The sequence below is a fragment of the Budorcas taxicolor genome, chromosome 19 (assembly GCF_023091745.1).
Source record: "Budorcas taxicolor isolate Tak-1 chromosome 19, Takin1.1, whole genome shotgun sequence".
Taxonomy (NCBI): domain Eukaryota; kingdom Metazoa; phylum Chordata; class Mammalia; order Artiodactyla; family Bovidae; genus Budorcas; species Budorcas taxicolor.
The window spans coordinates 25,888,598-26,175,824 of record NC_068928.1 but is presented as its reverse complement, the minus strand read 5'-3'; the positions used below and the strand labels follow the sequence as shown (position 1 = coordinate 26,175,824).

The 287,227-nt window shown below is 43.1% G+C and overlaps 9 protein-coding genes across 14 annotated transcripts; 3 read left to right on the top strand and 6 right to left on the bottom strand.

The window, feature by feature from the left end:
* The first annotated feature begins 48,075 nt into the window (after positions 1–48,075).
* RABEP1 (rabaptin, RAB GTPase binding effector protein 1) lies at positions 48,076–140,337 on the top strand. Of its 2 annotated transcripts, XM_052657054.1 has the most exons (19): positions 48,253–48,297; positions 50,342–50,430; positions 76,141–76,269; positions 91,134–91,337; positions 93,094–93,254; positions 96,613–96,732; positions 103,423–103,558; positions 105,940–106,118; positions 108,396–108,527; positions 114,258–114,725; positions 115,979–116,083; positions 119,999–120,115; positions 124,785–124,883; positions 129,277–129,417; positions 132,328–132,517; positions 133,146–133,201; positions 135,470–135,568; positions 136,683–136,799; positions 137,688–140,337. In XM_052657054.1, the coding sequence occupies exons 4-19, from the start codon at positions 91,223–91,225 to the stop codon at positions 137,787–137,789; spliced, it is 2,337 nt and encodes a 778-aa protein (XP_052513014.1). In that variant the 5' UTR covers positions 48,253–48,297; positions 50,342–50,430; positions 76,141–76,269; positions 91,134–91,222; the 3' UTR covers positions 137,790–140,337. The 2 variants fall into 2 exon arrangements, with proteins under 2 accessions (XP_052513013.1, XP_052513014.1); XM_052657053.1 differs by lacking the exon at positions 50,342–50,430 and having other exon boundaries at positions 48,076–48,297.
* Positions 140,338–140,555: 218 nt separating this feature from the next.
* NUP88 (nucleoporin 88) lies at positions 140,556–162,231 on the bottom strand. Its single transcript, XM_052657558.1, has 17 exons — positions 161,927–162,231; positions 158,868–159,037; positions 158,029–158,154; positions 157,135–157,221; positions 153,633–153,809; positions 151,338–151,524; positions 150,459–150,606; positions 147,795–147,893; positions 146,457–146,547; positions 144,092–144,193; positions 142,982–143,140; positions 142,307–142,432; positions 142,167–142,232; positions 141,951–142,031; positions 141,562–141,688; positions 141,280–141,398; positions 140,556–140,825 (listed from the first exon to the last, which is right to left on the bottom strand). Exons 1-17 carry the CDS (start codon positions 162,224–162,226, stop codon positions 140,762–140,764), a joined length of 2,229 nt encoding a protein of 742 aa, XP_052513518.1. The 5' UTR covers positions 162,227–162,231; the 3' UTR covers positions 140,556–140,761.
* Positions 162,232–162,831: 600 nt separating this feature from the next.
* RPAIN (RPA interacting protein) lies at positions 162,832–172,297 on the top strand. 3 transcript variants are annotated; one of them, XR_008201009.1, is made up of 8 exons: positions 162,832–162,923; positions 164,067–164,237; positions 165,681–165,741; positions 167,521–167,632; positions 167,781–167,844; positions 168,843–168,983; positions 169,250–169,346; positions 172,200–172,297. XR_008201009.1 is itself a non-coding variant. In XM_052657595.1 (7 exons), the coding sequence occupies exons 1-7, from the start codon at positions 162,843–162,845 to the stop codon at positions 169,277–169,279; spliced, it is 660 nt and encodes a 219-aa protein (XP_052513555.1). In that variant the 5' UTR covers positions 162,832–162,842; the 3' UTR covers positions 169,280–169,387. The 3 variants fall into 3 exon arrangements, 2 of the variants coding, with proteins under 2 accessions (XP_052513555.1, XP_052513554.1); XM_052657595.1 differs by lacking the exon at positions 172,200–172,297 and having other exon boundaries at positions 169,250–169,387; XM_052657594.1 differs by lacking the exons at positions 169,250–169,346; positions 172,200–172,297 and having other exon boundaries at positions 168,843–169,073.
* On the bottom strand, positions 169,462–175,131 carry C1QBP (complement C1q binding protein). The gene is made up of 6 exons (XM_052657592.1): positions 174,802–175,131; positions 174,038–174,188; positions 171,783–171,879; positions 170,346–170,441; positions 169,981–170,100; positions 169,462–169,861 (listed from the first exon to the last, which is right to left on the bottom strand). The coding sequence occupies exons 1-6, from the start codon at positions 175,022–175,024 to the stop codon at positions 169,712–169,714; spliced, it is 837 nt and encodes a 278-aa protein (XP_052513552.1). The 5' UTR covers positions 175,025–175,131; the 3' UTR covers positions 169,462–169,711.
* A 2,295-nt stretch (positions 175,132–177,426) lies between these two features.
* On the bottom strand, positions 177,427–199,420 carry DHX33 (DEAH-box helicase 33). Its single transcript, XM_052657714.1, has 12 exons — positions 199,086–199,420; positions 195,925–196,085; positions 195,024–195,251; positions 194,697–194,867; positions 192,437–192,622; positions 191,586–191,697; positions 190,081–190,240; positions 189,841–189,929; positions 187,383–187,510; positions 186,640–186,843; positions 182,784–182,870; positions 177,427–181,018 (listed from the first exon to the last, which is right to left on the bottom strand). The coding sequence occupies exons 1-12, from the start codon at positions 199,366–199,368 to the stop codon at positions 180,710–180,712; spliced, it is 2,118 nt and encodes a 705-aa protein (XP_052513674.1). The 5' UTR covers positions 199,369–199,420; the 3' UTR covers positions 177,427–180,709.
* An 8,567-nt stretch (positions 199,421–207,987) lies between these two features.
* Positions 207,988–216,595, bottom strand: DERL2 (derlin 2). 2 transcript variants are annotated; one of them, XM_052657937.1, is made up of 7 exons: positions 216,470–216,595; positions 215,542–215,607; positions 213,545–213,618; positions 212,359–212,452; positions 211,226–211,421; positions 210,837–210,927; positions 207,988–208,526 (listed from the first exon to the last, which is right to left on the bottom strand). In XM_052657937.1, exons 1-7 carry the CDS (start codon positions 216,560–216,562, stop codon positions 208,421–208,423), a joined length of 720 nt encoding a protein of 239 aa, XP_052513897.1. In that variant the 5' UTR covers positions 216,563–216,595; the 3' UTR covers positions 207,988–208,420. The 2 variants fall into 2 exon arrangements, with proteins under 2 accessions (XP_052513897.1, XP_052513898.1); XM_052657938.1 differs by having other exon boundaries at positions 215,542–215,604; positions 216,470–216,574.
* Positions 216,596–217,008: 413 nt separating this feature from the next.
* MIS12 (MIS12 kinetochore complex component) lies at positions 217,009–220,711 on the top strand. 2 transcript variants are annotated; one of them, XM_052658668.1, is made up of 2 exons: positions 217,009–217,083; positions 220,041–220,711. In XM_052658668.1, exon 2 carries the CDS (start codon positions 220,091–220,093, stop codon positions 220,709–220,711), a length of 621 nt encoding a protein of 206 aa, XP_052514628.1. In that variant the 5' UTR covers positions 217,009–217,083; positions 220,041–220,090. The 2 variants fall into 2 exon arrangements, with proteins under 2 accessions (XP_052514628.1, XP_052514629.1); XM_052658669.1 differs by lacking the exon at positions 217,009–217,083 and adding an exon at positions 217,275–217,321.
* A 3,559-nt stretch (positions 220,712–224,270) lies between these two features.
* Positions 224,271–224,636, bottom strand: LOC128064368 (uncharacterized). Its single transcript, XM_052657023.1, has one exon. The coding sequence runs from the start codon at positions 224,634–224,636 to the stop codon at positions 224,271–224,273; it is 366 nt and encodes a 121-aa protein (XP_052512983.1).
* A 6,824-nt stretch (positions 224,637–231,460) lies between these two features.
* On the bottom strand, positions 231,461–263,017 carry NLRP1 (NLR family pyrin domain containing 1). Its single transcript, XM_052657890.1, has 18 exons — positions 262,976–263,017; positions 262,349–262,405; positions 261,167–261,326; positions 259,870–260,037; positions 257,261–257,452; positions 251,924–253,541; positions 249,425–249,595; positions 247,453–247,623; positions 246,475–246,645; positions 245,224–245,313; positions 242,749–242,837; positions 242,028–242,190; positions 240,225–240,448; positions 237,185–237,447; positions 236,301–236,426; positions 235,370–235,511; positions 232,184–232,228; positions 231,461–231,777 (listed from the first exon to the last, which is right to left on the bottom strand). The coding sequence occupies exons 1-18, from the start codon at positions 263,015–263,017 to the stop codon at positions 231,461–231,463; spliced, it is 4,209 nt and encodes a 1,402-aa protein (XP_052513850.1).
* Positions 263,018–287,227: the final 24,210 nt, after the last annotated feature.

Sequence of the window (287,227 nt, the reverse complement as noted above, 5' to 3'; positions counted from 1 at the left end):
AGAGGATAAGACATGGGTGAAGGGCTTCTTGAGGGGTGGAGGCAGTTATCTACCATGTTGTGCAGCTACATCTGCTTAGGGACCAGGCAGGCATTTGCTCACAATCAAATGCTGCTGATTTGCAGCTGGGAGACCTCACGCAAGTGATTAACTTTCTCCAAGCCTCAGTGTCCTCACCTGCAATATGTGAGTGATGCTGTCTACTACCGTACAGGGAATTTACGAAAATTAGAGGTAAGACATGTACTTATCAGTTACTCTAGAAACTGTAGACATAATCACTGCTTTTCTTTACACTGTCAAACATGCAGCAGGAAGGGGAAATGCCATTTAAAGCAATAACTGACAGCAGTTGTTCTTATATCAAAGGGACAAGTAGACTAAATTCATAACAGGGCAGATAGAATTTTGAGAGCTTTTTGGGGGTGTGGGGGAGTGCTTCCCTGGTGGCTTAGATGTAAAGAATCTGCCTATAATGTAGACCTGGATTCAATTCCTCGGTTGGAATTGTCCTCTGGAGAAAGGACTGGCAACCCACTCCAGTATTCTTGCCTGGAGAATTCCATAGATAGAGGAGCCTGGCAGGCTATAGACCATGGGGTTGCAAAGAGTCGGATACAACTAAGCGACTAACATTTTCACTTTTTTAAAAATTTTTATTGTTTTTTTAATATAAATTTATTTATTTTAACTGGAGGCTAATTACTTTACAATATTGTATTGGTTTTGCCATATATCAACATGAATCTGCCACGGGTATACACGTGTTTCCCATCCCGAACCCCCCTCCCACCTCCTTCCCCATACCATCACTCTGGGTCACCCCAGTGGACCAGCCCTGAGCATCCTGTATCATGCATGGAACCTGGACTGGTGATTCGTTTCACTTGTGTTTTGAGGTGGAGGTTAGAAAAATACCTTGATGGATCTCTTTGAGTGAGGCATGATCAGAGGGAGAAAGATGCAAAGCAAACTGAACTAGTCTGCATGAGAAAAGGTTCGTTTCCGTTATAAGTTATTACAAGATATTGAATATAGTTCTCTGTGCTATACAGTAAATCCTTTATATATATATATAAAGTAAATCCTTTATATATAGTAGCGTGTATCTGTTAATCCAATACTCCTAGTTTATCCCTCTCCTCTTCCCCTTTGGTAGTTATAAGTTTGTTTCCTAGTTCTGTGAGTTTGTTTCTGTTTTGTGGACAAGTTCATTTGTATTATTTTTTTAAATTTCACATCTAAGTGATGTCATACAGTATTTGTCTTTCTGTGTCTGACTTATTCCACTTAGTGTGTTCTTCTCTAAGTCCGTCTATGTTGCTGTAAGTGGTAATATTTCTTTCTTTATGGTCGAGTAATATTCCATTGTATATATATGTGTGTGAATATATATGTATACCTCCACATTTTCTTCATCCATCTATCTGTTGATGGCCACTCAGTCTCTTTTCTCTTACTTAAATGTCTCCTAGTTCTTAATCTAATTTTCCTCTCATATTTTTTATCTCTTTGACTTTTTCTTTATTCCTGATGGATTTCTCCAAGGAGAAACATAAACATACTCTTTCAGTTCAGTTCAGCTCAGTCGTGTCCGACTCTTTTCAACCCCATGAACTGCAGCATGCCAGGCCTCCCTGTCCATCACCAACTCACGGAATTCACCCAAATTCATGTCCATCAAGTTGGTGATGCCATGCAGCCATCTCATCCTCTGTTGTCCCCTTCTCCTCCTGCCCCCAATCCTTCCCAGCATCAGAGTCTTTACCAATGAGTCAACTCTTCACATCAGGTGGCCAAAGTACTGGAGTTTCAGCTTTAGCATCATTCCTTCCAAAGAAATCCCAGGGTTGATCTCCTTTAGAATGGACTGGTTGGATCTCCTTGCAGTCCAAGGGACTCTCAAGAGTCTTCTCCAACACCGCAGTTCAAAAGCATCAATTCTTCAGCGCTCAGCTTTCTTCACAGTCCAACTTTCACATCCATACGTGTCCACTGGAAAAACCATAGCCTTGACTAGATGGACCTTTGTTGGCAAAGTAGTGTCTCTGCTTTTCAATATGCTATCTAGATTGGTCATAACTTTCCTTCCAAGGAGTAAACATCTTTTAATTTCATGGCTGCAATCACCATCTGCAGTGATTTTGGAGCCCAAAAAAATAAAGTCTGACACTGTTTCCCCATCTATTTCCCATGAAGTAATGGGGCCAGATGCCATGATCTTCGTTTTCTGAATGTTGAGCTTTAAGCCAACTTTTTCACTCTCCTCTTTCACTTTCGTCAAGAGGCTTTTTAGTTCCTCTTCACTTTCTGCCATAAGGGTGGGGTCATCTGCACATCTGAGGTTAGTGATATTTCTCCCAGCAGTCTTGATTCCAGCTTGTGCTTCTTCCAGTCCAGCATTTCTCATGATGTATTCTGCATATAAGTTAAATAAGCAGGGTGACAATATATATCCTTGACATATTCCTTTTCCTATTTGGAACCAGTATGTTGTTCCATGTCCATTTCTAACTGTTGCTTCCTGACCTGCATACAGGTTTCTCAAGAGGCAGGTCAGGTGGTCTGGTATTCCCATCTCTTTCAGAATTTTCCACACAATCAAAGGCTTTGGCATGGTCAGTAAAGCAGAAATAGATGTTTTCCTGGAGCTTTCTTGCTTTTTCCATGATCCAGCAGATGTTGGCAATTTGATCTCTGGTTCCTCTGCCTTTTTTAAAACCAGCGTGAACATCTGGAAGTTCACGGTTCACGTATTGCTGAAGCCTGGCTTGGAGAATTTTGAGCAAAATATACTCTTTAGAGCTATAGAAACACATACCAGACAGAGTTAAAAGCTGTTGCATCTGAAGAGCATGACTGGGTGTAGGGAGGGAAGCAAGAGGCCTGGCAGCTGTGACTGTTCTCTGTAAACCTTCTGAATTCTTTGCTTTTTTATCTTTTTTAACTTTCGCATTTACTTTTATAACACTGATAAGAGTCAATCAACCATTTAGTGTAGCTTCCCTTTGTTCAGATTTCAAGTTCAAAGAAATTTTATTCTCATCAGATTCTTGGGAAAGAAAGAGGAAATAGGATGATGCCAGAAAGTGAAACTATGGGTCACTTTTCAGAACTATGCAAAGTGGTAAATATTCTGCAGTCCTTTTGCACAATCGAATGGCTTTGGTTTCCACGCTCAGATGTTTTGAGTGTGTTTAGTGCACCAAGAGCTTTCTCATCACTCACCTTATTTCACCCTCACCACCACACCCTTTTCTAGACAGGGCCTGAGACAGAGGTGTAGTGACCTCCCCCAGGTCACCCAGGTAGGAGGGAGGGCAGAACACTTCCTCTCTGTGTCTCAGGGCCTTCCAGTGTCAGGATGCCTCTGAATCATCAAGGAGAGGCCAGACGGAGGTCAGGATATCTCACTTTACTTCGAAAGGAACATCACTGTGGTAGTCATATGGTGCTGTGGGGGACCAAGGCTTTCCCCAGAATGAATGATCAGGGCTTGAGAATGAAAGTCCCAAGTTCCCCATAACCTAAGATCAGAGAAATAGCTCTTCCCCCATGAACTGCCAACAGGTGCCTTTACAACAGAACCAAGATGAGCAGGTCTTTTTGGGAGCATGCAGCTGAGGAAGGCAGGTATTAATAACCACATCCCAGTGGGTGCCCCCCCCCCCCCAAGAGAGGGGATAGGAGCCCTGGGGAGAGATGGCAGGGAGTACAGCTGGTGGGCAGTGTGTCACGGCTGTACAGTCCAGTTCAGGCTCTGGAAAGTATGGAAATTGAATCCCACTTGTGTTGTCAGGCCTGGAGTAGATAAGATCGTGGGGGTGCAGGCTTCCTAAGAGCTACTGAAACATCAGGCAAAGAGGTGTTTACATGAGAGGAGGCTGGCAGCCAGCCCAAAGGTGCAGCCGAGTCTCTCAAGAGACCCCAAGGGACTCAAGGGCCAGGGGTGAGTCTCCACCCAACACCACAGAGTCGATCAGCAGCAGTGACCCAGTGAGGGGAGACTTCCTGCGGAAAACTGTGTGTCCTGTCTTTCCTCCTCAATCCCATACCAGGGGGCTAAGGGCAGGGAAGGGTGCTTAGGGAGCTGAGGCAGCCTTCACCTCTCACCCTGCTCTCTACTCCCCTCACTGGGCAAAGCGGGGAGCTTTGGGTCAAAGATGAGACGGAAGTTTTTAAATGAGCGTGACTAAATTTTTAAAACTGAAATGAGTCTGCTTAGTAATCAAAAGTAATAAAAGTTTTGAGGTTGGACCGAAATGTCACTGGGGGAGGCCTCTCCCTGTTGGAACAAGGCAGGAACCCAGGCAGTAGCGTCGTTAGAAACAAACTGCGCCTGTTCGCTGTGGCCGCTCCAACAAATCACCATGGATGCCATGTCTAAAAACAACCCAGAAGTGTTATCCAGCCGAATTGCTGGGCAACACAACAGCCAGCATGTTGCCATTGGGCAGGGTTGGCCCCTTCCGAAGGCCCCACTGGAGAAGCCACTTCCTTGCTCCTTTCAGCTTCTGGAGGTTGCTTGTGTTCCTTGGCTCACAGCCCCTTCCTCCATCTCCTTGCATCTCTCTGACAGTCCTTTCCCAGTTGCGTCTCACCTCCTCTTGTGCCTCCCTCTCCCACTTACAAGGACTCTTGTGATTACAATGGGCTTCCCTGGTGACACAGCTGGAAAGAACCTGCCTGCCAATCCAGGAGACGTGGGTTTGATCCCAGGTCAGGAAGATCCCCTGGAGGAGGAAATGGCAACTCGCTCCAGTATTCTTGTGTGGAAAATCCCATGGACAGAGGAGCCTGCGGGGCTACAGTCTGAGGGGTCACAAAGAGGTGGACATGATTGAGCATGCATGCACACACGCATGCTGTGGTTACATTGGGCTCACCCGGATAATCCAGGTTCATCACCGCGTCTCCAGGTCAGCTGATTTGCAACCTCAGTTCCGCTTGTGACCACAGTTCCTCCTTGCCTTGTAACCTGACATAACCACAGGCTCCAGGGGTTGGGATGTGGCATCTCGGGGTGGGTGAGACCACCACACAGACCACCTCATGCTCATACTGCAGGAAGATGAGACTCTAGTGAAAGTGGTCTCATGGGTTTAGACATTATAAAATATTTTTTATTGGTTTTTTTTTTTTGCCTTCTATTGATGTCTCCGGAATGAAAGGGGAAAAAGTCAGCAACGATCCTGCCATCTCTGACCAGAAGTCCACCACAGAGTGCTCAATGTTGCTGGCCCAGGGAAGAAGCAGCAAGCAACCACCATGAGGCTTGGGACAGACGTGGGTCTCTGTGTCTGGGAGGGGACTGCCACATGGGAGGGGACATTTTTGTTTTCAAGAGTCTGAGCTCATTGGAAGTTTCTCAAGGCTGGACTTGGACTCAGAGATAAGAGAGGGCCCCGTGATCCATAGTGGGGGCCCATAGTGCAGGATGGACCAGAGGAGGGAAGGATTCAGTATGGCCCCAAAGCTGAGCCATAGGTCAGCAGGTCCTGGGCCCGGGGAGGGTGAGGTGCTGAGTCTACAGATACAGGTTAGGGGTCCTGGCTGCCAGGAGGAGGGCAGGGCCTGACCTCAGTCCCCATCAACTGGGGGAGCATTTGGTGGATACCATGAATGGAAGAAAGAAGAGTCAGAAGAACAAGGGAGCTGCCTTTAGTCATTAGCTATTGAGGACCTTGGTGTGTCAGACCCCAGGGCAAGAACTCGAGGAAGAGTGGAAATTCCCAACCTGGGGCCTGGCCATTGGGACTTTGTTTTAGTTAAGTTCTCCAGATGATTCTAGTGGGAAGCCAGTGTTGAGAACCAGTGACATACATGTTATCACTTAATCCTTATACTGGTGTTGGGAGGAGTTATTATTACCCCCATTCTATAGATAAAAAGAGAGAACTCAGAGGGTTTAGGCAATCTGTTAAAGGCAGCACGGCTAGTAGCTCCCTAGTCTAAGATTGCAGCACAGCCTGGTCTGATGCCAAAGTTCATGCTCTTTTTACTCTGTCAGATTTACAGCAAGTTGATAAATACTTCTTTTCATAACAGAACTGAAAGCAGAACCATCAATCAAGAAATTCCAATATTGGCAAGACCTCTGCCTTGAGTTGTGACTTGTTACAAATAATAAGAACCTCAATATGAAAATGCATCTTAGAAAAGTAACATACATTATATGCTACCTTACTGTGAGTTGAACCGCGCTGTTTGGCAAGTCATAATTATAACCCCATTTTAGAGAAAAGAGAATAGAAGTTTAGATGAGCTCAATGAACTTGCCCAAGGTCATAAGTGGAAAAAATCAAAAGCTAAGCCCAGGACTCTTACTTGTGACCACTAAGCCAGAGCTTTGGGAAATGTACTAAAATGCAGATAGATACCACAGTCTGTGTCCCAACTCTACTCCCAATTCTGATTTGTAACTCTGGTGTGGGACTCAGCATTGTTAACACACACTCCAGTGGGTTCTCAGGCCTTGGGGAGGAACACTACATCCAGCCAGCCTGTAGAGCCCTGAGCTGCGGAGGTGAGGAGGCTGGAGGCTTGTTCCTTGCAACATTCACAGGCAGTAGAAGCAGCAAAGTAGACTGAAGGCACTAAAACAAACCCCTTGAACCTAAAGACCTCTCCTGTTTGCTTGTCACATGGCTGATGGAACTCCGTCAACAAGTCACTCTCTTCAGAGCAAAGTTCTATGCTCCCTCCTCTCCCTACTTCCCCTACATTTATACCCATTTGCCTGACACTGAGGAAGAGGAACTGATTTTTACTAGGGTGTGAATGGCTTCATGGAGCCTCAGGATTCCTTCCCCAGGGCGTTGGCAGGAGCAGGGTCATCCTAGAATTTTATCCAAAGTCCTTAGAGGATAGTCACAACCAAACATGGCATCAGAGTGAAGTTCCTGCAGGGCTAAGGCGACCTGGGAAGACCTGCTCTCTGCCTATCGTCCTCCCTGCTTGTCCTCCCCTCCCAGCTTCACAGATGCTCCTCGCCCCAGAGCTCAGTGTCCTGCAGTCTATCGACCCGCTTCTTCTCAATCACTCTGTCCTCAGACAGACTTTGCATCTCAATCACTCCTGTGATAACAGCTTAAAGAGAGCACTAGTCAGCTTGATGAAAGCCCAGAAGGCAAGGGAAGCCTGAATTTCAAGAAGGGGGAAAAGTGAGATCGAGGAAAGATTGTTTAAAATACAGGGAGGCAGTGTGTTTATAAACTGTGAAAGTGTCAGGAAAAAGGACAAAATGAAATACAGGCAGAGAAAAGAGAGTAAAAGCTACCTTCAGGGGCTCAGATGGAAGAATCAGCTTTTAAAAGGGAACAAAGATGGAAGGAGGGCTGTGCTGTTCAGCAGAACCAGACTGGGATGAGAGGGCAGGAAGCTGGCTGGAAAGCTCCTGTTCTGAGTTAGGAAGAGTCAACAGGTGAGGTGCTGGGGGCGGGAGGGTGAGAGGCAGACAGCCCTGCTTCCCACTCCGCAACATGCTATGATCAATATTCAAAATGCATTTTTTTTCCCTCCAACTGAGCCTGCGTACACTTACTATGACCGCTGTCTGATGGTTTGTTTGCTGTTCATCTCCCACACTGGCCGTAAGCTCTTGGAGAGCAAGAATCTTGCTGCTCCCTCTACCATTCTTTCTGGAATGCAGTGGGAGTGCCATACGCATCTGCGAATACATGAGTGCATGACTGATGGCCCCGCCTCCCCCCTCTTACCTTGTCGTGGGCAGGCTTCCCCTCTAATGATGCAGTAGGCAGTTTGGATCCAGGGTCTGAAATTCAAGTGCGGGCATTCTAGTTCTAAAGCACCTCACCTGGACACGAGAGCTTGGGCAGGCTCCCTGCTCTCCCCCTGCCTTTGGTCGTGGGCTTCAAGCGGCTGGCTGGGAAGCAGAAGCCAGGCAGACAGGTGTGGAGGGTGGAGTGGCAGCTTCTCTCTCGTGGCTGCTCTGTCCTCCGTAGCCTAAGGCACTCAGTTCTGAGTAGGGTCAGGGTGGGAGAGCCACTAAAAGCAGCTACCAGCCCAGCCCTGACTCTCACTTCCCCAAAAGTCGTTTCCGGGGAGTCAGTAGCCGAAAACACATTCACTCTCCATCACCAGGAATTCTGGAGACTGTGGCTTTATTCAAGAATTTGCTTTTTTAAAAAATTTTAACCAATTTCCTCAGAGTAAGATGTACAATTTACAATGTGACAGCGACACACATATTCACATAAATAAAACGTTTCACAAAGTGTCTTCAGGACATGGGGTGCACTCCAATTGACAGTTTCTCATCTATTCTAGCCTATTTCATGAGAAGAAGTCCTGAGTGTCAGCCTCTCAATTTATTTCAAAGTGTATTAATGGTCATGCCCTGTGTATTGAAAGACTTGCGTTTTTCTCATAAAAAATTAAGCGACCTGAAATAGCCATGAGTCCCAAGAGGTGTGGGTGGAATGTGTGTGTTGGTGGGGTGAATCAGTTTCAGAAAGTTAGAGTCAGAAAAAGGCTTTGTTGGAAGAGGTGGACTTGAAAATAGCTTAGCAGGAAGTTGGGGAGATGAATATGAGTCCAGTTCTTTACTCTCTGCCTTTATGGACACAAATCCCTCTACCAGAGGCCTGCCCTGTTCAAGACAGCAGCCACTGGCCCCATGAGGCTCTTCCACTGAGCACTGGCTAGATGGCTAGTTGAGTATGTGCTGCAAGTTCGAAATACACGCTGGATTTCAAAGACTTGGTACAGAAAAAACATAACAAATCTCATTAATAAATGTTTATCTTGGTTACATGTTGAAATGATAGTATTTTGGATAGAGTGGACTAAGTAAAACATATTAATAAATTAATTACAGCTTCCCACCCCTTTTAATTTACTCCCACCCAAATTGTAACACTGTTTCACCCATGGGTTGGTGCAGTATGGAACAGAGGGTCACCCACAGGGGCTCAGAGCAGGGCAGGCCTCCTGCGGAACCCATAGAAATCTGAGGGACAGCTTTGCACTTTGTAGGGCATGGAATGAGGGTCCGAGCTGCTCTCAGCCTGGATCTCAAGTGTCTGGAAGACTCCAGATAATACTGAGGCAACACCAGCCAGTCAGCATGGGCTGTGCTTGCCCGAATTCATCTCTAGTTCCCAGACGGTCACTGCTCAGGCTTAGTGAGGCCAAGTTCCCACTGGACCCTGCCCTGCTGTTGTCAGCACCAGAAATGGCTGTCTGGATAGTTGATGGGCCCCTAAAGTCCAAGTGTGGTATTTCCCTGGATGGAGGTCCAGAGGTTAAAACTCCGTGCTTCCAAAGCAGGGGGCATGGGTTCGACCCCTGGTCAGGGAACTAAGATGCCATATGATGTAATGGTGTGGCCAAAATAAATTAAAAAAGTAAAACTCAAGCATGCCTGGGGAAGGGTGGGAGCAGAGTATTAAAAAGGAATTGTTTCTCTTCTCTCTCTCTCTGTCCTTCCACTTCTGTGAAAGGTTAAATATAAGTCCTAGAGAGCTAAAGAGGAGAAATCAAGCCAAACATATCCTTTTTCACATGTGCTCCCCTCAGTGTTACAGCTTATCACACCAGCCCTCAGATTAATCTTGTTGTCTGATTTATTTCATTACAGGGCTTGACTCTGTTCATATACACTCAGCCATCATAGTTTATTGCCCCTGTGGTCATAGTTAGGAACTACATCTACTTGCTAGCAAAAATGAAAGATAACCATAAAATTCTATCATGGCAAAGCTGTGGTGAAACGGACCCTCCTACAGGGCCAGTGATAGTACACATTAATTTTAAATAAAATTTTGGAAAGAAAGTAGTACATTTAAAAAACAATCACACCCTTTAATTCTATAGTATCATTTCTAGAAATATAGCCTGAGAAATAATCTGAACAAAGTAAAACCCTAACCATGTGCACCTTCATAGAGATGAATAGGGAGCTGCCCAGCAGCCAAATGGGGGTCTCTTGGGGAAGAAAATTACACAAGGGCCACTTGATAGGATGTGCGTATTAGTCAGTCGTGTCCGGCCCTTTGTGACCCCACGGACTGGGGCCCGCTAGGCTTCTCTGTCCATGGGATTTTCCAGGCAAGAAGACTGGAGACTTGATAGGATAGGATGCAGTAATAAAGGAGTCATTAGGAGGAAAGCATCATGAACTATTGAGAAACCACATAAAATGAAAGGAACAGAACGCTGACTTATATCTAGACTATAGCCACATCTTGTAACATTACTTGAAGATGTGCCAGGAGAACGACTGGGAGAAAGCACAGAAAGGTGACTTTAGATTGTTCGGTGAGTAAGAGTAGGGTCCTTCTTTCTTTCCCTCCCACCCAGCCTTGCTATGAGGCATAAAGCAAACACATTTTTGAAAATGTAGGCATCATGTTTTACAAGAGCTTCTGCTTCCTGCTCTCAAACAGGTCAATTTTCTAATATTTTTGAGATGTTTGGGGTGATGGGTTAGCAGAGCTCTCCAGAGCTGCAGGTCATTCAGGATTCTTAGTGAGTTTATCCCAGGATTTCTACAACCGAGCAGTCCTTCCTTGGGTCCAACCAAGTTTCTACTTGCCTTTGCTTGTAAGTGTTAGTCACTCAGTCATGTCTGATTCTTTGGGACCCCAGGGACTGTAGTCCACCAAGCTCCTCTGTCCATGGAATTCTCCAGGTAAGAATACTGGAGTGGGTTGCCATTCCCTCCTCCAAGGGATCTTTCTGACCCAGGGATCAAACCCAGGTCACCTGCATTGCAGGCAGATTCTTTATTGCTTAGCCACCAGGGAAGCCCCTTGCTGTTGCTTACTTTCCCCTGTTTGTTTGGCTCTGAGAATGTGAGGGAAACTTGGACCTGTCACCCAGGGGCTCTCTGGCAGGAATGCCGGCCTCATGTTGAGTAGATGGAAGAGATCAGGGATGCTGGTGCCCTGAAGACGGCAGCGATGTCTGTATTTCTATGTCTAGAATGTACTTACATCAAAATAAAACACAGGTAACTTTCCGAAACAGCTATGCCTAAGAAACAATGACCAGAAGGCAAGACAGTAGCACCCTCTTTACTGTGATTGTTGTGAGGTGGTGGGATCAAGGGTCATTGTTTCCCCTATTGCCTTGAAGTTTTCAAATTTTCAGAAAGAGAAAAAGAAAGAGATGCTAAAAAAAAAATTATTCTAAAGAAGCTCCAGTACTCTTGCCTGGAAAATCCCATGGACGGAGGAGCCTGGTAGGCTGCAGTGCATGAGGTCTCGAAGAGTCGGACATGACTGAGTGACTTCACTTTCACTTTTCACTTTCATGCATTGGAGAAGGAAATGGCAACCCACTCCAGTGTTCTTGCCTGGAGAATCCCAGTGACAGGGGAGCCTGTGGGGGTCGCACAGAGTTGGACATGACTGAAGCGACTTAGCAGCAGCAGCAGCAGCAGCCCTTGTCTTCTGCAGGCTCAACAATCCCCACTTCTGATGCTTCCTTAGAGGTTCACACATGCAGAGGGACCAGGAAAGGGAGTGACATGAAGGACAACTGTTGCATGAGAAGGTGGGAGTGAAAAGGACAAAGCCGAACCCAGGCCCCCACCGCAATAATTTTTTCCAGAAGGCGAGAGTAGATGGCTCAATGGAGGTCTTGACTCTGATGCCTCTAAAAGAGAGGTCCCTGAATGCTAGAGACACAGTGACAAAGACACCAGGGCTGTTGGTGCTCCTTCCAGGGCTTCAGGGGGAGCCCCAAGTTCACAGAGTTAGTGCATCAATCCCCACTCTCCCTCCAGCACAGACGCACGGAGGGACCCTGCATGGGTCAGGTACCCAAACTCACCATCAGAATCCAGAGAATGATTACAACCTCCTCATAGTACACCCATCTCACTCCCAAGCAGCCTGAGAAGCAGGCCTCTTCATAACCCCACCATACATACGAGGAGGCCCCAGGAGCTGGAGATGACCTTGAGGTCATCCAGCCAGCCACCAGCAGGGTGGTTTCTTCAAGGCCAGTTTTTCTCCAGCCCCAGGCCCCAGGCTACAATCCCCCAGCCCAGCCCTGGTGATCATCTGCCTTGACAGGGCCCAGGTGCTTACCTGAGTTGCAGGAGGTCCAGATGTGAGCAGCTGAGGGGCCATCAGTGCTCTGAAGGCCGTGGCTTGGCACAAATGGGGAGAGGCAGTCCCTTGCCCACAGGCCTTCCACCCAGCCCGAGCTGTGAGTGCCAGCCTGACCACACTTCCCCTTTATGCTCAGCCCACCAGGGAGAGGCCCAGACATCATCACCAGGCAACCAATTCCTCTTCTAGGAGCCAGATTCTTCTTGCTGCTCCTGTGTTCCTGCAAGGCCCACCAGTAGACCATCCTGTGGTGGAGAGGTTGGGCCCCAGGGTTTCTGAGGGTGTGTGACACACTGCATTAAGAAGTGGGTCCAAGTGACCACTGGACTGAATTGTCTTTCCCACACCACCACTGCCTCCTCAATGGGCGCCGCGGGTGGGGAAGTCAGCTAACCATTTTTTGGCGTTCCCCACAGATGAGCCTGCCCTGAGCACCCTGGAACTCCAGAAAAGCTAAGGGAACCTGACAACCCCCGAGACTCAGAGACAGACGTGGGTAAGAAACCAGTTCACACGTATTAATATAAAGGCTGTTCCCCAAGGAAGACAGCTCTCATAAGCCCACGGGGGGCCCTGGCACTCTGACCCAGCTTTTGCTTGTGTTTCTGAGGGTGTGTGACACACTGCATCAAGAAGTGGGTCCGAGTGACCACTGGACTGAATCGTCTTTCCCACAACACCACTGCCTCTGAAATGGGGGCCGCGGGTGGGGAAGCCAACCAACCATTCTGTGGAATTGACTGTTCTGACTGAGTGGTCACGTCAGTAAAAATAGCCAAACTGGTATGCATTGTGTCTGCCTGGGGTGAAAAAGTTCTGATTACTTTCAACCATAATGACAATACCCTGGGATGTCTGGTAAACAGTTAACAACAGGCTCTCGGGAGACAAAAAGATTCCTGAAATTTGTAGCGTTTGCTTATTTCCATGAGATAAATATCCTCACTGGGGCCAATTTGAAGTAATTGACGGGAGTTACTGGACTTGGCGCTGGGAGGGGGCACACATAATTGTCAGCTCACCACAGAAGTGATAAATCCCACTATGGAGTATCCCAAAGTAGGTGCTAATGCTTTGGCCACCTGCTGCAAAGAACTGACTCATAAGACTCTGATGCTGGGAAAGATTGAAGGCGGGAGGAGAAGGGGACGACAGAGGATGAGATGGCTGAATGACATCACTGACTCAATGGACATGAGTTTGAGTAAACTCGGAGTTGGTGATAGACAGGGAGGCCTGGCGTGCTGCAGTCCATGGGGTCGCAGAGTTGGACATGAATGAGTGACTGAACTGAACTGAATTGAGGGAGTATCCCCCTTCTGGGAATCAGGACCCAAAATCGGTACTCTTATCTCACCTTATCTTCACTTATTTGGAAGATTATTGTCTCCATTTTACACATAAGAATATCGAGGTTCCAGGTGGTTACATCAGGAATCAGCTCTGCACAGCCCAGGAAACACCTTCAACCCAGGTCTGTCCATTTACAAAAGTCTAGGTTCTTTCTTATTAAGGTTGATCCAAAACTTAGCTGCTCAAAAACTTCTCTAAGAGCAAATGGCAAATGATCTTTCAAGCAGTGAATAAATGCTTCGGTGGGTAGAACTTATCTTCTGCTACTCCTTGGAGACTCCTTGGTTTGTGTCTCATTGACTCATGCCATAAATGATTTTGCTAAGCCTTTGGGATGGCCATGTTGAGCTGAGATGCAGTGAACTTGGTCAACCCACTGCTTCCCACAATGCACTTGGCACAGCACATCCAAGCAGGGGCGTCAGGAGGTCCAAATGCTGGACTCTGTCTGCTGACAACTTCCTACATGAACCCTTAGCCTCCCTGGGCCTCAGTTTCCTTGTTTGTAAAATAGAAGAGTTTGATAAACAAGAAGGTGCTTCAGAGATTGTGCCCTGAATCTCTCTTCCATTATTGTCTGCTCTCTGCAGCTGGGACAGGATACCTCCTCAACTACCCTCCTCAACGCTGGACCTCAGCACAGACCTGGGCACAACTGAAAATGCCTAATGGATACATGTCAACTGAAAAAAGAAGCCAAGTCATCTACAGGGAAAATAAGTGAGTAACATACCCAAAGGAGGCAACTTCATTCTAGCAACCTTGAGGGCCTGCTTTGCCAGGTCGCATGCTGGTGGTTTGAGGGCCAGAGAAGAGTTAAACACAGTGCCTGCCTTCAGGAAAGCCTCTCAAGGTACAGAAGGAAGCTGGAAACAATATAATTCTGGCGAGGTTCAATACCCTTTGCTTTGTGCCAGTTCTCTGCTCTGAGCTGAGCAAGTCTCCTTTGGGGAACCCCTGTTCTTCAGGGCAGAAGGGCACGTAAGTAATTACCATTGAAACCAATGGATATTAGTGCCATGGGAGCAAAAACTGAGAGGGTTGAGAGGGCAATGAATTGGGCCTTGAAGGATGTGTAGGAGCTCACAAAGGGGAGAGAATGTGGAGAGACCAACCCAGAGTGTTTGGGCAGCAGCAGATGGTTGTGTGTCTGGTGGGGAGTGACTGTGTTGGCAGAGGGAGTCTGACAGCAAAGTTGAGAGCCCCCATCAGGTAGTTTGGACCTGCCCACTTCCTTGCCACCCATACTTTCCCTGGCCCCGCCTCTGTCTTCCCGCCACAGGAGGAGGACAGGAAGTTGGGGTGGTCTGTTTGGCCTTCTAGCACATCTGAAGTGCTTCTTGCAGGAGAGGTCCCTGCAGGGGTCAAGGCGCCCTCTGGTGGTCATCTGTGGAACTTTCCTCTCCTCCTCAGGATTCTGAGCAGACGTCAGGCTGGACAACTTTATCACCCTATGGTTAAAAGTATCAAACTATCTTAAATTGAAAGAAAGGGGGAGAAAAGCAACAGTTCTTATTTTGGTCAGAATGGACAAGACCTTGGAGGTAAGTCTGAGCAAATAAGACGTTCACCGCTTAAAGCCATAAAACCAGTGACCATCAGACTAGAGAAGACTCAGAAAGGAGTCTAATCCGTTCCTTACCCTTCACGATTCAGTGTCCTGGTTAACATCCTGCCAGGTAACACACAGCTTCTGCTGTGTTGTTTCTTCTCCCTAAGGTGGCTCAGACTCCTATAACATGAAGGTCTTATACTTTGTGCCCCTTCACCAGTGTTCACTAATTCCTGCTGTGAACAACAGCTGAGGACAGGGGTGTATGGAATCATGTGGACAGAAATCACATACCCAGAGGCTGTGGTTTCTGACTTCTGATTGCACAACTGCTGACACAGGGAAGAAGTTTCCATTTGTATTGTGTGACGTCAAAACAATCAAAATCAATGGGTGGAAGCTCTCGGTGTGGAAGCAACCCTTGTGGTGGCAGCCGGCACCTTGAAAGGAGTGGCCACTGAAGGGAGGACCCGAAGCTTAATGGAGTTCGCCATCTTGAACACAGGGCACAGTTGGGCAACCTGGCACAGTGGGAAAAGCACTCAACTTGGCAAACTCAGATTTGAGTGAGGTCCTTCCCAATACTTCCCTTGTGGCTCCCCTTGTCCCCTGTGGCTCAGCTGGAAAAGAATCCACTGGCAGTGCGGGAGACCTGGGTTCAATCCCTGGGTTGGGAAGATGCCCTGGAAAAGGGAAAGGCTACCCTCTCCAGTATTCTGGCCTGGAGAATTCCGTAGACTGTATAGCCCAAGGGGTCACAAAGAGTCAGATACGACTGAGCGACTTTCACTTCACACTTCCCAATGCAGCTCAAGTGACTCCACTGAACTAGGACGCTGACGTCCTGAAACAAGGTGGCAGGTGTTGGATGGAAAGGCTCTTCCAAGAGGGAGGCAGGAAGGTCAGAGTAAGGGTAGGAGCCATGATCATGGGAGCAAGAGGCTGGAGTGATGGAAGAGGGGTCATGAGCCGAGGAAAGTCGGCAGCCCCTGGGAGTGAGGAAAGGCAGGGAAACAGGTTCTCCCGGAAAGCCTGCAGAAGGAGCCAGGCCTGCCAACCTATCTGGGACACCTGATGCCCAGAACTGTAGGAGAGTAGGTCTGTGCTGTCTTAAGCCCCTGCATTTGTGGCAATTAGGCACAGCCACCAACAGGAAACTAGTACTCCCCCAGCATCTCCTGAATCCTACCAAACCTTCCTGTGTGTGTCTAAGCCAGTTCAGAGATGGTTTCAAGGTCATCGGCTTACCCAGACAATCCTTTCAGAACTAGTGTCACGCCATCAGGCTGATTTTCCCCCCACACACTGCCAGCTCCTTCTTCTTTTTAAATTTTTTTTAAATCTCCATTCTGTTCCATGGAAACTTCTAAATGGTGGGTCACAGTTGTTTGCTGTTTGGTTGAGAACTGAAGGGATTTGGTGGAAGGAGGAAGGTTTATTTTTAAAAATCACACATACACAGAAGATTAGTCTCTGAGAAGCTGTGAAATCTTGTCCGATTTCAACTTTACTCACAGGAACCCACCCAAGAAAGAATTCAAATGAGCCACTCTTTTTTCTTTTTTTTTCCGACCAAATATACATAACATGAAATTTACCATTTTTACCATTTTTAAGTGTAGAGTTCAGTGACATTAAGTACATTTACACTGTTGTGTAACCACCACCAGCATCCCTCTCCAGACCTTTCTAGTCATCCCGAAGTGGAACTCCATCCCAGTTAAACGTGGATTTAATGCCCAAAACTCAGCCTCTATGCACCAGTGCTGAGCTGAATCTCGGACAGATTCCTGCGTGAAGTAGAAAAGAATGGCTTTATTGCTTTGCCAGGCAAAGGCGGACAGAGAGAGCTGGTGGCCTGAAAACCTGTGTGTCCCAACCAGGGAAGATCTGGTGAAGAGTTTTACAGCAGTGGTTCTAGGGTGGGTTTGCTGATATGGATCAGGGTGTGTGCAAGGCCTGCACTCCTTTAATCTGGTCTTGGTAGTCTCTTTACAAAATTAATTAGGCTGCCTCGGGCGTCAGTCCCAGTGGGATCTGAGTTGCATCATGCAGCGTAGGGTTCTCTAGTTGTGGCAAGTGGGCTCCAGAGCCCATGAGCTTCAGAAACTTTGGCACATGGACTCAGTGGCTTAGCGGCACTTGGGCTCTCAGTTCCCTGACCAGGGGTCAAACCTGCATCCTCTCCATTGGAAAACAGATTCTTAACCCCTGGACCACACCAGGAATGTCCCCAAAGATAATTTTCAATGAAAGATAAAATCACGGGCTTCCCTGGTGGCTCAGTGGTAAAGAATCTGCCTGCCAATACAAGGGGACACAGATTTGATCCCTTGTCCAGGAGGATCCTACATGCCTTGAAGCAACTAAGCCTGTGCACCACAGCTACTGAGCTTGTGTTCTAGAGCCCTGGAAGCCAAAACTACTGAAGCGCAAGCACCCTAGGGCCCGTGCTCTGCAACAAGAGAAGCCACTGCAATGAGAAGCCTTCACACCCCAACTACAGAGCAACTAGAGAAAAGCCCACCCAGCGATGAAGACTCAGCACAGCCAAAAATAAATAAAATTACAAAAAAAGGAAAGATAAAAGTCATGAATCTCATGCAGATATAAAAATGAGCACCTGTTAAAGTTTTTTATCCTACTAATTAATGAGCCAACCAGGTAGATGTTAGAGTAGGTTTAAAAGAAAATCCAAAGAACAGACAAATTTATAGATCAAGAGCATTGAAATAAATGTGCAGACATGAGCCAAACTGGTTTTTCCACCAAGAGGATGGGTGGAAAGAAAGCCAGCCTCTACAGGATAGGACTGAATTTCCATAACTGTAGATAAGAATCATTTCTGTCTTGCTATCAATTATCTCTACACTTTACAGAGAACTGGGAACAGAAAACTCAGAGGGATGACCTCTAGAGTTTACATAACGTGTAGTTTCCCACTGAAACTTTTTTTTTTCTCTATGAGAAGTAGCAGGGCTGAGGAGAAGGAATTAAAAAGAAGAGCAGACTGGGGGACTTGTCTGGTAGTCCAGTCGCTAAGACTCTGCTCGCAATGCAGAGGGCCTGGGTTCAATCCCTGGTCAGGGAACTAGAGCCCACATACCACAACTAAAGATCCCACATGCCAAAACCAGGATGGAAGATTCTACGTGAGACAGCTAAGACCCGGTGCAGCCAAGTAAATAATAAATTGAGAAGGGAGATGAAGAAGAGCAAGTCAGTGGAACTTCTGAGGAAGGAAGGACCTCAGGAGTAGGGGGGGAAAAAGTCCACATATTTCTGAAAGCTACTGGAGCTTCAACTATTAATTTGTTACTTGGGACACTGATGAATTTTGCAGTGCAACTCTGATGTGAAAGAGCTAAGGGTTTGCTTCAGGAGCAGCAGGAAGGGGAAGCCACAAAGCAAGGCGAGACTGAGCGCCGTCATGCGCAGGAGATCCACAGTGTTGGGGTGAAGGCAAAGCTGCAGGGAAGTGGTACTCGGGCCATCCAGGCAGTCTGACCAAGGCTGGACCTTTCAGACCAGGTGCCGCCAGGGTGTTCTCCACGTCAGAGAGGCCTTGAGGCCCAGGCCTGAATGGAGAAATGTGAACATTCCAGAAATGAGAAGGACAAGATTACCCCTGAAGGAAGAATTCTGAGATGGAGGGAATTCCTGCCTGTGGACATGGAACAGTGTGAGCCCCTGTGACCACTGCAGGGAGAATGCTGCCTGTGATTGCTGCCCTGGCATTCTCCAAAGCTGAATGAGGGAAGGAACCACTTCAGCTCCCACTGAACTGAAGAGATCCTCAGAAAGCTGAAGCCTGGTTGGTGGGGCTAAACCCCGCTTCTGCCTCCATTCACCCTTTTCCTGGGATCCTCAAAGTCTCCTCTGAAAGTCTGCAGATATTCTCCCGCTACCACCAGATGGCGCCCCTCTCCACCTCACTGGCTAATTGTCAAACCAGCTAAGACTCGCTTAACAGACTCATTAGAAAAGACCCTGATGCCGGGAAAGATGGAAGACAGAAGAAGGGGACAACAGAGTACGAGATGGTTGGATGGCGTCACTGACTCAATGCACTTGAGTCTGAGCAAGCTCCAGGAGATGGTAAACGACAGGGAAGCCTGGAGTGCTGCAGTCCATGGGGTCACAAAGAGTCGGACGGACTGAGCATCTGAACAGCACACTGACAGAGGAGCCTGGCAGAGCCCAACCAAGCCTGCTCTCCCAGCGTAAAAACCATGAGAATTTCTACCGTCTGGGCTGGAGGAGGAGCAGTGGAAAGCAGATACTGTCTGGAGAGCTGAGAACCCAGACAGGGAAAGATCCCCTTCTTCTCCAACCCTCCTGACCACATACTGCTTTTTTTTTTTTCTTTTTTCACTTCACATTCATTGGTTAGGGCTTCCCTAATGGTCCAGTGGTTAAAGACTCTGTGCTACCAATGCTGGGCACCCAGATTTAATCCCTGGTCAAGGAACTAGTTTGCTCATGCTGCAACAAAGACCGACGCAGCCAAATAAGTGAATTAATTAAAAAAAAACAAGATCAACCCTTTTCTCCTCCAAAATATGTTTAATAAGCTCTTGTCATGTGCTCTGTTCTCTATGCTTGAGGGATACAGAAGTGCACAAAACATATATCCTGCTCTCCTACAGTTTATTTTCTAGATAGGGAACAGTCACGACAGGAAACATAACACAAATAAATATACAATACAGCAGGTGGTAGCAAGGATTTTGGAGAATAATAATTCAATATTATTTTGTAACTGTGTAACTGAATCACTTTGCTGTACATCAGAAATTAACACACCACTGTAAATCAACAGATAAAAAGCAAAGTCTTACTATATAGCGCAAGGGACTGTATTCAATATGCTATAATGAACCATAATGGAAAATAAATAACATCTCTTGATGAAAAATTTCCTAGCATTTGATGAATCAGGAAGCTACACTTCATAATGGAGAGAAACATCAGTCAATCAAACAGACCCAGAAATGACAGCGATGATGGTATTAGTGGACAAGAGCATGTTAAGTAGAGACTTTTTTTTCCAATTTGATAAAAAATATAAACCCACATATCCAAGAAACTCAAAGAACCAAAAACACAAGAAATGTGAAGAAAATGACACCAAAGTACATCAAAATTTAAACTATCAATAAAGAGAAAATCTAAAACCAGCCATAGAAAGAAAGGGCACATTACAGCTAGAGAAACACATATTTCATTAATCTCCTTATTGAAATCAGGGTGACCTAGAGGAAAGGGGAGAAATATTTTAAAAGCACTAAAAGTAAAAAAACAAACAAGCCACCCATTAATCTAGAATTCTATAGAAAGACAAAACAAAGACTAAAATTAATGAGTTTAATAATGTTGCCGGATACAATAGAAAACTAAATTATGTGACAGCAACGATTAATCAGATGTTGAAAATACCTGATTAATCAGATATTTCAAAATACCATAAAATATTAACTACTCGGGGAGACATCTGACAAGGACATGTAGGACTGGCACACTGAAGACTACAGATAAATGAAAAGAAATCCCAATTAGAGACCTATATTATATTCATGGATCAAAAGACTCAGTACTAGTAAATGTCCCTTCTCTATAAGTTGATCTACAGAAACAACACAATTCCAATCAAAATCTCAGTGGGCTTTTTTTGGTGGAACAAGCTGATTCTAAAATTGAGATGGAAATGCAAAGATGGATAATGGCCAACATAACATGGAAGAAGAACAAAGTTGGAGGACTTAATAATACCTGATTCAAGACTTGTTATAAAGCTCAAATAATAAAAGCAATGTGTTGGGCTTCCCTGATAGTCCAGTGGCCAAGACTCTGAGCTCCTAGTGCAGGGGATATGAGTTTGATCCCTGGTCAGGGAACTAGATCCCACATGCAGAAACTGAAAAGGTCCCACATGCAGAAGCTGAAAAGGTCCCACATGGCTGCAAGAAAGACCCAGTGCAGCCAAATAAATAAATACTTAAGAGAAATGTATTATCAGTACAAATATATCAAATATACAAATAGATCTTTGGAATAGAATATAGAGTCAAGAAATAGAATTGTATTTATATGGTCAGTCGGTTTTTAACAAAGATGCAAAGGCGATTCCCTGAAGAAAGGCTTGTTTTTCAATTCCTTAAATAGGTCAATGGAACAGAATAGAGTGTTCAGAAATAGATGTACACATTTATGGTCAATTGATTTTCAACAAAGGTACAAAGGCAATTCAGTGCAGAAAGAAAGAATAGTGTTTAAAAAAAAAATAGTGCTGAAATCATGGGACATCCACAGGCAAACAAAACAAAACAACCGAAAACCAAAATAGACAAAGCAAAACCAGAACACTCAAAATGAACCATGGAACTAAACAGAAAATTCAATATTATACAACTCCTAGACAAAAACACAGGAGAAAATCTCTCTGACCTTAGATTTACCCAAGGTTTCTTAGATACTACAGTAAAAGCACTATCCTAAAAGAAAAAAAAAAATCAATATGTTTGACTTTGCCAAGATTAGATACTTCTCTTCATTGAAGGCAGGACACCATTAAGAGAATAAAAAGATAAGCCAGAGACTGGAAAATATGTGACAATCATATATCTCATAAAGACCTGAGCTCTGAAAACTTACTAAGGAAACAAATAATCCAGTTAAAAAATTGGGAAAATATTTGGACACTTCACCGAAGAAGATATAAGTGACTTGCAAATTGCAGCGGAGTCATTGAAAGCATCTCCAACATGATGTTGTTTTTGTTGTTTAGTCACTAAATCATGTCCAACTCTTTTGCGACTCCATGGACTGTAGCCCGCCAGGGTCCTCTGTCCATGAAATTTTCCAGGCAAGAATACTGGAGTGGGTTGCCATTTCCTACTTCAGGAGATCTTCCTGACCCAAGGATCAAACCCGCATCTCCTGCTTTGCAGGCAGATTCTTTACTGCTGAGCCACTAGGGAAATCCATTTAGTGGTTGGTGCTGGTGCTAAGTCGCTTCAGTCGAGTCCGGCTCTGTGCGACCCCATAGACGGCAGCCCACCAGGCTCCCCCTTCCCTGAGATTCTCCAGGCAAGAACACTGGAGTGGGTTGCCATTTCCTTCTCCAATGCATGAAAGTGAAAAGTGAAAGTGAAGTTGCTCAGTCGTGCCCGACCCTCAGCGACCCCATGGACTGCAGCCTTCCAGGCTCCTCTGTCCATGGGATTTTCCAGGCAAGAGTACTGGAGTGGGGTGCCATTGCCTTTTCCGATTTAGTGGTTAGGAGAATGCAAATTGAAATATCAATCTACACACTTGTTAGAATGACAACAATGAAAATGACTCACCATTCAAGTCTCTGTGAGCATGTGAGTGATCTTTTACACTCTGGTAGGAACTTAAAATGAAGCAACCACTTCACGGAAAATAGTTTGGTAGTTTTTGAAAAAGTTATGAGACCCACTTCCACCATGGATCCCCTATTTATTTACCCAAGAGAAGTGAAAGCACAGGGCCAGGCGAAGATTTGTACACAAGCACTCAGAGATGCTTTATTTGGGAATCAAAAACTGGGAGCAATTGAAATGTTCATCCACAGGCAAATGGATAAACAACTTGCAGTGTATTCATACAATGGAAAATATTAAACTGAGCAATAAACAGAAGTGCCTTGTTGATCCACGCTACAACAAGGATGAATCTCAGAATAATTGTGCTGAGTGAAAGACTCTGGACAAAAAGGGATGTGTACTGTATAACCATTCCCCCACCCCAAACTGCAAGCTAATCTATAGTGACAGAAAGTGTATCAGGAGTTGTTGTGTGTGGGGGATGGGGGGAGAAGTGGTAAGAAGGGATGGCAAAAGGACATGCAAAAATTGGGGGGAGGTGATAAATATGTTCATTATATTGACTGTGTTTTTGGTGCATGGGATATGCATTTTTGTACACATCAAAACTTACCAAACTGTACCTTTTGGTTTTTTTTGCCATGCCACTGGCTTGTGGGATATCAGTTCCCCATCTGAGGATTGGACCTGGGCTCTGGCAATGAAAGAGCTGAGTCCTAACCACTGAATCATCAGGGAATTCCCCAAAGTGTACACTTTAAATATGTGCTGTTTCTTTTATGTCACCAATACCTTGAAACGCTATTGAAAAAAAAGGTCTGGGGGGAAGGCTGAGCGTCAGAACATGGAGGACTTTGAAAGCCAGAATGAGGGACGTGGGTGACCCTGGAGTGATGGCAGCACTGCGCTGTTTCAGATAGAATTTGGTCTTGAGGAGTCAACCCTTGTGGGCAGGGCCAGAAATAGCCCAGAGGGGCAAAGTCGGGGCAAGAGATTCTTTTTTTTTTTTTTTTCCTAATTAATTTGGCTGTGCCGGGTCTTAGTTGCGACATGTGGGTTCTTGTTCCCTGACCAGGGATCAAACCTGGGCCCCCTGCTTTGTGAGCACAAAGTCTTTACCACTGGACTGCCAGGGAAGTCCCAGGAGATTCTTGTAATGGCTCCACCAAAGGGGTGGGGTTGTATTCTAGAGATAAAGGAAGGAAAAGCAACTGGATCAATAATGATTTAAGATCTATTCCCTGGCTCCCAGGGCAGTCATTTAATAAACCAAATCTGGGGCAAGGAGCTTGAAAAAAAAAATTCCTGCATGTCTTCTTTCTTGTTTCTCCGTTGTGGATGGGGTCTGGTGACTGCAGCTCTCTCTGCTGACCACGGCTGGGCTTACTGCCTGTCAGAGAGCCACTCACTCAGCCACAGCTCACCCGGCAGGAAGGGGCCCAACCAGCTGAGGCACTCTTCCTACTGATCTTCCAGGCTCCTCCCATGCCCAAGCCAGGCACTGATTTCTTCCTGAAGTCCCTGTCCCCCTTGGGTCTGACCTCCATCTTTCCAGCTTTCATATAAGCCATGCATTTTCATCTCTGCCCTGTGTCTTGCTTGAATGAAGCTGGGGTCGCTGTTCAGACATCTAGCCCCCTCCTCACTACCCAAGGACCCACATCAGTTTACTCCTGAAATGCCACAGCTGCCACTGTCCCCTGATTAATGGGTGACCCCATCAGGTGACAGAAATCTAAATATAGCTGTGGCTGACTGCCTGGCTGGCTCACTTCCTGTGTGTGTTCAGGGCAAAAGACCAAGACGTGTGCCTTCCCCAAGCCTGCAGATCCAGACGCTTGCTGCCGAGAGAACACTCAGGGCACAGGTTTGCAATCTGATGACAAAGAGAGAAAGAGCAGGTGTATGTGTAGAAGACAGCACAGTCCAGGGATAGATGGGGACCAAACCCAGGGCTAGAGGCAAGGTTTGGAGCCTTGTAGAGTGACTGACATCCCCGATGGATGGATTTCTACAAGATTTGTCCTTCCTTGTGGGGAATCTGCAGGAGCTTTTGATTGAGATCTTGAATGAGTATCTGAACACCCTCCCCACACTGAGTGTTTCGTTCTTCTATCTAGCTATCCTCGCCGCAGATATTCATTGAAGCCTCTTCACTGAGACTCTGGGTGTAGATCTACATCCTGCTTTCAAGGAGTGCGTACTTGGTCACTTCAGTCGTGTCCGACTTTTTGCAACCTCATGAACTGTAGCCCACCAGACTCCTCTGTCCATGGGATTCTCTAGGCAAGAATACTTGAGTGGGTTGCCATGCCCTCCTACAGGGGATCTTCTCGACACAGGGATTGAACCCTAGTCTCTTGCATCTCCTGTATTGGCAGGTGGATTCTTTACCCACTGAGCTACCTGGGAAGCCCTTTGAGGAGTGGAGATCAAAGAACAAAACCAGAAATAACAGCCACTGTGATAAGGGCACTAAGAGGGCTGGTCTTCTTCCCAGATCTGGGAGCGGATGAGTCAAGGAAGGTTTGATGGAAGAGATTCTATTCAGATTCAACCCAAAGAATTAGAAGAAATAAACAGAGAGATGTGTCAAGTGGGACCGATGACCTTGGAGATATCTGCAAAGAACTATAAGTAGTTTGTCTATTGGGTGCTTGGTGAGATGGGAGGGGGTGTCTAGAGGAGGTGAGGCGAAGCTGGGATCCTGTTCTTGAAGGCCCTGTGTACCTGGCTGAGAAATGTAGGTTGTGTCCAACCAGCAGCAGAGAGCCACCCAAGCTTTTAGGCATGTTGGAAGGGTCATTCAGGGCCAGAGTGAAATGGAGGTAAGCAAGATGGGAGGTGGGGGAATCCGCAAGGAAATGATGCAGGCGTCCCAGGTGATCAGCAGTGAGGCCTGAGCTGGGTATTTGTGGTGAGAGCAAGAGGAGAGAGTCTGAGACAGGAAGGAGGTGGAATTTGATCTGGCCACCTGACCTGGGGCCCAGGGAAGGGCAGGTGTGATCCCCCCCATTTTACAGGCAGGAAACTGATTGCCCACCATCAAATATGTTTGAACATATTTTGGAGTGCGGGGCACCTACTTTGGGTCCGATATTGCGCTGATGGATTAAGAGTAGTCCCGGATCCATTGAGAAATTTGCTTTCACCAGATGATTTTCAGATTTAGGTGATTCTACTACTGACAACAGAGCTTCCCTGGGGGGAAGCTAAACAACATATTTTTGAGCACACGCTACTGATTATTCTAGTTACTTACTGTATTTATAATTACTCACACTGCTGCTATTATTTTCTCAAAATTGACTATAAGCTCAGGGTCAAAAGCATTAATTACTGTGGATGTAAACATGTAGTTCAAACATTCTTTTTGATAATCTGTCTCCTGTTCTGTTGCCCATTTGCCAGATTTTTATCAGATCTGACTAGTTCACCATTGTTTTCGTATCATACATGGCTGTAGAAGGACTTCTACCAGGAATAAGAGAGGCGTCAGGTCTGCTGTTTCCTTGTCTGGGGCGTGTACTGGTTTTATTGGTTTATCTTCAATCTACGCATCTTTGCAAGGCATGTGTCCAGTCTTGGAGGGTTGGTTTAGTGCAAACTGGATAATGTCATCAGAAAACCTGTTTCACTGGGCCCACTTAAGCTGCAGCACATCACAATAGGCTGAAAGCAAAGACCGCAGTTGCCACTGTGCCCCTGTCCCCCTGCTCCCCAGCAGCTGCAGGTGGGCCTCCCCCTCTTCCATCAGGACACCTGGTGCATCCTGATAGAGGGATTTTGGGAGACCCGATCTACTCATCAGGAGGTCAGGGCCCAGCTGCATAATGTATTAGCCCTGTGTAATGTATTTCAAGCTTTTTAGGCTTGATACAAAGTCACACTCAGATTAGCTTGCAGATCGCTGGAAAGAGAAGCCACTGTGTCCTCATGCTGTTTGGTTTTTTTTTAATATAAAATTTTATTTATTTTATCTATTTGCTTATCTATTTTTGGCTATGCTGGGTCTCTAGCTATGGCGAGCAGGGGCTACTCTCTAGTTGCCACAAGCGGGCTTCTCATCTCAGGCTTCTCTTGTTGTGGAGCACGGGCTCTAGGGCCCACAGGTTCCAGTAATTGTGGCACTTGGGCTCAGTAGTTGTGGTTCCCGAGCTCTAGAGCGCTGGCTCAGTAGCTGGGGTGCAGGGGCTTAGTTGCTCCGCAGCCTGTGGGATCTTCTGGGACCAGGGATGAACCTGTGCCTCCTGCACTGGGAGATGGATTCTTTATCACTGGGCCACCAGGCAAGCCCCTCATGCTGTTTTTTAAAAGAAGCACTTGTCACTGGTGAAATTGCCTTTTAGTTTATTTGTTTGTTATCTATTATGTCTGCTCTGCTAGACAGTAAGCTTTGTGAGAGCAGGAACGTTGTCTCTTTCACTGGAGAATCCTCAGTACCTAACACAGAGTTTGGTGGGTAGCAGTCACTCTCTGGGGCTTCCTTGGTAGCTCAAATGGTAAAGAATCTGCCTGCAGTGCAAGAGACCTGGGTTTGATCCCTGGGTTGGGATGATCATCTGGAGAAGGAAATGGCAACCCACTCCAGAATTCTTGTCTGGAGAATCCCATGGACAGAGGAGCCTGTTGGGCTATATAGTCCATGGGGTAGCATGGGGTCACAAACGGTCAGACACAACTGAGCAACAAACACTTTCACTTGCAGTCACTCTTTTCATATTGGATGGATGGATGAGTGAATGGATTAATGCCGCAGTCCCCAACCATTTTGGCATCAGGGACTGGTTTTGTGGAAGACGGTTTTTCCATGGGGTAGAGTGGGGGGTAGTTTCAGTTTTGCCGGGTATTCACCTCCTGCTGTGCAGGCTTGGAGGCGGGTGGTTTCTGGACTGAGGCATACACATCAGATTCCCATGTTACCCCCTCCCAAAGTCTAGAGTTACAGCTATGCTGGAGAATTGATTTACATTGGTCCCCTGCATGACTGAAAAAACAGCCAGTCATCTCACCTCTGCTACTTAAAAATGATGTGAGAATTTTAACCAATGCAATGAGACAAAAAAAAAAAAAAAAAAGGACACAAAAGGTACAGTTGCTAGTAGTTGTTGAGTTGGTCAAAATGTTTTTTTGGATTTTTCCATAAGATGTTATGGAAAAACCAGAAAGAACTTTTTGGCTAACCCAATAAAATCAAAAGAAATGATTGGTTACAAGGGTGTTTGAGGTGAGCCTGAAAAGGAAACATATTTTTTGCCAAAATTATTTGAGAATGCAGGTGTTTTGCTGGTTTTTGCCATCTTAGAAAGAGAAGGAAGAGGAAAAAGTTAGCACTATTGGGGACTAGCCAAGTGTCAACAAAGATCTAATTTATGATTAAACTATACATGCTTGCTTCCTTGTCATCATCATAACAGTTCTTTTCAATGTATTTACTGGGACTGACAAAGAAGGAACTAAATACGTTCCATAAGATAGTCATCTATTAGAGGACAAGAGGCTTTTTGTTTTTGTTTAATCTTACAGTAATCTAACCTTTAACCACAAGGCTTGAGATAAGCAGAAAACTTGTAAACTGTAAGTTTATCATGACAGATTGTATTTGTTCATTTGGGCCACAAAATACACCTGATATAGGACACTGAATGTGCTTACTTACTCTGAAAGTTAACTCAATGGTTTTATGATAATTAATGTGCCATTTTATAAATGAAGTAATTTGGGTTGCATACACATGGATTGGCTCAAAGAGCTGCTGGGAGGTTATGTGCTGAGACCCACAACCAAAATTATGGCATACAACCAGTCTGGAGAGGACACCTCTGCTGCCATCTGAGAGTTAATTGTGCGGTGACATTGTTGATGGCACTGGGAACTGGAGGCTACCACTGGTATGGCTGCCACTGCTGATGCCTGAAGCTGGATGTTGCTGTCACCCCCTCTACCACTGTCAGTGATGATGCTCCACCATCTCTATTTATTCTTTAGCTCCCGATTTGATATTCTGGACAGTGCACTAGATTGGCTGTACCTAGATCACGTGCTCAGGACCATCCTCAAGGGAGACTAAGAAAGTAAGTATCTGGAAAGTTTCAGCTTCTATGCTGGGAGGAGGGCTGTATCATTCACCAAGACTGTTAAGGTGGGGAGAGGGCTTCCAAATGTAGGAATGGGGTTCTGATATAGGAAAGAGGCTCAGATTCTGAGCAGTCATTTATTTATTTATTTTTAATAATAAAATTATTTATTTATTTATGGCTGCGCTGGGTCTTTGTTGCTGCCCGCAGGCTTTCTCTAGTTGTGGCAAATGGAGGCTACTCTCTAGTTTTGGCGCATGGGCTTCTTGTTGCGATGGCTTCTCTTGTTTCAGAGCATGGGCTTAGTTGCCTCGTGGCATGTGGAATCTTCCTGGATCAGGGACTGAACCCATGTCCCCTGAATTGGCAGGCAGATTTTTTACCATTGGACCACCAAGGAAGTCCCTGAGCAGTCATTTAAAAATATAAAGTCATCATAACTGGATAACTTCTGCTCTACTCTGTGCACGTCATGAGAACATCACCTTCTTATATTGATTGAACTCACTTTTGACGTGTGACCACGGGCGAGTTTGCAACACTGCCACACTATTCTGCTTCAATTTCCTAGCACCTTCATTCTTCTGCTTTCTGATACACTATCTCATGTTTCTCTCAAATCTGTAGCATCTCCTCCTCAGCCTAACTGTGTCTCTTTTTAGTGAGCCCTTGGGAAGACAGACACATTAGGGGAGCTCTATCCGGCTTTCCTGATAGCTCAGTTGGTTAAGAATCTGCCTGCAATGCAGGAAACCCTGATTTGATTCCTGGGTTAGAAGATCCGCTGGAGAAGGGATAGGCTACCCACTCCAGTATTCTTGGGCTTCCCTTGTGGCTCAGCTGGTAAAGAATTCGCCTGCAATGTGGGAGACCTGGGTTCGATCCCTGGGTTGGGAAGATCCCCTGGTGAAGGAAAAGGCTACCCACTCCAGTATCCTGGCCTGGAGAATTCCATGAACTGTACAGTCCATGGGTTGACAGAGAGTCAGACACAACTCAGCGCCTTTCACCTTCACTTTCACTTTCATCCTCTCTTCCCACCAACCCAACCCATCCTCCTTGTCCTCTGGATCCTACCCCCTCTCACCTACTCAGCTTCTTCCTTCCTGCACCCCTTTTCAGGCTAGAAGATCATCCCTACTGACATGGAAATATGTGTTCACATCCCCTATCTTCAAAATCATTCTTTCTAAGCAAAGCCAAAACCTGCTCCAAGCCCATGTCCCCTTCCACCTCTTGCTTTATATCTTTTTCTTAAACAAACCTCAGCATCAGAATTGTCTATCTTTGCTCTCATTCTTCCTCAATCCAATTTTTCCACAAACAACTTCAGTCAAGCTCTTGTCCTCACTATTTTATTAATATCAAGGTCACCAATGACCTACTTCTTGGGTCAAAGAAGATATAGGAAAGGGGCTCAGATTCTGAGCAGTCATTTATTTATTTGTTTTTAACAATAAAATTATTTATTTATTTATGGCTGTGCTAGGTCTTTGTTGCTGCCTGCAGGCTTTCTCTAGTTGCGGCAAGTGGAGGCTACTCTCTAGTTTTGGTGCATGGGCTACTTGTTGCGATGGGTTGTTTGTTTGTTGGAGTTTTCTGTTGTCACCTTATTGAACTCAAAGCAGCATGTAATAGTGTTGAACACTTTTTGAAATGCTTTCTTCTTGAGCTTCCAGGACTTCACACTGGTTTTCCCCCTCTTTCTCAACTGACTTTGTTTGCCCAGAATTCCTCTCCTTAGGAGTTGCCTCTCCTCCATCTAATTCTTTCCCTCAGTGATTTTTCCAGCCTCTTTACCTATTTTTTTTTAATAAAGCTTAAGAATATTTATAGGAATTCAAACATATACAGCATCCAACAAGATAAAATTAATAATGTCCAGTAAAAGATTATCAACATATAAAAAGTAGAAAAAAATTAGTTACTGAAAACCAATCCAGATGGGACACAGAAGATAGAATTACTAAACCAGGAATGTAGACAATTATTCTTAAACTTATGGAATGTAGCTATATTCCCTAAGTTTAAGAAGCTGGAGTAAATATTGCACATTTTAAATAAAGACCAAAAATGTTTAAAAAGACCAAGCTGGACATAAATGGATGAAAACTGCAGCATGAAATGACGCTAATGAGATGAAGCCTTTCAGTTTGTGCCTGAACCTATCTTTTATTCCTCCACGAATTTTATTGTTTTCCACTCAAGTTGTTATTTTGAAAAATTTCAAGCTTAATTAAAAGTTGGAAGAATAGTAACTATGAACTCTTCTGTGAAGTCCATCAGTTGCTAACATTTCCCCAACATCTGTGTGTGAACTCTGTCTTCCTCTCCCCCTCCTTTCTCCCCCTGTCCCACTCACTTAATTTTTTGCTGAACCGTTTACAAGCAAGTTTCAATCAACATAATACTTCTCCCTTAAATATTTTTGCATGTATATACCCCAAGATTGGAATAAAGATCTTCCTAAGTAACTATAGTACTATTATGACATCTAAAACAAAGAATAAATTAATGTCACCTAATATGCTGTGCATATTTAAATTTCTCCAAATTTCTAATATATAACTTCTATAGACATTTTTTTCTTTAAATCCAAGATCCAATCAAAATGTATCTATTACATGTGGTCGTTAGTATCTCTAGTCTCTTTTATTGTAGAACAGATGACCCCTTCCCCTGCCATTGCCCTCCTTCCCACCAATGATGATTTTTGGCAGAGCTGTCTCTTACAGAATGCATTCTAGATCAATATTTCTCAACTAGGGTGATTTTTTTTACCTCCAGGGTAAATTTGGCAATGTTTGAAGCCATTTTTGGTTGTCACAACTTGAAAGGTGTATCTTAATCCCTTTGGACTGCTATAACAAAATAACATAGACTGGGTCATTTGTAAACAATAGAACTTTATTTTTCACAGTTCTAGAGGCTGGGAATTTCACGATCAAGATGCCAGAAGGTTCAGTGTCTGGTGAAGGCCCACTTCCTGGTTCATGGACTTTTTTTTTGCTATAATCTCAAATGGTGAAAGGAGGGAGGGAGTTTCTTGGGCCTCTTTTGTTGTTTTTGTTGTTCAGTTGCTAAGCTGTGTTTGACTCTTTGCAACCCCATGGATTGCAATGTGCCAGGCTGCCCTGTCCTTCACTATCTCCTGGAGTTTGCTCAAAATCACATCCATTGAGTCGGTGATGCTATCTAACCATTTCATTCTCTACAGCCCCCTTTTCCTTTCCCCTGCATTCTTTCCTAGAGTGTGTGCATGTCTACTAAGTCGTGTCAGTCATGTCTGACTCTTTGCAATCCTATGGGCTCCTCTGACCATGGAATTCTTCAGGCAAGAATACTGGAGTGGGTTGCCATGCCCTCCTCCAAGGATCTTCATGACACAGGGATCAAACTCACATCTCCTGTTCTCCTGGATTGGCAGGTGAATTCTTTACCACTGAGCCACCAGGGGAAGGCCTCTTTCCAAGCATCAGGATCTTTTCCAATGAGTTGGGTCTTCACATCAAGTGGCCAAAGGATTGGAGCTTCAGATTCAGCAGCAGTCCTTCCAAAGAATATTCAAGGTTGATTTCCTGTAGGATTGATTGGTTTAATCTCCTTGCATTCCAAGGGACTCTCAAGAGTCTTCTCCAGCACCACAATTTGAAAGCATCAATTCTTTGATGCTCAGCCTTCTTTATGGTCCAACTCTCACATCCGTACATGACTATTGGAAAAACCATAGCTTTAATAAGGATATTATTCCCATTCATGAGCCTCTGCTCTCACAATCTAATCACCTTCCAGAGGTCCCACCTGCTAATACTATCACCTTGGGGATTCAGATATTAACATATGAACTTTGGAGGGACACAAACATTCAATCTATAGCAAGGTGCTACTGGAATGTAGTGAGTAGAGACCAGGGATGTGTCTAAACATTCTTCAGTGCACACAGCAGTACCCACAATAAAGAATTAACCAGCCCAAATTATCAGTGGTGTTCAGGTTGAGAAACTCTACCCTAGAGTTATCTGATTGCTTACTTATGATTAGATTCAGATTTGACATTTTTTTTTGGTGAGAAACCTAAACAGTTGCTCTTGGGACTTTATAGTAAATCTCATCAGGAGGCTCCTCCTGTCACATTGTCCCTCTTGGTGTTCCCTAAGTCTGGTCACTTGGTTAGAGTGGAGACTGTTGGGTCTCTCCACTGAAAAGCTACATTTCCTGCTTTGTAGTTAGTGAGTAATCTCTGAGGTGATACTTGGAGATCTTGTGAATATTCTATTGCCTCCAAATATTTTATTCAATAATTTACCATCTATTGATAATCCTTGCCAGAACCAATTAGCACACCAGGGGTTGCAGAATGGTTGTTTTCTTCTAGTTTTCTATTTTTCCTTCTAACATTATTAGCTGGGTTTCTTCTGTAAAGAAGAGCTCTTCATTTCTACTTTTCTTTTTCACCTAACTATACTATAGATTAACAGAAATGTTAATTTAACATATTATAAACCATTATCATTGTTACACATTTTGATGCTCAAATTGCCACTAATTTGGCCAATGGGAGTCAAGTCAAGCTGTCTCCTGTGTCCTTTTGACATTCCCATGGATGGAGGAGCCTGGCAGGCTACAGTCCACGGGGTCACAAAGAGTCAGACACGACTAAGTGACTTCACTCACTCACTTAGTCTTTGAGCTTTCTTTAATCTTTTTTAAAAAGATGTTTTATTATTTTTATTTTTCATGGTTATTGACTACCTCCCCCCCACTGTACATTTCATACCCATCACCCATTTACTTTGCAACTGGAAGTTTGTACCTCTTAATCTTTCTCATCTATTTATTTCCTTCCCTCACCCTTTCTTCAGCCTTTTTGGTCTTCTTTGCTTCCTGGCTCAAAAAATACATCCCAGGCTCATATTCTACCTTCCCTGCCCTGGAATCATTCATTTCTCCAATTTTTCCAAATGTTCCTCCCCGCCCCCCGCCCCTGTTCCTGCTGCTTAGTTTCAGTGATTGAAACCATGCTCCCTGCAGTGGAAAGATGGAGTCTTGTCCACTGGACTGCTAGGGAATTCCCAAGGGGGATAGTGTTTAGAAACCAAGAACTGGGTATTAGATATGTTCACTGCTATGAGAGTATCATTGCTTCTAAGATCTTTCAGTTGACCGAGAAAAAATCGTAAACTCTTAAAAAACATATACATTAAAAAAATTCTAATACTAATTCAAATTCAACAAATACTACTAGATTTTTGTCCTTCTATATTTGTATCTTATTTCTTACATGGTCAGAATCCTGGTTCTCAAGAAAATCAATATATTTGTGCATTTGCTGTCTCCTATAACATATCCAAATAGTTTGAGGACTTCTCTCAATAGTGATTTTTGTTAGTCTGTGGTTTATCATTTCCTTTTGTGAAAAAATGAATACATATAGAAACATTTTCAGAATAGCAAAATAAAGGTCTCTGAAAATCTAGTCTTCCATAAAAGCAACAAAAATGCAGGCAAAAAAGGTCAAAGCCAACTTTTTAAGAACTCTGGAAATTAACCACAGGCTTGCTAAAATTCAAGAAGGATTCATTCAAGAAAAACTGCTAAAACTCAGTAAGAACAAAACACTTTCTGGCATTTTAATTTACTCTCTTCTCCTTCCCGTCTCCTTAGCTTTGTGGTAGATATGAAACTAGCAGCTATGAAAACAAGCAGCCTAGAAGGCCCTGGAGGGAACGGAGTAGGTTTGAATCTCCCTGCAAAATCCCCAGCTCAGAGAACTGTCACTATTTGGTCTGTCTGGTAGCTCTCTAAGAATCTCCACTCTTAGGGCTTGTTTTCATTAGAACTGAGCTCGGAGCTCACTCATTGCAAACAGCCCTATCCCCAGGGGAAAGTCAGTTGTAATTGTTTAACGTCACTGCTGCCAGAAGTGGTAATACCAGTTGGGACTAATAAGAGGCTGACCAAAAACTTGAAAGGAAAATCTGGGGAATGAGATGTCCATAAAGGATTTTGACCATATCTGACTTATTCTTGGAACCTTAGGAGGACATATGCTTGTGTAGGGCTGTGCACATGTCTGAGAAAGATCTGAGGGGCCTCAATCTCTCACTTCTGGCCAGTCCTGAGGCTTTGCACAAGCAGGAAGTTAAGGGTAAGGCAGAGTTATAAACTGCCTACTGGAGCATTGAAGTCATGACCGAATATACACAAACAGCCCCTCGGCAATGGCTGGGACTCTTTGTCTAATTATTAGCTGATTGTTAAAATAATTGAGTAGAGACTTCAGTGACTGTGTACACCCAAAATACAGACTTCATAGAATTAGCCCAAGAGAGTCATTAAACAAACTAACCAAAACAGTGTCAACAACAAACTGGAGCAACAACAAATCCTGGGGAACTGGCAATATGATTTCCAGAGTCACCACATTATATTTTCAAGAAAAAAATTATGATTCATAATGAGGCATCATTCATGTCTGGACATAAAAGAATGGCCTCTATATAGGGGGGAAAAGGAGCAGTCAGTAGGAGCTGTCCCTATGGAAGTCTAGACATTAGACTTATTAGGTAAAGACTTTCCAAATAACTATAGGAAACTATATTATGGGACTTCCCTAGTGGTCAGGTGGTCAGGTGGTCAGGTGGTTAAGACTCCATGCTCCCAATGCAGGGGACATGGGTTTGAGCCCTGATTAGGAAACTAAGATCCCATATACTGCATGGTTCAGCCAAAAAAAAGGGAAACCATACCTAAAACACTAAAGTATGCGAACAATGCTGTACCAAATACAGACTATCAATAAAGAAATGGAAATTATAAAAAGGGACTAAGTAGAAATTTAGGAGTCAAAAAGTATAATATCTGAAATGAAAAATTCACTAGAGGAGCTAGACAGAAGGTATGAACTGGAAGGAAGAAACAGCAAACTTGAAAATAGGTCATTTGAGATCACCCAGTCTGAGAACCAAAAGAATTTCTTTTGAATGGAGAAAAATGAACAGAGTCTTCTTTCTCCAAGGGATCTTCCCAACCCAGGGTTTGAACCTGGGTCTCCCGTTGCAGGTGGATTCTCTATCAGCTGAGCCACCAGGGAAGCCCAAGAGACCTGTGGGACACACCTTGTTAAGCATACTAACATATGAATAATGGGAGTCCCAGAAGGAGGAGAGGAGAGAGAAAAAGAATATTTAAAGAAATAATAGCAGAAAGCCTCCTAAATTTGATGAAAAACATTAATTTGCACATTCAGGAAGCTCAACTAATTCCGTATGAAAAGCTCAAGTGAGCTACATACTTAGCTCCATCACAGTGAAACTGTTGAAGACAAAAACCAAACAGCAAACCTTGAAAACAGCAAGTGAAAAGTGACTCATCACATAACATAAAATAATAACATTAACAGTTGGCTTCTCATCAGAAACCATAGAGACCTAAAGGCAGAGGGATGACATATTTAAAGTGCTGAAGGAAAAAGATTGTCAACAAGCATTTCCATATCCAGCAAAATTATCCTTCAGAAATGAAGGAGAAATTAAGACATTCCCATATAAACTAAGACCAACAGAGTTCATTGCTGGTAGACTTGCTCTACAAACAATACTAAAGGGAGTCAGGCTGAAAGACTCAAATTCACACAAAGAAATAAAGAATAGCAATAAACATATGAAAAGATGTTCAACATTATTAGCTTTCAGAGAAATGTACTCCACACCTGAATGATATATCATTTCATACTTGCTAGGATAGCTAAAATTAAAAAAAAAAAAAAACAAACAGCAAGTGTTGGCAATGATGTAGGGAATTTGGAACCTTCATTGCTGATAGAACTGTAAAACGGTGTGGCCATTTGGGAAAACAGTTTGGTAGTTCCTCAAAATTCTAGAGATAGAGTGACCATCAGCTCACAGTTGGATAGACAAGTGAATGAAAGCATGTGCCACACAACTTATATATGTATATTACAGAAGTGTTGTATGGAAATATCCCTCAGCTGATGAATGGATAAACAAAATGTAGTATATGCATACAGTACAATATTGTTTGGCCACAAAAAGAAACCAAATATTGATACATGCTATAATATGAATGAATCTTGAAAATGTTATGCTTTGTGAACAAAGCTAGAAACAAAAGATAGCATGCTGTATGATTCCTTTTATATCAAATGTCCATAAGTCCATATTTATGGAAAATAGATAAATGGCTATCCATAACTGCAGGAAAAGGTCAGTTTTCATTCCATCCCAAAGAAAGGCAATGTGAAAGAATGCTCAAACTACTGCACAATTGCACTCATCTCACACGCTAGTAAAGTAATGCTCAAAATTCTCCAAACCAGGCTTCAGTAATACGTGAACCATGAACTTCCTGATATTCAAGCTGGCTTTAGAAAAGGCAGAGGAACCAGAGATCAAATTGCCAGCATCTGCTGGATCATCAAAAGAGCAAGAGAGTCCCAGAAAAACATCTATTTCTGCTTTATTGACTATGCCAAAGCCTTTGACTGTGTGGATCACAATAAATTGTGGAAAATTCTGAAAGAGATGGGAATACCAGACCACCTGACCTGCCTCTTGAGAAACCTGTATGCAGGTCAGGAAGCAACAGTTAGAACTGGACGTGGAACAACAGACTGGTTCCAAATAGGAAAAGGAGTACGTCAAGGGTGTATATTGTCACCCTGCTTATTTAACTTATATGCAGAGTACATCATGAGAAATGCTGGGCTGGAAGAAGCACAAGCTAGAATCAAGATTGCCGGGAGAAATATCAATAATTTCAGATATGCAGATGACACCACCCTTATGGCAGAAAGTGAAGAAGAACCAAAGAGCCTCTTGATGAAAGTGAAAGAGGAGAGTGAAAAAGTTGGCTTAAAGCTCAACATTCAGAAAATGAAGATCATGGCATCCGGTCCCATCACTTCATGGGAAATAGATGGGGAAACAGTATCAGACTTTATTTTTTTTGGCTCCAAAATCACTGCAGATGGTGACTGCAGCCATGAAATTAAAAGACACTTACTCCTTGGAAGGAAAGTTATGACCAACCTAGATAGCATATTAAAAAGCAGAAACATTACTTTGTCAACAAAGGTCCATCTAGTCAAGGGTATGGTTTTTCCAGTGGTCATGTATGGATGTGAGAGTTGGACTATAAGGAAAGCTGAGCACTGAGGAATTGATGCTTTTGAACTGTGTTGGAGAAGACTCTTGAGAGTCCCTTGGACTGCAAGGAGAGCCAACCAGTCCATCCTAAAGGAGATCAGTCCTGGGTGTTCATTGGTAGGACTGATTTTGAAGCTGAAACTCCAATACTTTGGCCACCTGATTGAAGAACTGACTCATTTGAAAAGACCCTGATGCTGGGAAAGACTGAGGGCAGGACAAGAGAGGGATGACAGAGGATGAGATGGCTGGATGGCATCACTGACTCAATGGACATGGGTTTGGGTGGACTCCGGGAGTTGGTGATGGACAGGGAGGCCTGGCATGCTGCGGTTCATGGGATCACAAAGAGTTGGACACAACTGAGCGACTGAACTGAACTGAACTGAACTGCAGGAAAAGGGGGATAGGGAGTGACTACATCTCACACGCTAGTAAAGTAATGCTCAAAATTCTCCAAACCAGGCTTCAGTAATACGTGAACCATGAACTTCCTGATGTTCAAGCTGGTTTTAGAAAAGGCAGAGGAACCAGAGATCAAATTGCCAACATCTGCTGGATCATCGAAAAAGCAAGAGAGTCCCAGAAAAACATCTATTTCTGCTTTATTGACTATGCCAAAGCCTTTGACTGTGTGGATCACAATAAACTGTGGAAAATTCTGAAAGAGATGGGAATACCAGACCACCTGACCTGCCTCTTGAGAAACCTGTATGCAGGTCAAGAAGCAACAGTTAGAACTGGACGTGGAACAACAGACTGGTTCCAAATTGGGAAAGGAGTACGTCAAGGCTATATATTGTCACCCTGCTTATTTAACTTATATGCAGAGTGTATGATGTGAAATGCCTGGCTGGATAAAGCACAAACTGGAATCAAGATTGCCAGGAGAAATATCAATAATTTCAGATATGCAGATGACACCACCCTTATGGCAGAAAGTGAAGAGGAACTAAAAAGCCTTTTGATGAAAGTGAAAGAAGAGAGTGAAAAAGTTGGCTTAAAGCCCAACATTCAGAAAATGAAGATCATGGCATCTGGTCCCATCACTTCATGGGAAATAGATGGGGAAACAGTGGAAACAGTGTCAGACTTTATTTTTTTGGGCTCCAAAATCACTGCAGATGGTGACTGCAGCCATGAAATTAAAAGATGCTTACTCCTTGGAAGAAAAATTATGACCAACCTAGATAGCATATTCAAAAGCAGAGACATTACTTTGCTGACTAAGGTCCGTCTAGTCAAGACTATGGTTCTTCCTGTGGTCATGTATGGATGTGAGAGTTGGACTATGAAGAAGGCAGAGCACCTAAGAATCCATGCTTTTGAACTGTGGTGTTGGAGAAGACTCTTGAGAGTCCCTTGGACTGCAAGGAGATCCAGCCAGTCCATTCTGAAGGAGATCAGTCCTGGGTGTTCTTTGGAAGGGATGATGCTAAAGCTGAAACTCCAGTACTTTGGCCACCTCATGCGAAGAGTTGACTCATTGTAAAAGACTCTGATGCTGGGAGGGATTAGAGGTAGGAGGAGAAGGGGACGACAGAGGATGAGACGGCTGGATGGCATCACTGACTCGATGGACGTGAATCTGAGTGAACTCTGGGAGTTGGTGATGGACAGGGAGGCCTGGCGTGCTGCGATTCATGGGGTCGCAAAGATCGGACACGAGTGAGCAACTGAACTGAACTGAACTGACAATGAGTAAAGGGTTTCTTTTGGTGTTAATAAAAATGTTCTAAAATTGATTGTGGTGATGACTGCAAATCTTCATGAACATACTAAAAATCATGAAATGTATACCTTAGAAGGGTGAATTTTACATTCTATGAATTCTATCTCAATAGAGCTCTACTAAAAATTAAGAAATATAGACAGTATAGGCTTATCTCCCCACTTTTTTCTTAACAAAATGTAGTATACTATATATACTTAAAAAAATTTCTCTTTAAATTAGAGGATAATTGATTTACAATGTTGTGCTAGTTTCTGCCATACAACAGTGTGAGTCAGCCATAAGTATACATATATCCCCCTCTCTCTTGAGCCTCCTTCCCACCATATAACATACAATATATACTTTTGATTCATTTAACAATATAGGCATTCTTTTCATACTAGTACTTAGAAATATTCATTCTCTTTTTAAAGCCTATTTTTCGTATATATTTTTATTTACTTATTTTATTTGGATGTGCTGGGTCTTAGTTGTGATATGTGGGCTCTGGTTTTCTGACCAGGGATCAAACCCAGACCCCCTACAATGGTATTGCAATCTTAGCCACCGAACCACCAGAGAAGTCCTATTTCATTCTCTTTTGTGGCTATGTAGTACTCAGTTGTATAGCTGTACTAGCTTTAATTCAGCAAGTTTCCTATGTAGCCTTTGGGTTGTTCTTAATATTATTTTGATATTAAAATAATGTCACAGTTAATAACCTTGTTCATTTGTTGTTTTATTTTTTGCAGATGTATCCCCAGGGTAACTTCCTTTAAAAGAGATTACTGAATCAAGAGGTAAATGCCTGTGAACATAAAGTTTTGTTAAATATTATCAAATTTTCCCTCCATAGAACTTGTTCCATTTTGTTCTTTCAACAGCAGTGTAAGACAATGTCTATTTGCCTCACACAGCTTCACTAAAAGGGTAGGTTGTCAATCGCTTGAATTTTTGTCAGTCAGTGATAAACAGTATCTCTGTAGTTCCATTCTGAATTCTACTTTGAGTGAAATTGATATGTGTAAAGAACTTAGTCTTTTTTAATGAACCGCCATGTCCTTTTGCCCATTTTTTCTATCAAGCTTTCAGTCTTGTTTTTCTAGATTTTTACAGAGTTCTTTATATATCTTAGCTACTGACTATAAATATCATGTAAACTGGTGACTCTTAAACCATATGTCCATGCCTGAGCTCCAAATTTGTATATCTAACCAGCTACTTTTTTTCCCGTCAACTATCTACTTGACACTTGCACTCAGAAACCCAAGAAACATCTTACATGTACTATGGCAAAAACAGAACCTTATATTCCCCCCCCAGCAAATCCTCTCCTCAATAAATAAATAACTCAACCCCAAATACCTATTTTTCTGTATCTCTTCTGATATAATTCTGGACCAAGCCACCATCCTTTGTCTTTCTGAGCGTGGCAGCACTTCCTCACTGCCCTCCCTACTTCCATCTTTACCTCTCTCCTCTCTCACAATCTGCATTCCCAAGTGGTGGCCAGGGTGACCTCTTTTAAATTAGAGCTTCCCTGGTGGCTCAGTGGTAAAGAATCTGCCTGCCAATGTAGGAGACACAGGTTTGATCCCTGATCCAGGAAGATCCCACATGCCTTGGAGCAATTAAGCCCGTGTGCCATAGCTACTGAGCCTGTGCTCTAGAGCCTGGGAGCCACAAGTGCTGAGGTGACATGTTGCAGCTACTGAAGCCCCGCACCACAGGGCCTGTGCTCAGCAACAAGAGAAGCCACTGCAATGAGAAGCCCGCCCACTGCAATGAAGAGTAACCCTAACTCATGCCACCAGAGGAAAGCCCTCGCAGAAATGAAGATCCAGCACAGCCATAAATAAATAAATAATTTTTTTTAAAAAAGGTGTAAATCAAACCCTGTAGCTTTTCCCTTTAAAACTTTCCAGTGGCTCCCATAATGGAAGGAATGTGTGTGTGCTCAGTCACTCAGTCATGTCCAACTCTTCGTGGCCCCGAGGCCTGTAGCCCATCACGATCCGCTGCCCATGGAATTTTCCAGGCAAGAATACTGGAGTGGGTTGCATTTTCTACTCCAGGAGATCTTCCTGACCCAGGAATCAACCCCAAGTCTCTTGTGTCTCCTGCATTGGCAGGCAGATTCTTTACCACTGTGCCATGTGGGAAGCCCTAATAGAAGGAATAAAATAGAATAAAATTTAATCGTTCTTGTGGCTTCAGTGTCTGACAGGATTTGACCCTTCTTACCTCTCTAGGAGTCTCCCACCCCTCTGGCCTTCATTCGCCCTGCTCCACTCATTGTGGCTTTCTTTTATCTCTTGAACATTTCAAGTTAGTTATATTTGTAAAACTTTTATACATTTTCTCCTCTTTTTGCATGAATATTCTTCCCTTTCACGTCTTCCTATGGCTGCCTCCATCTTTCCATTCAGGTCTCCACCGAAATAGCCTCACACTCTATTCCTCTATTTGAAGCTTCTTCCCAAACCAGTTGGTGCTGTGGATATTTCAGTTACATAAGCAACCAAATTCCATCTTTTTAAAAACCTATTTGAGGTTTTTTTCCCCCCTCTTGCAAAAAAATAAGTCTAGTTAATATATTTATAGAAACTTATCAACAATTAAAGTAGGGAAATAATGATTTGAGGACAGTTGCCCATTTATCTGAAAAAATTAAGTTAGATCCCCTACCTTATGTGTGCGTGCATGCTAAGTCACTCAGTCGTGTCAGACTCTCTGTGATCCTATGGACCATAGCCTGCCAGGCTCCTCTGTCCTTGGGATTCTCCAGGCAAGAATACTGGAGTGGGTTGCCATGTACTTTTCCACCCTTGCCTCATTCCATATGAAAAATAATTCCTGGTCGATTAAAAATCCAAACATGAAAAACTGAAATTATAATATTGGGGAAATACTGGGAAAACTATTGAGAATACATGTAACAATTTGGAAGTGAGAAAGGCCTTCTTGGACAAGATGAAAAATCCAGGAGCTATGAAAAGATATAAAAGTTGGCAATTAAAATGTAAAACTTCTGTGATTTCTCTGGTGATCCCGTGGCTGAGACTCTGCACTCCTAACTCAGGGGGCCCAGGATTGATCCCTGGTCAGGGAACTAGATCCTACATGCTGCAACTTAAAAAAAAAGGATCCTACATGTTGTGATAAAGATTGAAGATCCCAAGTGTCACAGCTAAGAACTCACACAGCCAAATAAATAAATATTTTTAAAAATAAAAAATGTAAAACTTTTGTAAGTAAATAACACTATTAGTGTTATTAAAATGAAAAGACAAATAACAAACTAGAAGAAAATACAGTATATATAACATACCAACAGTTACTACCCAGAATACCTAGGAACACCTACAAATCAATAATAAAAGACAAATAGCTTAATTTATATAAAGTTTATATAACTTTATATAAATTTATTTTTATCTGCTATATGCAAACAGCAGATAAAAATAAACATGAAAAGGTTTCTACTCTCACTGATATTCAGGGAAATGCTTATCGTCCATCAGGTTTTTTTGGTCCATCAGATTAGCAGACACAAAGAAGACTGAAAAAGCCAGTATTGGTAAGGAGGTACAGAAACAAATATGTGCACATACTGTTGTCATATTATTGATGTGATACTTTTTGTCAACATTCATTAAATGAAAAAGTGTTCATGATTTTTGATCTAGTAATTCTAAGGGGGTATATAAATCTTCTGAAAAATCACTCATATAAGTGCCTAGATAGGTATGCATGTCCCTTGCAGCATTGCTTGTAAGTACTGAAAAACTGTCAGTAACCTAACCATTTACCAAGATGGAAAACTACATGAGAGTTAAAAAGAACGAACAAAAGCCATAGGTATTGACCATACCGTTGAGCAAAAACACAAGTTCAGAGTAAATGTACAATATGATCATATCTAGGTGAGGAAGATAAAACAGAGGCACGTGTTTCAGCATGTTCATAGATGCATAAAAAAATGTCTGAAAGGATTCATACAAAGCTGGTAACAACAGTAGTTTGCCCTGGAGAGAGGTGTGGGATTGTGTGTTTATTGGGGGGAGGAGAGTTTGAGGAAGTATTTTTGCTTTCTCTATATATTGAAAAAACTAAAGCTAGAATTTTAGTCAAATAATCTGAAAAAATAAATAAGTAATTAAAAGAAGTGTAACATGGGCTTCCCTGGTGGCTCAGTGGTAAAGAATCTACCTGCCAATGCAAGAGACATGGGTTCAATCCCTGATTCAGGAAGATACCATGTGCCTCAGAGCAAATAAGGCCATTCATCACAACTATTTCTAGAGCCTGGGAGCTGCAACTACTGGACTCATGGGTGTCAATTACTTAAGCCCGCACACCTAGAGCTCATGCACCACAGCTAGAGAATAGCTCCCGTTCACTGCAACTAGAGAAAAGCCTGCACAGCAAGGAAGACCCAGCACAGTCAAAAATAAATAAATAACATTATTTTAAAAAGAAGGGTAACTTTCGGAGATATCATTTAAACTTCTAAAAATGAATTCAGTTGATAATGGCACTGAAGTGTTGGGGTATTTGCTGATACCCGATAGACACGGTTAGTCAGCACTGACAGCAAAAAGCATATACTTTGGGGTGAGACAGATTTGGATTTGAATTCTAGTTCTTCTGTTTACCGTGTGATATGGACAAGTCATTTAACCTCTCTGAGTTCTGGGATAATAGAATCTACTCCTAAGAGCTGTTATCAGGTAATATCTCTAGCATATAGTAGTAGGTGCTCAGCTAAGTGGTGTTATTATTAATAATGGTTAAAATTATGGTTTGTAATCCAATGCGAAGTGAGAAGCAGGTGAATGGTGATCAAATAGCATTGATGTGGATGGTTTACAGAAAACTTACAAGGGGAAAGCCTACATGTGAAACACTTCTATCCTGCACAGAAGTTGCCTTTATTGAAGATCAGAGAAGTATGGTGTCATAAGCCTACTCTTTGGTTCCTTCCTGCCCTAGAGAATCTGGATCCTAGAGAGAGAGAACCCCAACACTTCTGAGTACTGTCAGCTGATTGTCAAGTTGGGACACCTCATCTCAGAGCTGTACCTGCACTTGCAGAAACCAGAGGATTCCGACAAGGAAAATTTGGAGAATTTTGACATGGGATTTATCCAGGAAAGTTTGGTTTATCTACTTTGTGTCTACTGTATACCTTCTGGAATGCTGTGAGAAGTAAAATGAAGTAATACATGAGAAGCTGCATGTATGCTCGGTTGCATCCAACTCTTTGTGACCCCATGGACTGTAGCCCTTCAGGGGGATTTTTCAGGCAAGAATACCGGAATGGGTTGCCATTTCCTTCTCCAGAGGATCTTCCTGATCCAGGGCTCAAACCTGCATCTCCTGCATTGGGAGGTGAATTCTTTACCACTGAGCCACCAGGGAAACCTAGTAAACTTCAAAATGCAGCAAACTTCTTGCCATTAGTATTGCAGAACCTTGACATTGAAAAGGACTGTAAAGATGGTCTAGTCTAATTCCACCAATGTAGTAGGAATCTTCCTGTAAGCATCTCTGACCAGTTGCTAGCCAGCTCTACTTGTACACTTACAATGACAGGGACTCCTTCCCTGAAAAGTAGCCCCTTCTCTCTCTAGTTAGCTCTGAGAAAAAGTTCTTCTTCAGGTTGGTTGAAGCCTGTCTTGCTGCAGTTTCTGGGCATACAGCAGGCTTGTACACATTGACTCCCACAATTTGAAGACAGCCTTCACAGCGCAAGTCATCTCCCCCGCCTCCCCCACTAGAGTACTTTTGCCTGCTATTTCCATCAGGAAATAATTTTCAGATTCTTCATTCCCTGGGACTCCACCCACTCCAGCTGGTTAGTGTACCCTTGCAAACAATGGTGTGCAGAGCTGCTGATGTGACCTAATCAGGGCAAAGTGCAGAACAGGCATCACCTCCTGTGATTTACACACTGTGACTCTATTTTTTTTTTTCAATTGTGAATTCTAACAAGAGTCTCTGTGACTCTGTTCATGAAGCACAGAATCAATACTTTCCAGCAGTTGCATCAAGTTGACTCATTTTAAGCTTGTATTTGGCAAATACTCCTAGGTCTTTCTCATCTGAACATCACCTTCCCAGATTTATAATTAGTTTAGGTGGACCCAGTTTAAGGAATATCACATTGCCAGCACTGTAGAAGGTGGGCTTTAGATACCATCCTTCATCCCGTGTCCTTCCCTCCCTGGTTCAGGAACCACTGTCATGACTTCTGTGAAAGTCCTTCTCTTCCCATCTTTACAGTTTACCAACTTTGTATGGATGAGGTTTGGAGAAGGCAATGGCACTCCACTCCAGTACTCTTGCCTGGAAAATCCCATGGATGGAGGAGCCTGGTGGGCTGCAGTCCATGGGGTCACAGAGTCGGACACGACTGAAGTGACTTAGCAGCAGCAGCAGCATGGATGAGGTTTAGTTTTGCCTGTTTTGAAATTTTATATAAATGGACTCACTCTGTATGTATTATTCTACAACTTCTTTCTCTCAGAATTATGTTTGTGCAATTCGTCTATATAGACTATGTAGCTGTTGTTTGTTCATTATTATTGCTGTAGAGTATTCCATTTTATGAATATTTTAAAATTTATCTATTCCGTTGATGAATTCTTGGGCTTTTATTTTATTATAAGCTATGTCACCTTAGATATTCTGTATCTACTGTGGCACATGTGCAATGTAATTGATAAGTAATTATTACATGTGTTTAAATCTTATCTCCCAATTTATTTCAGAGTACAAGAATCATGTCTTTACAGTTAATAGAGGCTTTGAGCATACACTAGTTTTCTTTAAAATGTATGCCTGGAGGTGGAATTGCTGGGTGTTAGGATTTACCTAAAAATATGAAAATGTACATAATCCATGCATGCTCCTAATGTGATTTCCAAATTGCTTTTTCAACCACCTCCTTTGTGTGGGGTGCTCTATGTGTTTAGATCAGCAGTCTAATCCTTTTTGACTGACCTAGACCTTGGGGGCCTGGCTTCAAGCCTCAGATTATCAATGGCAATAAACATACCTCTTACTCACTAGAAGAGTTCCTTCTGTAGAGGGTATCAGCATCTGCTATCTTTATGGTCCCTGCCTTGAATTAGTCATCACCAGAGAGAAGCTGCACTGGGCTGTCTTATCATGGACAAAGGTCTTCATGTCCGGCATGGATCTGCAGGAGAGTCATTTAACGGGGGATTGGGGAAGCCACTCTGCTTGCTCTCTCAAAGGCATATCAGTCATTCAAAGATATTAACTGCTCAAAAGACTCAAGTCTGTGTATAGGCCCTTTTCTAATGTTAGAATTTGGGGCAAAAGTACAAACAGATGCAACATGTCTACCTAAATTATTTAAAATTATAAATCACTCCAACTGTTCATATGCTCTATTCTATGCTGACAAATATACATCTTTAATGCCATGGAAGACCAGGTTCAAATTTAGGATCCCCAGACTCCTCAGATTTATGTGCTAAACTGAGGTGGTGGTGGGAGCACTTGCCCTGGCCCACCTGCCCTCTTTTTCCATCTCTGTCCTGCACTAGGCATCTGTGTACTGCTGCTGCTGCTAAGTCGCGTCAGTCGTGTCCGACTCTGTGCGACCCCATAGATGGCAGCCCACCAGGCTCCTCTGTCCCTGGGATTCTCCAGGCAAGAATACTCGAGTGGGTTGCCATTTCCTTCTCCAATGCATGAAAGTGAAAAGTGAATCTGAAGTCGCTCAGTCGTCTCCGACTCTTCACGACCCCATGGACTGTCACCCACCAGGCACCTCCGTCCATGTCCATGGGATTTTCCAGGTAAGGGTACTGGAGTGGGTTGCCATTGCCTTCTCCAGGCATCTGTGTACACAGAAGCTCAAATGTCTGAGTGACGTGCTCCTCCCCCAAGCACAGCTGCCCCTCAGCCACTTCTAGGGGTCCCCAGACTCTACCTTAGAGAACATGGCCTGGAGAAGAGCCCACAGCCTCCAGTCATTTGGGGAGGGAATTCAGCGGTCACAAGTTCCAAGAACTTGGTCCTGAAAGAGAAGCACAGATGCCAGGTGGGCATGGTCCCTGGACACTAGGTAAGGAATGCGGTCAGAGCTGGGGTAGAGGTGCACCTCTAATGTGTGTACCTATGTCCAGGTGTAAGGGCGGTATTGTCTACCTACCATCTTCTCCCTCTCCCCTCGTGGGTGCAAGAACTGTGTCTGGCTGTATCCCCATCACCCCTCGTGATGCGTGGCACTGAAAAGTCATAGCGCACATAGGTGCGTGATGGAAAGTACCTAAGAAACAGTTCCGCATACTTTATTTAAACTTTTAGTAGCCATTATATAGGCAGAGGCTGTGAGGTTTAAAGAGGTTAAGTGACTCGCCCAAGGTCACACAGCTAGACGAGGTAGAGGCTGGATTTGTACTAATTTCACGATCTAGCCTCCTCTCTTGCCCTTCTTTTTGTAATTATTTTTTCCTCGCCTCTGTTCTGGGGCGGAGGGCGGGGAGCTGCCCCTGAACAAGGCCTGGCCTTTCCCGCCGCCGCAGCTCTCCTCTTGTTTCCCCTCCTCCTCCTCCCCTCCCTCCTCCCGTATTCAGCCTCCTCCTCCCCCACCACGCCCCCCGCCCCTCCTCCAGCCTCCCCCTCGCGCTGCGCGCCCCTCCCTTCGCGAAGCCCCTCCCCTCCCCTCAGGGCGACGTCACGTGCCGCCCCATCCCCCCGCGCCTGCGCACTGCTTATTTCCCGCTGTCAGGATGAGGAGGCGGAGGTCGGCGCTCGGGTCCGTCTCTGCCCGCGGCTGTGGCGGCGCCGGCGGCTTCAGCCTTAGCGGTTCCTCCCTGGGCGGCGGCGGCGGCGGCTCGGTCGACGCCTCCTCCGCCAGCTGAGCCCGCGGGAGCCCGGGACGCCGCTTCCCCGCCCATCCCCGCTCTCCGAGGCCGGCCGCCCGGCCATGGCGCAGCCGGGCCCGGCTCCTCAGCCTGACGGTGAGGCGCCCACCATGGCAGGCGCGGCGGGCGCGGCCTGCCCGGCGCCGGCGTCGCGAGGGGACCTGCGGGCGGCGGGAAGGGCGCGCATAGGCCCCGGAGGTGACCCCGCCGGGCGGAGGCGGGAGCGCGCGGGGTCCGGCGCTGGCTGCACGCGAGGGCGGTGCGAGGGCCTGGACGGCCGTCTCTGGCGAGGGGGCGGGAGGTGCCGGCGTTGGCCGTGGCTGGGGTGGGGGCGGCGTGAGGGGGGTGCGGGTGAGCTGGGCAGCGTGGAGAGGGAGCTGCTCTGGGTAGCGGTGGGACCGGCACGTGGGTTCTGCCCGTGAGGAGGATGGAAATCAGGAACATGTGCTATATTCGTTAAAAGAAAAATTGCTTAGGTTGTGGTGATGTGCCCTCCCCACGCCCCGCCTCCGTCCATGTCACTGAATGCTTTGAGCTCAGTTTTGTGGCATGAAACTAACTGGCTCGGATCAGTAACTGGTTTTAGTAGCGTTCCTTGAGAGACGTCGTGGCTTAATGGTAAAGTGCTGGGGCCTGGGCGTCTAAAGCACCTGGAGCCTTCACTAACAAGCACTATGCAGGTTTCTTAGGCTCTTTGAACTTGAGTGTTCTCATAAGAAGAGATTCATTCGTGCCTTTATTTTTTGTCTATAAGGGAGATAACATGACTTACATAAAGTGATTAGTATTAAGGCGGTATTTGGGAATGCTGAAATCGAGGCAAAAACGTGTCTTTTTATAGCACTTACATCCATGGAAGGAAGGAGAAAGAGTCCTATCCTAAATAGTCCCAGGTGGCTGTCAGGCCTTCCCGACCTCTGGGAAGTTGGCTAAGCCCAGCTTCAGAGAGTGACCACATGGTTCCAGGTGTTACTATTTTGTGCCTGGTCCTTGGCAAGGTACTATTGTATCTGGGAGTGAGAGTTCTTTCAGGTGTATTTCTATAGTCAGCGTGTGTGCTTAGCATCTTTACGTGTGAGTGGAATGTTGGGATTTGGCACTGGCACAGAGTTGGTGCTTAAAAACTTGCCTTTGCCTAGGGTTGTCTCTTAAGATAATATTTCATGAAAACCTGATTCTTTGTTCTTGCCTTTGAGGAACGTGAAACCATGTTACCAGATTTTAATGCTAACTTCTTTCTTGGAGTGTACTCTGAAGCCTGTTTGCCTCTAGTTTTAGATTTTGTTAGCTGCCTGAGGAGACATGTCTAGCACCCACACACCTGGAGTTGTGTGAAAATCTGGATGCTGTTTCTGTTTCAGTAGATGGGAGGCATTCTCTGGTGGACTGTTGGAGGAAACGAGTTTTCAGGCTACCTTTTAATCCTCACCTTTTGCATTTGGTGTCAGGGAAGAAAACACTGCACTTCTACAAACACCTCTTTGTTATTGCAGGCAGAGGCAGAGTAAAGGGAGCCCCAGTGGCTTCTGGTTCTGATCTGGAGTGGTAGGTATGCTTAGCTGGCGGCTGCCTTCTCTTGAGTTGCGTGGAAACAAACGTCTAGGGCGGCTCAGGTGACATGACAGTCCAGAATCAAAATTCCCTCCCTCTTTCTAGATGTGAAATGGTCTTTGATGTAAATAGGGAGAAGTGACTAAGCACTTGAAAGAGGCTAGGAAAAATTAGTTTCAAGAAATCATGTATTCTTACTACAGGTTTATTCCCCATTTTTCAAATCCTGTGACTATGGGATGAGATTTAGTTTGCATAGATTGCAGTATTTTCAATTAGTGTAGTAAATGAGCAGCCAGGAGCTACTGTTAACAAAGGAGAGAGAATTCGGTGTATTTGAGTGATTTGTGTCTGTGTCTTAGAAATTCATCTTGGGGGATCTATTTTTCTCTTTTGCTGAACTTAGTATAGACCACTGCTTAACACTTTAGCTTTAAGCACACTTGAATTTCCTAGCCCTGCTGTTATTAAAAAATTGCAGAATTCTTTTGAGTTAAACTGACAGTAAAAGGTAACTTTTACTTTTTGACTTTAATCTAGCTTTTATTCCTTTTTATTTTTTTCTTTGACCGCGCTGCACGGCTCATAGGATCTTAGTTCCCTGGCCAGGGATTGAACCCAGGCCCTCGACAGTGAGAGCACAGAGTCCTAGCCACTGGACTGCCAGGGAATTCTCAGGTATCCCATTTTAGAAGCAGTTTTAATTTACGTTGATGTTGTTTTCTTTTCTTTCTTTGACATATCTTTTTTTTTTTGTGGAGATATTGTAGGTTAAAAAAAGAATTGATTTGTGTGTAAAATCTATAGGTTAAAGTGTAATAATTTTCGTTTGGTCGCTAAGTCATGTCCAACTCTTTGTAACCGCATGGACTGCATCATGCCAGGCTCCTCTGTCCTCCACTATCTCCCAGAATTTGCTGAAGTTCATGTCCATTGAGTCAGTGAGGCTGTCTAACTAGCTCATCCTCTGTTGTCCCCTTCTCCTCCTACCCTCAATCTTTCCCGACATCAGAATCTTTTCCAGTGAGTCGGCTGTTCAAATGCTGTGGCCACAGTATTGGAGTTTCAGCATCAGCCCTTCCAGTGAATATTCATGGTTGATTTCCTTTAGGTTTGACTGATTTGATTTCCTTGCAGTCCACGTCCTTATTTTGTAAGTTTTTTAAAAACTGTTTTTTGGCTTGTGCACCTTAGTTTACTCATTTAGAGCGAAGGTAACTTTAATAGTCAGATTTCAGCTGATTGTTTTAACTTGAGAATTCAAAGAGTATATATAATGTAAACTATATCAAACTGTAATATTTTTAAATCTAAGTTAAACTCTTAGAAGCATTTGCTCTGATTTTACTTGATTTCTTTTTTAGTTAAAAACACTATATTCTAACTTCTTTCCATTAAAAAAGGGTGGCTATTAAGTATGTCTTCTCTCATCTCTAAGAGGAAACCATTATTAAGTTTTCTGTACTTGACTTTTTTCTATGAATTTCATAGACTTTCCCCTCTGAAATGGACATGATTTACATATATAGGTCTGCAACTTGTCTATTTCACTTGTAAATGATAACTGTACTGATTATATACTTAAATGGTTATGTGCCTATAAATGTGCTATACACACTGCATGCATTATCTCAGGAAATCTTCATGTTAGTGAAGTGGATGCTATTATAAAATTGTTCCTGTTTTATTGATGAGGAAACTGAAGCACAGAGAAGTTAAAAAGTGCTTAGAATTACCTAGCTAGGAAGTGAGGGGAGCCAGGATTCAAATCCAGGTTATCTGATGCCAGAGCCCCCTGATCTGTTTACTAGATCATGGGCTACTTTCCAGTTGATTGCTACAGATCTGCCTCATTCTTTTTAAAGAATGTTGTCACATAACATGTACCAAATAAACATGATTTATTTGCCTCTATCTTTATTGGTAGATAGGTAGATTGCTTTCAATTTTTCCATTTTATAAGTAATTCTGGTCTAGATATTTTTGTACACACTTTTCAGGTACTTCTGTAAGACTACTGAATTAAAGAGCGTGAGCTCTTGAGTGATTTAAATTTTAATAGCTATTGCTAGCTTACTCTCAAAAAGTATCAGTTTACATACCTGCCAATAGTATATGAGAGGGTAGATTTCCCCTACACTCTTATAAGTCCTGGATAATGTCAGTTGTTTTAAAATTGTATCTTCTGATAGACCAAAAAAAAAAAAATCTACAGTTAATAAATATTTGTGTGCCTAGTCTAGGCAGAGCTCTAGGAAATAAAATGATGAAAAAAACCTAGTCCTTGTTCCTAAGTAGTGAAGCAGAAGGCCGTTAGTTAATCCCACAGACAAGTGTAAAACTGTTAACAAATGTGTGTGTGTACTACTTGCCAGGCACAATTCTAGATATTTGGAATATATCGGTGGACCACACAGATAATAAAAAGCCCTGCCCTGGCATGGGAGAAACAGATATTAAACAACAAACATAAGCAAATCATATGGATTGTTAGGTTGTAAGTGCTATAGAAAAAGAAAAAAAAAATGGAACAGAGTAAAAGGAGGCGGGGTAGGCTGGTTGTAAATATAGAGTGGTCAGAGTAAGCTTGTTGAGAAGGTGACATTTGACCAAAAACTTAAAGATGATAGAAGAACTAATATGTGGATATCTGAAGGAAGAGTATTCCAGACAGAGGGATCAATTTTTGCGAATGCCTTAGTGAAGGAATGTGTCTGTCATGTTTGAGGGATGGCATGGAGGTCAGTGTGGCTAGAATGAAATTATTGGGCGGGCGGAGGGATGTGGGAGAGGAAGGGAGAAGTGAGCAGTAAAATAAGAGGTGAAAGGTCACAGGTATTATAGGGCCCTAGAGCATTGTAAAGATTGACTTTCACCATGGGGAATCATTGACCATGTTTTGAGCTGAGGAGTGGTGTGATCTGACTTAACATTTAAAAAAACAACCCCAAACCCAATCACTGGTTGCTAGATTGGCAGCAGAGTTAAGGAAGGCAAGGGAGGTATAATTAGTACTATAGATCATCTGAAATTTATTTATTTTTAAACTTAACAGGTAAAGTTTAATATAAAGAATTGTTAACTAAATAGATATTCGTTCTCCAGGGAATCTGCCCAGCCCAGAATTCGAACTGGGGTCTCCTTGACTGCAGGCAGATTCTTTACCATTTAAGCCCACATAAGAGATTACCTAAGGGAAAAAGAACAGCCTGAAGAATACAGGAATAGTAGAGATACTGATCAGCTATGGCCTCTGGGGCTAAGGGAGAGCACCCAAGGAAGAAACACATCTTCAAGAGGCTGCTCCCAGAGATCCAGACTTGGTTGGAGGAGGTGCAGCTGTGGCCCTCTGAAGGGCAGAGCTCCCTGGAGAGCTGCTTTCTGGCTTGCTGGGGGAACCTGCCTGAATCTGGAATTCATTTTTGATGTGACATAGGGCTCTAACTTAATTTTCCTTCCAAGGTGTTGGTGATGGACAGTGAGGCCTGGTGCATTGCAGTCCATGGGGTTGCAAAGTCGGACAGGACTGAGTGACTAAACTGAACTGAAGGTGTTAAATCTATTGTTTTAACACCATTTTATTCAATAATACATATATTTGGTTTATTATTATTTGATAAAGCTGCCAACCACTAAACTTGATCTGAAACACAAAAGTCCTGAGCTTAACCTCTCACAGTCTTAACTACTTCAGAGTGCCTACATGCAGTAGCCTGGGGTTGTATAATAATCCTTTAATTGTATGTCTTACCTGACAGTGGATAGAATTGCCTTTGAATCTTAAGGACTCTAATTTTGGTTTTTATTTAGTGAAATTTGATGTGTTGTTCTTGTATAATTAATCATTAAATTGAGTTTAGTCTTCATAGGAGTATTTCGTAAACAGTTGTTCTCTTTTGTGTAGTACAGTTGTGCCAGGTAATGCAGAACTGGCATTCTGCATAGTTCCGATTTCAGGAATTTTATGATATAGTGGAGGAATGAACCTTAGGAACAATAATGTGAAATGAGGAGGTGCCTAGTGTTAGTACATTGGTCTTCTCTGGAACACAGGGGAAACATACTACAAGTAAAAGAACAGGGGAAGCTATGTTGGAAGGTGACTTTGTTCAGTTTTTCTCATTAGAGACTAATGAAGGAGTCAAAATCAATCTTATTTTCTCTTCCACACAAAAAAGGTCTAGATATTTAAAGAGCTTGCTTCCATCTTGGCAGTTCCTCATATGAGGGTTCTATCTATACCCTCTCCATTCTTCATCGTTTCCTCTGTTTGGCTAGCCAGATGTTCCATTACCCTGTAGTTAGTGCTCTTCCTAAAATGGTGTCCCTAAAAATTTCAGAATATTCCAGACATGGAGTCCATGTGATTTATGCATTGAACATCTAAGATACTCTTTTGATTAAAACTCTCAACTCTGTTTAATGTGTGGTAACATTCCCTCAAATTTGTTTTGTTTCTCTGTATCGTATCAGTTCATAATAAAATAAAAGCTGTGGTTTATTGAACTGTTACATGCCTTGCTCTATGCTGTGTGTTTTTTAAATTACTACTCTTTCAGTATTCACTATAGACCAGATACCATGCTAGACACTGGGGATACAGATATTGTTACCGGTTTTAATAAATCAGTAGACACTATTTTTTAGAGGAGTTTTAGTTTCACAGCAAAACTGAATGGAAAGTACAAATTGAGCAGAAAGTACAAGGAGCCAGAAGTTTCCTTATACCCCCTCGCCATTTCCCCACTATCAGCATTCCACAACATTCCACCAGTGTAGTAAGTTTGTAAGTAATCGATGAACCTGCACATCATTATCAGCCCAAGTCCATTTACATTATTCACTCTTCGTGTTGTACATTCTGTGGGTTTGGATAAACATGCAATGCATGTATCTTTGTACAGAATAGTTTCCATGCCTAGGAAATCCCCTGTGTTCTACCTACTCATCTGTCTTTTCCCCTAGATCCTTGGCAAACACTGATCTTTTTACTGTTTCTATGGTTTCTGCCTTTTCCAGAATGTTATATAGTTGGAATCATACAGTTATGTGGCCTTTTCAGATTGCTTCTTTCATTTAGTAATACACATTTAAGGTTTCCTCATGTCCTTTTGTGGCTTGGTAGCCCAGTTTTTTTTTTTAAGGACTGATTAATACTCCATTTTCTGGATGTACGAGTTATTCAGTTATTGAAGGACGTCATGATTGCTTCCAAGTTTTGACAGTTACCAGTAAAACTTCTGTAAAGCAGGTTTTTGTGCAGATGTAAGTTTTCCACTCGTTAGCCTAAATATTAAGGAGTGTGATTGCAGGATCATATGGGAAGAGTATGTTGAAGTGGGTGTACCATTTTGCATTCCCACCAGCCATAAATGAGAATTCTTGTTCCACTTTTTCTAGCGTTTGTTCAGCAAGTGTCTGTGTTTTTGATTTTAGCCATTCTAGTAGATGTGTGGTGGTATCTTTAATTGTTTTAATTTGCAGTTACTGAAAGACACATGATGTTGAACTTCCTACTGTTTGTATATCTTCTTTCGTGAGGTGTCTGTTCAGGATTTTTGCATGAGTTTTAAGAGATTGTTAATTTTCTTATTGTTTAGCTTTAAGAGGGCTTTGTATATTTTGGATCACAGGACTTTATCAGATATGTCTTTTGCAAGTATTTTCTCCAGATCTGTGGCTTGTCTTATTCCCTTGGCAGTGTCTTTCACAAGCAGAAGTTTTAAATTTAATGAAACCCAACTTATAATTATTTCTTTCATGGGTCGTTCGTTTGGTGCTCTATCTAAAAAGTCATTGTCATCTAGATTTTCCCCTATGTTTTGCTCCAGGAGTTTTATAGTTTTGCATTTTACATTTAGGTCTGTGACTCATTTTGAGTTATTTTTTGTTAAGGGTGTACGGTCTGTTTCTAAATTCTTTTTTCTTTATTTTTGCATGTGGATATTCAGTCGTTCCAGCACCATCATTTGTTGAAAAGGCTGTCGTTTCTTCATTGAATTGCCTTTTCTTTGTTACAGATCAGTCATCTATATTTGTGTGAATCTGTCTACTTCTGGGCTCACTGTTTCTGTTCCATTTATGTATTTGTTTATTCTTTCATGTTGTTGTTCAGTCACTCAGTTGTGTCCAACTCTTTGAGACCCCATGGACTGTAGCATGCCAGGCTTCCCTGACCGTCATCATCTCACAAAGTTTGCTCAAACTCATGTCCATTGAGTCAGTGATGCCATCCAACCATCTATCTCATCCTCTGTTGTCCCCTTCTTCTCCTGCTTTCTATCTTTCCCAGCATCAGGGTTTTTTCAACGGAGTCAGTTCTTCGCATCAGGTGGCCAGAGTATTGGAGCTTCAGCTTCAGCATCAGTCCTTCCAATGAATATTCAGGGTTGATATCCTTTAGGATTGACTGGTTAGATCTTCTGCTATCCAAGGTACTCTGAAAGGTCTTCTCCCTCACTGTAGTTTGAAAGCATCAATTCTTTGGTGTTCAGCCTTTTTTATTGTCCAGTTCTCACATCTGAACATGACTACTGGAAAAACCATAGCTTTGACTCTACAGACCTTTGTAGGCAAAGTAATGTCTCTGTTTTTTAATACACTGTCTAGGCTTGTTATAGCTTTTCTTCCAAGGAGCAAGTGTCTTTTAATTTCATGGCTATAGTCACTGTCCACGGTGATTTTGGAGCTTATAGTCTGTCACTGTTTCCATTGTTTCCCCATCTATTTTCCATGAAGTGATGGGACCGGATGCCATGACCTTCATTTTTTGAATGTTGTTGTAAGCTAGGGTTTTCACTCTCCTCTTTCACCTTTACCAAGGGGCCCTTTAATTCCTCTTCACTTTCTGCCATAAGGGTGGTGTCATCTACGTATCTGAGGTTATTGATATTTCTCCCTATAGTCTTGATTCCAGCTTGTGCTTCATCCAGCCTGGCATTTTGTATGATGTACTATGCATATAAGTTAAATAAGCAGGGTGACAGTATACAGCCTTGACATACTCCTTTCCTAATTTTGAACCAGTCTGTTCAATGTTGGGTTCTAACTGTTGCCTCTTGACCCACATAAAGGTTTTGCAGAAGGCAGCTAAGGTGGTCTGGTATTCCCATCTCTAAGAATTTTCCAGTTTGTTGTGGTCTGCACATTCAAAGGCTTTAGCCTAGTCAATGAAGCAAATGTATATGTTTTTCTGGAGTTCTGTAGCTTTTTCTGTGATCCAGCGGATATTCGTAATTTGGTCTCTGATTCCTCTGCCTTTTGTAAATCCTTTTGTACATTTGGAAGTTCTCAGTTCACATACTGTTGAAGCCTAACTTGGAGGATTTGAGCATTACTTTGCTAGCATGTGAGATCAGTGCAATTGTGTGATAGTTTGAACATTCTTTTTGGCATTGCCCTTCTTTGGGATTGGAATGAAAACTGAACTTTTCTAGTCCTGTGGCCACTGCTGAGTTTTCCAAATTTGCTGGCATATTGAGGGCAGCACTTTAACAGCAGCATCTTTTTGAAATAGCTTAGCTGGACTTCCATCACCTCCACTAGCTTTATTCATAATGATTCTTCCTAAGGCCTACTTGACTTCACACTCCAGGATATCTGGCTCTATGTGAGTGATGACACCATCATGGTTATCTAGGTCATTAAGATCTTTTTTTGTGTAGTTCTCTGTATTCTTGCCACCTCTTCCTAATATCTTCTGCATCTGTTAGGTCCATACGTTTCTGTCCTTTATTGTGCTTGTCTTTGCGTGTATGTGATTTTAAATTTCTTAAAAATATTTTTTTGCATCAGAAATAAAAAAATTGCTTGTAAAAATTTGGAAATGTATAATATGAATGGAAAAGTCCATATAAGCTCATAAACTTGCCTCACAGAGATAAACACTGTTAAAGATCTGGTATATATTTTTCTTTTTTTTTTTTTAAAGAAATGTATATTCTGATGATTTAAAAGAGGAGTCATAGTGTATATACTTCTCTCAACTCTCTTTTTCTTTACTTTGTTTTTGATATAGATAATGTTACTATGTTTGAAGTAGATCAATTTTGTGGCTGCATAATATAGCTGCTGCAGTCCATGGGGTCCAAAAAGTCGGACAGGACTGGGCAACTGAACAATATAGATGCACTGTAATTTTTTAAAGTAAGTCCTCATTGATAAATATTCATGCCATTACAATAAAACTTCAGCGAATATCCTTGTACCTGTCTTCACACACTCACGTGAGTATTTTTGTGTCACAAATTGCTTGAACCAAAATTACTGAGTCAAAGGATGAATGTTTAAAAATTTAATGGTGAATGTCAAATTCTCTTTCAAAAAGGTTTGACAGTTTATAGTCTCACTGTCAGGGTATAAGAGAGCTTGTTGTTTAGTCACTAAGTTCTGTCCGACTGTGACCCCGTGGACTGTAGCCTGCCAGACTCCTCTGTCCATGGAATTTCCCAGACAAGAATACTGGAGTGGGTTGCCGTCTCCTTTCCCAGGGGATCTTCCAGACCCAAGGATTGGACCCAGATCTCCTGCATCGCAGGCAGATTCTTTACCATGAGCCACCTGGAAGCCATATGAGAGTTTATAGCTCCTGAATTTAACAAATTCTTTGCATATGGGGAAGTTGACCTCATTATCATGTGTGTAGCAAAAATTTCCCCCATTTTGTATATTTATTTTGAGATGTTTTGGCATATGGAAATATTTTAACTTTGTGTGACTTATCAGTGTTTTCCTTCAGTTCAGTCACTGAGTCGTGTCTGACTCTTCAACACCATGGACCGCAGCACGCCAGGCTTCCCTGTCCATCCTGTTTTCCTTAGTGGCCTCTAGATTTCCTTTGTCTATGTTATCTTCTAGTATTTACTTTTTTAAAAGAAATGTTTTTATTTGCTGCGTCAGGTCTTCGTTGTGTCATGTGAGATCTTTAGTTGTGGCTTGTGGGCTCAGTAGTTGCAGCGCCTGGGCTTATAGTTGGCTGTAGCATGTGGGACCTTAATTCCCCTACCAGGGATCAGACTCTGAGTCCCCTTCTTTGCAAGGCGGATTCTTAATCACTGGACCACTAGAGAAGTCTCTAGTATTTACTTTTAAATGTTACATCACTTTGGAATTTATTTTGATGTAGGCACTGAGATAGGAATCCAGCTTTTATTAGAATTTATTTCAAATGGCTAGCCGGATAGCACATATAGTGATTTTTCTCCATTGATTTAGACATGTCACACTATTACATGCTAAATATCCAGAAATACTTGAGCGCATTTCTGAATAGTGTTTTGTTTTTTGATTTATCTTTTCTGGTGTTATACCACATAGTTACAATGACTTTTCCCCTACTTTCTAGTGTTTTAATGTTTTAAAGAGCCAAGAACCTTCTAGAATTTTCCTGAACTCTTCCTAGGTATCTATTCATTCAGATGAAAGTTGGAGTGATCACATTGTCTAGCACCATACTCCCTTAAGGCACTTTAAGTGCATTAATTATTCAAATTTCTGAATTCTTTAAGGTTGGTATTCTCCCTATTTCACAGTTGAGGAAGTGAAAGTTTAGTAAATTGCTCAGGCTTCATGACTGTTTTCATTCCACCCGCTATTCCTTACTTAGGTTTAGTTAAGTAAACTCTCATCATTAAAAAGAGGGCAAAATTAAAACACCAAGGTGTTGTGTTTTTTTTTTTCCTGCCATAAAATAACAAAGTTTAAAGAAAACTGGACTTATTACTTGTATGCTTTGGGATATTTTGTCATTATATTTTGTCATTTTAGTGTATTTCTGGCCATGTTTTCTATCAACAAATACAATTTTTAAGCAGTAGAACATACTGCACATCTGGTTTTGTATTTTCTTTTTTTAATTATTTACTTGGCTGTGCTGGGTCTGAGTTGCCGCATGTAGGATCTTCGATCTTCAGCTGCACGAGGAATCGTTAGTTGCCACATGTGAACTCTTTAGTCGTGGCATGTGGCATCTAGTGTCCCGGCCAGGGATGGAACCCTGGGCCCCCAGCATTGGGAGCTCAGAGTCTTAACCACTAGACCACCAGGGGAGTCCCTCTATTTTTAATTATGATATAAAATTTACACCCATGGCGGATTCATGTTGATGTAGGGCAAAACCAATACAATATTGTAAAGTAATTAGCCTCCAATTAAAATAAATAAATTTATATTAAAAAGTCTAAGTATATCATAATTTATTTTCCTGTTTCTGCCTCTAATTATTTGTAAGATCTTGCTGTTAGTAAATAATAGATAACTCTATAGGAGACATCCTTAGACACCTGCCTTATTCTAGTTTACATTTCTCCCATTAGTACTGATGTCTTTTAGTGTAACCTCATTCCTGTTAACATTAAGTATAGATTAAAATTTTTATTACCAATAGCATAGACAAATGCTATTGCTGTTTTAAGTTACTAAATGCAACTTAAAACAGCAATAAGATACTGTTTTGATGGGTGTGATTAGGCTTTAAAAATGTATTGACCACTTGTTTTCTTTGTGTCCTTTGTCATTTTCTTATTAATTTGTAAATATCTTTCATGGACATTGGCCTTTGTCATTTATTTGTTACAGATACTTTTAGAGTTTATTCTTTCTCTTATTGCTAATGTATGGTATAGAGAAGCCTAAGGATTCTCTTGAACAAACTTGATAATGCTTCAGTACTTTCAAAGACTTGCTTTATCTCAGTGTCAGATATCCGCTTATACTTTTTTCATTTTTGTTTTTTCCTAAATTGTTGGCCATTTTTTTTTCGTATCATTTGAATGTTCTGAGTTGTTTCTATATGAACTGTTTGTCAGGTTAGGAATTTTAGATAAAATTAATATTGCCTGCTGCAAGCAATTCAGAAAATGTAGAAAAGCGTAAAGAAAAAAAGGTTAGCCAAAGATAATTTCCATTCACTTGTTGGTTTATTATCTTTTCAGTTTTAATATGTATAATGTATGAAAAAACTCTTGAAAATTCTAATACTTATATAGGATGTTGTTCCCACTCAAGTAACAAATTTTATTTTTAATGACTGCATGGTATTCCATTGCATGGGTTCCATAATATTAATTAGGTGTCTCGGTATATATTTATTAATAGTTAATTATTTTCTACTACAGTTAACACTGCTGTAAACATCCTGCTACATATATCTGTAAATATTTATACAAATACTTACCTTAATCCTTATTAGTTGTTCAAAGGCTCAAATTTTACGTGCATGTAAATTTTGATACTTTGGATATATATACATTTTGATGTATTCTTCTGTGTCAGGAATACATCTACCCCACAACAATTGGAAATCCAGTCCCAAGTGACTCAAGGGTTGATTTTTTTGTGTATGACAAGTTTAGAAGTAAAGCATTCCAAGGCTGGTTAAATTGTTCAAGGATGTCCAAGATCCAAATTCCTTCTATTTTCTTTCTGTGTCAGCCTGTTTGCTCACATCTTTATTATTTTTTGTTGCTTATTCAGTTCTGATTTCCTTTTGGAAATACTTGTTCTTTTAAATCTTTGAATATTTTCGCTTTTCTTTTAATATTTTCTTAGTTCCATTTGTTGGGTTCTCTGTTTTAGGTATGTGGATCATCCTTTTACTGGACGTTATTTGTTTCTCAGAGCTGTTTTCCTCTTTCATTGCTTTACTTCTTTCCTTTGTAATTCATTGAGATTATTTCAGGTCTTTTTGATCTGTAACAAAATTGATTAATTGGTTTCCTAATGTTGGGACAGAGTTTGTTGAGATAAACTCAGCTTGGTTGTGATGGGTTGTTCTAGTATGTATCTGCTGCTGCTAAGCTGCTAAGTCGCTTCAGTCGTGTCTGACTCTGTGCGACCCCATAGACGGCAGTCCACCAGGCTCCCCCTCCCTGGGATTCTCTAGGCAAGAATACTGGAGTGGGTTGCCATCTAGAATTTTAATGTCTTTTTTTAATTTGAAAAAATTAATAACTGAGATTGGCCTATAGTTTTCCATTTTGGTACTACCTGGGGTTTTGGTACCTTGGTTATACTAGCCTAGTAAAATAGGGAAGCATTCCATCTTTTACTATGCTGAAGACAATTTAAATAACATAGGACATGTTTTTTATTCCCTGTAGATTTGTTAGAATTTGTTATGGTCTCTTTCAAGTTTCATCTTGAAACTTGTTTGGGGGTCGCTTTTCTTTTGTTAGGCATTTGCTTATTTCTAACTTTTGAAATTCTAATGTTTTGAAATAAATGCTTTAAAGAAGTAACATTCTTGTAACAAAATCTGTATATTCATCATCATTACTTCTTAGGGTATATACTTGGTAGTGAAATTGCTTGGTTGAAAAGTATACAAAATTTTAAGACTGGCTGTTGATTACTACCTAGTCATCTGTCCTGAAATATATCATGGATTTGCTTTAATCAGGTATGGTAAGGAGACAGCATTTTAGGATTAGAATGGACTTTAAAAAAAATGAAGTATAGTTGATTTATAATATGGTGTTAATTTGTGCTATATAGCAAAGTGATTCAGATATATATATATATATTCATATTGCCCATTCTGGTTTATAACAGGATATTGAGTATAGTTCCTTATCCTATACAGTAGGACATTGTTTATCAATTCTGTATATAATAATTTGCATCTGCTAACCCCAAACTCCCAATCCATCCATCCCCCATCCCCCTTGGCAACCACAAGTCTCTTCTCTGTCTGTGAGTCTGTTTCTGTTTTGTGGATAAGTTCATTTGTGTCGTATTTTAGATTCCACGTATAAGTGGTATCATAATATGTCTTTGACTTACATCACTTAGCATGATAATCCCTAGGCCATCCATATTGCTGCAAAAGGCATTAGTTCATACTTTTTTATGACTGAGTAGAATTCCATTGGATATATATACCACATCATCTTTATCAATTCATCTGTCAGTGGACATTTAGGTTATTTCTATGTCTTGGGTATTGTAAATAGTGCTGCTTTGAACATCAGGGTGCATGTATCTTTTTGATTTGTAGTCTTGTTTGGCTATATGCCCAAGAAAGGGATTGCTAGGTCATATGGCAACTCTAGTTTCTTGAGGAATCTCCATACTGTTTTTCCATAGTGGCTGCACCAACTTACATTCTCATCGGTAGTATAGGAGGGTTTCCTTTTCTCCGCACCCTTTCCAGCTTTTGTTATTTGTAGACTTTTTAATGATGACCATCTGACCAGTGTGTGGTGGTACCTCATTGTAATTTTGATTTGCATATCTCTAATAATTAGTGATGTTGAGGTTCTTTTCATGTGCCTTTTGGCCGGCTGTATGTCGTCTTTGGAGAAATATCTATTTAGTTCTTCAGACCATTTTTTTGATTGGGTGTTTTGTTGTTGACTTGTATGGACTGTTGTTATATTTTGGAAATTAAGCTCTTGTCGGTCATATCCTTTGCAAATATTTTCTCCCATTCTGTAGATTGTCTTTTTGTTTTGTTTATGGTTTCCTTTGGAGAGAGACTTTCTACCTGTCTTCTGGTCTGTCACTTGTATCTGAAATTCTCAACCCTCCCTATCAGTTTATAACAGATTTCTCACCTTTACCACTATTGACATTTTAGGCTGGATTATTCTTTGTTGTGTATGACTGTCCTTTTCATTGTAGGATGTTAAGCAGCCTCTTTGACCTCTAACCACTGAATACCAGTACCCTTAGCCCTTGGTTATGACAACCAGGAATATCTCTAGACATTGCCAAATGTCCTCTGGGGAGCAAAAGCACCTCCAGTTGAGAACCACTGGTTTATAATAAAATGCTTTAGATTGTGTCTTTACCATTCTGATATAAAGTTACACAAATAACTTAAAAAAACCCCAAATCCTAACAGTATAATGCCCTTACTGTAAAGGAAAATGACTTATTATTAACTATATATGTTTCAACATGTAAATTAACAGTGTGACTAAATAAAAGAGCCACCCTAGAAGGTGGTATTATACTTATATAACTCATGTGATGCATGGATCGCCTATATTAATCTCTATGAAATACTTAACAATCACAGGGAAATCTTTCTAGGCCTTGACAGATTGGTGTTTGAACCCAGCTCTGCCTTTTATTAACTGTGCAACAGTAGGCATTTTCCTTAATTTCTCAGAATGTTTCCTCACCTATAACTGGGGATGGTATGCCTACTTTATGGTTGGTTTTGAAAATTTAATGAGCCAGTGTATAAAATAACTTGCCTAATACTCTTTAAGCTGTATATAGATTATGTAGTAGTAATCTAGTCTTCATTTTTACAGGTAAAGAGAAGGAACCAGTTTATAAGTGGCAGAGCTGGGATTCAAAAATTAATTCCAGAGCCTGTGCTTTCAATTATTATGCTTTACTGCTTTCTATATGATACCTGATAGGTAGTGGATACTTAATTGTTAGCTTCCATTATTTAATTTTTTCCTAACTTTGAGACCCTGCAACAACCCCAATAACATCAGCACTCTCTCCTGGAAATACTTTTGCCTGTTGATTTCTCATGTCTCCTCAGGGTATATCATTAATCTTCTTTCTCCACACTTAGGATAACTATTTATCAAAATTCTGATCCCTTTCAATGTATGACTTTGATATTTCTGAAAAGCTCATAAATAATGCATTTAACTTTCCTTATAAATAAAATGCTTCTGTTTTTATTATTTATTTATGAAGAACTTTTCTTGTGATAAGTAACTACTAATGTTAGCTGTGTAGTTATCTTGTAGTCCTTCTATAAACAAGTGTAGAGAGATAAGAAATTACATCTACATTTTAGGTTTTCTGTGTTATAGTGAAGGACAGTGTGTACATAGGGGATTTGATTTTTTTATAGTATAATCAAACATGATTCTAAGAGGTATCATATGTTGTGTTAGGCTTGATATTTTTCCCCCCTGTAAATGATTAAAAGAAAAAAATCTTCATCAAGACAATGTGGTACTGGCATAAAGACAGAAATATAGATCAATGAAACAAAATAGAAAGCCCAGAGATAAACCCAGGCACCTATGGACACCTTATTTTTGACAAAGGAGGCAAAAATACACAATGTAGAAAAGACAATCTTTTTAACAAATGGTGCTGGGAAAACTGGTCAACCACCTGTAAAAGAATGACACTAGAACACTTTCTAACACCATACACAAAAATAAACTCAAAATGGATTAAAGATCTAAATGTAAGACCAGAAATTATAAAACTCTGAGAGGAAAACATATGTAGAACACTCTCTGACATAAATCACAGCCAGATCCTCTATGACCCACTTCCCAGAGTAATGGAAATGAAAACAAAAATTAACAAATGGGACATAATTAAACTTAAAAGCTTTTACACAAGGAAGGAAACTATATGCATGGTGAAAAGGCAGCCTTCAGAATGGGGGAAAATAATAGCAAATGAAACAACTGATGAAGAATTAATCTCCAAAATATACAAGCATCTCATGCAGCTCAATACCAGAAAAATAAACAACACAATTAAAAAATGGGCCAAAGAACTAAACAGACATTTCTCCAAAGAAGACATGAGATGGCTAACAAACACATGAAAAGATGCTCAACATCACTTATCAGAGAAATGCAAGTCAAAACCACAATGAGGTACAATCTCATGCTGGTCAGAAATGTTGGCATCAAAAAGTCTACAAAAAAATGCTGGAGAGGGTGTGGAGAAAAGGGACCCCTCTTACACTGTTGGTGGGAATGCAGACTAGTACAGCCACTATGGAGAACAGTGTGGAGAGTCCTTAAAGAACTAGAAATAGAACTGCCTTATGACCCAGCAATCCCGCTGTGGGACATACACACTGAGGAAACCAGAATTGAAAGAGACATTTGTACCCCAGGGTTCATTGCAGCGCTGTTTACAATAGCTAGGACCCAGAAGCAACCTAGATGTTGATTGGCAGACGAATGGATAAACAAGTTGTGGTACATAAATGCAATGGAATATTATTCAGCTATAAAAAAGAACTCACTTGAGTCAGTTCTAATGAGGTGGATGAAACTGGAGCCTATTATACAGAGTGAAGTAAATCAGAGAAACACCAATACAGTATATAAATGCATATATATGGAATTTAGAAAGATGGTAATGATGACCCTATATGCAAGACAGCAAAAGAGAGATGTAAAGAACAGACTTTTGGACTCTGGGAGAAAGTGGGGGTGGGATGATTTGAGAGAATAGCATTGAAACATGTAGATTACCATATGTAAAATACATGACCAGTGTGAGTTTGATGCATGAAGCAGGGCACTGAAAGCCAGTGCTGTGGGACAACCCAGAGGGGTGGGGTGGGGAGGGAGGTGGGATGGGGGACATATGTACACCTGTGGTTGATTCATGTGAATGTGTGGCAAAAACCACCACAATATTGTAAAGTGATTAGCCTCCAGTTAAAATGAATAAAAAGAAAATCTTCAGACTATTCTGAGTAAATTTGCATTTTATATTAAAGGGATTGTTAACCAAAAGTAATTAAATGTTTTCTTAATAGTTATCTGCTGTGAATTGTATGTGTGAGTATGTATAATGCCCCTTTATCTGGAATGGTGGAGGAATGGTTTTATGGGTACATTATAGTCCAGGATAAACTACTTTTCTCAAGATCCTTAATTATATCATTTACTATATAAGGTAATATTTACTGGATTGGTGATCAGGAAATTAGTATTTGAGGGGAAGGGTTGGTTCAGCCTACCACACTGATGTTCAGATTATCTCATTGTTGGCCATTGAATCCTCTAAGTTGACTCCTTTGTTAGAAAGGGAAATCCTTTGATAAAATTGCAATAGGTGCCAAGGTGTTCCAGGTTTATCATTTATACTTCTGCCCCAGACCTAGAATCAGTCATTTTTTCTTAAGGAACCCTGGAAACGTGCTCAGTGTCCTAGTTGATTTTACATTCTTGTACAAACTCCTTATCTCATTAGACCACATAGTCTGCACACTGTAGTAGAGTGACATTGTGCTACTGGAAAGCACAGGGGAAAAGGGGATCTTGGGTTTTAAGATGACTGATCTTAGTGTCTCAGTTGGCTGTAAAGTATGGTGATACTTGAAGCAGGCTGGCAAATTGGGAAAAACAGAGTGTCAGACAAATAGAGGTAAAAATGAGAACTGAAAATATCAAAGTATCCCCCTCCCCCGTAAGCTCTCTAGAACAATGCTGTCCAACAGAGATGTAATGTGAGCCAGAGTGTAAATTTTTTCTGGCAGCCACGTTGTGCTGTGCTGTGCTAGGTCACTTCAGTTGCGTCTGGCAGCCACATTGAAAGATTAAAACAATCAAACCGAAACAAACACTTCTAAATAGGTGAAATTAATTTTATTGAGATTAATTTTATTAACAGCTTTATTTGAGATTCAATTCATACATCATCAACTTCACCCCTTTAGAACATACAATTCAGTGGTTTTTAGAATGTCTGCAGAGCTGTGCATCCATCACCACTAATTTCAAAATATGTTCCTCATCCTTCAAAGAATACCCTGACCGTTAACAGTCATTCCCCATTCCATTCCTCCTTCTCAGACTGCTGCTGCTAAGTCACTTCAGTCGTGTCTGACTCTGTGTGACCCCATACAAGGCAGCCCACCAGGCTCCCCCCGTCCCTGGGATTCTCCAGGCAAGAACACTGGAGTGGGTTGCCATTTCCTTCTCCAATGCTTGAAAAGTGAAAGTAAAGTTGCTCACTCTTGTCTGACTCTTCGCGACCCCATGGACTGCAGCATACCAGGCTCCTCCATCCATGGGATTTTCCAGGCAAGAGTACTGGAGTGAGGTGCCATCGCCTTCTCCGTCCCCAACTGCTGGCAACCACTAATGTTTTAGTCTCTATGAATATAAATGGAATCGTACAATAGGTAGCCTTTGGTGTCTGGCTTTTTTAACTTAATGTTTTCAAGGCTCATCCATCTTGTAACTTGTTAGTACTTCATTCCTTTTTGGATATATAGTATTCTGTTGTATAAATATACCAAATTTTGCTTATCCAGTCATCAATTGATGAACAGTTGAGTTTCCTTTCTTTAGCTGTTATGAATAATGCTTTTCTGAACATGTGTGTATAACTTTCTGTGAAATCAATTTTAATACTCTATTTATCCAGTATATTCCAGATGTTATAATTTCTACATGTGATAGAAAGTATTAATGAGATAGTAAAATGTTTTTGTACTGAAGTCTTCAAAATTCTGTATATGTTTCATATTTAACACATAATTCAGATGGCCACATTTCATGTGTTTGGTGGCTGGAAAGTGAAAGTTGCTCGGTCATGTCAAGACTGTTTGTGATCCCATGGACTGTATAGTCTATGGACTTCTCCAGGCCAGAATACTGGAGTCTTTCTCCTCTCCAGGGGATCTTCCCAACCCAGGGATTGAACCCAGGTCTCCCGCATTGCAGGCAGATTCTTTACCAGCTGAGCCACAAGGGAAGCCCAAGAATACTGGAGTGGGTAGCCTATCCCTTCTCGAGTGGATCCTCTGACCCAGGAATCAAACCAGGGTTTCCTGCATTGCAGGCAGATTCTTTACCAACTGAGTTACCAGGGAAACCCCATGGCTACCTTGTTGGAAAGCCAAGGAGTGACTCATTGGGACTTGTATGCAAAGTTGGGAAAGTTGCAGTTTTGCCTGTGTCAGAGATGTTTCCTGACTCCTGGACAGATATACATTACTGTCTCATTTCCATTGCAGTTGAAGACTCTTCTTTCCTTTGTTCCTTCAAATCCTTGCTGTCTTTTAAAACCCTGACTTATGCCCCTCTTCATCAATGGGTTTTAGTTATTCCTGCTTATCTTTTTTGTTTACTTATTTATTTAGTAAATGTTTATTGAATGCCTTCCATGTGTTAGCCACAGTTCAGGGTGTTAAAAATGTAACATGTAACAATGAGCAGGATACATACAGTCTCAGTTTTCACTGAGGGTCTCCTCTAGTACGGAACAATATTTAAACATTCAGATATTTAGGGAAATAGTTTCAGATAGTGATAAGTGCTATGAAGATAATGAAACTGGCCTGAAGAGGATAGCACTTATGCTATGAAGCACTAATAGGATAGCACTTAATGCTACCAAGCACTAATTTATTCTTGTACTTCTAAAAATTCATACCACAGTAGAGCTGATCAAAAAACAGTTTATGCTAAAATTTACTAGGTTTAAGTATATAGATTCATGAGTTTTCAAACATACATAGTTTGTAACCATCACCATAATTGTGTTAATAGAATGTTTTACCCCAAAAAGTTCTTTCATGACACTTTGTGGTTAAACTCCTCTGGCCAAGTGCATCTCTGCTTTCTGTCATCATAGTTTTGCCTTTTCTAGAATTTTATATAAGTGGGATCATACTTTTTGTGTCTTATTTCTTTCACTTAAACGATAATCTTGAGATTTATCCAGATTGTGTGAATTAGTAATGTATTTCTTTTTGTTGCTGTCTAATATTTCATTGTATGGATACACTGTCATTTGTCCATTTATAGTGGGCATTTTGGTTTATTTCCAATTTTTGGTTATCATAAGCCAAAGTAGTTTTGTAAGTATTATCAAAGCTTCGGTGAGCACTTGTGTGCAAATCTTTGTGTGGAAATACGTTTTCATTTGTAGGATTGCTGTATCATATGGTAGGTGTGCATCTGTAAGGAACTGTTGCCCAAAGTGGTTGTACTAATTTGCATTCTCACCAGCAACCTTACTGACACATAGTTAATTCAAACAAAATAAGGATTAAATTCAGCTTCACTGATAGTGAATTCTCAGAGTTCCAAGCTAGGTCCTAAAGTGGCATGATGTGGTTCTACTTATGAATGCCAGTAGAGTTATAGGCAGAAAGCTGAATTCTTTTGGCCTTTTCTTAAGTAAGCCGCCTTTGAGTTTTAAGCTTAAGATATATAAGTTTTGAATTGCTTTATTTGTCTTATAAGTGGGACTCTAAAATATTTAAATATCCAAATAGTTAGAAAATATATCTGCTTTTTGAAAAGTCCAGTGAGAGTCACGCTTTTTCATCTGGCTTGGCATTTGGTATTTGAAATACTTGAAGTAGAATAATACCAGTTTGTACAAATTGAATAAGATGGGTATCCATTTTTATCCACACATAGTTATATCAGTTGTTGAACATGAGCTTTTGACAGTCATGGTAATTGGGCTGTGTGTAATCAGAAATTAAGGTGATTAAACAATCTGGTAAAATACATGTAATGGTGGTTGAACTATATTGTATATCTTGACCAGTATTCAAAAATGTCCATAGTTTATTTCAACCATATAGTTAGCTTTTTTAAAAAATTGAAGTGTTGTTGATTTACAATGTTGTGTTAGTTTCAGGTGTACAACACAGTGATTCAGTTGTATATATTTGCTTGTGTGTGTATGTACTCTTTTTCAGATTCTTTTCCCTTATAGGTTATTACGAAATGTTAAGTATAGTTCCCTGTGCTATACAGTAGGTCTTTGTTGGCTATCCATTTTATATAAGATATTATGCATAGTCAGCTTATTTTTGAAGTTATCTTTATTGGGCCAGCAATGACAATGTGAGATCACGGCCAGTAAAAGCTAGGGTAAATTTATAGTATGTTATTAAGAGTATAGCCCCCAGATACAATGTTTCTACTAAGCTGGTATTGTGTTAGGATTAGTGTGTCCTGTTTTATGTAGATTTTTGACTAACTGTAGTGTGCAAAGAGAGCAACCGAGATCATGAAGAATTTAGACATTATTAAATGGTGAAGAGATGTTTCATCTGGAGAAAGGAGAGGGCAAGTGTGAGATGTCAGATAATAGAAATTTTCCTCACTGATTCTGTAGGGCAAAACTAAGATTTCTAAGGAAGATGATTTCAAGTTCTTTTAGTAAAAATAGATATTTCTAACAGGTGATCAGTTCAAGTAAAGCGGGGAGGATAATCTAAATCTCTTAATGGTGGAATTGGCTGCCCCATAAGGCAGTGAACTGAGTTGTTAGCTTTATGTTTATGTGTAAGCCATGTGATCACATGTCTGTTATCGGAATGGATTCCTGCATGAATTAGGAATTGGTGTTTCAAACTATTTTGACCTCTGTCCACTGTAAGAAGCACTTTCTCCAGTGCAACCCAATCATGAAATAACATATACCCATATTAAATGTGTTGCTGGTATTTCTATTATATTTTATTATTAACTTTAAATGGCAGATTGCTAATCACTAAATTGATGTAACAGCTTACTAATGGATTGACATTTAGTTTGAAATACATTGGATTATAGTAATCCATACAATCCTTTGCTAAGTCACTTCAGTCGTGTCCGACTCTGTGTGACCCCATTGACGGCAGCCCATCAGGCTCCCCGGTCCCTGGGATTCTCCAGGCAAGAACACTGGAGTGGGTTGCCATTTCCTTCTCCAATGCATGAAAGTGAAAAGTGAAAGGGGAGTTGCTCAGTTGTGTCCGACTCTTCGCGACCCCATGGACTTCAGCCCACCAGGCTCCTCCGTCCATGGGATTTTCCAGGCAAGAGTACTGGAGGGGGGCGCCATCGCCTTCTTGATACAATCCTTATAACTCTATTATCTAGTTGTTATTCCCACTCAATAATGTAAACTAAAAATTGGACCCATAAAATTCCACACTGCAAATGCCTAGAGGTTAATTAATTAATTTTGATCATTAACATCTCTAGGGAGGTTGAAAATTAGAAAATGTTCTGTTTTTGATTCTTCTCACCGCTGTTCTTGTCACCCCTGCCACCCATTCCCCACAACAGTTTTTTCCATCCTTAATTCTACTTTTGCCCTTTTGAAGACTCTCTTCTTAATTTTTCATTATATCATTATCTACCTGAATTAAAATTTGGTGCCAGTTCTTTTCATTTAATATTTTCGTGGATTTATGACAACATTTTCAAGTCATTTGCATAAACACCTAATTTTTACATGAGAAATAATTGACTTTCTTATTTGAAACTCATCATTTAAAAAGTGTTATCTTTTATCTGAAATACTATAGCACCTAATTATTTAAGAGAGTTTTTAAAAAAGAATAGAGTAAAAGAAAATAAGGGTTTTCATTTTGCTTCACATAAGGAAGGCTAAAAAGATGTTCTGTGTAAACTTCATCACCAGATGTTCTTTTGTTTTAGAAATGGTTCATCTGAGTAAATGGACAGGGAGAAAGGCTGCAGTATCTTAAAGTTGTTAGAGTCAGATTTTGGAGGATTATATAAAATGAGATGACAGGCTTTATATTATACTAAAGAGTTTATGTTTATCTTTAGTATTATGGAAAAAATTATTCCCAAGTGCTGTATCTGTTTGCTCTAATGCTGTCAGGTGACTGGTAATGTTATTGTAGACTGCTTTACTTTACCTTCTCCTTCCCCTTCCTTACTGAGGCAAGTAATTGTGGATTTACTGAATATTTCCTAAACAAGGCATCATTCAGTGGGTGTATTTACTGCAAATAATAATGATTTTTAGTAATCCTTCAAAAGGCTGGACAGAGTTTTCCGAGTACAGGGAAGAGTTTTCAGAGTACAGGTCATTTGCCAGCTGACAGGCCACTTCTGAAACAAAAGGTTTTTGTTTTTAGCACATTTTTAAAAATTTTAGCAAATTATTTTGCTAAATAATATATATGTGGGAAAATATACGTGTAGTTTTAAAAAATGACTCTTTACTGTGTTAAAATATTTTAAGACCATTGAAGTAAGTTATGTGTACTTTTTGGGAGCAGAGAAATTGAGATGGAGCAATAGGACAAGATTATAATCACTGAAACTTAAAAAAATGAAGCACCGTACTACTCTTTAATTTAAATACAGTCAAGTGTAATTTATCCTTTTGATTAGCTTTGATTCAGAGAGAGAACTGCTCTGAATATAATTTGGCCTATTCTTACCAATCTTATATATGTATATTTCCATAGATTGTATATGTGATATTTCAATATAATTTTGTGTCTTAATCTTTTAATATAATTTTTCTGACTTATTATTCCATTGGATGGATGTACATAGCTACAATACTTAATAGTTTCACTTTAAAGTCAATGATATACAGGTTAAGACTTCTGAGTTTCAGGAACTGTTCAGATTCTTTTGTTCCACTGGAGTTATGCATTTTTTTTTTTTTTTTGCTTGAAATAGGTGTTTTCCTGGATCTTAAAGGTTTTTAAACAAAAAAAATTCTGATTGTAGTAACGTTTAACCTAGATTGTGTTTTTCCCCCCATTGATAATGTCTCATCAAGTTTAGTATACCATTAGAGTGTAATAGTAGGACCCAGCTTGAGGCTTTACAATATTTCTGAATTATTACATATTTTTACATTCATGTCAAAATTAGGGAAGGAGATATACCTAACAATTATTGCACCTTTACTTCATTTATTTGCCATATTCTTTTCTTTTTGTATTGTTGCTTAATTCAGACACTTTGGGCAGGCAGCTATGCTCATCACTATACCACCAATGCAGACATTTTGAATAAATGATGTAATAATTTTTCTCTTTGCATATCAAGCATTAAAAGAAGTCACTGCATAACATAGTGTGCCCCCTTTATTTTATTACTCAAGGTAGCAGTATACAGAATGTGTGGAATGTTTGACAGAGTCTGATATGCTAATAGCTTTCAGCTGTGAGTTACAGCAGTCTTAGTGTTGTTGAAGTTGGCATTAATGGTGGCATGTTGTTAGGATGATACATGGTAGTAGGGAATGATATGAGCTGGAAGTCTAAGCATGGAATTGAGTCAGAATCATGAGGCTAGAAGTGACTTCTGGGCGTTTGTCAAAGCCAGTTGATCAGTCTGCTGTTTTCCCTTATTCATTTAGTATCAGTAAATCTTACTAGCTTATAGCTAATATTTACCCATTTTTTCTTATATGCCAGGCTAAGTGGTTTTTACATGAACTGTTAATTAGTTATTGTGAACTGCTAGTCGCCATGTTAAAAAAAAATATTTTGTGTGATGAGATCTATTTTCAGTTTGATTTGTGGTTGGTTGCTCATGCATTATGATTTAAGAGATGCCTGTTTTTAAACTTTCTTGTTGTTTTATGCAAGGTGAATTGATTTTTCCAGATAAAGCTGTAGAGGCATTCTTATAAAAAGCAGTTGTTTGGGCTTTTTTATGTGTTGTAGAACTGTAGTATGTTGGAAATAGTTGAGGTGGATTTAAGAAAATTTGAGGGAGGATTAAAAATTTTTTTATTAAAAAAAAAAGAGTAAGAGTGTTAGTTACTTGGTATATCCTCAAGGGGATCACGACTGCTGGAACTGAAATTTGTCCTCAGTTGTGGAGAGAGGCAGCCAGATCTGTGGGTGTGGACTGTGCCTCAACTGTAGGTCAGAGCCAGGACAGGGTGGGGAGTATTGGAAACACACTTAATCTTTCTTGGCTGTAATTTTAAAGGCTGTATTTTAGTTTTTATTGATTTATTAGCTTCAGTTACTAAATATAATGTTGAAAGTACGGACATTTTGTGTGTGTGTGTGTGCACTTTAGTGGAAGGTAGCAGTGGGTGGGAGTGTAGTTTTTAGTGATAAGTAAGAACAGACGGATCATCTTTCTTTATTTCCCATTGCTTTTCCCTAACTCATGTTTTAATGAGTAGCTACCTGTAACTAAAACGTGAAGTGGAAAATTTGCTTAATTTATTTAACAATTGGAATCTGGACAATTAAAAATACCAAGACAAGTAAATAGTACAGAGAACTTATTTCCTTCATGATTTCAAAAGTAAATATGAAATAACTACACATTTCCCCCTTCCAGTGGATTCTCCATTCCTCTTTTTCTCTGAGGGTTAACACATGTTCACATGATCAGATGTCGTTCTTTGCTTTGATGAAAAGATCCTAGATGTTTGCTCCTCAAAATAACTCCTTACCTTTAAAGACAGGGAACTCAAAGCAGCTATCATTTTCTCTTTTCGCCTTGGATTGCTTTGATGCGGTTAGATCTGTAGTGAGGCTTGACTGAAGATGTCATGGGAGCAAATAAATACTGGTTTTAATTATTTAGTATTGAAGGAGTTGTAGAGAACTTTGATAAGCACATGGAAGAAATTAATTAGCCGTAGTCCTATATCTTGTAGACAGATCATTGCATTTTTTCCAGTCTTTTTTTCCTGTGTGCTATAAAATTATAAGCTCAATTTAATTGAGTAATAGGTTTAGAGGAGTATTAGGGCCTTCAGAGATAATCTCAGATCATGGTTAAAATTTTAGTAAATTGTTGTTATCTGGTTGTAGGGATCCGAGACCTCTGCTGACCTAGATAATTAGGCAGACGTGTTACTACTGATAACGCGTAGTATTATCTCCCTTTCTGGGAGAAGGAAATGGCAACCCACTCCAGTATTCTTGCTTGGAGAATCCCTTGGACAGAGGAGCCTGGTCGGCTGCTGTCCATGGGGTTGCAGAGAGTCCACAACTGAAGCGGCTTAGCATGCATGCATGCATTGGAGAAGGAAATGGCAACCTGCTCCAATATTCTTGCCTGGAGAATCCCAGGGACAGAGGAGCCTGGTGCGCTGCCATCTATGGGGTCGCACAGAGTTGGACACGACTGAAGCGACTTACCAGTAGTAGCAGCAATTACTACCGATAAGCATCCCCTGGAGCAATTAGGGTCATAGCTTTGTGGCTAGGTTGCTGTTGGGGTAAAGGATGCCACCAAGAGTTTGGATTTCCCTCTCCTTGGTTGAACCAAAATACTCTCAGGGTTTGGTCAGGATAGGTGTTTATATAATCAGCTGTGGCCAAATTATAGAGCTCCTCAAAATGGGTAAAAATGGGTCCCAGTCCCTGCCATACCATAATCAAGTTAATTTAAAAACCGGATAATCTCCCAGTAATGGAGAGTTAATACAGAATGTACAGTTCTGTACCCTTTCTATATGAAAGGTTTTTTCATTATGATTTCAGTATAATGAGCCATCTTGAAAGTGGGAGAATGGTTCAGTTTAGAATAGCTGTGCTAATCAGAGTGCCCTTTAGATTTTGCTTATAACTTGTGAGAGAGAGGAACTAGCAAGATTGGCAGTGGATTTGTTTGTAGGATAAACAGCCCAAATAATCCAATATTTAACAAATTCGTAAGTGAATGGACATACTCAGTTAGGAACTTTGAAGCTTTCTTTTGGGAAATTTGCTTTATGTGATTCTCCATATATGTACTGTTTCAGCTTACAGGATTCATTCACAACATGTGTATTAAGTTGAGTAGAATTGTCCTTTTTGAAAAATTTCCAGGAATATAGTGATCTTTGGGAGAAGCTTGACCACTTGTTTCTTTATAGAAATATGCAGCTGCAATACTAATCAATTCTTGTAACTTAATTTATAAATAAAAATTATTACTTGTTAACTAGTATTTTTCTTTTCAGTTTCTCTTCAGCAGCGGGTGGCAGAATTGGAAAAAATTAACGCAGAATTTTTACGTGCAAAGCAACAGCTTGAGCAAGAATTTAATCAAAAGAGAGCAAAATTTAAAGAGTTATATTTGGCTAAAGAGGGTAAGTTTATAAGTCTCCCTCAACCCCCGTACTAAAACTGTCTTAAAACTTTTTGTCAAGTTTCTCGGTAGTATATACAATGTTAATTTTAATCACTGAATAAATCTTGATTTTATTTCTAGTTGGATTGTATAATAGAAATCTATTTAGAGGTTAGGGTTAAGAATGAAATTGTAAAACAAGTTGAATAATACATTATTTAGATATTTCTTTGTCTTTTGACATTAATGATATTTAATATGGTAGGCTAGATAGTCCTGGGACACAGGACTTTCAGTCCTCTTAGCACTTGGGAGATAGCCCCAGGTAAATCAGGACAGTTGGCATTCTAATAATAGCCTTAGCTGTTACATTAAAACTGACATTTCATGTAATTTATTCAACAAATGTTAATTATCCATTAATATGTTTAATACCTACTATCAGGTAGGCATTGTGCCTTGGTGCTGAGTATACAGAAGGGGCAAGATTCGTGTGGCTCTTGTACTCATAGAAGTTTAATTCTACTGAAGAAAAAAGATTAATAGTGCACTTAGTTGCTCAGTCATGTCCGACTCTTTGCGACCCCATGGACTGTAGCCCGCCAGGCTCCTCTGTTCGTGGGATTCTCCAGGCAAGAATATTGGAGTGGGTTGCCATGCCCTCTTCCAGTGGATCTTCCTGACCCAGGGACTGAACCCGGGTCTCTTGCATTGCAGGCAGATTCCTTCCCTTCTGAGCCACCAGAGAAGCCCAAGAATACTGGAGTAGGTAGCTTCTCCCTTCTCCAGAGGATCTTCCTGACCCACAACGCTCTAAGAGATGACACCTTGCAATGGCTTTGATTCCATGTCCCTGCCAGACTCTGCTGAGTCCCCCCAAAAAGCAAAGTGTATAAGGCAAATGAACAAAGTGTATAAGGCAAACTTATGAGAGCATATCATGAGGGAACCTTACTCTGAAGGATGACGGGAATGGTTTACATTTTGGATATTGACATAAGAAGGTATAGATATGGTTTCTAGAGCCCTCTAGACCAGTGAGTGATTCTCAGAATGTGATTGTGAAATAGCAGCATTGCATTAATAATCTCCTGGGGAACTTGTCAGAAATGAAAAATTTTGGAAGCTACCCCAGACTTCTGAATCTGACACTCTGGAATTAGAGTCTATACCAATTGATGTTTTAAGGTTCTCTCCAGGTAATTCAGATGCCCGTCAAATTTTGGGAATAGATGCTCTAGTATAGATGAGCAGCTTTTAGACTCTAAAGTGGATAAAAATCACCTGGAAAACTTGTTGGAACACAGTATGTTGGGCTGGAGCCTGAGAACTTGTGTTTCTAATAAACTTGTAGGTGATTGCATTACTGCCAGTCCAAGGGTCACAGTTTGAGAACCATTACTCTAGACTGGTGATCCTTCAACATTTATCTACTCTGTAAAATGTTTACATACACCCCTCGTTCCTTAAAAAAATTTTAATTTTAAATTTAAAAAAATTTGAAGTATGTCAATTCTATTGTACTGTTAATGCTGACAATTTAAAAAATTCATGCTTTAGACATATCCATTATAGTCAATCATAGTGATTTATGATACTATCCATCACCGATCCATTGAATAAAATAAATGTCAATAAATTCTTCAGCAGGAATTTTAATTTTCCCCCTCCTTGTGTTAGTTTTAACATCTTCCTCAGAATTTTATTCTAAAAAGTGATTTTTTAGAACACAAATTCGAGTGTGCATCAGGATTTTACCTCTAGGGTTTATTAAAAGGAAGATTGCTGGGCCCCACCCCTAGAGTTTCTGATTCACTAGATCTGTGGGATCCTAGACTTTGGATTACTAGAATGTTAACAAGGTAATGCTGATATTATTGGTTCAGGGACAACACTTTGAGAACCACTAGCCTACAGTAATATTTTGTGCTTGAAAGCCACTAGAAAAATTGGTCTGATTGCTCTGCAATAAAAATATGCACATAAATTTCTTTTGTATTGCAGTATTGCCGTAATTTAAAGTATACAAGTGATTACATCATAAATATTGTATACACTTAAAAAATAGTATTATAATGTGTAAGAATTACTAGAAATGGAGGTCTTAAGAGATATATTCATTCTCCTGCCCAATTAAGTCATTAAGCTCTAGTGAATATTATTAATGTCCAGAAAAAGATATGTTTCAGTTTTTTTCTTTTCTTTCTTTTTTTAACTAAGTTGGGAATTCTCTGGTGGCTTAGTGGTTAGGATTCTGGGGTTTAACTGCTGTGGCCCGTGTCCAATCCCTGGACAGGGAACTGAGATCCCACAAGCCGAGCAGCATGGCCTTAAAACAAAACAAAAATAGATGTAAGTTAAGCCCCTGGTCTCATAAATAAGTAGATGGAAATAGAAGTTTTTCTTTTTTTAAGTAGTGATTGTTATTTTATTCTCTTAACTCTTTCTGAATTATGTGTTCAATCACCCAGTGCTCTAGCTTCAACTTTATAGATTGACAACTCAAATAGGTCGTCTTTCAGTTTTGTTGAAGTAGACTTTGCAGTCCATGCATGCATGCGTGCTGAGTTGCTTCAGTCATGTCTAACTCTGTGACTCCACGGACTGTAGCCCACCAGGCTCCTCTGTCCATGGGATTCTCCAGGCATGAATACTGGAGAGGATTGCCATGCCCTCCTCCCGAGGATCTCCTTATCCCAAGGACTGAACCCATGTCTCATGTCTCCTGCATTGGCAAGTGGGGTCTTTTACCACTAGAGCCATCTGTGTGACCTGCCAAAAGATTTGTTACCCAGTTACTAGTCATTCACTTTGTTACTGACATTGATATTTTAAAATTAGTCCTCTGGTTTTATATCACGGTGGAGTTTTTACACTATAAGGCAGTGAACCATAGTAAAACTCAGGATAGGTGAAAGCCTTTCATTTGTTATGTAGGGAGAAGGGTATTAAGAAAAGGGAGGTGCAAGGAGAATCTACACATAAACATGTCTCTATTTTAGGAAAGATTTTTGTGGAAGTTGAGGATCTAAAATTTGATTCCGTTAAAACACCATGTGGCTGTGAATCCCTTGGAAGATCTTTGGGTACCCGCTCAGGCACGTGTAACTCACTTTGAAAACCACTGTCTTGGAGTGGTGTTATTCAGACTAGGTTGTAGCTCTTTGATGGATAGCAGAATTGAATGGGTTGTTACCAGCAGTTTTTTGAAAAGAAATACAATGGAAAAGAACACACATTATTTACCTGGTAAGGTTAAGTAAGTATAATTGAACAAAATTTTCTGTTTTAGTTACATATACACATGTATGTATAGAGTTGTGTGATAAAATACAGTTTTTGCTATGAATCATGGTAAAAACAGTTTGAAAGTCACTGTTCTATAGGATGGAAGGTTGCTAGGGCTCACAGAATTCAGCCCTTGGAAAGGTTTACTCACTACAGTGTGGGATTGGATGGTTTTCTCATGGGTTGCAGGAGGGCTGGCTGTTCTGTTAATTTTTTTTCTTCATAGGCTGACAAGGAGATGGGAAAGCTAGTGTTCCTGTCTAGGCATGGTGGTAGTCTGCAAGACACTGTGGAGGTTGGGATGAATGAGATATGGTTTTTATCTTCAATAAAGTATAGTTTTCCTCATCTTTTCTGAAATTATAAAATTCTTTTCTATAAAATTCTGAAGAAATGAAAATGACTAAGAAACTCATTTCTGAAATACATGATCAATTGCAGTTTTATATAGAAGCAGCTCTGAATGTGGGTTTGTTCAAAAACATACCTGGTATGTTAAAATTGCTTTGAATACATCTAGACCCAGTAAATAATCTGTATGTGTACTTTTGTATCTTTCCTATCTGAAGTTCTCAGTGAACTTAAACTGGCCATAGAGAATAAGTGAGTTAACTTTTTATGAATTTCTTTTTGAGAGTTTTTATGATCCTTTTTATGAATTTCTTTTTGAGAGTTTTTATGATCCTTTTTATGAATTTCTTTTTGAGAGTTTTTATGATCCTTTTTGACAGTTTTTAGTGTCATTTCTAAAGAAATTACACAGTGTGTAAAAGGTAAAGGTTGATTTAGTTTATGGATGGCTTGGCTGTTTGCCTAAACAAATTCAAAGATGTCCTCTAAAGCAGCAGCTCATCTTGTTGCATGAAGTATAAATCTAGTCTTTATGATTTTCACCAGGGGTAACAGTATAAGTCATGGTTTTGTTGTATTCAGTAGTCTTTGTATGTTTTATCTTTCAGCAGATCAGGTCACAATAACCCCAGAAGTCCAAATATTGGTATTTTTCCCAATTAGAATAGCTTTTGCTTTGGTGTTGTAATAGCTGTGCTTTCATTTATTTGGAGAGTGGCTGAAATAGAAGTGCAAATAGTAATGAGAAGTACTAACAGGGGGTATTACTTCTTGGCTCCCCTTACTGCCTTTTCCTTCCTTAACACCCATTCTTTTCCCAGCTGACATCAACTGCGAATGTTACAAATACTTAAAATTCTGTTACTTTTCTGCTGAGATTGAAAAAGGGGTTTAACTTTCTAAAAACAGTTTCTGATTTAGATTTTTCCTTTAACCAGTTACAGTACAAAGCTTGGCACTGCAACAGTGTTTGTGTGTTGGAAATCCTCAGTTTTGAGCAATGAGTAAGAGCCTGTTACACAAGGAATCAAACAAAAGGCCAAAGAGTTCTCAGTTTGAAGGAGAATAGTAGAAATGGAGCTCATGTTAATCACCAGTAGACAGTGGAGTTTTCTAGTGGTGTTCAAAATGATTTTGTACATGGTCATTACTTATATAAAGCTCTGATGCCAACTAACCAGAGCAGTAGTTAAAAACTTGGTTTAGGAAGATACAGAAAAAGAATTCCAGGAGAAGAGAATGGAGGGAATAGTAAAGAATATTTGAGGAGATAATGACTGGAATTTTTCAAGCATTAAGAAACAGAAGTGTGTCTTCAGCATTAAGTATGGAGTACCAGGTAGGGTAAATAATAGTAAATTTATACTTTGAAGATATAATGATTTTGAGCAATGAAATTTTAAAAAGCTAGCAATGATGTACCCAGGAAACGAAAAAATACAGTCTTTTATATTCATCGGTTCAGTTGCTCAGTCGTGTCCGACTCTTTGCGACCCCATGGACTGCAGCATGCCAGGCCTCCCTGTCCATCACTAATTCCCAGAGTTTACTCAGACTCATGTCCATCGAGTCGGTGATGCCATCCAACCATCTCATCCTCTGTCGTCCCCTTCTCCTCCCACCTTTGCTCTTTGCCAGCATCAGGGTCTTTTCCAATGAGTCAGTTCTTTGCATCAGGTGGCCAAAGTATTGGAGCTTCAGCTTCAGCATCAGTCCTTCCAGTGAATATTCAGGACTGATTTCCTTTAGGATGGACTAGTTGGGTCTCCTTGCAATCCGAGGGGCTCTTAAGAGTCTTCTCCAACACCACAGTTCAAAAGCATCAATTCTTTGGAGCTCAGCTTTCATTATAGTCCAACTCTCACATCCATACATGACTACTGGAAAAACCAGAGCTTTGGCTAGAAGGACCTTTGCTGGTAAAGTAATGTCTCTGCTTTTTAATATGCTGTCTAGATTGGTCATAACTTTTCTCCCAAGGAGCAAGCTCTTTTAATTTCATGGCTGCAGTCACCATCTGCAGTGATTTTGGAGCCCCCCAAAATAAAGTCTGTCCCTGTTTCCACTGTTTCCCCATTTATTTGCCATGAGGTGATGGAACCAGATGTCATGATCTTCGTTTTCTGAATGTTGAGCTTTAAGCCAACTTTTTCACTCTCCTCGTTCACTTTTATCAAGAGGCTCTTTAGTTCTTTGCTTTCTGCCGTAAGTGTGGATCATAAGGAGCACTTAAAATATTATGTATATCTCAAAGGAATACTTTACATATTTTAAATGTCAAGCTACTTATCATGTTTTCTTATCTAATGCAGTTAGAAAGATTTTAAACAATGTAAATTTTTTTTAAAAGTTTGGAAACTAAGAATGCATTCCTATTGTTCATGAGTTAAAGAGGAAATCGTAATGAAGACTGTAAACTACTTAGAATACAATGAAGATACTTGTGGGATGCAGCTGAAACAGTACTTTGCAAGTAAGCTTATAGCTTTAAAAACATTTATTAAAATTAGTTTATTAAAAGATGTGAAGATGTAAGAAAGTGAAACTAAGTGATCTAAATGTTCAACTTCAAAAGCTAGAAAAAGAGTGAACTCAAAATACAAGAAATAAAACAATAGAAATGGAAAGTGAAGTTGAGTTAAGCTCAATAAAATCAAAAGCACATGTTTTGGATGTACTTTTTTTGAAATTTAAATTTATTTATTTTAATTGGAGGCTAATTACTTTACAATATTGTACTGATTTTGCCATACATCAACATGAATCCACCACGGGTGTACACATGTTCCCAATCCTGAATCCCCCTCCCACCACCCTCTCCATACCATCCCTCTGGGTCATCCCAGTGCACCAGCCCCAAGCATCCTGTATCCTGCATCAAACCTAGACTGGCAATTCATTTCTTATATGATATTATACATGTTTCAATGCCATTCTCCTGGATGTACTTTGAAAAGATAAGAGTGTTCATGCTGCTGCTGCTGCTAAGTCGCTTTAGTCATGTCCGACTCTGTGCGACCCCATAGACGCAGCCCACCAGGCTCTCCCGTTCCTGGGATTCTCCAGGCAAGAACACTGGAGTGGGTTGCCATTTCCTTCTCCAGTGCATGAAAGTGAAAAGTGAAAGGGAATTTGCTCAGTCGTGTCCGACTCTTAGTGACCCCATGGACGGCAGCCTACCAGGCTCCTCCGCCCATGGGATTTTCCAAGCAAGAGTACTGGAGTGCGGTGCCATTGCCTTCTCCAGAGTGTTCATAGTAGCACTAAATTTTTAAAAATTAAAAAAAATTAACTCAAGTATAATTGATTTACAGGGTTGTGTTTTGGGTATACAACAAAGTGATTCAGTTATACATGTATATTCTTTTTCATGATCTTTTCCATTTTGGTTCATTACAGGATATTGAATATAATTCCCAGTGTTATACAGTAAGACCTTGTTGTTTATTTTATGTATAGTGTTTTGTATCTGCTAATCCGAAACTCCAAATTTATCCCTTCCCCACCACCTGTCCCTTTTAGTAACTATACATTTGTTTTGTATGTCTGAGTCTGTTGTGTAAATAAGTTTGTTTCATACATTAGATTCCACATATAAGGGCCAATCCATCAGGAAGACAAAATAGTTACATACATGTCTACCTACAGAATCCCACAATACAGGAAACAAGCTGACAGAAATGAAAGGAGAAAAATACAGTTTTACAGTAAGATTATATTTTTTTAGTACTCCACTTTCATCAATGAGTAGAATAAGGAGATCAAGGAAATAGAGGATTGAGTATAAAAGGATTGATAATACAGTGTTTGCTCTCTGATCACAATGGAATGAAATTTGAGAAACTCACAAATATGTGGAAATTTGGTGATATACTCCTGAGTTATCAATAACTGAAAGAAGAAATCACGAAGAAAATTAGAATATACTTCGAGATAAGTGGAATTGTAGACATGCCATGCCAATCCTTATGAAATGCAGCTGTATCAGTCCTTAGACATATGTAACTATAAATGCTTGTATTAAAGATTAAATATTTCAAATCTGTAATTTACTCTTTCACTTTATAACACTGGAAGAACTGTTAATGAAGCCTAAAGCAAGTAGAAAGAAGGAATTAATAAGGATTAGAGTAAAAATCAGTGAAATACAGAATAGAAAATCGGTGAAACTTTTACTGCTTTCTTTGGAAAGACCAACAACTTGATAAATCTTTAGCTAGATTGACCAGTAAATGAATACCAGGTCCATTACTACTGACCTTAAACAGAAATTTAAAAAAGTATAAGGCAATACTGTGAATGAGGAAGTAGACAAATTCCTAGAAAGACACAAGCACCAAAACTGACTGAAGAAGTGGAAAATCGAAATTGGACACATAGCAAATAAAGAGGGTGAATTTGTAATTAAAAAACTGCCCCCGGCCCCGCCAAAATGAAAAGCCGAGGCTCAGATGGCTTAAGTAGTGAAGTTTACCATATGTTCAAAGAATTAACACTAATTCTTCTCTAACTGTCCTAAAAGTAGACAGAAAGGGAACTTGCCCTCCTGATCAATTGCTTCCAATTCAGGAGGCCTGGGCTTGATCCCTGATGAGGGAACTAGATCCTGCACACCACAACCAAAAGATACTGCTTGCTGCAGCTAAGACCTGGTGCAGCCCCTACACACATACACATACACACACACACACACACACCCACCCACCCACCCCCACCCACACACACACACACACACACACACACACACACACCCACCTCTGCGACCCCATGGACTGCAGCACGCCAGGCTTTCCTGTCTATCACCAACTCACGGAGCTTGCTCAAGCTCATGTCCATCAAGTCAGTGATGCCATCCAACTATCTCATCCTCTGCTATCCCTTTCTCCTCCTGCCTTCAGTCTTTCTCAGCATCAGGGTCTTTCCCAATGAGTCAGTTCTTCGCATCAGGTGGCCAAAGTATTGGAGCTTCAGCTTCCTTCATTCCATTGAGCATTCAGGGTTGATTTCCTCTAGGATTGATGGGTTTGATCTCCTTGCAGTCCAACGGACTCTCAAGAATTTTCCCCAACACCACAGTTCAAAAGCATCAATTCTTCAGCATTCAACTTTCTTTATAGTCCAACTCTCACATCCATACATGACTACTGGAAAAACCATAGCTTTGACTAGACAAACCTTTGTCAGCAAAGTAATGTTTTTGCTTTTTAATATGCTGTCTAGGTCTGTCATAGCTTTCCTTTCAAGAAGCAAGCATCTTTTAATTTCGTGGCTGTAGCCACCATCTGCAGTGACTTTGCTGCTGCTGCTAAGTCACTTCAGTCGTGTCTGACTCTGTACGACCCCATAGACGGCAGCCCACCAAGCTCCGCCGTCCCTGAGATTCTCCAGGCAAGAATGCTGGAGTGGGTTGCCATTTCCTTCTACAGGAGATCTTCCCAACCCAGGGATTGAACCCAAGTCTCCTGCATTGCAGGTGATTTCTTTACCATCTGAGCCACAGGAATGTTAAATGGTCTAGTAACTGTAAAATAGTCTTTGTTTCTCAAATGGTTAAACATAAGAGTTACCATTTGACCCAACAATTCCACTCCTAGGTTTGTACAAGAGAAGGGGAAACATGTCCATACATAAACTGCTATGTGAATTTCTGTAGCAGCATTATTCATAGTAGTCAAAAAGTCAGAAGCAACCTAGATATCCACCAACTAATACGTGAATTAACAAATAGTTTTTGTTTTCCTCCATAAAAAAAAGACGTACTTATATTACAACATAGATGAACTTTAAAAAGAATTATGCTAAGTGACAGAAGCTAATCACAAGTATGTATGGTTCCATTTATATGAAATGTTCAGAATAGGTGATAGGGATAGAAAGAAAGTGAAAAACTAAAGAGCCTCTGGATGAAAGTGAAAGAGGAGAGTGAAAAAGCTGGCTTAAAACTCAAAATTCAAAAAACGAAGATCATGGCATCCAGTCCCATCAATTCATGGCAAATAGGTGGGGAAACAATGGAAACAGTGACAAACTTTATTTTCTTGGGCTCCAAAATCACTCCAAAATCACATGGTGACTACAGCCATGAAATTAAAAGACGCTTGCTCCTTGGAAGAAAAGCTATGACCAACCTAGACAGCATATTAAAAAGCAGAGACATGATGTTACCAGCAAAGGTCCATCTAGTCAAAGCTCTGGTTTTTCCAGTAGTCAGGTATGGATGTGAGAGTTGGACTATAAAGAAAGCTGAGTGCTGAAGAATTGATGCTTTTGAACTGTGATGTCGGAGAAGACTCTTGAGAGTCCCTTGGACTGCAAGGAGATCCAGCCAATCCATCCTAAAGGAGATCAATCCTGAATATTTTTGGAAGACTGAAGCTGAAACTCCAATACTTTGGCCACCTGATGCGAAGAGTTGACTCATTGGAAAAGACCCTCATGCGGGGCATTATTGAAGGCAGGAGGAGAAGGGGACAACAGAGGATGAGATGGTTAGATGGCATCACTGACTTGATGGACATGAGTTTGAGCAAGCTCCGGGAGTTGGTGATAGGCAGGGAAGCCTCGTGTGCTGCAGTCCTTCGGGTTGCAGAGAGTTGGACATGACTGAGCAATTGAACTGAGGGATAGAAAGTAGATTAGTGGTTGCCTAGAACTGCAGAGTTAGAGGGTTGGAGAAGTGATAAAGAGTACTGGATTTCTTTATGGGGTGATTAAAATGTCCCAAAGTTGATTGTGGTTATGGTTGCAGAAGTCTATGCATATATTAAAGCAATGAGCGATCACTGCACACCTGTTAAAATGTCTCAAATATAAAACACTGACAACACCCAAAGCTACTGAGGTAGAGCCACAGGAACTTTCATTCATTGCTGATGGGAATGCAGAATGGTACAGCCACTTCAGAAGGCAGTTTGGCAGTTTCTTATAAAACTAAACATACTCCTAGCATATGATTCAGCTGTTTTGCTCCTTGGTATTTACCTGAATGAATTGAAAATGTACGTCCATGCAAAACCTGCACAGAGATGTTTATAGCAACTTTATTCATAATTGCCCAAACGTGGAAGCCACCAAGATGTCCTTCAGTAGATGAGCCGATACACTGTGATACAGTGGAATATTATTCAGTGTGAAAAGGAAACGAGCAATCAAGTTATGAAAATTCATAGAGGAATTGAATGTTTATTAGCAAGTGGAAGAAGCCAACCTGAAATGACAATGAGTGTGAGTTTCTGGAAAAGGCAAAACTATGGAGACAGTAAAAAAAAATAAAGCTAAGTGGTTGCCAGAGGTTAGGAGGATAGGAGAAATGACTAAGCAATGCAGAGATGATTTTTAGGGCAGCGAAGGCTTTCTGTATGATAAAGAGTGGTGGTTACATACCATCATACAGTATCCTAATGTAAACTATGGACTTCAGCTGGGAAGGATGTATGTACTGCTGTGGTGGGGGATGTTAACAGTACAGGAAGTTGTACCTGAGGGGGCAAGACATTTATGGGAACTCAGTACTTTTCTGCTCAGTTTTGCTATGAGCCCAACATTGCTCTTAAAAGTAAAGTTTATTAAAAAAAAAAATCTGGTACTTACCTCTAAATAGTAAGTTGTAGAATGCAAACTGGTGGTTGGGACAAGATTGCCTGTGGCTGTATGGTGACTGGGTCTGAATGATTGGTACATGAGGCTTTAATGATCATTTTAATATCTGGGAAGGCAGGTCCGTCCGTCCACTTTATTCAAAACTGTGGTGGGCTTTTAAAATTATTTACTGTGGGAAATGTTAGGCATATGTAAGAGTAGGCTAAATGTTATGAATAATGCTGTATTAAACAGTTCATTATTGGTATGAGAATAGACAAATAGGCCATATTTATAGAATAGAGGCTTCATAATCAGACCCTCATATATGTGGAAATTTGATATATGACATAGCATTATAAAATTGGGGAGACTGGGGCAAGGGTTTAGAACAAGGGGAAGATCTGTATAGGAAAAGTAGATTCCTGGCTCACACCTGAATGCCCACGAACTGTAATAGCTGGTCTATTCATACTGTGATATTGCAATTAGTGAATGAGGTAGTTGCATGTATTAGCAATCTCAAAAATTGAGAGATGTGAGGTAATTGTAGTAGAATACTGTGTTACAAGAGCATTAAGGTTTAAAAACCTGCAACATAAAGGTGTAGAATATGCATGGTAATAATAGCTCCAAATTCCTGATCATTGTTATCTCTGAATAGTGTATTTGTAAGGTTTCATTTCTTAAGGTTAAAAAGTAATTGAAGCAGATGGAGCAATAATATAAAAAATTATTAAGCTAAGTAATAGGTATCTATTATAGAATTATTTATACTTGTTTCCATGAAATATTTTTATAAAGTATTAGTATCATCAAATGAAGTGTCTTGTTCAGGTCCTAATCCAAACAAGTTTTCAAAAAGACATTTTTGTGGCAGTTGGAGAAATTTCACAAAGATTGAGTATAAGATTATATCAAGTAGTTGTTAGGTGTGACAGTGACACTGTTTATATAAGAAAGTACCTATGTTTTCAGAGATGCATGTGTAGTGTGTTAGATGATGTAATACAGTTTCTGAGACTTACTTTTAAAAAAGATAGTTGAAATAAATGGCAAAATCTTGGTAATTGGTGATAGGTATGTGGAAGATTGGTGTAATACAATACTCTTTTGAGTTTGTTTGAAAATCTTCATAATTATATGCAAAAGAAATTGTTCTTTATTAATAACTTGTGCTGTTGGATACCATATTTGAAATGCTTTGTTACAAAAAATTTTTTAAGTTCTGTTTGTTTCCTGTTTTAAATGTACACATACATATCTATTTACTGTATATATTATATATAATAAATAACCTATGTCTTATCTAAGTATTTACAAAGTAGGTCAGGGATGAAATTTGATCTGCTCTTCCTCCAGGATTTCTACACTGCTTTTAACTATGAGGAAACATGCCAAAATTTGTATTTATTATTATTTATTTGAAGTTTTTCTGTTCATAGTGATAACATGGTAGTGAATAGCCCTGTGTAATTTTCGGTAAGTCAGAAGTGGCAGGGATAATTAGCATGAGGAGGTGTTAAGTATATCAACTGGAGCCTTGACAGAATTGTATTAATTTCTCAGAAATTAATAAGCTATTCCAGAAATAATGCTTTTTATTTCACATTTTATGAAATAGCACTTAGTATAGAGTGTTGATATACACACCCACATAGACACACCTTCAGTGGTTTCACGTGTTTATGTCTACTCAAGTTTCTGGGTCATTCCCAGTCACACACCTCCCACTGTTTCGTAGATATCCAACTTGCCTTCAAGATACTTTAGATAGTTACTTTCTGCAGCTAATGTTCTTATATCTGCCTTTGGCTAATGTTTCAAAATATTTTAATAGTGGTGACAAAATGATGTTAAGAGAGTACAGATTTCTTAAATGACTTCGCTTAAAATTAGTATGACTAGTTTTTTTTTTCCTGTTACTTGAACTACCAAATTGTTAGTCAATTCTTATGGTTGTTTGATAATGTTGAATATCTTTACAACATTTAAAAGTTCTGTAATTGATTTATCTATTTGATTTTTTCAAGTACTTAGACGTTTATGCAGACAAGTGTTTCCGTTATTCTGGCTTGAGGGCCGTGTGATTCCCTTAAAGTTACACAGCAGGTTAGTGGTAGTCTTAGATCTTAAATTATTTTTCCACTGGTTGAGGTAGTTATTCTGCTCTGTAAAGGCAATTGATGACTTTGCAAAGATGAAAAGGTCTTCTGCATAAATTTTTTTTTAATAACATTTAGATGGCAAAAGACATTAAAAAAAAGTTGAGACAACAGCAGACTGGGAAAAGTTTTGTAAGATAAAATAGGAGTAATATCCACTATATGTAAAATATTATCCCAAATTAGAAGAAAAATTCATCAGAAATCACAGGTAAAAGATATCACCAAAGAGGAAATATGTCACTAATAAATATATGAAAAGATGTTCAACATCTCTGTTAATAGGGAACTATAGATGAAAACTCACCATTTTCTATCCATGATACAGACAAGGACTTTAAAAAAATGAAAAAGTGGTTTGGTGTAAGAAAACAGAACACCCACGTATACTGTTGTTCATCTTTATTTGAAGTCAATTTGGGCAAACAGTTGTGCTGCTGCTGCTGCTAAGTCACTTCAGTCGTGTCCAACTCTGTGTGACCCCATAGATGGCAGCCCACCAGGCTCCCCCATCCCTGGGATTCTCCAGGCAAGAACACTGGAGTGGGTTGCCATTTCCTTCTCCAATGCATGAAAGTGAAAAGTGAAAGGGAAGTTGCTCAGTCGTGTCCGACTCTTAGTGACTCCATGGACTGTAGCCTACCAGACTCCTCCACCCATGGGATTTTCCAGGCAAGAGTACTGGAGTGGGTTGCCATTACCTTCTCCGAACAATTGTGCTATTTAGGCTTAAATCGTGTAGTAGGCACATCAGATCAACTTTATATTTAAGATATAGTAAGTGAAAGTCGCTCAGTCGTGTCTGACTCTTTACAACTCCACGAACTATATACAGTCCGTGGAATTATCCAGGCCAGAATATTGGAGTAGGTAGCCATTCCATTTGCCAGGGAATCTTCCCAGCCCAAGTGTTGAACCCAGGTCTTCTTCATTGCAGTTGGTTTCTTTACCAGCTGAGTCACAAGGGAATTGTAGTAAAGGGGTGCTGAGAAGTTTATCCCAACTTTAAAAAAGCCTTAACCTAGTAACTGCCATGTACTCCGGCTTTCATTTCTCTTTTCCACCTCATTTTCCTTCCTGAGGGAAGTCCTCTGCCATTTCTTGAATTGTGTTTCAATAAATTGTTTTACTATTAAAACAACTTTCTGAGGTGGTTATTTTTATTCCAGTTCTGTAGATGTGGAAAGTGAGGCCAGAGTTTAAATAAGTTTATTTAGCCAGTATGTGGAAGAGCCTCAGTTTAGCTCTAAAAGTATGGCTTTAATCACTCTTTGGTTACATAGTTAATAATTAATTGATTTGTGAAACCCAGCATGCTTTATATCTTACCTTAATTATTAAAATGATTTCATTTCCTAAGTCAACATTTAAAAATGTAATGCTTAATTTCTTCATTGGAATGTTAACATTATAAACTTCATGCTTTATTTCTTTGTTGACATGTCAGCCTCATAAAAGTGAACTTTTCATTAATGGAAAGTCTTTTACTTTTTTGCCCCAGAGGATCTGAAGAGGCAAAATGCAGTTTTACAAGCTGCACAAGATGATTTGGGACATCTTCGGACACAGTTGTGGGAAGCCCAAGCAGAGATGGAAAACATCAAGGCCATTGCCACGGTGTCTGAGAATACCAAGCAAGAAGCTATAGATGAAGTGAAGAGACAGTGGAGAGAAGAAGTTGCTTCACTTCAGGCTGTTATGAAAGGTAAAGACAAAGACAGTTTTATTTTATGATTTTCTAAGATAACTGATTCTGATGACTGAGAACATTTGCAGAAGGTCTTAAAATATATCCTGAATTTCATTTGTGGCTTTATGTATTACTGTCTCTAAGATGTACTGTCATATGCAAAATAAAAGGGAAGCCAGTGAAATCATAAACGAATATATCATCTGTATCTTTAACAAATTTAATGATGGAGAATTATGATGAGAGTGTTACAAATGAAAACTATAGTTCATTATAAGATTTAAAGCAGGGCTTCAAAACAGATTCCCTGTGGAGACAGGCCAGTAATGTCAATGAAAGAAGCTGTATGGGCACAGGAAGCGTGTTGAACTGGAAACCTCCCATGGAAAGAGTAAAGTTACTATTTATAGTTCCATCACGTCCAGTGTTGCCATATTTTTACATTTTAAAGAAAAATTTGGATTTTTATGTGAAATTTTCACTCAGCCTGTGAGGTAGAGTGGCCTATGAGTTAGAATAGGCTTTATGAGCTTCTTGCTGGTGACTGTAGATCTAAAGGAGGAGTAGTGGTTTAATCTCTATCAGCTGTTAGTGCCACCTGGGAAGTCCCATACTTAATTACTTCTTGCATTTCTGAAAAAATGATAATGAAATAAGCTGCCTCCTGAATCTTTGGGTTCCTGGAACTAGTTAATAATACAAATGTGAAATAGTGGTTACTTTTTTCCCTGTCTTTGCAGTTATGTGTCGTTGTTGCCTTAGTACTCTCTCTAAGAAGGCAAGTAAGACTAGCACTGTTTCTGAGTGTTTGGCTGTCATCTAGGGATTACTCTGAACCTCACGTTACAACCCACTATAGCAGTTTGCCCAAATAAGAGTTCATTTTCTCACAGGAGAAGTTCGTAGGTAGGTAATCTAGGGCTGGGTACAATGGTTCCTGATGTCAATTCTTCTCTTTCTTCATCCTTAGCATGTAGTTTTCAACTTCATTTTACTTTGAGGCTGAAAAAAATAACTGCTCCTCTAGTCTACCTCAGTAAAGCAAAAATTTTCTGGAAATCTTCAGCATATTTCCCCCTTGTCCCCACCACCCCCCACCCCCAGTTTATAGAGGTTTCTGGTTACACATAACTACCAAGACATCTAGAAATTCTAGATTTTAAATTGGGCCATTGATTTCTGGAACAAATTTGGGGTTTTATTAGTAAGAAAGAAAAAAGAGTGGAAATTAATGGACAACCAGCAGTGTTTATCATGTTTTAGGATTGTATTGAAGATAGTCATTTTATAAAGACTATAGAATTTGTGTCTCACTTTAGAATCTTGGGTTATAGTAAAACATTATGTCCCTTTTCTTACACTTTCATATATGTAGTTGTATTGGGGCAACATGTTATGTTTGTCCTGGGAGTCATAGAGTTTTATCTAAGAACATAGATTTTAGAATTGGTCTTAGGTTTGAATTCTAGCTCTGTTTCTTTCTAGTTATGAGACATTGGCCAGAGTATTTAACCTTTCCTAAGCTTTTTCTCATCTATAAATTAATATGTTGCACAGGTTTATTCTGAAATTAGAGATGATTTAAAGTCCTTAGGAAAACTTCTGTGTGTAGTAAGAACTGGAAATGTTAGTTTAGTGTTTTTAGTGAATTAAAAGATTTCCAGAAACTAGGTTTGCTTACGTTCTTTATATAACTACTTTTAAAATTTTAGTGTGCCAGCTCGTTTTTTCCAAAATGCTCAGACATGAAATATTTGGTGATGTTTTGTAGAAACAGTTCGTGACTATGAGCACCAGTTCCACCTTAGGCTGGAGCAGGAGCGAACACAGTGGGCACAGTATCGAGAATCTGCAGAGAGGGAAATAGCTGATTTAAGGAGAAGGCTGTCTGAAGGTCAAGAGGAGGAAAATTTAGAAAATGAAATGAAAAAGGTATGGAGGAATGTATTCATCTGTAGAAATATTTGAATCCAAATATGTTTGTGGTAATGCTTTAACTAATATTGTTACGGTAATAGAAGTTTTACTGTTTTGTTTTCTGTTAGGGAAATTGTTTGAGCACAGAGCTAGAGTACTAAGTAATTGATGACCTTCCCCCACATGTATGTATGGGTAACTCTCTCACCTTGCTTGCATCTCATGAGGCCTGTCCTGACCACCCCATTTGACATTGCAGCCTGCCCATCTCCCTCCCCCACCTACCACAACTTGCTCGGATCTTATTCTGATTTTTCTTTTTCTATTGCACCTGCTGCTACTGCTCCTGCTGCTAAGTAGCTTCAGTCGTGTGTGAACCCATAGACAGCAGCCCACCAGGCTCTCCCATCCCTGGGATTCTCCAGGCAAGAGCACTGGAGTGGGTTGCCATTTCCTTCTCCAGTGCATGAAAGTGGAAAGTGAAAGTGAAGTCGCTCAGTCGTGTCTGACTCTTAGCGACCCCATGGACTGCAGCCTACCAGGCTCCTTTGTCCATGGCATTTTCCAGGCAAGAGTACTGGAGTGGGTTGCCATTGCCTTCTCCATCTATTGCACCTATTTCCTTATAATGTACACAGAGTTCTCCTATTTGGTATGTTTACTGTCTGCTGCCTTTTCCTCCTCACTAGAATGTGAGCTTCATGAGGGTAGGAGTCTTTGTTTATTGTGTATCCGAAATGCTTAGGATAGTGTCTCGCTCATAGGTGCTTAGTAAATATTGCTTGAATGAGTGTTGTTGCTTGGTCTCAACTGAAGCTTGAGAACAGGTGTTACGTTTTCCTTCTTTCTCAATATTCTGTGGTTCCAGTGTGGTGTATGTACTGCATATTATGCTTGAACATTTTACTGTAGATGCCTGAAAATAGAGCAACTAAATTAGAAGATGGAATATTTTATCATTGAGAAAATTTAAAAAGCTTTTTGGCCAGTTTGATTATGTAAACTTTTATTTTTTAATTAAAAAAATTTTTTATTGGTGTATAGTTGATTTACAATGTTGTATTAGTTTCAGGTGTACAGTAGAGTGAATCAGTTATGCATATTCAGATACCCACTTTTTAAGTTTAAGATTATTTTCCCATGTAGGCCATTATAGAAACCTTTGCTTTCTTAATTTATATACATATGTGTATTTGAACTCACATATAAGATAGTAATTAGAATTTGATTTTTTATTTTCAGTTGAATTAGCCATAATCTTCATTCATACAAGGACTACTTTTATGTATTTAGAAGTTTATTTAATTTTTTTTATAATGTAAAGATCATATGAGAACCCAACACCCAGAACAAAAGCCTGAACCTTGAGGAATAGTTATTTGCATTTTCTTCTTTCAGGAGAAGATTGTAATTCAGCTTCTTCATGAGGATCTAACAGTGTCTCACGATCACTAGTCAGTCAGGCATCTACCATAGTTAGCCACAGTAGACAGTCTTCAGTTCCCTCAAGTCTTTTGAGATGAATTCATAGTTAATGCTATGATTAGATATTTTATTCTGAGCCACAGTACCATTCACAGGATAGTTTTCTTCTTCATTCTTCTAATATATCAATAAGAGACATCCCTGGTGGCTCAGTGGTAAACAGTCTGCCTGCCAATGCAAGAGATGTGGATTCGATCCCTGGGTCAAAAAAATCCCCTGGAGAAGGAAATGGCAACCCACTCCAGTATTCTTGCCTGGGAAATCCCATGGACAGAGGAGCCTAGTGGGCTACAGTCCATGGGGTCATGAAAGAGTCAGACATGACTTAGCAACTAAACAAACAACAACAGTATATGCATAATCATGATTTCCACAGTCCACTTTTTATCCTTTTTAAAATTTCTTTATTTTTTAGAACAGTTTTTGATTTATAAAAAAAATTGAAAATACTAGAGTTCCCATATCCTTCACTCCTAGTTTCCCTTGTTAACATCTTAATATTAGTATGGTACACTTGTCACAGGTAATAAATCTATATTGATTATTTTTAACTAAAGTCCTTTCTTTCTATTCAGATTTCATTAGTTTTTACCCAAGTCCTTTTTTCTGTTTCAAAATCACATCCAGGATACCACATTACATTCAGTCATGACTCTTAGGTTTTTCTTGGCTGTGATAGTGTCTTAGATTTGTTTCTAATTACCTTTCTGTCATTAAAAAAAGTCATCTTTGAATGTTTCTTTTTTTGATATGTGTCACTTGGAATTGTGAGGTCATCTTTGCATTAATAAATGACTCAATCTGTATTAAATTCTTTGTTGCTTTTCTCCTTTTTTTCCCCTGGTGATTTTTATCAGACCACCTCTGTAAACATCCCAAATTAGCCTTGACTGAAGATATTTTAAGCTCACATATCTTTTCCTAACAGGACTTAGTTCAAAATAAAATAAATGATGAAATGACTTTGCAAGCACTGGGAAACAAAGTATGTCACTCTTTTTTGAGAGATATCAATTGTTTTTTTAATCTTCACTCACGTTTCTGCGTAGGTAATATTTTCCCCTTCACAAGTACTTTAGGATAAGCTTGGGTTGGTTTAAATTCAGTAAATAAGATTAATTTTCATTTTCACTAGAAGGGAAAAAGCAAACTTTTTGAGTCAATCTTTGTTTCTGTATAAATATGTGTGTGTATAAAATGAAAATTAAGTTTCTTACCAATTTATTAGTTTATGGATGTTTGCTTTTAATCTGTGTTTTTGAGAATGAAAGATGGTTAAACACCATGGCTTTAGGGGTTGTTATTTGAGTTTGTTTCATTTAGATGTCAAAAGTAAAATGATAAATATTCGGTTTAAAAATTTAGGTTGTAGCCCTTTTATAGAAACATAATTTTCTAATATTTTAGGAAATAAATGTTCTATTTTTATGTTAGAAAATTAGTCCTGTCTGTATTTGTAAGAGGTTATGGTTTTTTAATTTCATAACCAGGATTACAGAAATTATTTATTATATGCATTTATATATATATTTTTTCATCTCAGTTACTCAGCTAGTTTAAAAGTCACATTTGTGGTTGCTCTCATTTTCTGAGACGACCACATTCTGTCTGTGGAATGTATAATCTATCTAAATAAACCTGCTTTCACTTTCCAAAATAAACAAAAAATTCAAGTTTGTCATAGTGAATCCATTTTCCTACTTATTCCTGAATTCTAAATGAAATATTTGATAAAGCTGTGATTATGACTTAACATTCAAAGTAATGCAGCATTGAAGAGTTAAGACATAGTTCAGTCTTGTGAGTGCTCATACAGTGTCTGCTAGACCTATTATTCCTTACAAAAGTGATAAATTGGTAAGTTGTGACATTTAATTCTTTTTAACAGGCCCAAGAGGATGCTGAAAAACTTCGGTCTGTTGTGATGCCTATGGAGAAAGAAATTGCAGCTTTGAAAGATAAACTGACAGAGGCTGAAGACAAGATTAAAGAGCTGGAGGCCTCAAAGGTTGTGAAAAGTTGTAATCCATTTGCTTGGAACCAAAGTTCTACCCGTATGCTTTGAGCAAAATTAGAATACCGAGGGAGTAAAAACTGTAATTTAGACTATGCATTGTCAGAATCTTGCTTTCTTCAAAATGCAAGAAAATGCTTGGAGATGATTTTGCCTTTATGGATATTTGAAATAATGACAGTAGTGTTGCTTGTGCTGCTTCATTATGTAGTCAGTGTTTATTTTCCTATCAAAATGAGTATCACTAGCTTTGAAGGAAAATAAGTTGTTCAAAGGTGACTTTGTTTCCTGACATCAGCCCCAGAATCAATCTGTTAGAAATTATGTAGCTGTAGTGCAGCTGGATTTGTTGGCTATAAAGACCCAACAGAAAAAAAATAAGATTTGCTGATATGCAGATCCAGATCTCTGACCACAGGTTATTAATTATTTACAATAAAATGTAGTGAAGGTAAAATGTCTGAAAATGAAAAAAATTAACTCATGGGAAAAGGAATTGTCAAGCATTTTAATAATTAATTTAAAAAGTAGGAAAGAAAAAATTTAGAGGTAGTAATCAAAAGCACTATATAGGAGTATATAAAAAAATGTAGAAGTGTAGAAATGGGTGTGTATCAGTAATTCTAGTAAATGTAAGCTGATAATTATCTACTAAAAGAGACTGGATTTTAAATTTATAATATAAATTTATGTTGCTTGTAAGAGACATACCTAAAATAAAACTACAAGGTAGTACTGAAAAAAAGAGATATTTAAAGCTATGCCTCGTAAATTCTAATCAAAAGAAAGTTGATACAGCATTTATGAAGCAGGATGAAAGGAAAAAGGAATTAATAGAGATAAAGAGGGACCCTTTCTAATTTATAATCCATCAGTAAGATACAACAGTCATACACTTGATTGCATTTACATAGCTTTGAAATATGTGAACTAAAAAGTGACAATTAAAAGGAGAATTATTCACAATCATAGTAAATGATTTAAATTGTCCTTTAGCAAATGACAGTGCAAGCAGAAAAAAAATATTAGTAGGGATACAGGAGTTTTGAGCAACTTGGTTAGTAATTTAGATGTGATAGACACAGAATCTTGTCCTTAGAGACTATTTTATACAGTAGTAGAGCACAGTAGTTAAGAGGATAGTGCATGGCATAAAGTATTGTTATTTTGGGGTACATTATACTTTTCAATGTCACAAAGAAAGAGTCATTTTATTTTGAAGATGTGTTATGCAAATCCAAATCTCTGACCATGGATTATTAATTATTTACAATAAGATATAGTTAAGGTAAATGTCTAGAAATGAAAATAACTCATATGGGAAAAGGAATTGTAAAATATTTAGGGTGATTTGATATTTTACTGAAGAATCTAAAAAAAAGTACAGTAGTACAAACAGTATGAATGGAAGGAAGTAATGCAGATAAGAGCAGAAATTAGTGAAATAGAAAAGCAAAAGGAAAATTGAGAATGTAAATATAATGGGAAAAAAATGGAAAAATAAATAAGAAAACGGAAAAACTTGTCAACCTGATAAGACTAATCAGGAAAAAAAGACAAAAAGACGTAAACCATTAGAAATGAAGCAGGGAAATAACTACAAATCAGTCGAGACTTAAAAGTAATAAATACTCTGAGCAATGTCACAGCAATAAATTTGAAATGAAATAAGATTGATGAGAAATTTTCTAATGAGAAATAATTAGCCAATATTTTCTCAAGGTATAATAGATGGAAAAGGTCAGTTTTCATTCCAATCCCAAAGAAAGGCAGTGCCAAAGAATGCACAATTGCACTCATCTCACACGCTAGTAAAGTAATGCTCAAAATTCTCAAAGCCAGGCTTCAGCAATACGTGAACCGTGAACTTCCAGATGTTCAAGCTGGTTTTAGAAAAGGCAGAGGAACCAGAGATCAAATTGCTAACATCCTCTGGATTATTGAAAAAGCAAGAGAGTTCCAGAAAAACATCTATTTCTGCGTTATTGACTATGCCAAAGCCTTTGACTTGGAGGATCACAATAAACTGTGGAAAATTCTGAAAGAGATGGGAATACCAGACCACCTGACCTGCCTCTTGAGAAACCTATATGCAGGTCAAGAAGCAACAGTTAGAACTGGACATGGAACAACAGACTGGTTCCAAATAGGAGTACATCAGGGCTGTATATTGTCACCCTGCTTACTTAACTTCTATGCAGAGTACATCATGAGAAACGCTGGGCTGGAAGAAGCACAAGCTGGAATCAAGATTGCCAGGACAAATATCAGTAACCTCAGATATGCAGATGACACCACCCTTATGGCAGAAAGTGAAGAGGAACTAAAAAGCCTCTTGACGAAAGTGAAAGAGGAGAGTGAAAAAGTTGGCTTAAAGCTCAACATTCAGAAAACAAAGATCATGGCATCTGGTCCCATCACTTCATGGGAAATAGATGGGGAAACAGTGGAAACAGTGTCAGACTTTTTTAGGGGGGCTCCAAAATCACTGCAGATGGTGACTGCAGCCATGAAATTAAAAGACGCTTACTCCTTGGAAGAAAAGTTATGACCAACCTAGATAGCATATTCAAAAGTAGACTTTGCCAACAAAGGTCCGTCTAGTCAAGGCTATGGTTTTTCCAGTGGTCATGTATGGATGTGAGAGTTGGACTATGAAGAAAGCTGAGCACTGAAGAATTGATGGGTTTGAACTGTGGTGTTGGAGAAGACTCTTGAGAGTCCCTTGGACTGCAAGGAGATCCAACCAGTCCATTCGGAAGGAGATCAACCCTGGGTGTTCTTTGGAAGGGATGATGCTAAAGCTGAAGCTCCAGTACTTTGGCCACCTCATGCGAAGAGTTGACTCATTGGAAAAGACTGATCCTGGGAGGGATTGGGGGCAGGAGGAGAAGGGGATGACCGAGGATGAGATGGCTGGATGGCATCACGGACTTGATGGACGTGAGTTTGAGTGAACTCTGGGAGTTGGTGATGGACAGGGCGGCCTGGCGTGCTGCGGTTCATGGGATCGCAAAGAGTTGGACACGACTGAGCAACTGAACTGAACTGATGTAGTTAATACCTATTAAAGTGAATTTATAGTCGGAATCTCCTTTTCTCCTGTTTCCTTTCCTCTGAAAGACATTAGACTCAATTTTGCAGGCAAGTTTTTCAAACCTCTCAGAAAAAGAATCCTTATATTTTACCAACTGTATTGGAGAATAGAAAAAGAGGGAAAGGTCTCAACTCATTTTATGAGACTTACATAACTTCATTAGAAACAAACTCACTAAAAAGTATTAACAAAAAATTGTAGATCTATCTCCTTTAAGAATACATAAACAAAATTTTTCAGCAGAGTAACTTAAAAAAAAAGGCAAAAAAGACATCATGATCAAAAAGGGATCGTCCTGGGGCTTCCCTGGTAGTCTGGTGGTTAAAATTGTGTTCCTAATGCTGGGGGCACAGGTTTGATCCCTGGTCAGGGAACTAAGATTCCACATGCCACCTGGTGCAGCATGTGGCCAGAAAAAAAAAACAGGGGAGATCTTTCCAGTAATTTAGGATGATATATCACCAGAAAATCTATTATTCTTATGTACCACATAAAGAGATTATAGGAGAAATGTAATATATTCGTCTTAGGTTTAGAAAGGCATTTGATAAATTTAAACACTCTGTAGCGACTTCACTTTCACTTTTCACTTTCTTGCATTGGAGAAGAAAATGGCAACCCACTCCAGTGTTCTTGCCTGAAGAATCCCAGGGACGGGGGAGCCTGGTGGGCTGCCATCTATGGGGTCACACAGAGTCGGACATGACTGAAGCGACTTAGCAGCAGCAGCAGCAATAAATAAAGGGCTGTTTATAAAACCTTCAGCAAACCTCAAACATCATGGTGAATGTTTAGCAACCTTACTGTTAATGACAGGAGCAATATGAGGAAAGTCATGCTCAGTGATTTTGTTCAGACTGCTTATGTGGCCCTAGATGACACAGTAAAGAAATGAGGCATCAGTTCAGTTCAGTCGGTCAGTCGTGTCTGACTGTTTGTGACCCCATGAATCGCAGCACGCCAGGCCTCCCTGTCCATCACCAACTCCCGGAGTTCACTCAAACTCACGTCCATCGAGTCCGTGATGCCATCCAGCCATCTCATCCTCGGTCGTCCCCTTCTCCTCCTGACCCCAATCCCTCCCAGGATCAGAGTCTTTTCCAATGAGTCAACTCTTCGCATGAGGTGGCCAAAGTATTGGAGCTTCAGCTTTAGCATCATTCCTTCCAAAGAAATCCCAGGGTTGATCTCCTTCAGAATGGACTGTTTGGATCTCCTTGCAGTCCAAGGGACTTTCAAGAGTCTTCTCCAGCACCACAGTTCAAAACCATCAATTCTTCAGTGCTCAGCTTTCTTCACAGTCCAACTCTCACATCCATACATGACCACAGGAAAAACCATAGCCTTGACTAGACGGACCTTTGTTGGCAAAGTAATGGCTCTGCTTTAGAATATGCTATCTAGGTTGGTCATAACTTTTCTTCCGAGGAGTAAGCGTCTTTTAATTTCATGGCTGCAGTCACCATCTGTAGTGATTTTGGAGCCCCCCTAAAAACGTCTGACACTGTTTCCACTGTTTCCCCATCTATTTCCCATGAAGTGATGGGACCAGATGCCATGATCTTCATTTTCTGAATGTTGGGCTTTAAGCCAACTTTTTCACTCTCCTCTTTCACTTTCGTCAAGAGGCTTTTTAGTTCCTCTTCACTTTCTGCCATAAGGGTGGTGTCATCTGCATATCTGAGGTTACTGATATTTGTCCTGGCAATCTTGATTCCAGCTTGTGCTTCTTCCAGCCCAGCGTTTCTCATGATGTACTCTGCATAGAAGTTAAATAAGCAGGGTGACACTATACAGCCTTGACGTACTCCTTTTGCTATTTGGAACCAGTCTGTTGTTCCATGTCCAGTTCTAACTATTGCTTCCTGACCTGCATACAGATTTCTCAAGAGGCAGGTCAGGTGGTCTGGTATTCCCATCTCTTTCAGAATTTTCCACAGTTTATTGTGATCCACACAGCCAAAGGCTTTGGCATAGTCAATAAAGCAGAAGTAGATGTTTTTCTGGAACTCTCTTGCTTTTTCCATGATCCAGCAGATGTTGGCAATTTGATCTCTCGTTCCTCATGAAATGAGGCATAGCAACTGGAATGAAAGCAGTGAAACTGATTTTTTTTTAAATGGAAAAGCAGTAACATGTTGGACATACTGAATTTCCTTTACCCTCAACTGAATTACCACCTCTCCAGGTGATAGGGAAAGTGCCTGGTGAGAAATCAGCTCTTTGTCATACTTGGTTAGTGCATTTCTGATTGGCTGACAGCCTTCAGCAAAGCATCAGATGGCAGCTTAAATAATCATTTTAGTCCGTGACTAGGAGTGAAGATTACTGAATCATCATTTATAGTCCGTGACTAGGTCTAGGAGGGAAGATGACTGAAAACAGATCAGCCAGCTATTTCAAGTTGGAGAAATGGGAAGATAAAAGACATAAGTATGACCTTGAAAGTGAAATGAGTCATAACCATTTGAAAAAGGTGAAAGTTACATATCCACAATTTAGGATGGACAATTTGTAAGGAAGGGAAGAGCAAGTGATTCTTACGTGGGGCAAAATTACAATTTATTTTGATTATTGATACTGTTGCAGATATTAGACTGTATTGTTAATACTTGAATATTATAGTTAATTATTTAATAGAAATAAGACACGTAAAAAAAGATGTGATTTTTAAAAGTACTCTGCACTTGCCTTCAGGTGTCTGTTTATTATGGTATGAGTTTGTTTTTTCCATCATGACTTCCCTGTTTTTCTTTTCATGAATTTATGCCTATGAAAATGTCTCCTTTTTGTAAATTTAAGGCATCTGGAATTACCTCACCAGAAATTAAAGAAAAGCAAATATACAAGAGTATGACACCATTTTTACATTTAGGAAATTTACTGATTAAAAACAACAAAAATAAAAAACAAAACCACAGTAACTTGGGTTCACTGAGTATGTGATAAAATGAGCACATGTGTGTATTGCCCAGGGAGCAGAGATTGGAACCACCTTTTTAAAAGCTAGGTACAAAGATGTTATGTGTAATCTCAATTGCATATTGACTTTGGTGATGATTATGGATAATGCTTACTATTAATTATTGTCAATTATGTTATATTCCTGGGCTTCCCTGGTAGCTCAGTTGGTGAAGAATCCTCATGCAATGCAGGAGACCCTGGTTTGATTCCTGGGTCAGGAAGATCTGTTGGAGAAAGGATAGGCTACCCACTCCAATATTCTTGGGCTTCCCTGGTGGCTCAACTGGTAAAGAATCCTCCTTGCAATGTGGGATACCTGGGTTCGATCCCTGGGTTGGGAAGATCCCCTGGAGAAGGGAACAGCTACCCACTCCAGTGTTCTGGCCTGGAGAACTCCATGGACTGTATAGTCCATGGGGTTGCAAACAGTCAGACACGACTGAGCTGGGAAAATATATTTTCCTAGTTTTCTATAGTAAGTATGTGTTTGTTTTGTAAACTTGGTGGTACATTTAAATATATGTAAATATAAATGTAATTTTCTTTCAAGACACCTCCAGAACATTATGCCTCAGGTAGAAACTGTTGGAAGTTTTAGTTTAATAGAATTGCATCTTTTTCAGGTGAAAGAGCTGAATCATTATCTGGAAGCTGAGAAATCTTGTAGGACTGATCTAGAGATGTATGTAGCTGTTTTGAATACTCAGAAATCTGTTTTACAGGAAGATGCTGAGAAACTTCGGAAAGAATTGCATGAAGGTAAATATATATACATATATATATAATACACACTTTATATATTTTTAATCTCAGCCTCTAAGAGAACTGTGTAAGTAAAATTTGGTATTGATTAATAACAATAACAAATTCCAAAATGCCTGTCCAACATGTTAGTGATTCAGTTTAAGCTTTGTAATTGGTTTGAAAAGGTATTTGGATTTTTGGTGGCTTCTTGTTTCTCCAGGACCACGGTAAGAACTCACAGGTCCTAAGCTCTGGGCAGACAGGGAATAGGAAATTTCTACTTAAACTGCTTTGCCCCAGACCGATTTTGATGGAGACAAATTAGCTAAAGTGAAAATGGGACCAAGAGGGCAGGTGGTGTATTCTGGTGTTCTTAACTAACACCCCTGTTTATAAGAGATAATTTTTATTTTGCTAACCTAGTAGCAGAGTGATGGAGAAATTGACTCTGATTTTTCAGGATAGGAGAAATAGGCTTATCCTTTCCCATTAAAATATACATTTGTCTTTAATTCTTCTAATGAATCTTATATACCTGAGATTCTTAAACTTGTTGTGTCACAGACTCCTTTGGCAGTCTTGTGACGCCCTCTCAGAATAATGTTTTTAATACATAAAATATATAGAATTATAAAAGAAATTAATTATGTTATAAAACAGGAAAATATAAATGCAAACTTATGCTATAGTAATAAATGTACTGTTTTATCAGTACATTAAATAACAAGGTCCAGTACCAGGTCCAATAACTACTGTAACTTTGAAGTGTGATGAACATAAATAATAAGATATCTGCAACAACTATACTAAGATACAGAAGTATCTGTGACTTTTGTTGGTGACCAATTCGTGGGTATTGGTACACTTACTGTGGTTTGTTGCCTATATTTTATAATTGAAGGAAATGCTAAGTTTTAGTTAGAGGTTAGTGAAAATAAAGATCTAAATTTTTATCTAAATGTAAATGGAATTCTTAAAATCTTATACTTGTTGCAGCTTATACTAGTAACATGTTTTAATGTGAAAATTTAGGACTGTGGTCATGGAAAATATAGTTCTTTCATTAAAAATTCATGGAAATTGGTTTTTTTATCCCCAAATAGTAGGGATACTGAAATTAAATAAACTTACAGAATTATTTTATAAACTGTTATTAAATTAATCCAAAATTTGAGTCTTTGGCTTTCAGAAAATGCTTTTCAAAAGTGCTGCTGCAGTCAAAAAGACACTCAAACTCTGAAAGAGTGTCCAAAAGAAATAGGAATTTCTGTTTACCCTATATGTCCCAACCTCTTCCAGCAATAGTGCAAGACTACCAAACCTTGCTAATATGCCTGGGAAAGTGTCTGAGAAGTTTCACTAAAAGGAGTAAAGGGATAGAGTAATTTCTACTGAAACAGTCATACCAAAAAACAGTATTTACATGAAAAGAAGATAGTTAAAAATTAAGCAGCAATTTTGTGTCTTCTGTATCTGGCTTTTCCGAAGGGTTTTAAATTTTACCTTCTAGGGAGTTAAGTTTTGCAGCAGTGTGGAGGGTAGGATAGAGAGGTCCAGACAAGTGGCAGGAAGAGTAATGGAGGGACCCTTGTTGTAGTCGTCTGTGTCCTAAATCTAAGGCAGAAGGCAGAAGATGTCTGTCATATTGAACAGGAGGTAGCCTTATTATAGGCCTCTGTCACAGTTGAATGTGAGGAGAAGTCAGAAATGTGCGTTATCTTTCAGGTTTCTGGCTTGGATGACTGGGTGGATGGGCTGATAGGTGATACCATCTACTTCTTTTTCTGAAGATGGCTGAGCTGATGAATGTTGATAACAGAAGCGTTTACAAAGATTCTTTGACTTATCCTGAGAGGTCAAACTAAATGGGCTCAAGAAGGATTCCTGGATAACAAGTTTATTCAGAATGTATTAAATTAGAAGTGGTGACTGTGCATTTGGCTGTCAGAGCAATATTTCCCAAAATGTAATACCTAAAACATTTGTTATGTGAGTGGCATTGTGGAAAGGACTTTTTGGTAAAATAAATTTGGGAGGTATTGTATTATGCATCACCTTATAAGAGAACATAGATATACTTAAGACCTTGAGTTTGAAGTCCTTCAATAAAGAAATTTTCATTAAAAAAAAAAGTTTTTAACCCAAAGTTGCTGAAACTTACTGAGCACAGAAATCTTTTCACATGTTCCTCTTCCTAGGAACACACTCTGAGAGACTCTACTTAGAGGGGTGGTGTGGGGACAGCTGCCTTGATCTACGGCAGTTTGCCCTGGGTTCTTGTCAGAGACAAAATCCCAGACTGGACGACATTGGCCAGACCTGGCTTGGTAGGCCTATGGTAAAGAAATTGCCTACCATTAAAATTCAGTGTTTTTGACTGGGGGATTCCTAAACAGTTTGCCATCTCTTGGAGCAAGAGCGACAACAACACAACCAGTTGAAACACACGTGGCAGAAGGCCAATGACCAGTTCCTGGAGTCTCAGCGTTTGCTGATGAGGGACATGCAGCGAATGGAAATTGTGCTAACTTCTGAACAGCTTCGACAAGTTGAAGAACTGAAGAAGAAAGATCAGGTGAATAGTGGTTTTGTAGGACTTGTTTGCTTTGTCAGTAAATCAGCCCATCCCAACATGTGATTGTATATTATTTCGTGTGTATTACATATTGACTTAAGCCTGAAACAAGGTTGATGTATTCCATTTCAGAAAACATTATAGCTGTATTTGAGGGATTTTGTTTTTCAACTTTAGAAATGGCCTTGTCTGGGTGGGTGGGAAGGAATGATTTAGAAATGACCCTCTTCAGTCTGCAGGTGCGGTAGTGCATATTTCTGAGAAAATCTTTCTCTACAGTTCTGTCTGCTTTTCAGACAGAAGTCTGAGAAGTTTAAAGCCTCAACTTGAGGATTTAGGTTCTAAAGTACAGATCTAATTGTGTTAATCCAGGCCATGTCTTCTACTCCAGTATTCTTGCCTGGAAAATCCCATGGACAGAGGAGACTGGTAGGCTGCGGTCCATGGGGTTGCGAAGAGTCGGACACGACTGAGCAACTTCACTTTCACTTTTCACTTTCATGCATTGGAGAAGGAAATGGCAACCCACTCCAGTGTTCTTGCCTGGAGAATCCCAGGGATGGAGGAGCCTGGTGGGCTGTGGTCTATGGGGTCACACAGAGTCGAACACGACTGACGTGACTTAGCAGCAGCAGCAGCAGGCCATGTCTTTCTTGACATTGCTCTAAAAGTCTTATTAGAAGGTAATGGGTGAGGATGGAGAGGCTGAGTGGTGTGAAAAGACAGGTGTCTAGAGTTCTACATACCCAGTATCCTGTTTAGTTATCTTAAAAAATTATTTAAATTACATGAGTAATACATAAATACATTCTCATGTTAAGGTACTTTGTTTTAAATACAAAGTGAGAAAATAAAGTGATAAAATTAAACTCTCCCTTGATATCTCACACACCTCCCTTCCCAGAAATAGCCACTTTTTAAATCAGGAATAATCCATTTGGAAGGTAGTATTTAAGACCATTTCTTTGTGTTTATAAGTGTATGGTTAGGTTTGTTTGTTTGTTCCCCATACAGCTGGAATCATGGTATAAGTATTTATTCTGTAGCTTATTTTTCTCAGAAGTGTCATCTTGGATATATTTTTCAGAGATCTGTCTTATTCTTGTTAACTGGTAGCATGGTGTACTGTAATTGATTTAATCCTTCTCTTCGTAGTGGGCATCTAGATGGTTTCTTTCCTTTCTTTTGGTCATTTCAAATAGTTTTACAGCTAATATACTATGTTGTATATATATTGTGAACACAAATACTTAGGATAGTGTCCTTAGGAAAATAGTTTCTTAGGATAGCTATTTAGAAGTTTTCTAGGTATTTTAACAAATATTTTAAGTTACCTTGTATAGTGTAGGTTAGATTTTGTTTTTCAGAAGTTTCTTTTTAAATTTCTTTTCTATCTCTTGTCTGACTCATTCACCTTGTATGTAGACACAGTCAACTTGAGGATTTAGATTCTAAAGTACAGATCTAATCATGCTCTTTCTGCTTCCCATTAGAATAGTCTAAACTCCAGAACTGGTCATTTAAGGCCGTGTGCCAGCATTGTGCCAAGGCTTTATATGTAAACTTTATCTCATGTGGTTTTCAAAACAGATACACACAAGAAAACTTTCCACATGAGACAGGGACTAATGGCATATCTGAGGGTTGAACAGTCTCTGGTTCTACAGTCTAAGCACTTAATCATCATCCCTTTCTCCATGTATTTTGCTACTCGTATGCCTGCTCTTCCATGCCTCTGCCTCTTTTATGTACTTTTTCCCCTGGAACCCTTGCTTGTCTCAAAATTGGCAGACTCATCTTACCAATTCTTCCAGGTCCAGCTGAAGTGTTACTCTCTTTGGGCCCCCCTATCTGGCTGCCTTAGGTGAAATCTTTATTTTGTTCTTCTGTAGAACCTTGTACATACTTGAATAGTAGTCTAATTGTGTGTTTGTCCCTCACCACTGGTGTATTTGGGTGGGGGTCATTGAGGGTATTTTTCATCTTTGTTTAGTGAATTATTGTTGTCAACTTTAATAATTCATTTGTATTTCATATTAATTTGTACATGTTCCAAATGGATGTGTAATGCCATAACTTTTTCCTGTTTGTTTCCATAATAACCTGAGGGAACATTCTGTGTTAATTTTCCTTCTTGGATCACTTGAAGAAGAGGAGGTGATTTGCTTTCTTTTGTTTGGCTTTTCACAGTGTACTTCTATATTTGTTTTGAGTGGTTAAAGAACCATTCAGTATACATTACTTGAGTAATATATATTTTTTCTTACTAACTTTCAGGAGGAAGATGAACAGCAAAGACTTAGTAAGAGAAAGGATCACAAAAAAACAGATGTTGAGGAGGAAGTAAAAATACCAGTAGTGTGTGCTTTAACTCATGAAGAATCTTCAGCTCAGTTATCAAATGAGGAGGTACAGTGACCCTATAATTAAAATCATTATATACACAGTATTTCCATTTTTAGCTTCTCATACATCAGTCAGTTACATTGTTCATTTGGGAAGTGTGTATACTAATAGGTGAAAATTAGATAAACTAACTTTTATATTCAATTACTTTTACAGTATTATGCGCGCGTGTGTGTGTGTGTGTGTGTGTGTTAGTATTATAGGTAGTTCTGTTTGAAACGTGCAGATTCTCTCATCGTCTGTGAAACAGATTTTTTTTCTAGTGGTTCCAAAATTAAAATATTAGAAGAAAATTTAAGTAATATCTGCAAAATCTTTTCTGATATGAATAAATATTTCTGATATGTTGAGCTTTGTTTAAAGGAAAATAAATTATCTAAAGTATTGAAACAATTCTTTGTGGCATGTATTTGAGTGTTAACAAGTATTAGGTATTAAGCCCTGAGAACAGTGGGTGGGTTTGGAAGACTGTGATGGGGTAGGGTAGGACATTTCTGGTATTGGGAATAGGTCCAGTAGAGAGACCTGGAGGTGGAAAGTGTAAGGCGGTGTTCCTGTGGCTTCATCACCTCTCACCCACATGTGGCAAGTGCCTGCTCATTACATTTCCTGTTTTTAGCCTGTCCCACTCCACTGTACCCTCAGCATTACTATCAGATTGGTTTTGCTTAAGTGCAGCTATAGTCAGGTTACTCCTCTACTCAGAACCACCACTCAGTCACATTACTTACATAAGTAAGTACAAGGTCCTTGCTCGGGTAGTCAGGAGTCTTCATAATATGCACCCTGTTTTAACCGCATTGGTTACCTTGTTGTGCTGTACTCTCACCTTACATGTTGGTTCCTTCACCTGGAATGTTTACCTCCCTCTGCCTTTCTGAGTTCTGGAATCCTTCTATTCATCCTTCAGAACTCCAGCTAAATACCTCCTTTCAGGAAAGGAAATGCTTTTGGTAATTGACTTTAGGGTAAAAAACTAAGGTCCCCAGCTTGCCATATAAGAGCCTTACTTACCATGCTCTCCGCTTCATCACAGCAGAGCTTTCTGCTCGCTGTCCCTGCTCATGTGCATTGTCTGTACTGTCTAGAGTTTCATACCCGTTCCCCCACCTCCTTTCCCTGCCTGGTGAACCAGTTTCAGTTAAATTGGATACGGATCTTGTCTCGCTTTCAGAGGTATCATGTTTGTGTTTAGTTTGCAGATTTATGCTGAACCATGTATAGTCTACTTCCTGGTGGCTCATATTTCCATGTTTATGGATTATTTGACGTTGAAAAAATGCTTTAAAAAAATCCTAGTGGACACTGAAAAGTATGATGTAATTGTTTTTGTACATTCTCTGTGTTGGCTCATACACTGGGAACATTGGCCTGATTTTGCTTTGTGCTTTTTTAAATAGTTAGACTTCCAAGAGAATGTCTCAGTTTTTGGGTACTGCCAAATATTATGTTGTTTCTGCATCATGCAGTCCTGTGTCCAGGCATGTTTGGGAAAGTTTCATACTTTAAAAAAATATTTTAGCAGGAAAACAGGAAAGGGAAATTTGTTGTGATTTACAGTGAGTGAAGCACTTAAAATTTTTTAATTCTGTCTTAACAGATTTATACTAAATGTTTATAATATTATTTTCTGACACTGAAATCTCTTACAGACTTTCAGATCTGATGTTTTGCAGTTTAAATGTTGAATATATACTTGTTTTGTATTGAGAGTCAGTGACAGTTTACCTTAGCCTGTTGATTTAAAGTTAATATGGACTGCTCTGGAGACTTAATAATGTATTGCTAAAGACACTTAGAATGCGTAGGACCCATATCTTCTTTGATCTAATGCTTAGAATGTGCTTTAATCACTACAAAAGTAATATATACTTATTATGGACAATTTGGAAAGTAGAGAAAGTCACACCAAATAAAAATAACTGATAATTCTACTACTCAGAGATACCACCGCTAACATTTTGGTATGTACCTCTCCTTTCTCTCTTTTTCCATTTCCAAAGGTAACATATATGTGTTTCTATTTGTTCTTTTTAAACATAATACAGATTGTAACTACATAATGTTTTATGTACATTTCCCACTTAAATCTATTTATAAAGGTTTCGGTACATCAGTCAATGTTTTCCTTGAAAATGTTATTTAATTACTAACAGTATTTTAGCACGTAAGTATACTGTAATTCCTTAATCTCCTACAGATTGGTTTGTGCCCAGGTTTTAATTTATAAACGTAACGGAGTGATGACGTAGAGAGATAAATGCCACTGAACAAAAGTTTTAACCTTACAGCTGCCTAGACATGAGCGTCATGGCACACCATGCAGAGCCACATGGTGGAACCCCCATCAGAGCTGGTCATGAAGCAAGAGCAGTAGCAGGGGGAAAGCGTGGACCACAGCTATTACTGGGATTTTCGAGGGAAAAGCAGGGCAGGGTAGATCACATAGGACTGGCTAGTTGTTGTAACTCCAGTGGGCTTTGGGGCAGAGAATCTGTCTTCAGTTTTCTGGTACCTGGCCCTGGGTTGATTTAGGGCAGGGGAAATACTGGCTTGGTGGATAAGAGTTAGATAAAGGAGTTGGTTGGGGGTGTTGACTTGGGATTGGTTGATTTGGATGTGAAAGACATAGTGATAAGCAAGTTGTTCATTATTTCTGGGAGTTAGCTAAATTGGAAGAGGCAGTCACTCCTCAGCCAGCAAGGCCTTCAAAAGGTCAAAAACATCATAAAATATAGAAAATAAACCTAAGTTGTTTCATTTTTTGCTAGTACAAAATATTTCATTAATATGAGTAATGTAATGTTATTATATATAATTCTTTGTTGTATAAAAATCATGGGTTTATCTGATTACTTCCTTAATGTAAGTTCTTGGGAAAAGAACTGCTGAGTTTAAGAGCATAAACAAACATATTGTTGAATCATCTTTCAGAAACACTGTAACAGTTTATACTTCCCTACAAGTCCATATTCCTTATAAGTAAGTTGGTTTTAGAAAAGGCAGAGGAACCACAGATCAAATTGCCAACATCTGCTGGATCATGGAAAAAGCAAGAGAGTTCCAGAAAAACATCTGTTTCTGCTTTATTGACTATGCCAAAGCCTTTGACTGTGTGGATCACAATAAACTGTGGAAAATTCTGAAAGAGATGGGAATACCAGACCACCTGACCTGCCTCTTGAGAAATCTGTATGCAGGTCAGGAAGCAACAATTAGAACTGGACGTGGAACAACAGACTGCTTCCAAATAGGAAAAGGAGTACGTCACGGCTGTATATTGTCACCCTGCTTATTTAACTTCTGTGCAGAGTACATCATGAGAAATGCTGGGCTGGAAGAAGCACAAGCTGGAATCAAGATTGCCAGGACAAATATCAGTAACCTCAGATATGCAGATGACATCACCATTATGGCAGAAAGTGAAGAGGAGCTAAAAAGCCTCTTGATGAAAGTGAAAGAAGAGAGTGAAAAAGTTGGCTTAAAGCTCAACATTCGAAGAAGATCATGGCATCTGGTCCCATCACTTCATGGGAAATAGATGGGGAAACAGTGGAAACAGTGTCAGACTTTTTTAGGGGGGCTCCAAAATCACTGCAGATGGTGACTGCAGCCGTGAAATTAAAAGACACTTTCTCCTTGGAAGGAAAGTTATGACCAATCTAGATAGCATATTCAAAAGCAGAGCCATTACTTTGCCAACAAAGGTCCGTCTAGTCAAGGCTATGGTTTATCCAGTAGTCATGTATGGATGTGAGAGTTGGACTGTGAAGAAAGCTGAGCACCGAAGAATTGATGCTTTTGAACTGTGGTATTGGAGAAGACTCTTGAGAGTCCCTTGAACTGCAAGGAGATCCAACCGGTCCATTCTAAAGGAGATCAGCCCTGGGTGTTCTTTGGAAGGGATGATGCTAAAGCTGAAACTCCAGTACTTTGGCCACCTCATGCGAAGAGTTGACTCATTGGAAAAGACTCTGATGCTGGGAGGAATTGGGGGCAGGAGGAGAAGGGGATGACAGAGGATGAGATGGCTGGATGGCATCACCGACTCGATGGACGTGAGTTTGAGTGAACTCTGGAAGTTGGTGATGGACAGGGTGGCCTGGCGTGCTGTGATTCATGGGGTCGCAAAGAGTTGGACACGACTGAGCAACTGAATTGAACTGAAATACTGCTCTGAGCACCCTGGTCTGTGCTTCTTAAAAGGCCCTCACAGCTTTTTGCCCCATCCCTTTCCCTCTTCAGAGTGACAGTAGCATTGTGTATGATAGTGTTAGATGTCAGGTCTTTTATAAGCTGGCAGAATGCATTCTCATCCCAGTTTCTATGAGGCTGCTTATCTAGGACCTTTGCCATAGCTTGCTCAGTATATGCTATATTTGTGTTCCTTGGCCATCTGAATTTCACATATTAGAAAACCTTAAAAAAAAATTTAGAACTGGAGGAATTAACATAAAATTATCAACTTTGTATTATGCCAAATAAGGATATTTTTAAAACATTAAAAGAAATCTATATTTTAGTCTTTTATAGTTCATAAAAGTAAAGATATTAACAGCAAAAAGTAGAAAGGATATTATCTTAAAAGCCAATTATTTAAATTGAATAAATTAAATTTTTAGAAAAACTTGCTACGTTTTCCTTGTTTTCTAATTTTCCTACTAACTGTGCTAGAATGGTACTGCTGTGCTTTTTGACTTTGGGAGTGTGCTGCACCACATTAAGAAAATTGAAATAAAATTCACATAAAAATAAACCATTTAAAATGTGCAATTCCGTGACCTTTAGTATAGTCATAGTGTAGTGCAGCCATCACCTGTCTTGTTTCAGAACATTTTCATTGCCCCCAGAAGAGACCCCCATATATCATTAAGCAGTCACTCCCTACTTTATTTTCTTTTTAGCCTCTGGCAGCCACTAATTTGTTTTTGGTCTCTGGATTTGCCTATTCTGGATATTTCACATGGATGGAATCATTCAGTGTGTGACCGTTTGTGTCTGGCTTCTTTCACTTGATGGACGCCTTATTTAATGTGCTGATTACATCTTGCTTGAAACTTTGTTTCCAGCATACAACATTCTCCTCATTTCCTTTCTATTCTGGCTACTCCTTCCTCTGTCCATCTCCCAAATGGACAAAAGTGATGTTTCTCAGGGCCTTGCCCTTGGTTTTCTTCTCATTCTGCAGACTCATCCAAGGTGTTCTGATTTGCTGTCATAATTATTACTGTATGGTGTGGTTACTCCCAAATCTCTCTCTAAAGATTTCTTTGTCCCTCTGCTGGGTGGACATCTCCACTTGGATATACAGCAGGACCCCTTGTTCAATATACCCAACACCAAATTTCAGGAGACCTTCCTGATTTCCTGTGTCTGGACTGAATTCCTCTCCTTGAGCTTCCAGGGCATTCAGTACATAGCTGAAACCTGTCATCATTTTATCAAGTATGATATTCTAATAGCCTGCTTACTTGGTTCACTTGTTTATTTTTTTCATGAAACTGTAAGCATCTTGGGGTCAGAGATTGCTCACAGTTGTATCCTGAGTGCTTGGTTTAGGGCCCAGCATATAGAAGACAGTCAGTAAATATTTGCTCAGTGAATATACAGAGGCAGCATACGAAAGACTGTCATGTGTAACATGTGGCAAAATACTTTATAAAAAATGTGCTGGTTTTTCTCTTTGAAAATAACAGGAATTGTCTAACTTGGCAATATATTTTCCCATTTCAGGAACATTTAGATAGCACCCATGGTTCAGTCCATTCTCTGGATGCAGACTTACTGTTGCCATCCGGGGATCCTTTCAGTAAACCAGACAATGATGTGTTTAAAGATGGACTCAGGAGAGCACAGTCTACAGATAGCCTGGGAACTTCAGGCTCGCTGCAATCCAAAGCTTTAGGCTATAACTGCAAAGCAAAATCTGCTGGGAACCTGGACGAATCAGATTTCGGACCGTTGGTAGGAGCAGATTCGGTGACTGAGAACTTTGATACTGCCTCCCTCGGGTCACTGCAAATGCCAAGTGGGTTTATGTTAACCAAAGATCAGGAGAGAGCAATCAAGGCGATGACACCGGAGCAAGAGGAGACAGCATCCCTCCTGTCGAGTGTCACACAGGGCATGGAAAGTGCTTATGTGTCCCCCAGTGGCTACCGCCTAGTCAGTGAGACAGAATGGAATCTCTTGCAGAAAGAGGTGAGCTCTCCTCCTGGCTTTGCCTCTTGCTTGCTCTGAAGGATCCTGGGTAGCTCTGAATTTATTGTTCATTCAAGAGATAGCCCCTGGAGCCAGTGCTCACACTTGTTGCCAGAAAATGGGTGTTAATCCGTGTTGTCTGACCCTTACATTTTCTGCTTTCGCTGTTCCAGGTGATTATGACAGAGAAGGGAACTTACTAGCTGATTGTGTTGAGTATAAACATCACCTGATGTCACACATCTTCAGTTGGAGTGATCTGCCTGAATAGCATAGCTAAATTTGTGTAGCCTGAATTTGTTTTGCTTTGCAGTTTTGCATAATCTCAATGTATTCTAGGATTCATACTTTCATCTTTCTTTGAGGTCTGAAGTACAGATGCTTATTCACTAGTTGATGCCGAGAGTTTAAGGTGGGGTTGGAAAATGTGGGAGAGAAGAGAAGGCAACCTTTCATGAGGTTAATTTTCCTGCTAATAGTATTTGCAAACTAAGAAGTAAGATTAGGAGATAAAAGCTTAAATATGTAGTTGCATAGTGCTTTACAGATTACAAGCCCTTTCACATACCTCTTCTCTTTGACCTTCTTGATAATAATGAGACAATCAGGGTATGATTTTCTCCAACTTTAGAGATAAGGAAACTGGCTCAGAAAGGTCAAGTGAGTTGCTCAAATTTCCCCTTTGACTTAGAGGCAAAACCTGGATTGGGATTCACGTTGTACAACTTCCAGTGGTTTCTTTTACTCAGGGCTACTTTTCTTTAAAGAAACTTGGTTAGCAGGTGGAGCAGCTTATTAAGGTTGAAAGAAACTATTCTCCTTGGGCTTAGGCAGAACATGTGAAAAGGTGCTACTTAATTGTTTCATACCTGCTTTGTGCTTGGAGCTGGTGAAATGGTTAATTGGCACTCCGAGCTCCCGTCTCCTCTTGTTGGCTAGTATCGATTTAAATTGTGTGTGCCACGGTATAGTACCTTTTACTTTCCTTGTGTTTCCCCCAAATGTGGTAGTTTGGGGTCCTGAGCCTCTTGGTGATAAAGTTATGTCCCTTGTTTTCCTATCATACTTGCATGGGACTTAGGATTTTTTAGAATTCAACTCTATATTACAACTTCTTGCCATAAGTCCCTGAATAAATTGTTTACTCCGTTTTCTACTTTGAGTAGCATAGGTAAGACTACAAGTATTCCTCGTGTATGTTTTGTGGACCTATTTTGTTCTCTCTGATAAGAGATAATTTTGGTGTCCCTCAGATACACAATGCTGGAAATAAACTTGGTAGACGCTGTGATATGTGTTCCAATTATGAAAAACAATTACAAGGAATTCAGATTCAGGAGGCTGAAACAAGAGACCAGGTGAGTTTCTTTTGGGGTGTGCAAAACTGGTAAGCTGTTGTTTTCATTGGAGGTGCTGAATTAATTGCCTTTTACCCCTCCCAATTTGCTTTATGAAGTTTATCCATCTTGTGAAGTCTGAAATAATCTGGTGCATGTGATGTCAGTTACATTTCCAGTGGGAGGACATGACAGAATTTTTGCTTTTGTGTGTCTTTGCATGGCTAGCTTGCCCAGTACCACACTGGTCAGCTCAGCTGGCATATCTCCTCTCCAGCCTGTTCCTTCTGCTCAAGGCCTAGACAGGTTATTGTCATGAATGCATACACATGGAAAGTGCTTTATGATATGGAGGGTTAGGGAGATAAGGGGTTGACTATTGCTTATTGGATAAAAGTTAATTGAATATTACATTAACCAGTATTTGGACTCTTCCTTGCTTATTGCCTACGTCTTGTCATAAATTTGTTGAGATAGGGTAGTTTATGGGGTCACAGAAATTAAGATTTGGTAAATCAGATATGTTGAGATTGACAAGACCTTTCCAAATACAATACAAAAACAAGACTGGGAGCTGGCTGTGGCTCAGATCATGAACTCCTTATTGCCAAATTCAGACTTAATTGGAGAAAGTAGGGAAAACCACTAGACCATTCAGGTATGACCTTTATCAAATCCCTTACGATTATACAGTGGAAGTGACAAATAGATTCAAGGGATTAGATCTGATAGACAGACTGCCTGGAGAACTATAGATGGAGGTATGTGACGTTGTACAGGAGGCAGTGATCAAGACCATCCCCAAGAAAAATAAATGCAAAAAGGCAAATGTTTGTCTGACAAGGCCTTACAAATAGCTGAGAAAAGAAGGGAAGTGAAAGGCAAAGGAGAAAAGGAAAAATATACCCATTTGAATGCAGAGTTGCAAAGAATAGCAAGGAGAAATAAGACAGCCTTCCTCAGCGATCAATGCAAAGAAATAGTGGCAGAATGGGAAAGACTAGAGATCTCTTCAAGAAAATTAGAGATACCAAGGGAACATTTCATGCGAAGATGGGTACAGTAAAGGATAGGAATTGTATGGACCTAAGAGAAGCAGAAGATGTTAAGAAGAGATGGCAGGAATACACAGAAGAACCATACAAAAAATATCTTCATGATCCAGATAACCATGATGGTGTGATCACTGACCTAGAGCCAGACATCCTGGAATGTGAAGTCAAGTGGACCTTAGGAAGCATCACTATGAACAAAGCTAGTGGAGGTGACGGAGTTCCAGTTGAGCTACTTCAAATCCTAAAAGATAATGCTATGAAAGTGCTGCACTCAATATGCCAGCAAATCTGGAAAACTCAGCAGTGGTCACAGGACTTTGGAAAAGGTCATTTTTCATTCCAATCCAAAGAAGGGCAATGCCAAAGAATGTTCAAACTACTGCACAATTGCACTTATCTCACCCACCAGCAAAGTAATGCTCAAAATTCTCCAAGCCAGGCTTCAACAGTACGTGAACCGTGAAATTCCAGATGTTCTATTTGGATTTAGTAAAGGCAAGAAGAACCAGAGATCAAATTGCCAACATCCGCTGGATCATCGAAAAAACAAAAGAGTTCCAGAAAAACACCTACTTCTGCTTTATTGACTATGCCAAAGCCTTTGACTGTGTGGATCACAATAAACTGTGGAAAATTCTGAAAGAGATGGGAATAACAGACCACCTGACCTGCCTCTTGAGAAACCTATATGCAGGTCAGGAAGCAACAGTTAGAACTGGACATGGAACAACAGACTGGTTTCAAATAGGAAAAGGAGTATGTCAAGGCTGTATAGTGTCACCCTGCTTACTTAACTTCTGTGCAGAGTTCATCATGAGAAAGGCTGGACTGGAAGAAGCACAAGCTGGAATCAAGATTGCCGGGAGAAATATCAATAACCTCAGATATGCAGATGACCCTACCCTTATGGCAGAAAGTGAAGAAGAACTAAAGAACTAAAGAGCCTCTTGATGAAAGTGAAAGAGGAGAGTGAAAAAGTTGGCTTAAAGCCCAACATTCAGAAAATGAAGATCATGGCATCTGGTCCCATCACTTCATGGGAAATAGATGGGGAAACAGTGGAAGCAGTGTCAGACTTTATTTTTGGGGGCTCCAAAATCACTGCAATGGTGACTGCAGCCATGAAATGAAAAGATACTTGCTCCTTGGAAGAAAAGCTATGACCAACCTAGACAGCATATTAAAAAGCAGAGACATTACCAACAAAGGTCCATCTAGTCAAAGCTCTGGTTTTTCTAATAGTCATGTATGGATGTGAGAGTTGGACTATAAAGAAAGCTGAGCTCTGAAGAATTGATGCTTTTGAGCTGTGGTGTTGGAGAAGACTCTTAAGAGCCCCTTGGACTGTAAGGAGATCTGACCAGTCCATCCTAAAGGAAATCAGTCCTGAATACTCATTGAAAGGACGGATGCTGAAGTTGAAACTCCAGTTCTTTGGCCACCTGATGCGAAGAACCAGCTCATTGGAAAAAGACCCTGATGCTGGGAAAGATTGAAGGCAGGAGGAGAAGGGGACGACAGAGGATGAGATGGCTGGATGGCATCACTGACTTGATGGACGTGAGTGAGTAGGCTCTGGGAGTCGATGATGGACAGGGAAGCCTGGTGTGCAGCAGTCCATGGGGTTGCAAAGAGTCAGACACAATTGAGCAACTGAACTGAACTTCCCAAACACAGTGCCTAATAGTGGGTTCCTTGATAACATTTAGCAAATACTATAGAATTTCATGAGAGTAGACTTGTGAAAGTATATACAAGGAAAAAATAACTTTTTTCCTTATATTTCCCAATTGTTCTTTGGTTATTATGGAAGTGCTACCCTAGTCTTTAAGCTTAAGCTGATTAGAATGGTGGCTTAATATTTTCAAATGCCTTTGGCATAAATTTCCTCCATATGTGTGTGTGTGTGTGTTTTTGATGGCTCAAAGGTAAACTTCTAAAGCTTTTCGTGAAGCTAATATAGCAGTAGATGGCCTCTGGTTTGGTACAGGAATGGGTCATCTTGGGTTCCATAGTCATGTCAGACATTTTGCTCTTGCTTCAACTGTGTAGGCACTTTGCTGGTTTCTTAGTGTTCAGCTACAGAGAGAACACAGTACTGCTCATGAGGAATTGTTAGTGTTTCAACCCAAGCCATCCTTTCAGTGTGGGTTGTTCTTGTACGAGTAGAACTAGATGAGGAGCAGAGACGTCTAACTTAACTATGGGCTGTTAACTAGGGAAGGTTAGGGTTAGGGTTCAGCTAAGTTTGTTTTAGAGCTAGTGGGGAAAGAGTGTTGCAGGAGAGGAAAGCTGTACAAAGGAACAGTCCTGAAGGAAAATTGTGTGTTCCAGGGAGTATGAATAGTTCATGTGGCTAAGCATAGGGCATGTGAGGGTCTGGGGATAGAGAAGAGAGAGAGTGGGGGAAAATGGTGGGAAAGGAAGCTCCAAAGGGAAGGCCATGATGAGATCACTGAGGGGAGCAGTGTTGTGATGACTGAAGGGGTTTAAATTTTACCTTGAAGACTTTGGGAGGCATTTAAGGATTTTAAGTAGGGACTTAATATGATTTGACTTTCATTTTAGAAATATTTATTGTGTTAGTGTGGATTGTAGACTGGAGGCTGAAGACATTAGAGTCAAGGAGGCCAGGGCCCTAGTCTAGAAGACATAGGAGAGGAGGAGCGTATATTTTCAAATGGATATGAAAGATGTATTGTTAACTGTAAAGCACAGTATAGTTGTTGAACAAGGTAATTCATCTCAGTTCTTTCCCACACTGAAAAATACGATTCTCAAGGAAAAAAGATTATATTTAAAATTTTCTGGAGCTAGGGATTTAAAAATATTCTATGAAAATTCTGGAACTTCCTTCTAATTAACATTTAAAATTGCATAGGTGAAAAAACTACAGGTGATGCTAAGGCAAGCAAATGATCAGTTAGAGAAGACAATGAAAGATAAACAGGAACTGGAGGACTTCATAAAGCAGAGCACTGAAGACTCAAGTCACCAGGTAAATGAGGGTTTTAGAATGTGACCTGTGGGAGACGACTGAGTTGTTCAAATAAGAGTTCTGAAAACAAAGTAATGTTTTTTTCTTGCCCTGAAGATCTGACGGTTGTTATTTTCCTACAGATAAAAATATCTCAAACTGATCTTTCTCTGGTGTGTGTTTTACAGATTTAAGGAAAATAGCTTTTGAAATAACTGATTAGTGAATAATCAGGAGGCTCTGGTTCCCTTTTCCCCTTTGATTTTTATTAGGTTTTTCTGCTGCACAAGAAACCTGCTGACAAGAAAGATCCCAGTTATCTTCTTGACTTTTTGAAAAAGTGTAGCATGCCTAGAAAAACCCCCAACCTTATATACAGATATACCAAACATACCTGAACTAATATCTGTATAACCACCAAGACTGACTGATAGAAAATTAGCTAGTACGTCAGAAACCCTCACTTCCCCCCTCCGCTTACTATTTTCTCCCCAGAAGTAAGTATAGCCCTAACTTTAACACCATTAGATCAGTTTTGTCTGCTTTTTTATTTTAACAAGTGAATTATATAGTTTGTATTCTTTTGTGTCTTTCTTTCTCCATTCAACATTGTGACGTTTCTGGTTACAAATGTGTGGCAGTTGTTATTTTCATTGTGGTATAGTTATACAATTCATTATATGGCTATATTATAATTTATCCATCTTAATGTTGATTAGCCTTTGGGTTGTATATAGTTCTGGGATATTATGAATAATTCTACTTTGAAATTTTTGTATAGGACTTTCTGCACATGTTGCTGCTGCTGGGTATATGCCTAGGAGTGGAAGGAATGTCTGGGTCAAAATGTTCAAATGTATGTCAACTTTTGGAGATAATAGTGCCAGGAAGTGGTTGTATGAGTGTATACTCTCCCCAGCAAATTCCTCTGGGTCCACAGTCTTGGCAGACTTTGTTTTGTTTTATTTTAATTATAGCTGTTTTGGTGGGTGTGTAATGGTATTTCATTGTGGCTTAGTTTGCATTTGAGGTTATTTAGCATTTTTTATGTCTGTTTGCCATTGGGTTATTATTGTGTGTGTGTGTGTATGTGTGAAATTGCTTCTCAGGTCTCATTTTTTTTATTGGGTTGTCTCTCTCTCTCTCTTTTTTTTCGCTTGTTTTTCTCTTAGGAATTCTTTACATGATCTTGTTAGAACCTTTGGTGATGTGTTCCGAATGTCTTCTACCTGGTACCTTATGTTTTTGTTATTTTAATGATGTCTTTTGAAGAAGTTTATTAACTTTAATATAGTTAAATATTATAGTTAAATTTATTGATCCTTTTCTTTATGATTTAGTGATTTTTATCATGATCCTGCGGTTATGAAGATATTTTCGTATATTTTGTAGAAGCTTCATCGTTTATAGCTACCCACATTTATATCCAAAATCCATCTAGAACTGACTTTTATATATAAGCTATAGATAAGGGTAAATTTTTATACATTCTTTTTTTCATTTGGATAGTCCATTCCTGTACCATTTAGTGAAAGGATTACCGTATTATCATTGCTCTGCAAGATCATCTTTGTAAGCTATCAAGTGAACATACATGTGTGGGTCAGTTTCAGGACTCTATTTTAATTGATTAATCTGTTCGCCTGTTTTTGTGCCAGATTCTATGATAGTCAGTTTTTTCATTTTTTTTTAGTTTTTAATTTCTCTACTGAGAACTATGTTTTCATTCGTTTCAAGAGTATTTACCTTTACTCTAGGCAGCATAGTTACAATAGCTACTTTAAAATCTTTGATAATTCCAATCTAGGTCGTCATGGGGTTGGCATATATTGATTTTCTTTCCTGTTGAGAATTGGCCACATTTTCCTGATTCTTTCTATGTCAAGTACTTTTAGATTGATCTCGGAGACTATGAATATTTTTTTGTGAGACTGAGTTCTGTTACCCAGATTAGGTTCAGTTCATAAGTTCTGTCTTGCCTAGTGTAGTAGGTGGTTCTAATGTCAGTTCATTTTGAAAGCCTTCGCCGTGCTCCTCTGGCTGTGTCCCTGTGTGCATATAGCTCAGGGGTGAGTGTGAGACTTGTGCTGGTTCACGCACAGAATTCGGGCACCTCTTGTAGCTCTCTCTCTCAGTGCCGCTCTCCTCTTCAGCTCACAGGGTCCCTGTCCTGGCCCTGTGATCAGAGAGGCAGTGGTTGCTCCTGTGCTGCCGCATCCCCTGTTGCTTTACAGTTGCAGCTGCTCTCAGATGCATGCTGGCAAGAAAATAGGAAAAAGCCCCAAATAGGCAGTATACTGCTGTATAAATTGTTTCTTCTCGTTTTGATTTCTTTCTCTAAACTGTCTGCTTTTGTTTAGTTTTTAGAGTCCTCAGGTAGTTGCTTTTTGTATTTTACCCAGAAATTTTTAGGTGTAATCAGGGGAGAGAATGGCCTTGGTGGGCTTAGTCCTCTTGGACAGTGCTAGAAGTCCATTCTCTCATATTTTTGCTTATTAGACGTATCTTTTCCTTCCACCTTCCTTCAGGAAGGATACTCTGGCCAGGTGTAGAATTCTGAGTACTTATGTTGTTATCTTTCAGCACTTTGAAGTTATTATTCCATTGCTTCTGGCTTCCATGTTTCTGATAAGTCAGCTATCAGTCTTATTATTGCTCCTTTGAAGGTAAAATGTCATTTTTTCCCTAGCTCTTTTTAAAAATGTTTTTGTTATTAACAATTGTACTCTACTGTATACCTCAGTATATTTTTCTTCATATTTCTGCTGTTTGGAGTATCACAGGGTATCTTGGATCTCTGAACCAATGTCTTACCTCATAATTGGAATATTCTCAGCCATATGTCTCTTAAAAAATTTTTTTTTTATTGATATAGTAAAGTGCATAACTCTCAAGTGTACAATTTGGTGAGCTTTATTTCGTGGACAATTTTACCAGGTAATTATCATCTGCATCAAGATATAGACCATTTTTAATACTTTTATGTTCTTTACTAATAAGTAAATACGCCACCTGCTGTACTTAGAGGTAGCCAGTATTCTAGCTTTTAACACTATGTTTTTAGTATTGCTTGTTCTTGGACTTCTTATGAATGGAATCATATAGTATGTAGCCTTTAGCATCCAGTCTGTGGTCATTGTGTCTGTGAGACTTATCCATCCTGTTCTGTGTATCAGTGGTTAGGTTTTTTAATGCTATGTATATTCTATAACATGATTATAGCATAATTCATTTATCCATTCTACAGTTGAGAGATATTTGGATTGTTTCTGGTTTTTGACTATTGTGAATGAGCACACTTTCTAACATTCTTGCACATGCGTCTTTATTATCGTCAGATCACTGATTTTCTCTTCCAGTAGGTCTAATCTGTTAAATTTATTCATTGAATTTTTAATAATTTGGATAATTGCTTTTTTAGTTTATTATTTCCATTTGGTTGTTTTTATTGTTTCCATTAAATCTCTGGTGGGGCTAAATTTCTGAACAGATCAAATACAGCTATTTTAAAGTCCGCTTTTAGTAACATACGTGGATTCATTGTAGGTCTGTTTCTGTTTTGTTTTCTATCATTTCCTTTTGTTTTTTTTTAATCATAGTCTTTTCTTGTGCATTCTTACTTGAGTGCTAGACATTATATATGAAAATTGTTGAAATGAAATAATTTTTCTTAGAGGCAGACAACTAGTTGTGGGTCACCAATAATCCAATCATGGATCACCTTAATTTGTTTACAGGAATTGAGATCATATGAAGTTGTGAAGGTTGGATTAGTTTAAATTCTTTCCTTATACTCTTCGGTGTGTCTCTCTGGGGACCCAATCCAAAGTGCAGGGTGTTACCAGGGATTCCTGTGTAGTGGGTCTTGGACTCTTAACTTTTGCCCCTTTTCCTGAGGCTCTGAGACGCCCTGCTCCGTTTCTCAGTGTCGCATCTGTTTCTTCTGGAATTGGCACGTGCTTCTGGAGAAGAGCTGTTGCAGAGGCTGCATCCAGTTCTCCCAAGTGTCCTCATTCTGGTCCTCGGCTCTGTGGTTATTTTTGTCTGGTTTTCTTAATTCTCAGCAGGAAGGTTGGTTCACACTACCTATTTTGCTACTACTGGAGACAGAATTCTGAAACTAATCCTTCTTAAAATGTCTAACCAAATTTATTTTTATTTTACCACTCTTATATACAAGTCATCAACTTGTACATAAACCCCTCATCGGGAACATTAAACTAATTCAGGGGAGTTTCTCGTGTATCTGTTCTCTTAAGTACATCATCTTGGAAGACTGCAGCTAGTTCAGAGAAGATTTGTTTATCCTTTAAACTGTGTGGGTTTTTGTATGTGTGTGTGGACAGTTTCAAAATTTTTTTGATTTTTAATTAGCTCTTTTAAGAATAATATTTATAACTGGGTCACATGGATTAATATCTATGTCTCGAGGCCATATAATGCGTTGTTCATGTATGGCAATGGGTGACCCCTGGGGAGTTTTGGTACTGCCTGTGTCATCTGAAAGGCTGAGACTTTTGTACACAGTAGGTTCATACGTATTTGTTGAATGATAGATGAGTGGTGTTTTATGAACTACTAAAAAAATCAACTCTGGACATTAAGCAGGAGATAGTAGAGTTAGTTTCAGAATAGCCAGATTCCTAATAGCCATATTTCCTGTGTATGATTTTTTTTTTTTCCTTTCAAGATCTCTGCACTTGTCCTAAGAGCTCAAGCATCGGAAATCTTACTTGAAGAGTTACAGCAGGGGTTTTCCCAGGCAAAGAGGGATGTTCAGGAACAGATGGTAAGTTAACAGTTAAATAAACATTAACTATGGTAAATATTTTGAGTAAACTCTAAGAGATCATGGAGGACAGAGGAGCCTGGCATGCTGTAGTCCATGGGGTCTCAAAGAGTAGGACATGACTTAGGTGACTTAACAACAACATACTCAATGCATCCTATCTTGAAATAATCTTTAATATGACTTTATCTTCCTGGCCAAAGTGGTTCCTGTTATGCTCTTCAGAGCCTACAGAACATTAATAATGAACAAGATTATGTAAAGAGATTATTCTTTTTTTAAACTTACCTCTTGATTAAAAAAAATGATCACATTTAACTTACTTTTCTTTGATTTGAGAAATCTAAACAAAATGAACTATGGACTAGCATTTAATTTTCAGTTATAAATACAAGCAAAACGTTAACCTCTAAAAGCCCTAGGAGGTACAGCTTTTGAGCAGCTACTGTACTTTTCCTGGAGAGCTGACTTATTAAAGAAAAAACCTCAGTAACTTCATAGGCATTATGATATGATAAAAGTGCATCATAATTGCTACACTAATGGAGAACTTCCAGAAGGCTGTCAATTTTGAGAGGAATAGGAACAGATAGCTTCCCAAACAAGAACTGCCTGGAACCTCTGCAGAATTGTTCTCCAGCTTTGGGCCTCCTCCTCCCCAGGCAGGTTCCATTTGCCTTGTTCTTGCATTTTCCCAGAGTTGGAGCCCTGCATCTGACGGCCCTTTGTAAATTACACCAGTGTTGGTCCTGCTGGAGTGATCCTGCAGAGTTGCCTCTTGTCCATCTCCTCCAGGGATGACGGGAAAACACACAAACCCTAGGTTGTATGGTAATTGTTTGTTTTTGAGGGGCATTGGGTCAGTATATGAATGGCCTTGAGCTGACCCCTGAATACCAGCCCTGGTCTGTTGAGGAACAGCTCATTGTCAACATTGACTGGAGAGTTTCATGTCTTTGCATTAATGAGAGACTATGAAATAATAATCTGACCCCAAAAACAGTTAAATGCTGGCAGTTTCATTATTCAATTTCTTCTCTTCAGAGAAGAGTAGCTACGGTAATGGCTGGAATCTTGATATCTCCCACTGTTTGTTTTGAAAATTTTCAAACTGAGAGATGTTTATGGAATGAACACTCATAAGATCTTCACTTAGGCTTACCAGTTAATATTTTGCCACATTTTATTGTGCTTCCAGTTGTTACTCAGTCTCTTTCATATATATGTAGGTTTTATAATGTACATGTGTATTTGTTTTTTTTCCTGAGCCATTTGAAAGTAAGTTGTAGACATCATGACACTCCTAAATATTTCAGTATGTATCTCCAAAGAACAAAGAAGGTGTTCTACATAATCACAATACTAGTATTATGTGCTTAAAATGTAACCATTGTTCCCCAAAGCCCTTGATTGTTTTAGTGCTGGTTTTACTTTGATCAAGGAACCAGTCAGAGATCACATATTGTTACTTTGTTGTCATGTCACTTTGTTCTCTTTTAATCTAGAATAGTCACCCACTTCTTTTTTTTCCTTTGGCATTTACAACATTAACATTGTTAATAGGAGTCCAGACCATTTGCCTTGTAGAGTGCATTTGTCTGATTATTTCCACATGGTCAGACATTTGGGAAAGAATACTACATGGATGAAATGATTCAGCGGAATGTTCATAACAGGAGGCATGTTATGATGGGTGGTTCCGTTGTTGGTGACATTAAGTTCCATCACTTGGTTAAGATGGGGACACAGTAGTTTTAGAATGATTACATTAATATTGCTACCAACAGCAAAGCTGTTAAGTGAAGTTCAGCATTTATTTATTGGCCCTCCATATCCATTGGGTCCACATATGTGAGTTGAGTATCTCAAATTTGGTATGGGAGCATGTCTTGGAACCAATACTCTGTGGATACCAAAGAACAACTGTAGTTATTTTTACCCTGAGAATGTATCCCAGGTGAGGATTTACAGTCTGGGTGCTGTGTTCAAAAATTACTTGAATTGGTTTTTCTTTCTTTTCTGCCTCTTGTTATAAACATTCCGCTGAATCATTTCATCCATGTAGTATTCAGTTTGAATACAGTTCAGTTCAGTCGCTCAGTCGTGTCCGACTCTGCAATTCCATGAATCGCAGCACGCCAGGCCTCTCTGTCCATTACCAACTCCTGGAGTCCACCCAAACCCATGTCCGTTGAGTCGGTGACTCCATCCAGCCGTCTCATCCTCTATCGTCCCCTTCTCCTGCCCTCAATCTTTCCCAGCATCAGGGTCTTTTCAAAGGAGTCAGCTCTTTGCATGAGGTGGCCAAAGTAATTGGAGTTTCAGCTTCAACATCAGTCCTTCCAGTGAACACCCAGGACTGATCTCCTTGCAGTCCAAGGGACTCTCAAGAGTCTTCTCCAACACCACAGTTCAAAAGCATCACTTCTTTGGCGCTCAGCTTTCTTCACAGTCAAACTCTCACATCTGTACATGACCACTGGAAAAACCATAGCCTTGACTAGACAGACCTTTGTTGACAAAGTAATGTCTCTGCTTTTTAATATGCTGTCTAGGTTCGTCATAACTTTCCTTCCAAGGAGCAAATGTCTTTTAATTTCATGGCTGCAGTCACCATCTGCAGTGATTTTGGAGCCCCAAAAATAAAGTCAGCCACTGTTTCCACTGTTTCCCCATCTATTTCCCATGAAGTGATTGGACTAGATGCCATGATCTTCGTTTTCTGAATGTTGAGCTTTAAGCCAACTTTTTCACTCTCCTCTTTCACTTTCATCAAGAGGCTCTTTGGTTCCTCTTCACTTTCTGCCATAAGGGTGGTGTCATCTGCATATCTGAAGTTATTGATATTTCTCCCGGCAATCTTGATTCCAGCTTGTGCTTCTTCCAGCCCAGCGTTTCTCATGATGTACTCTGCATAGAAGTTAAATAAGCAGGGTGACTGTATACAGCCTTGACGTACTCCTTTTCCTATTTGGAACCAGTCTGTTGAATACAAGCAGAAGCAAATGGAGCTGTGTATTACATTTTTGATTTTCTTCTTTTTTGATTTACTTTTTTGTTTTCTGAACAAGCAACATGGTTCATAAATCAGAACCATAAGCATATGTAATCACTTAGAAATTTCACTGCCATTCCCTCATCCTTTCACTCAGTTCCCACCCACTCCCATACATGGTATTTTACAAGTATTCTTGGTTTATCTTTCTGTTTTCCTTGTTACAATAATAAACAAATATAAACATATTCTCTTTTCCCTTCTTTCATATCCAAAAGGTAGTAGAGTGCTAATATTTTGTTGGGTTGAAATTAAGCATAAGGCAGCATTCTGGTCTGAAATAAATAAGAGCCGGTGGAATTAACCGAAACTTTTGCATGACCTTGCCTTCCTACCAGCAGCCTGGTTGTCCTTCGGAATGCAGTGGTCACCTTCTATGGGAAATCTTCTTGAACCCTCTCTGCTAATTAGATGCCCTTTGTCCTTTTATCACTGCGGTACCCTTGTCTGTTACAGCACCTGTAGTATGGTTAGGTGATTCTGGGGTTACTGGTCGTTCCCTCCACTGCACCATGAGCTTCTCTAGGGCAGTTTTTGGTTATCCCTGTTTCCCGTAGGCAGTAAAATGCTTGGTTAGAATAGTAGCTGCTAAACAAACGTTGACGGTGGAGTAATCTTGTTAAGTGTATGTTTTAAGTTCAATGGTTAGTATTAAAAATTATCAGAAATACTTTTACAGAATTGCATCTGCAGTTGTATCTGCAGTTGTGTGTTATACTCAAATTAGCTGACTAACTTTTATATTGATATAAATTCACAGGAAATACCTAAAATTGTTTTATACATCAGCCAGCAGAAAAAGTAAGAACATGTTCCATTTTAAGAATGAGCTCCTCAAATGCCCCATATTTCCTAATATTTGGGGTCCTTGAGCCACTCACTGTGGTCCTGAGCTTGAACATATATGTGTGTAATGAAAGATGAAGTCACTGCTTTCTGTTTCTCCCTACTTCCGGTGAGATGCATGCTGTGAGGAAATAGGAGTTGTCTTGGAATACGCATTGTGTTTGATACAAGTCTCAATTATGTAAACCTGTTCCATTGAGCTAGAGATGCTGGTCCTAGGGATATGGGGGAAGAAATTCATTACCATCAAGCCTTTGGTAGAATCAGTGGAGAATGAGCTCAGGTACTTGCTTCATTTCCTATCCCCTTGAATATATGTAATGGCTGTAAGTCAGTAAATCTCTGGTCTGCTTGCTGTGAGTCTTACAGAGCTTTGTCATGTACCCTCCATCCTCAGCCCTTATTTTGTTTGACCTTTGTTTTTCACTGGTGCAGTTAGCAGCAGACAGGATTTACCTTTCTGGCTGTGATTAGTGTCTGTTTCTATTTTAGGCAGTGCTGATGCAGTCACGGGAACAGGTTTCAGAAGAACTGGTGAGGTTACAGAAAGATAATGACAGTCTTCAGGGAAAGCATAGCTTGCATGTGTCGTTACAACAAGCAGAAGACTTCATTCTCCCAGACACCATGGAGGTAACTTGTTTTCTATATGATCAAAAATGTAAACAAGTACATTTTTTGAAATGTCTATAAATTCTTCTTTTTCAAAAAGTTTACAAATAACAAATGCTAGAGAGGGTGTGGAGAAAAGGAGACCCTTTTGTGCTGTTGGTGGGAACGTAACTTGGTTTAGCCACTGTGGAGAACAGTATGCAGGTTCCTCAGAAAACTAAAAACTGAGTTTTCATATGGCCCAGCAAGTCCACTCGGGGGCACATATGTGGACGAAACTGTGATTTTAAAAAGACACGTGCACCCCTATGTTCATAACAATGCTATTCACAATAGCCAAGACGTGGGAACTACCCAAATGTCCATCTACAGATGAATGGATGAAGAAGATGTGGTACATAATATACAGTGGAAAAGAGTCAGCCATGAAAAAGAACAAAATAATGCCATTTGCAGCCACATGGACGCAACTGGAAATGTGGCCAAAAATAAAAACAACAACAACAAACTTTACTGAGATATAATTCACTTTCCAAATAATTTACCCGTTAAAAGTGTATAATTTGATGTTTTAAAATATACTCTCAGATATGTAGCCATCAGCACAGTCATTTTTAGTACATATTCATAACCTCAAAGAGAATCCCCTTAGCTTTTATTCAGCCCTTCCTCCCCAAGCGTTAAGCAACAACTGATCTACTTTCTGTCTGTAGATTGTCCATTCTTTCATATGAATGGAATCATGTAATTTGTGGTCTTTTGTGTCTGGCTTCTTTCATATATCTTTTTGTTTTCAAGGTTCATTCATGTCATATAGCATGTTATCAGTATTTCATTCGTGTTTATGACCGAATAATCCTCTACTATATGGCTGTTTTGTTTATCCCTTTGTCTACTAATGGACGTTTGGGTTGTTTCCACTTTGGACTATGAATATGTTGCCATAAACATTCACATATAGGTTTTGGTGTCGGACATATGTTTTCATTTCTCTTGGGTTTAAACCTAGGAGTGAATTTGCTGGGTCATTTCTCCACATTCTCACTAACAATCATTGTTATCTCACTTTGTGATTATCGCCATCCTGGAGGGTGTGAAATGGTATCTTATTGTAGTTTTGATTTCTATTTTCCTAAGGTTAATTTGCATTTCCCTAATGGTTATTGAGCATCTTTTCATATGTTTATTGGACATTTTTATATCTTTCTTGGAGAAATACCTGTTTCAAGATCCTTTGCTTACTCTAAAATTGGGTTGCTTTTTATTTTTTTGAGTGATAAGAATTCTTTATACGTTCTAGATATAAGTACCTTATCAGGTAAATAAATGATCTACAAGTGTTTTCTCCCATTTTGTGGATTGTCTTTTTCATTTTCTTGATGGTGTCCTTTGAAACCTAAAAGTTTTAAATTTTGATTAAGTCCAGTTTATGTCTCCTTTTCTTCTGTTGGCTTATGCTTTCAATGCTGTATCTAAGAATCCTTTGCCAAATTGAAGGTCTCTGTCATTCTTGCAGGATAATTGAGAATGCACCAGAAATGAAATATTTGAAGGGGGTCTCCATGCTGGCTCCCTGTGATGTTAGGTTTCTATATAGCACTTAGGATACAGCACACTCCTTCTGTCTTCTGGTAACTTTTATAACACTTGATCACTTCCATTCTTTTGTGGTTGGGTGAATTTTTTAAAGAAATTCATAATTGTTAAATTTTAAAAAGTCAGACATTACAGAGATTTATAGCTTAACAGTGTTTCCTAATCCTGCCTTACAGATTCATCCCCTACTCTTTGGACCTCATTCTGTTTTCCTTATAGATGTTAACATGACTTATTTTTTGTTCTTATTTACACAGGCTCCATTGCCTGCCCTTCCTTTTAGCTCCTTGCTGTCTCCCTCTCCTCTCCCTGCCCTCCCCCAGCCTGTGGTCTCAGCTCAGGTTACTGACACTCTGAAGAGCTCTCTGTCCTTTCTGAACTGGTGACTGGTATCATCAGGGAGAAAGTTTGGGGGACCTGTCTACTTTTGCTGTCAGTATACCACTTTCCTTGTCAAACTTTTCTCTTGGCAGGAAAGATTCCTCTCTTCCATGTTCTGTAGAGACTTGATTTTTAAGAAATTCCAAGAATCCAAGAATCCTTGAAGATTATAACCAGTCTAGCCTGTAAAGCTTGATTCTGTAATAAATCTTAATGAAATTTTTCTTGATACAGATTTTCAATTACTTTTTTTTTTCTTGCTGTTCTTTAATTTATATACATTTGGTAGTTATCTAAGAAGCCCAGTTTTTACTGTAGGGTTGCTTTAGGATATAATTGGGAGGGTTTTTAGAAGAAGACAACTAAAATTAAGGGAAAAAGTAAAATAAGACTTAAACTGAATTTATTACAGAAAAACAGCTGATCACCTTAGAAAGCCTCTCACTGCGTACTTGCCTCAGACCTAACAGTACTTTGCCTTTGTGGTAGATGTTCAACAAGTGTTTATTTGAATGAATAAATAAATAAGTATATTTTGTCATCTTGGAGTTCACACTTGCTTCTGAGTTTCAGTCTTTTTGGTCTTCATTCACTAACTCCTCTCAAATTTAAGCAGATAATAGTGTAAGTGTCTAAGCTATTCATAGTGAACCCCATATTGTAAGTCATCCAACATTTTAATTTTTCCGTTTCTGAAACAGTTTTGAGGGAAAAATTTGTAGTTCACAATATACATTTTTTGCTTGGCAATGTTATCTTATTTCTATAACATACTGAATATTAACATGGCATGACACCTGCCTCTTGAAGCCCAGAAGGGTTGGGTTCAACATCCTAAGTTTTGAACTGTCTAAAATAATATCTGAAGTTCTGGTTGCAGAAAATCTTTAGCTTTTTTTGTTTATTTTCTTTCACCCTTAAAAACCCAATAACTATTTGTTTCTTGGATCCCAGGCACTCCGGGAGTTGGTATTAAAATACCGTGAGAATATCGTTAATGTGCGGACAGCGGCAGATCACATGGAAGAGAAGCTGAAGGCTGAAATACTTTTCCTGAAAGAGCAGATTCAAGCAGAACAGTGTTTAAAAGAAAATCTTGAAGAAACTCTGCAGCTAGAAATAGAAAACTGCAAAGAAGAAATAGGTGAAGATAAAAGTGATGTAGTTTAGAATTGGAGGCACTGAATAAAACTTTTCTCTGGTTATAAGAAGTAGTACATAGTCTTGGAATGTAGAAAACAAAAAGGATAGGATGGAACTAAGTAAGGACTCAGTCCCTTTCCCCACATGTTCTGATATAGCTCCTGATAAGGAGTTTAAAAAAAAACCCAAACTCATCTTTTTAGGAGCTCTGGTGCCTCTCTGGCAGTTACTAAATAGACAGGGAACTCAGGACTTGAACCCAGACACTGGAGCCTGTGAGAAGAGAGGTGGCATTCCCTTCAGAACTTAGAAGTGTTAACAGACTTCTGCCAGGGTCACCCCGCCCCACCCCACCACATCGTGAAGTGTCGGTATTTGAGGCAGAGATAGTTTATGCCATAGCGTTCATTGGTGTGTGCTCTGACTTTGACACGAGCTTGAACGTTATGCTGATTGGTTGGGGATAATTGTGAGAAGAGGATGCTGGTCCCCCACCACCACCCTGCTCACTGTGTTCAGTACATTTGACTCCTTTCGTTGTGAGATTGAGCTATGGTACAAAAGGGCATTTTAAGATTTAAATGCAAAATAATCAGTAAATGCTAACATGTCTCCTTTTTTCCTCCTAGCTTCCATCTCTAGCCTAAAAGCTGAATTAGAAAGAATAAAAGTAGAAAAAGGACAGGTAAGTTTCACAAGTTTCAAATTGATTCTGTCAGCAGCTAATAGGTGTTTATTGGAGTCCTGCTGTGCTATACTCAAGGAATAAGGTATAGTTAGAACATAGTCCCTGCCTTCAAGGAGCTCCCAGGAAAAGTATAGTAGAATGTGATGAAATATAGTGGCTGCTGACAGTAGATATTGATGAGAGCCTGCTCTGTGTTGCCGGGAGGAGATACAGGAAAGACTGAGATGTGACTTAGTCTGGAGCTTCCACTGTGGTGGGAAGATAGGCAAGGCATGGTCTTTTCTTTAAAGGATATTTATTTGCCTGATTTAAGTGACTGCGCTGGGTCTTAGTTGTGGCATGTGAGATCTAATTACCTGAACAGAGATCGATCCTTGGCCCCCTGTATTGGGAGCATGGAGTCTTAGCTACTGGACCACCCAAGGCATGGTCTTAACATGATACGTACTTAAAGCTACCATGGAAATATGTATGAAGTCTGTTACAAACAGGAGGTGATGTTTTCTACCTGGCTTAGTCTCCGTCTCTTAGACCTCATGAACACCTTCTGGTAAATGACCCTGTTCAGCTCACTGGCCTCATAATTCCTTGAGTCAGTGACCTTTACCTCCACCCGGCCCTTCCTTCCCACACTCCTGCCTGCACCTTGCCCCACTTCTGACATCTCCCTCTAGGCTCATATCTCCTGACCCCAGTCTACCATCTTTCTAGCCCTTTATCCTATAGGTTTATCTGTCTGAGAACCTCATTCAGACATTCAGTTCCTTGAACCTTTTGCTTTTCTTCTGGTTTTAGCAGCTTCCTCATGACTTTTCTTTCTTTGCTTCTAAGTGGCGTCTGACAGAGCTTGTTTCTTTAGTTAGTCTCCCCCAGTGCCTGCAAGCCCCCTCGTACCTTGTCCTTCTGCTGACCTTACTCGATATGCCCAACCCAGAACTAATCCTCGTGTCCACCTTCTCTGCCTCTTGGACCACTGGAAGGAGTAACACGCCTGCTCCTGGTGCCACATGTTGCTCAGTAGCTTTTCATCTGTTCTTAGTTCCCTTCCGTTCCCTGCAGTGGCTGTTCAGTCACCACTCACCTCACCTCATGATGCCCTTGTTACCCCTATCAGAAGCAGGACCATCTTCAGCTCTTGCCTCTGCAGTAACATGTTTGCCTTTTTCCTCCCAGTCTTCTCTTTTCTTGCATCTTAAGAAGGGGTGATGACCTGATTCTGACCAGTCTTCTGTCACTGTGCATGTGCTTTGACTGAACCACTCACGTCTTTTCCTGGCATCTTCGCTGTCTTTCTCTTTCACTGTGGGCCTTGAACTTCTGTGTGTTAATTGGTTTTTTCCATTTTGCATAACCACGAGGAGGCTCAGAGGCCTCCTAGTAAACGGGAGAAGTTTCTCTTTGAATTGCACTTCTTTCTCCAGCTACCAATCTTTCTTCTTCCTTTTATGCCCAGAGTTCTTGAAAGAGTCATCTCTACTTCCTGACCTCCCAGTCATTCCTCACCCACTGCCATCTGGCTTCGGCCTCCCTGTGCAGTCAAGGTTGTGCTGGCAGTAGTCACCAGTGTCCCAGTGTGTCTGTCTTCCCCACTCCCACTGTTTGGGTTGACTTCAGTACTCACCTAACTCTTTGTAACAGCCTAACTTCTTTCCCTGACTCCAAAATGTATCCCTTTCCAATTAATTTTTGTATTGAAACCAAGGTGATCTTTAAAGATTATAAACTTGACTGTGAGCCAGTCTGGTTTAAAACCCTTCAGTAGTTCCCTTAGCCCGGTTGGGCTCCCCTGCCTCACCACTGCCTCTTGGGCCTCAGCCTCCAGGGCCAGCACCTCAGTTCCTTAACTCATTATTTTTATGTGTCAACTCCTTCCTTTTGGAGTCTCTCTCCACCTTCTCCCTTTTACAGCCCCTTTAAGGGTCAGATGTCATCTCTTCAAGGAAGCCCTTGCCAACTTTTCTGGCAGAGTTAAGTGCTTCTTCATCCATGGTCGTATGCCACAGTTAACTTACATGTCTGTCTCTCCTGCAGCACGTAGGAGGTACCTAATAAACGTTTAGTAAAAGAAACAATAGGTCTTGAAGAATAGATTGAAAATCCACAGATATCAGAGGGTAAGGAGAGGATTCCAAGCAGAGCCAATACCCAAGGCCTAGGAAAACGAGCCATTGGGTGCGGCTCTGCAGGCTGCTGGCTCCTCTGGCAGCCGTGCTGTCACCTGCAGGGAGTTTCTGTGTTTCAGCTTTTTCCTTCTTAATTTTACAGTTGGAGTCCACATTAAGAGAGAAGTCTCAACAGCTTGAGAGTCTTCAGGAGATGAAAATGACGTTGGAGGAACAGCTGAAGAAAGAAACTGCTGCTAAGGTGAAACATTTTTGTTGGTAGTTTCATTAAAAAAAAAAAAAAAACAAAACAAAACAGGGACTTTCCTGGTGGTTCAGTGGCTAACACTGCGCTCCCAATGCAGGGGGTCCAGGTTCGATCTCTGGTCAGGGAACTAGATCCGACCTGCCACAGCTAGGAGTTTGCATGCCACAACTAGGACCTGGCCAGCCTAATACATAAATAATATTTTAAAAACCATAGCAAAGTAAAGGATGCGGGATCACATCTTCCCTGTTTAAAAAAAAGCCCTGCTCTTTTGATAGAGTCCCCTTCTGAAAGCTGGTGACTCTCCGTTTCAGGGAGAAAATGGATTTCTCTCTTCAGAGCTGGGTTAGGTCTCTGCACACTGCCAGCTTTGTGGGGCTCTGTCACAGGCCCCGCTGGCTGAAGGCCATGAACCAGACTTGGCACCATCAAAGCCAGAGACACTGCTCTGGAAGTGCCATTCCATTCAATTGATTTTATCCAGTGGGGCATTGAATCGTATTTGCTGCCCACATTCTGATTAGTCCTGTTAGAATAAAAGTGCATGGGGCTAATTGTGGGGTAAGTTCGCTTTCAGGGGGGCTGTGGTCTGACCTTTAAGTGTAAAAATGTGTTTTTTGATAGTCCTTTGATTTTAGAAAGGCTCACATGCACGGGTCCTGATGGTTTCTGTCAGGAAGACTGGAGATAGCAGGGCTGCCTAAGGCTGACTCAGGATTTTCCTGGCAGATGCTTAATTGTCATGATTGTCAGAGAAAAGCCCTGAAGTTTCTCTCCCTGTTGCTATAATAGCTGTTGATCTTAACAGCAGCTAATTTTTGATGATTAATCATTGTCAGTGGGCTGCTGGGGGTGAGAGGTGGGGCTTGCACTTTCGTTTTCATTTGGCTCTAACACTTGATTCACTTTAGGGTCTAGAGCAGGTAGCTTAGGCAGCTTGCACCCTTGCCTTGTGAAGACAGAAATAAAGGGAGACTAACACCATCTTAAAGGGTGACAGGCACTCTTTTCCTCTCTTGCAGTAGGGAACGGGTGCTGCCCAGGTTTCCTGAGTGACTGATCTGTGGCTTTCCAGCATTAATCCTCATTCAAAACTTGTATTTTTTAGGTTACTGTCGAACAACTAATGTTTGAAGAGAAGAACAAAGCTCAGAGATTGCAGACTGAACTAGACGTCAGTGAACAAGTGCAGAGAGATTTTGTAAAGCTTTCTCAGACCCTTCAGGTGAGGCATTTGGGAAACCCCTAGATGGAACACTGAGGAGGCACTTTGGGGGTTCTTGGCCTCCAGGAGAATTTTCTAATCCCTGACTCAACCTCTGACAAAGCCTAGAAGACTAGAGACTATGGTTGCCCCTGCCCCATATTCCTGCCTGGTCATTTCAGCTGGAAACCTGTCCCTCCATTGTCCCTCACATGTACCCCTTTTCTTCCTCCTTGCTGCCCTTAAGGGTGGTGTGTAAAGCCCTTACATGACATGTAAGACTTTTCCCAACCAGGCCTGTCTCTACACCTTGCATTTTATACTCTAATTTTTAAAAACTACTTGTGGTTCCTTACACCCAACATGGTGTTCCCTCTGGAAGCATCCTTGTCTCATTGCCCCCTTGTTCCTTCTTCCAAGGCCCTGCTTATTAGCTTTTTCCTCCCTGTGGAACCCTCTTTGAGTCCCCAGGCATAGTGTCTAGTATATTGTGCTGAAATTCTGTAAAGTTTGTTCCCTCCCCTATGGCTTCTCAGGGATCAGGTCCCACTCATCTCCATAGTCCCAGCACCTTACACTGGGTCTGTTACACAGCAGCTGTGGGGAAGTATTTCTTAGTTTGTTTTTATTTTAATCTTTTGAAAACTTATTTTTAATTGAAGGATAGTTGCTTTATAGTAGTGTTTGATTTCCTCCAACATCAGCATGAATCAGCCATGGGTATACATATGTCCCCTCCCGCTTGAACCTCCCTCCCAGGAATTGTTTTTTGAATTTACTTGTTCTTACTGCCTTCTTTGAAGTAGCTTGTCTCTGGTGAGTTATCTCCATTTCAGCTAAACCAGTCACAGTAAACCAGAAAGTCAAGCAAGAGCCACCTGCACTTACGTCACTGCGTTCTCTCTCTAGGTGCAATTAGAGCGGATCCGACAGGCGGACTCCCTGGAGAGAATCCGGGCAATTCTGAACGACACCAAACTGACAGACATTAACCAGCTCCCCGAGACATGACACCCTCATGGCAGGACTCTCGCCTGCACTTTGGGTTTTTAACTCATCTTTAGAGCAACATTAATTATTATTTAACTCGTAACTGAAGAAGTCGTCACACACACAGAGGAAGACTGGAGGAATGTCTAATTCTAGTGGGAGGAGACTGTGCAGCACAGGAGCACCAACAGCCAGGGGAACCTGCAGCAAAAAGGCCTTCCAGACGGGGACACTGACCAGGCTCCAGACTGGGCTCCAGCAGCGTGGCATCAGACTTGGTGCCGGACAAAGTGCTGTTTCCTTGCCTGCTTTATCGACATTTCCCTGCCCTAAAGCACCCTTCTAATAGTGTTTGAAATGACATTTCCTGTTCATAGGTGTTGGAAGAGAATTTTTTTTCCTGTTGTCTAGAGTTCATCAGTAACAGTATTCAGCTAGCAGACAGGTGTAGTATGTGGTATGAATATTTTATATTAAAATATGAAGTTTGAGAGCAGGCCATTGGCTAGTGACTGTATTTCCTAGCTCAGTGTATTTTTTTTAAACCATTTTATCTTGCGTTGGAGGACCTTAAATGCTACTGAAACTTGCCTGAGAACCATAAGACGGTGGCAAACAAAACCAATTCAGTTGGAACTGAATTAAGAGAATTTGAAAACTTGGCTGGGGCTATATGTATTGGAAGTTGAGGTTAAAGGAAAAGCACAAGAAACTGTTTGGAAGCACTTTTTCTGCTACCCGGTAAGTTTTGTGGACCCACAGGTACCAGGGTCAAGCTGAACCCACACCATCTACTTTTGAAAACTGTTTTAGTTATTGGATCAGTGGAAGAAACATTAATAAAAGAAGCTATGTCTGTCTGACAACACCTAGTATAAATGTGTAAGTCTGCTGCTTATTTTCAACTTGAATCAGTGGATTTGAGTTCTATTTGTTTCAAAATTGTCAGATACAAAAATGGTGATAACTAGGTTTGGCAGATTCCTGTTTAGTATTTTTCTTTCGTATTTTAGACTTGGAGTGTGATGATGCTCATGGTGAAGTTGGGGAAACCCACCTAGTTCATCAGTTTGGAAATCTGCTTTGTCATTTCTATGATGTTAAATTTGTTCCTGTGTCAGAAAGCGTCAGTGGACAGGTTGTCTTTGCCGTAGCCTTACGAAGTGTTGCAGAAAGCACAAGAATGGATGTGTGGTCACTGTTTACATGCAAGTACTGTTAGCCAGTGGAAGGCTATGCTGTTTTGTCAATAATTCATCGTACAGGTGGTTCAAAACTAAAACTCTGATTTTCAAGTACTTTTTGTGGTTGGTGGTGTGAAGGAACTATGTGGGAATTAAGTGGATTAGGTAGATTTTCTGGCTCAAGTAAACCTACAACTTGAATTCTGTTATAAATGAAGTGATAATGAACTAGCCCTAAAGATCTTTATTTCTGTCTTCCATAAGACAAGACATGGCCTACATACCTCATTCCTTGGGCTACTGTTGTAGTCTTGCATTAATGGTTATGAATTTGAAAGTAAATACTAATTATGGAAATAGTGCTATAGGCTTGCATGCATGAAACATTTTAATTGGTTTAAAGTCCTTTTGTAGAATGGGGTACTTGGGTTTCCTTTAAAGGAAACATGTATCCTCATTGAATTACAGGGAATTTTTATTAATTCCAAAAATGCAATCACTTTAAATTATGTCAGTATAAGATCAGTTCCTTGGATAAACTCCAAGCTCATTTGTTTTAGATTATTATTAAATCTGGCACTGTAGTAATCAAGGTGGATAATTCATAATCTTCCTGAATGAACTGAACTACAGCTCCCAGGGAACTGCTAGGCTGAGATTGGGCACCGTGCTCATGTTTTTCTCCATAAGATGGTTCTGGGCCAGTAAAATCATGATTAGGAGAGTGTGAGCAGTCTTTACAGTGGCAGATGCAAATTGTTGGAAGCCACTTTTTGGAGAAAAATCTGCTAGAAAAACTCAAACAGACTAGGTTTTGTTAACAATGTCTTTCTGGTATGAAACACCTCTTTAAACTGGGTTTTCTGTATAAATGGGAAATTGATTTGGAAGGCAGTGTTTAGCCCTCCAAGACAAACGAAAAGGTTGGGTTTCACAAGTGTTCCTGTGCTTGTATTCAGTCCATGTACACATGTTCCCACGCATGTCTAACCTGATTTTACCCCTTACCTGTAACCTACCTTACCATGTGGCTTTTCATCGGCAGTCACTTAGCCATTTCTAGGCAGGTATAGTATTACCTTTCGGAACTCATATTTGGCAGGTATAAAAATATTACCTAAAGCTAAAGGACAAAACCATATACTGTATACCAAGCTGTTTCTCCATTTGAGACCCTACATGTGCGCCTCACACCCATTAGTGCCATGTACCGGGACACAGCACAGCCCAGCTCAGCTCTGAAAGGTAATACATGCCTGTCATGGAAGTGAGCCAGTGGTGGCCTTGGAGCCTGAGTTCCGCTCTGAGCAGATTTCAGGTATAACCATTTGTTAACTGTACTGGAGGTGTGTCCTTAAGAAAGTGTTCAAATTAAAAAAGCTGCTGCCTAGTCTCCCGTGTGGCCTTTTTCTTTGAATCTGAGGGTTCTCTTCAGAGTCACATTTCTGGTGTTGCTATACTTTAAGATGCAGCTTTTATTCTTGCTCAAATATGGAGAAAACTCAGTAGGGTTTATGGAGGTCTGTAGGGTTTATGGAGGTCTGTAGGGTTTATGGAGGTCTGGCAGTGTGTAGCTCAAAATCTCAGGCTTTTTTTTAAATACAAGCATTTATTCCATTAATTATAAAACAGTATAAAAAGTGATGTACAATCACACCAAAGTTCATCCAGAATACCTCTTTATAAATTATGAGAGTGATACGCTAACAAGGCACCTGCTTCTTTATAAATTAGTGCTACTTGTTCATTTTATAATAAGATTAAGCCTTCACATGTGTTAACTTCAGACGCGAGTCTGTTCCTGGTGGTTCAGAAGTTTACGTGATTTCGGATGTCGTTAATTTGCTTCACCATTTCTCGTATGTGCTCACCCCTGTAAAATCATACAGTTACTCACTTTGGGGAAATACAATGAATTAATAAGCCGTTAATAATTAACACTGATTCTTAAGAATTTAGTGATGTTGAAATATTTTAGAAGTGTTTTGCTAAAATTAATGGCTTAAGGTTTCGGATGGATGGTGACAGGAATTCATTTAAGGATAGAGGCAGCAAATACAGTAGTGCAACTGGGGGGAATATTTTTGAACATATTCACTGGGGAACACCTGGACCACCCAAAAGAATTACAAAGAAAGACATCCATTTTGACACTCCCTCCATACTCATCTCTTAAATCCTTATTTATCACTATCATAGACCTCCTGTCTTGGTAATTTGACTTGCAAAACGTCAAATGCTCTTACCTGGGCAAAGAAAGGTTGATTTTGGCATTTTGCAAAGTGAGAACTACCTGGCAGTAACGGCTGATTAGCAGTACTACTTACTCCTCCTTCAGGATGGACTGAATGCATTTTCGCTGGTAGGCGCTGAGAGTAATGGTGGGCTTTTGAGGACTCAGTACCTTTTCCATCTTTCGTTGTTGATAGTCTTTTTTCATAGTAACCTTAAGTATCAAAAAGAACACGGACACTTTAGCTGTGGTTTGCTATACATTTTCATAATATTTATTTTAGCCTATTCTTTTTACACTTGACAAAATTATTTTCTGTACAAGGAACACTTTGAAAAGTACCAACCAAATGTAGCCACCCTGTATCCATTCCTACCTGTTTGATGGCATTGCCCAAATGTCTAAGTTGATCAGGTATCAGCTGTAATTCTTTCTTCATGTCTCTCTCACTGTCAGAGAGAACTGGGAGCTGAGAGTGAAAACTGTGAAGTACTTTTTTCATCCTGTGCAAGAAGTAAGTAATAAGCAAATGTCGCAGCTTAAGATCTCAGCTCCTTGGGAGGAACACAATCCCAACTGAAGCTTCTAACGTATGAATCTGGTGCTTGTGAAGGAGGGCCCTCCAGGGTGGGTTTGGGGAAAGCATCACTGCACTGTGTTCTGTAGGATACACCTCACAGGGAGTGCCCAGCACCTGTGAACTTGTAACACTAGTAGTACCTGAATGGGGAGCCGAACGTTATGCAGTTTATATAGCCCACTGACCTGTTCATGATGTCTTCTTGTTTTTCCTTGGCTTCCTCGTATTTGTCGGCTAAGCGCTCAGCCATTTCCCGTAGACTTTTCCTAATGGCATAAAAAGCAAGAGTCTCTAGGAGTCCACCATGATGGTGAAGCCGCTGATGTTGCTCACTATCTTAGGGAGAGCTCCAGCTCCAGTCTAGCTGAACTGTTTGCTTCCTCTCTGGTCTTGGCGCTTACCTCTCCTCTCGACAATAGTTGAGATCTTCTAATTGTTTCTTTTTTTGGTCACATAACAGTTTGACCCTTCAAGAACAAAAGAAGTTTAATCAGAAGCTGGGTACCAGCCAGGGTTAGTCTGTGAACAGAGGCCATCCTACCTCCGCTGAATCTCCTCCTTTGCCAGGTCCTGTTTCAGGATGTACTGTTCCCTGAACACCTGGGTGGCTCTGCTGATGAGCTGAAGACATTCTTCGGGAGGAGGAGCCATATCTTTTTCAGATGATCTTAAAAAAAATTCTGTCCTTAGTTGAATAAAACTGAAAACAAACTCATGACATAACTACTATTTACAGTTCCTGTTGTTTATTCTTCTCAAATGCCTCCTGGTATCTTTTCTCTCCCTCTGTTCTCACTAGCTGATTAAAGGTGCCCTTTGTTTCTTCCAACATATAAAATGTATATGAAAAGAAACAGCTGAGGACAAAGAGGATGAAAACAGACATTTTACAAAACAGAGAAGGGAGGCACTATTTAAAACTGGTAGGCCTGGGACTTCCCTGGTGGTCCAGTGGGTAAGAATCTGCCTGCCAGTACAGGGGACATGGGTTCGATCTTTGGTCCGGAATCTTAAGATTCCCTCATCGCGGCGCAACTAACCCCATGCACCACTAACTACTGAAGCCCGTGCAGTAGAGCCCGCAGTCTGCAATAAGAGAAGCCACCGCAATGAGAAGTCCCCACAGACTGAAACTAGAGGAAGCTCACATGTAGCAGTGAAGACCCAACACAGCCATAAATTAAAGCAAAAAATTGATATGCTCTAAATCCCATACTTCAAAAATGCTGGATTTGCAACACTACGTTGCAAAATGCTTCTAATATGCTTTTCAAAGGAATCCGGGGTTTCAGCGAGAATACGGAGGGGAGACTCTGCTACTTCAACATCCTCTCGGGTACAAAGCAGGGGAGGAGACGCTGGATGGACTGTGCTTCTGCAAAATAAATAACAGTGACCATGGAGATACTTGCTTTAAGTATAAGAAACATGTGGCATTTATCCGGAATTCTGAGGGTTAAGAAACTATAATATGTAACAAAAACTCTCAATAACTTCAGAAAACTTTAAAGACTGAAGACTTTTAACAGCTTGGCAAGTGACTGACTTTGCAATAATTCAAACCTGGGCGATTGTTAATAATGTTACTTTACATAGACAACTTACATTTCAGGGAGCTGGCAGAAAAATGATTTGAAGGTATCTAGATAACCAATAGCTCACTATGGGTTCCTTAAGGGGAATAAGAATTATGAGTTCAGCTGCATACCACCTTTCTTCCAGAGTTTACACATTCTATGATGAGCCTGTGAGGCTGGCAGAGATGTAGAAATTAAGAGTGAGTGTGGACTTTTAAGTCAGAAAGCCCCATATGTACAGCCTCATTCTCGGTGTTCCCTATGACTTCAGCATCTACTTAACCTCTCTATTCCTGTTTCCTCGTCTATGGAATGAGGATAACAGTGCTGAGCTTATAGTGTGGTGGTTTAGTCGCTCAGTCGTGTCCAACCAACTCTGTGACCCCATAGACTGTAGCCCACTGGTCTGATTATAGGATGGAGTGCAGGTAAATGGCTAGTACTTCTGAGCCTGACACAGAGTTTAAAATCACTAAATCTAACTCATATTAATGATGGAGTTCAGTATTTTAGTATTCTTTCCACACTTTAAAGCTCTCGACTGCTAGCCAAAGGAGATGCCAGAAATTATACGTAAAATAAACTCTTCCAGAGATGGCAGGAGCAACAGAGATATCCCACTTCCAACCCTCCAGTCAGAAGCCAGAGCATAAACCATGTACTTTCAGTCTGGTTACTGAGGGCAACATCCCAGCTTAGATTTTGAGGAATTAATGAGAGCTGTGTGGGAACACAAGAGCGGGACTTACAGTAAAGGCCTGACGAGGCATTCGTAGGTACTGGTGACGCAGATCATTGTTGGCCCCAGGATGTCAGGGACAATCCAGAATCCTCGAATCGGAGCTGGCTGCCTGAAGAGAACACACAGCCATAGTTACACTGCAGAGCAGCCAAGGCAGTGGATCCGAAGCAACAACATGGCTAAGGTTTGTGGCCTTCTTAGGCCTGGGTTAGCAGTTGCCTGGGACATGCTATCAGGGCAGTAACCTCAGAGGTGGTGACTGGAAAACCCGTACCACTTACAGCTCCATGGGGCTGGATCAAGCTGTCGCTCAGCAGCCTGAGGCAGGCCACTGACTTGCAGGTCACTCGGGAGCCCACAGCCCTCTGGTACTTGCTGTCATCTCAGCAGTTACCACGATATCCTGAAGCCAGTTCTCTATGCGTCTTTCTCCCCAACCTGCCCAGAAGCCCCAGGGACCTCTGCATACCTAGCAGAGCACCCAACACAGTTAAGAGCTCACAATCTCTTGAGTGTCTTTCTGACATTAAAAATTCAACGCAGGCCAGCACCTGTGTCACAGAATTCACTGTACTGTGCACAGCAGGCAGCTTCAAGTCGTGGTTCTTACTCCACTGAAGAAACCGGAAACTGTGGACCTCAGACAGGAGCTGTCTCTCCTGCCAGTGCGCTCCTCTCCTGCCCGGGTGCTTCTCTCACTCCCACAGCTTGTTTCTGCCCCTGCGCAGTGGACACCACCGTCTCCCCTCTTCTGAGAACCACTCTATTGACTGCGATCACAAACCTCCCCACTGTCTACTTACCCTCAGCTTATAAACAGCTCACACCTGTCCCACCTGAAGCACTCTCCTCAACCTGCTCCCTCTCCCTTCAGAGCCAGCAGTCTCTCCATAGGCGCCTGCAGCACTATTTCTCCTGCCACATCTCCCAGTTGTCTTATTTTGCAGAGGGAGGGGAGTGATGGTGAGTTGGGGGGAGTCTGGGAAGTTAAAATTTTTATTTTGTGTTTTTAGTGTGTGAAATATACACACAAAGGAGTACATATGTGCACTCTGCAACCACTCTCCAGGCCAAGCCTTAGAACACTGCAGGGGCCTTAGACTTCCCATGTGACTCTCCCTGACCACAACCTTCCACTTGATTTCTGTGATACTCAGGTTCTTGTTTTGTTTTATAGCTTTCCTATCTATGTACGTATACATTGGTTTCAATACTGTTTAATTTTACCTGTTTTATGAAATGTTCATACATGAGATTTTTATTGCCTGTTTTCCCCATTCATTTTTCACCCGTGATATCCTCTCCTGCCCCAACAGCATTTCTCTGTGGTTCCTCATGAGCCTCCATGTGGACACTTCACCTCTCTGCAATGCTCTGCTGTGCTTATCTGAGGCTGCTGGGATCCTCCTCCCAAGCATCCATCCCTGGGTTCTCTTTGAGGCTCTCTGGCAGTCCTTTACTCCAGTTTCCCTCCTGGGCTGGGTTCCTCATCCTCCACTCGCTGCTTGGAAGAAAGTGCTGACTCCTTGCTCAGGTCTCCTCTACTCACTCTAGGCCCTTTCCAGAGGAACCTATTTTGGTTTATTCTAGTCATCAAATATTTACTGAGTATATCCCAGGCATCCTGTCAAGACACTTCACTGTACAGACTAAATGGTATATGGTATATGGTACAGGTGATGGGATAAATAAAGTATGAAACAGGGCTTCCCTGCTGGCTCAGTGGTAGAGAATCCACCTGCCACTGCAGGAGACATGAGTTCGATCCCTGGTCTGGGAAGATCCCACATGCCTTGGAGCAACTAAGCCCATGTGCCACAACTACTGAGCCTGTGCCCTGCAACAAGAGAAGCCAGCACAATGAGAAGCCCTCACACTGCAATGAATAACAGTCCCCACGTGGTGCAACTAGAGAAGACTATGGCACAGGAAGACCCAGCAGAGCCGAAAAGGAATTATATACATATATAAAAAAGTATGAAAAGACATGGTCTTTGCCTTCATGAAACATATATATTCTAGTAGTGGTGACAAACAGTAAATAAACACAAACATGAATATACATATGTGCTTCAAAGATAAAGAATAAAAGAATTTGAAGGGGTTCTGGGAAATCAAGGGAACCCTCTATAAAATGATATTAAGATCAGATAGAAGAATCATAGTCAAGTGAAGCCTGGGGTTATGACAGGGGAAATACCTCTGAGACAGAGGACACACAATGTAGAGTGGCCGTGGGCAGAGGAGAGCTTTTGAAGAACAGATTCTTTTGGGGTGAAGAATCCTGTCTACATGTGAGTGTAATATTCACATATACCCTTGGACCTGAATTACTGAAACAAGGGTGTTTACAAGGGTGAGAAGGTCCTTACCTGCATGGCAGCGGCTTTGTACAAAGAATGTGTTCTACAAAGCATTTCTGTTCTGTAGCCAGTTCCTGTAAACTGTCCTTATCTTCTTCATCTACAAAAGAACACATTACAGAACACAAATCCATTATCAGATACACGGATAGCAAGTATTTACCCCCATTCTGTAGGTTGTTTTCAGTGTTTTCTTCTACGTGGTATACCATTTTTGTTTTCGTATTTTAGTCTTGGATCAATTTTGAGTTCATTTTTGTGTCTGGCGTGAGGTAATAGTCCGATTTCATTCTTGCATGTAGATGTACACTTGTCCCAGCACCATCTGTTGAAAAGACTATTCTTTCCCCCATGTAACTGTTCTAGGACCACTGCCGAAACCAACTTACTATAAATCTAAGAGTGTATTTCTGGACTCTCAATTCTATTCATTGACCTATATCTGTATCCTTACACCAATTATCATACTGTTTTGATTACTGTACCTTTCTAATTAGTTTTGAAATTGCAAAGTGGGTCCTCCAACTTTTGTTCCTGTTTTTCAAGATAGTTGTTACATCTACACTCATAAGAGATAAGAGTCTCTAGTCTTCTTTTCTTGGATGTTGCTGTCTGGCTTTTAGCACATTATCCTCATAAAGTGATCAGGGAAGTGTTTTCTCCTCTATTTTTTGTAAGAGTTAGGAAGAATTGGTATTAATTCTTCAAAGGGCTTCCTAGATGGTGCAGTAGTACAGAATCCTCCTGCTAATGCAGGAGACATAAGAGATGTGGGTTCAATCCCTGGGTCAGGAAGATCCCATGGAGTAGGAAATGGTAACCCACTCCAGTATTCATGCTGGGAAAATTCCATGGATAGAGGAGCCTGGCGGGCTACAGCCCAGGGGGTTGCAAAGAATCAAACGTGACTGAGCAAAGCACAATAATCAAAATCAGTTTTGATTACTGATTCAATCTCATGTTATATATTGTTATGTAATAGGTCTATTCGAATTTTCTATTTCTTTTTTAGTCAGTTTTGTTGATTTGCATCTTTCCAGAAATCTGTCCATCTCATTTAGCTTGTCTAATTGGCATACAATTGTTCTTGGTATTCCGTTATCATCTTTTGTTCTTGGTATATCCTTATAATCTCATATTTCTGTATGGTCAGCAGAACAGCCCTTCTTTCATTTCTAATTGTAGTAACTTGAGTCTTTATTTTTTGGTCAGTTTATGTATAGGTTTCTCAATTTTGCTGATCTTTTCAAAGAACTATCTTTTGGTGTCATAACCTCTATTGTTTTTCTGTTCCAAACTAATTTTTGATAGACTCTATGAAACATACTGAAAAGCACAAAAACTCACCTGACCCAAGAAACTTGTGAAGTTTATGAATCCAAGTTAGCCCAACACTATGTACACCAGCTTCATGAGTACAGTGGTATCTTGAAGGACACTTGGGATCTGAAAATGGAAACAACAATATAAAGGAAGCCATTAGAAAACTAAGAGAATTCACCTGAGTAGGCCACAAATGCATCTGGTGATGACGGAAGTGATGCAAGGTCAACAGGACCTTCATACTGTGGCACTATGTCAAGGGTTTGGGAATTTAAAAAAATGACTTCAGTTTTCAAATACATTTTAAAAGTATAATTAAGAAACTCATTACAAATATGTTCTTTTTCCAAGTATTAACACAGAGTTCACTGAACATAAACACTTGCTATCAAGGAACTGACTTACGCCTTTCTGTCCATCTCTGTGCATTTATTTAGTTTTCAAAATAAAACGGTAAGAAAGGCTCTAGCTCTGTAAAAAACCTGTGCTTGCACACGTCTACTTACATGAAACTGTTGAAGCTACTGCACTCCTCCAGCACAGGTGCTGAAAAGACTTCAGCACAGCAGCTTAGTGAACAGTCCTGTCACAGATGGTAAGTCAGGTGTGAAACGTGCAGTTTTACTTGTCCTGATAACGTTGACTTACAGAGAATTGTTTGTTGAAATTTTAGATATAATTTTTGTATTTCTATTTACACTAAGAAATATGAGCAGTTATTACATAATTTTAATGAAAATTTCTCATTTTTTCCTCTATTGTTTTAGCCCTAGTTATCAGTAACACTATCATTAAACTAAAAGATGAATATTTATTATTTATATTTATCCCTGTGACTCAGGATTTTTAAAACATTAAACAATGAAAACAAGATATTAAAAAATATGTATATACTAAAGCTGATTTAAGATGGCAACTGTCAACCATAAGCTCCTAAACCAAATTTTTCTTTTCTCTAACATCCTCACTTTCTTACTGCTGAGTTTATAGTAAGTAAATATTATTTTTATCTGTTTATATGTTGGGGTTCTGCATAATACCTCTGAAAATAGCATTATGTTATGAACAGTAAAAAAAAAAAAAAAAGGCTTCTGGCAATCTCTATGGTAATCATCTCTCTGAACAATAAAGTACTGAAAAGTTTCTTTTCATTTGCTCACAGCTTAATTTGGGACTTCCAAAGCTTAAATCATCTCATTAGGTTTCCTAGTATTTAAAATGGCTTTTTGAAATGTGTCTGTGGTGCTGAAGTCAACAGAAAAACCCTAATATGTGGATGTGACAGAATCTATTATGAAAAAAGGAAATACTAGTAACTGCAGTCGTAAATTTGCTAGACACCCCTGACAAGATATGTGGTAACATAAGCCATTCATTTACGTCATTAAAAATCTGGGAATGTTTCAGTGATTGTAATATGCTTTAAGTACAAACATGAATGAGTGAAAAATTCATTAGTTTCATATATGAAAATGTTCTCTTATTCAAAGAATCAAGAAAAAAGCCTACAATTAAGATTTCCCCAAGACATATGTATCTATAAGGAAACCAATTAGTTTACGTGACTTAACCTCACTAGGTCTCAATTTCCTCATCTACAAAGCAAAGTTCTGAGACTGAATATTTAGACTATATCTCTCCAGTTAGAGACCAGACATGCCCAGTGAGTTCTCTTTGCTGGTTTATTATATAAAGGCTACTATGCTCTTAAATGTTAGATTATACTGAACCCAGTATTACCAAACCTGGGCAAATTGGCTAATAAGACTGTCAGCAGATTAGGTCAGGCTGCTTCAGGATTGAATTCCCTTTCTCTGGACTAAGAGAGGAAAACTATGAAAGGTTCACCCCATTATTCCCGACTGAGGAAGCTTTTGTTCCTCATTCTTCACAGGAAAGACACCTAGATCCTAGAGGAGAAAGTTGAGGAGCAAATAGGATTATAGGATTTTTATGTCAGAAGGGACTTTAGAGATCATCTGATGTTATCCTTATTATTTTTAGGTGAGAAAATTAATGATCAGAGAGGCTGAATAAATGTCCAATACTACAGAGCCGATTAATGTTAGAGCTGTAACTAAGACCTACGACACTCCAGACTCCTAGTTACCAACTCCTTCCACTCAACCACTCTGAGTCTGAATGACACAGGTGACACACTGTGACTGTCTCAGCAGTTTAGCCAAGAGCTCCCTAGATGAAGAGATAAGCCGCCAGAAAGCTCTGGAGCCAACCCAGATAAGTAAAAGCAAAAGAAAAAAAAAAGGTAACATTCAAATGGGTCTGGGTATAACAAGATGGTCTGTTCTCAAACGAAGAAAGGTATTTTAAAGAGGTATCTTAATACAAGTATATTATCACTTTATTTTAAAATTTATTTTTATAGTTTATTCAAGTTTGCATACATTTAACAATTTGAACAATGAACCTACTTTTGATTAGACCAGGGGAAAAAATGACTATTATAAATCTGAGTTGATCCAGCCTGAAGACCACGATCTGAATGAAAATTTGGGAGATTTGCTTTTCTTGAATCTACAGTATAATGTTGTGGCTAAAAGGCCAAAAGAACCTAGTACTCAAAATTTTAAAGGCTGGAACACAAAAAACAAATTACACAGGAATGGTCTGTGATAATTTTGTATAAATATAATGAGACGTAAGAACTAAATTTAGTGAGCACTTTACCTCTGTGAAGTTTGATTGGACAAGAAAAGTCAGAATCAAAGGGCTCATCCTCTCCAGATGCCAGTTTCAGGGCAAGCTCCAACTCAACACACTCAAACACATACAGAGACGGAATGAGGTCAGCCCTGGAGTCCCAGGACTTTTCTGACTGTAAACAAACAAACAAAAAACCTGCACTGTAACTTTAGTGTTTCATATTCCTTTGAAAATGTACACAACTAAAAACAGAAGCAAAAAGCTGTATCAAACCGTGTTTCCAAACTTTTCTTAATTCCACCCTCTATTCCAACACTGTGCTTTGTTACTCTTAAAAGAGAATAAAAGGCTTCTCTGCTCTTGGGAAGATGTAAACACACAAATTTAGAGAAGAGCCAATTCAGTTATTCAAAGGTTCTTTACACCTGTCACCAAACGGAGCAGTTTAAAGTTAAGAAACATGTAGGCTGCTGGACCAAATAAGCTGGGTACATCCTAACTTTTTTCAGTTTAAGTATTTAGAGTGGGCTTCAATTAATTGAGTGTTAAGTTTCCAAAATAGTGCCAGATATAAAATTCCAAAATAAGTGCCAGATACGTAGCTCAGCAGGTAAAGAATCGGCCTGCAATGCAGGAGACACAGGAGACATGGGTTTGATCCCTGGGTCAGAAGATTCCCCGGAGGAGGAAATGGCAACCCACTCTAGTATTCTTTCCTGGAGAATCCCAGGGACAGAGGAGCCTGGCGGGCTACAGTCCACAGAGTGGCAAAGAGTCAGACACAACTGAGCACACACACACACACGTCAAGTATAAAATTCCTCCTGTACGAAGCCTTCATACCATTCTAAGAACTGTCCCCAGTGTTGGAGATACGAATATGCCCACGATCGCCCGACTTACTGTTTGGTCATCTTCTTCTTCCCCCTCCAGCACAACACAGTGATACAGCATTCCTGATTCAGTAGCAATCACCAGGATGTTAGGGACACACGGTAAGCAGAGCACAGCACAAGCATCATAGCCATAGTTATCTTCAGCAGCAGGATGCATGGGCAACGGGCCCAACAGCTTGCCCACACTCTCAGGGCTAAAAAAAGAGTGAAAACATCCTCGGGAAATGTTGACAGAAGACCATATCTATCACTTAAAACCCTTTTTGACTCTGTCTCCAGCTATCAGACACTGATTAAAAATTTGGTCTATTCCCAGTGTCCCCACTTTTTCACTTTCCCACTCAATTTCCACCTCTTCGGTGCTTTTCTACTGGAGATAATTTTGTCCCTAGGGGGCCACTGGTGACATCTGGAGACATGAGTGGTTGCCACAGCTGGGAGGACGGGGACAGGTTACTGGTGTCTAGAGGCCAGAGATGCTGCTGAGCATTGCCCCACAGGGCAGCCCCTGTCAACAGCGCAGAGGCCGAGAGGGGCCAGCCCTCAGTTCACTGTGGTTTACGCCTTCACCACTGTACTCAGGTTGTACGACGGTTTTGGTTTGTAGCATGACTTTCTGACGAACAAGGAACCACACAGCAGGGACTCTGCCTTTGATCTTGTATTCCCACATTCTGCTACATATTGAGCCCTGAATAAATATCTATTGAGCTGATTTATAAATAAATCATGATGTTCAGACTTGGGCCCTATGCCTAATTACAAACTTTCCCAGAATTTATACTCTACTCTCTTACCAGAACAGTTTTCTCACTAGTCCTCTATTTCCAACTGTCCATGGAATACTTCCAAATTACTGGAATTATTTATTTCAAATTAGTTGCCTTTCCTGACCTATTTGTGTCAATGCCTCACTCTCTTATCCAAAGAGCAACTAAGTCTTATTGACCCTTCCTTCGTAGTATTTACTATGTTCATCTCTCCCTCACATTACCACCAGAGTTTAAACTCTTGAAGACTGTAAGCTAAATTTTGGAAGTTTCTTTAGAAGTCCCTGGGTTCCAGTCCCTTTCCAGCCAACTGTTTTATCCTTCTTTAGAAACCATCACTGTCTTCCTATTACCCTATTCCTACAGAAAAAACTCCACATCCCTTAACTACTGAGTTTTCCCTGGACAGATACCTCCAGGTTTATCCCTAAATGCTCCCTACCTGAATCTTCAGCTCTAGTCCCAAGTGTTGAATCACTGGGACCTTGAACGACACTTGCACTTGCCTATTTTCATACTTGACTTCAAAGCTGCACTTCTGACTAAAATGGTCATTGATGCTTCATTTAATCCTGCATTAAAGCCTTAAGTTCCATATGACACAGTCCTTCTCTATGAAAATCTCCTTAACTTCTTCAGTCAGAATCATCTCTCCTCCCTCTGAGCGTCTATGTACCATGAATATAGTCTAAATCATTACCTTTCCTTGGTTATGTATGTCTCTTCCCCACAACTGGGACATTAAAAGACCAGATTACCATGTCTCACCATCCCCATGGTACCTTGTTCACCTAAGATCCATGATACAGATCTTCCTCGACTTAAGGTGGAGTTACATTCCAATAAATTCATTGTTAAGTTGAAAATATTTTAAGTCAAAAAAGGATTTAATACACCTTACCTACCAAACATCATAGCTTAGCCAAGCCTACCTTGAATGTGCTCGGAACATTCACATTAGTCTACAATTGGGCAAACTTGTCTAACATGAACCCTATTTTATAATGAAGTGTTAAATATCTCTAATTTATTGAGTACTATACTGAGAGTGATACACGAATGGCTGTAAGTGTGTCAGCTGTTTACCTTTCTGATTGTGTGGCTGACTGGGAGCTGTGCTCACTGCCCAGCATCATAAGAAGCTATCAACTGACTATCACTATCCTGGGAAAAAAATCAAAATGAAAAACTTAAAGTACAGTTTCTCCTGAATGTAACTGGTTTTGTGCCATCATAAAATCGTAAGTCTGACTAAGTTGGGGACCATCTGTAAATACTTTTTGATTGACTAGACTTTGTGAACACAAATCCAGCCTAACTTAAGGGATTATTCTATAGAACTCACCCAAATAATATGAAGAAAAAGAGGTCAAATGATCTGTATAAACTTTTTCTCCAAAATGGGCAAGCCAGCACTGAAAGGCTGCAGTATTTCCACAGACTCATAAACATGGACCCCGGGTCCAACCATGACAATCTATACTGCAGCACAAGCTCAACTTTCACTGCAGGTGGGTTCCCCCTCAGCTTACCTGTGCCACAGACTAATGTATGTAAGGAAAGTCTCCCCATTCTCATATAAGATGTACAGAGGGTAAGCTGCTACTTCTTCTTTGCCTTTTTGTCCAAATATGTGCTTCGGGACTGCTGACAATGGCCCAAAGTCAAATGCAACTGCTGTCTCTCCCAGAGATGCAGTGTAGGCCCTTCTGAAAAGAGAGTTAAAAACCAAAATGAAAACAAAACTTCCAATAACAGCAGGTGGGGTGGAATTTGTATTCAATGGAGTGAGAAGACAAAGTTACGATTATGAAGAATGTTAAACAATGCTGGAAAAGGCTCCTAAGATTAAATGAAAGCAGCAGACCACAGAACTATATAAACTGCTTAAATACACAGTCACACAAATAGCAAAAATACACCCATACAGACACGCATCAATACAGAAAAGAAACAGAAGAATACAAAGACTCCATAGTTATTTCTTAGCAGTAGGATGCATTCAGTCCACAAATATTTACTAAGTATCTCCTTTGTGCCAGGCACTGTAGGTTCTGGGAAACCTCAGTGAATTAAACAAAGGCCCTGCCCTCTAACGAAAAAGATGTCAACAGAGAAGATACAATCAGATAACATAAAATCAGAAAAAGATGTTATGAAGAAAAATAAAGCAGGGGAAGGGGGTGCTGATGGAGGTGCTACTTCAGGTGACCTGGGAAAGGCTCTGATAAGGTGATATTTGAGCAAAGATTTGAAGGAAGTAACGCAGTGAGTCTGTGGTTATGTGGAGTAGTAGTTAAGGAGGAGTAGTTGAGGCAGAGACTGTGAGGAACTGCAAGAAGGCTGAGTGGCTGGAGCTCAGAGCCAAGGCGGTAGGAGGACTGAGGTGGAAGCGTGCAGTAAGCGGGCAGACCCGTAGGCCTTCAGGCCATGGCCTCTCTAGGAAGTGAAGTATGGAGAGTAGGGAAGTAGAATTACCTGATTTATATCAAAAGTAGCACTCTGGTGCAATATTATGATCACACTATAGGAAATTTTTAAATATTTCATTTTCTTAATACTTTTCTACAGTTTTCCCGATTTTCTACAAAAATATACATTACCTTTATAATTAGGAAAAATAAATGATAAAACATGCTATTTTATTATTTTAAAAATTTTGTATAATTGGTTTTTCAAAAAGATTCAGTTTAATACAAAGGTAATGAATATGGTTAAAATAAAACCACAATTTCATACAGCTTTTGAGACAGTCAACATCATTCCAAGGTGTGATAAGTACCACATCTTAGTTCCTTTATTACGTGGAAAGGTATATGGTATTGTGAAGTGAAGTCACTCAGTCGTGTCCAACTCTTTGTGACCCCGTGGACTGTAGCCTACCAAGCTCCTCTGTCCATGGAATTCTCCAGGCAAGAATACTGGAGTGGGCTGCCATTTCCTTCTCCAGGGGATCTTCCCGACACAGGGATTGAACCTGGTTTCCCACATTGGAGGCAGACGCTTTAACCTCTGAGCCACCAGGGAAACCCTCAAAGATTGTATCAGGTTCCTCCGTCCATGGGATTTTCCAGGCAAGAGTGCTGGAGTGGATTGCCATTTCTTTCTCCAGAGGATCTTCCCGACCCAGGAATCAAACCCGAGTCTCCTGCATTCCAGGCAGACGCTTTACCGTCTGGCCACCATGAGGGATCCCCAAATCCAGACTAAAAGAACTGCCTGAGAGTTAAACTCAACAATTAGGACAATGACTGGAAACAAACAGACACATCGGTTATTTCAAAAAGACCTAAAGCCATCCAAACCTAACTGGGACTTAATACAGTAATATTTCTAATAATAATGATAGAAGATATCAATTAATGAGTACTTATTCTGTGCCATGTTAGGCCCTTTCTATGCATGATCTCATTTATTCTGTACAATAATCCAAGTAAATGGTGACTTCCTTTTTTTAAGTGTTATTTATTTATTTGCTGTGTCAGGTCTTAGTTGTAGCTCGTGGAATCCTTCGTTGCAACGCACAGCCTCTGTAGCTGTGGCACATGCGCTCAGCGGTTGGCTGCACGGGCTTGGATGCTCCACGGCATGTGGGATCTTAGTTCCCTGACTAAGGCCTGAACCTGCGGCCCCCACACTGTGCGTTGGATTCCCAACCACTGGGCCACCAGGGAAGTCCCCAGTGGTCACTACTTTTTACATTCATGGAATATATAGTCATGGAAATGAGACCAAGTGAAACTGAATAACTTGCCAGATGCCACAACTGATAAGTGGCAGAGCTAAGACTGGAGTACAGGTGCTGACACCAGAGCCAAAGCTCTTAACAACTGTGCTCGCTCTATAGCCTCTCAGCTAGACAGTGAGTCTGGCAAAGGCGGAGAAGCTACGGAAACGCTCTGCTGACACCAGAACAGGACCTATCAATTCGCAGGTGTTTCCCCATCGTGGAGATGGATGGATGGGGCTTTAGGAAGCTAAGGCTGTACAAGACATGAAAGTCATCTGACTGAAAACTTGCAGTTCTGGGACTAATGAATTAATTAATTCATTAATTAATGAGAATTAATGTGGTCCCAGGCTAGTGGCAACTTCTGACTCCTAACAGAAGCAGAAGAAATTCCTCTCTGGAAGAACATACTCCCAGCTTGGACTCTTGACATTTCCAAACATTAAGATCAAGTAAACACAAGTGCACAATGAGATCAGCAACCACAGGAGGAAGTGGCTGTGATTACAGGACAGGAGGAAGAACACACACAGATTTAGATCCCCGCCTTGCCAAGACTTCAGATATTGAAACTGTCACATACATAATAGCTATAATGTACAATATTCAAAGGAATAACAGCAAAACAAAAATAGACTGTTAGATATGACCATTATGAAGACATGAAAAGAACTAGTTGGAACTTCCAGAAATACTGCTACTACGGGCTTCACTCCACATACACACTGTGGGTGACAGGATGTGGTAATCACCAGAAAGACTGAGCAGGAGGCCAGAGGAAGGGAGTTTGTAAGTTCAAAGGGTGATTGTTACTAGTCAGACTAGCCAGGAACTTGCTCTGCAGTGGGCAAGAAAACTAACATAAGCCAGGGTCACATGAGAAGCAGAAGGCAGTCTATGGTCCACTCCAGCTTCTGGGGTACTAGGTGCTGGTCTGGGGGGTCCAGCAATCTGCTCATCCATACTGAGTGAACAGCTGGCAGGCCTCCAGCCCAACACTCTCCCCTTCCACTTTTTCTGTGACTTTGAAATATTATAATTCATTCTCTTATTCATGATACAACAGGGACTAAGTTTTGGCTACTCACAGTTTTGAACTTTCTTGAAAAAAGATCAAACTAGCAGAGTAACTTTCAGATTTGTAACTTCTTATTACCTACTCATATCACCTATTTTTTCTTATTTCTCATATTACCAAAAACCATGCTAAAGTCACCTCTGGAAAACCTTATAATCTTAAAATTGCATTCACAATCCCAATAAACCAATTTTAAAAAAATTTAACGACAGAAATAAAAACTTACCCTTTGTTGAGTATTAGACTTTCCTCTTCTGCTTCTGAAAGTACAATGACCTTAGTCGGTGTCTGGGGCTCACGCAAAGAGTAAATTCTAGCAATCAAAAGAGAAGAAAGCCAGCACTTAAAATTCTCTTTTATTTCCTAAAGTTGCTCCTTCCTTTCCACCCAGTCAGTTTTTGAGAATTTTCCTACCAGTCATTACAACAATTTGCCAAAGATCTGGCTGTTACTGACAAAAGTAGCCTACTTCATTTGTTCTGAAGCAACCCAAAAAGGCTTCCTTGGTACATGAAGAAATAGTCTCTGCCCTTACCAAAATTCCTTATATCAGCCTTCCCCAACCACTGTACTTCAGTTCTTAGCTGTATACACCTTGTCTAGTCATCTCACAAACTTTTTACATAAGGCAGATTCAGAAAGTTAACCGGTAATATCAATCTCTGTAAGACGAGGCATTTAATCATAACAACGCAAACCTGGAAAGCAGCTTTAGAAATGATCAAATCAAACCTGCTCATTTGACAAATTAGAAACAGATGCCCAAGTTGTTGTTTTTTAACATTCCAAAGACAGAAGTGACACTGGGACAAAGAATTAAAATCTCTCACTTCCCAATTAAATTCTCTTTTTCTCTATGCTATATCACCTCCAAAAGAGTGAAATGGTAAAACCAGTTTTAGGGAGATTATTTTAATAGTTAGATTGGGAATGGAAAGACTGGAGGCAGAAAGACTGGCTGAGAGGGAACAGCAGTAATTAAGACACGTAAGTTAGGGCAGCTGAACACTGCTCCCATGATGGAGAACAGGTTATAGCAGCCATCAGATAGTTTTTCCAAGCTGTTAACTGGCAATTAAGGGAATCTTCCCACTCACAAAACTGTAAGATACAGACTTACCTTATGATGTTGTCTGACGTTAACAGCACTATGTGGGGCTCTAGCATCTCGCTCGGATACCAGGCAGCATGCTTCAGAGTCAGAGAGGTTGAACTGGTGAAAAATCTCTCAGCAACGGGAGTGGTACTAAAATAAAGACAGCAATTTTCCAAAACTTTCTAAAGGAAAACCTATCTCAACGCTTTCTGCTCTTTCCTTTAAATTCCTTTTTCAAACATCTTGCTGAGACAGCATTCAAAGCATCTACCAACCAGTATCAAAGAATCAAATATTTTCGAATCTGTATTTTACAGAGTACCAGTGATTTCAGACAGAGTAACTTATCCTTTTAGTTCTTTGTATAGAAAATACAAAGGCAGTTATTGTCACTCCTATTGTGGATATGAAACAGACTTAGAAAAGAAACATTTTCAAGGAGGCCCAACCTAAGGGTTGTGGAGCTAAAGGTATGTTTCTACCTTATTTTCTTTTCAGATTTTTCACACACTCATTTCTCAAGATTTGTTGACAAAGAAAAAAAATACAAAACTAAGTTATACTTATGAGAAAACTGTTTGGCTTACAGATAATAACTGCTTTTAAAGCATCTTATTTCAACCTACTTGATAAAACAGCCTGACTTCCAATGAGACAGCAATGTGGTAATCTAGGCAAAATATATATATGCTATATTTATCATATATACTATAAAAGTCATTATCACAAGAAGCCAATGTGCAGGCTACCGTACACTGACGTTTCAATAGTAGCAAACACACCGTAAGAACCACTGATTTTAAGGAATTTTCTGCATGTATTACAAATTATACAGATAAACACGAAATGGAAATACAACTTACCTACAATTCACTGTTGATTTTCCACCTTCAAATTCAGAATTCTTTCCCCATCTTTTAGGTAATTCTAATATCATAAGTCCTTTTATTCCTATAAGTGCTACATGATGTTGTGTTGGGCTTAACAAGACTTGATAGATTTCAAACAGGGGTGGATTTATGCAAAGCAATCTCTGAAAATTAAAGCAAATTGGTCAAAATAGTTCACTTTAATGTAAATATATATGGCAGTTACTCGAAAGCATAGTACCACTTTAGTTTTCTATTAATGTAGGATAAAGAAGCATTCTGGATAAGTACTAACACTTCAGCCATTAACTGATGAAATATTTTTTTAACTGCTTACATTGGAATATCATATAAAATGCATCAGATTTCCCTACTTTGGTCAATACTACATATAATTTCCCTTTTTATGATCAAACTCCAGACTACCACTTTAGCCTCAATTTTCCACCATTCCCCACTTGTACTTTATACTTCCAGATTTCTGGGAAATCACCATGTATTTCTGTACAACGATCCTTCCTGCAATGCCCTAATTTTCTCTTTTTAGCTGGCTGACACTTTCTTGGAGACTCAGTTTCTATGTACTTTCCTCCCAAAAAATATCTCTGATTTTCTGGCCATGAACCAGTGTATCTTTTCTGTCCTCCTAGAGCACACCCTAAATAATTCTACTGTAGTCCTTTATCACCCTGCATTCCAATTATCCTTTTACTTGCTCATCCCATACAACTGTGAATTACTTGAGCTCTGTCTTTCCTGTTATCCTTGGCGTATGTGGCGTGTTGCTAACTCTCAGTGCATGTTTTAGTTGACTAGCCAGTTAAGAACTCAGAAGTATTAGTAAATAATTACTATGTCATAAATAGTAAAATAAGATAGTAGCTTCAAGAACTTCTGCAGCAAGTAAAATGCACTTTACCTAGGCAGATTTAGTTATGGAAGAGAGACATTTTCAGGAGGGTTCTGTTAAGTTATATGTCTTGGCATTATATGCCTTCCAAAAAAAAAAAAAAACTGCACTTCTATTTCTTCCCTCATGAGTATCTCAAATTCCCTTTCTTTTCTATCCACTTTCAGTAATAAACCAAGAGATTACCAATCTATTGCTTATCCTGATGTACAGAGAATCACGTCTGCCAAAATTGTATTAGACAAGACTGTTGAATATAATGTGATTCCAACTAATTGTTACTGATATATGTCTGGGCTTTGTTTTTTGAGTCTTTTGGGGGGGGCGGGATTGCTTTTGCTTTTAGCTGCCCTTTTCTGATTCTAATCAAATTGCTTTTTTCTCTCATCAATAGCTCGTTCCTTCTTTCCCCCATCTTCTCAATCTTCTCCATGATTCTAACGATCTATCTCAAATCAAAGGCCACCTTTCTTTGGCAGAACAATCTCATCACTTTAGGTCACCTGTGGTAATCACAGTATTCCGGTGTTTTCTGTTTGGGGGGTTTTTTGGTTTGGTTTGGTTTTTAAAGTTACTATTCATGCCTTTGATCTGGATTTTTTTTGGAGGGGTATTTTTTTAATTTGGTTTTTAAAGTTACTATTCATGTTTTTATTTCCTTTAAAGTTGCAACTCATGCTAAGCTGCTTCCTCCTCCGAGTTTTTGGATTTCTGAGGATTGAGGTCATTCAGACAGACATCAATATTGTACTGAGAGTTCATATATTCCAGGCACACAGAAGTACTGGGAATACAAAACTAAGTAAGGCAGACAACCCTGTCCTGGTGCTTGTACTCCAGAAAAGAATTCAGGCAATGAATTAACAAATATAAATAATTTAATCATGACTGTGCTAAATTCTGCAGAGAGAGATAGGGCGCTATTGTACTCTGTGCCAAACATCTAATAATTACTCTTAACTTAAATTTTAGGACTTCCCTAGTGGGTACAGTGGTTAAGAATCCACCTGCCAAGGCAGGGGACACAGATTCTTTCCCTGGCCCGGGGAAGATTCCATACGCCTTGGAGCAACTAAGCCTGTGCACCAGAACTGCTGAAGCCCACATGCCCTAGAGCCCCTGCTCCACAAGTGAAGCCACGGAAATAAGCAGCAGCCCCAACTCTCTGCAACTAGAGAAAGCACAGACAGCAATGAAAACCCAGCACAACCAAAAATAAAAATAAATTTAAAAAAAAAAGAACTATATTAAAAAAACTGAAATTTTAAAGTTAGTAGACAGTAGGCTTGTAACCTGTTTTCAAAGCTGCAGAAACACTGCTAGCACCTTATTCAAATCATTTTTCATCGACAAGGTTCAACCAGCACACAACAGGTGCCATAGGTTAGAATGGGTGCCAAGTTTTCTTATTTTGTAATCTTTAAATGACAAGAATCGGCTTGTTATATGTAAACGCTTCCATAAAGCAATGTTTAATCTCAAGAAGTCTAACACTCTCTGATTACACCGACTTTCACATGCTGCTGGTTTCTCCAAGACAAGCCAACATCCCTTTCAACTTTGGAGATGGCCTAATTTCCAGAGGATTCCGCCTCCATGTCAGGGAGGAAATCTGGTGCTTTGGAATAGACGATCTGACTTGAGGCTCACAACCACCCCAAGAGAAAGTTAGGATTGGCCCTCTTATTTTACGCAGTGACGCCGTGACACCTGTTTCTCAGGGTCCACCTCCTAAAAATAGCGAATGCACCCACGCTCTCAAGCCCCGTATCCCCGCTGTTACTCTTCAGAGCACCTGCACCACTGATACTTCACTGTGACTCCGCGCTCCTTCCCTTCCTCTGAGACCAGGAAAACTTAAGCACCTTGAGCGCATACGTTTCTGTAACAGTGTCCGGCGCGATGTCAGAGTCAATTAACATTTGTGGAAGGAATGAAATACGGGAAGAGAGGCTTCCAAAGGTTCGGCGGCCGTGGTAGAGCGAATGAAAAGACTTCTCCACTAGCTGCTGGGCACCCCCCAAAAAGACGTCTGCTTACGCTCGCATAGCACCTCTCCCACCCAACAGACGAAAAACAGCCAGGATGCGAAAGGGACGAAAACGCTAGCTAAGGGTCGTTTCCCAATTCGGCCTGGCCGTACCTGGTACTGGGAGAGGGAGGGCTCCTCACCAACGCCGCTGGGGCCCCGAAGGCGCACGACTAAGAAGGAGCTGTCTTCTGGGTCCCATAGAAAGAGTTCTCCGCCGAGGCCCAAGACCAGGTTTCTAGTCAGCAACTGAGGAGGCAGCGGCGGCGACGAAGGCAATGATGAAGCTGGCTTCTCAGTTTCGGCTGAGCTCTGGTTTTTCAGTCCCTCTCGGAGCCGCAAGAACACGGCGTGGTTGGGCAACCAGGTCTGCCACAGCTCACCGTCCCCCGGGCCTCCTTCAGCGCCCGCCATCTTGAACCCACAGCTCTCTGCGGCCTCGCCGCTGAGCGCAGCCAATCTGCTTCCAGCCGTCCACTGCTTCAGCCAATCATCGAGCAGGCAGGCCGGAAGCACGAGACAGGATTGGGGCGGGGCAAAGGTGAGGGCAGCCCATGAGACAGCGTCATCGCCAAAGGAAAGCCAATCACCAGTCAAGCCTATTCTGAAGCCAAAGGGGCGGGAGGAGAAAGTCAACAGGCCAGAATCTGAGTTGAAGCTTCTGGGTTACGGGAAGTCTAGTACGGGGCGGGAAGGCCGTGGGTGAAAACTGAGATCTGCGTATCTAATTGCTTATTGGACATCTCCACCTGGATAAAGCTAGACATCTAAAAACTTCCCTCAAAAAATAAAATCTTCCTTCAAGACTTACCTCCGTCAATCTACGTTGGATAGACTTCACAAATGTCACTACTTCAGTCCCTCATCCTAGGGTTGCCCAAATCAGTCTCCGTGTGGGACCCGCCGATAGGAAAACGTTTCCCAGAATTCCCCGGGACCTGGCGCGGTCGGAACCCATGAACTACAACTCCCAGGATCCTGTGCCCCGTTGTGGGTGGGGCTTTCTGGCGACTGCTCGCGCGAAAACGAGATGGCAGAGAGGCCGGGGTCTCGGCACCGCTCGCTGTATAAACTGATGGGCTCGCCGCCTTGGAAAGAGGCTTTCAGGCAGGTGAGTGTGAGATTTGGGAAGCCTTGGCCAGGTTGTCGTCACTCCTCTAGTCCGTCTCAGGAACCGCTCTCCTCCGTAATTTCCCTCCGCCCGGCCGGGTGAAGCAAGAGTTGGTGCAGGTGGGTCTCCTGCCTGTAGGTCCGACCCCGGCCACCGTCCGGACACTTTCTGGAGCTTCTGGACCCCTGGGTGTGGCACTAGCCTGGACCGGCCCGGTCCCAGGAAGCCTTCGTTTTGGACTTGTGTGTTTTCAGCGTGAAATGTGGCTGTGACTGCACCTCTACACCTGCTGTTGTCGGGTCGGTGGGCACCAGAGAGGCACCTTGTGTACTCACCGCAATCTAGAGAGGCGTTATGTCTATTCCAAAGAGAAATAGAATAATTAGATAGTATTTTTTATTCCAGAAATGATTTATCATTCCATTCCAAACGGTTTCTTCTGTGCCTCTGTTACTAAGTCTAGCAGAATTGTAGCTTACAGTCAGCACTGACCTATCCTGAACTCAGTCTGGTTCCTGTAAATGCTGTCGCCTGTCTTTTCCGGAATTTAATGTAGTGGATATATCCCAGGAAAATAATCTGATGCTAGAAATGACTGTTGACAGCAGGATTTCTCAACCTTGGCTGTCCACAGTTTGAAGAAGATAGTTCTTCATTGTGGAGTGGGGGGCAGTTCTGGGATTATACAGTGTTTAACAGCTTCCCTGGCCTCTACAACTAGAACTGTGACAACCAAAAATGTCTCCAGGCATTGCCATGTGGCCGCTAGGGGAAAAGATTGCCTGAAGCTGAGTAACTGTTTAAGAAGGTGACTACCAGAGCCATATCTAGAGTAGCAAAAATTTGGAAGCAACCTAACTGTCTTGATAGCACAGTGGATGCTGTGCTAATATCACCAACCATTCAGAAGGCTGGCATTGAAGATAGACTGCGAAGTATGTTGATCTGGAAATACATGACCCAAGCATTGTAATTGCACCCATTGACAAATGGGTAAGGACTGGAGAGGAAAGTGCCAAAGTAACAATAGTTAGGGTTAGAGTTTAAATTGTGTGTCTATAAATTTCCTTTAGTGTGTTAACAACTAATTTGAGGGGTTGTTTTTTTTTTCTTCCCCTTTCTCATCTTTCTCCTCTTTCCAAGGGATGCCTGGAGAGAATGAGAAACAGCCGGGACAGGCTCCTGAGCAAATACCGCCAGGCTGGAGGCAGTATGTCAGGAGGCGCTCAGAACACCCTTCTAGTGCAGGAGGTGATGGAAGAAGAGTGGAATGCTTTGCAGTCGGTGGAGAGCTGGCCACAGGCCTGGGCTCAGGTCAGGCTGGATATGTTCCTTTAGCACCGTGAATGGCAGTGTCCTCTCTTCCTGTCTTCCCAACTTCTCTAAATCCAGTCACCTTCCAGCCCCCAATCAGGACTCTAATGGCCTCTGACCCAAGTTCTTCTACCTTTAACATTAGACTCTTCTAGATCAATTGATGGTCCATAAATTCTAGACTCTCAACCTGCTGCATCACTGTATCATCAGTTCAGTTCAGTCGTTTGGTTGTGTCCGACTCTTTGCGACCCCATGGACTGCAGCACACCAGGCTTCCCTGGCCATCACCAACTCCTGGAGCTTGCTCAAACCCATGTCCATTGAGTCAGTGATGCCATGCAACCATCTCATCCTCTGTCTCCCCCTTCTCCTCCTGCCTTCAATCTTATCCCAGCACTAGGGTCTTTTCCAATGAGTTGGTTCTTCACATCATAATCACTTACAAAACTCAACGGAGAGAAATTTCACTCCATGGCTCCATCCCTGGAACTTTTGATTCAGTAGGCCTGAGCTAGTGATCTCTCTTTTTAAAAAAGGTCTCCAGGAACTTTCTGATTCTAATCTCAGCCAGGGTTGGGAACTGGGTGTGCACAGGAAACCATTTACCATGTATCAGGAAACCATTTACCATGTATCAGGAAAAGCACTGGATTGGAACTCGGTAGTTCTGGAATTCTTTTTTTTTTTAATATTCATTTGGCTGTGCAGCTGCAGCACATGGGATCTTCAGTCTTTCTTGCAGCACGCAGGATCTTTTAGGTGCAGCATGTGGGATCTAGTTCCCTGATCAGGGATGGAACCTGGGCCCCCTGTGTTGGGAGCACAGAGTCTTAGCCACTGGACCACCAAGGAAGTCTCAGTAGTTCTGCAGTTCTGATCTTGGTTTTGCTATTGCCTCTTAATTCTGCCTCTTTGAGCTTTAGTTTCCACATTTGTAAAATTGATGATGTTGTTAGTACTGTGAGAACAGTATAAGAAACATGTGGGAAACTGTTCTGAAAACATCAAGGCTCTCTGTAATAAACAGGCATGATTTGGTGCCTGCTATGTGTTCAAGTTACATAGTCACAATTAGTGTTTACAGTAACCCTCTTGGGTGGGTTTTATGTCCACGTTACAGAGGCCCAAAATGAGGCTGACGGTGATTAGAAACTTTCTAGTGGTCACACAGCTTTTTGGCAGAACCATACACTTAGCTGCTACCCTACACTGCCTCCCGCAACTTTGGTGCCGTTGTTTTGTCCCTGGCTGGGTGAATCACTTGTAGATGCTTTCTCAGCATGGCCACGTTACTGCACTGTCAGCACGTTCTACAGAAGGACTGGGTTGATTTCTTCAGTTGAATCTGGGTTTTTCAAGCCAGTCTCCAAGTGTGAATCATGTGGGTCTTGTCAGTTGATTGCAACTTCAAGTCTCTGATGACCCTACTTTCTCTTGCAGTTGGAGGAGCCGATGGACCTGGCTGTGCTGGAGGAAATCCAGCAGGAGCTGATTGATCAAGGTGACGTCTAGGAATAGTTCTTCCTGCCTGTATCTCTAACTGCTCTAATGCTGACCTGATTTCTAAACAGAATGTTTTTAACTCCTTTGTTTCCATCTTTAGTCACGTATTCAGGGGTCTCGTGTTCTCACTTTAAAGTCTTAGCTGTACTTGGCTGTCCCAGTAACAGAGGAGTCTCCCGGTGTCAGGCCTTGTGCTCAGACCTCTCCTTCTACTGCTCTGTCCTCATGACGCCCCCATGAGGTAGTATGAGGGTGGTGTCTTACAGGCTGCATGGCTGGTGGTGGGGTTGGAAAGTAAAGTTGATTCTGTGAATCCGGTTCCTGTGTCTATTCAACCCAACAGTACTTCTCTGTTAGTAGATTAATAGTAACCTTGTCCCCTTACAGGAGAGTGCATGATCAGGCCTCTTGTGCTGCCTAACTTCAGTACCTTCTCTCCCATCTGTTCCTTACTGACTCCCCAGGGTCTTGTGACCGTTCCCTTCCTGTAGCATCAGAGAGCCACAGAGTGCTTAATTTAGTACTTCATATAACTAAGTCATTTATTTCACACAGGCCTGTCTTGATGAGGCTCGGTTTATGCCCTCTGTTAAAGAGATGACAGACTGCCTCTGTAGTTTATTTGTAGGCTTAAATAACATGTGTTGAAGACTTAGAGCAGTGCCTGGCATATAAGAAGGCTTTCGATAAATAATTGCTTTTATCTTGAGGATGCAAGAGCATGAACTCTTGGCCCAGACGGCTAAAGTTCACTTCTCAGCTTCACCACTTTAACTTGTGTGGCGCTGGGCTCTCCTTGTGCCTGTTTCTTCATCTTTAAAATAAGACTTATAGTGAAGATTAATATATCTGTAAAGGACTTAACATAGCATTTGACACAAAATAAGTGCTATGCGAGTGTTAGTTGTTATGATTGCTGTGTTGACTCCAGTTAAACTGTAGATTCCTTGAATTTTTTTTAATTTTCTCTTTACCCTCACCTGTAAAACCTACCTCAGTGAAAGGACTCACTAAATATTTCTTTTGGGGTGCATTTAATTTAAAAATCCCAAGTGATAAGAATTTGCTGTGTTCTGCCTTACTCAGTCATAAGGAACCCTCTGGAATTGGGGTTGGCAAACTCTCCCTTAGGAGCCAGGTTGTAAATGTTTAGCCTGTTGCTACTACTCAGTTCAGCTGTTGTAGTGGGAGAACCGTTAGAGCCCATTCATCAACCAAAGGAGAATGGCTGTTCCATTATAACTTTAAAAATGGAAGGTGGGCAGGATACGGCCTGTGGTCTGCTGAGCCCTACTCTGAAGTCTAGACGGTGAGCTCATCAGAAGCAGGGACCAGCCTTTTTTATCTTTGTATTTACCTAGGCCTCCCAAGTCCTAGACCTTTTTACATATCTGCTGAGTGGATGAACACACATTCTGAACATGGACTGAGTCTGGGGACAATGGGGAACAGATCGCCTTAGATGTATCCAGGGGGGGCCTGGCATCAGAAATACGTGCCTTTGTCAGCTTTCTTCAGCTGCCTGACGCTTTTTCAGCTCTCCTCCTGTGGCCTCATCACTTAGCCTCATCACTTCAAAAGGAAGCAGACAGACAGGAGAGGAAGGATCCAGTAAGAGGAGGCCTGACACAGCAGTGAATATCTAGCGATTGTAGTGTGGTTTTACCCTCATTTTTCTCTTGTGTGGATGAAGCCTTTGAAAATGAATCTTCTAGCACTCGGGACAGGGCGCCCGAAGTGATGCACGGTGCCACTCCAGCTCTCCTTTGCCTTGCAGAACAGTCCATCATCAGTGAGTACGAGAAGAGCTTGCAGTTTGATGAACAGTGTCTCAGTGTCATGCTTGCTGAGTGGGAAGCAAACCCCCTCATCTGTCCCGTGTGTACAAAGTAAGAGTTTTCACAACCTTTTCAGCACTGTTCGTTCCCACCCCCCACTCCAAGGTGAGTGGAACTCCCCCTAACTCTGTGGTCTGGGAAGGTGGGGGGATACGGGTCTGCTAGCTGTAATGCTCTGGGATCCCAATTCTGCTTCCAGGTACAACCTGAGGGTAGCAAGCGGACTGGTCGTGTGTCAGTGTGGCCTGTACATCCAGTCTCATGTGAGTGTTCCTTACACAGGTCTTGTGTTACCTCTTCCCACATGTACCTACTTTGTTAAACAACTCCAGTAGCGAGCACAGCTTGTCCCAGCTTCACGTCCAGTTCACACACTGGTAGCTTGAAATTGGTCCCAGTGGCGATATGAGACACCATGGAATTGGCAAGCTCCATAAATCAGGGTCTTCCCAGCCCCTCTGCACAAGCCGTTTGTGAGGCACTTAGGTCTAAGAAGAGAGCCTGGTTTAGTATTGGAAACTCGTGTATCTGATCTGACATGATGTTGACCAAAAGTTTGCCAGTTGATTAAAGTGGTGAATTATACAAATGACACACTTTATAGTAAGTTTCAAACATACGTGTTTACTTGCCAGTCTTTGAGCCAGAGACTCTGTTGACTGGAGAGCTGAGGTTGTTTTTTATAAAATTCTCTTAAAGTCTTGTGTTTCCAGTTGTTTCTATAAAGCATCGAGAAGCTGTGTACACTTTAGGATTTTTCCTCCCCATCTTTTAGTCTTTTACCTAATTCTTTTTTTTAAAGCATCTTTTTGTTTCCTAAACATTCCACTTACTATCACAAAAATGAAACTTTGTTTTCTTATTATTTCATTGGTTTGTATAGTAATTAAATCACTCAGTTACAGTAGCAAGTTCAGCAGCAGATATGGGAGCTTGCTGGTTCTGGGTAAGCATACAGTTGGCTGGTAGAGGCAGAAACACAGGGAGGTTCCAGAGTCTCAGCTGAGTGTTCCTGGCACGATGAGCAGCAGTTAAGTGTTTTACGGCAGGAGTGGAAGAGCACTGGTTCATTTGGAGAGGCAGCTAGATGGACATTTAAAGAGATCCTCCTTAGCACAGTTATAGTGTTTTTAAGGGTCCAAGGAATCAAGCCATCACAGGGAGCCAGTTGTGGATTGGTGTGAGGGGAGCTGCAGTTTTTCAAGCTGTTGACTATGAGGCTAGTAAGATTAGGTTATAGTTTAACTTGTCTATTTTTTAGTCTCCGGAGATGACAGAGCAAAAGCTTCGTGCCTGTTTAGAAGACAGTGTCAATGAGCACAGTGCACATTGTCCCCACACGCCAGAATTTTCAGTCACTGAGGGGACAGAGGAGAAGTCATGTCTTCTCATGAGCTGTCTGGTAAGCCTACCATGGGAGCCAGTAGTTGAGAGTGGGTCAGCGGATGGTTTTATTCCCACCCTGGTAGAAAAGAGGAACTTTGTTGCATAGAAAAGTGATGTCATTTCAGTTAAAAGGCCAACCAGCTCCTGAAGGGGGGAAGGACAGAGGCCACCCAGGTCGTGGAAGGAGCAGCTGAAGTGTCATTGCTATCGATGACTTTTAACCATATGCTGAGACTATCTTCGTGACTGGAATAACTCTAACTTTTTTCTGTTTAAATCCAGGCTTGTGATACTTGGGCTGTGATCCTCTAGAGTCGGTCCCAGTCTTGAAGCATGATCTACTGTGTTGGAAGAAAGTCCCATCTTGAGAAGTGGCCTTGTAAATACAAACCTTTTATTTATAACTTATTTAATATTAAAAATTTCAGACTTTCCTCTGTTTCATGTTTTATAATGCAGGTTGAAAGGGAGGGTATAGAATTAGAAAAGACAAATCACCTTGGAGATTTTTATTGTCCATCATTATGTTATACAAAAATCCAGAAATAAAGGGTTTGTAGAAGATAAATGAATGGTAAATAAGAGACAACAGAAATAAGTTAAAAGTGAATTATTTTCCATGATATTGGGATTAAAAAAAAAACCAACCATTTCAAAGCATGTGGGTCTGGCTTCAGAGTTAGGTTTTGTTCACTGGCCAAAGCCTGCCATAAAATGAAGGTGTTCAGCACCTTGCTGCCTGCTCTACTGGCTTTTGACAAAACCTTTGAGGTCTTCAAGGAAAGAAATGTACTCCTGGTGCTCCAGGGCTGTGCTGAGCTCCACCAATTCATCAGCAAAAGTGTTGTCCACCCCTCGGTCCGCAAGGAAATCCATTAGGTGGTCGTATAAGCCCTAGAAGGAGGATCATTTACTAGTTAAAAAAAAAGACAGACACCTGAGACACTTACTAGGATGCTTCTTTGTCTCTCCTTGGATTAGGTAGGCCCCTCCCCACCTTATCTAGCACTCACCCAATCCAGGGAATCTGTGTTGAGTGTGTAATTTGTGTCCTTCCAGTCAGACTCGCCGGTGGCCTGAAAACTCACTTCCTTGATAGAGAAAATGTCACTCTGGTCATCCTCTTGTCCAATCTGAAGAGAGACAGTATTTGGGGAAACAGAAAGGTTTTCCAGGACAAGCCAGACTCAGGCGAAGAAAAGGGATTATTTACAGCTTGAAACTCAGATTTTAACCTTGTTCCCTTACCTCCCACTAATCTTCCCAGCTTCGCTGCTCTAAGCCAGAAAATGTTAATATCAGCTAGATGGAACCAGGAAAGCCCCCTGGAGGCCCCCCACCCCCACCCCCCAGGCCGCCAGCTCTCCACCCTACACACCTCATCTTCTGGATAGTGGCAGTCCAGCACAAGGGCCTTGCTGCTGCCATCCTTTGTAACTTCAACCACAAAATTGGGAGTGGATGTCAATTCAGGCTAGGGAAATAAGAACAAGTCAGTAAATGTTTGTTGGCAAGGTTCTGGTGGCAGGGGTCTGGACTAAAGGTCTCAATTCAGGGGTCTGACGGCCACTGCTATTACGATATTACTTAGCCACTTACAAGTCTTGCTCCCCTGTCCCTGGGATTCTCCAGGCAATAACACTGGAGTGGGTTGCCATTTCCTTCTCCATTGCATGAAAGTGAAAAGTGAAAGTGAAGTCACTCAGTCAAGCCCGACTCTTAGGGACCCCATGGACTGCAGCCTACCAGGCTTCTCCATCCATGGGATTTTCCAGGCAAGAGTACTGGAGTGGGGTGCCATCGCCTTCTCCGACACTATGCTAAGAAGGTCCCAAATAAGAAGCCTAGGATCTTTAACACAGTATTACAGCCACGTAACCCACTCGTTCAGAGACTGGGCCGAGTACATCCTGTCTTTCCTTTCTAGAGTTATGGACTGTTTTGGAGGCAGAGTATCATAATTTAGTACAGCCTTTCACTTCTATTAGCACCCTGCTTGTTTAAAGAACATACAAGGTTCAGAATTAGGAACTCAGCTCTAGCCGCACCTAGTGTGCCAGTTAATTTTCCTGGGTCAGTTTCTACATCTATACACTACAAAGCTGGCTCAAAGCTCCAAAACCCCTTTCCAGATGTTTTGGGATCTTCATTACAGCCCAGGACCAAAGGCTGGTGCCTCTGACTAGAGGCCCAGAGGCGCTCTGAGAGTGAGCCAGCCAACCTCATGGACGGGTGGGGGGTGGTCTTTGTCAGGGGGGCTGGGCCAGCACTCCAGGGAGCTGAGCTGGGTGATGAGACAATACCATGCCCACCCAGTCAGAAAGTCTGGGGACCTGTGGCCCTCATACTGGCTGGTTTCTAGGCCAGGCACAAAGCTTCCTAACATGTTCAAGGACTAAACACCATCCAGGTCCAACCAAGAAGGGCAGCAACTTAAGGAGAGGCCTTGCCAAAGTCTCTGATGCCCCTGGCTGGTGTTTATTACCAACTCGGGACATGTATTCCTCATGTGGAACACTCCAAATGATTTATCTCCTGATCATGAGAAGGGTTAAGACAGTTTAAATTCCTTCCTGTTAGGTGAACACCGGCCAAACTATAATGCTTAAGCCCACAGAAAACAATTCATTAACACTTGGCCCCTGGGGAAGAAAAGTGGCCACACAGTTCTGGTGCTCTGCAAGTAAAGGCCCAAGGATGTCTGCCTTTGCCTTCTCTCCTGGCATTAGAATTTAAACAAAACAAAACCAATGCTCCTTCCCTAAGCCTGTCAGAAATAGGTGGGTACAGGCTGGTTACAGTGTTAGAAACTTACCTCCTGCTCCTCAGCCTTCTGCCCTTGGGAGGGTTCTTCCTCCTCACCACCGAAAGCAGGTGGGATGCTATTGTTAATGTTGAAAGTGACAGTGATCCTAGAAAGGCAACCAAAGAGCACAATGAAGATGTCTTTTTAACTGAGTAGCTGAGTACTAAGGCTTGCTCCAGTTAAAAATGCTGTTGAAACAATGTATCTCAGCCGGCTTTACATCTGATTTGCCTGCATCCCATCCAGTTGGATTCAGGAGGTCTGAAGTGGGCCTACTATGTGTTGGCTGCTGGAAGTCAATTAGGCACTATTTCCTCAGCCAAATACAGTTGTGTGTCAGCTGCTTCTGCCATCAGGCCACTATCCGGGGCTCTCTGTCAACCTTATAGCCACAGTCAGCTGACACCGCCACTCTTGTCTTTCCAGGGCACCTTCCAGTGGTGGTGAGCGGCTGAGAAGCTGTGGGCATGGGCTAGAAGCCTCCTCTAAAACAATAAATGTACTTGGCTGCACAGGGTCTTGGTTGCGAGGTACGCATGACCGTTGTTATGTGTGGGATCGCTCAGTTGCTGCATGCGAGATCTTAGTTCCCTGACCAGGGATTGAACCCAGGTCCTCTGCGCTGGGAGCAGACACTTTGACCTCCACAAAGTTCCAAAAGCCTCCTTTAAAAAAATAAAATGTACTTGGCTGGGCTGGGTCTTGCTTGCGAGGTGCATGTGACCTCTGTTGCTATGTGTGGTATTTTAGTTCCCTGGTCGGGGATTGAACCCAGGTCCCCTGCACTGGGAGAGGAGAGTTTTAACCACTGGACCACCACGAAGTCCCAGGAGCCTCCTTTAAAAATCTTCCTCCATTAGAAGAAAATCTGCCTGAGAGGAAGAGAAGGAGCACCGGAGGGCTGTGGCATCAGCTGAGGATGGAGAGTAGCCCTGGCCCCAGGAAGGGGAGGCCTCACAAAGGACACCACATAGGGTAGTTCTCTGATGGGCCAGGGGTTAGGACTTGGTGTGTTCACTGCCATGGCCTGGGTTTGATCCCCGGTCAGGGAACTAAGATTCCCACAAGCAGTGTGGCAAAAAAAAAAAAAAAAAAAATATGCTGCTGGACAGTTTTATTCTTCAGAGCATGTAGGAAGTTTAATAAATGACAAGGCAGGCCACAAACACCACCTAATGACAATTTTAACTTGCAAGAATCTTCACCTGACATATCATATTCCAAAATTTGAACTGAAAATTGAGTGACACTTGGAACGAGCACTGCTAGGTTGCAGACAATGCTGCCCTCTGAAGCCATGGTAACTGGAGCCTTGACAGACAGAGGTTTGATGTACAGGCACAAAATCTGTCTAAGCTGTGACAGTGTGGACCAAACTGACCCCTGGACAGAGAAATGCAGCTATGTTCAGCAGCACATTATAATGGTCCCAAACTGCCTAAGACTTCGCCTAGGAGAGTGGTTTGGGTCACGTTACAGACCACACAATTGACCTATGACGGGGAAAACGCTACACTACTAGGCAAAAGCACCAGCCCACTGCTTCACAGCGCATGCGAAACTTCAAAGTGGACCGTGGATTTAAAACAGCTTAAGCAGGCCAAAAGCGTCCCTCTTTTCTAATGAAAAACTATACCGCAACCCCACCCTGTTAATTATCTTGCTTTCTCAACTGTAAACAGAACGGGGGCTTTATTTTCCTCAGCCAGAGCCTGAGCGTAGTAGACCCAGCAGAGTAAATCCGATTCTGTTGGCAGTGCCGGAATCTCTGAATTTGCATGCCTAGTTGTGGGCAAGGCACAGCCTCACTCATCAGGAAGGGCTCAGTGACTGCTGCCTCTACTGGTCCAGAAGACTCCCAGTGGCTTGGCTTCAGTGCTACTGGGGTGATGTTCAGGCACTCAGTCGTGTCTGACTCTGCAACCCCATGGACTCCCTGCCAGGCTCCTCTGTCCATTGGATTTTCCAGTCAAGAATACTGGAGTGGGTTGCCATTTCAGACTCATGCCTCCTCCTTTGGCAGGTGGGTTCTGGACTGCCAAGCCACTGGGGAACCCCGCTACTAGCTTACTGTCTCCTTGTTAACCACCACAGCACATTACTGTGCAGTGAATAAGCAAAAAGGAGCCTAAGAAGTTATCCAAACGAATCATACCATCTCTGGGAAACCAGGAGTCAGTTAAGCACCTGTCTTAACTAAAAGTTGTTGTGGATACCTCACAGCAGGTCCTGCAGGTTTATGGATGTGGTCCCCTGGTACTTACTTTTCTCCAGCAACTTTCCGCACTAATTTGGCTTCCGTCCCATTCACTTCCAATTCCCAACCTCCTGACATTTTGGGGAGAGACTTATATTTCTGTATCTTCTTTTCCTCCTTGATCTCATCGCTGAGGAAGTCAACGAAAGCTTTGTCTCCTACAATGGAAATAAGTTACAGAAAGAGCCAATTAGTCTAAAATGGAAAATGACCCCGTTACTACAAGCAGAGACCAGGACTTAGCCTGTTTTTTTCCTAACACTTCTATTAATGGTGGCTCTGTGGACTTAGCCCAACTCATATCCATTAAGCCTCCGTTCCTTCATCTGTAAAAATGTAAGCTATCAGTGGGAAGCTGAGCATGGATTCTAGGAAAGTGATCCCGAATAATGAACTTCTCACGACGTTTCAAAATAAAGCAAAAAAAAAAAAAATCGCCACTATCCTTTCACTTGCCAGGAAACATCACCACGCTACTTCTAACCGCGACCTTGGGCTTTCGCAAAGTTCCATTTTCGAGAGACTGAGGTAAAGCCGGCCTCCAGGACTTTACAGTATCTCTTCCCACAAAGTCAAACGGGTGGGGGAGGACGGGAAATGTTACTACGCGTGGGTTTAACTAGCAGGTCGACCATCACTGGGAGAATGTTCCGGACCTCAGGAGCGGCTCCGGACTGTCCATTCAGGTGGTCTACACCTCCCAGCCCCTAACACCCCGCCCCACCTAGGCCCACGCCCCTCGCGCCCCCGGCCCACGTGCATGAGTCTCACCTTCGGTGTGCAGTCCGCTACAGCCGCAGCCGCAAGCGCAGGGCCCCCGAGGCTTCAGGAGGCCGGGCAGCTGTACCGACCCCGCGCGCACGCTCAGCAGCCCGAAGGGCCGGGCGCATGGCCGGGACGCGGGCTGCAGAAGCGGCAGGGAGGGCGCGGTGGCGCGGAGACCAGCGACGGCAGAACCCAGGACGCGGGGCACGCAGCGCAGCAGCTGGAACATTTTGGCAGCGGAGGCGGTGGCGAACACGTGCAGATTCGAAATACAACTCTCGCTTAGAAGGACAACTCCTTGCCGCTGCGCCCCCTAGATCTGGGACCGCCGCCGGAAGTCCCGCCCCGCAGCCGGGAAGTGCTTCCGCGTCGCCGCCTTGCGGACCGGAAGGCACAGTGGGCAGGACCCTGCCCTCTGTTGGTGGCCTCCGGTGTAGCCTCCCAGGGAGGCTTGGAATCTGATTCCTAAACTTCAGTTCTGCAGCAGCAGGAATCTTCAGGAACTAAGGAAGTTTAGCAATCCTGAAATGGGAAATCAAGTGGGCCTTAGGAAGCATCACTACGAACAAAGCTAGTGGAGGGGATGGAATTTCAAATCCTGAAAGATGATGCTATGAAAGTGCTGCACTCAATATGCTAGCAAATTTGGAAAACTCAGCAGTGGCCACAGGACTGGAAAAGCTGTTTTCATTCCAATCCTCAAGAATGTTCAAACTACTGCACAATTGCACTCATCTCACATGCCAGCAAAGTAATGCTCAAAATTCTCCAAGCCAGGCTTCAACAGTATGTGAACTATGAACTTCCAGATGTTCAAGCTGGATTTAGAAAAGGCAGAGGAACCAGAGATCAAATTGCCAACATCCTCTGGATCATCGAAAAAGCAAGAGAGTTCCAGAAAAACATCTACTTCTGCTTTATTGACTATACCAAAGCCTTTGACTGTGTGGATCACAACAAACTGGAAAATTCTGAAAGAGATGGGAATACCAGACCACCGTACCTGTCTCTGAGAAATCTGTATGCAGGTCAAGAAGCAACAGTTAGTTAGACCTGGACATGGAACAACAGACTTGTTCCAAATTGGGAAAGGAGTACGTCAAGGCTGTATATTGTCACCCTGCTTATTTAACTTCTATGCAGAGTACATCGTGCGAAATGCGGGCTGGATGAAGCACAAGCTGGAATCAAGATTGCCAGGAGAAATATCAATAACCTCAGATATGCAGATGACCCCACCCTTATGGCAGAAAGTGAAGAACTAAAGAGCCTCTTGATGAAAGTGGAAAGGAGAGTGAAAAATTTGCCTTAAAACTCAACATTCAGAAAACAAAGATCATGGCATCTGGTCCCATCACTTCATGGCAAATAGATGGGGAAACAATGGAAACAGTGAGACTTTATCTTCTTGGGCTCCAAAATCACTGCAGATGGTGACTGCAGCCATGAAATTAAAAGACGTTTGCTTCTTGGAAGAAACACTATGACCAATCTAGATAGCATATTAAAAAACAGAGACATTGCTTTGCCTACAAAGGTTCATCTAGTCAAAGCTATGGTTTTTCCAGTAGTCACGTATGGACGTGAGAGTTGGACTATAAAGAAAGCTGAGTGCTAAAGAACTGATGCTTTTGAACTGTGGTGTTGGAGAAGACTCTTGAGAGTCCTTTGGACTGCAAGGAGATTAAACCAGTCCATCCTAAAGGAAATCAGTCCTGAATATTCATTGGAAGGACTGATGCTGAAGCTGAAACTCCAATATTCTGGCCACTTGATGCAAAGAGTTCTTTTCATTGGAAAAGACCCTGATGCTGGGAAAGACTGAAGGCAGGAGGAGAAGGGGATGAGATAACAGAGGATGAGATGGTTGGATGGCATCACTGACTTGATGGACATGAGTTTGAGTAAGCTTTGGGAGTTGGCGATGGACAGGGAAGCCTGCCGTGCTGCAGTCCATGGGGTCGCAAAGAGTCAAACATGACTGAGCAACTGAAGTGAAACTTCTTTAGCTGAGTGGCTCTGAGTCTGGTGTCCCAGGACGGCTGTTTAACTGGCTTCTCTCCAAACTTCCATCTACTGTTCTCACGCATGACCAGGCTTTCTGTGACTTCGTGGAATGCACTCTTGCTGCCTTTGACTCCCAAAACCAGCCTCTGAGGTCATCTCCCATGAAAGGCCTTCTTGGCTCTTCCTCCTCTTCCCTGAAAAACCAGAACTCATGCCTCTGTGACCGGGTCCCTGTACTTCATTCTTTTCTCAGCAGAAACCTCCTGGCATTGCTCATTTACCTGGCAGCTGCCCCTTACCCCCATCAGACCTGGAGCTCCTGAAGGCAAAATGCCTGGTTAACTTTTGCAGCCCTCCAACCTTACACCTAGGTTCTGATGGAACGTTATTTTTGGGGGGCAAGAAGCCACAGCTTACCTTAGATTTAGGTTAAGAACCAACGTTCCTACTTTACCAGGAACCATAAGATACTATAAGGTACCAAGAAAATAAATCTTTCCAAATCAGTGGCAAAGATATGACTAATATTAATATATTCTAAACAGCATTCTGTGAATAAGGGAAAGGAGACCCAAGAAAGAAGCCACACACAATATGTACTAGATTCACTTTTAATGGGTTTGAGTCATGTGCGAATGTTGATGCTTCTACAGACCTATGCCTGTGTGAGTAAGAAGAGTCTCAAAACAACATAAATCTGAATTGAGCTTTTTCCTGAAAGTTATAATATTCTGATCAAATAAAACATAATAAAACTCTTGCTTCCCCACAGGTGCAGTGTTTCTTTATAGTCACAAGGAATGGTATCTTAAATGTCTGGCCACAGGTTTCCTTGAGAGCTGAATTAAATGGATTTAGGCATCACAGTATAAAATCAGTTCTTTCCACAGAGCACAAACTTGTCTCCTTTCTGACATCTCTTTATTCTTAGCAGAGATGCAACATTAAGGAAAGGTTTCTACCAAGAACTGGGTGTTGGGCAGTTCTTCCCCTAGTAAATGGGACCTGTGCTGCCCTCCATGATTATTAGAAGCAGAAGACAAACATCTGAGGCATGCAATCTGCTTAGTGCATCTATTTATTAATATACAAAGGTGCTCAAGGGAACTAGTGATTCACCCAGATATGGAATTCACAAGTTGGAAAAATAAAAAGGGGGCACACCATCAGAGATTTTAGGGATTGAAAAGAGTAGCTCAAGATGAGAACATCACTGTGAAACATTTAACTTTCTTAGAAAGTTTAAAGTGTACTTATCTGTGCCCTGCAGCTAGGTATAAAGAGCCATGTATCTCTTTGTAGTAACATGGAGCAGGGATAGGCTTTTCCAAATCATTTAATCCCTGAGCAGCTACCTGAAAAGTTAACTTTTTAAAAAGCCTGATAAAAAAACTACTGTATCAAAACTCTACCAGAATGTTACAGTGATAAATATATCTTTGTACAGAAACACAGAAGCTATTTACATTTATTTAGAAGCTATTTACCCCTTACTCCTGCTCAGAAAAAATACATTTCCTGAAACAGTTCAGCAACTCTGAGGCCCATAAAAATGATTAAAAGCTAAATTTTACTTGCTCTAGAGAATGCTGTGCTTAGTTAATTAGTTGTGTCTGATTCTTTATGATCCCATGGATTGTAGCCTGCCAGGCTCCTCTGTCCATGGGGATTCTCTAGGCCAGAATACTGGAGTGGGTTGCCATGCCTTCCTCCAGGGGATCTTCTCAACCCAGGGGTCGAACCCAGGTCTCCCACATGGCAGGAAGGTTCTTTACTGTCTGAGCCCCCATAATTTGCAACATTACAAGAAACATAATACATCACCCCACTCCCAATATTTTTTACCAGTGTGATGAATGTTTCATTAAAAATACAGTAATTTCTTTTACCAAGTCAGGCTACACCTCCTAGGACTCTTAAATAAGTGAGAAAAATACAGTTAAATTTTTTCCTGAAAAACTTTTTGGAAAGTCAGCACTGGTAAGAACAAGAAAAATCTAAGAATTTAGTAAGACAGGGTATTTAGGATCTGTCGAATCTTCTTTGGCCTTAACGTAACTATTTTTAACAGGAAGAATTCATACGTGCCCAGATATCTGGGAATACTGGCTAAAGTCTGACTGCTCAGACCCATAGCTGGTGCTGAGGCAAACCTGACACACACCACTGTGGACACATGAGGCCCGGGAGGGGGTGTTCCTATCCGCCAGGGTCTCACTGAACCAAAATGAAGACACCATCCATTATCTCTGAAGGATCTCTCAGGCCATTTAGGCCTCTGCTTAAAAGCTGTATGATTCACTATATGTAATAACCAGAATACTACATATGTGTTGAGACCAATTAAGCACAATAAAAGGGCTAATTTTGGCATTTTCCAGGCCAAAGCATTCTCTGGGGAAAGTCTCAGGTTTGATTCCTGGGTTGGGAAGATCTCCTGGAGGAGGAAATGGCAACCCACTCCAGTATTCTTGTGTGGGAAATCCTATGGACAGAGGAGCCTGGAGGGCCACGGCACATGGAGTTGCAAAGAGTCAGACAGGACTTAGCTATTAAACAACAACGATTTTCAAATTAAATAGTTAAGAAGGACTTTTGGTCTTTTCCCTTCTCAAAATATGAGAACAGGAAGTCTGTGGAGACCCTTTAATCCCCTCAGACAAATGTGGAAAATGAGTGTGAAAGAGGTGCCAGCATCCCCTGGTCCCTAAGAAGAAGGAAAAAAGATCGTAGGAAATAAGATAAAAGAACATAAACACTAGATGAGGGGATGAGATGAGTCAAGGCTGCCTGGCTTCACCTCCACTTACCCCCAGAGGCCTGGCCAGAAGGGAAATGCCTTAAATTCAGCTCAGTCACTCCTTAGCTCATGGCTTTATGGCCCAGAGACAGAGAGAGAGAGAAGGTCATGCTGGAGGCCATCACACTACAACCTGAAATCAAACCTGAATGTTAATTGGAAGAACTGAGGCTGAAGCTCCAATACTTTGGCCAGCTGATGTGAAGAGCAGACTCATTGGAAAAGACCCTGATGCTGGGAAAGACTGAAGGCGGGAGGAGACGGGGACGACAGAGGATGAGATGGTTGGATGGCGTCACCGACTTGATGGCTGTGACTTGGAGCAAGCTCTGGGAGATGGTGAAGGACAGGGAGGCCTGCCGTGCTGCAGTCCACGGGGCTGCAAAGAACTGGACGTGACTGAAGGGCAACAACACACTCAGCTTTCCCACTTCAGAAGATACAAACACCTTCACTCAAGAAGGTCCCCGGAGGCAGGGTGGGGACAGGCGCTTAGCACTTCTTTGCTGTGAAACCTCCCTGCCCTGGGGAGGGAGGTTAGGTGCTCAGCACCTACAGAAGTTAATCTCTTCTGTTACAAAATTTCATGCAGGTAGATGTTCAGACAGATCCAAGGCCAAGAGCTCTGTGACCCCTTGTGGTCCCCCTTCCGGACCATCCCCCGCAGTCTCGAGGACTTGGGGGTTTTGCTGTACCCGATCCATGGAGCATACATAAGCGGTAACACCAACCGAGCACCGTGGCGCCCAGTCCACTGCGGCTTATCACGGGCACGCGCAGCTCTGGGTACTTTCTTTTCACTTGCTCTGAGCCTCATGACTCCGACCCTGTAAGTATCATCGCTCCCACTTGGCAGATCAGGAAACTGAGGCTCAGAAGTAAAGGAAGTCACCCAAAGTTGCCCACCAAGAACCCAAAGCATCATTTTGAAGTCTCCCAGGCCTCTACATGTCTGTGCGGTTCAGTCTGAGGAGTTTAGACAAAGAGGCTCTCAAGCTCCTGGAGGCCAGGCATGCCCCAGCCATAACCACTGTGGCCTCTGTAGGTGCCAACGTTTAGAAGTCGCAGCGAGGCTGGCTGCGGCCTGGCTCCTGGCACCAGGGCGGCTCAGTTCCTGGCAGTCCTCAGCTTCTTCCTGAAGAAGTCGGGGGCGGCCTCGTACAGCCACTCGGCATCCACAACGCACAGGTCACGCATGTAGCACTTGTTGGTGAAGAGCAGCTCCGTGTACACGACGCAGGCCGGCTTGCAGTGGAAGAGCACAGATGACGGATGGATGGCCACCGGCTGGTGGGTGTCCGTGGTGGCGTAGGACCCGTCCGGCTGCAGCTCAGCGGTGCTCATGAAGAGGCTGTGCGCCAGGCATCGGCGGATGCTCTCTGTGTCCCCTCGGGAGGACAGGATTGGCATGGACATCTGGTTCGGGAAGAAGTGAGACATGGAAAAGACCCCAGACGTGAGCACTGCGCAGCCACCCATGGTACATGGGGCCACACTGCCTACAGCACAGCCTGGTGCAAGGCCCACGGAGGAGGCTGGCATCCGGGCTGGGCGCTGACCTCTGGGACAGCTGCCTCAGATGCCTGAGGTGAGCGCGGGTAGAGGAGCACCACGTCTACCCTCAGCAAAAGATGAGAAAACTCCCAAAGCCAAGCGACGGCCTAGCAGGAAAGCCATTCAAGTACAAGAAGGGCGGGAAAATGTATGCAACACAGACCACCACAGGCTGCTGTGAAGAGTTGTGTGCTCGGTCGCTGGGTCATGCGCGACTCTTGGTGGCCCCATAGACTGCAGCCTGCCAGGCTCCTCCGTCCATGGGCCTCTCCAGGCATGAGTACTGGAGTGGGTTGCCATTTCCTTCTCCAGGGCATCTTCCCTAACCAGGGATTGAATCTGCGTCTCCTGTTTCAGCAGGTAGATTCTTTAGCACTGAGCCTCCTGGGAAGCCCAGAAAGAAGTTACTTCAGGGCTAACAACAGGCTGCTGGCACTGGACACGGGCCTGGGTAAGGGTGACAACCGTCTCCTAGGGTCACGTGGATGGTCCACACCGGGGGCTGACTCAGAAGAGGCCTTACACACAGAGACGCCTGGTCACCACAGAGTTGTTCACGGCAGCGAAACGAGGACCCTTAGTGCTCAACACGGGAGACTGCGAGCACAAACTACCCCACAGGTAGAACACGGTGCTTCATACAGTCACTGAATATAGAAACGTCCTCTAAGAGGGAATATAAGCTGACAGGAGGCTTTTTGGTGGATGGCTTGGCAATGTCTATCAAAATCTAAATTCCCCATCCAGAAGTTCATTCTTTGTGCACCAGAGCAGATGTTTATGCAGGAGGATCATCACTCTGGCACAATCTATATGACCACCACTAGGGACTTGGTTAAATAACTAGTGAAGACAGGAGCGAAATGCTACCAAGTCAATAAACAGAACGATAGACATATACAGGCACTGAGAGACAGCCCAGATACAAAGTGAAATTCAAGGAGCATTCCAAGTGGAAAAAACAAGTTACAAAACAAAACATACATCAAACTTGTTTAAAAAAGAAAATTTATATATCCACATATATGCATAATACACAGACAAATAAACAAAAACATACATACATAGAAAAAAATTCTAGAAAGATCTACACTGGACTATTGCTTATCTTTGGAGGGGCAAGATTAGAGAAACTTTTATACTTTTTACACAATATATCACTATTTTCTTATTTTAATTTTATTATTGGAGTATAATTTCTCTACAATGTTGTATAGGTTTCTGCTGTATATATATCACTATTTGCTACACTCTATCAACTTGTAACAAGTATGCACTGCTTTTGTAAACTGAAAAAGAATGATAGGTATTTCCACTAAAAATAGAAAACTTAGGAAGAATTCTAGTAACGTTTGAAAACACTGTTAAAGTTTATAAAAACTGGATATAAATCATATATATAATGTATTAATAACTATCCATGTAAAAATATATTTAAAAGCAGAGCCACCAGGAAATGGACCAAACTGGTGAGAGGAGGAGTTGTGGGTAATTTTTACTTTCTTATTTAAAAATTTTCCTACAATGAGTGGTTTTTCTGCAATCACTACTAATAAGCAATATGAGAATTTTCACCTAGAAAAAGGTGACAGCTTAGCCCCCCAAAGACCAGCAGGAAGAAAAATACCTTTATGCAGATGTCCCTCAGCTGTGCTCTGACTTCAGCTACTAGCATCATATTCTTGCTGTTGACAAAGTTCTCTTTGCACCATTCCTGAACAGGGAGAAAAAAAGAGATGTCACAGTCCTCTCGCTTCTACAGAGATAAAAATAAAGCACAACTTTTATTATAATTTTTTTAATTAAAAAAATATTTAGTCATAACAAGCAGCATTCGGGATCTTAGTTCTCTGACCATGAATTAACCGCTGGACCACCAGGGAAGTCCCAGCATAATTTCTAGAACATAGTTTGAATTCAGAGGGAAAACTGCAGTTGCCAAAAGTAAATACAAGAAAATAGCTTTGTATCAAAAAACCATATTGAAAACCATAATGGCAAAAGAATGATGACCTTCAGAGTATATTTTTAAAAAAACACCACCACCTACAAATCAGTCAGAAAATGATCAATAATCCAGTAGAGCCATAAAGGATATGGACAGATAACTCACAGGAGATTAACTACAAATGACAATAAACTTAAGCAAAGGTTCTTGGTCGCTTCAGGAATCAAGTCAGTACAGTTTCAAATAACTGAGATGCTATTTGATGCTTTCAAACTGCAGTGCTGGAGAAGACTCTTGACAGTCCCTTGGACTGCAAGACCAAACCAGTCAATCCTACAGGAAATCAACCCTGAATATTCACTGGAAGGACTCATGCTGGAGCTGAAACTCCAATACTTAGGCCAACTGATGCAAAGAGCTGACTCACTGGAAAAGACCCTGATGCTGGGAAAGTCTGAAGGCAGGAAGAGAACGGGGCAATAGAGGATGAGATGGTTGGATGGTATCACCAACTCGATGGACATGAGTTTGAGCAAACTCTGGGAGATGGTGAAGGACAGGGTAGCCTGCAATGCTGCAGTCCATGGGGTCGCAGAGTTGGACATGACTTAGCAATTGAACAACAACTACTTCATATCCATCAGCCTGGGAAAAATGCAAGTCATTTCAGCCAAGTTGGAGAGGTGGGTGGAAATGGGAACTCTTCTGCACGACTCTGGGGAGGGCAAAGAGGTAAAGAGGTGTTGACACTGGGGAAGCTGGATGCAGCTGCTCCTAGACCAGCAGGTCCACTCCTGGGTGTCGACTCCCGAGAAACCCTCCCCTTTGTGCACAGGAGACCTGGATGGGATGTGCACTGCGGTGCCAGAGGCAGAAATCAGTGGCAAAAGGGTAGTGTAAGGAAGCATGTACAGCATACGATGCCCGTGGACAGGAAGTGAAAGCACGATGTTGCCCAGGGAGGTCCAGACCCACTTCAGGACAGTGGTTACAGGAGGCAGGGAGGACTACACGAAGAGCAGCTTGGGGCTCTTGCTGTGTCCACAGCATTTATCTCCTTAAAAATAAACTGACCTGGCCTCCCCTGGTGGCCCAGTGGCTAAGTCTCTGCACTTCCGCTGCAGGAGGCACGGGCTCCACCCCTGGTCAAGGAAGTTCCACATCACACAGAGTGGCCAAGAGCAAATAAACAAATACAGTGAGGCAGATGGAGCAAAATGTTTACAACTACTAAAGCTAGGTGGTGGCTGTTTTTTTTTTTTTTTAAAGAGCTGACTGCATCAAAACACAAAGTTAAAGTGCCGGGGTCCAGCCCCAGTGGATCCAGGGTGATTGGAAGGTGGGAACGGAGTCGGCGTCCTTGGAAATAACTTATTTAATTACAGATAGAGAGGGATCAGAAAATTAGCAGAGAAAAAGAGGCTGAAATAACTTGGTTTACATGGAATACCAATCACCACCTACGTAGGTCGCAGGCGTCTTCCCGTTTTCCCGAAGGAGAGGAGGCACTGAGGGCCCCCTGGTCCGATCTCAGAAGCCCAGGCAAAATTAGCAGGCTTGGTGGGCACCCATGCACCAGATGGGAATTCAGCCAGAAAAACGGAGAGCAAGAAAGAAGCGATATGGGGGAATCAGTCTTTCTGGAAACTGATCCGATTTCTTTATTTTGGGGTTTGCTGATATACCTTTTGTTACACATAGGGATGAATACAGAGTCACGCGGGGGTCAGCAGTCCTGACCTTTATCAAAATCAGGTGCTTTACATAAAAAAAGATCTTAGGGGTTTTACATGATCTTCTGGCCATGAGGCCTGCTGACATTTTACGACCCTTTCTTTCTGATAACCAAAAAACTTATTTTTTCCAAGCGTGTTTTTTCTTAAACCAGGCACCACCCTCCAAATAAAGTTGCATTCCTATAGGGTGAGGGTGCAGTGAGTTATAATCAAGAAAGGAATTTATTTTACCCAAGGTTAACATGATTAATCTTAAAGGTTAATACTTATTTCTCCTATATGCTAGTTATATTCATTATAAGGGCAGGAAATATGGAGATTTAGCAGCAAACATCAGCCCAACAAATGAAAATCCTTTCACCAATGTTCCCTTAAGATCTATTTAGTCTTAAGATAGTGATAAAGTTACATTTTTACATAGCAGGGACACAGTGATTTATAACAAAGTACAGTGATCTATTACAAAAGAGAAAATTCATTAACTCAAAAAGTCTAGTATTGCTAACCTTAAAAACTACTGTATTTCCTTTTCTATATTCCAAATACATTGATTAATATATTCCCAGATGCCTAAGGATATGGAGGCCTGGCAGCAATCATTGACTCAACAATGAGAAAAGCCCTATACTAATTAAGACTTTCCAAATACTTCAAGCTCTGTGTGCTGTTTATGGTTGAGAGGTAGTAAACAATCATGTGCTTAGTGGCAGGAGTATGGATAATCCTGTCACACAAACTAGTTTGCCAGCAGAGACGTTTGACCTGAGACACCCTTGTCACACCCAGGGCAGGGAATTATCAGCAATTATTGGCACAACAAATGAAAAGCCCTTCACCAATATAATTCCTAACAACCCACTATACTAATAATTTCTAATTTCCCAAAAGAATCTGCCTTTAGTAAGTCTAAAACATCTCATGCCTCTCAGGTTGGGAGGCTGTAAACAATCACATGTGGCCGGATGAAGCTATACAGGTGGGCTAGATAACCTTCAGAGGAGTTCGTAAGTTGAAACACTCTTGTCACACCCAGGACTTTTTATTGACTTGGAGCTGCACGTTTACTCCTTCTCCGAGAGAACCGGTGGGGAACAGCCCCCCATAAAGTCAGAGGTGTAGGCGAGAATGTTTTGGGGGTATATGCTTGGGAACAGGCGGTTTCCTGAGGCTTGATCACGCCTTTGCGTATGCCAAGCCTCCTTCCTAACGACCTTTGCCACGGGCGGAGTTCCTCACGCTGGCTCCCGGCATCAAAGCATGCATGCTATGGCACAAATATTGATTCTTTTGGGAAGGGCAGCCACTCGGCAGGCGGGATCTTTGTTCCCTGACTAAGGATTGAACCCAGGCCACGGCAAGTGAAGGCCTGGAATCCTAACCACTAGGCCAAAAGGGAACTCCTCCAAATATTTTATTTATTTATTTTTAAAATTGTATTGATAAATGAAGGAAGGTATTGCCATTTTCCATCTGGGTCCTGGGAATGGAAATGTCACACAAGCAAAAGCTGCTATGAAGAAAGTTAGGGGCAGGTGGGGAAACAAACCACCTTGTAGCCAAGAAATTGGGTCACCAGGTATTAACACTTCACCTGCCCACGTTAAGTATGAGGGAAACACAAGCAGAGAGAAAGGCTGAAACTGTATCTTCCCTAGTAGCATCTCTGGGTGCAGATGCCTCTGGAATGACATCCAGCATTCTGTGTAGCTCTTCAGAAGGTGCAGCCAAAAAGGGAAGTGTCCTGAAACACAGGACCAAAGGGAGGCCCTGTTTGAGAAGAGGAAGAGGACAAGGCCTACCTTGTTCCCGCCGGTGTTCTTGAAGGTCCGGTAGACACTGAGCAGGGTGAGGTGATCGCCCTCGCTGGACACAAACTTCTTCCGCACGCTCTGCACTTCATCCCGCCGGGATGGAGGGTTGTGGAGAATGCTGTCCACAGACAGCAGGGCGACAATGGTGAGTATCTCCTCCGTGCAGTGGAATTTGGGGGATAGGAGGATGGTCTGCAAACCACAATGAAACACTGCGTGAGTCTAGTTTTTTCCTGGCTTCTGAATTTCCATATATTGCTTCTGCAGCTTCCCTTGTAAGGCGTGAAGGGGTAAGGCGTGAAGGGGCAGGTGTTTCTAAAACCATGACAATATAAGTTATGCTCTTTTATATATTTATTTGTATATTATTTTACTTTCTGTAGAATAGATAGCTTTCTTGTATGATCCCATATAGGTAGGGCTCATGACTTCATTGGTGGAGGAAATGGCAACCCACTCCAGTATTCTTGCCTGGAAAATTCCATGGACAGAGAAGCCTGTGGGCTACAGTCCAGGGGGTAGCTGAGAGTCGGTCATGACTGAGCATGCACACACACATGACTTAATATGAACTTGAATTACACAGAACGTAAGTCGAGGTTCGACACAAAGCAGGCGTTGATAATTGTTAAAGGTGAAGATGAATCTAGAAGCACTGGGCTGAGGAGTCCCCTGTGGGATGGCTGATCTCTAAGGTACAGGGAGGGGACTGAGAAGAGGGTGGCACTTACTTTGGCAAATTTGGGTTCTAGTGGGAAAGCCGCCATCTTTCTTCCCATTGGAGTTAGGGTGAGCTGGCCATCCCTGTGTTCAAGGGCACCGAGCAGCTCCAGCTGGGCGATGGCTGCCTGGATGTGATCTGGAGAGAGACATGAAAAGGAGTCGAACACTCAAAACAGGATGGAGCTGCAGCTGCTTCATCCCATCAGCGCATTTCTGACAAGCCTAAGTCAAACCACAGTACAGATCACAACCACACTGTCCCCATGAGGTACTTTTCAAAGCTATTCATGACATCACTGTCTTCAGCTCATCTCTTTTCATTTTTTTAATTTTCCAAAAATAATTTTCCTTATTTTTGGCTGTGTTGGGTCTTCACTGCTGCATGGGGCTTCTCCCTTACTGCAGCGAGCAGGCTTTTCTGTACTGTGTGGGCTTCTCATTGCGGTGGCTTCTCTTGTTGTGGAGCACAGGCTCGATAGCTGTGGTGCACGGGCTTAATTGCTCTGTGGCCTGTGGGATCTTCCTGGACCAGGGATCCAACCTGTGTCTCTTGCATTGGCAGGCAGATTCTTTACCACTAAGCCACGAGAGAAACCCTCAATTCTCTTTTTTAAATAGTGGCCTGCAATTTGGCGATATGTATGCAAATCTGAAGCCCAGCAAACTTACACTTCTGAATTTCACACTCATTTACCTGAACCTCGTACAGAGACCTGTGCCTCCAGATGGACATACACAACAATGGAAACACCAGGGGCTTCAGGAGCGAGCCCCTGGAGAGAAGGACACTATTTACTATTTACTCTTTAATTCCTTTTAAATTTGAACTATGTAAATGTATTACCTATTAAGCATAAAGATGCATGTCTAAGGATGCAATAAATATACATGTACAGAGAAAAACTGATTTATAAAATATATTAAGTGAAAAAAGCAATGTGCCAATGTCTACCAGGAGAAGGATAAATGCGTCTTGGCTTATTCATAGAATGGAATAGTATTTAAGTGATGAAAATACATCAAATGTAAACCTTACAAAACATGACAGATGAATAGGAAGGTCACCAGAAAATCGAGACATAAACACACCAACTGAAACCATGCTTGTGCATGGAACAGATATTCAAGAAAAGCAAGGGATTCACAGATCAAACCTGGCTGGTGGCTGACCTTGAGGGAGGAGTGGGAAGGAGGTGAGGGGTGGGGGGCTGGGAATGGCGGTCGCAGGGCTTGTGGCCCCGGTAATGGGCACACAGGTGTGGCTTCGCTACTTCTACCTGACACGTATGTTCCTCCTTTTATTTGGTGGGGGTGGGGGGTGTTGCGTGGCATGCAGGATCCTAGTTCCCTGACCAGGGATTAAACCTGTGACCCCGGCATTGGGAGCTCAGAGTCTTAACCACTGGACCACCAGGGAAGTCCCTGTTCCTCCTTTATATGTAGGAATTTAGTAATTGATAGAAAAAAAAGTATAGACTGGACTGAATGGGTGTTGCTATTTGTTTTGAAAAGGAGACTGTATGTACTTAACCACACAGATTTTCTCTAGGAGACACTAGGAAATGGCCACAGTTGGGGCTGTGGGGAGGGAAACTAAGAACTTGAAGACTGTGGAGGCCCATGTCTACTATCCGCTGTCTACTTTTTTTTAGCCAATTGCACTTCTTCACTTTAAAAAAAGAGAAAATGGTATGTGTTGAAGGGATGCCGAGGGCTAAGCTACCATGACAAAGAATCCCAACTATTTTTTCTTCCTCCATGGAGAGATTCCCAGTGAAGGGCAGAGACCCATCAAATTCCAGCTGAAAGCAAAGAAACACAATCTGTTCAGTCCCTTTGCAAAAGTCCAAGTTCACTGGGGCTGCAGTAACCCGTGGACCCCCCTCGACTACCTTCTTTGGTTCCTGTGACCACAGAACCCACCCGAGATGGTGCCGACACGAAGCCCCTGATCCTGCACCAATGTAGTGTGAATAGCACTGGGTCTCTTGCATAATTCTGAGACTCTTCTCTGGGAATTAAGGCTGTTATTCCCCCCAGTCATAATAAACAACAGGATACCAGGGGCTTCCCTGATGGCTCAGTGGTTAAGAACCCACCTGCCAATGCAGGAGACATGGGTTCGATCCCTGCTCTGGGAAGATCCCACATGCCACACAGCAACTAAATCCATGCGCCACACCTTCTGAGCCTGTGCTCGATGGCCTAGGAGATGCAACTACTGAGCCCTTGCGCCCTATAGACTGTGCTCTGCAACAAGAGAAGCCGCTGCAATGAGAAAACCAACCACTGCAACTAGAGTAGCCCCTCCTCGCCGCAACTAGAGAAAAGCCTGCGCAGCAACAAAGATCCAGCATGGCCAAAAATAAATAAATACATAATAAAGGAGAGTGCCAGAAGGCCTGCTGTGTGGAGCCCACTGGCGGTCCCTTTCTGTGTGCCCACCTCCCCGAAGACTCCACTCACCTGGAGACGGCTTGGACATGAAGTCGAAGGTGAGCACGTTTGGGACTTTCATGGCGAGGAGCTGCAGCATCACGCTCGCTAGGTTACACCTGCAAGACGGAGACACAGGTGGTTCACGAGGGCGCCTGACCCCCGGCCAGCAAGGCAGAGCCACCCACTAAGGAGCGTCAGTTGGAGGAGATACAGGCTGCAGGGACGGGACCTTGGGATGGATGGCAGGTGGGGAGCCCCACTGGCTACCTTTGGATCTCTGGCACCGTCATCTTCTCAAACTTCTCAAACTCATCCTCTGTGTAGAGCCGGTAACAGATACCGCTGTCCTCTCTGCCGGCCCGGCCCGTGCGCTGCCAGGCCTGGGTCTTTGATACCCGCTGCACAGCCAACACCTCCAGGCCACTGTCTGGTGGGAGAATGGCCAAGTCAGAGCTCTGCTCATCATGTGAACAAACTCCTTCTACAACGTAGACAATGAGGAGCATTCCTTGGGATACCCAGGATTCTTTCTGCAACACATGAGTCCAGAAAAACTCAAGGCCACATTGGAAAGCGGGCTTCCTTCGTGGCTCAGTGGTAAAGAATCCGCTTGCTAATGCAGGAGATGTGGGTTCAATCCTTGGGTCAGGAAGATCCCCTGGAGGAGGAAATGGCAACCCACTCCAGCATTCTTGCCTGGAGAATTCCATGGGCAGAGGAGCCTGGCAGGCTACAGTCCATGGTATTACAAAGAGCTGGCCACCACTTAGTGACTAAACAACAATAAATATGTCAGAAAGCACGTAACCAGACTGGTTTGTGGTGAAAAGAGACCTCGCCACGAACACTGTGTGAAATCTGTGACTACAGCATCAGAAGGACCTCGAGCTTGGGGCAGTGGCCAAGGGAAGTAGATTTCAGAGGCCTTGGCTTAGGTCACAGTTGAAAACAACCCCTGGGGTGGCCTAGGACTCAGGGGTCCTCCAAGAGGTGGCATTTTCAGTGCCAAAACCCAGACAGTTTCCAGCAAACCAGGATGGCTGGTTGCCGATTGATCATGACCCCAAAATGAAATGCCTCCATCCCTTGGGTGCTACCTCCTCGCTCCTGCTCTACTGTGAAAGCGGGACGGTGTAATGTCACTACACCTAGGAGTGAACGAGACTGATTTTCTTGATAAAGGTGCACGCTGTGCCAGTGTGGAGAACCAAGCCCTTTCACAAACATGGTCCCCAAGAAACACACGTGAAAGTCAGCATCCTTGAATGCTTAGCAGTTCATTTGAAGTGAACATCTGGGAGCTATCATGTCAGCTGCCTCAAATCCTCCATGGAATAAAGCAAGGTAGAAAACAGACCTGAATAAAAATGACTTCAAGCAAGCTGCGGACTGCATACTGTCGGGAAACAGCTAGTGCCTTGGCCCAGCTGGGGGTGGGGTCCTGCTTTCTTTCTGGGAGACTGAGGATTGAACCAGCTGTGCTCAGATATTCCCCAGGAAGCCTCTGATGTGGTATCAGGCTGTCCCTGGCCTGACAGCCACCATTCTCGCCCACCTTCTGATGGAGTTTCAGTCCCTCTGCCCAGGTCCTTGACCCTCTGTCTCCAGGTTTGCCACAGATGGGCTCTTCTTCCCTGCTTCACATGTCTTTGTGGCCCTGCCTGCTAGACGGGGTGCCTGGTATTCAGACGTGAAATGCTCAGGTGGGGAACTGCGGGACCACGGGCCGCTCACTACACAGAGAAGAGACGCCAGGGGCCACAAGTTCTCACCAGGGTTATACTTCTTTGCTTTAACCATGCCCGTGTCAACTACATATTTTATTCCTGTAATGGTTATGGAGGTTTCAGCGATGTTGGTTGAAATGATCACTTTGCGATAACCCTAAAAGGAGGAAGAAAACCAAAAAGCCACATGACACACGTATGACGCAGAAGTTTGAAAACATATTCCTCATCGCTAACTGTCACAATTCACTCATGATCAAGAAGAGATAACTCCAATATCTGGACAATTATTAATACTGATGGCCGGGTCAGTATTGGGTTGGGGGGGTGGGTGTGTTTCAGTCTTAAAGGCCTATTTTGAGGTGATGCAGGGTGGTGGGATGGGCATTAGAGTTAGGAGGAAGTAGATGTGGCCTGGGATCCTGGCCCTGCCCGGTACCTACTGTGCCCCATGGGCATCTATCACTTCACCCCTTGGGGCCTCAGGGTTTCTGAACTGGAATGGTGACCCACCTTGTGGTTCTTGAGAGGATGAGGGACAGTGTGTGTCTGGTGTTGGCACAGTACTTGGCACAGCACCTGGCACAGCAGGGGTCCTGGGAAACTTATGGTGGACACGTGCTTGTTTACTGTGGACCCTGGGAGAGTCACTCAGGAGCTTCCGGCTTCTGCTTGCGTCTCTCCCTCATCCCCAGACAACAGTCTCCCTGTTCCCACCATGGGAGAGCCATGTCTACAGCCCTGCATTACATGCTTGCGTCTTTCCAGCTCGTGAGAGAGATACCTGGGCACCCTGTCCACACATATCTGGAGCCTGCTGACAGGGGCACAGGCCCACTGGTGCATCCGTCTCGGTACCCAGAGACGGGGCTGGGCAGGAGACAGGGTGCACTCACCTTTGGGGCCCCCTGGAAGACGCGCAGCTGCTGGGCATAGGGCAGGGAGGCATAGAGCGGAAGGACCAGCATGGAGGGGCAGCCGTCTGGAAGGTGCTTGGCAATGTCCCGGCAGGTCTTACTCATGGCTTCGATCTCCTCCTGCCCAGTGAGGAACACCAGGATGTCATGCGAGGAGGGGGCTTCCTACAGAGAAGGCAGAGTGGGGTTACTGGGGTTAATGGGCCTTGACAGACGCACAGGTGCCACAGAACAGAACAATGATCGTTAATGAGGTTTTCCAGTTATTCTTAACTTTGGACCTGTAACTGAGCCTAGATACTGATGTTGCCCCTGGGCAAGGGGGGCTGGGGGTGGTACTACATCAAATGCACAGCTGCATCTTATTCAAGTTAGCCAGCTATGTTTAAAAACGAATTAAGGGGGAAAAAAAGAGACATAATAAAAAACTAAGGGGATTTTGAAGGGAAATCACCAGATTGCTTTTTGCAACAAGAACAATGCCATGAAAAAGCACAACCACACAAGCAAATAAAATCTGCCTGGAGCTGCCTTCCTTTCATAATCATCTTGAAAGGTGAAGCTGACAAAGGAGACACCTTAGAGAAACCCTGATCCATGAAAATGGCCAGAGGCTGGAAAAGGAGCCCTTATTGAATGAGGCCATCAATCACACTTTCATAAACCCCCAAAGCACCCAGAACTTGGGCAAGAGCTTGGTATCTCAGATTTAACTGGGTCCTTCACCTTGAGAAGGGAAGAACATCTAAGTGTTAAGTACATATACCCATTTGACCCAATCTTCTTTGAAGTCTGTTTAGATACATTAATTTGTAGAGTGCCTGTTTGGCAAAATAACTGAAAAATGTTCAATAATGACCTGTATTTGTGAAGTTGTGCAAGCTGCCCAGTCATGTCCGACTCCCTATATTTGTATGTATGTGTGCACATAATAAAGGCAGACACGGCTCAGACAGTAAAGAATCTGCCTGCAATGTGGGAGACCCGGGGTTTGATTTCTGGTTCAGGAAGATCCCTTGGAGCAGGAAATGGCAACCCACTCCAGTATTCTTGCCTGGAGAATTCCATGGACAGAGGAGCCTGGCAGGCTACAGTCCATGGGGTCACAAAGAATCGGACGTGACTGAGTGACTAACACTATTTTTTCTTTCTGTATATATAATATGGCTATGTTTGCATACATGTAACTATGTTTTTATGTGTGTGCATATACTTTTTAGCTCAGTGTTAAGAGGACAAACGTTCAGAGGTACACACACAGACAGGATAAAATCTAAAACAACAAAAGCTTCATCACTAGGAGGACTCATCAAAGCTATTATATGACTTGAGGGCACCACAGGTATCATTCATAAAACATCCTTATCTCAAGTTTGCTTCTGGCAGCTAAACAAGGCTGACTGGGACTTCCCTGGTGGTCCTGTAGTTAAGAACACACCTTTCAATGTAGGGAACATGAGTTTGATCCCTGGTTGGGGAACTAAGATTCCACGTGCTATGGGGCAACTAAGCCTGCAAGTGGCAACTACCAGCCTGTGTGCCACAACTAGAAAGTCTGTGCACTGCAACCACAGATGATGTGTGCCACAACTACGACCCGAAGCAGCCAATTAAACAAATAAATATATATATTTTTTAAAGTTGGCTTCTAGATATTTTCAGAAAGTTAATGGGAAGGTAAAAGCAGTCAATTATATACAAGTCAAACCAAAAAATGAGGTGATACACTCAAATTTTTAAACAAATGTTTACTAAAATGAAAAAACTGTTGAAATGTTTCTCTAATACATTTTTTTTTAAAGAGAACTCTAAATTGCACCCCATTATTGGCTAATACACCAACTTTTTATTTTTCAGTGAGACAGAATATCACATGGAGTAAAAGGAGGCAGTGTTTCCTAAGACTCCTTTCTACTCAGTTCTACATGTGGCATCCCGGTTGCAACACAAAATGTGCTTCTTACGGGGGATTCTGATCACATCATGCGCACGAGCTACTGCTCTAATACATGGAGGTTTTCCAGCTCAGTTGAAGAAACATGCTGGCCAGGGTTTAATTTTTTTTAGAGGAAAAGAGAGATACTGTAAAAAAGTATAAAAATGGGGACATGGCAAGCAAATTCCTTATTCACCTAAAGAACACAGCTTACAAAGCAGTTTGGTTTGGCAGCTTCTCTTCTCAAGGCTGACTGTTCAAGGTCAAACAGGCCTTTCCAGGAATCCACTCCCTGCTGCCTACCTGGTGGATCTGGAATACGGAGACCAGGGCGGCATGCAGGTAATCGTGCTGGGGCTGCTTGGTGTAGAAAATCTGGATCGGGTGCTGCCGGCCCTCCAGGTAGAGAACGAGGGCTCCGTTGAAATACTGGGAGAACAGGTCCACGTCCATTGTGGCTGACATCACAATCACCTGCCGGCGAGAAGGGCACGGAGGATGGGAGAAAGGCTCGGGCCAGCCTTTCTGTGCCCTGCCAAGCCCTGAAGGCTGCTTGGGAGGCTGCACTGCCCTCCCCCCGACCCCCCAGCACCTTTGCCCCGAGTCCCGCGGCAGAACGGCTGCACCCACTTTGAGAGGCAGCTTCCCCAGCTCCTTTCGCCTCTTCTGTGCAGCTTTCACCACCCCGAAGAGCACATCTGTGTGGATAGTCCGCTCGTGGGCTTCATCCAAAATGATGCAGCTGTACTTCCGGAGCAGGGAGTCCGAAATGGCCTCGCGCAAGAGCATGCCATCGGTCAGGAACTTGATCTTGGTGTCGTCTGAGGTGACATCGTCGAAGCGAACCGTGTAGCCGACCTTGCGCAGAGATACCAACCACTCATTCATCCAGCAAACATGTCTGCTGCACCCAGTGTGCCCAGCATGGCGCCAGGCGCTGGTGTAGTGAACATGACCCACTCCAACCCTACCCTGCTCCCAGGAAAATGGACACGTGCCCTCAACTGCAATGATGAGAAACTCTACAAAGAATGTAACACTAGTTCCCTCCCCTCAGCTACTTCAAGCGAAGCAAGTGAGAAGATGCCCAAGATGTTTTTAAGTCAAATGCGCGAACACAAATCTGACTTATATACACTTCAGGAACTCATTCTCAGTAACCACCTATATGCTAGGAAAATGCTTACAAGTTTGTAGAAAGATGTACAGACAAGAGACCTAGCAAGTGTTACTGAAGCCTTAAAAGTGCTCAAGGAAAACAACTAATTTATCCTACTTGCCAACAGACTTTGAAAGCAAAGCAAATAGGACTGACAGACCCTCTGATCTCTAAGGAACTAATAAAGAACTCTGAGTCTGAAACAACTGTGGCAAGAAAGAAACGTGGAAAAAAAAGAAAGAAAGAAGCTTGAGATGTATAAGTCTTGTAATAGTCTTGTTTAGAAAAATAAAAAAGTCAGGGAGGTTGTGGGGGAGCGGGGGAGTGAGGTGTAGGGGACCAAGAACTGTTAGTGAAAAAGAAGTTAGGTACCAGCTTCCCAAGTTCTGTTCTCTTCTCATCAGAGACTCTGGTAGCCAGAGAGATGGCAGCCACTCGGCGAGGCTGGGTCACAGCAATGATGGCCTGGTGGCCAATCCCCCCTTCGTACAGGTACTGAGGGATCTGTGTTGTCTTCCCTGAGCCTGTTTCCCCTGGGAAAGAAAACAAGTCTCATTTAAACCTGAACAGAAACAAACTTACCAAAAAAAAAAAAAAACAAAAAACCAACAAATCAAAGTCAGAAGGAAAAGGCATGAGAAAAATACTCGAGGGACTTCCCTAGCAGTCCCAATGCAGGGGCCTTGGGTTCAATCCCTGGTCAGGGAACTAGATCCTGCATGCCGCAACTACAGACCCCTATGCTGCAACGAAGACCCGGTGCAGCAAAATAAAATAAATAAATATTAAAGAAAAGAAAGAAAGAAAATAAGTTGATAAAAGTCATGGGAATATGTGCACCCATGAATTCTGCTAGTGGAGTGTTAACTGGAATTGCTTCTCAGAAGGTCAAACTACAGTAGGAAAATCTTTAAAATGTTTATATCCTTGACCCACAATTCCACTTGCAGGAACTGACTCTAAGGAAATAATGATGTGCATAAAGAATCAGCTTCAAATTTTATTCACCTTTGCTCTTGACAGTTAAATTTGGAAACAATGTACATGGTTAGCAATAGTAACTGGTACAGTAATGACATACAGTGAAATACAGCTGTTATATAAAAAGTCCTACTTTTCGAAGGGATAAATGAGATGTAAATGTGCTGACATGAAGAGACATCTGTTCTGACACTGCAGCCATAGCGAACTCCTCACCCAGCCTGCCGCCTCCTTTCAAACCCTCTGCCTTTGCCCACTCGATTATGAAGTATCTGTTCCCACACTGCCTGCATGACAAACTCCACAAGATGAATTAGACCTCAAACTTTCTCCCCAAGGGCTGCGCCCGCCTCCTCTGTGTTCCTCAGTGCCTCGTTCATCTCTCCTCCATCATTGATCACTCTACACTGTGTGAGGGCGTTGAGACGTTTCTGTTTGCCTCCAGCATCAGAAGTCCCGGGAGGATGGAAGCCTGTCTCTTTCATGTACCTGAGCACTACATACAGTAAGCACTCAACCTTATTACTACCCTCCCGTGTTTCCTTCCCAGCACCTAACCAGAACAAAGAACTGTAAGCCTGGACATCCCTCCCTCCACGACTACCACTGGCCACTCCGTCCCCCCACCCCCACCCCCTACCGACTTCACTGAGTCCTTCAGGCCCATCATCCTTCCATTTTCTCTCCTACGGCTCATCCTTCCTGACCTGGCCATGAATCATGGACGAAGAACTTGATTATCTTGCACTTCTCCTGCTGAGTTCATCAGGCAAAACCCAAACTTCGATCAAGGTTTCCCTACCCATCTCTTCTGCTCCTACACCAAGAAACTGAGCATTGGTAATTTCCCTGGTGGTCTGGTGGTTAAGAATCCATCTTCCAAGGCAGGGAATGCAAGTTCGATCCCTGGTGGAAGTAGGATCCTATATGCTTCGAAGTAACTAAGCCCAAGTGTCGCAACTAAGCCGGAGCTCTAGAGTCTGTTCTCTGCAACCAGAGAAGCCAGAGCACCCCAACCAAAAACCTCATGCAGCTAAAAATATATATATATATATATATGTGTATATATATATATATATAAAATAATAAAGAAATTGAGCATCATTATAGTAAAATAACCCAACTGAGCCGACAACGACCTTAGTTTGCCATGGGGCCAAATGCACCTGGGTTCCAGCACCACGGCTGATCCTTGTTCTTGTTTTTGCAGCCCCTTTCCTCTGTCCCCATCTTCCCCAAGGACCCGTAAGTCCCATTCTCAGCAGAGCTCCCGCGCCTACTTCATAGAAAAAGTGAAATCCTCAAAGACAGTCTCCCTCCATCTCCTCCTACAAGCTCTTCTGCAGTCACCCCATTCTTACCACCTTCCTCCAGCCCCCTAACCTCTTGCATGGCCTTCCTTCTATTCCAGGCCACCGCTAGATCTAACCCTTGTTGCCAAGGGTCCGCTTTCCCCATGCCCTCCGTCTCTGCTGTTAGTGCCCACTTTCCATCTTCAGCCTCCGTCTCTACTGAGTTCTTTTCCTTAACCTATGAAGTGAAGTCGCTCAGTCGTGTCCGACTCTTTGCGACCCCGTGGACTGTAGCTCTCCAGGCTCCTCTGTCCATGGGATTCTCCAGGCAACAATACTGGAGTGGGTTGCCACTTCCTTCTCCAGGGGATCTTCCCGACCCAGGGATCGAACCCAGGTCTCCCGCATTGCAGGCAGACGCTTTAACCTCTGAGCCACCAGGGAAGCCAACCTATGAAGACCTGCAAGTTCCACTAGGTCCCCCTACTTCTTCTAGAAACAGAAGTCTGTTCTCACTGTCTTGGTAAGATCCTCACTTCCAGCCCAATGACAAATCAGCTCCCATCCCACAGCTCTGCCAAAACAGAGCTCACCTCCATCCCCAATCAATAACTCCCACCCAATCCAGTGGGCATTTTTGGGGTCCCTACTTACTGGACTTCATTTTTGCATTTGTTCACTCCCTTCTTACAACTCTGTTTCTTAGACTATCAGCTCTCCTGGATCTCCTTCCCTCTTTGGAGGCTCATCCTCTCCGTCCATCAGGGGCTCCTCTTACTTAAAACGTTGGGGATCAAGGCCCCCTTGCAATCGGTTCCCGGCCCTCAACTCTGCCTCAATTAGTGCACCAGAAACTACTTCTTCCCTCAGACTGGACTGTCTCGTCTCCACTTCGTCTCTTACACCGCAGGCTCTCTCCTCTGTGTCCAACGCCTTTCTAGGTCCGCCCCCTCGCCGTCCCCTCCGTACCGGCTCAGATCCACTTTTCTAAATTCCAAGTCTCCGGTGCATCCCTCTACCCTTCCGGCCCAGAAGGCGAGTTTTTGCCTAACGCGTGGTCACTCGCCCGGACGCTGAGCACCTCCAGAAAGGGGGACTGTCCGACTCCCTTCCGAGGCCCCTCTCCTGGCCCCGAACAGAAATAGGCAGTCAGGTTTGTTGCAGAAACGGATGAAAGACGGTGAGAAGCACCTAAGAAAAGCTGTTCTCTCAAGAGAACGAACGGGGAGCGAAGAAGGACCCGCCGGCACGGTCACTCACCGATAAGGACGGCGCTGTCCAGGTTTCGGAGCTGGGCCAACAGCTGGCCTCGCGCCTGGAAGATGGGCAGATTCCGGCGCTGCTGCTCCACGGCCTCGGGGTAGGGGCTGGCCGAGGGCTGGGCCAGGGCCGGCTGCTGCCTCCGGCCTCCACCTCCTCCGCCGCCGCCCGCTGCCAGCAGCATCAGCGCACGCCGCCCGGGAGGGCAAGACCCGGCGCGGCTCGGAGGCCCGGGGCTCGGCCGGAATTTCTTGGCCGGCGGGAAGCCCGCCTCCTCGGGCATGTCGGGAGGGCACCGCGACGGGAGGCGCCGCGACGCGAGGCGCGAGGGCGGGAAGCTCCTGCGGCTGTCGGGAGCACACAGCTACTGCGCACCGCCCCTTCCCGCCACGTGCTAGCGGCTCCCAGCAACGCGGCTCACCTCACGGCCACCGGCAGCCTTTAAGGGGACTCCAACTCCCAGCATGCACTTGAGAGCGTGGCGAGGCTTTCACTTCCTGAGGGCGGGGAGAGCAGGGTCTGAGGTACAACGAGAAAAAGATCCGTAGCCACAACAGTGAAAGACGGTGTGTACGGTTCCGTGGAACCTTAACTGCATAGCAACCACGTGATTCTTCTCCTTGTTTTGTTGTCCTGCTAACACTATCTCTTTCCAGTAAACACACGTTTCCTTTTTCTCTGCCACAATAATACTCGCTCTTCAAGAAAGTGTTTAAGTTTGTAAAATTAATGAGGATTACACAAGTGAAAGTCGTTCAGTTGTGTCTGACTCTTTGCAATCCTATGGACTATACTGCTTTTCATAGAATTCTGTAGGGCAGAATGCTGGAGTGGGTAGCCTTTCCCTTCTCCAGGGGATCTTCCCAACCCAGGGATCGAACCCAAATCTCCCTCAACTCAGGCGGATTCTTTATCAGCTGGGCCACAAGGGAAGCCCAAGAATACTGGAGTGGGTAGTCTATCCCTTATCCAGCGGATGGTCCCAACCCAGTTATCCAACCGGGGTCTCCTGCATTGCAGGAGGCTTCTTTTCCAACTGATCTATCAGGGAAGCCCTGTGAGGAACACACAAGCATTTGCATTATTTAGTCCTCCAAGCAACTGATGTTATATACTAGATACTAATGTCATCCCCATTTTACAGATGAAGAAACAGACTCTGAGATGACTCAGATGTCACAGTAACTGAAGGTTTAAAAGGTTACTTGTGATCATCTTGTGTTACAGAAAAAGAAGGAAATGCATGATACATTCTAGGACAATCATACATTCTCCTCAGGAAGTAGCTATCCCAATGGAGGTGATCTGCTCCTGTAGTACAGGGGAAGTGGAAGTCTGATGGAACTAAAATTGTCTTTTACCCTTCCTTTCCCTGACTATTCCTGCCAGGAATAGACTAGTCCCTGACTAGTTCCTTGACTGTTCCTCTCAGGTTCTTTACAGGACTCCCAGTCTCATCATACACATGACAATCAATGAAAAGATTCAGAATTCCAGCGGGAAATAGGATATAATTAGTTCCTCCTTCCCCTCCTAAATTCAGATCTCTAGAGGATTTGCTAATTCGCCACAGAAAGACTGGCAAGTAGCTGTTTGTGTACAGGAAAAGCAATTTCCACAGAATTCATGGTAAGCTTCAACTCACTTTAAAGACATCAGGCACCTTCTAAAGTTCATTTCCATGAGACTTTCCCCGTTTGTGAACCTGTTAAAAATTCTCCTTCCCCTTTCCTCCAGATCAGAAGTAATTTTCCTCTAGTTGTTGATGGTATAGTGACCAGGGGCTACTGAAATGTGCATGTTGAACTAATAGCAGATATGTATTTAAGAATGTGTGTGTTCAGTTGCTCAGTCATATCTGACCCTTTGCGACCCCATGGACTATAGCCTGCCAGGCTCCTCTATCCATGGAATTCTCCAGTCAAGAATACTGGAGTGGGTTGCCGTTTCCTTCTCCAGGGTCTCTTCCCGACCCAGGGATTGGATCTCTAGTGTCTCCTGCATTGGCAGGCAGATTCTTTATTACTAGCACCACCTGGGAAACCTAATTTAGGGATAAATTGACTTTTAATTCCTTTCCCCTAAATATTAATCTAGAAACTCAACCCAAAATTAAAAGGGAAATAACATCTTAGTCTTTCCAGGTTGCTATTATAGAATACTACAGACTGGGTGGCTTATAAATAACAGAAATTTATTGCTCACAGCTCTGTAGGTGCCAGCCTGGTTGTCTTCTGGTGAGGGCCATTTCCTGGCTCACTGATGCTACTTTATATATAATATGTGGCTGCCTCAGGTCTTAGTTGTGGCATGTGGGATCTTTTGTTGCTGTGCGTGGACTCTCTAGTTGTGGTGTGTGCTCAATAGTTGTGGCACGTGGGCTAAGTTGCTCTGTGGCATGTAGGCATTTAGTTCCCCCACTGGGAATCCAACCCTCAGAGTCTTAACCACTGGACCACCAGGGAAGTCCTGCTGACACCCTTCTGCTGTGTCCTTACTTGATGGAAGGGGCTTGGAATCTCAGAGCTATTTTGTAAAGAATTAATCTCACTCGTGAGGCTTCCACTGTGTGGCTGAAGCACCTCCCAAAGGTCCCACTTCCTAATACCATCACATCAATCATGAGGATTGCAGCATGACTTTTTCAGGGACATAAATATTCAGACAATAGTGATATCTAAATGGTCATCTGAGTTAAATTCACCCATTCGAGTCCATTTTAGTTTGCTGATTCTTAAAATGTTGACGTTCACTCTTGCCATCTCCTGTTTAATCACTTCCAATTTGCCTTGATTCATGGACTTAACATTCCAGGTTCCTATGCAATATTGCTCTTTACAGCATTGGACCTTGCTTCCATCACCAGTCACACCCACAAATGGGTGCTGTTTTTGCTTTGGCTCTATCTCTTCATTCTTTCTGGAGTTATTTCTCCACTGATCTCCAGTAGCATATTGGGCACCTACCGACCTGGGGAGTTAATCTTTCAGTGTCCTATCTTTTTGCCTTTTCATATATTCATGGGGTTCTGGAGGCAAGAATATTGAAGTGGTTTGCCATTCCCTTCTCCAGTGGACCACATTTTGTCAGAACTCTCCACCATGACCCATCCATCTTGGGTGGTCCTACACAGCATGGCTCATAGTTTCATTGAGTTAGACAAGGCTGTGGTCCATGTGATTAGATTGGTTAGCCATCATAGTCAACAAAAGAGTCCAAAATACAGTACCTGGATGCGGTCTCAAAAACGACAGAATGATCTCTGTTCAGTTTCAAGGCAAACCATTCAATATCAAGGTAATCTAAGTCTATGCCCCGACCAGTAATGCTGAAGAAGCTGAAGTTGAACGGTTCTATGAAGACCTACAAGACCTTCCAGAATTAACACCCAAAAAAGATGTCCTTTTCATTATAGGGGACTGGAATGCAAAAGTAGGAAGTCAAGAAACACCTGGAGTAGCTGGCAAATTTGGCCTTGGAGTACAGAATGAAGCAGGGCAAAGGCTAATAGAGTTCTGTCAAGAGAACGCACTGGTCATAGCAAACACCCTCTTCCAAAAACACAAGAGAAGACTCTATATTGGACATCACCAGATGGTCAGCATTGAAATCAGATTGATTATATTCTTTGCAGCCCAAAATGGAGCTCTATACAGTCAGCAGAAACAAGACGGGGAGCTGACCGTGGCTCAGATCATGAACTCATTACCAAATTCAGACTTAAATTGAAGAAAGTAGGGAAAACCACTAGATCATTTGGGTATGACCTAAATCAAATCCCTAACGATTATACAGTGGAAGTGAGAAATAGATTTAAGGGACTAGATCTGATAGAGTACCTGATGAACTATGGATGGAGGTTCGTGACATTGTACAGGAGACGGAGCAAGACCATCCCCAAGAAAAAGAAATGCAAAAAAGCAAAATGGCTGTCTGAGGAGGCCTTACAAATAGCTGTGAAAAGAAGAGAAGCGAAAAGCAAAGGAGAAAAGGAAAGATATACCCATTTGAGTGCAGAGTTCCAAAGAATAGCAAGGAGAGATAAGAAAGCCTTCCTCAGTGATCAATGCAAAGATATAGAGGCAAACAATAGAATGGGAAAGACTAGAGATCTCTTCAAGAAAATCAGAGATACCAAGGGAATGTTTCATGCAAAGACGGGCTCGATAAAGGACAGAAATGGTATGGACCTAACAGAAGCAGAAGATATTAAGAAGAGGTGGCAAGAACACACAGAAGAACTGTACAAAAAAGATCTTCATGACCCAGATAATCACGATGGTGTGATCACTCACCTAGAGCCAGACATCCTGGAATGTGAAGTCAAGTGGGCCTTAAGAAGCTTCACTACGAACAAAGCCAGTGGAGGTGATAGAATTCCAGTTGAGCTATTTCAAATCCTGAAAGATGATGCTGTGAAAGTGCTGCACTCGATATGCCAGCAAATTTGGAAAACTCAGCAGTGGCCACAGGACTGGAAAATGTCAGTTTTCATACCAATCCCTAAGAAAGACAATGCCAAAGAATGCTCAAACTACCACACAATTGCACTCATCTCACACGCTACCAAAGTAATGCTCAAAATTCTCCAGGCCAGGCTTCAACAATACATGAACTGTGAACTTTCAGATGTTCAAGCTGGTTTTAGAAAAGGCAGAGGAACCAGAGATCAAATTGCCCACATCTGCTGGATCATTGAAAAAGCAAGAGAGTTCCAGAAAAACATCTATTTCTGCTTTATTGACTATGCCAAAGCCTTTGACTGTGTGGATCACAATAAACTGTGGAAAATTCTTCAAGAGATGGGAATACCAGACCACCTGACCTGCCTCTTGAGAAATGCTGGTCAGGAAGCAACGGTTAGAACTGGACATGGAACAACAGACTGCTTCCAAATAGGAATAGGAGTACGTCAAGGCTGTATATTGTCACCCTGCTTTTTAACTTCAATCAAGATTGCCGGGAGAAATATCAATAACCTCAGATATGCAGATGACCACACCCTTATGGCAGAAAGTGAAGAGGAGCTAAAAAGCCTCTTGATGAAAGTGAAAGTGGAGAGTGAAAAAGTTGGCCTAAAGCTCAACATTCAGAAAACGAACATCATGGCATCTGGTCCCATCACTTCATGGGAAATAGATGGGGAAACAGTGGAAACAGTGTCAGACTTTATTTCTTTGGGCTCCAAAATCACTGCAGATGGTGACTGCAGCCATGAAATTAAAAGACGCTTACTCCTTGGAAGAAAAGTTATGACCAACCTAGATAGCATATTCAAATGCAGAGACATTACTTTGCTGACTAAGGTCCGTCTAGTCAAGTCTATTGTTTTTCCTGTGGTCATGAATGGATGTGAGTTGGACTGTGAAGAAGGCTGAGCGCCAAATTGATGCTTTTGAACTGTGATGTTGGAGAAGACTCTTGAGAGTACCTTGGACTGCAAGGAGATCCAACCAATCCATTCTGAAGGAGATCAGTCCTGGGATTTCTTTGGAAGGAATGATGCTAAAGCTGAAGCTCCAGTACTTTGGCCACCTCATGCGAAAAGTTGACTCATTGGAAAAGACTCTGATGCTGGGAGGGATTGGGAGCAGGAGAAGGGGACGACAGAGGATGAGATGGCCGGATGGCATCACAGACTCGATGGACGTGAGTCTGAGTGAACTCCGGGAGTTGGTGATGGACAGGGAGGCCTAGTGTGCTGCAGCCCATGGGGTTGCAAAGAGTCGGACACGAACGAGCGACTAAACTGAACTGAGTGATATCTAAATGTTAAGTCTCCAATTGCGGACTTAGGAGTATAAAAAAGACCTCAAGTCCTTTCTCCCTAGTGTGCTTTCCAAAGTAACCTAAGGGAGGAGACAGGCTGCACATGGTTACAAGAGTACCTGGCAGGTGATACCAGCAAGTGAAATAACCTCTTAGCAGAGCACAGATCCTGTCTATAGAGACAGCCACTAGTCATCTCTAGCCCATAGCTGCCATGTAGGCCTGGTTTTTCCAGATCTTCCAGTTTTTCCAAGAAAAGCCCCAAATGAAGGTTTCCATGTGAAATCTGTGAATTTAATATTGGCTCAAATTGAAACAAAACAAAACATGATGCAGGCAAAACAGTCATATGCACAGGTAATTCATTCATAATCTTTAGCCTAATGACCCAGCTATTCTGCAGCCTCAGAGCTAAGTGAAACAGAGTTGGAAAATAAAATCGTCTGTTGGCGTTAAGTGGTGTTACATACATCACCCTCTCTGCCAGTCCCTCAGGTTAGTAGTCTGAAATAGGCTCTCTCTCTGAAAGTATGCGGCTTTCACATACAGATGGTTATAAGCGAATAGCGTTAGCGTTCAAGTAGTATCTGGGCTTTTCTTTAACAGGTGAATTGTCACACACGTCATGCTTAACTGCTCTGCAATGGTCCACACCAGCAGAGAATGACCATGGCCACACCAGCTGGTGGTCATTGCTGGCTGGCTTGTCAGACCACCAAACCCTGCCCTTGATCATGTTCAGTTGTGCTCCATCCCACTTTGACAGTCACAAGCAAATAGGTAGAAGCTTGCATACATGTACATTAATCCCTCTATAATTAAAAATGCCAGATAATAGTTTGCTGATCAATAAAGTATTTATTCAGCACCCATGTGCCAAGCATTGGGCCAGGCACTGTGGTAGATACAAAAATGTAAGAATTGGTCCCTGCTCTTAAGGAGCTTACATTCTCAGGAAAGAGACAAGACTAATATACACGTACCAGCTAAGAACAATATAAGACAGTTTGGTCTAAGAGTATGTTGTACAGCCTTGAAGGGTCATAAGAATTCAGAGAAGATAGACAATGAAATGGGCCCTACAGTCAAGGTTTGCAGAGGAGCCAGGAATTGGGCCAGGCCTTGAAGGACGGGCGAGAATGAAACTGAGGTCCCTGTTAGCTAGAAGTAGGAGTTGAGGTTCAGAGGAAGACAAGAAGTATGCATTTGCTATGTGGGCTTCCTAAGAAGTTACTGTGGATTTCCGAGCAGAGAAGTGACTTGATTATACAAAGTGCAACAAATTTTATGCAAACTTGTAAAACAGTAAGTAGTTTAGGGGTAGACAGACTACAGGACACTGACAACAATGGCAATATCGTGACTAGCAACATGGATGGCACTTACCTGTTAAAGGAAAACGGTCACAACATAAAATGCAGGCTACCAAGGACAGATGACAATTCTAGGAGGTCCTTTACCCAATAGTAACACTGTTTCCTAACTTTCAAAGGCCCCAGAGACAGAGTGAGGGTTTCGTTGCCAAGATCTAGGACTCGGGTGCTCTCTGCTTAGAGACTAAACAAGAGGTATGAAAGATAGTAGGACACACAAGAGTGACACACAAGGGAAAGAACAAGTGGAAGGGAGAAATGAAGAGAAATCCACAGTGGAAAAAACACAGCAAAATGTATGAAGTATATCTCCTATGGAGATGCAATTTGTATGTCCATTTTTTTTTAATGAATGTATACTGTATTTCTACAACAAAAAAGCTATGCCTTAGTCAGATGCACCTTTCAGTATTACTGGTGGAATCCAGGAATCCTTTAAATTCTATGTAGGTCAGGTAAATTAGTCACGCAATTCCATGTAACGAATCTCACTTTTTGGTTGACTTAAGAAAAAGACGTGTGTTCTGGAAGAACCTAACTCCAAAGTTAACTGAAGGAGAACAAATTTAACTAGAGAAATCGATTTCTAGCTCCAAAACAAAAACCCAACCTTCTAATTAAATTCAAGCTTTCTTGAACAGACAAAACTTAAAGATTCCCATAAGGACTATATATTCTAAGATTGGCATTTAAAGATTTTTTTTAAGTCACTTAGGAAAGAAAAAAAATCAGTCCCATTAATCCACATCCCATAAAACTGCAACAACCATATTCAGTTACTGACTAGCAGCATGTACTTATATTAGGTTCCACTACTGACATGTATTCCATTGAAAGGTATGAAAAATACTGCTCACTTCACAAATGATTAAGATGTTTATTATGTTTAACCTAAACCTCATGTCCATCTTTCCAAGAAAACTCTCATACTCTAGAAAACCACCACTTAACCAAGCTGGAACTATGGGGGAAATGTTTCCAGACCTACATGCTGTTTATTAAAACAATTTGAATTAATCTTTTCTGGGGTATTCATTCTATCCGAGTTCTCTGACTTACACACACAGTCTGATAACAAACTTGTCGAGCCCCCAAGAAGTGAACATCTGGGGTAAGTACTTACTGAACCACTGCTGACTTCTGTGAACCTGTCCTGTTTCTACCTGGTTAGGAAGGTAAACCAGGTACTTGGCTCTGAAGGCTTCTTGGCTTTTCATGAAGCAAGTGATAAATATTCACAAGCCAAAGACCCAGGAGCTATGTATCCTTGTATTCACTTCTCTGGCTCCAGAATCAACATTCTAACTCATTTCCAACTTTAAATGTTTTCCAAAATGGTGGCTGTGACTTGCCTTTCCCTGGATATTTCCAAATGGAGTAATAGAGTAAATAAATGATGGCACATTAGCATCAATCCTAAATGACTCTCCCACAGCAGAATTGCAGGATCTAGAACACCTAGATCCAGCCTATCTTTCTGCCTCCACCCCTTGCCCCACACTGTCTGATACCTTGAAGTATTATAAAACACAAACGGAGAACAAACTATCTGGGCAACAGAAACAAATCTTCTTCCCACTGGAGTTGGCACTCTGGGTTAGTAAGAGGTGTGCACAGCCTCGGCATCTCAGCCATGTATTTCCAACCTTGAAATGAAATCCAGTTGAAGGCCATGAAGACACAGGGAGAGGGGGCGTGGAGACTGCTCTGAGCGCAGACCTGTGCAGGAGAGCTGGGAGACACAGTGATGATTTAAAAGATCACACACAAAAGCTTTAATTCAGTGAGAGAGATGGAATTCAGTTTTATTTCGTCCTCTCTGAAACTTCCATTTACACCACGGCCTCGTCTATCAAAGAGGAGGAGGAAGAGGAGAAAAACACTCTGCCCGTCACCACAGAACTCAAGTATCAGGTACTCATTCCTAACAGGCGGCGGGGTATTTGTTGCTCCAGTTTTTTTGGCTCTGAGAGAGCAGACATTCAGTACCAGTGTAGTGAGGAACCACTGGCAAACTGCTGGAAATGTCTTCTGGGTGGAATCAGTGTGCCATTTCATAAAGTGCTTCTGGAGTTAAAATTCTTGTTGAGCTGTCAAAAGTGCCCACACTTTTGCAACACAGAGGATAAAAGAATCCCAATGGGTGTGTCACTGAGTCCTTCCTAGCTGGGTCCTGATCTTGGCACTGCTGCTTTAGCCGCCCAGGCGCTGGCCCTCACCCCAGGCAAAGCCTCCTGGCCGCTCTTCAGGTAGTGGATTATAATTTGGATCTTCATCTGGTGTATCAAAAATAGCCTTCCTAAAAGACAGGCAACAGATGTAATTTGTCCCAGGGTCATCTTAGGTCTTAAATTCTACTCCGAGATCAAAAAGATCCCATAGCGTGTCCACCAATGGATAAGCACTTTGTCTGCCTACCAATGAAACAGTTCGCCTATTTTGAAGGTATTCAAAATTACTGCACATTTACATTAGCTTTTACCTCCTTTACTAATTTTTACTACAAAAGCAATATATGGAATCGTAGAGAAAACAGGAAACATATGGGCAAGACATCCTCAATCCCCAGAGATAATTATGTTGGTGTTTTCAATATTCTTCCAAAATGTTTACATATGAAATTTTACAAAAGTTAGATCGCACATGTTAAGAAGTACTTCAGAGCCAGTGGGACAATATAAGCATCAAAGTAAACAACAATGTTAAGGAATTATGAGCCATGAATAAAATGAGAAACCATGGATTCTTGCAGATATAAATGAACTCAAATTTTATAAGAAAAAGGATGTTTTCCATAGTCTCAAAGTACCTCTTCACAAAATATTTAATGACAAAGGAGAAAAAAAAAGTAACTTTGCCGTGGAGAAGCCCTGCAGATACCTTAATCAAGTAATCAAAATTAGCACCACTCTGGCAAATTTAACAAACTGCAACCCTGTGCCAGCAGGCTGCAATTAGAATGCAGTATCACTTCTCTGATGTTCCTGCAAAGGACGAAAAACCTGAACCTCCATGTGAGGAAAAATCAGACAAACCCAAATTGAGAGATGTTCTTCAAAAATGGGCTTACAATTTTCAAAAATGTGAATGTCATGAGGGTCAAAGCAAAACTGAGAAGCTGCTCCAAACTGAAGGAGACCAAACAGACATGACAACGAAGCGCAACACCTGAATCTGAGCTGCATTCTTGTGCTATAAAAAAATCCGGACAACTTCCCTAAGTGGAATTGGGTCTGAGGATTAACGTTTCTTTCCAGACTTTGACTATGTAGAAGAAAATACACATTAAAGGGGATCATGGGGCAGCAGGTTAACAATTCACTTTCAAACACTTAAGGGAAAAAAGTCCTTTGTACTGTCTTGCAAGTTTCTGCAAGTCTGAAACTGTTTTGAAATTTTAGGAAAAAAAAAAAAGGAAAACAATGAGACACCATTTTACAGCTAAAAATCTAGCAAAAGGTAAATACAACTTCTCCCACATTTTATGAAAATGTAGGGAAATGGACACATGGTGCTGGTGGAAATGTAAACCTGAGTATCCATTCCAGATGGCAGTCTGGTGATAAACCAAACGGCTATCCTACTTGCAGGAATTTATCCTTTGAAAACAATCACGGAAGTGCGCAAAGGATGTGCCACGACATGGGCTACATGGATGTGTAGCTCAAGGATGTTCACCACTCCAATCATGGAGGGAAGAACAGGAAGGATGTCAGTGTCCAGTGAGGGATTCCTAAATCGTGTTCCATTCATACTGGGGGTTTCATGCAGCTGTTTTAATTTTTGTCAGAAATTTATGATGGAAAAATGATTATATGATACATTAGAAAGCTATGAGATAGCATTTTTTAAAAAGTTTACAGACAGTAAAAGACTGATGAATACATATCAAAAAGTGCATCAAATCCCACCACTGTTGTATCTACGTGGTGGGGTTATGGAGGATTTTACTTTCTTCTTTCAGTTATTCTACAACCAACATTTTATAAGAACTCACATTTTATCCCTTAAGTGAACTCTTCATAATGCAGTACACCCCAAGGACACAAAATTCTGGCATAGAAGGAGGTGCTATGAATCAAAGTTCTACCCTCAGGACACCGAGGTATGGAAAAAGGAGAAGGGGTTGTTTAAAATCACACAGCTGGCTGGCAGAACAAACAGCCTATGTTTGGTTTCTAGCCGAGAGCTGTTTCTACTCTACTCTACTTCACTGCTTCCCTCTACCACCTGTTTGGAAGACCAGACATTCCACCTTTAGAAACCCTTCTTTAGCCAGCTTTTTGCCACCTTGCTACTTCACATTTCTAAACTAAGACAGCAGGCTACGTGGAACCAGCAGGCTCCTCCCGGGGCCAGGAGGTGCTGGTGGTCATGTGGGACAACAATCACCACGTTACCCTCAGGACACCCTGAACCTCTGGCCACAACTCTGGCTCTTCCCACCCAATCTGAATGCTCCCCAATGGCAGCCAGATTGCTCAATCTGTAAATATTTACTGGCCTGAACTATGTGTGCTGGGAGCTTTGGGAGCCCCAAGAAAACAAGATCCGGGACCCTGTCCTGGTTTATCTGCAAGAAATACATAACCTGGTGTTGAATACTCACAAAATAGATGGTGTTTTCAAAATTCTTATTCCGCCAGGTTGATTGGGAAATACATCTTCCAAGAAAAAATATATGTGTCCAACTGCAATACCTAGAGTCAACCAGAAATAAAGGCTGAGGGAGAGGATTAGAATTTTGATTGCAGGTATCTGTACCAATGGAACATCTTTCTACATAGGAAGAAATGTCAATATACTGGGACTCCCTGGCAGCTCAGCTGGTAATATATTTTTTAAAAAGTTGAAAATGAACTTTATAGTCCTTGAGCATATAACTATCAAACAATCCTACAATAACTATATATGAAGGCCAGACAGAATTAATATGACAAGTATGACAAAATAAGTTTGTAAGTAAAATAATAGAAAAAGTACTGCCAAGAATCTTACCCAAGAGGTCCACAATGATTGAGTTCCCCAACAACAAGGAAAAGCCCATGAGCACCCAGGGTAGAAAGGGGGCCTGGAAATTCAGAAGGCCGAAGAAGTTCATGCGGACATACGGGTTCCTTCGGCTCCACACGTAGACAAGCATTATTGTAAAGGCCTGGCCTAAGAAAACTAAGCTCACAAACAAACCAAAAAGCTAGTGGTTGACATTAAGGAAAATAGCAACATAAGTGTTAACAGGGAAGACTGGGCAAGAGAACTACGGATTGTATTCTAACACAAGTTTGAATTAGGAAAGGCAAGCAGTCGTTACATGTTTGGGGCGAGGCTGGGGGGGGGGGGAAGGGGGGATAGCCTAAAAATAATTATCCAGAGTGATCAGGCAAAAACCTGCTTAGGTACCTGGATTGTTGCTACTTCAAATTAATATTCTGCTTTCATGAAGTTCTTGCTTCTTTGGAATATATGTTAATACTTTGGTCAGTTATTACATGAAAGCTCATTCACCATGAGGACTCTTAAAAGTGAAATAAAGGCAGCTGGGGCAAAACCATCTTGTCAGACAGGGCTCCATTTAAGTTTGGTGACAACTATTATTATTGACATTTATTAAAAAAAACCCCACAACTATCAGTTTTGATGGTGACCAAATAAATGTCCCACCAACTTAGTTTAAAACTGAAGAATACCTGGGGAGTCCCTGGCAGTCTAGCGGTTTTGACTCCATGCTTTCACTGACGAGGGCCTGGGTGCATTCCCTGGTCAGGGACCTGGGATTCCACTAGCCCCGTGGCACAGCCGGAAAAAAAGAAAAGTGAAGTACACCACCAACCAGAATACATCTAAGATTTCTAATAGTAACCCAACTGGGTTAAAGTCTCTCAGACTTGCTCGCAGTGGAAAAACACCCTGTGCAACCTCTAGGCTTAGACAAGCTGTTACATAAAGCGGGCTGTAAAATAAACAGGAGCCTGAAGCTAAAATGGAGGGGGAGGGGGTGGCGCGGGCGCAGAGAGTTGAGACATTCACTCCCAGTCTCTAGCCTCTAGTGCACTTCGGGAGACAGGTGAAAAGCTTTAGGAGAGGGAGTTCTTTAGTATTTTCCTGTATTTGTTCTATTCGTCGAAGGATACGGTCATTAAGAATCCACCAAAAAGGAACATAAATACAAAGTCTGCTGTCCGACCTCGGAAAGAGCCTTCTTCTAGCATTCGACAGTAACGATATCTTAAGTTCCAAGTTAAGAAAATGTTAAGTACACAAAAATGAAGAAAGTGAAATTGAATGTATCACCTAAGTACACTTGGACTCCCGTTATTTGTGAGAAGTCAAGACTTTGTTTCTGTAAGAGTGTTCGTGAGTGGTATTATTGTTACTTCTCTTTTTCCAGGCATTCTAGGCAATGGCTCTGTGTTTTACAAAAACCGTTCCTGATTGGGAAACGAAGCCAGACGCCACATAAAAATGCTTCAAATCTGTACTGTCTTCCCATGTTCAGCCACACCACAATCTACACCATCCTTGCTTTTTCACAACCTAACTTGGTGGAAATCCCCATCAAGAAGCCTCATGTGATAATCTGCTTTTTTAAGGCCAGGTAGTTAAGCATTTCTATACTTCAGTCAACAAGGAGGCATTTCAATGAAAAAATTTAATTATTAGAAACTTACCAGAATGATGTATCGTAGAGAAGACACAGGAATCCATCCCAGGGCAGGAAGCCTATTACCCCTACAAGGCTCTTTGGCTACTACAAATAAGCTGAACTGCAAATTCCCCCCTTCATCCAGGGGGTTGGGGCGCAGGAGAAATGCCCTGCCCGGTGGCCCCAATTACCATCTGACGACAGCAAAACCCTTCCTCTTTTTCAACAAACTGGAACATGGTGAGCCTGGCAGACAAAACACTGTCTTTCCAGCCGGCAGAACCAGCAACTGAGATCCAAGTAGATCTCAAGTTCTCCATCCCCCATGAACCCACTTCCAGGTTGGGCTTTATCACTTGGGACCCCTTGGTGTTATTTTGTAAGAACACCTCAATTAAATCACTCTGGTTTTCCTTAATCAGATCTGTAAGTGGCGCATGGACAGAAATGTAAACATTTTATAATTAAATACCTCCCATTTGAATAAACAGTGACCTACAAACACCCTCAAAACATTACTAACTGACCAACTATTCTGTGTATCACTGAGCCAATAGCCAGAAGTTACAGGTGAGATGGTAGCAAAAACAGCAGAGTTAATTGTTTCAAACTTAATACTGTATTTCCTAAGTAAAACTAAAGTTTCTATGCTAACCCCACTTAGTAAAGGATACAGAAAAATCATGTTAAATAAAAAATTGAATCCAACTGGCCCAAAAAACAAGAAATTGGTGATTAGCCTCCATATCTGTTAAAAAAAAAAAAAATCAAGAGAAAGACCGATTAAGTAAAACATACCAGGAAACATTTTCATATTAAGACAAGAGATAGCCTATGACTACAATGGTTGAAAGGCCACAAATAGGTGATTCTATTTTCTAAACTCAAAAGTGAGACACACAATCTGACACTGAATTTTTGTGCCGCTTCAGTGAAAGTCTGAAAGATATCACTTGCCCCTGGAAAGTTCTAAGCCTGACAGGACAGAAAACTTACAATTGTGATTGTATTAAAAAAAAAATACAAAAATCCATACCATATGGTCAGGCAAATGATGGGAAAAGTGTGATGGCCCAAGACTAGGTTAATCTGCAGACTAGGAAACAGAGCTTTAATATATGTAGTATCACAATCTAATGAACAATCTCAAGATACCAAAGGAAATTACAGGATCTAACAGCAATTGTTTCTATATTAGCCATCAGAAACATCCAGAGTAAAGAGTAATTCTAAAGCAAATACTCGAGTACTAGCCTGAACAGATAGCCAACTCACTACAAATAAAGATGTAATACTGTAATAATTAGTTTAACTGGTAGATATGCACTTATTTTCAAACCCTGATATACTCTTCCCCACCCAAATCATCCACGCCTGCAATAAGAACTACTCACAATGATAGAACATTTAACATTTAAAGTGTTTTAAAATATTATCTCATGTGATTTTAATTATCCTGTGAGATGAGGAGGCTGGCAATACCATCCCCATTTCACACATGATGTAACTAAGAGACTTGGATGATTTTTAAATGGCCTGCCTAACATCACACCGCTTGTATAGGGAGGCTCTGAACTCAAACCTAGAACTCCTAATTTCACACATGGTGTGAAGAGTTTAACCTCAGGCAAAATCAAACCGTGTTTGTTTGGATCGAGCTAAAGCTCCCAGTGAAGGCCTTGTGAGTGCAGAAGGAAGAAGGCAGTGATAAGGGTTCACGGGACTCCTTTACGATCATTAAATTCTTAAGAATTGCTAACTATTAAAGTTGAAACAACTCAGAATTGTTTACTGCATACTAATTGCATCCAGGATTGTAGAGTCCTCAACCTTGTGACACAGGCATATAAACAAGTGCAAGTATGAGATGAGAGATATAAAAAAAAGTATTTACAGATACTCTAGGGACACAAAGGAGGATGAATCCGAGAAGGCTACACAAAAACTGCATACTGAAAGACAAGCTGGAGCTCAACGGGTACAAAGTGAATGAAACACCTCTGTGACAGAGGAACAGCAGGTGTAGAAACAGAATTACTGGCTTTTGGGTCTCTCTTACTTCGACTATGGCCAATATGATGATCCTAGAACAAAAAAATGCATCCCTCTTTAGCATTCTAATTACTGGAAAGGACTGTCTCTCACTGTAATCTAATAAACTGGCGTTTTCTTAGATGTCAGTCTTTGTGAGGATGATGTGATACCTGGGAGATGGGTTAGAGCACTCATTGAGTTTCTGAACTGGATCACAGGGATAACACCAAGGTGGTGACTGTGCCACATGGTGCTGGATGGACTACATATGGACACCTTCTCTGACTCTCCCTGGACAACTAGCGGATCCAGTCTCCTCTCAATCTATACTACTAAATGTGAACCAGTGATTCCTAAATATAGGAACTGGACGCATCAAATCAAAACCATACAGGCAACTTTATAGCACAGCCTTGGTGATTCTGATTTGGTATATGCTGAGGATCTTGAGAATATCTTTAAAAGTTCCAGGCTGCAGAATCATTGCTTTGTACTCCCCCACTGCCCCCCAACACTTATAATCAAATATTCCCACTGAGTTATTTGAGATAGTATATGGCAGGATTAGCTACTTAAAAGTAAGAAAAACAAGTTTAAAAACGGCAACATTAAATGGCAGTTGTGATGGGCCACTTACTTGAAAGTGTTTAAAGATTAATTCAGGATTGAAGTACAACTGAAAAGGTGTGATCAGTTCCAACTGCTGAAATAGAAAAACAACTTATTGAAGCAAGTCAATCAAGAAACAAAATATCATCATTTACTACAAAAGACTGGTAGTTCTCGCAATTTCCCACTCTCAGTCACTTAGACTGAATTATTTAAGGTTTACTTCTTAAGCTGGAGGAAGGTTGGTAAAGAGTTCTCTAGAACTGGCACAATTCTTTGCGTTCCCCAATACCTAACACAAAATAAAAGTCTGTTGTTTCAATAGCTGAGGCTGATGTGAAGGTATGGCAGGCAGGTGGTAATGTCTTAAATTCAGGGCAAGGAAGACCAGCTGCTAGGATTATGCCCAATACATGGGCATCACCTAAAACAACTGTGTGAAGCAACAGAATTCACTCGAACCAAGACTCAATACCCTGCCACTGTGAGGGCTGAGTACTTCCAGCCAACCTCTGTAAGTCTCCTTATTTCAAGACTTTTCCCGCTCAACAACTTTCATCTTTCTATCTTCAACGTCTACGTTTCTCCACTAAGCGGACCTTCCTCCCAGTAGTCACAAAGGATCATTTTGTGGATCTGAGAACACCATCAGAGTTCTCAGACACGTTTCCTGGGTGGGCGGCTCCCGCAGCCCTGACTTGGTACAGGTCCTGCCTTTATGTCTCAGAAACTGACCCGCAGTCCTGATCCTCCACCCCTTATGGAACAGCACCTCTTTTTCTGGATCACTGGATAGTACTTACGGGGCGATGCTGAACCCCAGAGTGAGCCCTGTACGCCTCCACCCACCCTTGAGACCAACCACTCTGAGGTTCCCCAAGGCCCAAACCCCAGTTTCCCGAGGACCCGGGCATATCCAGTACAACTCATGAGAAGCTGGCGCTGCAGCTGCTCACCACAGCGGCGGTGGTGAGGACGCAGGCGGTGGTATAGGCACGGCTGACCGGTGGGATCTGCAGGTACTCCAGCCGGAGGCTCTGGTACGCCATCTTCCCCACCGCCGCCGGCCCCCCCACCCCCCACTTCCCCTTCCGCCAGTCCATCCCAGCGGCGGGGCGGGATCAGGGCGGAACCAGAGCGGGGCCCTCCCCGTTACGCTGCTATCCAATCAGCGCTGATCAACCGTCCAGCCACCAACCGCTAGAGCCCGAAGAAAAGCACATCCGCCAATCACGAGTTGCGTTTCCGCGGCGGCCCAGCCTAACTTCTCCACCCACCAACGTCTCGGGGAAGGGAGTGAATACCGATTCCTTCTGCCAATCCCTGCCGGCCACAGCTAGCTTTCCCGCCCGGCTCTTTTCCGTCACCAATCTAGGTGGCCCCCTCCCCGGACAGTCGGCCAATTAGGAGCGCGGTGGTATCCTGCCCTTGCTGTCGTTCGCTAAAGCAGAGAGCGGTCAGAATCTGGGGGAGTCAACCGCGCCGCCTATCTCTGGCAGCCTGCGGTGGTTTAAAGGAGGTGGCGGGAAGCTGGTGTTTGGTCGAATTCATCTCTCTTATAGTCGCTTGGGTAAGTGCCACGGGGCTGCATTTTCTCTGAAGAAAAGCGGGAACAGGTGGCACTCGGTGGGGCGCCATCCCGGGCGCTAGAGCGGCCTGATGGAGCAGCGTCTCCAGCGGGCCACTAACCTCCACCCTGAAGGCCCCGGCATGCAGCGGGGGCGCGGGGCCTGTCGGGAGCCACTTCTCAAGCCGGAAGTAGTTCCTGCCCGGAGGTTTCTGGAGCTTCGGCTCCTCAACTCGCTGAGGTGACCTGTGTACTTCCCGCGTATCACCTGTAATATCGGTTGAAGCCTTACTCATCCTGCCCTCAGGAAATCTAAGGCTTGCAGAGAAGATAGGCTTGTGATAATAGTAACCTAAAGCAGGACTTGGGGTCGCAAAGAGTAGGTCACGACTGAGCGACTTGAACTGAACTGAAAGCAGAACTTGATCAGTTCCCGAAGAGAGGCCCTGTTGGTTTAAGGCGGATGTTTTAGTTTGGAGGCTTGTTTAGGATTGGGTAGAGCTCATGAAAAGCAGTCCAGTATTGGTAGAAACTGCTGAAGCAAGAGTTTCAGAGAATCTTGCTGTAACAAATTGTTGGCGAGATTCCCTAGAATAGGAAATGGCAACACACTCCAGTATTCTTGCCTGGAAAATTCCATGGACAGAGGCTCCTGGCGGCCTGCAGTCTATGGGAGCTAAAGAGTCAGACACGGGGAGAGCACGCACGCCACGCATCCCAGTAGAGTTCATCAGTCTTTGGCTGGGGGTTTCATAATGAACAATCCAACCATTTGGACAATGAAAATATTATTCTGGTCTAGAATAGTAGAGTCATGCTAATGTAAACAGTAAGTTGTTGGGTGGGGCAAGGAGACTCTTTGGTAGTTTCAGTCCTCAGTGTTCAACCTGTGTGTGTGTATGGGTGGGGCAGGGGGGTTGATGTTTTTGGTTTTCAAGAAACAACGCTGTAAAACCATTTCACCCGATTGGCAAAAATTAGAAGCGTTAATTACTTCACTTATGCTTATGTAAGGCATCTGGTTCCATCACTTCATGGGAAATAAATGGGGAAACAGTGGAAACAGTTTCAGACTTTATTTTGGGGGGGCTCCAAAATCACCGCAGATGGTGATTGCAGCCATGAAATTAAGAGACACTTACTCCTTGGAAGGAAAGTTATGACCAACATAGAGAGCATATTCAAAAGCAGAGACATTACTTTGCCAACAAAGGTCTGTCTAGTCAAGGCTATGGTTTTTCCAGTGGTCATGTGTGGATGTGAGAGTTAGACTGTGAAGAAAGCTGAGCGCTGAAGAATTGATGCTTTTAAACTGTGGTGTTGGAGAAGACTCTTGAGAGTCCCTTGGACTGCAAGGAGATCCAACCAGTCCATCCTGAAGGAGACCAGTCTTGGGTGTTCATTGGAAGGACTGATGCTGAGGCTGAAACTCCAATACTTTGGCCATCTCATGCGAAGAGTTGACTCACTGGAAAAGACTCTGATGCTGGGAGGGATTGAGGGCAGGAGGAGAAGGGGACGACCGAGGATGAGATGGCTGGATGGCATCGCCGACTCGATGCACATGAGTTTGGGTGAACTCCAGGAGTTGGTGATGGACAGGGAGGCCTGGTGTGCTGTGATTCATGGGGTTGCAAAGAGTCAGACACGACTGAGCCAATGAACTGAATTAAACTGAAGGTACTTAAAGGAGGACAGTGGTTAGTAAAGGTCAGATGATGAAGGTCCTTGTAAGCCATATGAAAAATTTAAAAAATGATCCTGAAGGCATAGGGAAATGTTGAGGAAGTTAAAATCCTGTTAATCCACAGAATCCTCTCCACAAGACAAAGAAGAGAAAGCAGTTCTGTTACTGAATAAGCATATCCAGATTATAATGCATTAGAGATAATCTGTAAATGGCATTACAGAGATACAAATTCTACCCTATTTATACTGTTAAGCTATTACTACCATTCTGTTTTTAGCCATTACATAAATTATCAAGATTAACAGCACAGTCTTATAAAAAGATTTGACAGAACCACTTGCTTCAGATTCTTTGATAAGGTTCATCCTAAATTTGCCTGGTAATTGAGGTAGCCATTTGTTTTAACTAATTTGTCTGCAGGAATAATGAAACTTCTTTTATTTCTATGACAAGTATCTGGTTACAGCCCAAAAAAGGTCCCTAGGTTAAACACCCACAGTGACAGGGAGATAGGAATGCTATTTTCTTAGATGTTTACATTTGAAAGGAATGACTCCCAGACCCTTAAGAAAATGCCAGGGTTGTAAAGCTTACTGGAGGCTTCCTCACCTTCTACTGGTATTTTTTCAGATGGCAAGATTGGAAGGACAGGGAGTTGAGGACATTGGCAAAGGAGTGGTTGACTTGATAGATCGTGAAGCCTAAAGTGCAGCAGGGGAAGTGAAGTGGGAGAGACTAAAAAGAGAGGCTCAGAGGGCTGAAAGTCTTGAAGATTAAGATATAATATGAATATAGGAATGAGTGTTGGAAGACTAGCATATGAGGTTGTGGTCAAAAAGTAGGAGAGTTGGGGAGAGAAGTTACAAATGTCAATACCCAGGTCGCTAAAAGAGTGGAGATGAAGGTCTGAAAAAGGGGAGATGAAGAACTGAGTTTCTAGGGCATTGGTTATATCATCCATATAAATCTGAACATTTACATGGGGTGATAACAATTCAGAAGGCTGAGCCACGGGCCAGAATCCTCAGTAACTGAGAGGTGAGGGAAATGGACAAAGAGGAGGAAGAAGGGAGGTGATAGGCTGATGAGACTCTCAGAGAGGCAGGATTTGTATCCTGTTGTGGATGTGTGAGGCTGGAAGTAGCATCAAGTATCAAGGAACATAAACTTTATAGTTTTTGTTTGCTGTTTGTTTTGTTTGTTTTGCTGTCTATAATGTAATTTGTTACTTTTTTTAAACAAATGAAAATTTTTCTTACTACGTTTGCAGGTTGTTCACAGTCAAAATTAACAAAGCAAAAAACAAAACTAAACACCAAGATGTCTGTTGATCCAATGACCTATGAGGCCCAGTTCTTTGGCTTCACACCGCAGACTTGCATGCTTAGGATCTACATTGCCTTTCAAGACTACCTGTTTGAAGTGATGCAGGCTGTTGAACAGGTTATTCTAAAGAAGCTGGATGGCATCCCAGACTGTGCGATTAGCCCAGTCCAGATTCGCAAGTGCACAGAAAAGTTTCTTTGCTTCATGAAAGGACGTTTTGATAACCTTTTTGGCAAAATGGAGCAGCTCTTCTTACAGTTGATTTTGCGGATTCCCCCAAACGTCTTGCTTCCAGAAGATAAATCTCAGGAGACACATTCTTACAGTGAGGAAGAATTCCACTTTCTCCAAAAAGAAATTGAACAGTTACAGAAGAAGTATAAGACTGAATTGTGCACTAAGCAGGCCCTTCTTGCAGAATTAGAAGAGCAAAAAATCGTTCAGGCCAAACTCAAACAGACATTGTCTTTGTTTGATGAACTTGAAAACGTTGGCAGAGACCATGGGGCTAGTGATTTTAGGGAGGGCTTGGTGTTCCTGATCCAGAACTCCAGAAAACTCCAGACTATCAGAGAGAATGTGGAAAGGGAAAGCAAACGATTGAAAATATCTTGATTTCTCAATAGGAAAAGGAGTTTCTCAGAAGGTGGACTGGTACGGGATTTATATTGATGATATTCTTAATCCTAGTGAACTGCATATTTTGGGGAGGGTTTCTTTTTTCACGCTTTCTTATATTCCACATCCTCCTGTTTTAGTCCACTCTCCTGAAGCATCTGTGTTTTATGTTGAACTAATCTTTGAAGCATCTGTGCTTAGAGGTCTGTAATGGGTGGGAAGGGGTTCTTGGTTCATTAAGAACTCATTTGGGGACATGACTGAAGAAGTTAAAACTTTCCCTGGCCATTCAAAGATATTTGTAAAAGTTGTACCTTGGTCATGAGTCCTTTGTAACCTTGACCTTTTTGACTTACTCTTTGGATGAAACGAAATGACACAAAGGTTAAGTGGGTGTCTTCTTTATTAACCAGCCACCACATTGTGGGACAGCCAACACAGACTGCTTGTTCTTGCTCAGTAAGTTTTCTTCTTACATGAGGAAGTTAATAACTAGCTGAAAGAAGCAAGTAGCAGAAAAAACAACCATGACCTTTAGAAAGAAGAAAGAAGTTGTTTGTTTCTAAGATAAATCCTTGATGATGTTAAAGAGTTTAATGTCTTAGAGCCCAGCAATGGAAGACATTGGACAAAAAAGGAAGCATCTTACTGGCATAGATAAGAAAGCCTGGAACATACTGAATTGCAAAGATTATATTAACTGACTATTAGATATATATACCTTTTTTTTTTTTGGTCATACTTCAGTTAGTTTTGGAATCTGCCTTGAACCTAATATTTAATTATTTATTCACACTCATAGAAACTGAGTGATAAATTTTAGCTGTATTTTGTGCTTAAATTCGATGGAACCTAATATTTCCTTTTGTAACTAATCCATGTAAAATGTTAGGTCACCCATGGAAAGGGGAGAAATGGCAATAGCTGCTCCTAAGGTATTACTTGGCTTCCATGTCTTCCTAAAGAACAGAATTTGAAGTTTCTCCTTTATATAGAAGTGTAACTTAGGGTATTCATGTTTGCAATTAAATATTCATCACTATAAGAAGCCTGTGTTTACCTGGAATACAATCCTGTACATTAAATATGTATATTTTAAAAGCTTTGATTTATGAAATTCTGCTGTATTTAATGTCATGGTGTGTGTCTCAGTATGACTTTTTAGCCAACTGAGCCTTTAAAGTCATCATCATTATTATTATTACATTTGGAGCTTATTGGAAATCTCCTGGCACTTCCCTGGTCCACTGGGTAAGACTCCAAGCATCCACGGGAAGGGGTGCAGTTTCAGTCCCTGGTCAGGGAACTAAGATCCCACATCCCCTGTGGTGTGGCCAAAAAAAATAAGGGATGGGGTTGTGTAAATGGGAAACAATGGGACCACATGTTTAGAACACTAGGCCATGTACTGGGATTCAGTGCTTAGTATCAAAGGACAGTAGGGATCCAGTATCCAAGATTGTAAACTGGAAAAAAAAGAACGGTACATATTGTACCTTGGAGACTTAATTTTGGAGAACAGTCCCTTTTATTGGGGGTAAATTATTGTAGTAAATTGGCTGCACAGTGCAGGCTGATGTTGGGAAATGGTAGGTGTTAACACTTTCGGTAGTGAAATAAAGGGTGCAGCTATCAAGGCAGGTAGTGATATGGGATTCTGGGAAAATAGAACTGGGAAATGACAAGACCCTGCTGTCAGCAAACATTGAGCTTATAAAGGTACAAGCTGGTGAATTGGGACAAATTCTAGAGCTCAGTGGGGGGACTGTCAGGGGGCTTCCCTTGTGGCTTAGCTGGTAAAGAATCCTCCTGCAATGAGAGAAACCTGGGTTTGATCCCTGGGTTGGGAAGATCCCCTGGGGAAGGGAAAGGCTACCCACTCCATTATTCTGGCCTGGGGAATTCAGTCCATGGAATTGCAAAGAGTTGGGCAAGACTGAACAATTTTCTTTTTACAGCTATTTAGCGAAGAAGGCAATGGCAACCCACTCCAGTACTCTTGCGTGGAGGATCCCATGGATGGAGGAGCCTGGTGGGCTGCAGTCCATGGGGTCGCTAAGAGTTGGACGCGACTGAGCGACTTCACTTTCACTTTTCACTTTAATGCATTGGAGAAGGAAATGGCAACCCACTCCAGTGTTCTTGCCTGGAGAATCTCAGGGACGGTGGCTTCCGTCTATGGGGTTGCACAGAGTCAGACACTACTGAAGCGACTTAGCAGCAGCAGTGGAGAGAGACGCTGTATCTTGGAATGCTGGGTAATGGGATGAAATTGGTTTTGGAGGGACAGTAGGGACACGAAGATGATGGGGTGAAATTTGAAGCGGAATAGGAAGTTTGGTGGGTGAATAAAGGACAGAAAGAGGAGACTGAAAAAGAATTTATTCCATCAGAGGTACCACAATTGCAGACATTTCCAAGTAAAGTATATGCTGTAGTAGAGAGCTATGTTTTGACATTAAACATTCATGAGAAAACAGAGACGGCATGTGGGTAAATAACCTGTCACGGTGGGTTTTGGTATTAGGCCTTTTGGGTATGAGATGACAAACCCCTAGAGGTTGGGTGATTTCCTAGCACGAATTTTCATCAATTAGAAATCTCACTCCCTTTTGCGAGGCTCTGGAAGGGCTCCGGGCCAGGATAAGCAACCCCCACCCCCGCAATTCCTAAAGACGCAACGGCAATCCTCTCTTGGACCCGCAGCCAGGGCCCCCAGCCTCATTCTGCGCGGCGCCGCGTGCAAGCTATGGGCCCGCGTGTCCCTGGAGGTCTGCAGCCGTTGGTCCCAAGCGTCCAGGACACGACGAGACCATGACTTCCGGGCAGAACAGCTCCTTCGGCTTTGTTTCCGCTCGGTCCCGACCTCGATAGCGTCATCAAAGCCTAAGGCAGGGAAAACGCAGTACCGGTGAGCTCAAGTCTCTGGGGAGGTGGTGCGCTACCCCGACAAACGCCACTCACTGGGTACTGCGCGCTCAAGTCCGCCAGGTCCCGCGCGCCGGGTTCTGTCTGCCCCAGTTCGGGGTGGGGTGGGGGGCACAGCTGGCTCCTGGGAGGAGGGGTCAGGCGATGCATCACAGGGCTCCGGCCCAGCCCAGGCCAGGGCGCCGACCCTCCCCTCTGGGCCCTCTCCGGAAGGCTGCGGGCTCGGGTCGGCTCATCCCTTAAAAAACAGAAGGTTGGACTCGCTGTACACGCCCCAGACACATAAACGACAGGCTCCCTCTGCGTGCCCCCACCTCACACAGCGGTAGGGTGCAGAGACATTATCTTCATTATAAATGGGGATCCATCTCACCGCGAAGATTCTAAACGTTGGAGTCTGACTGTGTCCCCGTGCCCTCGTCCCCAGGTGCTTATTTCATTAGCGACAGCTGCTTTGGATGTTTCTATTGATGGACAGTTAGACAAAGGTGGTGACAAGCAGAGAAGACACAAGCGTCAAAAGCTAGACGAAGGGCGTGCGGGGCGTCTCCAGGCACAAAATGCTGAGCACTTCCTTTCCCTTCCCTCCCGCCTCAGCCCTGCGCGCATCCCGTCCCGCCCGTGCCAATCAGGCAAGCTGTAAATGGATATAGGTAAAGATGCAGGAGGTGATGGAGAAGGCGATGGCCGCGTAGATAAAGATGGAGAGGTGCGGAAAATGGTCGAGATAGCAGCCGTCGTCCAATGGAGGGGCCTCTTCCTGGGGCTGGGGGCGCGTCGCGCCCTTAGGGGGCTGCCCGGGGCGGGCCCCCTGCGCCTTCCCGCCAGTGCGCCGACCCGCCTTCCTGCCCCCGGCCCACGCCGACTTGGGCCCACGGACAGCGGGGGGCTCTTCCGGAGGAGCCTTGTCAAACAGGCCTTCGGAGTCAGAGTCGGGGTCCGGGCGAAGCTGCTCGGGGTTCCAGGGTTTGCGCTGAAAGAGTTGGTCAGCCATTGGCGAGGAATGCGGGGAGACGGGTATGTGGGTTCTGAGTGGTCCGCTCCTGGCAAGGTCTAGGCGCAGTGGGCGGCGACAGCGGGGCTGCGGCTGTATTTCAACCACCCGGGTGGGGGCGGAGCCGGGGGCCTCTGCAGGGTCTGCGCCACGTCTGTCTCAGTCGTGGAACCTCTTGTTTCTGGCTCGCGCTTCAGCTCCCAGACTGTTGCAGAGGTTGACTGTCCGGGTTCAACCTCCAGGATGCTCCAGGGCTGGCTCCTCGGGAGTCTCTGTGTAACCTGTCTTGTTTCCATGGCAAAATGACCCGGGGGCGGGGGGTGAGGGGTGATGCAGGATGCCGGTGGGGGTGAGAGCTGCTCACGGGGACCCAGGAGGGAGAAAAGGGGACTTGGGGCCGAAGAGGCTGAAATGCAGGATCCCAGTTCAATGCGGAGCTCCCTGGGGGTTTATTTCTCCTTTCAAAAGAAATATTATGTGATCTTTTAAAATTAAAAATTTAATACATAAAGAAATTAATACATAATCTTTGTAGAAAACGCAAAAGTTGGAAAACACTATTGCAAAAAGAGTAACAAAACAGTCTCCCACAGTCTCAAGCCCAGAGGTAGAACAGTCAGCAGTGGTGGTGGTGGTGCTTCTCTTCCTGCTCCTCACCCAGGAAGGCAGTATCCCCACCTTTGGGGCGTATCACATATGATTAGAAGATTAGGAACAAATACTTTCAAAGATCACCTGAACTGAGCAGCCGGCTCCCCCACTGCCACCCTTACCCAGGGTCCTCTTGGCATCTGCAAGACTCTTCCACGGGTTACACTGGTCTACCACAGATGGCTGAGTACCATCTTCTGGCATGTCTGTTGCACCCACCTTTCCAAAGCTGGTTGGTGTTCCCTTGCGGAATTGGGGAAAGCAGCCACTAGGAGTTACTTGGGTCCTAGTGGTTGGGAGGGGTACATGGCAGGCCCTGCCAGTTGCTGAAGACCCTACTCTGCCCTTAGGAACTCATCCCCTCTTGCAACTGAAAGGCCCAGGGGAACCAGAACTAGCATGCTGAAACAATGTCATCAGGGTGCCATCTCTCTCCATCTCACAGAGCTTTCAGGGACTTCTTGTGGGGCCAGAGTCTACCACATAGTGCATAGTGGTAGGTACTCAGATAAAATTTGTTGAATGAATGAATCTCAGTGAATGAATGGTGGTTGGCAGCAGCAGGATCGCAGTCTCACAGTTTAGCAAGTCTAGCTGAAAGAGCACCTAGTTGCCTAGAGGTGGAGTATATGGAACCGTTGTTGGGAATGTAAAATGGTGCAGCAACTTTGGAAAACAGTCTGGTAAACTGCATGAAAAATTCAACCATTCACTTACCATACAACCCAGGAATTAATTCTACCCCAAGGTTTCTATCCAACAGAAATGAAAACATATGTCTGTGTAGAGACTATATGAATGTCCATAGCAGTGTTATTGGTAATAGCCCCAAACTGGGAACAATCCAAATGTCAATCAAATGGTGAATAGATAAACAAAATGTTGACTATCTATGCAATCAGATAATATTCAGCAATAAAAAGGAGTGAACTACTGAAACATGCTACAATGTGGATGAACCTCAAAAACATTATAATAAGTGAAGAAAACCAGATGAACATGAACACAGATTGTATGATACATTTAAATGAAATGTCCAGAAAACAAAAATGAGATATCACTGCACACCTGTCAGAATGGCTATGTTGGTCAGGATGTAGAAAAAAGGGAACTCTAGTAGCAGTTTAGCAAGACAGAAAGTCATGAGGATATTCATGTGCTTTGATACAATCATCTCACCCCTTCATATTGATTTCAAGTCAACAGTCTAAAGGGTAAAGAAAGCTTTCGGCAGAAAGATTCATACTGTTTACCATGGCAAAGAAACTGGAGCAAACTCAATGTTGGAACAAGAGGAGAATACTTAATTAAATGATAGTGTGGATACTGAAGCCATAAAATTGAAAGACATTTGCTCCTTGGAAGAAAAGCTATGACAAACCTAGACAGCATATTAAAAAGCAGAGACATCATTTTGCTGACAAAGGTCCGTATAGTCAAAGCTATGGTTTTTCCAGTAACCATGTACGGATGTGAGAGTTGGACCATAAAGAAGGCTGAGTGCGGAAAAATTGATGCTGTTGATTGTGATGCTGGAGAAGACTCTTGAGAGTCCCTTGGACAACAAGGAGATCAAACCAGTCAATCCTAAAGGAAATCAACCCTGAATATTCATTGGAAGGACTGAGGATAAAGCTCCATTACTTTGGCCACCTGATGCAAAGAGTCTACTCATTAGAAAAGACCTGATGCTGGGAAAGATTGAGGGCAGCAAGAGAAGGAGACAATCGAGGATGAGATGGTTGGATGGTACCATTGACACAATGGACATGAGTTGGAGCAAACTCCAGGAGACAGTGCAGGACAGGGAAGCCTGGCGTGCTGCAGTCCATGGGGTTGCAAAGAGTTGGACATGAATTAATAACTGAACAACAACAGTCCACTGCATGGTGTCACACAGAGGCATCAGAGAGATTATTCTCAAAACTCTGAAGTAGCTTGAGGGGTGCTTGTCATGCTCTAAATCAAAGTCAGAAAAACAAGATTTAACACCACATGTGCTAGGATGACAAGATGAAAATGTATTCCTACAGAGAAAGGTTAGAACAGGAAGAGTAAAGATGTTCATTTTTGAATTGTTTGAATGGTGAGATCATAGGGCAATTTCTAATTTTTCCAGACTTTGTTTACCATTGTTATACTATTTTTTTGTGCAACAAAAGCAGTTAATAGATGAGAAAATCTAAAAATGGGCCCAATCGCCACTTGTCGAATTAACAATATCCTGCAATGTTCTGATTGGTGCCTATGCAGACTAAGGACAGTACCCAAGTGTCTGGATGGCCCCACATTGCCTAGCAACCACATGCTCAACAGTGGTTGCTAAGAAACCAGGGACAGAGACAGGACTCTTGACTAATACCCAGTGTCCATCGCGCTGCAAGCCTCTTCCCCTTGTTACTGAAAGCTTGGCCTCTCTGTACACCGGTGCCAAATCAAATCTCAGAGACTGAGTTTTGGGTGATGTAGAAAAGGATAGCTTTATTGCTTTGCCAGGCAAATGAGGACACATCAGCATTGCCTCGAAATACTATGCGTCCCGACCTGGGAGGATTTCATAAGACAGTCACAAACTGTTTGTGTGTGTGTATGTGTGACAAGGGGTTTCGTAAGACAGTCATAAACCGTGTGTGTGTGTGTGTGTTCTTAAAGAAGATTATTCATGAGAATTGTTCAAATAGTAAGGCAGAATTTATTGAGAACTACTGTGATAGATGGACTTCCCAGGTGGCTCAGTGGTAAAGAAGCTGCCTGCCAAGCAGGAGACGCGGGTTTGATCCCTGGCTCGGGCAGATCCCCTGGAGAAGGAAATGGCAATCCGCTCCAATATTCTTGCCTGGAAAATCCCATGGACAGAGGAGCCTGGCTGGCTGCAGTCCATGAGGCTGCAGAAGTGTTGACGTCGACTTAGTGACTAAACAACAACTACATTGTGATAGGTATAGGAACTTCTGTGATAGCATCTGGCGGCAGAGGGGAGAGACTGGGCTCAACTCTGAATACAAGGAAAAGTTGGGGGTTTATAGCCAAGGACAGAGTGGGCTGGCTGGGAGATGGGGCAGTGGTAGTGGTGCTGGTGGTGTGTTTGTCAGTGGAAAACTACTGGGAGAGTTGGATAATTCTTTGCCAACAGGATTGTTGCTGAAGGCAGGCCAGAGTGATCAGATATCATGTGGAGGATGAGGAATTTAATCAGGTATCAAGGGTGGGCGATTCTGGATAAACTAAATAAGTAGGGTTCTAACTAAACCTGAACAATGCAAAAAAAAAAAAAAAAACCGACACAGAAGTCCAAGAGTAAAGGCCCAGCTGGGAAGAAGATTCAGAAGAGCCTAAGTAAAGTTCGGTCCAGGAAAGATTTTGTCAGTGGGTACATAAACATATATATGATTACAGAGATAGGGCTTCCCAGGTGGCTCGGTGGTAAAGAACCCGCCTGCCAACGCAGGAGACGCAGGATGTGTGGGCTCATTCCCTGGGTTGGGAAGATCCCCTGGAGTAGGAAATGACATCCTACTCCAGTATTCTTGCCTGGGAAATCCCGTGGACAGAGGAGCTGGGTGGGCTACAGCCCATGGGGTTACAAAAGGGTCGGACACAACTCCTCGACTAAACGACAAACATCAGAGATAGGAAAAAGGTGCGAAAGGAGATACCTAAGGCTGTTATCAGATTTCTCCATTTCTAGGGCACAAAGCGGTAGCAGTACTACCAACAGCAAGGATGTCTGTGGGCAAAGGTCTGACTCAAATGTCACCTCCTCAGGAAAGTCCTTCATGAATGTCGCTTCCTCAGGAAAGTCCTTTCCCCCTGAGCATTCTAGAGTTGTATGCTGTTCCCTCACCCCCGACTATCACCCTCTCCAATTTTTGTTTTCGTAGAAGTACTTGAGTATGTGAAATTCTCTTCTAAATGAGTTTATGTATCTCATTTTTGGCTGTGCTGGGTCTTCCTTGCCATTCTCAGGGTTTCTCTAGTTACAGCAAGCAGGGGCTACTCCGTAGGTGCAGTGTGCTGGCTTCTCTTGTTGCGGGGCACAGGTTCTAGGCATAGGGGCTTCAGTAGCTGTGGCTTGCAGGCTTAGTTGCTCCGAGGCATGTGGAATCTTCCGCAAACAATGACTGAACCCGGATCCCCTGTATTAGCAGGCGGACTCTTATCCACTCTATCACCAGGGAAGTCCAAAATGGATTCATGATTTCTGTGAATATTTCCTTACCACTGGAATATAAACTGCTCACCTAGAACATCCTCAGGCACAATGAAGGTAAGATTTGTTGACTGACTGACAGTTGTTCACTGAATCAGTAGCTGTGGACTCACCTTATGCATCAGTCCATGCCATCCTCAACCGTTTCAGGTAAGTATCGTTATCCCCCTTTAACAGACCCAACAACTGAAGTTCACAGCGGTTTAGACTTTTCCAGGACCACATCTAGTGGGTGAAGCCAGGATTTGGTTCCCAGCTCACTGGCTTTCCCTCAGTACCCCAACTGTTGGCGATTAGGATTCGGATCCAAAGTAGTCAAGCATCTTTCCCCCAGTTCCGGACCTGCCTTTGTTTCGGGCCATTCTCCTCCCCCAAGACCCGGCCCTCTTTTCAGTTGGCTGCCATGAAGATGGCTCCCCATTTGGGAATAGATTACTGGGCCTCCGGAATGAGAGATGCAATGCACTGGAAGGGAGGGAAGTGAGTAGGGGAGCCCCGCGGGAGAGGGCAGAGCAGGCAGACCCTTCCTCACACACCCTCACCCCTGACCTCTGCCTCCTCTCCCTGCGGTCCCGCGAGCCCGGGTCTTGGCCCGGAGCACACCCTGTGGTGGCACTGCACCTGGGCTTTTCCCACACTTAGTCTACAGAGGTCTCCGGTCGCCACCCTCCTAGCTAGAGAGAAAACTCAGCTGGATGCGCCCCCAGGAGGCTTCTTGCCAGAGGCCTGAGCTCCTCCAAGAGCTTGTGGGAAGACCGGGCGGCCTGGGCACCTTTGCGTATCCTGGGGCCACCCTATCCCCAGCTGTGGTCTCTGCTTCCTCTCCATCATTCTGGAACTCATGCACACTTCAGCTCTTCCAGGCCTTGGGGCCAGTTGGGAGCGGAAAGGGCAGGCGGGTGTGAGTGAAAATAGAGGACTTGTGTTTTGGAGTGTTTGATATTCTGTCATCTCGTGGTTTGGGGGAACAGTGTGTATAGTGTGCGCACCCGCCTGTCTGACCTTTGTTATCTGTTCTCCCTGTAGAAACGAACAACCCAAGACTGACAGCTGATATCAACCAGAAGTTTTGGTTTGCACCGCGACATTTCCCCTGACTTTATTTGGGAGTTGTTGCCGAGTCACTTTCTGCGCTCAAATATTTTGTGATTTGGGGGGACATCTCTGCATTATCCCAGGAGTTGGCTGGTCTGTGTGGAACAGGATGTCCTGGGAGTGGGACCGCAGCCCTCCAGCCACTGTCTTTGAGGAGGGGTTGCCTTGGAGCCTTGGGGGTAAACCTCCCTCTTCATGGCCCCTTTGATGGGTGGGCCTGGGGTTGTGGGTTTGGGGGAGCCTGGAAAGTAGAGACACCCTCGGTCACGCCTTCTGCATGGAGGAGCCTCTGCGTCCCTTTCTTTTCTTGGCCTGTCTACAGGTTGGTGGGTGGGCTCGAGTTCTCCTGGGAATGAACCCTAGGAGGCCCCTGAGGGGAGTGTGGGTGCCCCAGCCCTGGCTGGACAAGTGAAAAACCAACCTGTTTTTGTTCCTGTTCACAAGCCACTCAAAACCCCCAAGGTGTCCATTTCCATTGCCTATCTCCAGCCAGACGCCCCCAGGCCCACGTTCTCTTTGCTCCTCTCTGCATCTGGAGAGCACAGGGAGGACTCTGGGTTTGGCGGCTGTGGCCAGCGGACCAGGGTCTTGGGCTGGGCTGCTACAAGGTCTGCAGAAGTCCTGCCAGCTCCAGATGGACATTCTCTGAGATGCTGTTGTTTCACGTGGTCAGCTGGTCCATGAAAGCCAAGGGAGGCTGTCTGGGTTCCTGTGTGGCTTTCCTGGGCAGGGCAAGGTAATGCCCAGCAAAGGCATCATCATCAAAGTTTTCTTTAGGCCTAGAAGGCAACTCAGATGGTAACTTGTTTCCCGATGAACAACAGACCCAGGTGCTCTCAGGCAGAGCTGGGACTCACAGCCTAGCTTGTCAGGAGCCCGACCTGGTCTCTTCACTGCCCCACTTCTCCCAGAGTTCCATGATTAGGTGAGGATGGGTCTCCTTCAGGGCTTGGTAGAGGCGATCTTTGCAGGCCCAGTCCCAGGATCGGCTGAAACCAAACAGCTTCCGCATCTGGCCTGGTGCAGTGGCCTCCGCCCGCACCCCCTCATACTGTTCTTCGCTCAGCACCAGTCCATGCAGCTTGTCCAGGACAGGTTCCACGGATGTCACTCGAGCCACCAGCTGCTCCCGATATCGGTCCACAAAGTGCCTCAATCTCAGGGCAGCTGGGGAGTCAGGTGAGGCTGGAAACAAACAAAGAAAGGCTCGTACCACTGCCCCTTCCTCCGACCCTCCATCTCCACTTCTCTTCGCTCAGCTCATCTGCATCCCTGGCTTCCTTCTGCCCTGTAAAGGCATTTGACCACCAGAAAGCCACTTTTGCCCTCCCTCACATCAGCACCTGGCCATTCTGCTTGAGCTTGGGGTGGGGTTCTTGGTGGAGGCATTTGAAGGTGGTTTGGTGGGAGGTGCCAAGGCCCCCATGGGCAGGAGTAAGGGGCCTGGGGCACACAGAACTCTCCAAGGCCTGACTGCTTGGGAGGTTTTATGATGAGAGTCTTTCCTTTCTCTCTTCCCAGCTCTCCAGGACCTGAAAGTTCACCCCAGAATTGCCAGTAGCTCATGTGGTCTCTAACAGCTGTTACTGACCTCTGAGGCCTGGAGGGACCAGAGTAACTGCCCGTCTGAGATCTCCTGGAGGGAAGCAGAGATGAAGAAGCATCTGTAACAGTGCTGGTTATTTACACACACGATACTCCTCTAAACTCCTACCTACTTCCGAGAGTCTCTCCTTCTGAGAACACGCTATGGATAAATTCTGATAGAATCTGGAATAAGGGCTGGAAGGACCTTTAGAGATTATCCAGGTGCATCCCTTCCTTATGCATACGGGGAAACTGAGGCCCAGAGGCCATGATTAGAAAGAGGGTGAGAGAGAGAGGAGGCATCCAAGTGAACAACAGCAGTTTCTCTCAGCTGTTGTTAAACCAGACATGGTTTATCCAGTGTTGTCCTGAAGGGAACCCTGATAGAGAACTAACCAGGGTTTAGATAGCTTAAACTATCTAAGATGTCCTTAAATAGTTTAAGGACGTCTTAAACTTCTGAACAGACATCTACCTCCTTGCCCATGTTTGGCCTTCTAGATTCACACAGATAAATCTGTTCTGAATTTTGATGTCAGAAGATTAGGGACTTCCCTGGTGGTCCAGTGGCTAGGACTGTGTGCTCCCAATACAGAGGGCCCGGGTTCAATCCCTGCTTGGGGAACAAGATCCCACCTGCTGCAACTAAGAGTTCATGTACCACAACTAAAAATTTTCAGTGCTGCAACTGAGACTGGCCCAGCCAAAGAAATAAATAACTTAAAAAAAGGAATAGGAAAACCTTAGCACTTGGGAGTAATGGGATAATTTCAATACCAAAACAACAGAAATAAGGGGCTTAGACAGTTACTTGCATAAGGCAAGGAAGGGGCTGTTTACAGCAGCTCCTGTGGACAAGGCCTGAGAGTCTGAGCAGACTCAGATTCACTGTGACCTGATGGTCTGTGCAGGTGGGCACAAGACAGGGGAGCTCCAGCTGTGGCTCCAGGAGCATTGGGTTCATCTGGAGGATGGAGGAGGGTATTCCACATCCTCCCCGAAGACTGGACACTCAGGGAGTCCATTCTGGCTCATCTGTAAATGGGAACATCTACCAGGAAGGTGTCTAGATGGCAAAGAACTTAAAAACCAAAATACAAGAGGAATGATGGGAGGAAGTAGGGATATTTAAATTGCATAAGAGGACACTTAGGGGAGGCCTTGATCCCAGTCTTCAAGTATCTCTTCTTGAAGAGATACTCTTCTTGATGCTTTCTCCTGGGCTCTCCCAGGAGAAACAGATTAGAAATAGAAATAGATCTGTCAGTTCCAAGGGACAGAATCAAGATAGGCAAGGATGTTGGCTTAATACGAGGAAGAAGAATAATATTGCTACTGTTTCCTAGGGACCACTGGGCTTTCCTTTACTATTTCCAGCTCAGATGGTAAAGAATCCACCTGCAAATGCAGGAGACCCAGGTTCGACCGCTGGGTTGGGAAGATCCCCTGGAGAAGGGAATGGCTACCCGCTCCAGTATTCTTACCTGGAGAATTCCATGAACAGAGGAGTCTGGTGGGCTACAGTCCATGGAGTCACAAAGAGTTGGACAGGACTGACTGACCAACACTTTCACTTTTTACTAGGGACCACAGCATGAGACATGAACGTACCTCATTTTATTTAATCTTTCCAACAATTCCATAGGTTAGGCATTGTGATCCTCACTTTACAGATGAGGAACCCAAGTTCAAATGAGCTAGGTAATTTTCTTAAGATGACCCAGCAAGTAAGGGCCCTAGCTAGGGCTGGTGAGTTCTCCACCTGTGTCTGCACCCAAGCTGGGACCAAGTAAAGTCCATTCTCTTTCTACCACACTGTGATGCCTGTGCTGCTCAGGATGGAATGTGACCAACAACTGACAAAGGCTGTTTGTCCTAGGAAGGACTGTCCAGGAGATTTTGTTCCTTGGGGGTGTTGGTGTTGGATTAAGAGACTGTAAAGTTTCTTCTGTTTCTGAGAGTTCGATATTTGGATTCCTTTTTGCCTGCCTTGACAATAACTGAATGATCCTGGTTAGAGTATCTGATATTGCCAGAACTGGCCTAATCCACACAAGCATACAACCGTCTAGCATCTAGTTGTTACGCTTTTATTTCTTTGGCCGCATGGCATGTGGGATCTTAGTTCCCAAATCAGGGATCGAACTTGTGCCCCCTGCAGTGGAAGTCTGGCCACTAGTTCTTCCTCTTTCATCTACCTTCCAAATTCTCATGCTGCTGCTGCTGCTAAGTCGCTTCAGTCGTGTCCGACTCTGTGCGACCCCAGAGACGGCAGCCCACCAGGATCCCCCGTCCCTGGGATTCTCCAGGCAAGAACACTGGAGTGGGTTGCCATTTCCTTCTCCAATGCATAAAAGTGAAAAGTGAAAGTGAAGTCACTCAGCTCTGTCCGACTCTTAGCGACCCCATGGACTGCAGCCTACCAGGCTCCTCTGTCCACGTGATTTTCCAGGCAAGAGTACTGGAGTGGGGTGCCATTGCCTTCTCCGAAGCTCTCATGAGAAACTTCCAAAAATCTTGTGGGTATCAAAGTCTATTCAAGAGCAGAGTGGACATGCATGGTGCAAGAGAGAGAGAGAGCACGGGGCTTACAGTCAGGTTAACCTGAGTTCCGAAGAATTGATGCTTTCGGACTGTAGCGTTGGAGAAGACTTAAGATTCCCTTGGACTGCAAAGAGATCAAACAGTCCATCCTAAAGGAAATCAGTCCTAAATATTCATTGGAAGGACTGATGCGGAAGCAGAAGCTGCAATACTTTGGCCACCCGATGCGAAGTACTGACTCATTGGAAAAGACCCTGACACTGGGAAAGATGGAAGGCAGGAGAAGGGCATGACAGAGGATGAGATGGTTGGATGGCATCACCGACTCAATGGTCGTGAGTATGAGCAAGCTCCAGGAGTGAGCTCCAGGAGTGGTGATGGACAGGGAAGCCTGGAGTGCTGCAGCCCATGGGATTGCAAAGAGTTGGGCAAGACTGAGCGACTGAACTGAACTGAACCCGAGTTCCAATTCTGCTCCTATCAGTTGTTGTCACTAGGAAAAGGCACAGAACTCCCGTGGACTATTTCTTTTCACCAGCAAGTTGTGATAATACAAATTCTCTTTCACACACACACACACACACACACACACACACTCTTTGACTTTCTCTTGTCCCACCTCTGTGCTCGCTGGACTTGACTTTACCTGGCTTCACCAAGGCTTCCCACACCACAGTCCCATCTTTCTTGCTTCTTATTTGCAACCTGATCCCTGACCTCAAATGGCGAACGTAGAACTCAGAGAACAGCTGAGATTCTCTGGGGCTCCGATAGCAGAGCTCCAATTCCTGCAGAGAGAGAGAGAGAGAATCACTGAGTGAGAAGCCACCTTTCAGCCTGCTAATAAGATCTTTCCCTACCTGATACCTCACTTGGCCCTGCTTAACCTCACTTGGCCCTGCTCAACTCTGACCATCTCCTGGATTGAAGTCAATCTTTAGATCCTGCTTTTTTCTTTCTTTTTAAAATCTTTATTTATTTTTGGCTGCACTGGGTCTTTGTTGTTGCCCAAAGACTTTCTCTAGTTGTGGAGAGTGGGGGCTAGTTCCCTGACTAGGGACTGAACCTGGGCCCCCAGTACTGGGAGTGTGGAATCTTTTCTTGGTTGGGGGGGAGTGGGGGAATATGGAGTCTTAACCACTAGACTGCCAGGGAAGTCCTTGGTGGGTTTAATTGGAGGTTATTGTCAGTCTATAGCTCAACTCTTCCCAATGTTGCCCCCATCCCAAATGTGACCCCTCCCCAACTTCCTGTATCCTACCCTTTGAAGCATTCCTGCTCACCCTAAATCTCACTTGCTGTCTGTGTTGTGCTTAGCCACTCAGTGGTGTCCAACTCTGTGATGCCATGAACTATAGCACACCAGTTCCTCTGTCCATGGGGATTCTCCAGGAATCAAACTGGGGTCTCCTGCATTGCAGGCAAATTCTTTACCAGCTGAGCTGCCAGGGAAGCCCCACTTGCTGTTTGCCCAACCCCAGTTCACCCAGTTCCTGGGAAAGCTCTGAGACCCACTCACAGGTATTTCCAAGCAAGACCTCTGACCCCAGTGATGGCTGACCACCTGGGCTGCTCACCTCAGGCAGTATTTCCAGCTTCTCTGAACCAGACACAATGTAGCGGGACCCCATGTAGAGCGGGGTCAGCGGGGGTGGCTTGTGAATTCGCACAAACTGGAACTTCTTTTCTTCATCGTCTATGGCCTGAGGAGTACAGAACAAGGATCAAAGCAGATATGTCTGGACCCTGACTCGGATTCTGCCTACAGAACCTGGTCTGAACAAAGTGAGATGATGTTTCTGTGTGTTTCTGTGGGTGATGGGGGCTGTACCACCCCTGCTGACTTCCCACCCCCCACCCATGCTTGGCCTCTGCTGTGCTCAGGGTGAGAACTGGGGCAATGTTGGAGAAGACATGGTAACAGGGGAAAAGAGACAATTCTAAGCTCCAATACTTTGGCCACCTGATGCGAAGAGCCAACTTATTGGAAAAGACCCTGATGCTGGGAAAGATGAAGGGCAGGAGGAGAAGGGGATGACAGAGGATGAGATGGTTGGATGGCATCATCAACACAGTGGACATGAGTCTGAGCAAACTCTGGGAGATGGTGAAGGACAGGAAAGCCGAGTCCATGCTGTAGTCCAGGGCATCACAAAGAGTTGGACATGGCTTAGTGACCAAACAACAACAACAATAAGCATGGAAACCACCCACTCTTGACTCCTGGGAAGAGGCTTGTCCTGACATGAGTGATGGTGCGGCAGAGTCAGCCGGAGGAGACCTTAGGGAGCCAGACTAGTCCATGGCTGGGCAGGAGCATGGTTATTTACCCATGTCAAGGTTCCTGCTTGTAAGCGGCCCATCCCAATTCCCAGTTGACCCATCTAGGGGACCCTTTGGTTGTGTTTCCTGTTTGCTGTCAAGCCCACCCTGGCCCAACCTTTCTGGCTCTTATTGCCACCTTCTGAATGGAGCAATCGCTGGGGATCAGGTAGAGGTGGAAGGTAACTTCTTCAGGCTGGAGGTAATGGTAGAGCAACACAGTAGAGGTGATGGGAATGAAGCGCAGGGCAGTGTGGACCATCCGCAGTAGAACTCCCATGGGCGAGAAACTAGGGTTTTCCAGGACGGCGTAATGTGGCGTCACCCTGACTGGCTTCTCCAGGAGCATCCCCTCCTCTTTGAAGTGGGCCACGTGAAACTGAGAGATGTCCACATCGTTCCCTGTCAAGGGATGGATATGAGAGGCAAGGACTTAGTGCCTTACTTGGCTGGGGGAGTGATGCCCTTGAATGTAGGCTCAGTGTTCTTCCTAGGAAAGCCATCGTGCATAGGCCTGCCACCTTGTGGGGGCCTCAGCAATACTGTCTCTAGGGTGGGAGCACCACGGAAACTCCCTTTAACCAAACCCATGCAGAGGACCAGCCCCTGGCCCGGGAGGTGGGAAAGCTATGCACCCCATGGTTACTGGCTGGTGTGGATTCTCTAACCATGAGGGCCACTGAGTGATGTTGGCGGGTTTGACTCCAGGCAGAGGGAGGACAAGGAGGAGGAAGGGACAGTGAGGAAATGGAGCAGCCAAGGGCCACCCACCACTCATAGTCTTCTTTTAGGGAAGAACCCCTTCCCCACCAGTGTGGGGGGTCTCGGCAGGAGACAAGCTGGGCCTCCCACCCTGGAAGTTGCTATTCCCTGGTGGCTATGATGCAGGCATGTGACCAAAACTTGAGTAAGTGAATGCTCCTTACCAGGACCTGGATCTAGAGAGAATGAAGAGAGATTCTTTTGGCAGGAGGGTCCTGCAATGGCTGTGCCTGCAGCACAGGTCTCTTCCTAGTTTTCTTGGTTCTCAGCATCCTTGCACACTGCCTGTTTTTTTTTTTTTTTGTTGTTGTTGTTTTAATGTTGCCTAATCTTTTGTTAAGTCTACAAGTTACTCAGGAATCTTTTTATATATTCCTTTCCTGCCTAAATCAGCCAGAGTTAGTTTGCAGTCAAGAAGTCTGACAAGGTATGGACACTGATGAGTTTGAGATGGAGAGACAGCTTGAGAGATGAAGGCTGGTAGTGGGAGAGACACAGGCTTAGAAATTAGGAGTCCTGGTTCCATCTCTGTGTTGCTTGGCAACTGCAGCAATGCAGTGGTTTCTGGGGTAGCAGAGGGACATTGGGCAAGCCAGGCAAGGACCTTAGGCTGATGGGCACCAGTCAGAACATTGCTGACTGATTTTAATCCCAGAAGAGGCCCCCAGAAAGCACATTCATTACTTTTTGTGTGTGTGAAAATAATATCACCGTGGTGTACACCATCTGACAAAATGCTGAAGAATTCACTAAATACAACTATAATTACCATCTTTCTCTTTCCATGAGTCTTTCTTTGAAGAAACACCTTTTCATGTTTCTGTCATAGCCCATGGATTTTTTCGACTTCTCATCATTGTGTGTCTTCCTCTTAGAATCGTGGTGAGTATCCCTGCCTGTCATGTGGGAGACTGGGGTTCAATTCCCCAACGGGGAGACTAGAGTACTACCTTTTGGGCTTCCCTGGTGGCTCAGATGATAAAGAATCCGCCTGCAATGTGGAAGACCTGGGTCGGGAAGATCCCCTGAAGGAGGGCATGCCAACCCACTCTAGTATTCTTGCCTGGAGAATCCCCATGGACAGAAAAGGCTGGCGGGCTACAGGCCATGGGGTCGCAAAGAGTCAGACACGACTGAGCAACTAAGCACAGCACAGCACAGAGAAGTCACATCTTTCAGTGAACATAGAAATTTCCTGGCAATTCTCTTTGAATATTTCATCTTCTCCATTCTCTCTGCCATATCCTCTGGAATTCTGGTTAGGTATATTCTAGGCCTTCTCATAGTATCCCATCCTCCATGTCACTTAATCTTTTATTTTATTTTTTTTATGTTTTCCTATTTTCTTTAATTAGCTTGTTTCCAAATTTGATTTGTCATTTTTAATGATTTATTGCTTTTTGCTTATTTTTCCCCAGGGTGATTTCTATAAGTATATGGGGTTGCAAAGAGTCGGACACGACTGAGCGACTGAACTGAACTGAGCTGAACTGATGGTGGTTTAGTCGCTAAGTCATGTCGAACTCTTGGGACCCCATGGACTGTAACCCAACCAGAATACTGGAGTGGATTATCATTTCCTTTCCCAGGCGTTCTTCCCAACCCAGGAATCGAACCTGGGTCTTCTGCATTGCAGGCAGATTCTTTACCAACTGAGCTATGAGGGAAGCCCCATAAGTATATGAAACACATGTATTTTGTGTTTTGTTTCTGATAACACAAAAAGTGTGAAGTCTTTATGGGACTGATTCTTATTCTTATTTTTAAGTTATTTTAATTAATTAATGTATTCATTTAATGGGACAAGTTCTGGCACCTGTGTTTCTTCTGGTTCTCATTTGTGATGCCTTGTTTACCGTTTGTAATTTTTGACTGTGAGATTATTTTTAAAAATGTTTTATTTTCAGAATAATTGATATCCCCTCCTTGTTGTATTTATTTATGGCTTTCCCTGGGTCTTCGTCACTGCACACAGGCTAGTTGCAGCAAGTGGGGACTTCTCTGCTCCCAGAGCGTGGGCTCTAGAGCACAGGCTCAATAGTGGTGGCACACGGGCTTAGTTGCTCCGCGGAAAGTGGGATCTTCCCGGACCAGGGATCGAACCCACGTCTCCTATATTGGCAGGCGGATTCTTACCCACTGTACCACCAGGGAAGCTCAATGTTGGCTTGTATTGTACTTTTTATTTAGGGAAGCCTTTAAGTAATTCAGGCAAAAATAATTATGAGTCTGGGGACAAAAGTGCTTCAAAAATGATATGCCCAGAGCACCATGGAATGAGAGAAAAGCTGTCTCCATTTCTGTTAATCCTTTCTCAGTCTCTCTAAGGAAGCCATGAGTCCCTCTCAGGATATCACCTCCAAAGCCCTTCAGGCCCATTCTTTCCACCATCACCTTGCCTCTCCTCCCCCGCTTACCTCGGAAGGCCACAAAGTGAGGGAGGAACACGGCTGCCACAGCGCCTGGTTCAGCCTTGATGTCAAACAGAGGCCCTGCAGCCAGCCAGCTGTGCTGTGGGAAATTCCTGCTCAGGAACTGGTCCCAGGCACAGAATTCAATTTCAACAGTCGCTGGCCCTCTCACCTCAAAGCGGAGACCCGTATTGGGCCAGTGGTAGAAGCCGGCCACGGGCAAGTGAACGCTGTGAAAAATGAGGAGAAGTGGACACTGGAGAAGGCAATGGCAACCTACTCCAGTACTCTTGCCTGGAAAATCCCATGGACAGAGGAGCCTGGTAGGCTGCAGTCCATGGGGTCGCACAGAGTCGGACATGACTGAAGCTACTTAGCAGCAGCAGCAGGACACTGGATTACTGTACACAGACTCACTGAGCACCTACTGGGTGCCAGGCCCCATGCTGGGCACTATGGATCCTACAGTGTGGCTGTAAGCCCAGACGTTGAAGTCAGATGGATTAGAATTTGAATACTGGATAGCATATTGAAAAGCAGAGACATTACTTTGCCAACAAAGGTCTGTCTAGTCAAGGCTATGGTTTTTCCAGTGGTCATTTATGGATGTAAGAGTTGGACTGTGAAGAAAGCTGAGCACCGAAGAACTGATGCTTTTGAACTATGGTGTTGGAGAAAACTCTTGAGAGTCCCTTGGACTGCAAGGAGATCCAACCAGTCCATTCTAAAGGAGATCAGTCCTGGGTGTTCTTTGGAAGGAATGATGCTAATGCTGAAACTCCAGTACTTTGGCCACCTCATGCGAAGAGTTGACTCATTGGAGAAGACTCTGATGCTGGGAGGGATTGGGGGCAGGAAGAAAAGGGGATGACAGAGGATGAGATGGAACTCCGGGAGATGGTGATGGACAGGGAGGCCTGGCGTGCTGCGATTCATGGGGTTGCAAAGAGTCGGACACAACTGAGTGACTGAACTGAACTGAACTGGGCTTCCTGGGTGCTGCTAGTGGTAAGGAACCTGCCTGCCAATGCAGGAGACGCAAGCTGTGAGATTAAAGCAGCATAACAAGTCAAATACAACAAGTGGGCTGTCTTTGGATCATGATTAGAACAAATCATCTGCAAAGACACACTTTATACAATTGAACAGATCTGAATAAGGATTGGGCATTGGACGATATGAAAGGCTTAATTGTAAACTCCTTGACATGTGAAAAATGACATTGTGGTTATGGAAGAAAAGGTCTTTATTTGAACTTTTTGAAAGGTATCAAAAAGTTTAAGGCTAAAAGCACCCATTTCTTTGGACTTAAAAATATTGCAAAAAAAGGGGCAGAAAGTGGATAGTTGAAACAAAGTTGGTAAAATGAAGGTTGAAGCTGAATAGTGGGTACATGGAAGTTCCCTGGACTCCACTTGTGTGTATGTTAAAAAAATTTCATAACAAACTCTCTTTTTCCAGTGACTTCCTTGGTAGTCCATTGGCTAAGACCCTGAGCTCCTAATGCAGCGGGCCTGGGTTCGATCCTTGGTCAGGGAACTAGATCCCGCATGCTGCAACTAAGACCTGGCACAGCCAAAAATAAATAGATACAAATAAATATTAAAAAAATCCCAACCTATGTTCCTCCTCCTCCATCCAAACCCCTTCTTTTTTCATAATAAAACACCAACCAACATCTCAGCCCTGTCTTTCTTTGCATGGTGGTGTGGTGAGGGGATACAACGGACCAGGAATGGGGTGCAGACTGTCTGTGGGGACCCAGCATGGAGACGGAGGGGGTGGGACAGGCCAGGCCCCCTCACTTACCGGTACAGGCTCCTCTCTTCGTCAACCACCTCAGTAGCCACAGGCCCTGTGGGGCCCCAGAGGTTATCCTCAGTCCCCAGAGACTCCATGTGCTCGTTGCCCGCAGGGGTAGGAGAAGACGGACAGAAGGGTCTCGCCTGTGCTGCTTGAGGAGAGCTGCCCTCTGGAACAGACAGGGCAGTGGCCACCTTTAGGTTCTGCCTGGCTGCCCCCGGCCCCCTAGGCTAGACCACAGAGGGGCCCTTCCCAAGGCCAGTCTGCCTGCTATCCAAGGGGGCTCAATCCTGCTGCCTCCCCTTGCCCAAACCCTCCTCCCTCCCCTTTCTCACTTCCCAGAATTGTCGCTCTTCCCAGCACTCCCCGGGTGGTCAGCTTCTGAGGGGAACATGGCTCCAAAGATGGACAGGCAGGGATGGAGATGGGATTCCAGGCTTTAGAAGCCCAGAGTGGGCCTTGAGATACTGGGCTCTGGTTCAGAGTACGAGTCATGTTGTGGATATTTAGGAGAGGAACAGTCCAGCCCCCTGAAGCTGGAAGAGAGGGAAGCAGAAATCCTGCAAGGTTCGGGTAGTAGAAGATCTCTCATGGAGTCTCCTCTAGGTGTGTCTGTCCCACTCCAGAGGCAGGAGGATGGAGGGAATGACCTTTTATAAATGCCATCACTCCCTCCACCCCTGCAAGCCCACATCATGATGCTCCCAGCCTGGCCCCTTCAGACTACCTGATGCTTGTCTCTGCCGCTTGAGTGAGGATGTATTGCTCATCTCGGCTCCACCTGGGCCCTCGTGAAGGATCCTCAGACTTGGCTTCCTGGACAGAATTCATTCTCCCTGAGATCGTGGAGGATTCTGGGGGCTGTCTCCATGACATCCCCACTTGAGTTCAACTCATCGAAATCTGAACTCCTGATCCCCATTGGGCTTCTCCTGTAGTCCCTGCTTCCATGAACGGCCCCCATCCACCCAGCTGTTTATACCAGAACTGAGGCATCATCCTGACTTCTCCCTTGGCCAATCTGAGAGCTGATTGATCACCTTGACACAACCGCCAAAACAGCTCTTTTCTCTTCTCTCCACCTCCATGGCCTCCACCCTGTTCCCAGGCCCTGGCATCTGTGGCTGGAACCACTGCCTCATCTTAAAGGTTTCCCTGTTTTCACTCTTGACCCTTGGTCCACTGTCCACTCAGAAGCTGATCTGAAAATGGGAACCTGGCACAGAACTTCAGTGCTGAAGCCCTGAAATGTCTATTGATTTGGGGAGTAAGATCAAAATACTTAATGTGGCCCACAAGATGTTAGGTACTGCCCCCCATCCCCCGCCCCACCTGTGCCAGTCTCGCTGCCCCCATGGCTGTAAATCAGTGTTAAAAATCACCTGAAGGCCTGGGCTAGAACATGCATTCCTGGGCCCACCCCAAGATTCTGACTCAGCAGGTCTGGAGTGGGGCCTTTCTACTGAGCTCCTTACTGTTGTTTAGTTGCTAAGTCATGTCTGACTCTTGCCACCCTATGGACTTTAGCCTGGCAGGCCTCTCCGTCCATGGGACTTTCCAGGCAAGAACACGTGGGTGGGTTGTTATTTCCTTCTCCAGGGGATCTTCCTGACCCAGGGATCAAACCAGAGTCTCCTGTTTCAGTAGGTCGGTTATTTACTATTGAGCAGCCTGGGAAACCCACCGAGCTCCCAGGGGATGTTGATTCTGCTGCTGATTCTAAGGACCGTACTTTGAGTAGCTCCGCTCCAGGTCCCTGACCTCCTATTCCTCAAAGAAGCTAAGCTCAGTGCCTCTACTGAAACAGCAGGTAAAACATGAACCAGCTTACACTGGTTTTGCTGCCTTTAAATAAGTTAATTGATTAATGTAGCCTTGAGTTATTTAGATAGCACCCCCACGCAAGACAGAATCTGTGTCTTCAGTCTACAGAACTCAAAGAATAGAAATGTTGCCCCAGGAGCCCTTTTGGGGGCTAGAAGTCCTTCAAAAAAGGAAGATCTGGCTTCCAGCAGTGCAAGTAGCTTGTTTGGCTTATTCGAAACTAGCCAACCAGCTTCCAAGATTGACATTTCTCTAAACCCCTTAAATGTCGCCCTGAATCCTGGATCGATTTGAGAGCCTCACCCTCTGTGCCCTTGCTAGTAGACTTTGCAATAAAGCTCTTTCTTTTCTCAAAAGCCAGTGCCCTAGTCTTGGTTTCTATGCACTCTCGTTCAGCAAGCTACACCACCTCTGCCTGGAATCAACCCCTTCGGGGCCCCGCACTCCCCTCCCATCCTTCACAGCTCAGCTCAGCTGCTCTGCAGAATCCAGTGGGCCCATCAGTGTCCTTGGAGAAACCCAGATGTAGTTCTGTGGGCGGAGGTGGGAGGCAATAATTTGCACCTGCTGGGCTGAGCTCCTGGAATTTGGGCCCTTGTTCGCTGCTTGTGCCTCACTGTCGTGTGAGGGATGCAGGGCATGTTGCTCTGTGACAAGTAGACCCTCCTTCTAAAGCTAGGAGCCCTTTCCTTTCCTTTCCAGGTGAGGCACAGCTGCAGAGACTCAGGCAACAGTTGCCCTGAATTTCGGTCACAGGCCGAAATGCACCAAACTGGGAGAACGGCGCTGCAGCTGATTCCCTGGGGAGGAAGAGGGATTCTCCCATCTCAGGCTCACCCCTCCAGCCTCTCTGGCTGTGTGTCTATGTGTATTGGAGGGTGAGGGTCGGGGTGGAGGTGGTCTGGCTCTTCCTAGACTCTCTCTTTGTCTTTGTCTCCCCCTGGTGGTCATTGCTTTCCAAGTTCCAAATCTCATCAAGGCACCCATTCATCTTTTTTTTTTTTTTTTTAATCTTCTTATTGGAGAAGGCAATGGCAACCCACTCCAGTATTCTTTCCTGTGAAATCCCATGGACACAGGAGCCTGGCAGGCTACAATCCATAGGGTCACACGGAGTCGGACACGACTGAAACGACTTGGCACACGCACATTCATCTAATGGAAAGGTTTAAGCAGAGGAGTGGCATAATTCCATTCGCACTAAACAAATCAACGCCCAAACCTCTCTCTGGCTGCCGTACTTTCTTGGTTTCTTCCCGGCTCTGCCGTGTCTACCTCCACCCCACATGTCTTTCCCCATCTCTTGGTTCTTGACCTGCCCCAAGGACTCAGCCGGGCCTGGAACAGCAGGAGGGGGTTCTGAGTCTCCCCACCTTACCACATCCTGGAGACTAGCAGCTGAGGCTTCTCTCTTTCCAGGGCCCTCAGCATCTCGGTCACCTCCTTGCTCAGCTGAGTCTGGTCCAGCCTGCAAGCGCAAAGGAAGCCTGGTTCTCCCGGGACCCCTGTGTGATCCTGAGGTCCTTGGGGGCTCAGGATGGTGGAATCTACCACCTCCCAGAGGAAACTATTGCAGGTTGGGTTTGCTGGGAATTGGGCTCTGAGATGGAAAGTGGAGTGAGATTTATTAGGGGGTGTTCTTGGATCAACACCAGGGTGGCGGGGAGAGGGAAACAGGTCTGGGCAGAGAGAAAGAAGTTGGGCTGTGATGCTGTCTCAGTGGAGACCTCAGCCAAGGCTACTGGAGGCTCTGAAGTCAGGAAATGCTTGGTGGGGAGGGAGCTGGAGTTCCCCTGGTTGTAAACGGTCAGGGTTAGCCTTGGGGGAACCCACCTGCAGAATGTTTATCTCGTTATCTTGCCCCGACTTCACCTTTAGGCCTGAGAGTCTAAAGGAGGGAGTCCTGGCTGAGGGTGGCCAGGGCCCAGACTTTGCAGACCCCTCGAAGACCCTGGTTCAATCCCTGGATCGGGAAGATCCCCTGAGAAGGGAATGGAAACCGACTCCACTATTTGTGCCTGGAAAATCCCATGGACAGAGGAACCTGATGGGCTAACATCCTTGGGGTCGCAAAGTCAGATGCAACTGAGCCACCAACATTGTGATTCCCACTGTGTTTCTAAGGGCTGCTGGAGCTCAACGGAGGATGGGTGAGGTGGGGTGTGGAGCCCTACCAGGAGCTGTAAGCAAGGGCTCAGCCAGAAACAGCCAGTGGACTCCTTCTCAGGAAGTGAAGGAAAGAGGAAGTGGCTGAGACACATGGGAGGGGCTGCTGCTCAGAGAACATCGCCCTCAGGGCCTGCAGGGCGGCAAGGAGGGCTGGGGGCTCACTGCTCTTCAGCCACAGGGGACGCCAGTGCTCCAAGCCCATTTCTGTCTGAACTCTGTCCTAGTGTTTACATGCATTTTATTGATATGATGGTCCCATTAGACCAAATCTAAAGAAACCAAGTCTCAGGTGAAGAGCTGCCTGAGTCACAAGGCCTAAGTAAGCGGCGTCGCTGGTGAGGAAGCCTGGCTGACCGTCCTTTTGTCTGTCCCTTTTCTTTCCTCTGTCCAGTTCCGCGGCACTTGCCTTCCCTCCCCCCATTCCCTGCCCTCTCCCCAGAAGGGGCCCGCAGAGCCTCACCATAGGAACATGAGCTGGCAGGAAGGGTGCCTGAGTCCTTCACAGAGCAGCCTCACGCCGAGGTCGTCCAGATCATTCTGCAGCAGGTTTAGCTCCATCAGTCTGGGGCTGACCCTGAGCACGGAGGCCAGGTCCTGGCAGCAGCCAGACGTGAGGCCGCAGCCTGCCAGCCTGCAGGGAAGACACATGCGGGTCCCCAGTCAATGTCCTAACTGGCATCTGGTTTTCCTTTCTAGTACCTATGGCCCTAGGAGGGTTCTAGGGTGACACTGAGTGAGTGAAGTCAGTAAGTGAAGTCACTCAGTCGTGTCTGACTCTTTGCGACTCCATGAACTGTAGCCTACCAGGCTCCTCCATCCATGGGATTTTCTAGGCAAGAATACTGGAGTGGGTTGCCATTTCCTTCTCCAGGAGATCTTCCAGACCCAGGGATTGAACCCAGGTCTCCCACATTGTAGGCAGACGCTTTACCATCTGAGCTACCAGGGAAGTCCAAGTGTGACATTAAAGGAAGATAAAGGCATGCCTGGCTTGCAGGAACCTCGGAGATTAAAATATTCCTCTTTCAGCCAAGGAGCTACTCAGGATAGAGACCACATCCCCTTTTCACTTCCGTGTGATTCCCATGAATCCTGCTCACTCACTGTATTGATGTTGTATGATTAATTTACACCGATGTTCCACTGGGATGCCTGGATCTCATTGTTAACTACGTCGGCCCTCCCAAATGCTCAGAGTTACCTGACATATGTTTCAGCATTTTGTGGGTTTCAACATTAAGGGCGTCCACAATACAGGATGAGAAAAGAGCGAGCTTCTAATATAAGAATAAAAGTTAAGGAGGAATATGAGGGCTTCAGTGGGACTCTATCATGGCCTCCATGAGCCCTTGCTTTCTCTCTGCCCCGTGGTGCTAGGGAAGCTCCTTCTGCCTCCCCGTGCCCACTCTACAAAGTAGTGCCAACGAGGAGCAATTACAACAGTCGCTGCAGCTTGCAGGTTGGCTGTCTCAGGCCCTGGCAAAGGTGCTCAGCTCCTGCGTCCAGGAGTGTGTTGAAGCTCAATTCCAATTGCATCAGGGTTTGGCTGGCGCAGAGCCCAGAGGCAATGTCCTTGCAGCTCTCAGCTGTGAGTCCGCAGCTGCCCAACCTGTGGGAGACACGTGACCACAGCCTTGCCTTTACTTATCTGTTGATTTCCACAATCACCCATGAACAACCTGTTGAGCATCTACACCTGTGGGCCAGGTGGAGGTCAGGAAGACCCTCTAGCCTCCAGGCCTGCAGAAATGCACAGGCACTGGGGGATAGACATAGAAACAAATAACAGTAAGTCAGGTTTCGGATCTCTTTGGATCAAAATCCTCCCATGTTTTCCCAGGTCATCAGAGAGAAATGCATGGTCTTTGACCTTGTCTGTGAGACAGTGGCAGTCTGACTCCTTGTCCTCTCTGTCCTCATCTCATATTCCTTTTAGCTGCATCTCCACTGGCCTCCACACTGTTCCTTAAACACTCCAGGCATGGTCCCACCTCAGGTTCTCTGCACTGGCTGTTTCTTTTGCCTGGAACAAGCTCTGTTACCTGATAGCTCATGGCTTGTTCCCTCACCTGCTCCTGGGTCTTTGCTCAAAAGTCTCCTTGCAGGAACCTTGCCTCACTACCCTCCCTATTTAAAATGGCACACCCAGCCCCAACTCTCTACTTTTTGCTTTACTTTTCTCTCTAGTCCTTACCACACGCAATATACTTTACTTGTTCTTTTGACTTTTTGTCCCCATCCCCTCTGGAATGTAGGCTTCACTAAGAAGGAGTTTTGCCCATTTTCATTACCGCTGCTGCTGCTGCTAAGTCGCTTCAGTCATGTCCGACTCTGTGTGACCCCATAGATGGCAGCCCACCAGGCTCCCCCGAACCTGGGATTCTCCAGGCAAGAACACTGGAGTGGGTTGCCATTTCCTTCTCCAATGCATGAAAGTGAAAAGTGAAAGTGAAGTTGCTCAGCCATGTCCGACTCTTAGGGACCCCATGGACTGCAGCCTACCAGGCTCCACCACCCATGGGATTTTCCAGGCAAGAGTACTGGAGTGGGGTGCCATTGAGCTAGCTGTACCCAAGTGCCCACAGTAGTGTCTGGCACATAGTAGGCACTTAAAAAGTAGATGGTGCCCCACGGGACAAGTCAAATGCAGATGAAGGCAGAAGAAATGATTAATTTCGACAAGGGAAGGACGTGGAAATGTATGAGGAATGCCTTGAATGATGAATAGTTCCTCAGGACGCCCAACGCAAGTAAAATCTTCTTTAGATAAATGCCCAGAAGTGGAATAGCTGGCTCACATGATAGTGCTGTTATTATTTATTTATTTTTTTTGAAAAATATCTATACCATTTTTCCATGGTGGCTGCATCCATTTCCATTCTCACCAACAGTGTATGAGAAAGCACACATTTTCTCCACATCCTCTCCAATACTTGTGATTTCTACCTTTTTGATAATAGCCATTTTAACAGGCATAAAGTGATATCTTATTGCAGTTTTATTTTTTTGGCAGTGCTGTGAGGCTTACAAGACCTTAGTTCCCCAATGAAAGGTCAAGCTCAAACCCACAGCAATGGAAGCACTGAGTCCTAACCACTGGACCACCAGGGAAGTCCCCAAGTGTCCCTTCCTTAGGGACACTTTCCACTGGAGACCCTTATCTGGCCCTGTAGTCACACCTTTATTAGCATGTTTCCCTGATTAATGTCAGTCTTTTGCAACCTCTCTGAGAACAGACACCTGCCTGTGTTTGTTTGCCATAGTGACCCTGGCATCTGGCACAGTGGTGGGCCAGAGAGGGGCTCAATGAGTATCTGCTGAATGCGAGGACAGTTCCACCTCCTAGAGTCAGCGTCCGTCTTAGATCTCCGGTCCATCCCTGTTCAGAGCAGAGCCCAGGCCAGACTCACCGCAGGGTCTCTAGCTGGCACCCAGGGCATCTCAGGGCCTCACCAATACTCTGTACTGCAGAGCGGCTCAAGATGTTTCCACTCAGGTCCAGTTCCTTCAGGTTTCCAGTGACCTGGAGAACGGAGCAGAGAACCTGCCAGCGGGCCTCTGTGGCCGGGACCCAGCTCAACCTGCGGGGGAGAGAGGCACAGGAGAGGCGCGGTCAGCGTGTGCAGGGGTGGAGGCGCACGGCGGGCAGTGCCGTCCCCAGGGCTGACCAGCCTCCCTGACTGCCCCAAACACCGCAGATAGAAGAGATGGAAAATGGCTCCCTCCGCCCTCAAGAAACTTCCAGATGGAGGCGGAAGCAGACATAAACGATGAACACTTCAGGGTAGTACGGCAAGGGCTGTAGACTGACGAGCCACAGAGAAGAGGGGCCCCCAGCCCAGCGTGGCGGCAGCGGAGGGGCAGCCAACTCTAAAATAAAATGTCCAGTGTGGCTCAGTTTTGCCATGAAAACCAGCATAAAAAAGACTAGATGATATACCTCAATTTTTTATTTTTTTAAAATCTTTTGGCTGCTCTGCACAGCATGTGTGATCTTAGTTCCCTGACCAGGGATCGAGCCTGTATCTCCTGCCTTGGCAGCATGGAGTGTTAATCACTGGACCACCAGGGAAATTCCATATACCTCAGTGTTTTAAAAAAAGTTTTTATTTTTAAAAAAAAAAATTTAAAATTTTATGTTTTTAAATTATGAAAGCATGATAACACATTTACAGGAGACTTGGAAAATACAGAACAAATACATCTAGTTACATATAGTTCCACTGTTTATGATAATTATTTTTTAAGTAGGTAAATTAAGATTTTTAGTTGGAGTTTCAAGGTCAAACTCTCAAAAATTACTAGAATGAGTAGACAGAAAAGTAGAAGGATACAGTAGCTCTGAGAAGCATTATTTAACTCAACATAATTAAGATGTGTACAGTTTTCATACAACAGCACCATATACTTCAATTCTTAATGATGGTCATTTCTGAGTGATGGCTTCTGGTTGATATTAATTTATGTCTTTTTGCTTCTCTACATATTCTTATTTTCCTATAATGGACATGGGTTTTGCTGTGAGAAAAAAACCTCAAAAGTCTGAAAAAGCAAAAACCCAAATCCAGCGTTTCTTCCTCTCTTTTCTGGTTTCCTTGTGTGTGATTGGGCTTCCCTGGTGGCTCAGACAGTAAAGAATCTGCCTGCAATGCAGGAGACCCAGGTTCAATCTCTGGGTTGGAAAGATCCCCTGGAGAAGGGAATGGCAACCCACTCCAGTAGCCTGGAGAATCCCATGGACAAAGGAGTCTGGCGGGCTACGGCCCATGTGTCATAGAGACTCGGATGCAACTAACACTTTCACTTTTTTCCCACTTTTTTGGTGTGTGATTACTCCCTTCCTGTGGGCTTCCCATGTGGTGCTAGTGGTAAAGAATCTGCCCACCAAAGCAGGAGACACAAGAGAACTTCTGGGTTTGATCCCTGGGTCAGGAGGATCCCCTGGAGTAGGAAATGGCAACCTGCTCAGGTATTCTTGCCTGGAAAATCGAGTAACCTGGCAGGCTACAGTCCATGGAACCACAAAGAGTGGGATACGACTGAGTGTGCGTGTGTGTGTGCACACACACATGCACACACTCTCTTTCTGCAGCCAACCTCATGCCTTGCCGTCTGTTACCGTAGCATCATACTCAGTTGTAATTACCAGGTGGTTGTGTGTCTTCTACCCCAGGTTTTGAATTCTTTGAGGCAGGAGTTGTGTTTGTTCATCTGTGATCTGGAGGATCTGGCCTAAAAGCAGTGCCAGATAAATATTCACAGAACAAACCATAAAAGGACTAAATGACCAATACTGCAACTGAGGTGGGGGAACCTGGGTGGGGAAGTTAATGGGGTTGGAGGATGTTTAGAGAAAACTCTGCTGTCACACTCAGGTTGTGGGGGGTGGGTTTTAGGCTAAGTGCCTGGGGTACAAGAGTGCATTATTGACACAAACAGAGAAGTCAGATGTGCAGGGAAAAATGTACCTTTCAGACACACACATTTTGTGATGGAGGAGATCTCTGGACCAATGCCATGGTCAACAGCTGTCAAGGGGAGTGTCTGAAGCAGCTGAGGGAGGGGTTGCTTACAGATAAACATGAGGGAGAAAGAGAGGCAGGTGGGCTTCATGGAGGGGAAAGCAGGTCAGCACAGGAGGTGGAGAATATGGTGGTCATCAAAGAGACAGGGAGAGCAGTGGCAGGACACAGCGGGCCCACCCAGAGGCAGGCAGGGCACGTCACATGGATGGAGCCTCCTGCAGGGGATCTTAGGCAGATGGGGGATGGTGGTTGGATCTGCCGTGGTGGTCACTGCAGACCCCGATCCTTGAACCCCTGGGGTTAAGTTTAGTGAAAGTGATTCCAGTGCCTAGGAAGGCGGAGCCAACAGAGGAGACGGAGAGAAGAGAGGGTAGGGGTACTCACAGCACTGTGTCAGTGGGCCTGCATGCTCCTGGATGTTGTCTGCCCTCATTCAGCTGAAGCCGCTGCACGTGGCTGCAGAATCTAATGCAGAAAGTGAACACGAGCAGCTCCATGCTGGTTCGGATGTACACTCTCGTTCCTTGGAAGTGGGCCATTGCTTGTGTCAGGAACTCTTCGTCCTGAATCTCATACAAACAGTGAAACAATTGCAGAGAGTAATGCTCACACCAGAGTTCCAATTCAGCCCGCCGCAGCAGTGACTCCCGCTTTCTCTCCCAAGACAGCTTGCATTGGAAAATGTTCTCCATCTCTCTCGCTCCTTGCTCACTCAAAAGGCCGGATAGGAAATGCACGGTTGGTGCCCTAAACAGGTTATTGATCCCATACACTTCTACCAACTTTTCCATGCTTCTAGTGCTGTTAGGATGGTCACTTTTGTCCTCCATGTCCCCTAAAGCAAAGGACACTGCTGCAAAGAACTCCTGGAAACACAGGTGAGTGAAGCTGTAGTTCAGAGATGTGGGGTGCTTTTGAAGAACATCCATCTTTAAGGGAGTGGCGTTGATGACCCCATCTAATCCATGCTTCTTGAGGTCCCCTGGACTGAACAGAGTCTTTCCTTGCCAGATACCCTCAGCAGCAAGAGTACAGAAGCCCCTCAGCTGAGTCCCCAGGGGCTGAGCTTGGATAGCTTGGGCAAGGTAGCGCAGATAGAGGGCTGTCATGGTCTGCAACCTCAGTGAGAGTTCTTCCCCTGCCTCCATCTGCTGCTTCAGGCAAGTGCAGGCCAGCCAGGACACCAAGGGCGTGAGACACATGGTCAAGAGCGCTTGGTTTGATTCAACCACGCTAAAGGCTCTAGTTGCTTGGCTTTCCTCTGTGAAATATTCATAGAAATAGTCCTTCCTGGAAGACTCGGAGAACCCCAGGACCTCCACCCAACATGGCTGCTTCAAAGAAGGAATGAACTTCTGCAGAGCTGCAGTCCGAGCTGTAATCAGCAAGGATGCCTCTGGAAATATGGTTTTCTCCAGCAAACTGCCCAGCAGTGTCTGCACGGGCTGCTGCTGGCTCCAGTTCAGACAGAGCTCTGCCCTCTGCTCCTCTGCGACCCATTCCAGTTCATCTAAACCATCGAGGATGAAGAGCAGCTGCTCCAGCTGAGATTGGAACTGTCCAGCGGGAGCTGCAGTGGCAGACTGGTCTTTTGTGATGAGTTCCTCCAGACTTGTCAGCTTGGACGTGGCCAGCTCTCTGCAGTTGAAGTAGAAGACACGCTGGAAGTGGTTTCTGTATAGCTGGCCCTCCTCCCAGGCTCTTCTTACATGCCTGGCTAGTGTGGACTTCCCAGTTCCAGCAACTCCATGCAATACGACTGTGTGAGGCCCTTCCTGGGGACCCAGGTCTGAGCCAAATAAGTCTCTGACCTCAATCAAATGCCCTTGCTCCTCAACCACCCCGTGATCCCAGCTTTCCTGGTTCAAGGACTCGTAGTCTTTGTGGTAAGGAGTGTGTAGAAGTAGCAACTGCACAAATTTTGGGTGCAAATCTTCATTTTTCCATGACCAGGTGGAGTAAGGTGTCTCTCTCCTTTGATACTGGTATCTCTCTCTGCTTCCTAAGTAAGGGAGGGAGAGATAAAACATAAAGGTATAGGATAGTTTTTTCATTTGTCTCTCCTTCCAATACTCAACAACTGTTTTTTGCACCTGCTCAAGCCACATGCTGTGCTGGCTGCTGATTCAGAAATAAAGGAAACAGAGACTAGAAAAACAGTAGAGAGGCTGGTGAGATATCTGCCCTCCCACATTCATTACAGCACTATTCATGATATAGAAGCATGATACGAAACAACCTAAGTTGTTTCAGTGGATGAATGGATGGATAAAGGTGATATAGTCTATTGATCTAGGTATCTACCTATCTCTCTATAATGGAATATTATTCAGCCATAAAAAGAAGGAAATCCTGACATTTTTGATAACATGGATGAACCTGGAGGGCATTATCCTAAGTGACATAAGCCAGACAGAGAAAGACAAATACGTATGGTATCACTTATATGTGGAATCTAAAAACAAAAAAAATTTAACCTTATAGAAACAGAGAGAGGAATAATGGTTTCCAGGGATGAGGGGGTGAGGGAAATTGGGAGATGTTGATAAAAGAATACAAACTTTCAATTTTAAAATGAATTATTTTTGAGGCTTTGATGTACAGTATGATGATGATAGCTAATAATACCATACTATATGTTTGAAATTTGCTAAGATAGCAAATCACAAGCATTCCCCTCACACACACACACACAAAGGTATTCAAGGTGATGGATGTGTCAATTAACTTGATTGTAGTAATTGTTTCACAATGTATATCAAATCTGTACACTTTTAACATAGTATAATTTTATTTATCAATCATGCCTCAATCTTGGCTGGAAAAGCCAAAGAAAAAGAATTCAGCATTAGGAAAAGATGTATTTCTTCTGAATTGGTCTTTTCCATTCTATTGAGCAGGGCTTCCCAGATGGTACAGTGGTAAAGAATCCACCTGCCAATGGAGAAGATTCGGGTTTGAACCTTGGGTCAGGAATATCCCCTGGGATAGGAAATGGCAACCTATTCCAGTATTTTTGCCAGGAGAATCCCATGGACTGTGCTTGCCATGGAGTTGCAAAGAACTGGACATGACAAAGTGACTGAGAGGGACTGGGGGCAGGAGGAGAAGGGGACGACCGAGGATGAGATGGCTGGATGGCATCACTGACTGGATGGGCGTGAGTCTGAGTGAACTCCGGGAGTTGGTGATGGACAGGGAGGCTTGGCGTGCTGTGATTCATGGGGTCGCAAAGAGTTGGACACGACTGAGCGACTGAACTGAACTGAACTGAACCAACCCATTGTCTTTCCATTTTTGCCCTGGTTGCTAGGATGCTCAGAATCAATGAATGTTATTTGGTAACAGCTAATTAGCCTCTTGGCTTTCATATTTACTTCTTCATGTTTAAGGTTATTGCTTTTGTATGTTTTGGTAAGATGCCTCTTACATATTACAAAATTCTTGCTTCTTTTCTTCTTTTTCTTCCTCCCTCCCTCCTTCTTTTCCTTCCTTCCTTCTTTCTTTCCTTCCCGGAATGGGAAAAGTTATGATTAATTAAGTCTGTTAATTCATCTCCAACTTGGGTCACATTTTAGGACCATGAATTCTACAAGTATACTCCTACCTGGGTGTGGAAGGGATCATTTTAACAAAACATCTCTCAGATTTCAAAAGGGACTTCACTCATCATTGAGATCAATGTTAAGAAGATGCCTTGTGCATGTCCTAAGCCACTTCAGTCATGTCTGACTCTTTATGACCCTAAAGACTGTGTGGCCCACCAGGCTCCTCTGTTCATGGGATTCTCCAGGCATGAATACCGGAGTGGCTTGCCATAAAACCAGGGGGATCTTCTCCCTCCAGGGGATCTTCGTGACCCAGATGTCAAGCCTGCTTTTCTTACATCTCCTCTATTGGCAAGTGGGTTCTTTACCACTAGCACCACCTGGAAGCCTGTAGATGACAAAGGAAGCGGAACATTAAATGTGTGGATAGTGTCATTTGGAACCAAACATGGAACAGCAGACTGGTTCAAGTGTGTGAAAGGAGCGTGTCAAGGCTGTATATTGTCACCCTGGTTATTTAACTTATACCGAGAGTACATCATGCAAAATGCTGGGGTGGATGAATCACAAGCTGGAATCAAGATTGCCAGGAGAAATATCAATAACCTCAGATATGCAGGTGACACCACCCATATGGAAGAAAGTGAAGAGGAACTAAAGAGCCTCTTGATGAAGGTGAAAGAGGAGAATGAAAAAGCTAGCTTAAAACTCAACATTCAAAACTAAGATCATGGCATCTGGTCCCATCACCTCATGGCAAATAGATGGAGAAACAGTGGAAACAGTGACAGACTTTATTTTCTTGGGCTCCAAAATCACTGCATATGGTGACTGCAGCCATGAAATTAAAAGACGCTTGCTCCTTGGAAGAAAAACTATGACAATCCTAGATAGCATATTAAAAAGCAGAGACATTGCCGACAAATGCCCATCTAGTCAAAGCTATGGTTTCTCAAGTAGTCATGTATGCGTGTGAGAGTTGGGCCACAAAGAAAGCTGAGTGCTGAAGAACTGATGCTTTTGAACTGTGGTGTTGAGAGTCCCTTGGACAGCAAGGAGATCAAACCAGTCAATCCTAAAGGAAATCAACCCTGACTATTCACTGGAAGGATTGAGGCTGTAGCTGAAGCTCCAATACTTTGGCCACTTGATTCGAAGAGCTGACTCATTGGAAAAGATCCTGATGCTGGGAAAGATAGAAGGTAGGAGGAGAAGGGGGAGACAGAGGATGAGATGGTTGGATGGCATCACCGATTCGATGGATATGAGTTTGAGTAGGCTCTGGGAGTTGGTGATGGACAGGGAAGCCTGGTGTGCTCCAGTCCATGGAGTTGCAAAGAGTTGGACACGACTGAGCAACGGAACAACAGCAGTGGCATTAGAGAGAGTGGAAGCTGAATTCCATCTCTGCCATTCTGAGAGTTTATATTTTCGAGCCTCAGTCTTCTTATTTCCAAGGTGGAATAATAATAACATCCATCTCCTGGAATGGTCATGAAATTTTATACTGTGCAAGCAGAGCACATGGCATGGAGCCTGGCACAGAGACAGTGTGCACCTGACTTGCTCCAGGCCATCTGGGGGCTGAGAAGCTCAGCAGAAATGGACTCTAGGCCAGTGCCTGTCCACTAACCAGGTGATGTGTCTCCTGTACTGGATAATACTCCTGCATTTTAATTTCCAGGGGCTTCCTGGAAACAGTGCCTTAGGCAGGTGGAGAGATTCTGGCAGAAGGATTTCTTTTTTAAATTTTTTTAAAATTAGTTGTGCTGATTTATTCTCGGCTGCACTGGGTTTTCATGGCGTTGTGGGCTTTTTGCTGGTTGTGGCAAGCAGGGGCTACCCTTTGTTTTGGGGGGCTCTGGCTTCTCAGTGCAGTGGCTTCTCTTGATGTAGAACATGGGCTCTCGGGCGTGTGGGCCTCAGTTGTTGTGGTGCACTGGCCTAGCTGTTCTGCAGTATGTGGGATCTCCCTGGAATGGGAATCGAACCCAGGTCCCCTTCATTGGCAGGCAGATTCTTAACCACTGGACCACTAGGGAAGTCCCAGCAATAGGATTTTAGGAGAGAGGTCTCAGAGGTCTACCAGACCCTTTCTGCTTAGTATATCAACCTGGCCCCCATCCATGTCTTTGCCTCACCACCCCTTTCTGGAAGCTCAGCAGGGCCTTACCTGTGCAGCTGTTTTCAGATGTTTCAACCAGTGGCCATACAGTCCCAGGACCCTCCTTCTCTCTGGGCTCTGGACGTGGGAGTTCACAAACTCTCAGAACTGCGGTGGATGTGGGGTCATTGGGTAACTCTTGGCTTGGTGACTCATGATATGGGGAACTTGGAAAACCTTGGCGAATGCTTAGGGAAAGGTCTTCAGGGGAGAAAGACAGGAAAGAAAGAACCATTTATTGAGCATCGATTTCAGGCTCATACATTTTAAATTCTCACAAAAATCCTGTGAGATTGTGTTGGTAATCCAATTTTTAAAATCACAAAGATAGAGGTACAATTTAATCCTCTTAATGCTCTGAAACTTCCTCTCTCAGGTAGAAAGATTTTGATAAACCACTTGGGGAAGGGAGTTAAGCTGCCCATTTCAAGCAACAACAAATAGTTACTAAGTGGTATTCTAAAGTGGTGGGTCCTCTTCATTGCCAGGCACTGTTTAAATTTTTTTAATATTTATTTATTTATTTGGCTGCACCGGGTTTTAGTTGCAGCTTGTGGGTTTGTCTTTTTTTTTTTTAAGTAATAAAAGTTGTTTATCAGTTTTCACAATCAATACCCAGACAAAAAATAGAAGATAATTACAATTACGACTTGTGGGTTTTTTCAGTTGTGACATACACACTCTTAGTGATAGCATGTGGGATGTAGTTCTCTGACCAGTAAAGAACCTGGTTCACCTGCAGTGGGAGTGGAGTCTTAGCTGCTGGATGAACAGGGAAGTCGCTAAATGCTTTATCATTTTATTCATACACTGTTTTGCCAGACAATGAAACTCAGGATATGCAAGTTGGGGGCAGAGGGGAGCTGCTCTGTGTCTTCAATAACGGAAGAGTCAGTGAGACTGGGTAGTGTGTGTGGGGAAGGACAAGAGAGAAGAAAGCTGGTGGGGGCACAAGAGGGGACCTTTGTGGGCAGAGAGACGTACAAAGTCTAACACTTTTCTTCTACAACATCTTGTAGAGTCTATATCATATATCTGAACTTCTGCGCACATGGGTTATTTTAGTGTGGAGTTTGAGATGTGTAAATTCTGTACTGTGGCCTGGGTTGGTGTGCAGAGTAGAAAACTGAGTAGATCAGATGAGGAAATTGAGACACAGGAGGATGAAGTGATTTGTTCTGTGTCATAGAGCAAGTGGGTGAAGTCAGGGTGGAAACTGAGGGCAGTGGAGCTTGTGACCATCATTGTTGAGGCTTGGGAGTAGAGTGGTGAGAGTAGGCATAGAAGGAATGGGAAGGGACTTCTTTGGTGGTGCAGTGGGTAAGAATTTGCCTGCCAATGCAGGGGACACAGATTTGGTCCCTGGTCTGGAACGATTCCACATGCCGCAGAGCAAGTGAGCCGTGAGAGCCACGACTGCTGAGCCTGTGAGCCTAGAGCTTGTAGTCTGCAACAAAGGAAGCCACTACAGTGAGAAGCATGAGCACTGCAATGCAAAGTAGCCCCCGCTTGCCACAGTGAGAGAAATCCAGTGTGCAGCAACGAATACCCAGCGCAGCCAAGAGTACTGGAGTGGCTTGCCATCTCCTCCTCCAGGGATCTTCCCAACTCAGGGATCAAACCCATGTCTCTGGCATCTCCTGCATTGGCAGGTGGATTCTTTACTGCTAGCGCCCCCTGGGAAGCCCAAGTTGGGGATGGGGACGTTCAAACAGCAGCAGCAGATGGAGGGAGAAATGACTGCATCAGGATATGGGTGGTTCTAGGCTCCAGCCCCAGAGAAGGCAATGGCACCCCACTCCAGTACTCTTGCCTGGAAAATCCCATGAACAGAGGAGCCGGGTAGGCTGCAGTCCATGGGGTCGCTAAAAGTTGGACACGACTGAGCGATTTCCCTTTCACTTTTCACTTTCATGCACTGGAGAAGGAAATGGCAATCCATTCCAGTGTTCTTGCCTGGAGAATCCCAGGGATGGGGGATCCTGGTGGGCTGCCGTCTATGGGGTTGCACAGAGTCGGAAACAACTGAAGCGACTTAGCAGCAGCAGCAGCAGCAGGCTCCAGCCCTGGCTCTGTCTTCAGATGCTGTGTGAACTTGCACTTTGATACTGAGATGAGAAGAGGAAGAGGCCGGGGTGTGGCTGGGGTTTGAAACCTGGGTGACTCAGGATGATAGAGGCCAAAATAAGAGAAGTCAGGAGAGGGAACCGGCTTAGGCTGAGGGGTGAGCCTACCCTTCTCTTGGGGTTTATCTGGAGAACTGAGTCCTCCTTGGAACTTTTTAAACCACCCTGAACCCCAGGATCTTCATAGTCCACTGAGGTTGTGAGCTGAGCTCTGCCTGGGCAAGGACCACATTGCACCAGGTTGGGGGAGATTCACTGTCTGACTGGTGTGAGTCTCAGCGTCCCCGCCTATCAAATTGGAAGGAGTGCAGTCTCAGCAGAGGGACGCTCCTGAAAGATCATTTTTAGGCCCACTGTGCCCACCACCCTGGCTCCTGGTTCCTCCAGCCTTCTGTAGTTTCTTCTGACTGGGTCTGCATGGAGTTACAAGCTCACTGGCTGCCTCAAAGCTGCCCCCCACCCCACGCCTCAGGGCCCCTCAGCAAGCCTCACCTTTCCTATATCCCGATGCCAAAATTAGGGGGCTCGGACTCCGTTTCTTTGACTGCTTGAGCACTGGTTGCTTAGGCTTGCAGACTTTCAACACTTCAGTGGAGGTGGGCCAGCTAGGAGACTCCAGGTTGGGTGCACTTGGTGAGTGGGAGAATGAGGAAGACAGGGCTGTGGGGAGCAGACAAACAGGTTGGAGGATTGCCAGGGGAAGGGGCAGGAGCCAGGGTTGAGGCCTGGGTTCTCCAGCCAAGAAGAACAAGAGAGGTCTTCTGTCTCAACCAACAGAGGTCAAGAGGGAGACCATTGCAGCCTGCCTCTTGTAGGAGGATGATTTCCTGATGCTGCTGGAGGGTTTATCCTGATTCGGGGTCCAGAAGATTTGTGTCTGTGTCCTGACTCTCTTTCTACCTCCTCATGGAAGTTGAGCCCCCTCTGTGCGCCTCTCCTTGGTGGGGTGAAGAGTCCCACCTCCCAGGGCTGCTGATTAATAATAATAACTGCAGTGACAGCAACAGTAGCAACAGAGCTCCTATTTTTTTTTTTTTTTGTTTGTTTGTTTTTGAGTACTTACTACGTCTTAGGGGCTTCCCTCATAGCAAAGTCGATAAAGAATCTGCCTGCAATGCAGGAGACCCGAGTTCAATTCCTGGGTCAGGAAGATCCCCTGGAGAAGGAAATGGCAACCCACTCCAGTATTCCTGCTTGGGAAATCCCATGGACAGAGGAGCCTGGTGGGGTACAGTCCATGGGGTCGCAAAGAGTCGGAATAAAACACCACTAGACTCTTAGACTCTGTGCTAAATATTTAATATGGACTATCTCTCTAACCCTTACATAGTCCAAGGAGGTAGGCTCTTACTCTCCCATTTTACAGATGTAGAAACAGAGGCACAGAGCAGTGAAGTGACTCGCCCAGTGTGGCAGTGCCCAGTTCCCAAGTCCGTGCTTATAACACAAGGCCAGGCAAGTGCCTGCTTAGGAGTCGGGCATGAAACCCCCAACCCTCCCTTCCAGTTGCCCTTCTGAATTCCAGCCTCCTCCCTCTCTGGCCCTCTGAGCACCCCTTCCAGGCCCTGTGAGGACCACACGGGATCCTAGGGATCCACTTGGCTAGAAGAGGAATCCAGCAACCTCCCCTCCCCACCCCAGTAAGCCTCTTGGCTGCAGGCTGGCCTAGGTCTGGATGCCACCTGATCGGGCAGTCCTAAATCACCGCCCAGGGGAAGGTGTGTGTGTGTGGGTTCTCTGGTGGGGGGGTGAGGAGATTGACAGTGGGCAGAGGAGGCTTTGTAAGCACCTGAATTCAAGTCTGTCTCTTCGAGGGTCTTGGTGCATGCCATTTGGTTGTTCATGTGCGGTCCCTTGGTGTAGCTGGCCTTGCACCTGAGCTGTACCTTCTTGATCACGATCTTGGGGCTCCTTGGCTTCTCTGGTTGAGCATGGATCACCTCAGGAGACTGCAAGCAGGGTTCCTTATCAGGCAACCGAAGCCGGGGCTCCTTATTGAACAGCCGAAGCCGGAGCTCCTTCAGCCTCTCTTCCCGTTCCTTCAGCCTCTCTTTCTTCTTTTCTTCCAAGTCCTCCATGCTCCGGGCTTCACTAGCCAGCGCTGCTGGGCTGGGGGACCCTGGGGGTGTCAACTATAAATTGGCACTTGCCATGGGCACTGGCTGTCTACCTCTACAAGGATTAAATCATATGCTGCTGCAGCTGCTGACCTTTAACATCCCCTGAAGGGAGTTCAGGACGGAGATCAGGAATAGGGCCCTCTGTGCTCAAGGAAAACCTGGCACAACAGGTCTTCAGAGCGTTAGGTCTTTTCTGGAGCTGATTTTTATGAGCCCAGTTCTTGCATCTCCTCTCATCTAGAAAAGCACTAAAATCCTTCATGGGGAGGTATGCTCCTCGTGACGAGCAGAAGCCTGCAAATACAGGTTGCATGAACTCCCCCTTTATCAAAATCACATAGGTACTGACCTTCCTCTGTCTCCCTCTTTGGAGCAGTTTCTCAGTGCTATCTGAAATGCTGTCTTCTGGGCTGCAGTCCTCATTTTGCCTTCAATAAAACTCGACTGGCAACTCTCAGGTCATCTTTTTTTTTTAAAGACAGCAGGGATTTTTACGGGGAGAGGGTGGATGTCGGGTTGGTGAGGACAGTCAGGAAGGCAGAGAATAGCCACTTCCTGGACCCCTACCAATGCAGGACTCTCATGGGGATCACTGCTCTTCACCTGGCAAACTCCTATTCAGCATTTAGAATCAGTTTTATAAAACCCCAGGGCATCTGCTGATAGACTTTGTTGGGAGAAGGGAGGGGAAAAGGAGTGGGAGGAAAAGCCATAGGAAGAGGGGGGTCCAGAGGGGGCCTGGGAGACACTGGAAGAGGTCAGCTTCCTGGGTGCCAGGGTGGAGCGTGAGGTCGGTCAGGAGGGTGAAGGGGCAGGGCTGGGATGGTGGGTGAGATGCGCTGGGCACTTACTGTTCTGTGTCCCTCGGAGTCTTCCTTCTCCTGGGACTTGGACACTTGGGACCAAGCCTTGATGTGGACAGGAGGTAGGGGCTTTCAGAGCCAAGGGTTGAGTTCAGAGCTGTCTGTCCTCAAGTCTCCTCAGATCTCTCCTGGCTCTGGGTCACTGACCTGGGAGAACAGTCCTCACCATGTCAGAGCAGGCATGGGAGTCACCAAAAGGACCCACTTGAGAGTGCAGCCTGAGAGAGGGGGGTCAGGACAGGCATCTTCTGCAGCCTCTCAGTTTTCAGGGCTTCCTGAACCCCACTGCACATCCTGCCATGCTAGGAGGGGCACCAGGGTGTGTGTTGCAGGCCCAGGGGGCTGCCTGCTTTGTGAGCAGCTTGGCACGCAGCTAGTAAACATCTCTGCTTGAAAGCGGAACAACCCTGCCGCATCTCAGCAAATCCAGGCCTCTGGGGAGTAGGCATGGACTTTCTTCCTTTTTTGTAGAATCCTCAGGGTTGGAGACTCCTGGCAGAGGCACGATGTTACCTAACTCAGTTCCTGTTGTGTAATGGTTTCTGGCCTTAACTCGCCCTGGGCTGGAGGGGACCAGGCCTAAGGTGCTTCACTGACTCCTCGTGTGACTGATACCTTTCTCTGAACCTCAGTTTGCTCATCTATCAAATAAGACATCATAGGTTTGCAAAGAGGCTCCAATTAAATACTGGAGTAGGTAGCCTTTCCCTTCTCCAGGGGATCTTCCTAACCCAGGGATTGAACCCAGGTCTCCCGCAATGTAGGTAAATTCTTTACCAGTTGAACCACAAGGGAAGCCCAAAAGCTCCTCAGTTCAGTTCAGTTCAGTTCAGTTCAGTCACTCAGTCGTGTCCGACTCTTTGTGACTCTTCACGCCCCTTCCTATGTAGTACAAGGATTAGACTGTATGGCCAAGAGACTATTTTGGAGGTAATGATGGTCTGTCACTTCTAAATTCAGATTATAAAAGGATTCATAAAGACAACGATGGCTTCCATCCTGAGCCCCTGTCTCTGCTGGGTTACTCGTGCTGGGAGGAACCAGTTGCCGAGTTGTCAGTGTCTTGATACAGGAGTCCGCGAGAAGAGGAACCAAAGCTTCCTTCCTACAGTCACAAGAGTAAGTTGGAAGTGAATCCTCCAGCCTCAGGGGAGCTCCAGACGACTTCAGCACCAGCTGATACAGTTGCTACAGCTTGTGAGATACTGAGTCAGAGACAGCTAAACAGCCACCAGATTCCTGACTCACAGAAACTGTGAAGGGACAAATATCTGTTGTTTTAAGCTACCGAGTTCTGGCGTAAGCGGTTTTGTCACAATCAGTTCAGTTCAGTCGCTCAGTCGTGTCCTACTCTTTGCGACCCCATGAATCGCAGCACGCCAGGCCTCCCTGTCCATCACCATCTCCCGGAGTTCACTCAGACTCATGTCCATCGAGTCAGTGATGCCATCCAGCCGTCTCATCCTCTGTCGTCCCCTTCTCCTCCTGCCCCCAATCCCTCCCAGCATCAGAGTCTTCTCCAATGAGTCAACTCTTTGCATGAGATGGCCAAAGTACTGGAGTTTCAGCTTCAGCATCATTCCCTCCAAAGAACACCCAGGGTTGATCTCCTTCAGAATGGACCGTTTGGATCTCCTTGCAGTCCAAGGGACTTTCAAGAGTCTTCTCCGACACCACAGTTCAAAAGCATCAATTCTTCGGCACTCAGCTTTCTTCACAGTCCAACTCTCACATCCATACATGACTACTGGAAAAACCATAGCCTTGACTAGACGGATCTTTGTTGGCAAAGGAATGTCTGCTTTTCAATATGCTATCTAGGTTGGTCATAACTTTCCTTCCAAGGAGTAAGCGTGTTTTAATTTCATGGCTGCAATCACCATCTGTTGTGATTTTGGAGCCCCCCCAAATAAAGTCTGACACTGTTTCCACTGTTTCCCCATCTATTTCCCATGAAGTGATGGGATCAGATGTCACAATCTTAGTTTTCTGAATGTTGAGCTTTAAGCCAACTTTTTCACTCTCTACTTTCACTTTCATCAAGAGGCTTTTTAGCTCCTCTTCACTTTGTGCCATAAGGGTGGTGTCATCTGCATATCTGAGGTTATTGATATTTCTCCTGGCAATCTTGATTCCAGCTTGTGCTTCTTGCAGCCCAGTGTTTCTCATGATGTACTTACTCTGCATAGAAGTTAAATAAGCAGGGTGACAATATATAGCCTTGATGCTTTTAGTAACCTTTAAAAATGTTATACATAAGTGTTAGTTTTTTTTTTTAATGGTTAATAAGCACAGTGGAGGACTCTATGGCAAGAGGTATAGCAAGAGAGAAGAGTTTTCTTTTTCCCACCCCCCAACACCAACATTCTGGATACCAGCTAGGGTTCCTCCAACTCAACTCACTTCTTCCTTTCTTTGTTTGTTTTTCAAGATTTGAAAAATTTATTTTGGCAGCTCAGGGTCTTCATTGCTGTGCCTGGGTTTCTCATTGCTGTGGCATCTCTTGTTGCAGAGCCTGGTCTCTAGGCACATGAGCTTCAGTAGCTGTGGCTCCCAGGCTCTAGAACACAGGCTCAGTAGTTGTGGTACACATGGGCTTAGTTGCCCTGAGGCATCTGAGATCCTCCTGGACCAGGGACTGAACTCCTGTTGCGTGCATTAGCAGGCAGATTTTTATACACTGTGCCACCAGGGAAGTCCTCAGTTCACTTCTGACCCTAACTACCCAGAGTAAGTGAAGACGCCATGGTTGATGGGGCTCAGTCCCACAAGACCACCCCCCGCTTCATACACAAGTTGCAAATGGGGTTTCCTGGGTTCTCTACTTTTCTGTTTGAAGAGATTACCCAGGTTTGATCATTTGTTAGAACAACTCATAGAACTCAGGAAAACAATTTAGTTACCAGTTTCTTGTAAAGGATACAAGTGGGGAATAGCCAATTAGTGATACACATGGTAAAGTTGACATTTTTTAAAAAATTTACTTTTAATTGCAGGATAATTGCTTTACAATGTTGTGTTGGTTTCTGTCGTACAGCAATATGAATCAGACATAAGTATGCATGTATCCCCTCCCTCTTGAACCTCCTTGCCACCCCACCCCTCGAGGTTGTCACAGAGCGCTGGGTTGATCTCCTTGTGTTACACAGCAATTTCTCACTCATCATCTATTTTACACATGGTAATATGTTTCAATGCTGCTCTCTCAATTCTTCCTACCCTCTCCTTCTCCTGAGTGTCCACAAGTCCCTTCTTTATGTCTGCATCTCTATTCCTGCCCTGCAAATAGGTTTGTCAGTACATTTTTCTAGATTTCATATATATCTGTTAATAAACAATATTTCTCTTTCTGACTTACTTAACTCTGTATAATAGGCTCCATATACATTCATCAACAATATTTGTTTATCTCTTTCTGACTTACTTTGTGTAACAGTCTCTGGATTCATTCAACTCGGTTCACCTGACACAAATGCATACCTTTTCATAGCTGAGTAATATTGCATCAATACAATGGAATATGTACCACAGCTTCTTTATCCATTCATCTGCATTGACATGTTTTTAGAGAGGTTTCATTATGTAGGCACGACTGATTAAGTCATTGGCCTTGGAGGTTAATTCAATCTTCAGCCTTTATCCCTGGAGACCTATTTACTATTCTGGGACCAGCCCTCATTCTGAAGTGATCGAAGGGCCTCCACCCCAGTCACCTTGCTAGCATGAAAAACACACATCATAAAGAGGTTCCAAGGGTTTTAGGATCCGTGTGCTGAGAACTAGATTCAAACACCAAATATTTATTTATTTTTCAGTTAAAAAAATTTTTTTTTTTAATTTTTAATTTTTACTTTATTTTACTTTACAATACTGTATTGGTTTTGCCATACACTGACATGAATCCACCACAGGTGTACATGCGTTCCCAAACATGAACCCCCCCTCCCACCTCCCTCCCCACAACATCTCTCTGCGTCATCCCCGTGCACCAGCCCCAAGCATGCTGTATCCTGCATCGGACATAGACTGGCGATTTGTTTCTTACATGATAGTATACATGTTTCAATGCCATTCTCCCAAATCATCCCACCCTCTCCCTCTCCCTCAGAGTTCAAAAGTCCGCTCTACACATCTGTGTCTCTTTTGCTGTCTCTCATACAGGGTCATCATTGCCATCTTTCTAAATTCCATATATATGTGTTAGTATACTGTATTGATGTTTTTCTTTCTGGCTTACTTCACTCTCTATAATCTGCTCCAGTGTCATCCATCTCATTAGAACTGATTCAAATGTATTCTTTTTAATGGCCGAGTAATACTCCATTGTGTATATGTACCACAGCTTTCCTATCCATTCATCTGCTGATGGACATCTAGGTTGTTTCCATGTCCTGGCTATTATAAACAGTGCTGCGATGAACATTGGGGTACATGTGTCTCTTTCAATTCTGGTTTCCTCAGTGTGTATGCCCAGCAGTGGGATTGCTGGGTCATAAGGCAGTTCTATTTGCAATTTTTAAAGGAATCTCCACACTGTTCTCCATAGTGGCTGTACTAGTTTGCATTCCCACCAACAGTGTAGGAGGGTTCCCTTTTCTCCACACCCTCTCCAGCATTTATTGCTTGCAGACTTTTGGATCACAGACATTCTGACTGGTGTGAAGTGGTACTTCTTTGTGGTTTTGATTTGCGTTTCTTTAATAATGAGTGATGTTGAGCATCTTTTCATGTGTTTGTTAGCCATCCATATGTCTTTTTTGGAGAAATGTCTATTTAGTTCTTTGGCCCATTTTTTGATTGGGTCGTTTATTTTTCTGGAATTGAGCTGCAGAAGTTGCTTGTATATTTTTGAGATTAGTTGTTTGTCAGTTGCTTCATTTGCTATTATTTTCTCCCATTCAGAAGGCTGTCTTTTCACCTTGCTTATATTTTCCTTTGTTGTGCAGAAGCTTTTAATTTTAATTAGATCCTATTTGTTTATTTTCGCTTTTATTTCCAGAATTCTGGGGGGTGGATCATAGAGGATCCTGCTGTGATTTATGTTGGAGAGTGTTTTACCTATGTTCTCCTCTAGGAGTTTTATAGTTTCTGGTCTTACATTTAGATCTTTAATCCATTTTGAGTTTATTTTCGTGTGTGGTGTTAGAAAGTGATCTAGTTTCATTCTTTTACAAGTGGTTGACCAGTTTTCCCAGCACCACTTGTTAAAGAGATTGTCTTTACTCCATTGTATATTCTTGCCTCCTTTGTCAAGATAAGGTGTCCATATGTGTGTGGATTTAAAATTAAGGAAACAATTCCATTCACCATTGCAACGAAAAGAATAAAATACTTAGGAATATATCTACCTAAAGAAACTAAAGACCTATATATAGAAAACTATAAAACACTGATGAAAGAAATCAAAGAGGACACTAATAGATGGAGAAATATACCATGTTCATGGATCGGAAGACTCAATATAGTCAAAATGAGTATATTACCCAAAGCAATCTACAAATGCAATGCAATCCCTATCAAGCTACCAGCGATGTTTTTCACAGAACTAGAACAAATAATTTCAAGATTTGTATGGAAATACAAAAAACCTCGAATAGCCAAAGCAATCTTGAGAAAGAAGAATGGAACTGGAGGAATCAACTTGCCTGACTTCAGGCTCTACTACAAAGTTACAGTCATCAAGACAGTATGGTACTGGCACAAAGATAGAAATATAGATCAATGGAACAAAATAGAAAGCCCAGAGATAAATCCACACACATATGGACAACTTATCTTTGACAAAGGAGGCAAGAATATACAATGGAGTAAAAAAATTTTTTTAAATTGTAGTATAATTGACAGACAATGTTGCATAAGTTTCTGTTGTACAGCAGTGAATGTTATGCATATTCGTATGTCTGCTCTTTTTAAGATTCTTTTCCCATATAGGCCGTTACAGAATACTGGGTAGAGTTCCATGTGCTTGCTATGCAGTAGGTCCTTATTAGTTACCTTTTAAAATATTTATTTGCTTTAATTTATTTTGACTGTGCCAGTTCTTTGATGCTGCCTGCAGATTTTCTCTAGTTGCGGCAAGTGGGGCTCCTCTCTAGTTGCAGTGTGCAGGCCTCTCATTGTGGTGGCTTCTCTTGTTGCAGAGCACAGGCTCTAGAGGGCAGGTTCCCTAGTTGTAGGGCAGGGACTTACTTGCCCGAGGCATATGGAATCTTCCCAAACCAGGGATTGAGCTCATGTTCCCTGCGTTGGCAGGCAGATTCTTAACCACTGGCCCGCCAGGCAAGTACTATTAGTTATCTTTTATCTTTATTATTTTATCATGGGAGGGCTTCTAGAATTCTGGGTAACATGTGAGATTCCAGGTCTTGGAGGCCAAGGCCAGGCAGAGGGAGGCTGATTGATGATGGAGCAGAACAGAGTTAGGTACTTTCTCAGTGCACCAGTTACCTCCCCTTGGCTGCCAGGGCATGTGTCCTGGGGTGTGGGCACATGAGCTTTAGCACCCCCAACCTGTCAGATGTGAAGCTGAGAATCCTGGGCTCATCCTTAAGGTCTAGCAGATTGACAAGGCCAGCAGACGGGGTATGGGAGCCCAGCAGAGGAAGACTTCGAATCACACAGCAGGTCAGTGGGTAAGCTGGGGGTGGGGGCCAGGTCTCTGGATACCCAGCCCAAGGATTTTTCCTCTTCCGGTGCCTTCTGGGTCTGGGTCCTGAGGCTGGCTCAGTTTCTACCTGACTGTGACCTCGGGCAATGCCTGTCTCTGAATCCTGTATGTAAAGTGAGGAAAGGACAGCTAAGTCTCAATGTACTGTGATGGTTAAATGAACAAAGGTGAACGTGCTGAGCACAGGACCTGGGACAGCAGAGGGTAGAGAACCGTGTCCCTTCTCCTTAAGATCTTAACCGAGTCTTGTCTCTTTTGTATCTAGAAAAGCAGCTCAATGCGTTGTGTAGCATTGGTTCAGTTCAGTTCAGTTCAGTCGCTCAGTCGTGTCCGACTCTTTGTGACCCCATGAATCGCAGCACGCCAGGCCTCCCTGTCCATCACCATCTCCCGGAGTTCACTCAGACTCACGTCCATCGAGTCCGTGATGCCATCCAGCCATCTCCTCCTCGGTCGCCCCTTCTCCTCCTGCCCCCAATCCCTCCCAGCATCAGAGTCTTTTCCAATGAGTCAACTCTTCGCATGAGGTGGCCAAAGTACTGGAGCTTCAGCTTTAGCATCATTCCTTCCAAAGAAATCCCAGGGCTGATCTCCTTCCGAATGGACTGGTTGGATCTCCTTGCAGTCCAAGGGACTCTCAAGAGTCTTCTCCAACACCACAGTTCAAAAGCATCAATTCTTCGGCACTCAGCTTTCTTCACAGTCCAACTCTCACATCCATACATGACCACAGGAAAAACCACAGCCTTGACTAGACGGAACTTAGTCGGCAAAGTAGTCTCTGCTTTTGAATATACTGTCTAGATTGGTCATAACTTTTCTTCCAAGGAGTAAGCGTCTTTTAATTTCATGGCTGCAGTCACCCTCTGCAGTGATTTTGGAGCCCCCCAAAATAAAGTCTGACACTGTTTCCGCTGTTTCCCCATCTATTTCCCATGAAGTGATGGGATCAGATGCCATGATCTTCGTTTTCTGAATGTTGAGCTTTAAGCCAACTTTTTCACTCTCCTCTTTCACTTTCGTCAAGAGGCTTTTTAGCTCCTCTTCACTTTCTGCCATAAGGGTGTTGTCATCTGTGTATCTGAGGTTATTGATATTTCTCCTGGCAATCTTGATTCCAGCTTGTGCTTCTTCCAGCCCAGCATTTCTCATGATGTACTCTGCATAGAAGTTAAATAAGCAGGGTGACAATATACAGCCTTGACGTACTCCTTTTCCTATTTAGAACCAGTCTGTTGTTCCATGTCCAGTTCTAACTGTTGCTTCCTGACCTGCATACAGATTTCTCAAGAGGCAGGTTAGGTGGTCTGGTATTCTCATCTCTTTCAGAATTTTCCACAGTTTATTGTGAGCCTCCAAGTCAAAGGCTTTGGCATAGTCAATAAAGCAGAAATAGATGTTTTTCTGGAACTCTCTTGCTTTTTCCATGATCCAGCGGATGTTGGCAATTTGATCTCTGTTTCCTCAGCCTTTTCTAAAACCAGCTTGAACATCAGGGAGTTCACGGTTCATGTATTGCTGAAGCCTGGCTTGGAGAATTTTGAGCATTACTTTACTAGCATGTGAGATGAGTGCAATTGTGCGGTAGTTTGAGCATTCTTTTGCATTGCCTTTCTTTGGAATTGGAATGAAAACTGACTTTTTCCAGTCCTGTGGCCACTGCTGAGTTTTCCAAATTTGCTGGCATATTGAGTGCAGCACTTTCACAGCATCATCTTTCAGGATTTGAAACAGCTCAACTGGAATTCCATCACTTCCACTAGCTTTGTTCATAGTGATGCTTTCTAAGGCCCACTTGGCTTCACATTCCAAGATGTCTGGCTATAGATTAGTGATCACATCATCGCGATTATCTTGGTCGTGAAGACCTTTTTTGTACAGTTCTTCCGTGTATTCTTACCACCTCTTCTTATTATCTTCTGCTTCTGTTAGGTCCAGACCATTTCTGTTCTTTATCGAGCCCGTCTTTGCATGAAATGTTCCCTTGGTATCTCTAATTTTCTTGAAGAGATCTCTAGTCTTTCCCATTCTGTTGTTTTCCTCTATTTCTTTGCATTGATCGCTGAAGAAGGCTTTCTTATCTCTTCTTGCTATTCTTTGGAACTCTGCATTCAGATGCTTATATCTTTCCTTTTCTCCTTTGCTTTTCGCTTCTCTTCTTTTCACAGCTATTTGTAAGGCCTCCCCAGACAGCCATTTTGCTATTTTGCATTTCTTTTCCATGGGGATGGTCTTGATCCCTGTCTCCTGTACAATGTCATGAACCTCATTCCATAGTTCATCAGGCACTCTATCTATCAGATCTAGACCCTTAAATCTATTTCTCACTTCCACTGTATAATCATAAGGGATTTGATTTAGGTCATACCTGAATGGTCTAGTGGTTTTCCCTACTTTCTTCAATTTGAGTCTGAATTTGGCAATAAGGAGTTCATGATCTGAGCCACAGTCAGCTCCCGGTCTTGTTTTTGTTGACTGTATAGAGCTTCTCCATCTTTGGCATTGGTAGTCATAAATAGTGGACTTCTCTGGTGGCTCAGGGGTAAAGAATCCACCTGCCAATGCAGAAAAAGCAGATTCGATCCCTGGGTTGGGAAGATCCCTTGGAGAAGAAAATGGCAACCTAGTATTCTTGCCTGGGAAATCCCATGGACAGAGAAGCCTGGAGAGCTATAGTCCATGGGGTTACAACAGAGTCGGATGTGACTTAGCGACTAAACAATAACAAACATGGAATGCGTAACTCTTTTTATTTTCCTAAGCAGCTGCTCTCTCTGGCCATTAGATGGCACTCAAATACTTTCTGTGTGTTGAAACAGCATCCTGTTTGGTTAGCAGAGAACCCATAGACGCACTCCTTCTGAGGTTTGAATTTTCAGAGTTATCTGCAGTGCGTTGGATCTTTGCTCCCTTCCTGATGCTTCAGGGCCTTTTAGGAGCATGTTAAAAAACCCACTTCATTCAAATAATACTAGGTGCTATTAAAACTTAATGTGTGAAGGTAATCATACCTCTCACTCCACTAGGGTTAAGTGACCTTTCTTTTTTATATTCAAATTACTAAGACTTGACCCCAAAGCCAGATAACTTTTGAAAATTGGCCTCCTTAAAATCTTCCTCCTCCCAGCTATGTCTGAAAGTGTTCCAGCTGATGACCCACAGGGGTTGTGAAACTGGTCCTCAGTTTCCTTCCTGCCCTCCTGTCTTACTACCTCCTGTGGCTTTCACAGTCTGAGATGCTGGGCCCAGGAGTCTTCTCTGACCTGTAAGTTCTAGGGGCACTGCTCTTACCCTGGCCGCTCCTGAAACGTGGGACAGGCCCTCCCCAATTGTCCTCGGCACTGCCAAGACGGAGAGTGGAACAGAAGACTTTGAGCAAGACAGTTCCATCCATGTTAGCATACATGAATCCATCATTCTTTTTCTGCTTTGTAGTTGTATAGTAGTCCATAGTTTGGAACAATTGATTTAATCAGTCCAATCTGATGGGAATTTTAGCTGGTTTTCATTTGCATTTTGCTTTATACACACGTATGTTTTTGTGTACACGTGAGAACCTCTAAGGGATAGATTGCTAGAAAAGCCATTTCTGAATCAAAGCGAATATATGTTAAAAAATTTTGGTTCAGAAATGTGCTTTTCTTGGGAACTCACTTAGTTTTCTCTTTCAAGCACTCCGTCTAGTAGTTAGCTATAGGGCCTCTTTGGTTTGTCCTCTGGGAAGTTTTTGAGTCAAACATTTGACCCATCCCTCAAATCCATAACCAAAATATAACTGAAAATCCGTGTTTCCTGTACCACCTTCACTTTTCATTTCATTTTATCCCCTCCCTGCTCTCATTGTAACTTCACTTGATAGATGTAGCAACTTCATACAATTCTATTTCAGTTTATATGAATATAAATTTGTACAGTGAGTCCTTCCAGAACAAGATGTGCTGTGAGCACATACAGTGGTTGAATAGATGTTTTTTTTAACAACTGTCCTGGGAGTGGGGAGACAGGACCTATTGCATGGCATCCGTTTCATGCCTGGCACTTCGAGGAGCTAGCTCCCTTCATCTTCCCAGCAGTTTTCTAAGATGAAAACTGGATCATTGAGCATCATTGTTCTTTTCTTGCAGATGAGACCAGGCCTGAGAGACTCCAAAACCCGCGTCTTCATCTCCATGCCCTTTGCTGCCTCCAGTGTGCTGAGAGGTGATGGGTGAGTATATCCATGTCCAACAAGCTTATCTGCTCAGCAGTCCCAAGGCTGCTTCTAAAAGCCAATTGGGATACAGCTTGGCTGTATATCTTAATTTTTTAAAAAATTACTTCTATGTATTTATTTAAATTTTGGCTGTGTTGGATCTTTCTTGCATGTAGGTTTAGTTACCCTGAGACATGTAGGATTTTAGTTCCCCGACCAGGGATCGAACCTGCATCCCCTGCACTGGAAGGCAAGTTCTTAACCACTGGACCACCAAGGAGGTCCCCTGGCTGTGCATCTTGAGCTAATTCTGGTCCTCTCCGCTGGGGCAGCCTCAATCTCTCAGAACACACCTGTGTTCATTACATTAAGTGGACTGTCACTTCCTCCTGTCCCTGGAGTTTTGACTGGAAATGCAGCTGATGCAGCTTCACTGATGTCGATCAAAGCAAAGGAGCTTTAGCTGGGGGAGGAGGACCTGGGATGAGCTCTGGGGTAGGACTTCTGCCCAGTGGGAGGTGCTAAGTGCAGGAACAAGTTATGGGAGGAAAGCATGGAATTTCCTTCTAGGAGCCTTTAAGAACAGGTCAAATCCTCAGCCATCTGGGGCTAAGCATGGAGAATTAATGAGGCCCCTTGTGACAGCCCTGCTGAGCCTCCTTAGAAAACTACAAATCTGCTATGTCAACTGGTCATTAAACTCCATTTCTCAAGGCTCTCTTTCCTTGACAAAATTTTTCTTGGCCAACAGGTGGTGATAGTTTGACAGAAATAAGACTGTACAGGACTTCTTTGAGCCACGAGAGAGAAAGCACCAAGAGCAGTTTGGGAGGCTCTGGAACCAAGACAGGGAGACCTTTCTGTGGGTCTGTGGAGTGTGCTGGTGGACAAGCAATTTGGTAGGTATTCAAGTTCAGGTCCTAGAGAGAGACGCTGGGTGATAAAAAACTTGGAGGAGGAAGCAGATGCCATTCATGGGACATCTCACCCACTTCCCAAGGAGCTCCTGGACTCCTACTCTGATCATGTTTGGTCAGCTCACAGGACAGGGCCCTGCTGCCCAGTGGGTCTGCAGCAGATGAGGGGGGTCCACTTTCTCAAGGAGGTGTGGCCTGGAGCCAGCAGATCAAGGTCTCAAGGTATTCCTGTGATAGTCATCTCTCAAACTCTTGTCTGTGCCTCTGATCTCCCTACTCCCAACTCATCCTCCATGTAGGCACCCAGAGAGATTCTTATAGGACACAAACCTGATCATGCCACACCCCTGGATAAACCCCTCTGATGGCTCCCCATTGCTGGGTGGTGTTCCAGGTCTTCTGATCTTGGTCTGCAATTCTGGTCTTACCCGTGTCTTCTCCACATGAGCTCTCCACTCCAACCTCACCTTCTTGGTGTCCTTCAAGCCACCATGTTCTGTCATCCACTTGGTACCTTTGATCAGACTCTGCTGTCTACCCGAGATGCCTTTCTTCTACTTGGTGACCTTCTCATCTAAGGTCCAGGTCAGATGACACCTCTTCCTGGAAACCTTCTATTTTCCTAAGCACAGTTTCTTCTTAAAAGTGAAAGTTGCTCAGTCTTTGTGACGCCATAGACTGTAGCCTGTCATGCTCCTCTGTCCATGGAATTCTCCGGGCAAGAATACTGGAGTGGGTAGCTGTTCCCTTCTCCAGCGGATCTTCCCAACCCAAGGACTGAACACAGTTCTCCCACATTGCAGGTGAATTCTTTACCATATGAGTCACCGAGGAAGCCCTGGAATACTGGAGTGGGTAGCCATTCCCTTCTCCAGGGGATCTTCCCGACCTAGGGATCAAACCTAGGTCTCCCACATTGCAGGTGGATTCTTTACCAGTTGAGCTACCATGAAAGCACAGTTTCTCCTTAGGTCTCACATAAATCATTCCCTGTTATAGAGAGCTGTGCTCTCCTCTGTATCCCCTCCGTCAGACCATGAGCTCCTTGAAAACAAGAATTGTATCTTTTTTCTTTTTGTATTCTGTTCCTTCCACTGCCCTGAAGAGTGCCTGGCACATATTTGGTGCATAATAAGTATTTGGAGAATTAACTGGGCCCATAGGATGGACAAAGAGACTGCCCTGTGGGGACAGATTTTTCCGTCTAAAAGGACAGAAGCTGAGAAAGGACACAAGCAAAAGTAGTGAAACTCTAAGGAGAACAGAAGGGAGGGCTACATGAACTACTGGGCTGCGTCTGCCCCTTGGTCCCTGGGCTGGTCACTGTCTCTTGGTTTCAGATCCACACCTGCTTTTCTCCTGCAGCTGTTTCTCAGGCCCCTTGGCACTGCTTTCTAATTTTGGCAGAAGGTTGGAGCCTGAGGGGAAGCGAGAAGTCAGAGCATTTCCCTTTCTCTCAGCTGTGGGCAGAGGAGGGCATTTCCGGCCACGGCTCCATTTGCGTGTCTGTTCGCATCCGGTATGGACATTCCTTCCTCCGTGGTCTCACCTCCTGCTGGGAAGACTCTGCTGTGGTCCTGGCTCAGGCCAGATGCCTTGGCTTCTGGCTTTTGGTGACACCATCATCCCCCTGGGTCCTGGAAAGATGCTGGCTTCCTGTTCTTGTTAATTTTGGGAGTTGCTTCCTCATTCCTGTTTGGCTTTTTAGCCTTTTCACCCCACTGTGGCCCATCCTCTGTATAAAATTCTCTGTGTTTGAAATACTACAGTGGTTTCAGTTTTCTTGACTACACCCTGTCCATTGAAGTCTTGCTTAGACCAGGTGAAGCTTCAGTTCTGAGGTTCCTGAACCAGCCTCTGTCCTTGCTTCTACTCACAAGGGTCCCTTGTCTTGACTGCAGTGTTCCTGCAAGGCAGCCTTTAGTGCCCACATAAGAGCCAAAATAGTGCCTGGCTATCCTATGCCTGATGAATCCCTTTGGGTGATTTTGGAGAGCTGATCTTTGGTTGAACCAATTTTTCCATACTTTTCGGTTCCTATGAGGGAGGATCTTGGACCCTGGAAGAATGCGGTAGGGGTGGTGGTACAAGATCGCAACCCCGTGGCAGATTCATGTTGATGTATGGCAAAACCAATACAATATTGTAAAGTGAAAAAAAAAAAAAGATCACAACCCAAAAGTAGCCCCTACTTTTGGGAAGCTAATATCCTTCTGTGTCTTGACACTTGGAAGAAAACTTTTTGAAATACATTCAGAGGGTAGTAAACTTCTGGAATTCATTATGCCAAGAGCCGATGTTGATATCTAAAACTCTTCCTGGGACTTCGCTGATGGTGCAGTGGTTAAGAGCCCATCTGCCAATGCAGGGGATAGGGGTTCGATCCCTGGTCTGGGAAGATCCCATGTGCCACAGAGCAGCTAAGCCCTTGCACTGCAACTATAGAGACTGCTCTGCAACAAGAGAAGCCACCGCAATGAGAAGCCCATGTTTTGCAACTAGAGAGTAGCCCCTACTCGTCACAACTAGAGAAAGCCCACGCACAGCAATGAACACTCCACACAGTCAACCCCCCCGCCCAAGACAAAAACCAAAAACAGAAAACCCTTCCTGAGAGGACTGGCTGAACTCAATAATTGATCTATGTAGAATTATCAGGGGAATGAACTTGTCGTGTGGTATCCTTGCTGTGGAACAGTGGTAATGGTTGTAGGGAACCCCACTGGAGCCAGAACCTGAGATGAATGGACCCAAGGCTGATGTTGTAGGCGGTTCCCACCCTCCTTTGTAAGACAGCAGGAGGGGAAGAGAGTCTTTCAACCCTTAGGGGAGTTAAAGATGTGATTGAGAGAAGAAGAGTGGAGCTGGAGAGGAGAGGATGGGGCACTTGAAAGAAGTGGATGGGACCAGATGCAAGCTTCTCTGGGAGTGTGCGCTAAGCTACTTCAGTCGTGCCCTACAATTAGCAACCCCATGGACTGTAGCCCGCCAGGCTCCTCTGTCCATGGGATTCTCCAGGCAAGAATATTGAAGTGGGTTGCCATGCCTTCCTCCAGGGGCTCTTCCCAACCCAGGGACCAAACCTGCATCTCTTACAGTCTCCTGCATTGGCAGGCGGGGAGAAGTGTAAATACTGAAGGCTTCAGTTTGACAAGTCAGCGTGATCTTCATGGGGTAAGGAGATCAGAAGAGAGAAAGAGCACAGAGAAGGTGGAGACGAGTGATATGGAGGCCAGAAAAGATAAGGAAATTTCTGCCAGGGTCACTGTGGAGACAGTTTTCCGGGAAAGACTGGAACTCAACGCCGATGACCATGCTACAGCCCAGAATCTTTTGGGACCACCATAGGCCCGGTATGTGGGAATGAAGAGGTGAAAGAGACATAGTTCCTCACTCACTCTCTAGTTGTGGAGATGGATAATAAAAAAGATGGTCATAATTGCATTACTGTCATGCTTGGCATGCCTGTTGCTACAGAAGTTTGAAGAACTCCCCAGGCATCTACCCAGGCTAATGTGGGAAGTCAGAGAAAGCTTCTAGGAGGAAGGGACTTCTGGGTGGAGTCTTTAAGGATGAGTTCCAGTGATTCAGGAAGCGAGGAAGCAGTGAGAGTGGGGAAAGGTGTTGAAGGCAACTGGAGAATGGTACTCAAAGGCTTGGAGTGAGCGAGAGAGCAGGGCCAGTTTGGGGAGCTGGAGTTTGGAGCAGGGAGGTGGGTGGGTGAGTGGTGATGGGGAGCCCGTGAAGTGAAGAGCTAAGTGATGGTGGAGTATGTCTTGAAAAGTCTGATGCAGGACTTCCGTGGTGGTCCAGTGGCTAAGATTCCACACTTCCAATGCAGGCGGCCTGAGTTCCATCCCTGGTCAGGGAACTAGATCCCACATGCCACAACTAAAGATCCTGCATCCCTCAACGAAAATCAAAGATTCTGTGTGCTGCAACTAAGACTGGGTACAGCCAAATAAATAAATAAATATTATAAAGAGAAAAGCCTGATGCTACTCCAGGAGTTTGGAGGACTGTTCTCCTGTGAGCAATAAACTGATGTAAGAATATGGCAGAAGGGTGATAGACCCCGATCGTGGTTTAGAGGGATGACCCTGGCTGCAAAGGGTCTGACTGAAGCAGGGAGACCAAACAGGTGCTGGTTGTGATGAGAATCTAGTCTAATGGAAGGTTTGGTCTGGTCCCATCTCTGAGCAGCATCCATGAGACTCTAATGGGGCTCATACTGGCTTGGGGAGAGGAAAACAGCTTTGAGGGCAGAAGTGGAAGAAATGTGAGGGCTGGCCAGGCCTCTGAGACGTGCATCCAAGACCGTGCACAGAGCGCTCTGTCCTCCTCTGTCGACATGGGTCTGACCTGGTGTGACTCCGTGGGGCGAGTGCTTTGCAGGTGGAGACGGAGGTTTAATAGAGGCTGATGAGTGGTGAGAGTGCGGGTTTTTCGGGAATGGATGTGAAGGAGGCATCTCTATACAGCTCAATTCCTTTATTAACGTAATGAGTTTGGCTGCTTTCCTGAAAATGCAAGTGCCATTTGGCACCATCGCTGCTGCTTCAGAAAGGGTGTCATTAAACTAAGAATCTGTAGGAATGCACAATGGCGATAAACGAAGCTGCTTGGGAGATTGCAGGGAATCACGCAGACTTCAGAGGGACCTTCAGAATTGAGGCTGTGAAGTCAGTATGCAGCTAAGGGGTGGGGGAGGGGTGCTGGAAACCTGAACAATTAGCTGGATTATCCAACTCAAGCAGGTAATAATGAATCATATTTAGAGGGCTAATAGTAAAGTCATATCAAAGTCAAGTTGAAGCAGAGACCTCAAAGGGGCCAGACCACCTCCCAGTCCTTCTGTCCCCCATTCGCTAGTGCAATCTCTAGTCTGGGTTTCTAAAGGCAGCACCTGAGTGTTGTGGTTTTTGTTTCTTTCCATGACTCAGCTTTGCCTCAGATTGTCCTTGTGGTTCCCAGACCTACTGGGAGGGAACCTTGCGATGTTACTTCTTCCCAACGTGAGATCAGACTTGGAAAACCAAGGGCTGAGACCAGATCAAGGGATAGGATGGGAATAGAAATCTCTCTTCCTATTTCATTTGTTCTTTGGAATGGGTTGGGTTTGAAATTAGGGGGAGACTTGGGCAGTCATTGGGCTTCCCTGGTGGCTCAGACAGTAAAGAGTCTGCCTGCAAGGTGGGAGACCTGGGTTCGATCCCTGGGTTGGAAAGATTCCCTGGAGAAGGGAACGGCTATCCACTCCAGTATTCTTGTCTGAAGAATTCCATGGACAGAAGAGTCTGGCTGGCTACAGTTCAGAGGGTTGCAAAGAGTCAGACACAACTGAGCGACTTTCACTGGGCAGCCATTGGGCTTTTAAATTCATTGTACTGTTGTGAAATTCTTTCTTTTTGAGTTGAGTTTGGACCCAGAGTTGGATGTGGACAACATGGTACAAGAAAACCTTCCCAGATGATGTCATCCCAAAGTGATGTAAGGTTTCCAGGAGCCTGGGATGCAGCCACCACTGCATGCACCTTTCATGCTCTCTTTCGCCCTCACAGCAAACCTGTAAAGAAGTAGCAGTTAGGACTTTGCAGGTGAGAAGAGGAGGCTCAGAGAGGTAAAGATGCTTGGCCAAGTCCGCTCAATTGACTTGAACTCAGGTTGTCTTATGTTGAAGCTGGTCCCTCCAACCCTGTATCTGTCCTTGCTGATGAGGAAGGTATATAAGAAGAGTTCATGTAAAGTCAGTTAAAAAAATTTTTTTTTGGCTGCATTGCATGCGGAATCTTTATTTAAACGGGAAACTCACTCTTGTTAGCTTGGCTTCTTCTGTTTGTTTATTTTTGGCTGCGCGGGGTCTGCATTGCTTTGTGCAGGCTTTCTCTAGTTGGAGATGCGGGGGTTACTCTCTAGTCGCAGTGCCCAGGCTTCTTACTGCGGCGGCTTCTCCTGTTGCGGAGCACAGGCTCTAGAGCATGTGGGCTTCAGTAGCTGCAGTGTGTGGGCTCAGTAGTTGTGGCTCACGCCCTTAGTTGCTTGCAGCATGTGGAATCTTCCCAGACCAGGGAAGGAAACCATGTCCCCTGCATTTGCAGGCAGGTTCTTAACCCCTGGACCTCCAGAGAACTCCCTATGTGGAATCCTAGCTCCTTGACCTGGAATGGAACCTGTGCCCCCTGCAGTGGGAGTGGGGAGTCTTAACCCCTGAACTGCCAGGGAAGTCCTGTAAAATCAGGTTGGAGTTCAGCCCAGGCTGAGAAAAGTGTCTGTGGTTCCCTCCATCCATCCCCTCTTGGCTCCCGTCCCAGGCAAGAGTTCCACATGGTTAGGCGCTTTTATAAAATTTTTATTTTTCAATTACATGGTCATTGTAACAAATCCAAACAACACAAAAGCGGATAAAATGGGTGGAGAAAGGCCCCTCCTCCCCCTCCCCCCTGGTTTAAGACTCTTTTTATGTTTATGACACGTAGAGTCGTGGTCGACTCTGGACTCCATCCCTTACTAACTTCCACTGGTGGAGTTAACTTCACTTACTGAAGTTGCTTAAGTTCCTGATGACTCAATTTCTTCTGAAAAATTGTGTAATGGTACTCATAAGTTTGTTTAAGGATTCAATATTTAGATAGGTGCCTGGCAAAGAATAAGCGTTTGATAAATCATTAGCTATTTTTATTATATATGACTTTTAAAATAAAAAATGAGTATTAACACTACACATATTGTGCTGAAACTTCCCTTTTCACTTTACAATATGTTGTGGACTTTGTGCCAAGTCTGTACATATGGCACTTTCAAAAATGGTTGTGTAGAATTTTATTTGTATGGAAGTAATCTATTCATTCAGATATGGACAGATGCTTAAATCATTTCCACTTTTGTTTTTACAAACAAGTTTACAAGTTTGAGCTTTTGTAAGATACACATTCAAGAGGTGAAGTCATAGGATTTTTTAGGAAATATTATATATATATTTATGTATATGGTATATATATATAATTTACAAATTTTTGCCAAAATACATTGCCAATTATTAATATATTTTCACTGACAGAGTGATTAGAAAACCTGTTTGAACCTAACCAACACTAAATTTACTCATAACTGCTGGATTAAAGAAATAGCCAACTAATTTTCTCCATAATAAAGAGAGGCACCCCCCCTCCCCCCCCCCCCCCCCCCCCCCCCCCAACTCCCTGCATTGAGAGGGAGAGCACTGAAGTCCTGAAGAGAGATCTTAGTTTCCTGCCCAGGAATTAAACCTCGGTAACCCGAATGAGAAGTAGGAGTCCTTGCCCCCAGACCATCAGGGGCTAGAGAATAGAAGCAAAGTAGCCCTTGTTAGAAAGCAAGAATGTTTCAAGGAGGCAAAAACTGTTAAAACAGGTACAAAGTTTATTGTTAGAGACACAGCACAATGGATGGGAGGGCACCCAGGAAAACAGTGTGTTTAGCCAACTCAGAAGCAGAGCAGGGATACACACTCAGAGAGAAAGGGTATGGACATCCTCTCTAACGAGGAGGAGCACAGGAGGTCAGAAACTAGGCAAGACACACACCCGAGAGGAGCGAGAGGAGCGCGGGCGTCCTGAGCGAGAAGGAGCGCAGTCGGGAGGTGATGTCAATCACTTACACAGGACAGTCATTCCGGGTCTTTGTTTACCTTTGGCCAGTTATCTTGTTTCTTTGTTCACACCTGGTCCAAGGATGCGCCCCAAGATGCATGCACAGCTTTTTGCTAAGGTGAACCACCCCCCCCCCCCACCCCCGCAGAGGCCTATGGGTGCATATCCACACTTATTATGGGGTGGAGTCCCCTCCATTTTTCATTGCCAAGAAGCCTTCCTGCGCATGTGCAGACAAGGAAGTCTCCCTTGACCTCAGGAGTGGTCACCTTCTCTCTTTGCTTTAGCAGAGCTCAGGTTTTACCACTAGCTTTGTCCTTGGAGTGTCTGGGTGAGAACAAAACTTGACTTTTACTCCACTTGACAAGCACCAGGTGTCTGGCCCAGAGGCCCACTATCTCCTGTCTCAGGAGCATGGAGTCTTAGCCACTGGACTACCAGGGAAGTCTGTATCTCCCATTTTATTTTATTTTTTTACTTTACAATATTGTATTGGTTTTGCCATACATCAACATGAATCCACCACAGGTGTACACATGTTCCCCATCCTGAACCCTCCTCCCACCTCCCTCCCCATACCATCCCTCTGGGTCATCCCAGTGCACCAGCCCTGAGCACCCTGTATCATGCATCGAACCTGGACTGGCAATTCATTTCACATATGATATTTTACAGGTTTCAGTGCCATTCTCCCAAATCATCCCACCCTCGCCCTCTCCCACAGAGTCCAAAAGACTGTTCTAGACACCTGTGTTTCTTTTGCTGTCTCACATACAGGGTTATCATTACCATCTTTCTAAATTCCATATATATGCGTTAGTATACTGTATTGGTGTTTTTCTTTCTGGCTTACTTCACACTGGATAATAGTCCCCCATTTTAGAGATGAGAAACGGAGGCACTGAGGGATCGAGTAATAACTTGCCTAAGGTCAGGCAGCTGGTTGAGTGGCAGAACTTGGAAGCTGAACTCAGGTCTCCCTAAAGTCAAGATCTGCTCTGTTTGTTCGACCACCCTGCCGGCTTGTAGAGGTTTACAGAAACAAATATTTTGGACTTGAAGAAACCAACAAGGCCTCCAAGAAGGTCAAATGGCACTGGGCTAGGCTGCAGAGCTCTGAATGGTTCAGTTTTTGTCGTGCTTCCTGTAAAATTTAGATGATTTTTCCATCTGTGAGGCAGAGAAGCAGGGTTACTTTAGGGAAGCACTGGGGCTGCAGAAAGGATGGAGTAACTGGGACGCAGCTGGTAAGATAGTTCCTCTCCAGGTAGACTGCATTAGCATCTGTATATGTCTATCAGATAGCCCGCAGTGCCTTCTGGCTCTCATTTTCTGTACATGCCTGTCAGTGTAGTAAATCCTGAGTGCTTCCGCTTTTTTTTTTTAAACAAAATGGAATCAGAGCCTTTTGTGTTTGAAAGCCATGTCCATAAATCACTGCTCCTTGAATGAGAAGATGCGTGTGGACCCATGAAGACAGGGCTTTGAATTATTTATCAGGAAGGGATGCTACTTGGAGCCTCAGGCACACTCAGCCTCATGACAAAACTGGGGTGCTTCTCGAGATGTTTTTGGGGCCCTGACGAATGATGACATGGGTTAAAGAACCATACAGGCGCCCCTTACCATCTGGTCCCTACCCACCTTTCCAACCCCCATATGCCCCAAGCTGTAGCCACACCCCACTACTCACACATTCCTGAATGTATCATAATTTTTTTCAAACCTTAAACTTTTTATTTCATATTGAGGTATAGCTGATTAACAAATTTGGGGTAGTTTCAGGTGAACTATGACTCAGCCAAATGTATACATGTATCCATTCTCCTCCAGGCTGGCACATAGCATTGAGCAGAGTTCCATATGCTATACAATAGGTCCCTGTTGGTTATCTGTTTTGAATATAGCAGTGTGTACATGACCATCACAAACTTCCTAACTATCCTTCCCTCTGGCAACCGTATGTTCATTTTCTAAGCCTGTGAGTCTCTTTCTGCTTTGTAAATAAGTTCAATTACATCATTTCTTTTTAGATTCCACATATAAGGGATGTCTTTGGATATTTCCCCTTCTCTGACTTCACACATATGTCAATCTCTAGGTCCACATTGCTGCAAATGTTGAATGAATCATTATTTGCATGTACTGTTCAGTATGGCTGTTCTTTTCTGCCTATCCACCCTGCAAATTCCTAGTGTCTGCTAAGAGCCATCCCAAATGTCCCCTTCTCTCAGAAATATTTCCCTCTATCCCCTGTCAGGGTTAGTAGCTGCTTCTTTGTAAGTCTGGCTGGATGTTGAACTCTTGAAGGGCAGAGTTAGTTATGTCTTCATATCTAGCCATGAAACAATGTCAAGCACATAGTCAGAGCTTGGGGCTCTTAAGTGAGAGAATGGTTTGATGTCGATGGGGGAACAGCTGTGCTTGGTCAGCCCAGTGTGTCTGGCCAATGAGGTTTATGATTTCCAGCACGATGTGCCTAATACTTCTCGGAGGGGCGTGGATGAAAGTGCCAGGGGCAAATGCTTTGCTGATGGCAGGGAATGAAAACCTGGGAAGTGACAGTGAACACATCCAATGATTATTCGGCATCTGAAGAGATCTTGATAGATTGGCAGAATTGCCTGAAATTAACAAGATGACCCTTAACATCATGGATGCATTTGAAGTGTGGCTAATATAAAGGTCTGTGAATCAATGGCTAGGGTGAGGGAGAAAAGAAGGAATATCCACAGATGACTAAGGTGTCAAACAGCTCTCTATATGTGCCATGGTTTTTCATACTATGTTAAGGGGAAGATTAGAGGCTTGTCTGGGAAGGGACATAAACATGCAGAATTTCGTTTGTTGAATCTCCTCCATGCTTGTCATGGCACATGAAACTTAGTAGATGTTCAATAAATATTTATTGCATTTTGAGTGACTAGTGACTGTGCATTTACTTTCTGCTTAGAATATCCTTAGTCTTAAAATTCTTATTCATTCCTCAAGAGTGAACTCAGCAGTCACCAATTCTGGGCACTTTTCCTAGCGGGTACTTCTCCATTGGTTTTAGACATAGGGCTTCTTCTGCTGTGTTGATGTTATTTGCTTACGGTATGGATCTCTTGTTAGACTGAGAGCTTAGAAAGCAGGAATTACGTTTGATTAATTTCTGGTCAACCTGTGCATTCCATATCATCTGTATTCAGTAAGTATTTGCAGAATAAATGCCTGGGAAAGGCTGGCACATGATGCTTATTTAATTTCCAGCAAGGCTCAGTGGTCTGAAACAGGATATGGGTCAAAGGACAAGGGACCAGCTTTTGGCGGAGGCAGGATGGCAGTGAGAGAGCAGGGCAGTGGAGTAAGCGGTGCGAGACCGCAGAGGTCTGTAGCACCATCACCTCTGTGTTGGGCAGAGAGAGCCTGGATGTAGAAGCTCACTGCCAGCACAGAGTCCTGGATGGTGAGTTTCTGGGGACCATGGCCACTTTCTGCTCAGCTCCCCTGCCTGGCAGCATCTGGCAGGGTAATAACACCTAGCACTGAGGGAGAGAGAGTCCCTGTGTGCGAGGTGCTGTGTGGAGGCTTATGAGCCTTCATCTCAACCCCCACAACAGTACTAACGTGATAGGTACTGCTATTACTTCATTCTATACATGGGGCCATGGCAGCCAGAGGATTAGGTAACGTGCTTCATAATCACAAAGTGAGAGGAGGAGCAGAGCTTGGAGGCGGTGCTGTGGGGCCCCAAGTTCGTGTTCGCACGTTCTTGGCTACACTGCCTTATGGAGGGAGCAGGTGTGCCAGAGGTAAGGGTAGTGGGAGATGGAGTGTCTGAACATGGAGATAGTCATGGTGAGTTTGAAGCTTCACTGTTGTAAACATGTGGGGGCTTATTACTACCAGCCAAGAATTGGTCTAAGTGTTATATGTATTATGTATGCATTATGTATTTTATGTATTTTAATTAATCTTCAAAAGTACTTGGAGATGATACCCATTGGTGTCACCCATTTTAGAGATCAGGAAACTGAGGACCAGAGAAGTCATCTATTTGCTTAAAACCATACCATGCCACTAACACACGCTGAAGCCACAGGCAAACAGGGGCTTCCCTGGTGGTCCAATGGTTAAGAATTTGCCTGCCAATGTAAGGGGAGGGGGTTCAGTCCCTGGTAGGAGACCTAAGATCACACATGCCACCGGGCAACTGAGCCTACACACCATGACAAAGAGTGTGTGCACCACAGTGAAAGATCCCACATGCTGCAGCTAAGACCTGATGCAGCCAAATATAAATAAGCTGTGGGCTTACCCATCAGGCTCTCCTCCACTGTTGCGTTAACCATCATACTGTGGCTCCTCCTGGCTGAGCCCCACTTACACCCAGATAAGATGCCATTCAAGTGCTCAGAATAGGAGAGAGGTCTCAGGTCTTCAAGGACTGGGGACTTAGTCCAGGAAAAGGAAGTCTGGAGGCAGATCCTCTGTGGGAGGAGCACAGGTGAGCTCCAGACTGCCCCATCCTGGGAGGAGCGTTCCCACGAGCTTGAATAAACCAGATCAGGTTCCTGTGCCGTATTCTAAACCTCCAATGCTGGGCCAGCCAGCCAGCCAGGAGTTGAGCCGGAAGCAACCATGACTTCCCTGTATATAAAACATTTCCCATAACCCCTCTTCTCCCCAAAGTCATTAATAACAATCTTTGTCCTGGCAGCATCTGCTAACTATTTATTACACGGATAGTATAACATTTTCATATACACAACATTTTTCATCCCAGGTTGAGTTAATTACAAACGACTCACCAGCGAGGAGCATGTCCCCCAGCAATCCAGTGCAAACAATGCTGCCTTGCTCCCCACTCCCTCAACCCGAAGCAGGAATTTGCTGCCTTTCTTCAGCTTCTACCACTTTCCTTCATTTATCACCGTTGCTCTAAATGAATCACACAAGCCGTGCAAAAACACTCTGAGACTTTTGACTCTTCCTCTTTTAGCTTCTTCCTGGTAAAAGCAGATTCTAAGAATATAGGAACCCTTCTTGAAAATCGAGTCCTAGTTTCTCATCGAATGGACTGAGAACCCCAAAGGTAGCTCTCATCACCTATGTCCATAGGATGTACAAGAAATCATAGTGTCTTGGAGGTAACTGGGGCATCTTAAAAGTTCATTTAGGCAGCGAGGTGACAGAAACACCCTTGGAGCTTCCAGGAAAAATGCAGACTTGCTGGCACCCCTACTTTCGCCCAGGAGACCCATTTTGAACTTCTGACGCCCCAGAACTGGAAGATCATAAATTTGGGTTGCTTCAAGCCATGAAGTTTATGCTAATTTGTTACAGCAGTAATGTTGCTGTTGTTCAGTCACTAAGTTGGGTCTGATTCTTTGCGACCACATGGACTGCAGCACACCAGGCTACTCTGTCCTCCACGATCTCCTGGAGTTGTCTCAAACTCATGTCCATATCAGTAATAGG

Excerpts from the sequence above, each read along its gene's own strand:
- RABEP1 (XM_052657053.1), top strand. The coding sequence starts at position 48,264 with ATGGCGCAGCCGGGCCCGGCTCCTCAGCCTGACG. Across the intron at positions 48,298-76,140 it reads CCCGGCTCCTCAGCCTGACG|TTTCTCTTCAGCAGCGGGTG; the intron begins GTGAGGCGCCCA and ends TTTTCTTTTCAG. Across the intron at positions 136,800-137,687 it reads AGCTTTCTCAGACCCTTCAG|GTGCAATTAGAGCGGATCCG; the intron begins GTGAGGCATTTG and ends TTCTCTCTCTAG.
- NUP88 (XM_052657558.1), bottom strand. The coding sequence starts at position 162,226 with ATGGCGGGCGCTGAAGGAGGCCCGGGGGACGGTGAGCTGTGGCAGACC. Across the intron at positions 153,810-157,134 it reads AGTCTAATACTCAACAAAGG|AAGGGCCTACACTGCATCTC; the intron begins GTAAGTTTTTAT and ends CTCTCTTTTCAG. Across the intron at positions 141,689-141,950 it reads CAAGAAGACATCATGAACAG|GATGAAAAAAGTACTTCACA; the intron begins GTCAGTGGGCTA and ends CTTCTTGCACAG.
- RPAIN (XM_052657594.1), top strand. The coding sequence starts at position 162,843 with ATGGCAGAGAGGCCGGGGTCTCGGCACCGCTCGCTGTATAAACTGATG. Across the intron at positions 162,924-164,066 it reads GGAAAGAGGCTTTCAGGCAG|GGATGCCTGGAGAGAATGAG; the intron begins GTGAGTGTGAGA and ends CCTCTTTCCAAG. Across the intron at positions 164,238-165,680 it reads GGCCACAGGCCTGGGCTCAG|TTGGAGGAGCCGATGGACCT; the intron begins GTCAGGCTGGAT and ends TTTCTCTTGCAG.
- C1QBP (XM_052657592.1), bottom strand. The coding sequence starts at position 175,024 with ATGTTCCAGCTGCTGCGCTGCGTGCCCCGCGTCCTGGGTTCTGCCGTC. Across the intron at positions 174,189-174,801 it reads TAGCGGACTGCACACCGAAG|GAGACAAAGCTTTCGTTGAC; the intron begins GTGAGACTCATG and ends TTTCCATTGTAG. Across the intron at positions 169,862-169,980 it reads ACACAGATTCCCTGGATTGG|GGCTTATACGACCACCTAAT; the intron begins GTGAGTGCTAGA and ends TCCTCCTTCTAG.
- DHX33 (XM_052657714.1), bottom strand. The coding sequence starts at position 199,368 with ATGCCCGAGGAGGCGGGCTTCCCGCCGGCCAAGAAATTCCGGCCGAGC. Across the intron at positions 196,086-199,085 it reads GGACAGCGCCGTCCTTATCG|GGGAAACAGGCTCAGGGAAG; the intron begins GTGAGTGACCGT and ends TTTCTTTCCCAG. Across the intron at positions 186,844-187,382 it reads TAGAACCCAAATTTGCCAAA|ACCATCCTCCTATCCCCCAA; the intron begins GTAAGTGCCACC and ends TGTGGTTTGCAG.
- DERL2 (XM_052657937.1), bottom strand. The coding sequence starts at position 216,562 with ATGGCGTACCAGAGCCTCCGGCTGGAGTACCTGCAGATCCCACCGGTC. Across the intron at positions 213,619-215,541 it reads TAATCTTTAAACACTTTCAA|ATATGGAGGCTAATCACCAA; the intron begins GTAAGTGGCCCA and ends TTTTTTTAACAG. Across the intron at positions 211,422-212,358 it reads TTGGTGGATTCTTAATGACC|CTTTTTGGTTTGTTTGTGAG; the intron begins GTATCCTTCGAC and ends GTCAACCACTAG.
- MIS12 (XM_052658668.1), top strand. The coding sequence starts at position 220,091 with ATGTCTGTTGATCCAATGACCTATGAGGCCCAGTTCTTTGGCTTCACA.
- LOC128064368 (XM_052657023.1), bottom strand. The coding sequence starts at position 224,636 with ATGGCTGACCAACTCTTTCAGCGCAAACCCTGGAACCCCGAGCAGCTT.
- NLRP1 (XM_052657890.1), bottom strand. The coding sequence starts at position 263,017 with ATGTCTTATTTGATAGATGAGCAAACTGAGGTTCAGAGAAAG. Across the intron at positions 242,838-245,223 it reads CTGCTAGTCTCCAGGATGTG|GAAGCCAAGTCTGAGGATCC; the intron begins GTAAGGTGGGGA and ends AATTCTGTCCAG. Across the intron at positions 237,448-240,224 it reads TCACTTTGTGGCCTTCCGAG|GGAACGATGTGGACATCTCT; the intron begins GTAAGCGGGGGA and ends ATCCCTTGACAG.